Source organism: Notamacropus eugenii, chromosome 2 (assembly GCF_028372415.1).
Source record: "Notamacropus eugenii isolate mMacEug1 chromosome 2, mMacEug1.pri_v2, whole genome shotgun sequence".
In the NCBI taxonomy this organism is placed as follows: Eukaryota; Metazoa; Chordata; class Mammalia; order Diprotodontia; family Macropodidae; genus Notamacropus; species Notamacropus eugenii.
In genome coordinates, this window is record NC_092873.1 from 236,954,934 (window position 1) to 237,221,633 (window position 266,700).

The 266,700-nt window shown below is 37.3% G+C and overlaps 2 protein-coding genes across 5 annotated transcripts; one reads left to right on the plus strand and one right to left on the minus strand.

Annotated features, from left to right (window-relative positions):
- Window positions 1-31,096: 31,096 nt before the first annotated feature.
- On the minus strand, window positions 31,097-196,697 carry EPM2A (EPM2A glucan phosphatase, laforin). 3 transcript variants are annotated; one of them, XM_072643634.1, is made up of 5 exons: window positions 196,370-196,697; window positions 131,250-131,424; window positions 42,217-42,458; window positions 35,494-35,744; window positions 31,097-31,326 (listed from the first exon to the last, which is right to left on the minus strand). In XM_072643634.1, exons 1-5 carry the CDS (start codon window positions 196,695-196,697, stop codon window positions 31,165-31,167), a joined length of 1,158 nt encoding a protein of 385 aa, XP_072499735.1. In that variant the 3' UTR covers window positions 31,097-31,164. The 3 variants fall into 3 exon arrangements, with proteins under 3 accessions (XP_072499735.1, XP_072499734.1, XP_072499733.1); XM_072643633.1 differs by lacking the exon at window positions 31,097-31,326 and having other exon boundaries at window positions 34,489-35,744; XM_072643632.1 differs by lacking the exons at window positions 31,097-31,326; window positions 196,370-196,697 and adding an exon at window positions 196,025-196,130 and having other exon boundaries at window positions 34,489-35,744.
- On the plus strand, window positions 196,690-200,762 carry LOC140527020 (cyclin-Q-like). 2 transcript variants are annotated; one of them, XM_072643630.1, is made up of 2 exons: window positions 196,690-196,825; window positions 197,986-200,762. In XM_072643630.1, the coding sequence occupies exon 2, from the start codon at window positions 198,842-198,844 to the stop codon at window positions 199,589-199,591; it is 750 nt and encodes a 249-aa protein (XP_072499731.1). In that variant the 5' UTR covers window positions 196,690-196,825; window positions 197,986-198,841; the 3' UTR covers window positions 199,592-200,762. The 2 variants fall into 2 exon arrangements, with proteins under 2 accessions (XP_072499731.1, XP_072499732.1); XM_072643631.1 differs by having other exon boundaries at window positions 196,703-196,825; window positions 197,356-200,762.
- Window positions 200,763-266,700: the final 65,938 nt, after the last annotated feature.

Consider the following 266,700-nt stretch of genomic DNA (forward strand, 5'->3'; position numbering starts at 1 on the left):
AACCTTCTACAGTGTGCTAGAATGGAAAAGTAGACAAGCTTTAGAGACAGAGGGATTTGGTATTTCTGCCCTGCAATTTACTACCCATATGACCTCAGACAAACCATCTAACTTCTCCAGGACTCAGTTTTCTCATCTGTTAAAGGAAGGAGTTAACCTAGATGGTGCTGGAGGTCACTTCCAATTCTAAATCAATGATACTATAAGTGTCCCCATCAAATAGTTATACCTTTGTGACCATAAGCAAATTAGTTAACTACTCCTGGCCTCAGTGTCCTCATGACCAATGGAGTTAGACAAGATAACCTCAGCAGTCCATTTTAGCTCAAAATCCATCATGCCTTACATGATAGCGGAACACAATTTTTATGTTAGTGTTAATCTTTCCAAAAAGTAATAGCTTCAAAATTCACCCAAAGCTTCTTTATATTTCCAGAGTTTGTTTAATTAAACTCAAGCTAAAATATTAATGTTTTATGAAAAAATACATACATACATAGAAATGGACAAAATTCATCTGCTTACTTCTGCTTATAATATCAGATAGGAGAAAAGTATTTTCTCTGATTCTAAATCCAATGTTCTTTCTACTACTCTGTCTGAAAATAGAATGGATTTCTTCAAGAGTATGGAATGGATAATCACTTTGTTTCCTCATTTGTAAAATGGGAATTATAATAACACCTACTTCCTAGGGTTATTGTAAGGATCAAATGAGATAATAATTGTGAAGCATTTAACACAGTGCCCAGTACATAGTAAGCACCATATAAATATTAACTATTGTTATTATAATACCTTATAAACAGAAATCACCATCATCATCATCATTATTCACTCACTCTCCTACACAGGATTTTATACTGGACATTGTGCCAGGCTAACACAACTGGCATTGCTAAAGCCTAGGAAGTAACTACGACAATTCAACATATTTAACCCTTGACAAAAGATTCTAATTTTTAACAAAAGTAAGTCCCTGCCCATGATGAGCTTGCATTCTAGTTTTTGGAGACTACAAATAACCAAATAAATATGTAAAGACATGAATATATAGTTCATCATCAGAAAAGTGCTGTACAGTCTTGTTGACTTGGTAGCACTGTTTCTCTTCCCGTTGATTTTTTATTAGTAGGGAAGAAGAAAAGCTAAATAGCAAGGTGAAGGTAAGGACAAGGAAGGGGAAAAGGAGAAGAAGATACATGGAGGTCATTTTAAAGGTCTCTCAGTGGTAAGCTTCAGGGCATTATATATAGGAAACTTTTGCTATAGTCCTCGAATTTTAAAGCTGAATATATCTATCTTGGAAAATTATAGGTCTTCTGAGTTTTTTGCTTTTATCATGGAGCTATTTCAAACTCTGATTTAAATATTGTCTTAAAATATTTTGTCCTGAAAGGAATATATTCAAACACTCAAATGGACCTGTATTCTTATCAATATGGAAATTCCTTCCATTGATGCAGGTGACAGTCCATCCATGCCTCCCCATCCTCTGAGAGTCTCTTATCATCCCATAATTTTGCTACCCAATGTGTTGGAAGATTTCCTTGATTTCTGTTGACATAGCAAGGGTACTACTTTTGGGTCTATATCATCCCTCTCCCTTGCGTATGTCCAGCCCACCTTCCCTTCCTATCATATAATTCCTTGATGTCTTTAACTGGTGTTCTTTGGAGTTCCTCATTGTTCATTGCAATGTGTTCTTAACCATCAGATATCTCTCCATTGTCCTCTGTGTGATATTCATTTTTAATTCTTCAGAGATCTTTAGATTCCATGTCTTGTTACCATAAAGCAATACCAACAGAATCTTGTTATTAAAAAAAAAAAAAAAAAAAAGATGGGCCTTTAGTTTTATGGGATCTGGGGGCATGAAAGAGCTTTTCATTTTCTGAAAGGCAATCTATCCTTCTTTCTTCCTCCAATTCAAGGGCTATCATAGTTTAAAAAACTACTTTTTGGGATCTTTCATGGTAAAGTTATTTTAATCAACTACCCTTTGTGAGCTGAAGTTGTTGCTAGGGGTGGAAAATGGCTAAAGAGGAAAATCACCACATTTAAATTTGATGTAGCTACCAGTGGAAATATCTCTTAGGAGGTTAAGGTTTTCACTTCTTTAAGGCGAAAATGGAAAGTGAGCTCTTTCTTATTGAAAAGAAAAATAATCAGCTTTTTGAACTGATACGTAAGGATTTCTTTCTCTTCCATCATCTGTTCAATGGAAGAAATGGAAAATGTATTCTAAGGGAGCTGAAACCTTTGGGAAACTATGACAGATGGAACTGTTGAAAGATAATACCCAATAGAATCATTCCTTAAGTGGAAATATTCATAAGCAATAGTTATCAGAAGATTATATATATATATATATGTATATATTGATCAAGCTTTCCTGAAATATAGTCATAAACAACCCAAGGAGGAGTTTAACTAAAAGACTAGCATTAAAGTTACATTAGAAGTTAGTATTTTCATCAATTCTGAAGATCAAAGCAAGGTTAGATAGCATTTTGATAGATAACAGATAAGAATTATTGAGAAAGGTACTGAATTGTACCTTAGATTTTACTTTCTTTAAAAACCTACATTACAAATATCTTATTAATGGAGTTTAGCAATTTTGTTTGTTCCATGCTCTTTTAATAAAGACTTTTTACATTTTTAATATAAAATGGCAAAAAAAAACCTTAATGGTTTTAATATGAGTCTTAGATTAAATCCATCTAGGCCATAGAACTGTTGATTTGGACCACATAACAAAGGTACTTTTAGCAATATACCCTAATTGTTTTTTCCAGTTCTTTGGGATGGTAAAATTCATATCTACAGACTTAAGTGTATAAAGCAATAACAACAACATGGTGGTAGAGACTCACTAAACCCATATCTACAGTCTTTTCATTGCGGGGGGGGGGGGCGGCAGGAAACATGAGATTGTCAGTAATACTCATTGTTCTCTGTGCAAAAAGAATCTCGTAATTTGAAAAGTCTCATGAAATACAATGTTAGAAAGGCAGCAAACAAAACATAGTCATTATCATCCTAGAAATGAATCTCATAGATTAAGTATTACAATCTCTATCCCCATTTCTTTCCAGCTCCTCTTTATGTTTTTTCCTTCCTTGTATTGGAATGTAAGATCGTTGAGTAGGGAATGATCTTGTTTTCATGTATTTGCATTATGCAGAGTGCCTGATAGTAATCTCTCTGTCTCTTCCCATCTCTGTTTCATCTGTCCCTCACCCCATCCCATATCCCATCTCTCTCTCTCTCTCTCTCTCTCTCTCTCTCTCTCTCTCTCTCTCTCTCTCTCTCTCTCTCTCTCTCTCTCTCTCTCTCTCTTTCCCTTATCATCTTTCTAGGTAAGAGCAATACAAACTGAAACATTGCCATCATCTCACATTGAAGTTACAGCCTTGAAACATGCACAAACTAGAGCAAAGAATAAAAAAGATTTAGAAGAGAAATTTTGTCATCTCCCAGCCCACTGTCAGGTAGAATATTCAGCATGCCAGGAGTTAAGAATAAGAGCCTGGTGCAGATGTCTAGCCCAGGGGGAGTGCCATTTCAAGGACAGCAATGAGAGAAAGCTTCTTGATGCCTTATTTATCAGAGATCCCTGAAGGACAATTTAGAAGATGACTTTGGAAAAGAATCTCATCAGGGCCCTCCTGGGAGGTGAGAGATTTGGTGGGAGACTGCTGTGGCATGACTTTTCAAGGGCCATTCTGGGCTATGACATCTGTGTTATGGACCTACAGCAGTAAGATTCCATGACTGTACCCAGGTTCCTAATTCTGTAACCTATTCTCACCACAGTCAACAGCACCAAACACAGCAGGGAAATAAACCAAAGCCCAGGGCTAGAACTGTTACAAAGAATTACATTTCTGCCACCCCCCTTTGCCTTTCTCCCACGCATGCAGCAAGGCAGATGTTTTCCGCTATTATCAACCAATTGGCTGTTTTCTTAAAACTCCAAATATTTTTCATCCTTAAAATTTATGCAAGTCAGATTTAGTCAAATATAGGTAGTAATTTGAAAATTGAAATCTTTTGTTCTATTTCCTTTGAACCATAATAATAATTCACATTAACAATTCATCAAAGTTTATAGAACACTCTTCACAATAGCTTTGTACAGAAGATAATGTAAACATTATTTCCATTTTACAAATAAGGGAATTAAGGGTCAGAGAAGTTAAGTGTTTGACAGAGGTCCCTCAGCCAGTAAAGTTTAGAGGTTAAGGATCTATCTGAACCTGTCTTCTGTTTCCAAGCCCAGTTCTCTTTCTATGCAATGCTGTCAAGAGTGGGACTAACTTTCTAGTCTTATTAGACATTATTCCCCTTCATGCACTCTTCACTCTATCCAAAATAACCTTCTTGAGTTGCTCATGCGTGACGCTTTCTATCTTCTGTCTCCAAGCTTTCACACTGGCTATCTTATGTCCTGTAATGTACTCTCTCTTCCCTGCCACTCCTTAACATCCTTATCCTCACTTCAAATCTCAGCTCAAGTTCCAGTTCTTATGTGAGACCTTTCCTCATCATTTGGAAAGACATCTAGCACAGTGATAAATTAAGCATTGGGCTTGGATTCAGGAAGATCTGGGCAAGCCATCTAACATCAGCCTCAATTTCTTTAGATGTAAAATGGGCATCATAATAACACTTACCCAATAAGTCTATTATGAGGCTCAAACAAGAAAATAGATGCAATTGTTTTCCAAATCTTAAGTAGTTTTTCAAGTGTGAGTTATTCTTCTTCATAGCGTTGAGATGAGGATGGAATAAGATAAAATATATAAAGTGCTTTGCAAATCTTAAAGTGTTATTATCTTCCCAGAAGCTAATGTTTCCCCCTCAAAATTAACTTGTATTTACTTTGTATACATTTATATGTGTACATGTGTCTCCCCTCAGTACATGTAAGCTCCTTGAGGACAGGGCTGCATCAATCTCCAACACTTGTCACGTAGTAAACAATAAATAACAATTAGATTACTCAGCAATAGAACTGTAAGAAAGGGTTATTGAAATTCAGTCTTAAGTCATGGGTGTCTATTTGCTATGGATTCAGGCTTGTGGACTTGCTTCAATGATACTACATGAGTGACTGGAGTATTCTAATGGATAGGTTAGCCCTATCATATGACCCTGGAGTTTCTCCACTGGAGCCTTTTCTATGTACTCTCAGTTGCAGCTCAGAGGCTATTTAAAAGGCTTTTCTTCATCACATATGAATCAGACAGGAAATCATCATCAAATATCTGTGATTTGAGAGTAAGGGAAAGGGAGATTCCCTCTATTACATATTATCACACACTTCCAGAAGAAAGTTCACCCTACCATGCAAATGATCTGGCAGAAGATAAAGCCCCCCTGTGCATGCTGGGAGGACTGGATCCTCCACTATATACAGTGACTACAATGATAAATGGAATTATGAGAAATCAAAACAAACAAGCTTGGCCCCAAAGAAGAAATAGGAAAATTGTATCTTTCTACATTCTGTGCAAAAATGGGGAAGGGGGAGGGGAGAAGAAGAGAGAAAGAGACCAGGTGTGAAAAAAATGTATATAATGTTGGACTTGGTTGATAAATTAGCTAGTTTTGCTTGAACTTTTTCTTTTTTTGTGGTCATAAAGGATACCTCTCTGAGACAGGGAGGATAAGATTTATTGGGAAATACTGGTGAAGCAAAAACAAAAGATACTAATAAATTTCATTTAAATTTCAATGATTAGAACTTTCTATTTCTAAAACTTCTACTTTTCAAATGAAAGGTTAACGTGATACATGACTTCATGACAAAGGGCACAGAATGTGTCCTGGACCATTTGAAAGAATTACAAGTTTTTGGAAGACAGAATTTCCATGAAAAGACAAACGATAAATATCTGGCCTGTAATTTAATCAGCACAAGAATAATAGCTAGTTATACCATTTGGGGGAATTACACTAACTAGGGATTCCCAGGTCCTTCTCCCGAGGAGGTAGAACCCTTCCCCCATCCTAGTCAATTACATACATTTTTATTGTCCCATAACTATTTATGGGATCCCACCAGTATAAGAATCTTGCACTGGCCTTATTCAGCTCCCAACTGAATTATAAACAATAAAATGTTTTATCCACAAAAGGTAAATCTGGTGGCTTCAAATACTTCATTTGTCTCTGAGGGGGGGATAGAATCCCATGTGATTATCATAGGATACAGGAGACAGTATTTTTTATTTCTTGATGATTTAAGACACAATATTAGATCTGCAGGATGTTACTATATGCAAAGAAAGAAGTGCAGATTTCCTTTGGGAATTCCATTTCTCATTCATTAAGGAACATAGGCAACTTTGGGATATATGTTCCCATTTTGGATAAATAAGGAGAAGAATATAGTTATAGCTATGTAAAAGTCTAATTAGAATGAATTGCTTTTAATTTTCTCACTCTTCTGATAGGTGTAAGTTCTATTAAAAAAACTCTAAGATTCAATTCTGAGAGAGAGAGAGAGAGAGAGAGAGAGAGAGAGAGAGAGAGAGAGAGAGAGAGAGAGAGAGAGAGAGAAATGGACAGAGATTGACATTATATCAAAAACTCTATATTGTACCTCCATCAGTCAGGGATGCTACCATGCAAAATAAGTTGACATATTTGGTTAGGCAGAGGAAGAGCTGTTTTCTAGAAGGCAGCTTTTCTGGTCATGCATGAATTTTGTATTTCTAAAGAAATTGGGTTTCCTTGGCACGCTCTTATATCATGCAGGAACATTTATGACCAGTAAACAAGTACAAATGAGATAGTAAAATATGAAGTCCAATAACAAAGACACTTTTTCAGGTTTGGAAAAATGCAAATCAAAAAGGTGTGCAGGGCAAACAATGTCCTAAGCTAACAGTGCTTTGAAGCAAGAAGGAATTAAAGAGAGTACTCACAAAATCCTTGCATACAATGACAAAGGAGCTCTTTCTCATCTCTTCTATCAGTTCATCTAGACTCTTTTACTTAGCTCTTCATTCACTGTCTAAGTGATTCATCAAAGACTTTCACTTCCTCTCATTATTTCCTTGGCAAATATACTCCATAGGCACAGTCAAAGAATTTAGAGCTCATAATCTCATGAATATGTTAAAGACATGTAATTATGCCAACAGAGGGAATTTCCTGTGAGGAGCTAATTGGGTACCTCAAGGCCATGTGTTCCCCACCCCTGTAATTGTGTGAGGTATGTCAACCAACGTAAATCTGAACTTATCTATAATAAAGCAGATAAATTCTAGGAGGTTACCTAAAGTTTATAGAGATTAAATGATTTACCCAGGTTCATGCCACTAGTTAATGTTAGAGACAGGAATTGAATTCAGGTCTCCTGGACACTAAGCCCAGCATTCTAACCATCATGGAACACAGTCTCTTTGATTAGAACATTAGAGTTGGGAAAGACCATAGAGATCACCTCAGTACAACTCCCTTTTCTAACAGATAAGAAAACTTAGGACCAGATAAGTCAAATGGATTATACAGAACTACACAAGGAATTAGTTGTTTATGCCACACCCACCAATGGGAAGGTAGTGGATAGTGTATTGGACCTGGAATAAGGAAGACCTAATTTCAAATCCTTCCTCAAGTACTTACCAGCTATGACACCCAGAGCAAATCTTAACCTGTCATTTAAAATCAGTTTCTTCATCTTCCAAGCAGGAATGAAATAACACCTACTTCAGACAGCTTTTGTGAGCATCAGATGAGATAATATATGTAAATTCCTTTACAAACCTTAACACGCTATATAAAGTTAGCTATTATCCCCAATGAGAAACAGATAACATGAAAAGAAAAGAAAAAGGCTTACCTATAAAAGGCCAATGATTCATGGTATTTGTATGTCAATTACACTGATGCAATGTTATGTTGTTTATTTCTGAATTTATTTACATATAATATTATGTGTAGTCAACAAGTATTTATTATTAAGTGTTTCTAGGTTGCAGTCACCTGGATTCAGATAGCTCTGGAAGAGAAGTGAGGCTGGTGAGCTGCACAGCCCTCCCTCACTCAAAATAAAGTCAAGTGCAAATCATGTCATCACTTCTCTGATGGCATGATCTTCTTTGGCAACGAAGGATGAACACACACACACACACACACACACACAAAATCACAAAAAAAACCCCGCCACACTAAGTGCTGAAATAAAAAGAATGGCAAAAAATAAACAAAATCCTAGTCCCTGCTCTTAAACAACTGAGATGGTAGAATATGAAATCCAGTAACAAGGACACTGTTTTTCAGATTGGGAAAATGCAAATTCTAATGTGGGAGACAACTGTGCATATAAGATGTGTGTGTGTGTGTGTGTGTGTGTGTGTGTGTGTGTGTGTGTGTGTGTGTGTGTGTACAGTGTAAGTGGAAGGCCATCATGAAGGTAAGGTACTACAAGCTGGAGGGACAGGTCTGCATACAGTAGGAACTGAGCTGAGTCTTTAAGGAAGTCTCTGAAGCAAGTAAACAACTGAACAAAGAGAGCTTTCTAGGGACAACCAATGGAAAGGCAGAGTGGGAAGGTGGGATGTGCTGTGCAAAGGCCAGTTTAGGGGGATCATGGTGTGTAAGTAAAGCTAAAATACTAGGAAACTAGGAAGGGACTAGGTTATGAAGGGCATTAAATGACCGCGGATTTTATTTCATTCTGGAGATAGTGAGGAGCCATTAAAATGAACTGAGTAGAGGTGAGGGGCCTGATGTGGTCAGACTTAGGCTTTAGGAAAATCACTTTGGAAGCTGAGTGGAGGATGGATTGGAATGAAGAGAAACATGAGGCACAAAGATCAATTAGAAAGCTCTTGGAATAGTCTGGGCTAGAGGTGATGTGGGATTGTGCTACAGTGTCAGCTCCTAAAAAGCAGAGGCTGTCAAGTCTCTTGCCTGACCAGAATCTTGGAGTACAGTACAGTGAAAGTGGGTTTGGAGTTAGAAAGCCTGGGTTCAAATTCCGTCTCTGTCATTTACCACCTTCATGGCCTTAGACAAGGCATGACCTTAAACTCTCTGGCCTCAGGTTTCTTCATCTACAAAATGAAAGAATTGGGCTAGAGAACCATTAAGGTCTCTTCCAGCTCTAATCTATAAAACTGCAGGGCATTATTGGTGCTCAGAAATATTTAATATGACCCAGGTCCCAAAGCCCATTGTTTTAGGATGGGACAGAGGGAGAAGGAAATAGACAGGGAGAGTAAGTTTTAAGATCTCTTCCAATTTTGAAATTATATGAATCTATCCAACTTTTTAATCATAGGCAACCTGAGATTACTTCTCCTGGTTATGAAAGATGTGTAATACATTATCTACCACACAAGCTATTGTATGTTCATCCTTCGTTGATGAAGAAGACCATGCCATCAGAGAAATAATGACATGACTTGCACTTGACTTTGTTTTGAGTGAGGGAGGGCTGTGCAGGTCACCAGCCCCACTTCTCCTCCAGAGTCATCTGAATCCAGTGACCCAATATTCATCAGGATGACATGCAAGCTATTATTTCAAGATTGATGCCTACAGTGTTGCTCTGGAGAATGTTTGAGGATGAGTTGTATGAATGGAGCAAAGGGTGGCTTGGGTAAGATTTGCCTAAAATGACTAGAATGACACTGGTCAACCAATGCTATGGGGCATGGGAGACAAAGAAAATAAAGACCAAGACTAGTTTGAGATTCTCAATGCCAATGTGGGGCCACCTCCAAGCTTCAAGTGCCAAGTGGGGGTAATGACAACACTCCATCAAAGTAATAGCTGGAGAAAACAGCTTTTGCTCCAACAATAAGGAGGCACTGGAGTGGCATAGCAAGGCCACTGGAGTGGTCTCAGCAATAGTCATCCAGTAAGAGCAAAATCACAATAGTCTAAGTGAGAAACAGTTATCAGCAGCAACCAAGGAAAGAAGATATGGGAGATACTGTGCAGTTAAGTGTTGGCAAGATGATGGCAAGGCCACTGTAATGATGACACTGGGTATAGGGAAGAGTCATGGAGAAATATGAGCATCTTTTTTTTTCTTTTTTCACCTTCAGTGAACAGCACAACATCCATCTAGGATATGGAGGCAGCACAGCTGTATGAGATAAAATACTGATTTGGGATCCGAAACATAGGCTCAAATCCTACTTTGAACACTTAGGAGCTGTAGGAGGCCATGATTATCCTCTCTGGGCTCATTTAAGGGGTTAGATCAAATGACCTGTTGATTAGAATGTGATTTCCTTGAAAGCAGGGACTATCTTTCATCTTTCTTTGGATTCCCAGTTTTTAGTGCCTGGCACACAGTGGGAGCTTAATAAATGTTTATTGACTGACTGATCTCTAAGATTTCTTCCAACTCTAAATCTATGATTCTGATTCCATGTCCTGGGAATGAAAGCAAGAGAAGGGCCTGAATATTAAAGCAAATTTGTATTTCAACTCAGCAAAGGTCCTTGCTTAGATGTATAGTGTTATATGTAGTCAACAAGTATTTATTAAGTGTTTCTAGATTTGTGTTGTTATTATTTTTAGTTGCTTTTCAGTCATTTTCAACTCTTCGTGACCCTTTTGGGGGCTTTCTTGGTAGATACTGGAATGGTTTGCCATTTCCTTTTCCAATTCATTTTACAGATGAGAAACTAAGGCAAACAGAGTTAAGGGACTTGCCCAGGGTCACACAGCTAGTAAGACTGGATTTGGACTCACAAAGATTAGTCTTCCTGACTCCAGGCCTGGTGCTTTATCCACTGTGCCACTTAGCTACCCAGTATTAAATGTAGGGGTTACAAAAGCGACTTGATAATCTACTGTCTTTCTCTTCATCCTTCTTTCTGTCTCAAAAATGGCCTAATGACTAGGTTCTCAGGATATGATTTCTGCATACAGACAGGTACAATTTTCCATTTTTCCAAGCTTTATGTTAGCGGTAGTGAAATAAGCAACTTTGTGCATGCACATGCATGCACAAACATACTGAAATGCTAATGTGTTTTAAACTGAAAACTGCTATATGAATTTAGCTTAAAATATCATTGCATTAATATCCTTTCATGGTCCTTTTTCATCATGGAACATGAAATTGCTTTTTTTGCATTTAATCATCCATTAAGGCTTTTTACTACATATTACTATGTCACAAATATTAGCTCTTAAACATTTTGATAGCTTGCCAAATAGGCTGGCATGCTAATGTCCCCTTCAAAGTTTTCAGGTTATCTTCTCTAAAGGTTCATAAGACCAGAACATCAGAAAAAAGAGATAACCAAATTTGTAAAGAATTGTGAATGTGGGTGAAATACTATTTTTAGGCATATTGAAGTCTGACTCATGTTTAGATCCTACACCATCCTTGAGCAACATTACCTCCTAAAACAATGAAGTGCAATGGAGGGGAAATGGGGCTTATTGAGACCTTGGCATAAAATGTAATTAAGTCACATCATCTCAAGAGTATTTGTAAATGAAACAGGAAGGAGGATAGCAAACAGACTAAAAAGGGGAGTCAAATCTTCTGGCACAGCAATCTCTATTCATCACTGATGACAGTAGTTCTAGGGATCACAGATTTAGAGTAGGAACCAATCTTACATATCATAGTTCTTTGTAGCACCATGTTTGGACCCCAACATCTCAATACCAAATATTGATAATATTGATAAATAAGTCCAAATGGGAGAAAAACCCCTGATAGATGGTAGTATCTTTTAGATGTTGTTTGCAAATGACATTTTGATTACATCAAGCCCCATAATATCATCGAGCTTCTTCAATGAAATTCACAACCACTCAGAAGAGATCCAGTTTTTAAATAGTACATGGGGCTTTGTCCCCAGGAACCAATATGGGGGCATACTTCCTCCCCAGAGTAGGAGGATTGCTACAGTCATCTCTGTAAGCTATATAGGAAAAAATGGATAAAGAATGCCTATTGTCTGCATAATGAGAAGCCCACTGAATCAGTGTATCATGCATTAATCTTGCAAAGGTGCTACAAATGAATAATAAGCTGGCCCTAAAAGTGAGTAGGAGTAAAGGAGTGGGTTGAATTCCCTTTGGGGGAAGGCCTGCTGTTCTAAATGATTCTATATTGCTCCTTGATACACAAAGGAAAAACATCTTTTTAAAGTCAATATTCTTCTTGTAAAGATATGTCATTATGAATCATGGAACACCAAAATCTTTTAAGGAATCAAAATTGTTGGTGATCCTAAGAATTATGAAGATGCATGGTGATCATAAGGAGTTAGCATCTAGTCTCTATCTAGAATCAGTACTTCCACTGCCCTTCTTCTCACCATCTTTTTAACTCTTCATAGTTTGACTTCTGACCTCATCATTCCACTGAAATTGCTCTTTCCACTTCACCGATGATCTAATTACCAAATCTAATAGCCTGTTTTCAATCCTCATCCTTCCTGATCTCTCTGCAGCCTTTAAAACTGTCAACCACACTCTTCCCAGATACTCTCTTTTCTCTAGGTTTTCATGCCATTGCTCTTTTCTGTTTCTCTTCCAACTTAACTGATCACTGCTTCACACTTTCCTTTGCTTGTAACATACTACAATCAAGCTGTGTGATCTTTAAGTCATTTAAGGGCAAGTCACTTAACTTATCTCAGCCTCCAAAGGGATGACCATATCATCCACCTTTAGAAAGTAAGACATGGCTAGGTTACATGTTACCAACAGTAATTTACGTGCAAGAAATGGCACAAAAGATAGATTTTTTCTTAAATGTATCATGAAATTGACAATCATCAATGAAGGAAATATGTAAATTGCAAAAAATGGTGTTTTATCATGTGATAAAACAAGGGCACATGGCAGCAGGATAGTCTAAATTCTGAGTTAGCTCCAATGAAATGTTAAAAGGTTTCTTAGAGATTCTTAAACATTTTTTTGTTATGGACCCCTTTAGTAGTCAGGTAAAGTCAGTGGTCAGCAGCCACTGAGCCATTTCCAACAAAATTTGCCCTAGAAATAACAATCCTTTGTTATACCTCTATATTCCACAAAAGAAAAACATCAAATGAGTAGTGAATTCCTATTACCTAAAAAATAATACTGAGTTGAATTGGGGAATCATTGAGGCAATTTGTCAGCACAACTGTCTTGGGAAAACACTGTAAATGGACCATGAACTGGGCCTAGAACGGGAGGAAAGAGAATAAGCTGAATTACATTTCGGAAACTGCTTACCACTCAGTACTTTAAAAATAATGGATAAATTTTAGTTAGAGGTTAATGAAAATAAAACAATATTTTTTTCTCATCCAAGTTCACAGCCCTCCTGAAATCTATCCAAGGACCCTTTCTCTCAATGTCAAGTTAAGAACTTCTCACCCAGAGAAAGGTTGCAAGCAAGTATATAGGATTCAGAGATAGGCATAAAGTGTCAAGAAGGCATTGATGGATTTCCAGCTAAAGTAATTAGAAGGGAGAGTTATATTAGTGAAATCATTAATAGATTGAAGTACTGAAACATAAGACTTATTTTACAAGTCAGGCCCTCATGGATCCTTGTAAGTCTTCCTTCAGCCTACAGAGAGAATTAACTATATCAGGTATAACCTTCAGGTAAGGGGAGAGAGAAGAAATAGTATATAAAGACTGGAATTTTCTAAACTGTCATGTGAATTATGGATTCCTAATCTGATATTCTTCCTACAGCTCTGCTGCTAATAAGATTAACTCCACAAGATTTAGTCTGCTTTTCACCACATGAACTAGTGACTGGAAAACCAAATTTAGGAGGCTGTACTAAATTATGTTGAATCTTGTTATTAGTAGATTTTAGTTAAATTACCCTGGAAATCTCTGCAAGTGACTTGGAACCTGAGAATGGCCTGAGAATGCACTGAGAATACTATTCCAGAATGTTTAAGGGAAAGATGTTTCCAGGAATCAGATGACATGTGACAGCTGGGACTAAAGATTAAATATGCTGATTACATAGATTTTGGGAGTGGGTTACCAGAAATAAGGAGATTAGTCTCCTCCAGGAGATTATTATCAAATTTCCCTCCTTTTTTTTAGATAGGTAACACCCCAAACTCTCTAGGAATTTGGCATTTTCCAGAAATCCCCTCCCTCTCTACCCAGGAACGTGGGGTTCAGCAACTCCCACCACTTGCTCATGTGGTTTCCATCTCTTGAGATCTCCTTGACTAAGTCCAGAAACTCTTGCTCACCCAACACGGCTATGCCTTGAGACTGTCTCTTGGGCATAGAAACTCTGCTGCTACCTTTTGTTGACTAGCAGTGGTGGGGCTGAGAGTGGCTGTTTGAAGACTGGTAAGTCACCCAGACAGGAACCTTCCCAAAAAATAAACGCTTCTCTTAGGTATCTACTCTCTGATCCAAACTCAGATCTCACTTAATCTCCCTAAAAAGAGGTTGCAACAGATCTTCTGTCTCTCCTTTATAGGCCTAGCACAAAGGGATGGCTTTGACTCATAACAGCTTGAGTCAATCAACTCATCCCCCACTTCTGAAATTAAAGGAATTGTCCAGGAGGTGAATGTATTCACACCCAACACAGAAGGGAAGTAGTACCTTGCTGTAACTTCATCAAGCTGATCAGACAACTCCCCTGATCCACCCTCCCAAATAATGTTTTTAGTAATCTGAAAAGGGGATAAGCTCTCTGGTCTTCTAACTTCATAATATACACACATCCTGATGCAAACACAGAACGTAAGACTGATGTCATTCCTTTACGTTTGACCTCATTTTACACTCTTCCTCTATTGGTGGGAGGAGAAGAATTGTTACTCTGTGGAAATCTGCTTACACTTTGTGTCTCTTTTATGAACTTACGTTCCTTTTGCAAATGTATTTATATTACATAATTTATTGTCCTACATTATAAGATTCTAAAGAGCAAAGACATAGAGCTGGATAAAACCATAGAGGCTCTCAGGGCCACCCCCTTCATCTTATAATTGAGGAGATTGATATTCAGAGAGATTTTGACTTATCCAAAGTCACTTAGTTATCTAGATATGCTGACAGAGTTGAGATTCAAGCTCAGCACCTGAAACTCCAAGTTCAGTTTTCCTTACTCTGCACCAGGCAGTTAGATGATAAAGTAGATAGAGTACTGGATCTGGAATTAAGAAGACCTGAATTCAAATCCAACCTCAGACATTTACTAGCTGTGTCACCCCAGACAAGTCACATAACTGCTATCTGCCTCAGTTTATGCATCTGTAAAGTGGGGATAATAATAGCATTTACCTTTAGTACTTATAGTTCTTAGCACACAGTAGCAATTTAATCCATGTTTATTGTTTATTGACTACATCCCAGGGTTATTGGGAGGAATAATATTTGTAATGAAATAAATTTTGCAAACCACTTTGAAACTTTAAAGCTATATATATATACATATATAGGACCACATATTTTTATATATATTATATATAAATATAATAAATACAAATCTATTTTAATATATAAATATAATAAATATATGTTTATATATAAAAAAGCAGACCACACTGCATCTGTGAGATTAAAAGCTATGATATTGTATCTGTTTACTATTCCATTTTTGTGTCCTCTACCCAGACAGAGCCTCAGAATCAGTGTCCCAGACTTAGAGGCAGAAGAGACCTTGAAGGATATGCAGGCTATTATTCAGGAATTTGTCTGTTCTCTATCCAAAATCTTAAGGTTCAAGAAGTTCTTTTTTGTATCCACCACCAGAACAACCCTATTCCTTTTTCTCCTGGACCCTGGTCTCCCCAGTATACCTGTTGGTTTTCCAGATTTAAATGTTTCTCTGACTTTTCTCCATGATAGGTATAGGATAAATAAATATCTGTTGAATTCTAGAAGAATGGGTGAATGGTCTTTCAAGTCAGTCACTTCCCTTTCACAGTTACCTCTCTGACACTTTATTTCCTTCCTTTTCCTTCATAATTGAACTCCAGCCCTGCCTCATCCCAGCCCACACATACATGGAGACACAGTTCTCTCTCCCTCCATGTGAAAACACCATGGATCACCCTCAGGACTCAGGGAAACAAAGCATAATCATCCTCTGGGTCTTAGGAAGGCCCATCCTCAGGTGCCACAGAATCCCATGAAAGATGGGAAGGAAAGCGCTGGGACAGCTGCAACTGCTCTCTCCAGCCCACACACCCCAGCTCTCTGTAGCTCTGGGCTTCCCAAATGAAAACAGATAAATTGGAAAAGGTACAACTCCCAAAGCCAGGGTGGTAGAAGGAGAAACAAAAACCACCATGTTGTGAGAAAAATCACTGTGTTGCCATGACATTTCTCTCCAATGGTCTAGGGCACCACTACTACCAGTTGACAAGTCTCAAATTCCACTAAGGTGTTATCTGTTATCATGGGAAGCCAAGGATGTCCTTACTTGAGTAAGACTGAGATTGATGTCACCTTTCAAGATGTTTCCATGGGCTAGAGTGTGTGAGGTCTTTCTCCCAAGCTCAGCTTGTAATTATAGGACTGTGAGCCAAAGTACTCATATGCTCAGCTCAGGCTCTAGTTCCCACTTTCTTTGGGTATTAAAAGTATTATTTTCCCAGACAGTGCTATGCTATTTGAGGAAGCCTGAAGATTACATGGAATTCATTTTTTTTTTTTTGCACTTACTCAGCAAGAATATAAATCACATTTTCAGACCTGATTCAATTCCAAAAATGTTTCTCCCCACTATTCCTATCAGTCTATATTGAGAGATCAAGTAGAGTATGGTGGGAGTCTGATGATCTGATAGGAAAATTTCTGGTATTTGGCCAGGCCTGGGTCCTCTCTTTCCAGTTAGATACTTTCTTCCCTTTGAGGTATGGTACTCCTACTTTTCTTCTCCCACCTACAAAACCATGTGAGATCAATGACCAAAACATTTAAATGACTTCATCTGGATGGATTAGGACCTCAAGTACAGTGTGGCTAAGAATTCTGATGGACAAAAGTTTAAGCAAATAAACCTTCGGAGATGGCAGGTGGAAGTCAAAGCTCACGATCCGGGATTCAGCTTTCCAGTCACATCCAGAAGCATCAGAGAGATTTTCTTGGTAATGACATTCATCTTCAATTCAGCAAACATTGACTGAACTCCTATTATGCGAAAGGCCCTATACTAGGTACTGGGGTGGGGTAGGGATGACAAGCATTGTCATTTGAGAAAGAAGCAAAGAAGGAACTACCATGTGCCAGGCACTGTCTTCAGCAGTTTACAAATATTTTTTTATTTGATCCTCCCAACAACCCCAAGAGGTAGGCACTTTCATTATTTCCATTTTACAGCTAGGGAAACTGAGGCAGGCACCAATTAAGTAACTTTCCCAGGGTCATACAGCTAGTGTCTGTGACTGAATTTGAATTAAGTTCTTTCTGACTCCTGGAGCAGTGCTCTATCTTCTAGACTACCAGCTGCATTTAATTAAGGAGTTGACAACCTATCAAGTCAGTGGTTTCTCAATAACAAGATAATATAGTTTAAGCTGGAAGGAACATTAGAGTCGTATCATCCAATTTCCTTATTTTAGAGAGGAAACTGAGGCTCCCAAAGGCTAAATGAATAACATAAGGTCTCATAATCATTAAAGAAGAGACCTGGGGTTTGAATTTGGAAATCTCTGACTTCAAATTCATTACTGTTTCCAGTTGTCTGCCCAGTAGGTATTTGCAGACAAGTATTATACTTCTAAACAGGTTAGAGGCACAGATGCAGAGAAGGACTTCGGATAAAGGTGTGTTCCAGTTTGGATGGCAATATAAGAATTGTGTAAGGGAATAATAGAAGAAAGAATGATTGGAAGGAAAAGAATCTTAGAACCCTGTTGGATTCATGATTTTGTTTGACATGTTCCTTTAGATTTTCTAAAACCTGATGTGATCAAAATTCCATCACACCTTCTAAGGAATATTCTTGCTCTTTCCTCCTCAGCCTCCTTCACTCCCATTGTCCAGTGGCATCCAATTGGATTTGTTGGATTCTGTTGTCCAGTAGTATCTAATTGAATTGATTAGGATCTGTTGTTCAGTAGCATCCAACTGGATTTATCATGTTCCAAACTTCAATGAACATTAGATCACATTTGTATACAAGGGACTGCCTAGTGAGAGGATGGAGAAGTTTTGCAGAGACAAGGAAAATTCACCTCTGAGGCTTGAAAGTAGGTGGACAAAGTTAGGTTAAAAGAAGTCAGTCCTCCAAATAAACTGTTTGTTGATACTATTCAGAGAGTTCCAAGATGCAAACTGTACCATGTTAATGAATGTTAATAACATCCACACATGTCTATGCATGCTAATTCACATGTGTTTGGAGAGGGGAGGTCATCAGAGCTTTTAAAAAGTATAAAGAAATGTTTAAAAGGCTATTGGTGGGGGAAGTTAAAGCACTCTCTTTGTCTATACATGCACATTCACACATGTGACCACATGTGCATAAAGATATGTGGATATACATGCATACACAGTGTGTTCACATCCATGTAAAGAGTGCATTCACACCTGTTCATGCATGCATGTTCGCACCTGTGTAAAGAGCAGGCTTACAGCTGTGTGTACACGTGGGTTCACACCTGTGTATATGGTGCATTCACAGCTGTGTATACAGTGCGATCACAACTGCGCATGCAGTGTGCTTGCATCTGTGCATACAGTACATTCACATGTGTATACATGTGTGCTCAAATATGCATACACATGTGTTCACACCTCTGTATGCAGCATGCTCACACTTGTGTATGCAGCACACTTACACCTATTCATACGGCACACTCATGCCTGTGTGTACACATGCATTCACACCTGTGCACACGTACACACCAGGACATACAAGCACATTCACACATGTGCAGGGAAGGCCAGGATTTTAAAGTCTATCAGAATTAAGGGTGGGCTCAGACAGCCAGATTTAAGGAAAATTGTCAGAGGTAGCATGTGTATCCTTGGCTACAGCAAAGCATCACATCCTCGGGCATAGTACTTTCTATTTGAGTCACTATTATTACTTTCAACTATTATAAATTTATTGTAAAGACTGGCCATGTAAAGATGTGTTCACACTCATGCACAGGTCATTTTCACACCTGTGTAAAGACTAGTGAACACCTATGTACAGGCCTTTATCACACCTGTGCAAAGACGTGTCCACATACAGGCCGGTTTCAAACGCATGTTCAGACCATTTTCACACCCGTGTAAAGATGTGTTCATACCCATGTACAGACAGTTTGCACATCGGCATAAAGATATGTTCACACCCATGATCAGGCCACTTTCACATCCATGCAAAGACATGTTCACACCTATTTACAAGCCATTTTCATACCCAGGAAATAATGTGTTCACACCTGTGCTCGGACCACTTTCACACCCATGTTCAAACCATTTTCACACTCATATGCAGACCGTTTTCAAACCCATGTTCAGACCATTTTCACACCCATGTTCAGACAGCTTTCACACCCATGTTAAAGACATGTTCATATCCATGTACAGTGTTTTCATACCCGTGTTCAGACTGCTTTCACATCTGTGTGTATGTTTTTATACCCATGTTCAGACTCTCTTGATACCCATGTAAAGACATGTTCACACTTAGGTATAGACCATCTCACACCTATTTTCAGACCATTTTCACATGTGTAAAGCTGTGTTCACATCTGTGTTCAAGCCATTTTCAAGCCCATGTTCAGACAAGTTGCACACCTGTGTAGAGATGTGTTCACACCCATGTTCAGGCTGTTTTCATGCCCATGTACAGACTTTTTATATGCTCCCATAAAGACACATTCATACCTATACACAGACCATTTTCACATCTTCTAAAGACATGTGCACACCTATGCATCAATGTGTTCACTCCTGTTTAAAGATTTGTTCACACCTCCACAGAGACCATGTTGACACCTGGGTAGGGGCTGTTTTTGCACCTTGTATAGAGCTGTTCACACCTGTGTGTGCACACACATTCATAACTGCATATAAACACATGTTTGAACATGTGTGCCAACATCTGTGCACATGTGTCCAATGCATTCATACCAGTGTATACACCCGCATTTCCACCTGTGTATGTACCCATGCTCAAACATGCACAGGGATGGTGAGGATTTTAAAGTCTATCTGACTTAAAGATTGACTAAGACAGCCAGATTTGAGGAAAATTTTCAGAGCAGCAGGTGTATGCTTGGCTAGAACAAAGTATCACATCCTCTGACTGTAGCACTTTCTATTTGGGACATCCTTCTTACTTTCAACTCTTATCAATTTAGTGTGTTCAAACCTGTGTGTACATGTATGGTCACAGTGTGTACACATGCATGCTCATGCTTCTGTATAGAGCATGTTCACATCTGTGCATACGCACACATTCACAACTGTTTATACATGTGCATTCACACCTGTGTAAAGAGCACATTCATGCCTATGTAAACACACGCATTTGCACCTGTCTATACATGCATGTTCACACCTGTGCATGCAGCACTTCACACCTATGTGTAAAGCACATTCACACCTGTGCATACACAGAGGTTTGCACATCTGTACAGAACATTTTCACACATGTGTACACACACACATTCATACCTGTATACATTCAAACCTTTGTACAGAGTGCATTCACACCTTTGCTTACACATGTGTTCACACCTGTGCATACACAGAGGTTTGCACATCTGTACAGAACATTTTCACACATGTGTACACACACACATTCATACCTGTATACATTCAAACCTTTGTACAGAGTGCATTCACACCTTTGCTTACACATGTGCACACCTGTGCATGCAGGCATCCTCGCATCTGTGTACATGGCACATTCACTCCTGTGTATGGAGCAAGTTCACACTCCATTCACATCTGTGTATACACATGGGCTCACATACATGCAGGAAAGAAGAACAGGTTTTAAAGACTACCAGACTTAAGGATGGGCTAAGACATCCAGATCTGAGGGAAATAGTCAGAGGCAGCAGATATATGCTTAGCTAGAATAAAGCATCCCATCCTCTGAACATAGTACCTTCTACTTGGGTCATTTTTCATACTTCAACTATTATCAATTCAGTGTATATGCACTTTTACAATGTGTACACATGGGCATTCACACCTGTATATACATGCACATTTCACACCTTATGTAGAGTGCATTCATACCTGTGTGTATGTGTGTTCACACCTTTTTATACAGTGCATTCATACCTGTGTACACATGCACATTCGTGTCTGCATATGCCCTTGTGTTCACATCTGTGAATATGCATACATTCATGCCTGTGTGCACGCACAAGTTCACACTTGTGTGTGCAGTGCACTCACACCATGGTCACATGTGTGTGCATGCATGCTGCTCACAAGTGTCCAGCCATGTGTGTTCATGCCTATATATGTATATGCATTCACATCTGTATGTACATGTGTGTTCACCCATGTGTATACACTCACATTTTCATGTCTGGGGAAGGGAGGTCATCAGAACTTTTACAAAGTGTAAAAAAGTATAAAGAAATATTTAAAGGGTTGTTGATGGGGGCATTAAAAGCTCCCTTTATACATGTATGGCCACCTCTACCTGTGCACTCACATGTCTATACATGTGTTCACACATGTTCACACACATTCACACTTTTCTACAAATGCTCATTCACACATGTCTATACATGCACATTCACACATATCTATTTATGCGAGTTCGCACATGTCTATACACACAGTCACATGTCTTGGAGGTGTGGTCATCAGAACGTTTTAAAAGTTTACAGAAATATTTTAAAGGTTGGTGGGGGCACTCAAAGATCTCTTTGTCTATATATGCACATTCACATGTATCTGTGCATTCACATGTCTATTCACATGCATTCACATGTCTATATGTGCACATTCACAAGTGACTTTGGGGGTTATCAGAGCTTTTAAAAAGTTTACAGAAATGTTTTAAAGGTCACTGGTGGGAGTAGTTAAAACTCTGTCTATGCATGTGTGTTCACACATGTCTATACACATTCACACATGCCTTACACACACATTCACACGTGTCTTGTAAGGGGAGGTCATCAGAGCTTTTAAAAAGTACAAAGAAATGTTTAAAGGTTGTTGATGGGGACAGTTAAAGCTCTCTCTTTGTTTATATATGTGCATTTACATGTCTATACATACATGTTCACACATTTCTATACACATGCATTCACACTTCTCTATACATGTGCATTCACACATGTCTGAGGGAAGGTCATCAGAGGTGTTAAGAAGTATAAGGAAATGTTTCAAAGGTTGTTGGTGGAGGCAGTTAAAGCTCTCCCTTTGTCTATACACACACGTTCACACGTCTACACATGCACATTCACATGTGTCTATACATACATTCACACGTCTATCCATGTGCATTCACACTTGTCTAGGGTGGGAAGGTTGTCAGAGCTTTTAAGAAGTATAAAGAAAAGTTTAAAACAAATGCCATGTACTTAAAACTTGGGCAACTTTCCTTCCCATCCATGAAGACTTTATTTTATCACTCTTTTTATGATGAATTCCTGGCTTTGTGTTTTAAAATACCACAGTCCCTGAAGGATGGATAATTCAAGTGAGGGGGTGTGAAACTGGAGAAGATGTTGACATAGTTGTAAGCAACAGGGAAGGAACAGGTTAGACAGGAAGAAACTGAAGATAAATGAGAGAATGGGGATGACAGAGGGAGCAATTTATACTCAGGTATGCCATTCACTGGGTGAGAGGTTAGATTAGATAAGAGTAGTTCACATTTATATAACTACAGATATAAAAGGCAACTTCCTGCAAAAACAAAAACCCTAGAATTTTAAGTTATTTTCATGAATAATAATTGTGAAAAAATTCACTCAACTAAATTAACAAATCAAATATATGTGGAGAAAGGACACAAATTTAAGAAAATCTTTGGGAAAGGCTTAATGAAATGAAAAGTGGAGTACATTTTTAAGGAGCATTTTCTTCCCCACAAGTTATAACCTCTTGCCCTTTCAGTCCCTAAAATGTACTTATTGCAACATTTCTTCTCACTCTGGTGTTTGTGCCAAGCATGGCATTCAAAATATTAGCTTCTATTTTATGGAACTGTCTCACTATGGAAAGTAATGATATACAAAGGACATATATCAGTAAAATCATTATATGCTCCTCAGGCCAAAAACAAAAATTCTTAAGCCATAATAAAGACAGTTTTTGTTGGAAGTTTTGACTTTGAAACTATTCACTGACCTAAATGACAGAAATAATTTGGTTAAAATTTTCCTTTCAGATCTTTCTTTAAAATAGAAAATTAGCTCTGAAGCCAAGATAATACTAGGAGAAATGCTTAAACAAGAATATATAAGCTTACATAAGAAAAAGAATATATAAGCTTATGTAAGAAAAGAGCCAACAACACATATAATATTTCACTTTTCTCTATTTCTATTTCAGGAGGGACAATGGAGAACTGTCCTTGGTTCTGACGTGATCATGCCCAAGAATAAGAGTGCTGTGTGTGTGTTCATCTTTCATTGCCAAAGAAGACATGCCATCAAAGAAATGATGACATGACTTGCACTTGACTTTGTTTTGAGTGAGGGAGGGTTGTGCAGGTCACCAGCCTCACTTCTCCTCCAGAGCCATCTGAATCCAGTGACCAGATATTCCTCAGGATGACTGGAGATGACCCAGGATGAGGCAATTAGGGTTAAGTGACTTGCCCAAGGTCACACAGCTAGTGAGTGTCAAGCGTATCTCACCTCAAGATTGCTATGCATTTCTCAAAGAAAGCTGGTCAAAGATAGGTGTTCTGGCACAATTTTCAATAGGAAAATTATCTAGAAGGGTGATTAAATTTATTCCGTGTATATTTATTCCATTTGTTTTTCCAGGCCAAAACTCCTTTCCCTGGCCATCATTCTCCTATATTTATTGTTTCCCCCATGAGACTATAAGCCCTTCCAAGGCAGAGTATTTTGCTTTTCTAATTTGTACTTATACTTTACATAGGGCTCAGCACATACAAAAGTCCAAAAGTAAGTGCTTAATAAATGCTTTTATTATCATTCCACTATCTTTGGATATTTTCAAGCTTTACTGATGCCTTTCCAATTTTTTCTACACAAAATATATTTCTTAACATAGGCCTCCCTCAGATGGATTAATCCCTTGGTAGAACAACAAAAACAGTTAAGCATAACCAATCCACTAAATGATCATGCTTCACTGTCATTGTGTGTACAACATTCTGCACCAACAGCCTCCACCTCTCAATTATAAAAAGGAATGCGTTCCCAAGGACCAAGATTTACCATTGAAAATCATTTGAGCCTTGATTCACCTTATTGGCATTTTTATTGCTATCACTTCATATGATCGTTGCTTTCTTGATTGCTTTCTTCACATGCTTTCTTCATTCTGTAGCAGTTCATACCAGTTTTCCCATGTTTCTCAGAATTCATCACATTCATCATTTTGTCAGCTAAAATAATATGCCATTACTATTAATGTACCACAATTTATTCATCCAATTCCCAATTGAGGGGTACGTGCTTTGTTAATGGAGTTTTTTTCAATTAACAGGAATGCTCCTGTGATTATTTTGTAATTTGCATATACATATTTGGGGGGAGATAATTGGGGTTAAGGAACTTGCCAGGGTCACACAGCTAGTAAGTACCTGAGGCTAGATTTGAACTCAGGTCTTCTGACTCCAGGTCAGTGCTCTATCCACTGAGTCAGCTAGCTGCCCCTAGAAAAAAAAATTTTTAAATATTTGATGTTTTTAAAATATTTATTTGCAGGAGTATATAATGAAAACTATAAAAGGTAATTGATGTGCAAAAAATGTAGGCAAGGCAGGGAACTCCAATGAAGATGGTATGTTTTTCTATGTATAGCATGATTCTTATTTTTCCCTTCTGTGTCATAAAAATTTTTAACATAGAAACCTTGGTACAAAGGACAGATTAGGGCATCCATAAATTCACAGGGAGGAGCTAACACAAGCAAGAGGGATAAAGGCTTAATGACCAAGAATATTCTAGGGGGCAAATCAATGATCAATAAATCAAGAAGTTTTTATTAAGCTCCTTTTATGTGCCAGGTGGTGGGTATACAAATACAACAAGAAAACAGTTTATGCCTTCAGGGAGTTTATAATTTATGAGGGATAAACATGTAAATACAAAATACATGCAAAGGAAATGTGGGGCTAGTACACATGGAAGAGAACTCTAGCAGATGGCAGGATTGAAAAAGGTCTCATCTAGGTGGTGAAACCAGAGCCATAAAGGTAGCTAGGGAGAATGAGGGGTAGAAATGAGAAAGGAGAGGAGTGAATGTCAAAGGACAGAAGCTGGAAATAGATTCTAAGCCAGATATTGAAAACTATATCCCTGTGGCTCTTTTAAGCTTACAAATTGCTTTTCTCATAGCAATCTTGAGAGATACAAATGATCTGTGTGGTAAGTGATTTGCTTGTGATCATAATGAGCCAGAACTCAAATTCAAACTTCTAATCCCAAACCTACTGCTCTTCCTACTGCTTCTCAAAGCAGGTAATATCATAAATATGGTTATAATCCCCCAGATGTCATTTGGGAACCCCACTTGTGAATATGAAAACTTGCCTAGAAACATGTATTTATCTTTTCCCTGTATTTGATAAGTTAAAATTGCGTAATACAGCAAAACATTGGAGTTTAGAGTGTGGCTAAGAAGCTACACGTAATGTTGGGCTAAAGATGTAACAGGCCCAAGAATCAGGCTTTATTTTATTCATTCATTCATTATTGTGGAGTGTTCAGTGGCAATAGGATATATACTTGTACCAATCCACTTGGAAAACAAAAACGACTAGTATGCACTCCCCTCGCTGCTATCCTTTATCCCTCAGTCCTCCACAAATTAGCTAGAATATTTCTGATTTACAGCAGCAGTTAAGTACCCACACATGCCTATAACACATAAAAGGAACAATCCACTATACAAACACATATATACTTAATTACAAGTACTCCCACTGTTGGTGAGATACATGGACAACAGTAAATATTTGAATGGGTTGCCTAAGTTCCTTACGACTCTTTTATTAACCAAGAAAAAGCAATTACAGAAGACATGTCGAAAAGATCTCTAGCACTCAACAGGGAAAGGAGTTGTAATATGCCTAAACCTGGAAAAGCGGACACCAAAAATCAACAGAATGGGTAAGCATATGAACCCAATCCTATCTCTACCATGGTGGTATTTTGACTAGGGAAGGTATTCTGCTAAGTTTTAGGGAAAACACCCTGCTCCTTTCTCTACCATATATGGCAGGGATTTCCCAATTCTGACAGTTTGTTCCAGCTGAAACACAAAATATCAGAGGTTGCTATAAATAAAGATATTTATTTAGAGAGATTACCCAGTATTCCTACCCATGATTCCTTCTGTGACCATGCACAATAGACATCAATAACTGCTTGCTATAAGAGAGTAGGATCAGTGACCATGACTTGTGAAAGGAGTCAAAGTTATATAAAAAAATGAAAGCAAACCTAAAAAGTTCCTATCCCAAAAGAACTAAGGTTTGAAGTTCGTCTCTAGGGAAGGGAGAAACCGCGAGAGAGAGAGAGAGAGAGAGAGAGAGAGAGAGAGAGAGAGAGAGAGAGAGAGAGAGAGAGGATAGTAATCTGGGTCCAGTCAGAAGCAACAGAAAGCTGCCAGTACGAGCTTCTGCAGTGATTACTAGCTGCCAATATGACACAGAGACATGGTAGAGCTACTCCTGGGAACCTGTAGGGTCAACCTAGGAGAAAGAAGATGGTTCATAAAGTCTTTACAGCCCTCTTCCAGGATCAAATGTCAAATTCTGTTTACCTTTTAAAACCCTTTCCCACCATTCCAGTCTTCTTACCCCTTAAGCCCCTCCACATAATCTATCATGCAGCAACGTTGATTTTCTTTCTTTCACTGGCTATGTCTCCTATCTAGAATACTCTTTCTCCTTACCTCTGCAAGACTTCAAGACTCAGATTAAATTCCATCTTCTGCAAAAAGCCTTTCCTAGCCCTGCCCTCTCACACTCCCCCCATCTCACTGCTAGTGTCTTCTTTCTAAGATTACTACCAATTTATACTTTATATTTATTGTATGTACACAGCTATTTTCCTCACTAGAATATGAGCTCCTTGAGGGCAGGGACTGTCTTTGCCTTTGTATTTTTATCACTCAACATGTAGCCTGGCATGTAACAGGTGCTTAATGAATTATTGACTTTCTTGACAGGTCCAAGAGAAAAGGCTCAGTAGGAAAATCTACAAAAAAAGAAGACGCAAGCTGGAGCAGCGTCTTGTTGAAGGCACATAAGCAATCATAATTGAAAATGCCTTTGGCTGCCATCTCTTATAGCTTATCCCCTCAAAAGCTCCATCTAATCCTCTTCTGAAGAGTAGAAGCTGAAGACTAATGATAGATTAGTACATCAATACATTCCCAGAGAAAAATGGCTAACAATTTAATCAAAGAATATATTGTAAATTAGAGTTTAATGGGCAAGAATTTGGTATTAGATTGTCATACAATTGTGCAGATATAATCACTGAATATTGTGAAATGAATAGCTCTCATTTAAATTTATGTTATTTGAAGATTCCATTAAAAAAAAAGATATAGCATCATATCAAGTACCTAAGGGCTAATGATCTAATTTCTGAGATGTCTGATCTTTCTACTACATATTCCTTTGGATAGCTGCTCTTTGGCTCTCATGTTGTGCTCATTAGCACACGCACTCAGGGTGGGAAACAGAAGACAGAATCCAAATTAGTCCATTTTGTTCCTTAATAGCAACTCTGAGCCTAGGTTGAAGGATGATATTGAGATGGTTAATTGAGGCTTTTGCTTTATCTATGAATTTCATTGAACACGTTATCTCTGTCTTCAGTTGATATGGATAAAGAATTGCCAAAAGGTTCCATGAACAGCTATCTTGGATAAGGTAAGAGCCAGTTTTCAAAGGGCAAATTCATAAATATGAATATTGTTAAGGAAAATATATTACATCTATGTCCTCTGAAATCTAATGGGGCCACAAAGCACCTTAACAATAATTTAGGTTCTACTATAAAGGTGTCATGAGCCATTTCAGTACTCAGGATTCTCTTTGCTTTAGATGAACTACCCCTATAATTTTGGTATACTGCTACCAGATAGCAGTGGTGAGTCCCAGATATGCATGGTTCCTGTGATCACAAATTGTGGGTTCATTCTATTTTAACTGAACTAAACAAATATTTGAGTGACAACTATGTGCTAAGTGCTATGAAGAAACAGTGTTAGATTAAGAAATGACTTGTGGCATAGGTCACAATTTGAATTAATGGAATTTATTTAAAAGCTGCATTGTTTTTAATGAAACAATGCAACTTTTAAACCTTTAGAACAAATACAAAATAGAAAGAAATTGCTTGTATACTTCTCCAGTTAGTTCTTAGCAAAACCACTAACAAATGTGGCTTTATTTCCAGACTTTCAGGTATTTTTTTTTCTTTAAAAAATTCTTATAGACTCACCCACTACCCTGGGTTTAAATTCCACTTCGCTTATTAACTGAGTGACCCGGAGCAAATCACGTAACCTCACTGAATCTTAGTTTCTTCATATGTAAAAGGGGCACTTACCTCACTGGTTCGTTGTGAGGATAAAATCACTTTAAATTCCCCGGGTTTCATTTTCGTCTTCTGTATAATGAGGAGACTACACTAGATGCCCTCTGATGTCCCTTCCAGCTCTAGACTTATGATCTTATGATCCTATGGTATAAAATAATATAAATAAATCACTTTTCACACCTTAAGGTGCTATATAAATGTGAGCTATCTTCCTCCTCATTATTAGTATCCCCTGACAGCTTTTATCCCAGCTCCTAGCATCTCCTTTCTCAAGGCTCAGGAGTCTTCTCACTGACTGCTGCCATAAATTGTGAAAAGGCTTGGCCTGCCATTCTAGCTGTCTTTTTCAGCTTAAAAAGGTCAAAGCTCCTTTTGGCTTCCTAGTAAAAGTCTTACATTGTTTGTGCCAAAGTCCCAAGGAAGCTCCCTTTGTTTCTTAGCGAATTTAATAGTGAATCCTTCAAAAAAAACGATCCTTAACCTTCCTGTGGTATGGATATAAGATAAAACTTCAACAATATGTCAAGGACCACACAGAATTGCCATTTCCACCCACATTAAGTTTTCATGGGAACAGATGTATCAGACAGAGATGAAGCCAGGAAGACTCTTTTTAACAGCTGTACAAAGGCTAAAAATGAAAACATAAATTTTTTAAAAAATAAAACCTTTTTAAGAGGACAGACAGACAGAATAATTTGGGGATGACTTTAAGTGAGAATCACACACTTGGTCAGTAGAGTCAAGTTCTATAATTCTTTCTCCTATAGATTTCTCTGCAATAGAAGTAAAATGCTTTTAATGAGCAGTTTTTTAACTCATATGTCCTATGGGCAAAAAACCAGAGACAATCAATGTGGCCCTTTGTCCTCTATTTTTCATATGACCCTCAATTCTAGTATGTGTCCTAAAAGCAGATTATAAATCTTGTCTCAGGCCTCCTCCCCTTTTGTCAGAAAATTCGTTAAACAAGGGGTCTTTCTTATCTCAGTGTCAGGGTTCAATGTTGACACATTTCACAGATCCTGAGATAGAACGAACTTTTTCAGAAACCATCTAGTTTAAACATTAAGAACGAGAGTCTCCCCTACTCTACAGTTGACAAGTGGCCCTTTCAGCTTTTGCTAAAAAAAAAAAAAAAAAAAAATTCTAAATTTGACTATTTGCAATCCCCACCCACCATTCTTAGTTCTGTCTTTGGAGGTGAAACAGAAGTCCAATTCCTCTTTCCCAGGATGGCCCTTCAAATACTGGAGGAGAGTTACCATGCCCCACCCAAATCTCTTCCCCAGGATAAACATTTGCAAATCCTTTAGCTTGTCTTTATATCACATGAACTTGAAGGTCTTCGTGATATTTACTCATCTATAAGATTATTGATCTCCTTTCTTAAATGTGCCCTCTGGAATGAACATAGGAGATCTGAACTGGCCAAATTTAGTCATTTCTCTAGCCTCTCATGACAGCCTAAGATTGTATTAGTTTTCCTGAAAACCATATCACAATTAAGGTTGTAGTATATGAAACTCCAAGATCTTTTTCAAGGAAACTATTCTCTAACCATACCTCCCCTATTTCATAATGAGTTGTTATTGTTTTTTAATCCAAATGTAACATTTTTCCCTATTCAAATTTTAGATTAACTGGTTTGTGCCAATGTTCTAGAATCCTTGGTTTGTCAAACATCCAGTGTGCTTCTAAGTTCTGTGTTTTCTGACAATTTCATAAGCCTGCATTCAATGCCTTTATCCAATTAATGGATTTAAAATGCCACATAGCACAGAACCAAGCACAGAACCCTGAAGCACTCCACCAGAAACCCGGCCAAGTTGACATGGAGTCACTCTTTGCATCTAATCATTCAACCAGCTCTGAGTAATTGTACTATTATCTAGTTTACAGCCCTTCAGCTGTTTTTAGAAGAAAAGCAAGAAAGATTACTAAATTCTTTTCTAGGCACTAGGTAAACTACAGCTTGTAGGCATGGTGCCTTGCACATACTACAGTATGATTTTAATAAATATGAACCAATTTGAATTCTCAACTCATTCCCTCTCAGTCTCGGTTCCCTTTTCCTTTTCTAGTAGGTCTTTCCATTCATATACCATAATTGATACCCTCCTATATGGCAATCATTCTATATTATGCTGAGATCTCATCCTAAGGGAATGGCTAAGAATTTAACAGGCTTGTAACTTGCAGACATACCTTTCCCTCTTCTTCCCCCTAAAGAGTATTTCCATCCCCATCCAACATCACTAAAACAAAAAGAATATTATTTAGTAAAACAGTATACTTGCTTGTCCTCCCAAATCTTCAATGTCCTTTGTTTTTCATCTCTACTGGCACTCTGTTGATATCAATTCTCCATTAATTTAGTCAAAACTTTATTCCATATTGGTCTTACTAAGTGCTTACTATCATCCTCTAGTCATTTATTTCTACTTTCTGGGTTTTCCTTCCTTATCTAAAAAATAAAGGAGTTGGAATAGATGCCTTTTCAAGCTCTAAATCCTATGAAATTCTTATTTCTATTACAATCCCATAATAAATCTCCTTCATGCCCAATTTCACTAGCTAGTCTCCCTTCACCTGGTGCTTTATTACCTATTCCTTGACTTTGACCCTGAGGCTTCCATTTCTTCTTCTTGCCAACCCTTCCCTAGGGAAAACAAAAACAAAAACAAAAAAAACTCAGTGCTCTTCTCAGAGGTGGCTGTTTTGAGGACTGGGGAGTAGCCTGCCTTGAATGGGTACATCATTAGTTTAAATGACCTACAGGAGTATGACATTCTTGGGAATAACCATTATTAAATTGAGATTTATCTAGTCTTTATTTTACTCAATACTTGGCTTGTAGGAATCAAATGATTGTCTCAGCTGATTCTCATAGCAAATATGAGAGGTGCCAAAATGAAAATACTATGACTTTTATTCTGCAGATGAGAAAACTGAGGTTCAGAGAAGCCCAAGTCACACAGCTAATATGTGGTAGAACCAGGACTGAAAACCAAGACTTATGACTCCAAAGTCAGTATCCACAGTATCACACTTCAGCTGACTAGGAACAATGGCTGAGGTCCTTTTGGGGTACAGGCTGTGAATAAGGTAGCTTTAATCTTATTCCTAAATCTGTTAAAGGAATCAAGTTAGGCATTGGTTGGGGCCAGAGTGGAACAGGGAAATACTGTTGCCTCTCCACAGCCTTCTAGTCATCACATACCTCAGGATCCAAGTTTTTTCATCTCTTTATAGTGAATACGTGAGGTTGTTAGTACAATCCAGCTTCAAAGCTAGTCATTTACCTTACATAAACATGGAATACTGCATAGACATGCTAACTTTCTCCATGTTTACAGAATTTCTATTTCTTCTTCTAGCTCACCTTCCACTCCTTCATTTCACATTTCACCTTAATTCTGGTAGTTTGAAGTTATTCTATTTTTCTCATTAATGTTACTTTAAAAATATGATGGGGGGGAGGGTTTCAGCCCTTATACCATGACTGTGGGCTAAAAGAACAAATTGCTTCTTCAATTTAGTTTTTTTTTTTCTTGATGGTGATAAACACAACGCCAGAACAGCTGATTTAAGGATGTTTCCCAAGAGAACTCAAAATTATCAATAGAGTGAGACCTAATCTTTCCATTCCCTTTCCACTAAGAAGATTGGCTGCTTCAAAAAAGAAGAAAAATAACCTTTTCACTCATGATGACTAGCAGCTAACAACGATTCTTTCTTTGGTTCTTCCTAACTAAACTGCTGGATTTCCTTTCCTCCTCCTTTGTGGTCCTCTCCTATCTGACTTTTTTATCATGCCACTAGTGATTGTTATCCATTAAGGAAAGTGTAGAAGTGACAGTGATAAAACAACTATAACTCAGTTCCAAATTGTAAAAATAATAACAGCAAATATGACTGCCTCTTATCAAATAAGGAAATATACTTTGTTCTTCTGGACTTCAGAAATGATCATTTCTAGGGGAAAAAAACAAGTTTCTGTACATGAGAGCTGTGGGAAATGCTTTTATTTTGCAACTAACCTCCAAATGTCTTCAATGCATTATTCATGGCATTAATCCAGGACAAAATGTCAATATTTATTAATTTACCAATTAATTTTTTCTGAACCTGATTTCTCCTATCAGAGCAAAGGGAAAGAAGATTAAAGCCTACTTCCAGTGGGAAGGGTAAGATTGGGATCTTTTAGTCATTAAGGAAATACATCTCTATCATTTGAAAATATTCTGATTTCAAGTGGAAAATTTCCAGGGGTGGGGAACCTGCGGCCTTAAGGCCACATGTGGCCTTTTACATTCTTAAGTGCAGCCTTTTGACTGAATCTAAATTTTACCAAACAAATCCTTCAATTATATATTTTTAAAACCCATTATTCTGAAAAAGGTTCCATAGGGTTTCCCCATACAGCCAAAAGGGTTCACAACACACAAAAAAAGTTAAAACCCCCTCTCTAGAATGCTCCTATGGTCCTATGGCTATAAATACTGTATAAAACATTTGGGTAAAGTCCTAGAAATGGACAACAGCAGATAGAAACCTTTGAGGATAGCTAAGTAACATAGTACATGGAGTGCTTTACTTGTAGTCATGAAGACCTGAGCTTGTAGTCAGGAAGACTTGCCTCAGACACTGTCTGTGTGATCACAGGCAGTGTTTTACTCATGCCTTAGTTTCTTCAGCTGAAAAATGAGGGAGTTAGACCTGGTCTCCAAGATCCATTTCAATTCAAAATCTAGGATTTTTTGGTCCTATGTCCTCTAACTCAGTGCTGGTTTTGTAACTCTCACAAAGTTGTAGGGAAAATAAAGGGCAAGTTATTAAAAACAAATTCCTATAAGTCTGTTCTACCAACAGCTGAAAGCAATGGCAGTTTCTGTGAATGTCATTGTATTCCCTACAGACAGCACTCAAAGGATCTTAATGAGGCTAATGTGAGATTGGACCCCTGCTTCTCATTCTTGCCACCTTATCACTGACTTCTCTCTTAGCAGAAAGTAGTAAAAGGCTACTAGTGACTCCCTGAAAGAAAGGCAAGAATGTGGTAGAAAGTCAGTGAAGACCTCCAAATATAATATCCCTATCAGCCCATCATAAATCCTCCCTCTATAGAAATAAAAAGAATATTAATAGTAGAAGATCTTAATTTCTGGGAGAGGAAAAAAGACACCACATTTTCCCTTAAGACAATTACAGAATGGGATGAGTTATAAGGAAAATAATGATAGATTGAGGGGAGAAGTGAACAGATGAACTATCATGGAATGATAATGATGACCACAATAACATTTATGAAATACCTTAAGGCTTACAAAGCACTTTACAAAGGTTATCTTTTTACTCCTCACAACAATTCTGGGAGGTAGATGCTATTAATATTCCAATTTTGCAGATGAGGAACATGAGGCTGAAAAGGTTAAGTGACTAACCCAAAGTCATACAGCTACTAAGTGTCTGAGGCTGGATTTGAACTCAGATCCACCTGACTTCAAGTCCTACTCTATCACCTGTGTTACCTAGTTGTCTAAGTTCTTTAGACTGAGAAGGCTAAGAATGATCTAATTTTAACTTGTATTACAATACTCAGCATCACAATTTAAGAATAAGGAGTGAGGTTATCCTCTCCCTCAATAATCCTCACCTGTAATTTCTCCATTTCTACAGCAGGAATGGCAATCACTACTCTCATGTGGCATCATGGAGAGTGACCATAACTCCTCATAGTGGAGAAGTATGTGGTTGATATGCCCATGAGGTACAATTTGTCCCTTTTCATTCTTCCCCCAAGGAAACAAGAAGCCAATCAATCAATCAATAAGCATTTATTAAGTGCGTACTATGTTCTAAGCCCTCTAGAAGGTTCTAGAGAATAAGCAGACAAAAGATGAAAAAATCTCTGCTACCAGCCAAGAGCCAGCTCCCATGGTGCAATCACATTAAATGGTCATTTTCTTAGATTTTTCAGATTTGTCAGAGCCTGGGTTCTTAACCTGGAGATCGGTGAACTTTTTTTCATAATATTTTAACAAGTTTATTTCAATATAATTAGTTTCCCTTGTAATCTTTTGTATTATGTTTTATGCATTCAAAAACATTACTTTTAAGAGAAGAAGTCTACAGTTTTCACTAGACTTCTTAAGGAGTTCAGGACAAGAAAAGATTAAGAATCTCTGCTATAACAATTGAGACAAATAGATGCACTCTCTCCCTCCAGAACAAGAAATTCCATTCCATTCAGCAAGGATTTATGGAACCTCCATCTTCCAGACTTGGTGTCTTGCTTGGTAGCAGGCCAGATGGTTTCCATACAAAGCAGTAGGACCCTCTTTGTTATTTTTGTTGCAAGAGATGAAGTCTGTACAACTTTCCCCCGCTTCCAGGTAGCAAATGGTTACATACAATGTTACAAGAAAGGGTAGTTGTAGTCATGAATTTTTTATAAAACCACCTGAGGTATAAGTCAACCAAAAAGGAGCACTCTGACTGCAGGTGTTGTCAATGATGTTTGTTACCTTGTGGCACCACACAAGACTGAGAAGGAGAGTCCAAAAACTTGCTGCCCTTTCTTGTGCATAAATTTCTTTAGAAGGTGCTCCAGAGAAAATATATCTCTAAACCAAAACTGAAACTAAATGTTCATACCAGACTACTAATAATAAATGGTAACAATGAACCACATCATACTACTGTTTTTTAATAAGAGTCTTGTCTTTGAATCATCATCTCATAATGTCAGCCCATTTCCCTGAAGGGAGCTTGAGAGAAAAGCTGGAGATTTTACCCACTAGAGATTGCATAAGGAAGAACGGACCTTCCCAAATTTCTGATAAAAATCGTCCTCTGCACGTGCCAATGCTTCTTCATCAATATACACAGCAGGTCTTTTGGACATGAGGAAGTACTGCACCTTCCTCAGATTCCAGCCCATCACATACTTGAGCCAGCCACACACAGCAGCTGTAGATCTGCCAACACCAGCATTGCAGTGTACGTAGACGGTGTGTCCGTTCTCAAGCAGGCCGTGGAGGAGACAGACTGCCTGAGGCAACATCTGCACTCTGCCTAGGATGGAGAAAACAAGACACACGCACATTAGGAACAAAACCTGAATATCACAAGCTAATAATAACTTGTCTGTTGCACCATGAAATCCGGGTGCTATGCAGGGTGAGACGGGCAGGGGACAGCTTGTTTCTTTGCAAGAGTTGTTTGTTTCTTTTTTTTTTTTTTAAAGAAAAGGTAATAGTTTTCCAACATTAATAATTTTCATGAAATCGCACTTTAGCAGGGTCAACTCAAAAGCAATGGATCAACACTAGCAAAAGCTTTCATTTTATATTGCTTGTCTCTTTTCACCACTACCCCCACAGAGTTCCTTCCATATCTGGGAAGATGTCACTCAACAAGAAAAGTTAACAAATATCTCAGGATAGGCACAGCATTTTTTCTTGACATGGATTGCAGTTATCTAGTAGGATAACCATAGACTGAATTTTATTTCAGAAAGAACCTCTCACCTAAGTGTACCTCAATTTCATTTCATTTACATGTCCTTCCAAGGACATTTTGTTCTACAATATTAATATAAATTCTTACCCATTTGGATCACATACTAGAATTAGTCCAGAGGATTTAGAGAAATCAATTGAATGCACCCAGCCTATGTTAATTTGAACTACATAACATGGACATATAACAGCATAATAAACCCTGACTTAGTGAAGGTTCAAATTCTGACTCTGACAGTCATTAGCTATGTGACTCTGGGCGAGTTACCCAGCCTATCAGCATATCATGCAATAGGAATATATGCCAGGGGTTTTTGCAATCAATTTTCTAACTTGCACATAAATAATATTAAATTTATTTCTAATAATATCAAAGTAAGCATAATTGTATACCCAAATGAACATCAAAAAAGCTAGATATCAAAGAGAGTATTAGGTCCAGCATGGAAATAAGAAAATCAGTAGATGAGACCAATATCCTAGCAGACAATATTTAAGAGAAGGGGATAAAATAAAATTCATTGTCCAAGACAACTATAGGCAAGCGCATAAATATGAGTAATGGGCAAGATGAACTAGAGAAATATAAGAAGGTAAATTCACCTATATCACTGAGACGTAGTAGGAATGAAATCATGACTAGAATGCACCTGTGAAATTAGGACTAGAAAAAGTGGGTGGTAGTGCAGTAGTGCTAGACAGAAGGATTCCAAGCTCATATAGGAAAACCAAGGAAGTAAAGGAGGGAGAAAAGAATGATCTACAGATTTACAGAATATTACAAGTGAAAAAGACCTAAGATAACCTTCCTTGTCTTCATGGACCAAGTGGAGGAAGAAACAGAAACGGGTAGTGTGAAGAAAGTACACTACAGATCATTTGGACAGAAAGATGAAATGGATGATGAACTTGATGGAGGACTTCATCTGTCCAGACATTGACTGGAGCTCTTTCTGTGCTAAAGCAGAGCAGCTGATAAACTCTTAACTTGCCTTAATAATTTTATTCTTCAAAAGGCAGAGGAAATAATGAGCCAAATTGCTATTTTTGGTTTGACCCTAATTAAGAAGGAGGAACTAACTACTAAAATAGAAATTATAAGAACCTTGACAGGAGGAGACCACTTCTTTTTACAGTTTGTTATAATTAAATATCTTCTTGTGTTAATATCTATAGTTCAATTTGTTTATTATTCATATTTTGTGTACCTACATGTAAATATTATATATAAATTTACATTTTGTATATATGTACGTCTCCCCCAACAGAATGTAAGCTCCTTGGGGGGAAGTACTTCTTCATTTTTGCCTTTATATTCCTATCACTTAGCACAGAATTTGACAAATCCTAATTTGTTCTGTGAAGTCTCAATTCAATCAAAGGGCCGTGCTTGAGGACCTAAAGAGTCTCAAAACTGTAGGTTCCCCACTCCTGCCCTATCCAATTCCTCATTCCTTACTGCCCAGACTTTTGTCAGCTGTAATAATCCTTTATTCCTCGCTCTCTTAGACTTGGTTTTTGTTTTGTTTTTAATCTCTACTTTCTGACTTATACTAGGAATTCTTAACCTTTTTTCTGTTTCAGACCCCTTTTGCAATCTGGAAATTATAAAAAAAAAAAAAAAAGCAAATTCAGGGGCCCCTGGTTAACAATCTCTGTCCTACACTCTGAACTTTTTATAACTAGACTTAAGATACCTGATTACTGTGGCCTGTCTAAGAGATTACAGCTAATTTAGGAAGCAGACCTTTAGGACCTCTCCTTTCCAGCCCTAGCCCTGGTCCTGGCTCCCTCTAGGTGTGCTCTTTTGCAACCTAAATCCCAGTGTGACAGTAAAAACCTCCCAGGACACCAAGCATCTTTTCTCTGTTTTAATCTGGAGTTAGATCCATTTGTGAAATTCATTTTTCTCTCTGCCCACACCAGGAAATGAGTACAAAAGAGAGCCAACTTTATTTCTTTCTTACTAGGGCCACTCTGTAAAAGAAAGGAAAAAAAAACTTCATTCTTTCACAGACTCTGGTTCTTGCCTGGTTAAACCTGTGATGCATCCACACTGGTCCTAGTACCAAGTAACTCTCCTGGCCTATTGTCAACAATACCCAGGCATGCCACATACCTAGTTGAGGACTGTATACTGAGGAGATTTTAAAGGGCAAAAGATTTGTTTTGAAGAACTATAGATTGTGAGCTCCTCAAGGCAGGGGCTGTCTTTTGCCTCCCTCTGTATCCCTAGCACTTAGCACAATGCATGGCACAAACATTAATAAATGTTTATGACTATTAACGAGGTCTTCTATTCAGGGATAAGAGTTGGGGATGCACACATACATATACATATGAGTATATAAATTAGTTTGTTTGCTATAACAGTTTGCAGTTTCTTATACATACCTCTTTCTTGTCCTTCTCTGAATATTAAATGTTTCTATTTGTTTAGTTCATAATAAAAAAGATTTTCAGAAGAGAAATTTGAAACATGGGATGCTACCAGAGAAGGGTGTCACAGCCAGGGGTCAGCATAAAGGTACTGAGGAATGCAGAGTAAGGAGGAGAGAAGGGTACCAAAGAAAAATTTGCTCTTCTTTGCATTTTTCCCAAAGGCTAGCTCTGAAGGATCAATTCTGCTCCCACACATGCTAGTCATACATGTACATGTTTATACAAATCTACATTTCTTTCATTAAAAGGTCAGGTTTGATTTTGTTGATATTATTTTATTCATGCATAACTTTTTTTCCTGAAACATTCAAAATGTAATACAGACACACTCTCCCTAGGGTCATCACAGGCACTTCTTGGTAGTCACATTAACAGACTACTAAGAACATTTGGCATATTTTGAATGTCCGATGAGGAGTTCAGAATCTGACCTCACCTTGAGCCTTTACTAAGTCCCATTAACTGTCCCCAGAAATTAGCATGGGTATCCATTACCATGCCACAAATCAGAACCATAATAACAGTAGTTTTCTTGCAAAGATATGAACTGAATTTGAAAGGACTTTGAAGCCGGCAGCGGGTTTGGGAGCTTTCTGTTGCTCAGGTAATATCACATCCTGGGGGCAGGGGGAACAACACTTTAACATCTTCTCTGCCTACAACAAAGCGTACAAGAGTAACAATCGATTGTACAATTGATTTTAACAGCTCAGTGACAACTAGTGGTGACAGTCTAGCCTAACAACTGTCTTCTGTCTTAGACTTCATCTGACAGCATTATGCTACAGCTCAAAACACTTCCTGATAGATTTTTCTCTAGGGCTCTAAAAATATTCAGCTGAATTAATCTATATGTTCACATGCTCATCGTGTGAGCCTCACAGGCGGATTGATTTATCGATAAAATGTCCCATTGGGATGCAGGAATGGTTATTAACCCTTTGACTGCTATCTATTCTAGGGAAAGTCTGGCTCAGAAGAAAACCCTTTACCCTTGAGGGCTCTGCAGTTCACTCTGTTACAGATAATAGAATAATAGTTGTCAAAGCGTTCCTTAGGTCACAGAACTCAAGCTTAGGCTTGGAAGCTATCTAGACCAATGTCCTTATTTTACAGAAGACTAAAATGAGGCTAAGGAACTTTAAGGGACTTGCTCAAGTTTACACAGACAGCAAGTGGTAATGCTAGCATTTGATGCCAAATTCAGTACTCTTTCTATTGTACCTACTTTTCTCTGAGAAAAAAATAAATCATTTTAATATATTTCAACATGTTTCTATGAGAGGCAGCATGCCATGGTGGACAGAGAGCTGCCTTCAGAATCAAGAAGACCTAGTTTTAGGTCTTGCCTCTAACACTTCCTGGCTTTGTGATCCTGGGATGGTCTTTAAATCTCTAAGGGATCCAAGACATTCTCTAAGGCTATAAGCGGAACAGTGCATACTTTGGTAGAAGGGTTTTTTTGCAGAGAGATCCCCATACCAGTAAAATCACAGGTCCACAAGTCCCCCTATCCGCAGGCCTTCTGCACTGGAATGTATTCTGGGTAGACTCCTCTCCTCCTTTAAACGCAGCTCAGACACAATCATCTAAACGAAGCCCCTCCTGACACTCCCAGCTGTTAGTGCCCTCTTACTCAAACCACCTTGCATTTAACGACTTTTTCATGGGTTTTCATTTATTTGCTTTATATTTATGCTATACATATTTTTATGTGTACCTATTAACTCCCCTCATTGAGCACCAGCTCATTGTGAGTAGAAACTATTTCATTCTTTGTACCTACATTGCAAGTGCTTAGCACAATATCTGGCACACAATAGGTACATAGTAAATACTTGCTAAATGACTGATTGATTGATTGGGAGGGAGCTGTGGTTCCATTGCTCAAATGCTCCTTTATCTATTTATTGAAAATTGTTGCTGGGGTCTTGGTAGGTTGGGGCGTTTTGTGTGTCCCCAGTGCCTGGCATATAGGAGATGCTTAATAAAAGTTTTCTGAATGAATGAATGAATGAATTACACAGAACAGGGTAAGTGTAGAATGGGAAAATAAATCTACATGTGAATTATGATTTACTGAATACCACTGTATAAATGTCCAGGTGAGTTAGTGAACCTCATCCCAAGAAAGCTAGTTTCATTATAAGATAGTCCTAAATAGACAATACAAACCAGATGGAACACTAAAGGGGACTAGCATTACTCTGGACTATGGTCAAACTGGAAGGTTAAGCCTGCTCTTGAGAAAGGAAGGGAAGAAATTCACTCTCACCATAGAATGAATAGATCATTCTAAAATGATTTCATAACCAACATAACATCACAAAGAGTTCCCCAGAAGAAGAATGATTAAAGCTTAAAGCAGGACCACTGGGGAATAAGTTAGGCTGGATGATGACTTCTCAAGTCCTTTCTAAATAGAGAATTCTATGATTCAGAAAAAAAAAGCCACCCCATTTCCCAAATAGCATTCCTTCCATTATTTGTGCACAATACAAGGAACTAATCACACTGTCAATATTCACTGGATTCAGTCACTGTTCTGAATAAAGACAGGGCCAGGACGGGCACATGCAATGTAATTAGAGGGAATCACACCCTGAGAATCAGAGCTTAAAAATCTCAGCCCAAATAACAAGTCAGTAAATTGAAGGATTTTTAATTTTATACCTACATACAAAAGAACAGAGTGATAAAGAATGACTGCTTTCGTAGATAATGATACGCAGTTGCTTGGAGTATATTCGTCAGTCGACATTTCTGGGATAGATAGTACAGAAGGACATGGAGCTGGGCCCAGAGCTGAGGTAGAAAGGAACAGGCTATGCTGCCACTGAAAAATTACAAAGGTCTTCTAATGACCTCATTTTTCCCATGAAACAAAGGTCAGTCTTAATACCACTGTTCTTCTGGCGATGTTATAAGGCTGCCAGAAATAGAATATTACACTGTTTAAAGAAATTAATTTGAGAACTACAAAAGTTCAGTGGACACACACAAGGGGAGCATAAACAAGGCAACAAGGAATTATGAGAGACATGTCAAAAACTTCATCAGAGAGATGCATGATCGGGAGAACAAAGGTGGACTGGTCACACAGAACAGACCAGGTGCACAGCTTTCAACCACACAATGTATGGTGGGGAATACCCACTCCTACGTAATGGGAGCATATGGCTGATAACTGCACAGTACAGGCAGACATGGATGACTTTTTAAGTTATATTGTTGGAGAAAATACTCACATCATTGAGTCAAGAGTCACTGGAGCATCAGATCTCAAACATGAGAAAGCCAGCCTTCTCTAAAAAAACTTCCCCAAAAACTCAGGTAAATAAAAACTAAGACTACATATACAAATCTTATAAGAAACTCTCCACTTTGAAACAACAATAAATTTATCACCAGTTAATTTCATCGGAGTTTTAACCATGAAATCAGAATACAAGGTGCATAATAAAATTATGAAGTTAAAAAAAGAATAGATATCTACCCACCAAATTTGCTTAATTCATGAAGCATGCGTTTTTTCAGGGGCTCCTTAAACCATTTAGCAGAGATGCAACTATCAGGATCATTACCTTCAGTACTCATGTCTGGTGTAGGCATCCATACATAGACCATTCCTTCTTCTTTATAAAGCCTCATCATGGTCTCTGGGGTCATGGGCTCTGGGTAACGGTTGCAACCTGATGAATTCTGTATAATATCCCATTCGGTCTGAAAGTTCATTACTGCTGTCACCCCTAATTCATGCTTCAGTTTGATAGTTACATGCTCCACCTGTCGAGGGCAGCTTCCTAACCAGATATTTGGGAGGATTCTAGAATTTAAAAGTAGAGATAGGTATTATTGTGATTTAATGTGATAAGAGATACATAAAACATTACATTAAAACTTCAGTTAATAAGAATGTCCGTTTAGTTTCTCGCTAAAGGGAATCCTCTGCTTCAGCTGGGTAAGTTGCTTTACTGACTTTCCCTACATTTTCTAACAAATACACTATGCTTATTTCCATTTGTGTGTGTGTGTGTGTGTTTTCATGTAGTTCCTGCTAATGTTACCACAACTTAATAATAATTTCATCTTTTAAAAGGTGGAGGAGCCAAAAGGAGGAAATTTTATTCTAGATTAGATTCTCATTTAACAGAGAGGAACTAGTTACAAGAGTAGAAATGATGACAACCTTAGGGAAAGTAACCACTCTCTCTTACAGTGTATGACAAAAGAAAGGAAAATTGGACAGAGTCTGACATGCATCTTATATTTTGGGAGAGCAGATTTTAAAGACTAAAGAGAAAAGAGAGATCATATCTCATGGACCAAAATACTATAGGAGAAATAAAGCCTACAGAAATATGAAATTCTTAAAAATGAAATTCTGAAGATACAAAGTGATCAATGAAGAAATCATACCAACAAATTTATATTTTTACAAAATATGTACAGAAAACAGAAATAAAGTTAGGTAACAAAGGTACGCCATGGTTTAAGAATAATATCCAGAGACCTAAACTCCAGAATGTGCTGAAGCTGAAAAGAAAAACAAAAAAAAAACTAAAAAAATATCATTTTTAGCTACATTGAGGAAAATAGGATGATCTAAGTAGGGATAGGACCACTTCTTAGGGTGGATGGAATGATGGGTGCAATAGATAGAGTGCCAGGCCTGGTATCAGGAAAATCTGAGTTCAAATCCAACTTCTGACACTTACTAGCTCCATGACCCTGGGCAAGTCACATAACTTCTGTTCACCTCAGTTTCCTGACATATAAAATGAGGACAGCACCTACTTCCCAGGGTTGCTATGAGGATAAAATGAGATAATTTTAAAGTACTTACTACAATGTCTGGCACATAGTAAACATTATGTAAATGCTAGTTATTATTATTATTGCCTGACAAGATGGAGAAGGTTGAGCTGCCCAATTTTTTTTCTGTTATCTCTGCCAAAGACAACGACTTTTGAGCCAGAAAGGATAGAACAAAAATAGCTAACAGGAATTAACCACCAAGTTAAATATGAGTACTTAGCTGCATAAATTCAAGTTGTCGGAATCAGATAATCTAGGACCATCCTTGGGGATCGAAAGAAAGAGCAGATAAGATTGCTGAGCTATTTTACTGAAAGTGGAGTTGAAAGATAATGGAGAAGAGAAGTAGCACAGGCATACAAAATGTTGTCATTTTTTTTTTTAAAACAAAAGAACAGATACTATAAAAATTAAAGACCAATGGCCTTGACTTCAATTCCTGGGAAAATTGTATCATTGAACTAAGTAAAATTTGACTGGTGAACATCTCAAAAGGAAACGCTAATCATGAAGAATCACCACAGCTTTAACAAGAACAAGTCATATCAGATCACCCTTCTTTCTTTTTGGTTTCTTAACAGTTACTAAACTAATACATTCGTAGGAGGCTACAGGTAAAGTTTACTTAGATTTAAACAATGTATTTGATCAAGTATCTACTAATATTTTTATAGAAAAGACTGAGAGTTATGGGCTAGATAACAGGAAATATAATAGATGGATTTAGACATTGTTGAACAGATGAACACAAAGAGTCCTTAATGATTCTTTGTGGAAGATGGTCATCACCGAAGTGCTGTCAGGGATTTATCCTTTGTCTTATGAAGTTTAACAGTTTTACCAAAGATTTGGATAACAGAATCGATGACATCCTTATCAAATCAACAAAAGGTAAAAACTGAGGAGAGTTAGTTAACATAATGGAGTAAGAAAAAAAAATATCGTTAAAGACTAGACATGAGCCTGAATCTAGTAAGCTGAAATACATTTAAAGAAGGATAAGTGTAGTCTGACACTTGGGCTTTTTTAAAAAATCTGCTTTTTAAGTGCAAGATAGCAGGGGTATGATTAGATAGAAGTTTATATGATAAAGATCTAGGGATTTTAGTGAATATCAAACCCAGTGTGATATGATAGCCCAAAATACTAATGGGATGTTGGACTATATTGAGAGAAAATAGTTTTGGAAATAAGGAAATAAGATCCCACTGCATTCTGCCCTGGAATATAACATCTGGGATATTATGTTTAGTTCTAAGTATCATAGTTTAAAGAAGAACATTGATGACATGGAGAGCATGCCAAGGAGGGCAACCAGGATGGTGAAGGTTTTTAAGTTAATGACATATAATGAATGATTGATGGAAACAGTAATGTTTCACTTGGAAAAGGGAAGACTCGAAGGGACGAGTTTGTATACGACAGCTATCTTCAAGCATGCAAAGGGTTATTATGTGGAAGAAGGTTAGTCTTGTTCTACTCCCCCATCCTCTGGGGCAGAGCTAAGAGCAACATATGGAAGTCACAAAAAAAATAGGCTAATTGAAGCTGAGAAAAAAATTTTTCCAACACTAGTTGTCTATAAGTGGAATAGACTTCCTGGAGAGTTTCCCTCTTCAAGTAGATGCTGAAGGAGCATTTCATATTTCATAGGATTATAGACTTAGAGATGGCAGGGAACTTTGAGGTCATCTACTAGGCCAACCCACTCATTTTATAGTTGAGGAAACTGAAACACTAAGTTAAATGACTTGCCTACAAAATATTCAGGTCTTTGGATTCTAAGTCCAGCATTCTTCTACTGTACCATATTATACCATACTGCTTGTTAGGTATACTGTAATGGAAAGTACTTCTTAGGGTACAGGTTGAATCAAATGATTACTGAGGTTTGTAATTTTATAATTCTAAAATTCTAGTAAATTCATATCCTATCCATTTATTAAGGACCATTTATTAAGTTTTAAGTTCTATCAGTTATCTGTAAAGCCTTCCTTAACTACTCTCTCCCTGATTTATCTCTTCTCCAAACCCATTTGAATTTATTGTCCATTTTGTATCATACAATTTAGTCCAGAGGTTTCACAAATAAAATCTTTTGGAAGAAAGAGTATTTATGGGGAAAAAGGAGCTATGTGAAGAAAATGAAGCATGAGGGATAGTTTTATTTTAAGCTAATAACTGGATCTATTTATATATTTATTGTGAAAAACACTGGCAGACTAAAAGGAAGTAGTTTCCCCTACAACAGAGATCTAAATAAGCACCAGAAGGAGTAATGACTGGAAAATCTAATAGGAAACCACAATGCTTCATCTTTTAAGCCAAAGATCACAGATGTGACAAGGTTAGGCCACCAGCATAGGCTCACTCAGAATGGGCTAGATTGCAGGACCAGCCCCATAGGGTTCAAAAAGAGCTTGATCAACAGTGCAAGATTGTTGAGAGTAGATGGAGGAATAAGCCCTGGGCCCAGAATAGAGCTAGGCTAGCAGCATAAGAATACCCAGAAATGAATCTCTAATCAGTCCCAGTCCCCAAACAAGGCTAGATCAAGAGTATGTTTGCTCTCAACCTGCTAAGCCTTTCCAGCTAGCAGACAGAAGTTGAGGACAACAGCTACATACTTAAATAGACAGGGACCAGTCTGTAGCTATGCTGCCCAAACCCAAACTGAGGCCTGGAGTTTGGAAAGCCCAGGAATATAGCCATCTGACCATGCCCTCAATCTGACAGTACAGGGTCACTGAAAGTACCTCCCTGCCTAAAGGTGTCCCTAATATCCTCCAAGAACTCAGCACTCAACTCCTGAAGAGCACCTAGACCAGAACTCAGATAAGACAAGCCAGGACCAGACAAGGTCAGAATAATCCCACTAGAAAGTTGCAGAACCTAGCCCTAATACAAAATGCTAATCTTGGAAGTAAGGCTCACCCATATGATTAACTAGAATTCCTTAAAAAAAAAAAAAAAAAAAAGAAAAAGCAATCTTTTTTTTCATAGTTAAAAATATATAAATTAAATGAAATTGATAGGGGAAAGAATTGGGAAAGAAATAAGAGCTTTGGAGGAATGACTTGTAAGAGAATTAAAAGCTTAGCACAAGAGGTACAAAATCTTAAGTAACAAACTGAAAATTAAAATGGATCAACAAGAAGTTATTGATTCTATAAGACAACAAGAAATAGTAAGACAAAGTCAAAAGATTGAGGTAAAAGACAAGAATAGATAAGGCATCTCATAACAGAAACAACTGACCTGGAAAACAGACTCAAGAAAAGCTAATTTAAGAATGATTGGACAACTTAAAAGTCACAACCAAAAGAAAAAAAAAGTCTCCATATCACATTTCAAGAAATCAAAGGAGAAGATTGGCTACACAAACAAAATGCAGCCAAAATTAGAAGGAAAACAGAAAATTGGAGGGAAACTACAATAAGTTTCTCTGATAAAGGCCCCATTTCTCAAGTATACAGGAACTGAGCCAAATTTATAAAAAATAAGAGCCATTCCCCAGTTAATAAATGGTCAAAGGATATAAAGAGGCAGTTTTCAGAAAAAGAAATCAAAGCTCTCTGTAGTCACACGGGAAAAAAATGTCCTAAACTACTTCTGACTACAGAAACAAAAATTAAAACAACTCTAAGGTACCACCTCACACCTATCAGATTGGCTAACATGGCAGAAAAAGAAATTACAAATGCTGGTGGGTATGTAGCAAATTTGGGACATTAATGCATTGTTGGTGGAGTTGACTACTGATCCAACAATTATGAAGAACAATTTGGAACTATGCCCAAAGGACTATAAAACCATGTATACCCTTTGATCCAGCAATACCCCTATTAAATCCATATCCAAAGTGATCAAAGGAAAGGGAAAAGAATCTATTTGTAAATACATTATATATATATATATATAGAGAGAGAATATATATATAAATTTGTAGCAACACTTTTTTTTCGAGGCAAAAAATTAGAAATTGATGGGATACTCATCAATTGGGAAATGGCTGAACAAACTGTGCTATATGATTGTGATTGAAGACTATTGTGCTGTAAGAAATGATGAGCAGGATGGTTTCAGAAAAACCTAGAAAGATTTATGTGAACTCATGTAAAGTGAAGTGAGCAGAAACAGAAGAACATTGTACATCAGAAGAGCAATAGTGTAAGGGTGATCAACTGTGAAAGACGTAGCTAATCTGATCAAGGCAATGATCCAAGACAATTCCAAATGACACGTGATGAAAAATGCTCTCCCCCTCCAGAAAGAGAACTGATGAACTCTGACTGCAGATTTTTTTTTCGCTTTCTTTCCTAGGGGTGAGGATGGGGGTAGTGTTTGTGTTTTCTTTTGCAAAATGGCAAATATGGAAATATGTTTTGCTTGACTTCATGTGGATAATTGACATCAAAATGCTTGCCTTCTCAAGGAGGGGGAAAGGATAAAATTCTGAACTCAAAATTTTTTTAAAAATTAAAGTTTAAAAGTTTTTACATGTAGTTGGGAAATATTTAATGAAACAAAAATTTATGTAAAAAGAAAAAAAGATTGGTCAGATACATTAGAAAAAATGCCAAATTAAAAACAGAAAGAATATACCTATCATTTTCTGAAAGAAATTCTAAGGAACACCATAAAGTCAATAATCACTTATTAAGCATTTATTATATGACAGACACTGAATTAAAGTAGGAGAATAGAAAAACAGAAGGCGAACAGAAACAAAAAGAAATGCAATCCCTTTCCTGAAGGAGCTTGTGTATTAATGGGAGAATATGACACATGAAAAGAAGGGGGAAAGCTTGGAAAGGTGACAAGAAGAAGATACTTGTGCAGGGGCATAATGGATATTGTTAAGTCAAGAGTGTATGCTGAAGAGAAAGCTACCAAGTCAAACAAAAATACTGTAAGGAGTTAGAGGGAAGGCAAGTGTCAAGGGAACTAGTTGGGATTACATATGTTTTAGCAGCTACCATTTTAAAGGAGTGAAAAATATGGAATGTGATATTCCAAAAGGCAAAATATATGAACTTAAACTAAGAATAATGTACCCAGGAAAACAAATCCTACAGGGGGGATACTCCTACAGGGGTAAAATGAATCTTTAAGGAAATTAAAGTCATTCAAGAATTCATAATAAAAAGATTGGAGCTGAGGGACAAGTTGGAAATACAAACATGGGAATAAAGAGAAATATAAAAAAAATGCAAATGAATAATCAAAGGGGATCTTTATAATGTTCTGTTTATATTATGGGGGAAGTAGAGGGGAGGAATGATATAAGTATCCGCTCAAATACCTAATGTTATCATGAGTCATAGAAGGAGTCAAATAAGACAGAGAGCCTAAGAATGATTCCATTATATTTGTTTATCTTAAAAGAAGAAATAAAAGGTGAGTGGAGGAGGATATGTTCAGGAATAAAAAAGAAGGAATGAAAGAGAATACTTATTCTCCAACATAATGAGAAAGCACAAGTAGAAGTCTACACAAAGAAGGACAGAGTAGAGAAAAGGGCACCAACTTTTCTCTTTATGGGTACTAGATATGTTTTTTTTAATTTGCCAGGTATTCCTTTAATAAAACCAAGAAACTTAGCCAGATCTATAATGTCTATATTTTCATAAATCATGATGGAAAATGGAACAGAAGATTTTATTTTCTTCTTTAGGTTGTCAGCATAAATCCCCAGTCAATTTATTAATGCATTCAGCAACTGGATTCACTAACAAACACATTTTTAAGGCTTGCTATTTACCCAAAACAAAGGATTTCAGGTCTTTAATAAACATTATTTTATGAAGTCACTATCTATAAAGGCTTCGATCATTTTGCAATGGTCTGCAACGAAGCAAAGCTTGCTTGAACTGCAGTAGCATTCAATTTATTCACTGCAGTAAACATATTTTGTTGTCCCCATAAACCTTACTTTAGCAGACTTTACTTTCTTCTCTCAGTTTTCCTTCTGAATGACAAACTTTTCTTTATGACTAGTTCCACAGTGACAATGCAAACTCTATCCTTTTGCCACTGACATACTTTTATTAGAAATAAGGCACAACAATTTTCTTTTTCACAATTAAAAAGCTTGAAATATATGACTTCCACTGTCCTGTGACTTTCTGCCATTGACATGGCAGATGATTGGTTTTTAACAATTTCTTTTAAATAAGGAAAACATGACCAACATCAAGAAAAAAAAAACCTCTTGTAGTAGCAACAAAGACAATAGTAAACGAATGAAAAGCAGGCATGGAAGACGTGTCTCAGCTAAACTAGTTATTAACAATCTTTAAGTTTTATAATGACATGTTTAACATAATAGTATTTATAGGATATGTTTCAATAGTGTGTATCATCTTAAATTTTTTTATCATAAATCTATATCAATGTTTTTTAAAGGAAAAAATGGTCAATCTAATTGCATGTTTTTCTGGGGAAAAACCTGCATTATCGAATTTGGGGGCTCACAAAACATGATTTGGTTTTTCATTATATTTTTTAATTCTATGAGGTCACTGATTAGGCAGTCCAATGCAAATCACAAGCCAGACACACCTTGACATCCTGTCCAATTCTGAGAAAAGGAAGGAAATTCAAGGCATCAGAGACAGTATATACAGTCACAGAGGCAGAAAATTGAATGCTGTGAATATAAAACCGCAAGAAGACCAATTTATCTAGAATTTAGAGTATGTAATGTATGATCAGACTGGAAAAATAGATTGAAGCCATATTATTAAAGTCCTTAAATACCATACAGAAAAACTTGTGTTTTATGAATTATTCAACAAGCATTTAAATATCCATTATGTGCCAGGCACTGTGCTCAATACTAGGGACACAAAGACATAAAAGAAATGGTCCCTGACCTAAAGGAACTTGTATTTATCTCGAAAGTCATGAGTTTCATCTTGGACATACTGAGTTTGACACAGCAATGGAATGTCCAAGTGAAGATATGCAGTGGACAGTTGGCAGTCCGGGATTTGAACTTTGGAGAGAGATGAGGGAAATACACAAGTGAAATGTATAGAGAATTCAAGGTCCCACTCTTCTCTTGGTTACAAAAAAAGCATTCAACTTGCTTAAAGCAGAAATAAATAAACAAAGGTTTCAATGGTTCTTTTCAAACATGATGACTCCCACACTCGTTTAACGTCATATGAGATTCCTTGATAAATGTATCCAAAAGAAAATATTGTTAATCATTTCCCGATTAGCAATACCAAAGTATTTTTTGCCAAAAATGTCCACTACTGTCAGGATGCGTTTCAGAAACCAAATAGAAAGGGATTCCCTGTATGCTAGGAGTTCTTAACCACTAGTTGTATCATAGGTCTCTTTGGCAATCGGATAAAGTCCATGGACCCTTGTAACAGCAAGGACCTCAGCATACACAGGAGGGTCTGCTGTACAGGTTCTTAGATCTGCTTTTCTAAAAGGAAAGCAATTACTGAAGGTTCAACAATCACTTTAGTCAAACACATATCTCATTTACTTAGTTCAGGGGAAAAAGTCAGGACACTGAACTTCCGAGAAAATACAAACAGAAAAATAAAGACCAACAGACAGACCATAAGTAATACATACATCACAGATCAACAGACAGATCCAACTGTCTGACCATTATATATGTAGGTAGTTACCAGAGAGAGAAGCACCAATATCTGGGTTTTCAAAGTCAGGGGGCTCCTTAGCAGCTGCCCAGAATCTTTTCTGGCCAAACACTTCCAACGAGTAAGCCCCAAAGTAAAACATCACCTCACAGTAAATATATACACTTTTCAGAGCCAGAGGGCATCCCAACCTTTGAGAATCAGTGTCTCGTTAGAAACTAACATAAAATGTGCGCCTCCCTACAAATCTCCCCTAAGCAAGCTTCCCTTAATGGGCAGGCCCATTAATGGGTAGGGAAAATCTTTAACTCTCATTAACACAGCTAACATTACAACCCCTTCTCAGAATAGTGGTTTTAAATTCATCAAGTAAAAGACATAGAATTACAAAGAAAACTAATTATATCCAACTACAGTTACATATATAGAATTCTTGCCCTAGATGGTGAACTCTTCCAAATACTCCTATATGTGGCTATCACTGAATACAAATCTTCCAAAATGAGATCTACAATTACTCAAGAGACTGACCTAACAATTCACACAGGTAATGCAAATGGAGGAAGAATGTCCATATCTGTACTACTATTAAGTGGACATCTCACTGAATTGGTTCATTACTATGCATGTCTTATACAAGTACTGCAGATGGACAATGAAAAGAACCACATAGGAGAAAGTATGAATTCAGGAAACTGTGATTTCATGTGATGTCAGGCTGCTTTTCTAACACAAACGCCTATTGTTCACAGACAGTATTCCTTTGGTGATACTATATGGTTATGAATCATGGAATACCACAATCTCTAAAAAATCAAAATCACAAGTAATCCAAAGGTTATGGGGAGGTGCACAGTATGTCCAACTACTTCCTCCAAGGTTACCAGTGCAATTAGCAATTTGCCTAACTGCTAAATTCAACAATCTTTCCCCCAGCCTTATAGCTCTCTCTCCCTAAATACTCTGTCCTTATTAGGTTTTCATGATACTCGGCTCTCCTACTCTGTTTGACCATGTCTCATCTGCCTTAACTGGATTATCATGCATGTGTTGCCCCCTTAACCATGGGTGTTCCTTAAGACTCTGTTCTGGTTCTTCATTCTTTCTATCTACATTTTCTCAATTAGTGACTATGTTATCAGCTTCCATGAGTTCAATTATTTCTTTGCAAGTCCATATATGCATCTCTCTCTGTCTTTCTATTTATCTCTCTCTCTTTTTCTCTCCATACAGACTCATACATACAAAACCATTGTCAAGTATAGGCAGAGTCTATGACTGATATTCCAGTGATATTCCAATTGGAGATAGTTGATACTCTACTGGTATACTCTTCATGAACCCAGAACCACCTCCATGACATGAGGCATTTGACTAGGATTTTTATGGAGGCAACAGAGTCTGCTGTCAGCTTACCAACTAAATACAATGAGGTTTGTGACAAACGAGCTGTCCACAAAGAAGTCTTTGGCTATGACAAGTCACAAAAACAAATAAAAATGCAAAACCAGTCCTCAGGTTTTTGCTTCCACAGTGAGACTGGTAAAATGGTAGAAAAGTGCTTAGATCATTTACAAACATTAGTTCAACTTTTAGTTACCTAAATGGGTAACTATACGACTAATAAATCAATACATCATAGGTAGTTAGGAGACTTTGGGGAAAGCAGCTTAACCCTTATCACAAATTGGCATGATGATTACACAGAATGGGATATCATTTTAAAATATAAGGAGGCAAGAAGTTGAATATGCTACTACATCATTAAAAGTAACTGCTTCCCTTGTGCTTTATGTTTTTACTCTCTTTGCAGAAGACTTTTGTCTTGCCCTATCATTCATATGTAAACCATTTAGTCTTCATTGTCAAAAATTAAATTACAATATGGCACAGTATTAAAGTGAATCTTCTTGACCAGCACCAGCTTCTGGGCTGAACAAGCTGTTGGCCTCTTAAGTGTCTAAGAGGAGTGTGGCAACCACGTGATCCCAGTAGGCCAAAGGCAAACTGAAAACAAAGCATATTTCCCTCTTCCACATGCTACTTCTCTGGCCTTCTTGATCCATTTTCCAGATGTACTTTGGCTTTGATTTAGTCTTCTGCTCTGTAAACTGTCCTTCCATCATGACCACTGGAATACAGCACTGCTTGGTCTCTCTTGGTTCCTTGTTAATGTCATGGCTATGTTCCTACCTTAGACTTCCATATTACCTTTTCACTACTGTATCACTCACTTTCCTCTACTTTGCCTCCATTCTCAAAAGGACAAGCATCTGTGGCTTACTTATAGCTATTCACCACTCCTGAGATCACTATGCTATACTACCATGGGGAAAATCAGTTCATCTCACTGGGCCTGGGTTTTCTTACCTATAAAATGAAGGCACTGAATTAAATGGCCTCTTAAGATTCCTTTGCTGCTCCAGATTTATGATACTATGAACCTATGAACTGTGACCAGTAAATTTCCTCTGCCATTCTACTAGGTCTCCCTTGTTTTGTGGCCCTGTGCACCCCATGAACCTGAAGCAACCTTATAGAAACAGAACTAACCCCATATATTCCAGTTCTCAGACTTAAGTGACAATAGGTAAGCATTAGCCATTTCTCAAGGCTCTCAAAGAATACAGAGATGCCACAAGTTTATCTGATATGATCCAACATATATTTATTGAGTACTTACTATATGTAAGGTAACAAGGTACATACAGACACAACATGTCATAGTGGATATCCCTCTGAAATATACTAGCTATGTGACCTTGGCAAGTAACTTAAGTTTTCTGTGCCCAAGGCAATTTTCTAAGACAATAATAAGTCACAAAAAAAATTGGAACTCTATAGTGATTGAGACTAATATAACAGAATAAAAGATTAAAATAAGGGCCAAGTAGAATTTCCACCCAAACTTTGCCAAATGGCGGAAGAACAGCTCATAAAGACACAAAGGTGATGAATAAAGATTAGATATTCAGAGCCTACAGTACAAGCAAACACATTGCCCTACAAGAGTCAGGAGATTTAATCATAGGATCATAAAGCTAGAAGGGATGTCAGGATATTACCTGGTTCAGTCTCCTGTCTTCAGATGAATTTTAAATCACTAGGAATCTTAGGGCAAGTAAAGAGACTAAGAGGAAAAACTTGGTGTCTTAAAAATATATGTATGTCTATAAATGTACACACTCGTTACAGAATCACAGCAAATATCAGAGTCAGAAGGGACTTCACAGACCAAATATACAACCCATACCTTCACAAGAACCCCTTCTATATCACAGGTGATAAGTGGTTATCCATCTTTTACTGGAAGACCTCAAGTAAGGGGAGGGGAAGGGTGGTTTACTACCTGCAAAAGAATCTATTTCTATACCTGGATGGTTCTAATTGATAAGAAGTTTTGTTTTTGTTTTTTTTTTTTCCACATCAAGTCAAAATTTACCTCTTTGAAACTTTTATTCATTGTCCTGGGTTCTGTTCTCTGGACCAAAGAGATCAACTATTTCACCTTTCATGTGTTAGTTTTCAAATATTTGAAGACCTCCAATATCTTCTCTGTTCTAGGCTAAAAATCCCTAATTCCTTCAATAAGTCCTCATATGGTACAATCTTTAGCCCCTTCAGAGTTCTGGTTCCTTCTCTAAACATACTCACTGTATTAATGTTCTCTCCCAATGTCATTCAGAACTCTGAATGTGGTCTGACCATGATAATATTAACTTTCAATGAATCATATTAAAATTGCAATTTATTAAAAACCCCAGATCTTTTTTGTCTGTCCACTTTTTCCCAATACTATACTTGCAAAGGTGATTTCTTGAACCAAAGTATGTAGGATTTTGCATTTAAACCGATCTAATTTCATCTTATTATTTCACTCCCTGTATTCTAAGCATCTCCTTCTTGCCAACACCTTCAAGAAACTTCTATCTGGTGACCTGCTGTTCTGAATGATGACAACTGCCTTCCCAGATCACTACTTTTTTTCCCATTTACATATATCTTTATTAAGAGCTTTTGATGTTCCAGGCATAGTGCTCTGGAGAAAACAGGCCCAATCCTCAAGAAACTTACAATCTATTGGAACAATATTAATATAAAAAACTTTTAAGCCATCCATCCCAGTACCAAGCACATAATATGTATTTAAAAGTTTTTTAAATTTTTCTTGGTAAGTGGTACTTTTTTCTAATTACATGTAAAGATAGTTTTCAAAATTCATTTTTATAAAATTTCAAGTTCCAAATTTTTCTTCCTCCTTCTCTTCTTTCCCCCTTCCCCAAGACAGTAAGCAATCTGATGTAGGTCATACATATGAAATCAGGGAAGTATTTTCACATTAGTCATGTTCTAAAAGAAGAAATAAAAGGGGGGAAAGACACAAAAAAACAAAAAGAAAGTGAAAATAATGTGCTTCTATCTGTATTCAGACTCCATAGTTCTTTATCTGGATATAGACAGCATTTTCCATCATGAGTCTTATGGAAAATTTTATTATTAAGAAGAGCTAAGTCAAACATAGTTAATCATAAATAGTGTTAGTTTCTGTGTACAATGTTCTCCTGGTTCTGCTCACTTAGCATCGATTCCTCTAAGTCTTTCCAGGTTTACTAGACTACTATTTTTAGGAAAGTCTCAGATATTCTACTTTTCTTAACTTGCTAGCCATCTCCATCTCACCAGCCTTCTTGCTGGCTTACTCTTCTCATTATCATCCCAACCACAGTTCTGGAACCATGAACCAAGATGAAATCTGCTCTGCCTGTACAGGGAGTCTCAATCTGGTTCGACATGCTCTCCCAGGATGACCACTTTTTTTCTTTCATGTCATCCTCATTAGGATATAAGTTTCTTAAAGGCAGGGACTGTCTGCTTTTGTATTTGTATTTCCAGCACAATATTTGTCCCATAGTAAAAAAAAAAAAATGCTTTTTTTTTTTCATTCTAGCATCTCAAGATCTTTTTGGAGTCTCTCATTCATACAAGATATTGGCTATCCTTCTCAGCTCTAAATTGCCTGCCAGTTTGATAAGCACGTCATCTATGTTTTTATATAAATCATTAATACAAATGCTAAATAGGACAAGGTCAAGCACAGATCTCTGGAGCAATCTATTAGAGATTTCCTTCCAAATTGACACTGGATCATTAATTATTACTCAGCCAGTTTCAAACATATCTAACTGTATTATTTGCTAGTCTACACATTTCCATCTTATCTACCAGAACAGTATTGGAGATTGTGTCAAATGCTTGGATAAAATCTAACTAAACTATAATACAATCTTCTGAACTATCAGTCTAATAATGCTGTCAAAACATAAAGTTAGATCAGTATGATTAGTTCTTTTTGAAATCTTGAGGGCTCTTTGTGATAAACACATTCTTATCTAGATGGCCAATTACCATCTAATTAATAATACAGTAAGAAAATTTCCAGGAAATCTAAGATGAAATGCTAGTTTATAGTTTGAGATTTCATTTTTTTTTTAATCATACCATTTACTTTTGTCCAACCTTGGGGTAATCATGTTGTATAAAAGTAGCTTACCTGTCTTCAAGGGCGTTTCTAAGACAATTAACAGTGATTCAGTCATACTATCTGCCAGTTCTCTTAGCAACATGGGAACAGAGTTCATCTTCAACTCAGAACGAAGAGGTAAGTTTATGAGGGCAGAAACTATTTTTCCTTTTGTCTTTGCATCTTCAGGGCTGAGTACAAAGTGTTTTACATATACTAGGTGCTTAATAAACGTTTGAATTGAATCAGGAACAGGTAAGCACTCTCTTACTATTTTAATACTTATCTTATTTATAAACTCAATATCAGTCATTTTTGTTCTAACCTTTGCAATCTAAAAACCATTTCTTTCATAGAGAAAAGAGAAGCAAATAATCATCCTCTTTCTTCTAATGTAGCTAAAAACAATCAATATTTTTGTTATTCATATCTCCTTAATCTGCCTTGACTCATTTCTAACACTATTCTTGCAAAAGCATCACATACTTTTGGATTCATCCCTCAAGTGTCTAATCCTGCTTCCATCTTCAAGATACTTTAACTGACATTTTTTGCTTTTATATCACCTTCATTTCTGAATATAACCATCCTCTCCCTGTCCCCCACTCAGCAAGATGCTCCTTGTAACAAATTTTTAAAAAGAGAGAGAGAAAAGTTAGTTCATCAACATCAATCCACATATCAATGTGATCTGGTGGTATATATTCCATCCCAATAGTCCCCTACCTTTGGAAAGAATGATATATAGGCATATTTTCTTAACTCTTCTCTAGGGCTAAGCGCTTTGGTTATTATGCTACTAGGTTTCTCTCTCTCTTTCTCTCTCTGGATGTTTCCATTTTCAGTGTTGTAGCAATTCAGTCAACAAATATATATTAGGCTCCTACTATGTGTCACCCTTTTATAAGCAATTGGGTGGCTCAGTGGATAGAGCTCTGGCTTGGGGGTCAGAAAGACCTAAATTCAAATCTAGCCTCAGACCTGGGCTATGTGACTCTGGGCAAGTCACTTAACCTCTGTTTGCCTTAATCTACTGGAGAAATGGTAAACCACCCCAATATCCTTGCCAAGAAAACTTCCAACAGGATTATGAAGAGTTGGACAGGGCCAGGCACCGTATTTAGTACTGGGAATGCAGAGAAAGATAAAAATGGTCCCTGTCATCAAGACATTTAAATTCTAATTAGAGAAACAAGCAAACAATTCTGAATATACAAGACATATATAAAGTAGATGAAAGGAAATCTCAGAGGGAAGGCACTAATACTTGGGGGGTGGGGGATTGCAAGTTGGGGAAAAGATTTCCTGAAGGAAGTGGGATTTGAACTGAGTCTTGAAGGAAGGCAGGGAAGCCAGGAAAGCATTCTAGAAATGAGGAATGGGCACTGAAAAAAAACGTGGAGTCAGGAAGCAAAGTTTTGTTTGAGGAACACACAGGCCAGTTAAACTGGACTGCACAGCGTATGGACAGAAGTAAACTGTGAGAAAACTGGAAAAGCAAGAAGGGTCCTGGTTATGAAGGGTTTTAAAAGCCAAATGTAGGGCTTTATACGTGATTCTTTATATGTAATCCATAGGTGACATATGGTAAGACACACAAAGTGGTAAAAGAGGATATAACAGGAGATGACTTCTAGTAATGTAAGATTAGGGCAGGAGAAGAAGGACCTTTATTTTATGAAAACATGAGGCAAGTTTCTCAGCTAAGAGGTGTAGAAGAGAGTGGGAGGCTTGAAGAGGGATAAAAAGGCTTGAAATAGTAACTGAGCAAGATGTTGAGCAAATTAAAAAAGTGTAAAAGGATTGCCTTATTGTAGTGAGAGTTCAGTTGAGATTATGTAACATTAATTTGTAATGGATCCAGTCTACTAAGAGTAAACTGGAATTTTCTTCAGTTCTGTTTAACATGGCTAGGCATGAAGACAGCAGATGGTAGAAGTAATCGAAGGTGAGGCATTGTGTATATTGATCTTCTGGTTCCCCTAACGTAATCACGCGTTAGTTTTGTCTATGTCTTTTTAAAATCTCACTTAGTTAATAAGGTCCTTAATGCAGCCATATCTGTCTTTATACAACTCCCCCCTTCTCACCCTATTGGAATTGTTTCTCTTTGTACTTCATGAATTTTATTCTTAAAATATTCCCATCTCTCCTGAGCTAAAAGTCTCCATAGAATTTTAACTGACAGGATCTCCTTTATCCTTTATCTAAGCCCTTTGAAATTTGCTATCCTCAACTCTAAAGAGCATGTCAGACTTTCCCCATCTTTCTTCTCCTTCTTTACCACAAATTCTAAAGATGGAATGGGATTCCAAATTCCAAAAGTTCCATCATTTCCACCTCAGCAACTAATTGCTTTGTGTTGGTGAGAATAAGATCCATAACAAAGGACCTCATTTTGAGGGTGGCCTTTTCTTGACCAATGATTTACATGATTCTTGTAACCCATCTCACAATTCAAGGTGGTATTGTTATAAAAATTTCTACCTGTAGTTTCAACAACTACTGAATTTATTCTGATATCTAGTAGTTTGCTTGGCAAATATTTATAAGCAAATTTTTCTGCTTCCTTTTCAGTTTTAAGTCCTTCTGATTAGATTTGCAAGACTCCAGGCAAACATTTTCCTACACATATTATTAAGTATATTCTGTACTTAGTCAGGAGCCTGACATTCTTATATTTTGAACAGTGATCTTCTAAAAAATTCAAAACACATCCTCAGATGCTATCTTCTAAATTAGTTGTTCACTTCCTAAGACAGATGTCTTACTGTTCTGAAGCTTTTTGCTTCAGAAATGAAAACACTTCCCGTGTCCCATATGATCCTTAGTTTCTTGCCCAAAACCTCTGACTTGACATTACAAAGGTAGTCATTTAGTTGCTGTAAAAATACATACAGTGTATACTCTATGTGAGTTGTAAACTAATTCAATACATAATTGTATACAATGTAAGTATCCTCTACTCCATAACTGCAAAGAGATCCTGAATTCTTAAAATGCCCCACTAGTACTTCTCCTAGATAACTGCTATGGTTTTCCATTCGTTCACTGTCCCCTTTGCATCAACAATAATGAAATTTCTAATTGATTTCTTAGCATTTCTGGATAATTCACATTTATGCAGGTCTTCATAATTACAAATGTTTTATACATTATATGTATATGCACACATATATGTATCTATGTATATGCATAACTATGTATATATGTATGTGCATTATACATTTGGTCTTCCAAACAATCTTATGAGGCAAATGGTACAAGCATCATTATTTACATTTTACAGACAAGAGAATTTAAATGACTTGTCCATGGTCCCAAACCTGTCAAGTAGCAGAACACTAACAATAAACATAGGCATTAGGGAAGATCTAAAATTTAGGTAAACATGCTCTGCTCTCAGAAAGTTGACAGAGGAACAGGACTACGACCCAGGTTTTTCCTTTCAAGTCCAGTGTAAACTATCCCAATTAATACAATCCCAGTCAATACAACCAATTCCAAGGCATGGCATATTACAATCAAGAGTGCAATTGAAAAGTTTTCAAAATCTAAAATGATTAATAATTTGTTGTTTAATCAATAAGGTACTGCGTGTGCATGTTATATATATATATATATACATATACATACATATATATGTATGTTAACATATTTATTAGAAACTCAACAAAAGGAGATATTTAGAAGGAACTATCTTGAGACTAATTAATTCAGTCATATTAGCAACTTCATCATTATGTGTAAATATAGGGAGAGGTTTTAGGCTTGTTTGGGTAGCCACAATTCAGTATATTCTTCTTGCTTTAAGTAAATTCACATCATGCAAATTCTGCTTTCAGTAAATCTGCCTTCCAAAAAAACCACTAATGTTAACTTTACTATACAGTACTGTGCTCTCTCTCACTTTGCTTCTGCCCCTCAACTTCCTCCCCTCACCAAAACAAAATAAAACCCTCCAAGTGAAAACAGAAGGACTAACATACAAGGAGGATTGTCCTGGGACCTCCAGAACTTAAGGAGAATACCTTTGCCCCACGTTCCTTTCCACCCTGTCTTCCCTCTGTATATCTGTCCACTGCCCCAGGTCCTCTCTGGTTTAGGTCCAAGTCTGGCCTTCACATGCCTGTCCCTCTTCCCCCACAAATGTTCTTCCTCTTGGTTCGGGACAGGTCCCCATGTGGCTGGTCCTTCCCTCTCTTCCCTCTTCCTACTCTCCTTTCTCTGTCCCAGATCCCCATTGCTCCCTGAACTTTGTATCTGCCCCCATTCTCTACTTGCTTCTTTCTTTCCCTCCCTTCCTCACATCTGCTGATAAATTCACATTATGTAAAAATCACTTTGTCTGAAGTACAGTTCACTTACCTAAAGAGAGAACTACGTCCTACTTTAGTCTGGTGTCTAGTAGTAATGAAGTACTAGAAGTAACAAACCTAATGATGTACTTTCTAAATAATGGTGTGATTTCAAGCCATTAAAATTCATTTTCAATATTTTGGTCTTAGAAAGGAATTTGTGACAGCCTTTTGGTACGATTCAGGGTAAGGAAAATCAGTATTTTTTATCTGAATCAAATTTTTTCAAGTTTTTGTTTAAAATTTTTTTTAACATTAAGATATGTCTAAGTCCATAGTATCTTGATGGAATAGGATTAAAACCTCCAATTATAAATTTGAGATAATGTGATTATTAACTATGCAAGAAAAAAAACTATTCTAATTTTTAAATTTATTTATTTATTTTTGGTTTGCAGCATTGTTCCATAAGCTTTGAGTTTCAAATTTTCTCCATCACTCTCTTCTTCCCCCTCCCCAAGAGAGCATGTAATCTGATATAGACTCTACATATACCTTCACATCAAATATATTTTCAAATTAGCCATGTTGCAAATAAGAATTATAACCAATGGAATAAACCACAAGAAAGAAGAAAAAAAAGAGAGAGAAGCGGGGGGAGGGAGCAAATAGTTTGCTTTGATCTACATTCAGACTCCCTAATTCTTTCTCTGGATATGGATAGCATTTTCCATCATGAGCATTTTGGAGTTGTCTTAGAACCTTGCATTGCTGATTAGAGCCAGGTCTATCAAAGTCAGTCATCATACAAGGTGGCTGTTACTGTGTACAATGTTCTCCTGGTTCTGCTCCCTTCACTCAGCATCAATTCATATAAGTCTTTCCAGGTTTTTCTGAAGTCCACCTGCTCATCATTTCTTATAGCACAATAGTATTCCTATACCACAACTTGTTTTGCCATTCCTCAATTGATGGGCATCCCCTCAATTCCCAGTTCTTTGCCACCACAAAAAAGAGCTGCTATAAATACTTTTGCACATGTGGGTCCTTTTCCCATTTTTATGATCTCTTTGGGATACAGACCTAGAAGTGATATTGCTGGGTCAAAGGGTATGAACATCTTTATAGCCCTTTGGGCATAGCAGTAGGAGTTCATGCTCAGTCTAACAAGGTGATGAGGTATTTAAGAAAACTTTTGAACTTTTAACATGTGGATCTATGTCTTCGAAACCAGTATATCTGTTAATAATACCAGATTAGGGAATGAGTTTATATATTTGTCCAGCCCTACAGTGTCTTTTTATCTCTGAATATTCAAGTCCTTACCTTCCTCTAAACATGTCTAGTCAAAGGTAAATAAGCAAAAGATCATTAGGAAGATGCAAGAATAGTCCAGAAGTGTTGAGTAATAAGTACTTTATTAAAATTAATATTTAAAATATAAGTGTGTTCTAAAGATAACAATTATTCTCCAGTTCAATTCCACTGAATTCAACAAAAATGTATTAAATGCCTACCACACTGAAGACAATTGATGATAGACTAACACATGGGAAAAATTGATTAGCATTGTAAGCATCCATGTCTGAATCTGCTTTCTGTATACAGGTGCATTGCCTTAATAGGGAAATGACTGAAATCAATGTCAAGTAAGGAAAAAATATTTTTAAATAAGAAGGCATTTAGGCCAGCCACCCTAACCTAATCTATTTAAACAAAATGCTGAAACTGAAAAAATACAAAGTCAAGAAACAGACAAGTCCTATTATCATTTCCTAAGTAAGGATATTATATAAATCTTGGTACATAGTATTTTGCTTGTTGACTTTAATTTCTTTGCCAAGATGCAAGCTATGGCAGTCAAGGAAATGTAAATTTGAAATATAAAGTAAAATCTTTTAGAGGAGGATGGTAGAAGATTATGAGCAGTGTTGGCTGATAAATCAGTAAAAAGCAATGGAGGGAAAATATAAGTTTATAAAAAGGCTGGCAAGAGAGACAACTCAGTAAGATTATCCTGACAGTATGAAACTGTAAAGAAGACGTAAAACATATTTAAAAAAAAAATCTACCACTATTTCTATACCAAACTTTCTTATCCATCATGCCAGTGTTTCCCTGAAGATTGGACTCTCAGTCTCTGATAGTCTCCATGAGGAAGTACAGCCAAAATTTCATAAAACAAAGATGGAAAAAGCATCTAAATTAGGTGGCTACATATACATAAATGAGGTCTGTCAGCAAAGGAAACTCAATTTTGAGAGCATTCTTAAGATATCTGGAAGAGCCAGAGATACTAAATATTTCAGGAAAATTCAAAGCCTTACTAAATATTAATTTTAAAAGTCTTTATGAGAATGATCCACATGTGCATCAAGGACATCCTTGGTGATCTATCATTATGAAAAAGAAATAGCAAAATGTTCACAAATGATATTCTATAGCAGAACACATTTATCATCATACATCTGACTGAAAAGTAGAGAGAATATAAGATTAGATTACAAAATGTCTTTTTTTAAAATTTGGTAAAGGGAATGTCACTTTAAAGGCAGGAATCCAACAAAATAGTTTCCATGACTATGTTAAAATGATATGGCATTCCTTTAAAGAAGTAATGATACAGACAGCTTTACTTTTCAATCATACTCTACTAGAGTCAAGAGATGTATAAAAGAACATACGATGACCAAAGGTATTATTTATCACAAGCCTGGAAAACATGCAGTACAGAGTCCAATTGAAAGAGTGATTCCTGTAAAAGATGAGGTCCTCTGGATGCTTCTGTTTGCATATCACAATACACGATTCTATCATGCTCTGGAACATTGCAGATCATAGAGTCTATGCTTACTCAAAAAAATTGATGCAAGAACACAAGAAAAATAAAGTGTATGAGGACTGGCTATTTTTCAAACTATTATGTGCATTCGAATGGACAAGCAATATAACTAATAGTCATTTCTGGATAGATATTACAGGTGGACAATGAACTGGGCAGAGAATAGAACAGAAAGAAAAGGATAGACTGAAGTGAACTCTGGGACACTGTGAAGTGATTTTAGTGAACTCAAGCTTCTCACTGAAATGAAGGCTCCTATTTTTAATAGCAATATTCTTCTGATGATGGTGTATGTCCATGAATTATAGAATACTATAATCTTCACAGAATTAAAGCAGTACTGTCAAAGGGCAACGAAAAGGCACATGGTAGGTGAGAGTGCAGTATAACATATGACTAACAGATGGGAAAAATCAGTTACCAATGCAGCAGTTAGATCTGTATCGACCAATAATCATTATTAGCATTTATAGAATGCAAAGAGCTTTATAAGTATTACCTCATTTTTCTTACAACAATTTTGGGAGGTAGGTGCTATTGTCACCCCATTTTATGGAGGAGAATACTGAAACAAACAGAGGTTAAGTGACTTACTCAGTCACAGAGCTAGTTAGGTGTCTGAGGCTGAATCTGAACTCAGATCTTCCTGATTCAAAGTCCAGTGCTCTATCTACTGTGCTATGTGGCTATTATTTGGCTATTATGGCTATTATTTCTGATGAAGAAATGAATAGAAGTGGTATAAAGGATATCACAAAAGAAAATATGAATATAAAAGAAAGTGGACTGGTCAAATAACAATCCATCATCAAGTTTCTGCTAAGTGTCTACCACGTGCCAGATGCCATGTGAGGCACTGAGAAGACATCAAATAATCCATAACATCCTTAAGGAGTTTACATTCGACAGGATAAAGGATAACAGACAATCCACTTATGCCATTTATATCCATTCAGTACCAAGAAATCTAGAGGAAGACCCCAGAAAACTGTGTGCATCCTATATAGAAAATTTATAACAGAACATGGCTGAGCCCTGATCTACATAGTTGGAGGGAGTATTCAAATCAATGAATTACAGTATCAGCATAGTTACAGGACACTTTCCCTTGCCCAAAGAGTAACAAGAAGAAAAATAACAAAATTCCTGCCCTGGAAGAGTTTATAACGTAATGTAGGGGCATAAACCACATAAACAAATAAGGATAATGCAAGGCAGAATGTGATAAGAGCAAAGGAAAGGACTAGACAAAATGCTACAAAAAAAATGTGATGAGAAAAAGATCACTTTCAACTAGGGGACACCAGTGAAAGTTTCATAGAGAAGGTGGCACTTGATCTGGGCTTTGAAGGGAAAGAAAAATTTCAACAAGAAGAGATTTACATGGAATATGTTACATGCACAGACCCTGTATAAATAAATGATCATGGGGTAAAAAAATGCAAAATGAGATGGGACCCAGTTAGTGATTCAGTTTAGATGAAAAGTAGAATGCATTAAGGAGAATAATGTGACATAAGGCTCAAGGCTCTAACTGGAACCACACTGTGAAAGGTCCTAAATGCCACACTAAGGAATTGGCATTTTATCCAACAAGGGCTAGATACAGACTGAAGTAGTTTTCTTGAGCTTTGGATGGATACGCATTAGTTAAACTTTTTTGGCAGCTGTGTGAAAGATGTACTGGAGTGAGGGAGACTAAAGACAGTGAAAAGACTTTTACAACAGTGTAGGCAGAGGTGATGAGGTCCTGAAGTTGGGTACTGGCAATATTAATGGAAAGGAAGGAAGAGGTAATGATGGAGGGAGAACTAACAGGACTTGAAAACTGATTAGATATGAGAGATGAGAAAGAGGAACAAGTCAAAAGGGATCTTGAAAGTTCAAGACTGAGTGACTGGAAAAAGGATAGCACCACCAGAAAAAATAGGGAAGTTGGGAGGAGAGGCAGGTTCGGAAGAGAAAGTAATGAGTTCAGTTTTTGACATATTAAGTTTAAGGCACTAGAAAGATAAACAGAGGGGGCAGAGACAAGATGGTGGAGTAACTGCATGGACTATCTAGAGCACTCCCGCCAAGGCCAGTCAAAGACCTGTAAAAAATGGATCTAAACAAATTCTGGAGCTATAGAACCCACAGAATGATGGGAATAAAGCAAATCTCCAGCCCAAGACAGCCTGGTAGGGTGGGAAGTGTCTATCCTGCCACAGTGGGGACAGGGTGCAGTCCAGCATGGGCACAGACAGGACCTGAGCAGGCCTTGGATGGACTGAATTTCTCATACCTGTGGTGGTTTCCATACTTCAGGACCCCAAAATGCTGAGGACAAGTTGGAAGGTCAGTGGAAAAAGCCTGTGGGACTACTGCAGGAAAGTAGAGTGGTCCAGCCTCAGCCCCAGGGTGGCAGAGGAAGAAGGGGGTGGAGGAACCCGTGGCAGCCACAGCAGCAGGGGAAAAGACAGTGACTATTTCTAGAGCTCTAGAAGAAGAGATTGTAGGGGAATCAAGCAGCTGATTCTCCTACCCCCCTACCCCCACTGGAAGCAGAGATCTATCTTGACAAAGAGCTCAAAAGTCAAGAAAATGGCTAGGGAAATGAACAAAAACCGAAAAAAGAATCAGACTATAGAATCTTACATTGGTGACAAGGAAGATCGAAACATGCAAACAAAAGACAACAAAGTCAAAGCTTCTCCATTAAAAGCCTCCAAGAAAAATATGAATAGGTCTCAGGCCATGGAAGAGCTCAAAAAGGATTTTGAAAATCAAGTAAGAGAAGAAGAGGAAAAACTGGGAAGAGAAATGAAAGTGATGCAAGAAAATCTTGAAAAACAAGTCAACTGCTTGCTAAAGGAGACCCCAAAAAATGCTGAAGAAAATAACACTTTAAAAAATAGACTAACCCAAATGGCAAAGGAGATCCAAAAAGTCAATGAGGAGAAGAATGCCCTAAAAAAAGTAGAATTAGCCAGATGGAAAAGGAGATTCAAAAGGTCACTGAAGAAAATAATTCCTTAAAGATTAGAATGGAGCAGATGAAAACTAAGGACTTTATGAGAAACCAAGAAATCACAAAAGAATGAAAAAATGGAAGATAATGTGAAATATCTCATTGGAAAAACAACTGACCTAGAAAATAGATACAGGAGGGACAATTTAAAAATTATGGGACTACCTGAAAGCCATGATCAAAAGAAAAAGACCCTAGACATCATCTTTCATGAAATTATCAAGAAAAACTGCCCTGATATTCTAGAACCAGAGGGTAAAATAAATATTGAAAGAATCCACCAATCACCTACTGAAAGAGATCCAAAAAGAGAAACTCCTAGGAACATTGTGACCAAATTTCAGAGTTACCAGGTCAAGGAGAAAATATTGCAAGCAGCTAGAAAGAAACAATTCAAGTAATACAGAAACACAATCAGGATAACACAAGATCTAGCAGCTTCTACATTAAGGGATCAAAGGGCATGGAATAGGATATTCCAGAAGTCAAAGGAACTAGGATTAAAACCAAGAATCACCTACCCAGCAAAACTGAGTATAATACTTCAGGGGAAAAAATGGTCTTTCAATGCAATAAAGGACTTTCAAGCATTCTTGAGGAAAAGACCAGAGCTGAAAAGAAAATTTGACTTTTAAACACAAGAATCAAGAGAAACATGAAAAGATAAATAGGAAAGGGAAATCACAAGGGACTTACTAAAGTTGGACTGTTTACATTCCTACATGAAAATATAATATTTGTAACTCTTGAGACTTTTCTTAGTATTTGGGAAGTTGGAGGGATCATATACACAAAGACAGAGGGTACAGAGTGAGCTGAATAGGAAGGGATGATAACTAAAAAATAAAATTAAGGCGTGAGAAAGGAATATATTGGGAGGAGAAAGGGAGAAATGGAATGGGGCAAATTATCTTTCATACAAGAGGCAAGAAAAAGCTTTTCCAATGGAGGGGAAAAAGGGGGAAGTGAGAGGGAAAAAGTTTGGATTACTCTCATCACATCTGGCTTAAGGAGGGAATAACATGCATACTCAATTTGGTAGAAAGTCTATCTTACACTACAGAAAAGTAGGGGAGAAGGGGAGAAGTGGGGTGTGGAGGGATGATAGAAGGGAAGGCAAATAGGAGGAAGGGGTAATTAGAAGTAAACACTTTTGGGGAGGGACAAGGTCAAAAGAGAGAACAGAATAAATGAGAGGCAGGATAGGATGGAGGGAAACATAGTTAGTCTTTCACAACATGACTTTTATGGAAGTCTTTTGCATAACTACACATGTATAATAACCTAAACTGAATTGCTTGCTTCTCAGTGGAGATGAGTGGGGAGGGAGGAAGGGAGAGAAGTTGGAACTCAAAGTTTTAAAAACAAATGCTAAAAATTGCTTTTACATGCAACTAGAAAATAAGAAATACAGGGAATGGGATATAGAAATCTATCTTGCCCTATGAGAAAATAGAGGAGATGGGGATAAGGGAAGGGAGGGATATAATAGAAGGGAAGACAGATTGGAGGAAGTAGTAATCAGAATGTACAGTATCTTGGGGTGGGGGGAGGGGAAAGAGGGGGAGAATATTTGGAACTCAAAATCTTGTGAAAATGAATGTTGAAAACTAAAAATAAATTTTAAAAATGTGTATCCAAAAAAAAATGATAAACAGAGATATTCAGCAGACAATTGGAAATGCATACTTCTGTATCGTGAGCAATAAATAATAGTTTTATGAAACAAGAATAACATTTTTACAGGAAAAATTATGGAATTAAATGACTTAGATTTAAAATAGATCTAAAATTGTATTAGCTACATTCTTGACTAGGGCAGAGTGACCAAGGTTTTGTCCCAGGGCACAAACACCTAAATGGGAGTCCATCTTTAATCATGAGGTCCCCATAACCAAACACTTTATCTGCCACCCCCACTGCCATACCTTCTCCCAAGGGTTTCTCAGAATGATTTCACCGAACTGGGGTGAATCTTGTTCTTTGTCTAGCTTAACTGAATTTGTTCCTGGTGCCAGAATTCCTAGTTACAGTTCTAGTACAATAACAACTTATCCAAAAACCAGGAAAAAGAAATGGATGGTTCACATATCTTGGTCTTTATTTTCTTGAACTACAAATCAAATTAGATCTAATTTGTTCAAGTGAACTAAGATTTGTAGGTTCAGGTAATCACAGCTTAATACTATAACTTTCACCTCACACCAGCAGGCTCCCCGCTCTGGTATGAGTAGCAATAGCATATTCATCAGTGTTCTACTTAAATGGTCAATCAATGTAGTACTCATTTCTACTGCTGAGTATTTCAAGCAAGACAAATATGCAAGCATTTTTAAAACCCCATATGGGAAATGAGAGAAAAAGGGTGGAAGAGAAAAGGTGAAGAGATTGAGATGGATTCAGCAAGTTTATCATGTGAACTCAAAGAAAAAAAGGTTCATTTCTACTAGTCAAGAGAAAGAACACTTCTTCCTTAAGGTGAAGAATAAAATTTTATAGCCAAGAGAGGTGATAATAAAAGGTCAAAATCAAGTAGTTGAATATAAGCCTGAATTGATTTGGCAACAATGAGATTATTGAGAGACACAAAAAAGACTGAATCATAGCTCCCTCTGCCTACCCACAAACACAGCATTACTTCCAACATTGGCAGAAAATGGATTTAGCTGAAGTTCCCACACAGATCTTGAAAAGCAAAAAAGTTATTAAATCTTCCAAAGTGAATAATTACGTGGCATTATACAATAATTAATATTTTATAGACAATTCAAATTAAAACTAAAAATCTGATCTGGTTTTGAAATGATAGGGAAAGAGAAATATCTATCAGTCCTGTAATTTATGCAGCATTAGCAGGAAAGAATGAGAAACATGAAAATCAATCTCCAATAAACTCAAGGTCCATTAGTACAGACAGTTCCTTCTGCTGAAAATTTGTCCTCAGATGTCAAATGTTAAGTTGTTAATGCTAAACGTTTCTGCAGAAAGATTGCTGGCAATATACTTATGCTAATGCTGAATCACTATTCAAAGACAGTTTTCAAACTAATAGAATATTCCATAACTCCTTTACCAAAGAAATATTTCTATTCTAGTCTGTTTGTGGGTCAAAGATTAAAAAGTGTATACAACATATTCTAATTTCCACAAATACATTTAGATTCCTACAACTTTTCAAAAAGTGTTAAGAAAGTTACAGTATGAGTTTTGTCTTTGTAACTCTAGGACCAAGACAATATCTAGCACATAGTAAGCACTTAAGTGCTTGCTGATTAATTTCATTATTCAACCAAGATCCCAGTAGAAATCAGTCTAGGCCCTAAGGGCATTCTCCTTTTTTTTCTCAAGGAATTCAGTATTTGGCTCACAGACTTCCTCTTCATTATAACTCCTACTCCTATGCTACGACACTTGCTGATATCCCCTCAAACACCCCAGTCTCCCAATTTCCTCATTCCCCTCAACTCCTATAACCCATTTTTATTCCACCTCAGTTACATGGGGGACACACCCTGATCTTGTCATTACCCATAAGTGATCCAATTAAATGATCAGAAAAATCCAAAATCCCTTTAACAGATCAAAATCTCCTATCTTTCTACCTCTCCATATGCTTTGCCTCTACTTAGACCATTCTTTGTCCTCAATGGAACCTGCAGTTTCTCCATCCCTTAAAATTCAGCTAGATTGTCATCCTTGTTCTAATTTAATCTCTTTCTTGCCTTCCCAATATCAACCCTATAGTTAACAAGTCTAACTCTTCACTGTCTTCTACTCTCTAATCTCTTGTTCCCCATCCTATCAGTGCTCAAACCTTGCCAAACACTAACCCCTGGACTATCTACCATTCTCTTCTTACAGTCCTACTCACAATGCTGCTAAATGAAATTGGAGAAAATTAAGCAAATCAGGCAAGTAGCTCCACTACAAATTTATTGTCTATTGTTGCCTGAGGTCTCACCTCAGGAAGACAATCCTTTTATTCCTCCCTAATTTATTTCCTAACCCACTCCTCAGAGTCCAATTCACAACTTTTCTCTTCTCCTCAAACACACCATACTATCCTACCTCCCTCCATGTGATAACCTCACCTCACTTTGCTGAGAAAAAAAAGAGAGATTTTGTCATAAGTTCACTCTTTCCCACTTTCCTACATCTCAAAACACCTTATCATCATTTATTTCCTCTAGCCTATGATTAAGAGGTGAACTTTCTCCACCCCAAGGCCAACTTCTCTATTTATACTTTTGAGGCCTTCTGTAAACAATTGTTCCTAATCTTTCTTCCTCTTGATAAATTTTAAAATTTCCCCAACTACTGGTTCTTTCCCTGCTGCCTACAAACATGCCCAATTCTCCTTTTTCCTAAAAACAACCTCACTAACCCTGACCATCCCCTCAGCTATCATTTTATATCTCTCCTCCTTTTAACAGTCAAACTCTGAGGAAAAGACATCTACATTCATTGCCTACGGTACTCCTTTCATTCATTTCTCAACCTTTTTCAATCTTTATTCTGATCTAATCACTCAACTAAAACTTCTCTCTCCAAAGTTGTCAATGATCTCTAAATTATTAAATCTGATGGCTTTGTCTCAATACTTGTCCTTCTTAAGCTCTCAACATCATTTAGCAGACAGAGCATATTGCCCTTTTGCATACTATCTCCTCCTTGGGTTTTCATAACACTTGTGGCTCTCTTATCTGTCTGACAGGTCATCCTCAGGTTCCCTTGATGGTTCATTTCAATATTCATTTAAGTATACTCAACAGCAGGTATACTTCCAAAGCTCTTGGGAGGCAGACAGGCTATCTTGTCTTCTCTCTACAATTACTTATTGAGAGATCTTCTCAGTTCCCATGGGTTTAATTATCACATCTATAAATAAGACTCCTAAATCTATGTATTCAGTCTTTGCCTCTCTCCTTGTTTCCTTCAAATCTCTGTCAGATGACATCTTCTACATAAAACCTTTTTGATTCTCCAGTTATTAGTAGTGTCCTACCTCTACACAAATCAGCTGTATTTATTTTGTATGTGTTTATTTATATACACACTGCCTCTTCTATATAATTATGCTGCATTTTTATCCTTGTATCCCAGTACCTAGCTCCATGCCTAAACTGGTATTTAATTATATATCATGCTATAATGCAGAAAATTTAAAATATTTGGGGGGAAATATATTATTCTTAGCTCAATCAACAAACATTTATAAATTGCCTACTATATAGTAAACACTGTACTAGATATTAGAGATACAAAGACTACTGAAATAGCTCCTGCTGTCAAGGAATTAACATTCTACAGAGAGAAACAACATGTATAAAAATAAATATATAGAAAATAAATGCAAGGTAATTTGATGAGGGACAATATTAGTAGTTAAAAGGATTAGAAGCTTTAAGAAGTCAATTGTCTGACTGTAATAGGCAACTGATGCTGAAATGACTTCTATATCATTCAACTGTCAAGTTATGGTAAATTTCCATTTTTAAAAAAATGGTGTTTGTGGCACATCATGTTCACCACCTTTAAACTGTTCTCATAGAAAGTGTATATAACACATAAACAGGATCCTGGCTTCTGAGAATTGTTCCAAGTTTTTACCTTTTTTTGTTTCTCGCTTCCATGCCAGGTTTTGCAACTTTCTTTTCACCCTCCTTCCCTATCTTCACATTTACACTAAAGTCACTGAACATTAAAAAATATACATTGACTTAATTTTATGGTAGAATTTCTCTATCTCCTCACCCTCTGCAACAGGAATTGGCACATAAGCTAAAATTATCTTAATTATTGTATCATTTACAAAAATGTCTAAGCTTCCCCTTTGAGTTTCTGATCCTAGGTTTCCTAGGATCATAGAGGGACCCTGTAGTCTAATTTCTACATCTTGGAAATGAGGAAACTGGAAAGCTAAGTGATTAGCCCAATAGAACTAGTCAGACTTCATAACCTAGCTTCATTTTGTACCCAAGGCTGAGGTACTGACTCACTATATTTTATAGCTATTATTGAAGTTTTAATAAAATGAAGCTCTCATTGATGTTGTAAAAAACTTTAGTATACAAAACATGCATTCCTTTAATTGGGTTTAATTGTCATTTTGTCAATAGCACATTTCCTGTAGATGGTGAACAACGAATAGTGCAGTGGAGTAGATTTGTTTATTTATTCAATTCAATTAGATCTAATTATGATAGTTCACTGTTTAGTGACCATGATTCCCGTTCGGTTCTCTGTTATATTTGTTATTCAATTAAAAGAAGCCTGGAAAACAAAACAGTATTGAATAATGAATAGTCGTGATTCTGTCTCTCATGTTGATGATCTCCATAAAGAATTCATTTTATTTTATATTTTGAAATATAAGGGACTTTTTAGGTTGAACATGATGATTTTAGCTTGAAACATTGGACCAGACAGTTCTTTACAAAGTATAATTATTTTGGCATTGAAAAACCAATACCCTTTTAAAGACCCTAGGCAAATGGAAAAATATCAAAATAGACAGTATTCCTATAATAAAAATTAGCATTCCTGTAAGCACTTTAAGATTTGCAGAGTGCTTCATAAATGTTTTTGTTCTTGTTGAGTTGTTTCAGTGGTGCCTGACTCTCTGTGACCCCATATGGGATTTTCTTAGCAAAGATATTGGAGTGGTTTACCATTTCCTTCTCCAGCTCATTTGACAGATGAGGAAACTGAGGCAAACAAGGTTAAGTAACTAGCCCAGGGTCACACAGATAGCATATGTGTGAGGCCAGATTTGACCTCAGGAAAAGGAGTCTTCCTGACTAGGACTGGCACTCTATCTACTATGCCACCTAGCTCTCTGCTTTACAAATATTATCTTATTTTATCTTCACAATAATCCTGGAAGTTGGGTGCTCATTTTTTCCAGCTTTCTAATATAAATTCAACATTTTTTTAAAACAGTCATAAGTTCACAGAGTTATAGAGCTAGAAGCAAGTCACCTAGTCCAATGCCTCTATTTATAGATGATGAAACTGATACCCAGAGAAGTTAAATGGCTTGCACAAGGTTACACAAGTAGTAACTGTACTGAGTTTTGAACATAGGTCTTTTGACTTCAAATACAGCACCCTTTCTACTACACATCAGGTTGTCCCATTGGCAAATGACCCTAGAAAAACTTAGGATGTCTGTATATGATCATGGATATAAATTAATTAGGATCAAAAGGTACTACCAATCTGATTTACTATACTTTGTGTATTGCTGGGTCTACATATGTGTCTGTGAATTCTAGATAGGATGGAGACTGTCAGGTATTTGCTCTAGGTTTTCAAGAAGTCAGATAATGCAGCTAAGACTTGCTCTAATTGCAGCCTGTCTTTTCTCTATGTCTATAACTAACAAGTCCCTAACCGAAGGGGAAAACCTCTAACCAACAGCTTAATGATCAAAGCCAATGGCCTCCAGGCCTTAGTTCAACACCTAATATCCACTGGCAATCGAACCCTTCATAAAGTTACAATTCTTCTAATATTCCACCCTCCCATGATCTCCAAGAAACCTAATATTAATTTCTCAAGTTGCCACAAGGGCAATAGCCAAATGTAGTCTGTAGATTCATTTTTCTTAGTCATTATGCTTTCCCTGGCTACCAGTAAGTCTTTCACTTTAATTTTTACATTTTACCTTGTTATTTTGTTTTACTTATAAATGTAACTTGGAAATGCACCTGAGAGCCTTTGAAACATGTCTAGATCTGAACATAAGAGGATTTATATAATCGTTCCCCAAACAAAGCAGCATAGATTATCTCTTCTTCACCAAGTTAAATGCCTCCTCCTCCACTACAATTCCAGACAATTATCTTGATCTTTAAGACCTGACCTTTGGGAACAGTCAACAGTCCTGAATTTAAACACACAGTTTTTGGGAATCCAGCAAAGTCCTGACCTCCATTAAGAGGTCACTAAGTCCAATTCTCTTCTAAAGACTACTCTGGAAAGCTACTAGAATAGTGTTGTTTTCTCATATTTGGAACCATTCAGTCTCTGGAGTAATACATTTAAGAATTTTAAAGCTCTTTTATAATCACATTTTTTTCCTATATCCACCTTCCAAAAACTAGTTTATCTAATCTGAAGCATAAAGTAAGATGGGAAGCAACCTTGAAGTGGATAAGAATGTAATTCTTCTATAAGTTAAATTTAGGGAAAAAGAAAAAAAAAGAGAGAATCATTTTCTAGAGCTCCTTGGAATAAGGCATTCCAACTCAATTCAGCAAGCATTTATTAAGTGCCTATCATGTTCCAGAGGGCAGCTAGGTGGTACAGTGAATAGAGCACTGGGCTTGGAACCAGGAAGACCTCAGTTCAAATCTGGCCTCAGACATTTACTACCGGTCTGACAATTGTCAAGTCTCTTTGTCTCATTTCCTCATCAGTAAAATGAGCTGGAGAAGGAAATGGTAAACTACTCCAGTTTCTTTGCTAAGAAAACCCCAAATGAGATCAGAAGAGTGGGACATAACTGAAAAAAGACTGAATAACAAGTTCCAAGCACTGTGCTAAGTACAAGAAAGACAAAAACAAAAAAACCTTCCCTCAGAGTTTACTTTCTACTGAGTAAAAAGGAAGCAAAAGAAGGGGACCTTGACTTAAGTTTCCAAAATTCCTTTTATACAAATCTGAACAATGGATCCCTCTCTTATCCAGGCCAGAGTTTAATTAAATTTTCTTACTATCCATCATTCCTCACTCCCTTATCTTAGAAGACATACTAATTGATATAAGAGTATAGTGGAAGAGAATAGTACTTGGAGTCAAAAAGCAGGGAAAGGGAAAGTAACAATGTAAAAACAAATATTTATCAAGTACCTACTATGTGCCAGGAACTGTGATAAGTGCTTTTACAAACATTATCTCTATCAATCCTCACAATATCCCTGAGAGCCAGGTGCTACTATTGTCCCCATTTTACAGATGAGGAAACTGAGGCAAAAACGGTTAAGTGATTTTGCCCAGGGTCACAAAGCTGGTAAGTATATGAAGTCAAGTCTTCCCAATTCCAGGCCAGGTGCTCTATCGGCTGAGCCACCTAGCTACTCAAGGAAAAGGGGGTGGGGGAAAAGAATAAAAAAAAAAAATCTTCCTGACAATTAAGAGTTGTGTAAAAGTAGAGTTTCAAATGAAATAGCTATGTAAAAAACTTTTAATACTTCCCCCAAAGCATCTTCAGAACAGCAATTATTCTAGCCTTGCTGCATTAATCCATTCAACAAATGACAGAGACCATAATCTACTGTCACAATCAAAGATCCTTTATGGAACTCATAAGAGGAAGAAATATGAACCATAGACTAATTTTCTAGTTTTCCTAGAATCATAAGGAATCTCTCTGAGAAAGGACAGAAGGCTATATCAGATAGTCTCATAAGTAAAATTATTCTTGATACCAGCTTAGATTCAGAAGGTCATGAATTTACTGTCTTGACACTGACACACCTGGTTGTATGACTCACAACAAATCACTTAAGTTCTGAGGTCTGCAGGCAGCTCTCTCTCTCTCTCTCTCTCTCTCTCCCTCCCTCCCTCCCCCCCCCCCCCCTGGCTACAAACTGAAGAGAGAAAGTTTTCTTATCCATGAGTGTTCCCTAGAACAGTAAAATCCAAGGTCCAATCCCAGTCCCTATGAATCAAAGGAAAGGATCCTAGCAGTCATCCAGTCCTACCCTTTTACTTTATAGATGAGGCACTTAAGGCACAGAAAGCTTAAGGTCATGTAGGCAGGAAGAGTCATTGGCATTAATTCAATCTAGGTGCCCTAACTCCAAATCCGTCTTTCTCTCCACTGAAATTCTAACACTGATCCTCAGTTGTTAATATTTTTACCACCCAAATTTTCCAATCCTTTTGGACAACTGATCATTGGAAACACCCTGGAATAGGAATTTTGCCTCTGTGGAGGCAAACTGAACGACATTCTTATGATACTAACACCACCAATCTTCCTGTTCCTTTAAATAATTTCTTCTCTTTTGGTTCTTCCCTGGAGATGGTGTAGCATTCAGGCCCTCCTCTAATATTGCTGTCCATGGTACTGAACAGTAATCAGTCTATGCTTCTGGCGATCTTTCTGATAAGTATCCTTCTTTGTCGCAGATGGATGTGTCAAGGAAGTCCATCAATTCCTATACTACAAAAAGCTAGAATATTCTGCTACAGTAATAGGAAGGTGGTGCAACTGATCCAGCCTGCATCAGTGGCATATTAACTCATACTAGTAGTATTTTTGTAGTATTTAAAACCTGAAAAACACATTACAAATGTTATCTCATTTGATTCTCACAACAACTCTGGGAAGTAGGTACTGTTATTATAGTTATTTTACAGATGAGGAATTATCAGGCTAAGAGATAAGCAATCATAGCTAAGGTGGGTTAAGCAACTTACAGCTAGTAATTGTTTAAGGCTGGATTTGAACTCAGGTCTTCCTGACTCCAAGTCTAGTACTCTATCCACTGTGCTAACTGGCTTCCTCTTACTGTAGAAACATGAAATTTCAAATCCAGAATTATAAAGAATTGTAAATTTCTGATCCTAAGAGAATTCTCAATCTCCTCATTCAATCCTGAAATATGACTTGATGGGAAAATAAATATAAAGTCATGACCCCCAACATTATTGCTGTTTTTAACATTATTTGTCTAGAGGAAACATTCAATTATAAGGATTCAAGTCTTTTTTGTTGTTGTTCTGCCACCCTATTAATCAATCCTAATATATGCTGTTCATTTTTATTTTAGTTATCACTAGAGAGTAAACCTTTGAGCAAGTTGGTCAACAAGTATTATTTCAAAACCTATGTTCTACAAGAAGCCTTTCCCAGTCCACCTCAATACTAATAGTTTCCTTCTGATATTACACCCATTTCATATGCATATGCATGTATATGTATCTATACATATATACATATGTGTATCATGTGTGTGCATAATTGTTTTATGTTGTCTTCCCCCATTAGAATGTGAGTTCCTTGAAGGCAGGGATGGCTTTTGGTTGTCTTTGTATCTCCAGGTCTCAGCACAGTGCCTGGCATATAGGAAATGCTTAATAAATACTCTCTGATTTAATTTGACTTATTTCTCCCAGTATTAATTCATCTTCCTGATAAGTCCAATATTCTAAACTAGTACCAGTACAGATGTTAATATTATTGCTATTACCACTGCTACTAGCAGCAATCAATCGATCAATAAATTGTGTGCCAGGCACATTGCTAAGTCTACCAGTGGTATTTATGGCCATAAGAACGCTTAGTTTACATTTACATAGTGCTTTAAGATTTGTAAAGTGCTTTACAGGCGTTATCTCAATCATATGTAAATATATAGGTATAAGTGTATATATATTAAACACTAATTTGCACAGCAATTCTTCATATATAAGAAATTAATCTGATGGTGTTCAGAATTTATTATCTAAACACACATAGGCTAAAGTAATAATTTTGGAAGACTTGAATGCTAGGACAGGAAATGGTTTATACCCAAGCTGCAGGGATATGTAGGTTGGGCAGGCTCTTCTCCCATGGGTCATTGCCATAGTGATAAGTACTTGAACCAAAGAGAAAAATATGTAGTCTTAACTTATTTATTGCCACTATCTTATAATGTTAAACAACAGCCCCTGGTAGATTCTCATCTGTTTCTGACCAAGGACATGACATTACTGAGGTTTTTATAATCTGTCCTTTTTTAAAAAATTTATTAATTTATTTGTTTTCAGTTTTCAACATTCACTTCCATAAGTTTTAAATTTTTATAATCCGTCCTTTATAGCTCTTTGGAAAAAAGAAACACATCTGTCAGCAGCCATAGTGCTACCCATCGCTTTGGTTGTAGTATTGACAAAGTTATACCATGGGGCATTTAGGTAGCTGACTGAAGCAGAAGTGACCCTAGGAGCAAAGCTACTGCTGCTAAGGGTTGATTTAGAATATGGGTAGGGAACCTGCAGTCTCAAAGTCACATGTGGCTCTCTGGTTCCTCAAGTGCAGCCCTTTGACTGAACCCAACTTCACAGAACAAATTCCAAGGGATTCTCCACCCTGATTTAGACAAAGCAGTGACCCCATCTATACTCAGAACAGCCTCCTGCCTATGGAGGCTAACAAGAGAATACACTCATTGCAAATTACCATTTCTGAGCAAGCCCTCCATTGGGGTATGGGGGATTTTTCTCAAGAGCTTATAAACTATTTATAGAAACCAGCCCACAGAATAAGTTCCTGAAGTTACAAGTTTTATGTAAATCACAACATCTCAGAAGTGAAAAGAAGCTGAGATCATCTAATCCAACCCAAAAGTTGATGAAATGTTATCAGAAACATTCCTGAGAGAGATCTATTTCCAGTGATAAGAACTCATACCTTCCCAAATAGTCATTCTACTTTTTGACACGTTTTCCTTTAGAACTGAAATTTGTTTCTTTGGTCAATCCACCAGTTCTAAATCTAACTGTACCATGATCTAGCCCACATCTCTCCAATGGCTTGTTAATGATATCACAAGAGATTTTAACAAAATCCTTATTTAACTACAAGTATATTGGGTCTACAACGTTCCCTTTAACTGTAGTTCAAACATCAAAGATCACAGCATTCCGGGTCATCACGAATTGCTTTTTGTCTTGTCTTGCCACTGGACTTGGATGATTCTGGGAGATAGAGAGACGCTGATGACTGCAACTCTGCCTCACTTAAATCAATTCATTCAAAATTCAAGACGTCATCCAGTGGTCATTGGTCCTCTGAAACAAAGGAAGAACAACTGCCAAGCCAGTAACTTTGTTAAAAATGGAAATGAGATTTGTCTAGTATGAACTGATCTTTAAAACTCATACTGGCTTGCTCCTGATGATCATGTTTCCCTTTCTAAGTGCACATAGTAATGTATTTAATAGTGTATTCTAGAATTTTGCCAGAAATTTATGTCAAGCTTACTGGTCTATGACTTAAAGAATATACCTTCTTCCCCTTCTTGAAAACTGGGACATTTGCTCTTCTCCATAAAAATCACCTCTTTTATTCTCCATAATTCTTCAAAGGTAACTAACAACAAGTCAGCACTCATAAGTTCAAAACTTTAGCAGACGATCATTTGGGTCTATTGACTTGAAATCCTTTTTTTCTTTTAAGGGTCAAATCAGGTATCATTTCTTCCATGAATCTTGCTTTGATTCTCCTATCTAAAAGTGTTTTTTCCCACTTTGACTTTTCCTAAGAGAATTTGGCTCCGTTGTATTCTCTATTTTACCAAGTCAGTCTTTTTAGACAGGTCCCCCTTTGTTTTCCTCATTAGCACTGAGAATGTGTATGTTATGAGAATTTCATTCTTGAAAGTTTACATAACTTGTTTGCTCACTTCTTTTTCTTTGCCATAATCTTTACTTTTGTATATAGATACCAGAGGTAATAATCCTCGTGCTGACCCTTCTAAGTGTAGTCTCCTACGAATTACTGGCTTTTTCTCCATGACTATTTTCTTTCCATATTGTACCTGCTACTCTGTCTCTTCTGTAGTGCCTAATCTCAACCAGCAGCAGTTATAAAAACGCTGCCTGTGTCACTAAGATCTGTTTTCCATTCAGGGCTTCCTAATTCCCTGGAGATACTTTTCTAGATTCCTTCAGACAGCAGCACTATCTCCATATGAATCACTCAAAATGGGTACTGGGATTAGAGTTCACGCTTCTTAGAAGGTTCTCTCTCATATATGACATGCATGCCCTAGGAATACAACATGCCTACTAAAGCTCATGTCAGCATAGAGCTGCTTCATTACCTCTAAACAAGAAGATACAAATGACTATATCTTAGAGTGGAATGAAAATTAACAGGGACTGAGGTAAAAAAAAACAATTAAACTTATTGATAGGCAATAAATATTAATTTTTACATCTTAAGGTTTAATATGCAACATGTACTTTTGCTGTAACCATTTGTTTCAGTCTTTGGATAGACATCTGGGTGTTGTAGTGGATAAAATGCTGGGCCTGGAGTTAGGAAAACTCATCTTCAAGAGTTCAAATCTGGCCTCAGATACCAGCTGTGTGACCTGGGCAAATGGCTTAACCCTGTTTGCCTCAGTTTCCTCATCTGTAAAATGAAATGGCTTCCTTCTCCAGCAAACCACTACAATATCTTTACCAAGAAAACCCCAAAGCAGGTCACAAAGAGTTGAACATAACTGAAAAATGAAATTTGGCATTTATATTTAGAGTTTGGCATATATCTTTTATTTTTTCATCATGAAATGAAACTTTTGGCTCACATTGGCTAGTAAGAATATATTTGAAGAACAGTTCATTTTTCCCCCAAGTACAGCCATGGTGTTAAGCCTGTATATTTTGCTGCTGTTGTTACATCTGAGGTTCAAGCTCTTTCCCTTCTTCCTTCTCAATCCTACCCTGGAGAAGGCCAACATTTGATATAGATATACATGAAACTCTACATTACACAGTTCCATATATCTGTTCTTTCTCTAGAGTTAGATAGTTTCTTCTTTCAAAGGTACTTTTTAGTTGATTTGAATATTCACATGACTCAGAATAACTTAGTCATTCACATTTACTCTCGGAATAATATCACTGTTACTGTATATAATATTCTCTTGATACTCCTCTTTTCATTCTTCATTAATTAATGCAAGCCCAGGTTTTCCCAAACTCCACGCTCATCATTTCTTACAGCACAACAGTACTCCATCACAATCACATACCGCTACTTATTCAGCCACTCCCCAACTGATGGGCATCCTCTCAATTTCCAGTTGCTTGCCACCACAAAGAGAGCTGCTATGAATATTTTTAGAACATAAAGGCTCTTTCTTTTTTCCCTGATCACCTTGGGAAACAGACCTAATAGTGGTATTGCTCAGTCAAAAGGTATACATAGTTTTATAACTGTTTGGGCATAATTCCAGATTGCTCTCCAAAGTTCCACCAGCGGTGTATTAGTAATCCAATGTTTCCACATCCCTTCAACATTTGTCATTTTCCCCCCTTCTATCATTTTAGCCAATCTTACAGGCATGAGATGATATCTCAAAGTTGTTTGAATTTGCATTTGTCTAATCAATAATGATTTAAAACATTTTTTCATATGACTGTAGATAGTTTTGATTTCTTCCTCCAAAAATTGTCTGCTCATATACTTTGACCATTTAATGATTGAGGAATGACTCATATTCTTATAAATCTAACATAAGTTCTCTATATATTTGATATACAAGGTCATTATCTGAGAAACTGCCATTCCCGCCCCTAATTTTCTGCTTTCCTTCTAATCTTATATACATGTGATTTTATTTACACAAAACATTTTAATTTAATGTAAACAAAATTATTTATTTTATGTCTCACAATGCTCCTTCCTGATCTCTTGTTTATTCATAAATTCTTCTTCTATCCATAAGTCTGAGAGATATAGTCCATCTTCTTCTAATTTACTTGTATCTCCCTTTAAGTCTACATCATGTATCCCTTTTGACTTTATCCTGCTAAATGATGTAAGATATTGATCTATACCTAGTTTCTTCCAGACGGCTTTCCATTTTACCCAACAATTTTTATGAATGAATTCTTATGACAAAAGCTTAAATCTTTATATTTATCAAACATGAAGTTAGTATAATCTACTCCATTCCACTGATCCATCATTCTATTCCTTAGTTTTACACCAAGAGTTTTGATAATTACTTCTTCTAATACAGTTTAAGATCTAGCATTGCTAGACTTCCTTCCTTTAAATTTTTTTACATTAATTCCTTTGATATTCTTGACTTTTTGTTCTTCCAAATGAATTGTTAGTATTTTTTTTCTGACTCAAAATAATTTTTTGGTAATTTAACTGGGATGGCACTGAATACATAGATTAATTTGGGTAGAGCTGTCATTTTTCATATTGGCTCAGTCCACCCATGAACAACTCATATTTCTCCAATTATTTTAATCTGACTTTATTTGTATAAAAATGTTTTATAATTATGCTCCTGGATTTGTCTTAGCAGGTATAGTCCCAGGTATTTTTTATGTCTGTGGTTATTTTAAATGAACTCTCTCTTACTATTTTTTCTTACAAGATTTTGTTGGTGATATATAAAAATGTCAGGCTCATTCTATGTCTAGCTACTTTGTTAAAATTAATTGTTTCAATTAGCTTTTTAGATGAATCTCTCAGATTCTCCAAGTATATCAACATACTGTCCACAAAAAGAGATAATTTGATAACCTCACTGCTCATTCTGATTCCTTCAATTTCTTTTTCCTTTTTTATTGCTATTGCTAACATTTCTAGTATAATATTGAGTAATATTGGTGGCAATGGGCACCCTTGTTTCACTCCTCATCTTACTTACTGGGAAGGCTTCTAGCTTATCCCTATTACAAATAATGCTTGCTGATGGTTTTAGGTAGATACTTATCATTTTAAGGAAAAATCAATTTATGCTTATGTTTTCAAGTGTTTTTAAACAGGACAAGGCCACTTAATTTCTTTGTCTCAGATAAATTTCTTAGCTTTTCATTACATATGAGACATAGCAAGATCATATTGCCGTATTCAATCCTTCATTTAGGAATTTCTATATTCTGGAACATTTCTGCTTATATCATGCATTTATCAGAATTCAACATTCCTCAATGATGATGACATCCAGGCTCAAAAGAAGTAAAAAAAAAAAAAACAAAAAAAAAAACCCAGAACACTTTGTGGGGAGGGGCGGAGGGAAGTATACTTTACAAACTGCTGTAGAGGACCACATCTTTTGCAGACTCACTTGGACTTCCTCTGATTTTAGGATACCCTTGAAGGTACAAGTGAACTTCATAAATAAAAATTATCTTTTTTTTTCAATCTTTGTATTTTCTTGCTCACAACAATCAGGGTTTTTTTTTTCTTCTTCATTGCAACAGTTAGCAGCTGCTTTTTACTGGTCTTTTCATTGTTTCTCTAACTTCAGCTTGTGTCATACTATAATCAATAAAAACCCTTCCAGTTTCCAAATCCTTCTGAAGCTCTTTGTTTTTTTTTTCTAAGAGTTCATTAGGCTTTCTTGCAGAAATAGTTTGCCGGTTCTTGGCACTGATTTTCATTTTTTACTAAACTTTTCTACGTGTTTCAGTATAACAAATGCTATTTCATTGTGGGCTTGAATAATCCTTGGATTACTTATTTCTCCCCATCAACAAGCAACAGCATATTTCTACACAATCCCCCTGGTTAATTTCTTTCCACATATGCCTTAAAATCAGCCCCCTGGGTACTTGTCCTCCCATTCCCCCATATGCCAGTTGCTCCCAGAACTACCAACTCCCCCACTCCTAAAATAGAATGAGTGGTCTTTTTAAATACCAAACCCCACACACTACACCCAGCACAAGGTCCCCATTTCTCTTTACAGAATATCTCTCTTCACCCATGGGACTATTCATCAATGAAAACCCTTCCCACTACCAAAGCAAGGCATTCCTCTTCCCCTCTTTTTAATACTTCCTTCCTCCTCCTCACCCACTCCCCTGGAAGTTCTTCTCCTGAGACCACAAGGCTTACCCTCCCCTTATTGCCAGCCCTTAACCCTGCACATCATGCACTCCCCTCAACCCTACTGCTCTCCTCCCCTACTTTCACATACACTCCCATTTTGTACTGTAGTACCATAAAAAAAAAAACAAAAAAAAAAAACCAGCTTCATCTTTAGACAAAGTGTCACCAGGTTTTGTCCATAATGCTGCAGGACTGTTTCTTCACTGTGACCTTTACTCCTGCCTCCTTCTGTATTTTTAGAAGGCAGTCTCTTAGCAATATCACTGTTGTCACTCTGTTCTTGGTTCTCTGTTCTGGCACTGACATTTGAGAAAGCTGCCACGCTGGTGCTACAGGGCTGAATTCTGTAGTTTGTGCCTCTGAGGCCCTAAGGGGAAGGGACTGAGTTCTCTTTCAAGGCTAGTCATATGCCCTGCCTCATTTCCTGCAGTTTTCCCACTCTCCTGCTGAAATCTTTTAGAGCACAGAATGCTGCAGCTTTGGCACTGTTAGGGCTCCAACAAGCTTCTGCAATTTGGAGCCAGGATCTCCATGGCATTAGAAAGAGGGACTGGGGGACTGAGCCATGAAGTGGGGTCCTTGGGTTGGCTGGTACAGCCTTGCTGCCATATCATGGGAGGTAGGAGAGGAATGCATGCTGAGTTGGGCTTGAGGTGGACAGCATCAGTTCATGTTTGAGGTTTTTTAACTTTCTTTTGGATTTCAGGCCCTAAACCATGGAGACAACTTAATTTGCTTTATCTTTGGCAAATAATTTGTTTTGAAGAAGTTGAAGAAGCTGTGAGGATCAGAGAAAATGTACTAGTCTTCCATCTTATTGGCCATGTGGCCCAGAGGTCCACTGTAACATCTCCAACAGGTATTTAAGTGTTCTCTTTAAGAGCTACAACTTTTGTACATTTCTGTGGAGCAATTTCACCCTTAAAAACCACAGAATTAGAAAATCAACTAAAAAGAGTAATGACACATGTGTACAGCACAAAATCTAGTTCTCAATTAACAAAGAACTAACTAAACGTGAAGAAACCAGCTCAACCCAGCTTCATTTGGTCAAGATCAGATATTCCTATTGTCATTTTTGTGGCAGTTAAAGCATACATGCATGTACTGATATCACAAAATGAATCCATATCAAAATAATCCACATATGATGACTGTATCTCTTATTCCTCTAATTCACATACGACTATTATCACCTTTTTTCCTGTAACTAATGCTATACATGACATCTCAGAAGAATCTGTGGGTCCTTATCATCATTTCTTAAAATGAAAATAAAATATTTCCCCTTCAGAAGATGCAGCTCCTCTCTGAATAGAGAAAGCTTAGCTCTGATGGTTCTGACTCTGGAAAAACTTAAGACCATAAATGAACTTGACAAAACTGACGAGGATGAAAATGTATAAAAATCCAGTTTACTATACCTTGCCTATGGCTGGGTCTACATGTATGTTGGTGGATCCAAGAGTTATAGAAGCTAGTTGCTGTTTGCTCCATGTTTTCACAAGGCCAAGTAATTTGGTTATGATTTGTTCTGACCAAAGGTCTTCTTCCCTTCCTTCTCTGTATCATATCCTTTCACCTTGCAAGGAGAGGCATCACCCAATAAAATTTAAGACCCCTGAAGACAGAGATTTTTTTTTTGTCTTTATATACCAAACAACTAATATTGGGGGCCTGGAAAATGGGAGGTACTTAATAAAATTTTGTTGAATTTAATTTAATTAGATGAGCATTGAATTTAGAATGAGAGAACCTGGCTCTGTTACTTATATGACTACTAACAAAATACTCCCCACATCTGGTTTCCTTATATCCTTAAGGTCCTTTGAAGCTCTATATTTTTATTAGCACACAACCTCACTTAAAACTTGGTATTCCATTCCAAATTCTATACTAAGGTTATGCTACAAATAAGGCAAGTATGTAAACATTTCTCCGATAATTTTTCATGTTAAATGGCAAAGAACTCTGAGCCTCCACCATGTATTAGAACAACTCCTTGAGAATACTCACCTCTTTTTTCTAAGGAAAGTATTACCTCAATCTGTAGCTGTCCCTGTTGCCTATGCTGATGTGAACTAGCACTTCATCTTAGATTCTCAAATCTAAGCTTAATTCCTAACTTTTTATAATAAAATAACTTTGCTTCTGTCATATGTAGGACTTAAAGTATATTCAAGTAAGCAGTTCTCACTTGAGCCAAAACAGGATATCTGTACCACAGGCAAAGTACTAGGTATATATTATCTCAATTACTTCACAGAAATTTCTTTGCTGTATAATGATTTAAGTAAGGTTATATCCCTAGCTTTTATGGAGGCTGATATAAGAATCCTTCAACTGAATAGCATTATTGTGTCTTTGAGAAAACCATAACTGAGAATATTGTCCACTGTGTTACCGACTGTCCCTTATTCAAGGACTCAGCAAGATCCTCCTTGTGTTCAGTTTCAAAAAGAATTTTTTAAAGCTTGTCTCTGCTGAAACATTTGCGCTTTCTTTTGTCAGACAATGCATGCTATGGGACTCATCATGTTTCTTTTTTTGCCTTAGGAAATCTGGAACCAAATTCAGTGCCCAACAGTAGTAATTAGTTCATCTCAAGTGCCTAGTAATTTTTATTCCTTCTGTTCTTCTTGGATGGTCTGTGTTCTGTTTTTATCCTTAATGACTCTATTTTTAATTTTGTAAAGCAGTCTAAAATCACTTTAGAAGTTGGTGGGGAATAAATGAATAAACAAATAAATAATGGAGTACCAGTATTGAAACAACCAAAAGATTCAGCATTATTATGATAGCTATATTTGAGGTAGAAACCAGAATTTCTGGAAACTGTACAGACTTGAAGCAAAAGATCAGAAGCAGTCTTTTAACCAGACTGGTTTTACTGCTATCCATGTCGATCTACATTGCACATTGGAAAGATCCTATGTAAATTAAACTCTTGGTTCCACTACAGTTCATCTGCAGTAATCTATACCTATTGATAATTGGAATCTATTTGTATTTTTACTTGTCATCTCTCATAAACTTCAGCTAACAGTCACTTTGGTCAGTAGGGAACTTGGCAGAAGGAGTTGATTTTGGAAGAAAGATTAGGCATCTGATTTGGGATAAATTGAATTTGAAGTGTTAATAGCCAACCAAGTAAAAATGTCCAGGAGAAACTTGGAATGTGAGACTAGAGTTGGGAAAATTAGAGAAAAAATATACTCTACTTTGTTTTGGTGTATAAATTGCTATCATAAATTAAAGATGGAATGGAATTCCGTATATTAAATTAAGACCACACATTGGCCATGAGTATATAGATATTTTCAGATTTTTTTTAAAGACAATTAGGGAGTCATTGTTTACTTTGCAAAAGGATTCTTTGCTTTACAAAGAGTGATTGCAAGATTCCAGAATCTTTTAATAGCAAATACCCGTGATGTATTTAAAATCTTTGAGCCCTCTTTACCCCCCATATCTTAGTTTCCCTGGATTCTTTCATGACTCAGCTCAAATCCCTTCCTTCTGCAGGACTTCAAACACTCATCTTCAGATTGCATTCCTTCTCCTCTATATACCTTGTATGTACCTAAGCAGTTGGGTGGCTCAATGGTTAGAGTGCCAGGCCTAGAGTCAGAAAGACCTGCATTCAAACCTGGCCTCAGACACTTACTAGCTGTGTGACCATGAGCAAGTTACTTAACCCTGTTTGCCTCAGTTTACTCATCTGCAAAATGAACTGGAGAAAGAAATGGCAAACCCTGTCATCAACTTCACCAAGAAAACCCCAAATGGGGTCACAAAGTAGCACATGATTGAAATTACCAAACAGTCACCTAATTATTTACATATTGTCTCTCCCATTAGAATATAAGCTCCTTGAGGGTAGGGACCATAATTTTGCCTTTCTCTGCATCCCCATAGAGAAGTACAGGGCCTGGCACATAGTAAGTACTTAATAAAAGCTTTTGAGTGGTATATATGTCAGGCAGATATTTATATAACAGTTTAATAGAAAGATCAGTGAATGACCACTGAGAGACCTAGTTTTTATTTCCAACTCTGCTAATGTTGTATGACTTTGAATAAACCTTTCTTTGGGCCTCAGTTTCCTCATCTGTAAAATGAGGAGGTCAGACAAAATGATCCTCTAAAGTCCATTCTGGCTTAAAAGTCCTATGATTCTACCTAGATGCTATAGACAGACAGTCCATTAGAAAGAAATAAACATCTCATCATTATGAATATGATAAATATTGCCCAAAGATTCTATTCCCAATATCTCCCCATCTGCTGACTTACTGATGAGAAGATATAAAACAGAGATTTATATGTAGACAACTATTTTTTCTTCCCACTCTAAAATAAGAGAAGTCAACATTCATCAAACATAGATAGAAGGAGTGGTTGTGGAAGATATTGAAGGTTGTGGTGATGGATATTAAATTTATTGGTCTAAGGTAAAGTAAGGATCTTGGAAGTAGTGACAGAAAACAATAAAAACTAGAGGTGATAGAAAAAAAAGGAAATATTTCTACCTGCGTTGATCTTCTATAGAAATGCATCTGCCTTGCCTGATCTCCTCTCTAAGGAAGTTACTAAACTCAACAGATGTCCTCAAAGTATCCAGATTTCTTGTAAAGAAAGAATGAGTTTTTCTACATAAGGCTTTTCTCTTAAAAGTACTAGTACTATGATTGGCAGAGGTATGTTAAAAGGAAGTCTATTACCTCAGTTTTTATTTTTCCTTCATTATGCTGAGTTCTTATCTACTGTGGTGAAGAGCCCAGGGTCCACAGCTCCCACTAACCTATAGCGCTATCCAAATTTAAGGAAAGAATGGATTCCCAAGAGGTAGAATGCCTCTCTGAATATTGCTAGCTCACAGTCCTGATAAAATTTATCTTACCAGGAACAAGAAGAGGCTTCATTTAAGTTAAATAGGAGTACAAGAAACCATAGAAGAATAGATGAAAACATCCTGTTTAAATGGCAGCTGCAAACCTTATTATTGATGTTCCAGCATTACAAAGACCAACGTCTGCTTTTCTTTGCTAAATGACTGAGTTAGGAGAAAGATAATTTGGTGTTTAGAAAATATGTTTAATTTACCATCAAAGCTTCAGAATTTGTCTTGAAGCAAAGAATTCTCTAATAGCTCTTTAAAATGACCATGATTAAGTAGACTACAATATATTTCCAGTGTTCTTTTCCTTTCATTATTTGTGGCACTCTGATGAAAAGTAATTATACTTCTCCTTAGATGTAATTTGGACTGCTTATCTGAGATTCTCATGAGGGAGCTGACTTGGCAACTAAAAAGAAACACCTGTTCCTATTGCTGTAAAGCAACCCATCTCAAGCTCCTTCCTGTACTTAACAAAATAGAGCATTTCTATAGCCGTACAACATTAAATCCACCAAACATTGGTTTCCAACGATTTTGTTCCCTGAAACTCGTTCAACGAAAACGTGTTGTCAACCCCTTGCATAATTTAATACACTACTCACATTACACATTTAATTACTGATTAAGACTCTATTAAAGAATTTTCAGCATAACCCCCTATAGATCATCACGAACCCCCAAGGGATTAGCAAACCACTAAATGGACAGCCATTGTACTAGGAGATGGTCCTTTTTAACTGGTATTTCCATGAATAAAGAGAATCACAACTTCAAATGGGGTGGCCTACATAATTATATTTAGGCTGGAAGCAGAACTGCAGTAAACTTTATGTTGTTTGTACTATTGTGTCAAGACAAGAACTTCCTAGTGAAAAATGGTCTCCATCAACTACTCGTCAGTGTTCAAAGCTGGCAGCTGACATGCTACTACTGGATTATAAAGGGAAGAAGTCCCCCTTTTTCTAAGCATTAAAAGACTTCATTTACTGACAAAGTTCCGTGAAGCTTCAAATATGCTTTAAAGAGCCTCTATTTGCTCTTTTTATGATCTATAAAAAAAAGACAACACTGCTGTAACATTGCCTTTATATAGCACATTTCCTCTAATAAGTAAAGAGTGTTCTCATGTATATTATATGTTCTCAGAGACATACTGACAGTCAATGAAATCAGTACTGCCTCGGTGGCCCAGAATCTAAGAAACAATTCTCATAAAGAAGGAGGAAGACCACTGGATGTATATACTTCTAAGATAAGTGTGGCTAATTTGTTGAATGAAGGTAATTAGAAGTGAAGGTATATGGATGGGAAAATAATAGAGAAACATGCACTACAGAAGCAGTATTGCAAGAGGGGGGGTGTGGTAGAATGGAAAGAGACCAACGCAGCATCAGAAGATACTGAAATTCATAGGCTACCTTTACTACTGTTCTTACAACGTGGACTAGTCATCTCACTTCTCAGGGCTTCAATTTCTTTGTCTATAAAATGCAAAGGAGAGTGTCTACAATACTTACCTCACAAAATTATTATGAAAGAAGCACTTTGTAAACCTTAAAGCACTACACAAATGTGAATGATTATTATGTGAAAAGACAACAGAGCCAATAGATTTTGGTAAGGTCCAATAAAATTTCTGCAAGCTATTAATTTTTGTAAACTGTGTGTAAGGATAGTTATGTAGATTTTATTTATGACACTCACTCTTACAAACAGAAAATCAGAGATACAGATGAGTTAGTTGAGCAATCTGAGTCATGTCACATGTAGTTTATGGAAAATAGGGCTCTGTTCTAGTAGCTGTCAATGAGACTATGTGTTATCTAAGAACTATCCCTTGATCCTACCACTATCAAGATAACATTTCATATTTCTCCTCTATTTCACAGTTAAATGCCCCAAAACCGTCATCTATTCTCACTGCCTCTACTTACCCCTCAACTTTTTATAATCTGGGTTCTGTTCTCAGTTCTCTACTGGAACTTCTCTCATTAAGGTCACAAATGCCTTCCTTATCATCAAATCCAGTAGACTCTTCTTCTTATCTTGATCATGTATGACATAGCACAGCATTTTAAAATGTGAACCTACCCCTCCAATTTGTTCACTGTTTCTTTTCCTGGTTTCTCATCCTTCTACCCTTTAAACAGGAGTGTTCCCCCACAAAGTTATGACTAGGCCACATTTTCTTCTCCTTCCACATCCCAATCATTGATCTTATCTACTCCTACAGTTTTAATTATCACCTCTATGCAATGTCTTTAAAATGTTATATTTATCCCAAATCTCTCCAAAGTTCTCATTTCCAAATGCCTAATGCATAAATTCACCTGGATTTCCTAATGATAACTCAAAAGCAACATGTCTACAACTGAATTCATATTCCCTCATAAACTTTCTCTTCCCAAAACTTTTATATTTCTATCTATCCTCTCATTATCTGAGACCTATAATCAAAAAGTCATCTTCCTTCTCTCTTACTTCTTATATCCAACAAATTAACAAATTCTGTAATTTCTACCTCTACAAATATCTCTCGTAACCAGTACCTCCTTCTCTCCATTCAAATTACCACCACCCTCATTCAGGACTTTATTGCCTAGATTAGATTGATGTAATATCTTTCTAAGGGGTCTTTCTGCTTTGCAGTATATCATGTCTTCCATCCATCAACCATATCATCTCCCATATGGTTTTCATAACTCTCCCTGGGATCATACCATCCCAGTACTAAGAAAGCTTTGATGGTTCCCCACTGACTGATAAATGAAATATAAACTCAAGACTTTGTCTTCCACAACATGGAGCAAATTACTTATCTAGTTTCATCTCATATTATTTTCCTTCACATATCCTACCTAATAGCCAGATCAACTACTCTCCATACTTTATCCCCTTGTTATCTCTTTACCTTTGCTCATGCCATGCCCCGTGCCTGAAATGGCCTCTCCTCAGTTGCCATCTATTAAAATCCCTTCCTTCCCTCAAGAGTAAACTCAGATGCCATCTACTCCATGAAGGCTTTTGTGATCATATTCCTCTTAGATGAAAGTGATTCCTCCCTCCTTAAATTTCTTACTAGATTCTGCCTGAACTTTCCATTTGCCCCTCAAATGCTTACATATGTCATAATTACGTGTGCACTTATTTTTTAGGTCATAAGTTGCTTCAGAGAAGGGCTTGTGTTGTATCATTCTTTAAATGATTACATTAGGACTCAAACTACTTTAAAAAATGTTTGTTCTGAATTAAACTGAAAATGAGAAATGCATAGAGGTCAAAAGAAGTCAGTTTTTAAAAGCCATGATGAATCTTAATTGTTTATGAGAAAAGGAATTCTTAAAATCCATTTGAAAGGATTACTTTCCTATAAGTGGTAATCAACGAGCAGTAGCATAAAAAATTAAACTGACAGTAGAAAGACAGGAAGTTAAGAGATAGGAAACTGTTAAATACCTGTCAGTTATTTCTGAATTACTTGTTTCTGTACAGAAAAAGCATCAACTTATTAGAACCAAGGTTCTAACCAAAGCCAAACCAGAACAAAGAATAAAGATGAAAAGATGCTACAGCAAGTAACCACAATGGCCCTAGCCTGAACTTTTCAAACTTGCTATTAATTTGAAGTAGCTGGTAGCACAGTGAATAGAGCACTGGACTTGAGGTCTGGAAGTTCTAAGTTCAAATCTAACCTCAGACATTTACTGACTGTGTGTCCCTGGACAAGTCACTCAGGCTCTGTTTGCCTCGGTTTACCCAACTGTAAAAATGGGAAGGATAATAATAGCACCTACCTCCCAGGGTTGTTGTGAGGATCAAATGAGAACATGTTTTTTTTTTAATTTAAGTGTTTAGTACAGTGCCTGATACATAACAGGCACAATACTTACTCCTTTTCCCTGGGATCGTTCTAAGAAATAGATAATGGTAAAGACATTGATTGATGACTGTTTCTTACAGAACTTTAAATGAGGTGAAGCAGTCACAACACCAAGGTGACCAAAGATCCCAGAAACCACTCTGTAAGCATCTGATATTTTAAACAAAATGAAATGGAAGCTGACGGAAATATTAGGTTAGAACACAAACTTGTTTATAAAACAACATTACAAAGGATGATGGCAAAAGATTATAAGCATTATCACTAGCAAAAAAAAAAAGAGAGAGAGAGAGAGAGACAGAGGGACAGAGAGTGAGGCAGACAATGAAGTAAACAAGTCTGGAAAAGAACTCATTATGAGAACCAAATAAGTCATCTCCTTTCAAGAACATTTATAAGTGGAACTAAGAGAAGGACAAAAAAAAACAAACCAAAACCCAATACTTATTAGCATTTCCATAATGACTTGTGCTCATCATCAGTAAGAACAAGGTCGCCACATCTGGAACATAATACCTAACTTTTGTTGAGTTGTTTTTTAGCTGCGTCCCACTCCTGGCAACCTCATTAGTGGTTTTCTTGGCAAAGATGCTGGAGTGGTTTGCCATTCCTTCTCCAACTAGTTTTAAGATGAGAAAACTAAGACAAACAGGGTTAAGTGATTTGCCCAGGGTCACAGAACTAGTAAGTGTCTGAAGTCAGATATGAACTGAGGAAGAAGAATCTTTCTAACTCCAGATCTGGCATTCTATCCACTATACCATCTAGCACCCTAATACCTCACTACTTAATGTACTATATGAGGTGGAAATGACATTTAATAAAATAAAAGTAAGGACAGTAACTATACTAGAATAAATATTTAGAGTAAAAATACTGTAAATTCTAGAGACAAAACAATTTTTAAACCACTGAAAGACGGATATCCAATATACCTCAAAGAGGAAAAGACAGAAAATGATTAGACAAAAATCATGAATATTACTACCTGTAAAAACAGAGACCCCTTTTAACAATATGGACCTAGAACCCACATGGCACTTCTCACTAAGGGTTCAGACTACCAGGACTCCAACTTTGTCTTTGGGCTCTCTGCTAGAAAACCAATAACCAGTCCAAAAAGAAAACAATGTCCTAAGAACGGGCGCTTCTTTCCTTTTTTTATGATCAGGAACAAAATATGCTGCCTACAATGAGAACATTTTTAACAGTTTCTCCCCACATCCTGATCTTCATTTGGACTTTGAAGTATTCTAATTAGTAGGCAGACAAGGTGCTATCTTGCTCCCATTTTGAAATCTGCATTTTGAGTACTTCAAGGATTATAACTGATTAGCTGAAGGGTCAAAGAAAGGAAAAATGGAGAGATGCAGGGGCTAGCTGTCTCTTTTCTTGCTTGGGCTGAAAAAAATGTGACGTTCTTATAAGCCTGAGGAGGCCATTCTACGATAGCCACCCTGGTTTGAGGCTCTATCTTTTATGGACAGCCATAGCTTCAGAAATGAAAGCAATGAAAATAAATCCTTGGGAGAGGATTCCAGGAAGGTGATGGAATAAGGCAGGAAATTACCTGCCTCTCCCAAATTCCCCCCTCCCAAATAATTTAAAATAATGCCTCAAAGTGAACTTTAGAGTGGCAGAAATAATTAAAAGTCTGAATAAAGCATTTGTCCAGTCTAAGACAATTTGGGAAGACAAATATTAGAAAAAATCTGACCTCAGGGTGGTGATCTGGCCTGACTGAAATACAGATATTTCTGCACAGATAAACAAGGAATCAACAAACAATAAGCTGTGGGAGCATTCTCAGCTTCAGGAACTTTTACTCCATGTATAATGTGAGGGTCAGATGGCTGATCAGGGGGAGAGTGCAGGGCTCTCTGCTGGCACTGGATATGGGGCCCAAGTGCCCTCACTTGATACAGTCCCAGGCTGTGGCTGTGGGCAAGGAGCAAGTACACACTGGTGGGTGAGATGGAAGAGGAGCAGAGGCCCTATTGGTTGTGGCCACTCACAGGAAAACGTCCCTGGTTTTTGTTTCCAGGGCAGAGGAGTCAGCTGAAGTTTGCAGCAGTAGGAGGAGCCACAAGAAAAAAGGATGTTTGGAGAGACAGCATTGTTGGGAGCCTTGGTCACTGGCTAGGGGCAAAAAGGAGTACTTGCACAGAGCTCAGAAAGCAACAGCACAAAAAACCTGAAGTCTGAGATATTATCCCCCACACAGAGGCGGAGTCTTAACATAAAGTTAATGGCCAAGAAATAAGCTGCTTTTTTAAAAAATGCATAAGTAAAAGAAAAATAACCCAGCTATAGATAGCTACAATGGTGATAGAGAAGATCAAGGTTCAGACTCAGATGACAGATTAAAATAATTAGAAAACTAATAATGCTTACGGATGAGCAGAGCCAATATAATAAAAATGACAATTCTACCTAAACTAATCTACTTATTCAATGCCATCTCAATTAAATTACCAAAAAAGCATTTTATTAAACTAGAAAAAAATTATTTTAAAAATTCATTTGGAAGAACAAAAGGTCAAGAATGCCAAAGGAATTAATGTAAAAAAATATATATATAAGGAAGGAGGTTTAGAAGTACTAGATCTTAAATTGTATTACAAGGAAATAATTACCCAAACTATCTGGTACTAGCTAAGAAATAGAAAGACAGATCAGTGTAACAAAGTAGACATACAATATACATCAGTTAATGATTTTAGTAACCTCATGTTTGATAAATGTAAAGATTTAAGCTTTTGGGATAAAAATTCACTATTTTATAAAAACTGTTAGGAAAAATTACAGCCTGGCAGAAACTATGTATAGACCAATATCGTATATCATTTACCAAGATAAGGTCAAAATAGATACATGGCCTAGACATAAAAGGTGGTATCATAAGAAAATTAGAGGAACATGGAACATATCACCTCTCAGACTTAAGGATAGGAGAAGAATGCATAAAAAAACAACAGATAGAGAGAATTGTGAGATGTAAAATGGATCAATTACATTAAGTTAAAAGGGTTTTGTACAAATAAAACAATGCAGCCAAGATTAGAAAGAAAGCAGAAAACTGGGGAAACATAGTTTCTCAAATAAAAGTCTCATATCTCAAATATCTAGAGAACTTTGTCAAATTTATAAGACAGAAGGGGAAAATGACAAATACTGGAAGGGATGTGGAAAATTGGAATATTAATACACTCTAGTGTGAAGTGAGGAGGTAGAGAGACAGAAATTTAAAATGTAATAAAAAAATAAATTTTAATTATTTTTTTTAAAATGTAAGTAATGATAAGGAAAATACTAGTGGAAATTTTTTAAAAAAACAGAAACAGACCACATCTATCTATACGTCTATCTCTCTATGTTCCCTGGATACAGCAAAGTCCACTGTGTATCACTTTACATCTTTATGTATATATGTAGATGTAGAGATAGATGTGTAGGCATATATATACATAATTATTTTTATATGTGCCCAAACAAATTCTCTGTAAATATGAAAATGAGGAGGTTGGACCCAGTGACCTCTCAGGTCCCTCTTAGCTCTAATTCTATCACTACACGTTTCCATAAACTCACACGTGTATGTCCACACCCACACCCACACACGAATAATAGACAGTATGATATGATACAGCAGACAGAATCAGAAAAACCTGGATTCAAACACTGCTTCTAACACACCCTGCTTGCGTAATTCTAGGCAAGTAATTTAATCATTCCATATTGGAAGTAACTCTCTAAAACTATAAGCTTCAAAACAGGTGATGATCTTAATTCTACCACATTAAAGTTTGGAAGGAGTTTATTCACACATAGTTTCCTAACTTGATGAAACCAAGGGTCTAGATCCTTCCAAATAAAGTAGATATGGATAAATGTTCTCTTCTTATACTAAGTTTCTCAATTAAATCATACAAATGGCAAAACACATGTAAGTATGGAAATTATACTACTTTGAAAGGGACCTGCTCATCAATTTAACTACCTCAACATGTACTATTTTTAATCCATAGCAAATCAAAATAATGAATCAAAGTTTTTCTTGTTCACTGGGTATTTTTCCCCAAGTGATTATCTCAAAGGGGGAATGATAGAAGATATTAAAAGAAAAAGTATATATATTCTTCTCATTTATTCAGATGTATCAATAGTTAGGTTATTTTGAGAAAGTAAGGCATTTAGTCATCTGTCCATCATAAAAAATAAATGGCAATATTCATTTGAGAAGAAATACTTTCGAAATTTTTGCTTCTATCTACAGCTGCTTGTGAGACCAAGATGTTTAATCAATGATACTCTTAGAGTCATTATGAAATAATATAGTATCCTTTATTTAAAAAAAAGGAGAAAAATGTAGAATGGGTATGTGAAATATATAGGAATGCGAAACAAGGAAGTACTGGTGGGGGTGGAGAAAGGGAGAAACATCTATGGCTTAAATCTAGAAATAAAAAGTTAGAAAAGGAAAAGTACAGTGTCTGGCATATAGTAAGCAAAATAAATGCTTGTTGACTGTTGACTGAATGGAAAGAGACTTTATTTATTTATTCCTCCAAAGTGCCTCATACTCTAGCCCTGTTTACTGGCTCTTTTCAGGCTTGAAAAGAGGTTTTCAATATAAAGTCTCTTAAGCTTATGAAATGGGTTAGCAGGCAAATACAGAAGGAAATGGAAAAGGCTTCCATTATAGGACACTCAAACAAGATTCTGAAACTAGAAAATGAGAAACAGAACAAAAAAAAACAAAAGAATTAATAATTCCAGTTTCCAATGGAAGTTACCTGACATAAAGCAATTGCCACAATGTTGAGGGCAAATGAGCTAAGAAAATTCCTTAGGCAGAAAAATTTAAACTACTTGCCAACTAAAGCAAAGTAGAAACTAAGAACAGAACCATTTTAGAATATATAAAATCATTTGCAGAACCTTACAGAGGAAGATGGTAGAAAATTATGAGCAGGATCACCTCATAAAACAGCAAAAAGTGGTCTGGGAAAAACTGAATTTGCAAAATGCTTGGCATAAAATACCCAAAATAATCCTAATAGAATTTTTAAATGATACCAGAAAGATGACAAAGGAAAAATTGATAAGTTCTATCAGTATTTCTAAAACAAATTATTTTTTTTTATCAGTGACAGAGAAGCCACCACATTTGGACCCTTTACATGTCTGTCCCTAATGTGCTACATAAGGAGCTGGGAACAGTATTAAATAAAGACAAGGAAAAACAAATGGTATATACAGTTATAGAGAAAAAATCTGGGCTAGAGGTAACATTATTTTAAGGATGTTGCTGGAATAAATTCCATGTATCTGAAAATGGGTTGGAAATTGAACAACTAGAAAAATGAACCATATTATCATTTCTAAAAGTGAATCAAGAAGACATCAATAAACCAATCCATCTCATTTTTTTGCCTTTATAAAATCCTAATAAGAATGACTGACTTATGAATCAAAATCATCCTTGAAAAAAATAAAACAAAAATAATAACTGAAAAAACAACATGCTTTTACAAATTATATTCCATACCAAGATATCTTTACAATTACACAACTGACTAAACAAAGTTGAGACGGTATCACATAGTATTTACTGTTTGTTGATTATTTAAAAAACTTTTTTTTTGCTTAGTAGATCAGAAATACAGCCTTAAAGAATCTTCTCCAGAAAAGTATATTCCATGTTTATCACAATATAAGGTTTTGTGATAAACAGAGAAATAATTTTGTTCAATTACTCTCTAATTATAAGCATCATATGATAGAAAAAACAAGGAAATGTATATTCACCAGAGGTATTGTCCTCTATCATAGAGGACAATGAGTCGACTGGAGAAGGGATTATCTGTTGATGGGGACGTTCTCCAGATGCTCCTATTTGTGATATCACTGTACTCACTGAATAAAGTCCCAGAACAGTAAAGGTCCTTCTAAATGGGAAATATGCAAAGTAGTCGAACTAATTTGAACAAATAATCCCCACAGGAAAAAAAGCCAATGGATAAAGAATACCAGCTATACAGGTTATATGATATGTGCATGGAGGGATAGCCTGTTGAATTTGTAACACAGAGAGAGAAAGAGAGAAAGGAAGTAGTTCTGCTGAAACACTTGTTTTGCTAACACAAATTTGTTCCAATGCAATTGATATATATTAGGGAACAATTTGAACATAATGTGAATTTCATGTTGACTTATGCTTTATTTTATCCATGAAAAACACTAAGTGAAAGAAAATTGCACTGCAGCTGAAATGAGCTTGCCAGCTTGAAACTACATTTGTAACAAAAATCCAAAATACATAAAAATAAATGTAATTTTAAAAATAAATTTATATTATAATTCTCTTTCTAAGTAACAGAATGGTTATCTTTTGATATAGAAGGGTTCTCAATACCCTGAAAAAGAATTATCATGCTTGTGATAATGAAAAAAAGCTCAAGAATGAAAGTCATGAGAATGGGATTCTATTCTAAGCCTGACCACTTACTAACTATGTGAGTGGCCTTGGTTAAGATACATAATCTGAAGACTTATTTCTTCCCTTCTCAGTATACTGTGGAGTTTGAACTAAATAGCTATTAAATCCCTTCCACCTTTAAGATGCTGTAGTTCAAAATTTCTTCAAATTTTCACCATTTCCAAAAGGGATAAAGAGAAATTCCAGAAATTTTCCATCTTTACTGCTAAAGACATACATATTGCCATTTGCACTGTCCATCTTTGAGTCCTTGTTACATGGATACTTATCAAAATGGCAACATTCAAGTTTGGTTTTGATTTTTACAAATGTATGATTAATGAATGGGCTACTTAGAGAATCCTCTACTAATGATCTATGTCTTTGATGATAACTGCCAGAATTCCATGTAACATTGAATTGTAACTTTGAAAGTGACTCTGCTGTTATACATTATATGTTATACATAAAATGTTTAAGTAGAACTGGCTCAAAATACATTTGAATATACAGTTTGGAATACACTTACATACCTGCTGAAATTTTAGGCAAAAAAACCTCTGTAATTACCAATAAGATCAAAGAAAAGTAAATTAGATAAATTAAAACTCTGAGTAGATTCCAGCTTTCCATGATTTGGGAGCTCCTAAAAGAACTCTTGAACAAGAAATAAATCTTTTTTAAAAAAATTTAACTTTTTTGCAATCACAGAAAAAAATCACTTAACAATCAGCAACAGAGAAAAACAGCAAAGAGCTGAAGACCTGAATGTTAAATGTATCATGAAACATAGTTTTAAACAAGGAAAGGAGTTATCTAATTGATTGGTAATCAGAGAATAAGAACCCATGCAACTGCTTGAAGGAGATTTGGGGGTAAGAGACAAGAAGATTCAAGAATGTCTGAGTTGACAAATCTAGGTAGCTGGGAAGATAGTACTTCACTAAAGAGAAATAGAAAAATTTTAAGGATTACTTTAAAGGGAAAAATGTTGAGTTCCATTTGAGTCATGTTGAGTTTTAGATGCCAATGACATATGCAGGAGGAAATGTCCAACAAGTAGCTGGCAAATGTAGGATGGGAATTTAGGAGAAAGATTAGAACTAGATATGTAGATTTTTATTTTTTGTCTTGCTGGGATAACTTCTGACCAGGATATCCTCCAATGTGGAGGTTTTATATACATATGCCAGAAATCACCATCCTCAGAAGACTCAACTCCAAAAAGAGAGCCAGAAGCTGGATTTCATAGAATTCATATAATTTCCTGGATGTATCTTGCCCAATCTTGTACATTAAGTAGGCACAAATAGGTGTTGTACTTTTGAAGCAGTAAGAATGCTGGATTTGGAGTCAGAGGACTAAGATTTTTGTTTGGTTTTAACCCCTCAGGGCATCAGTTACCTTACCTATAAAACAAGGAAGCTGGATTAGATGATCTCTCAACCCCTTCTAACTCTAAATTTCACAAAGACATTTCCTGCTTTCATGTGGACTATCTTATATTTTTAATTGAAGGCCAATTCTTGGTTGTTGTTTTTTTTTAATAGAGAATTAAGAAGTGATTGCTGCAGCACTCAAGCTAAATCAAGATTTATTTCAGACTTATTTTAAATTGGTCTTCTCATCAGTTATGAAATAAACAATTAACATTAAAGGCTATAAAAGGCAGAGTGTGGGCAACAATTACATAGGAAAAGAAGACATCATCGATGAGTTACAATCTATATTTCAGGCAAGAAACTAGTGTAATCAGAGCTCACTCAAGTAACCATCAAGATAACAATAACTTACATTAATACATCAATTAATGTATTTGTACTAAAATACTTTGTACCTATAATATATTGCTGAAAATTTCCAGTGGTCTCATATATAATCAATAAAAACTTCCAGGGATGCTGGGATAGAGGTTTTTTATTGGAACTTAAGAAATATGGGAAAATCTTGTATTAGGATTATTAGGATCAATTTCATGCTTCAGACTGCAATTTATCTCTTTGTATTTGAGATTTATCATTTCTGTCTCAGTTCTGGCTGAACCCTGAAATGAGGATATTTCAGGAGATGTTCCTCTGTTCTGGCCTTCAGTTTATCATGGATCAACCATTCAGAATGCTGTAAACTTAGTCTCAGAGAAGGGGATATTGTAAGGACAGCCTACAATCTCAGTTGAAATAGACTGAGTTTTTTTATCTCCTTTCTCAGGATTTATATTTCCAGGTTTGATACTTTTAAAGGGGTTTTTGCTCTTTGTATTTTTAAGAGACAGAAGAAAGAGGGAAGTGTAATAAAGAGAAAAGGAAAGAAAGAATGAAAATACAGTTGGGTTAGCTCAGCAAAGCAGGATAATCAAATTCTCATAATGTCTGGAAGAACTTTTATAGGCAGTATAAGGATTTCATTGGGGACAAAGTAGAGGGAAGGAGTAAAATATGATCAAATCTTGAAAAGGAGGTTTGTGAAAACTATTATTTGTAAAATGGTGACTTTCAAAACTGTCTGGATAATGTTCCTTTTGAAACTGGATAACAGTAGAATTAACATTTCCTATACAAAACAAAAATTATTCCTATACCTTAGAACTTAGGGTGACAATGTCTCTGTAGAATTGCTAAAGACAGAGGAGTCACAATAACTGAAATCTACGTCAAAAGGTAAAATGATGAACCTGAAGGAACATCATCTCTCTGTGTATCTGTGTCTACATGTGTCTGTCAATTTGACAAACTGAAAAATGAATCAAAAACATACAGTAAAACACGACTATGAAGGAAATGTTTTGATGAAACATTTACCAAACCAAAAAAAAAAATCTAATTTTTTCCCCACAAATTAAGTTTCCTTTCCAAAATGTTAGTTTTTAACTGTTTTATGTGTGTGTGTGTTCATCCTTCATTGCCGAAGAAAACCATGCCATCAGAGAAATAATGACATGACTTGTACTTGATTTTGTTTTGAGTGAGGGAGGGCTGTGCAGGTCACCAGCTCACTTCTCCTCCAGAGTCATCTGAATTCGGTTACCAGATATTCATCAAGATGACTGGAGATGACCCAGGATGAGGCAACTGGGGTTAAGTGACTTGCTCAAGGTCACACAGCTAGTGAGTGTCAAGTGTCTTAGGTGAGATTTGAACTCAGGTCCTCCTGACTCCTGCACTGGTACTCTATCCACTGCACCACCTAGCTGCCCCCACCACTATTTATGTAATCCGTGGCTCAAAGGCCATTTGCCTTTAACTCTTTTCACTGGCAAAGATCGAGTATTCAACACACTGTGTGTTTTTGGGAGAGAAGCTGGTGAGAACTAGAGAAGAGAGATTTTGCTCTCCTGGCTTCTGGTTTCTGGCTTCAAGAAAGATAAGACATGCCTCTTCTCAAGTCCCTGAAGGAAAAGAGAAGCTGACGTGTACAGGAGGTGTCATTTTAATTATGCCCCTATTCTGCTCTTACTACACTAGAGACTTTGGGTAATTTCCCATTAGGTGAGACCTGAAACTCTTTTTCTCGTTTGAGTTATCTTGCTCCCAGTGGGAAAGCTCATTCACCCTGTGCATTATCTGGTCTATATTCTTATATCTATACTTGCTCTGATTTCTGTTGGCTACCTATTTGGATAAATGTATTTGCCATGTTTGTCCATTGTGAAATGATATTTAGGAGGGAGTCAGGTCGTGGGATTTCTAGCTTGAGGCCCTCCTTTCCCATTAAAAAATAATGACTATTAGTGCAGCTTGAATCTAAAAATTGTTTCTCTTGTATTTATGATATTTAAGGGAGCATACAGATATAATTCTAATTTATCCCCACTCTTTGTGAGGATAGCAGAGTGATCAATCTCTGGTTCCAAACACCTACTTCCCTTCGTAGCAAGAATCTCCTTGGGACAATGCGGGGAGCAGTTTCTAGAGATACCTATTCTTGCCTCTCTGCAAGTCACATCTAGATAGTATCACATGCATTCACGTAACCTACATTAGCAAAACAAAACATCCCACCTACATCCCTACATTTAAAAACAAGAATGTTTTATTAGCCTAGAGCCCATGTTTACTCCTGAGGAATAGAGGTTATAGCTTTTCATTAGTTTAGCCACAGCATAGAAAAAAAAAACTTTATTCTTTTTTTTTCAGCTAAGATGTTTTTAAGTAGAACTTTAAAAATAAAGTTATTGTTTTAATGTACAGCCCCCACCCATGACTGTATAAAGTTATATATCATAAAAATATTGAATAATCTTTACACCAGAGTGGGAGTAAAGAATGAGCATATGAGTATGTGTGTGTATGTGTGGAGTATAAGATGAACTTTTACCTTATTTTGCTGAAAACTAGGCTTACATGCTACTTCCAGGTTATTGTCACACCAATTAGCACTATAGCCATCATCTTCATTACCCTACCATCAGAACTCTGGACTTTACCTTTAGAATACTGGGCTCTAATAGGGTGGTTCTTAGCATATAATAAATTCTTAATAAATTATTTATCTGTGCTAATTTTAAAAAATGTAAAATGCAAAATATAGTTATATAAGTATAAGGTATTAAAGTCATAAGCTGATAGCTAGTGCCCTATGGGCAAAATATTCAACTGGTTGAACTAAGATTAAGCAATCTATAGTATTTAAGCTCCAGGTAATGTATATTTGAAACTCTCAATTGCTGACTTTTTGCAATATCCTCTAAATAAATAATATAATAAGATCATCTACACAAATTACTATCTGGTTTTCATAATACTGTATATAGAGTTACATTTCAGTAAAGCAATTTATATTTTTCAGGGATTTTACGTAAAAGCTTATTAATCAATACCGTGGAGACTATAATGCATTTCCCTAATACCTTACAAAACTGCTTCACTGTTTAAAGTGGGTTTCATACAATGTCAGTCTGCTATGAATCAACATTTTCCAACATAAATCCAAATAAGCCTGTGACCAAAGATATGAAGGTACTCACCAAGATGACCAATAGAACCTGAAAACAACAATGCTAGAACTATAAATCAGGTTCTTAGTCATGTCATACAAAAACCAAAATGTCACTAAAACATTTTATTCTCCATACTTTTGACCTGCCGCAAGGTAAGGTGGTAAATCCAGCTTCAGACACTTACTAGCTGTATAACTCTGGGCAAGTCACTTAACCTTGCTTGCCTCAGTTTCCTCATCTCTAAAATGAACTAGAGAAGGAAATGGCAAATCACTCCAGCATGTTTGCCAAGAAAACCCTAAACAGGGTCATGAAGAGTTGGGCACGACTGAAATAATTAAACATGTCACTTAACTTCCCTGGGCCTCAGTTTTTTCACCTGCAATCTGTAAAATATGAGGCCTTGACTCGATACCTTCTGAGGTCCTTTCCAACTCTAGAACCCTGATCTTAGAATGCTACAACTGAACCCCTCATTTCATCCACCAATGTAGCAGCTGTCCATATGCACTATCCCAAGTACAGAGCATGTGGTGAGGGAAAAATATCCTTTTGTGAATTTCCCAGTAAAATTTTCCCATTATAAAGGAAGCCACTGGAGATGTGTAACTCAATCTTTAAATGAATTTAAAGAGGTGAGTCAAAATTTAAAGTCAAGGTTAGCTGGTTAATATTAACTACAGCTGTCCTGCCACATCAGGAATCTGGTGGTAATTCACCTTCTCTTTATTTTGCATTTTATTTATAGATATGTTCCATTACATGATTGACCTGTTCTGTACTCTATAGAGCTTTCAAGAATTTACAGACTTGGGCTTTATTTTTAATAAGGATTGGTGGGTTTGGATTCCTTTAGTTATAATACGATGGATGACTTTTGCTCTGAAACTCATTATTTCTTAGTATTATTAATGTTGCCAGAGCTCTGAGCCCTTTCTATTCCAGAAAGAGAACTGTTCTTTAACTTTTATTTCTAAAATAAGATTTCCCAACAGATGTCACTCCTATTCTTTTCATCTAAAACCAAACCAAAGTGTATTAATTCCAACTTAACCTGTAATTGGCACTGTATTCTACATAAAAGTTGTGTTGTTTCTCCTACAATTCAATTTATAATTAAGCAATAAAAATGCACACTGGAATGGCATTTGGCACATAAAGTTATTAAAACAAACTAAATACGTGGAAAAATCCATTTTACATTTCCTAAGTTAAAGTAACACCAAGTCATGACAATGCTCACATCTGAATTTTTCTTCTACTTTCAAAATTCAAAAATGGTTTTGATTTTTAATTGAACTGCTGTCAGCTATTAATCCTGACAATGGATTAAATTCCTTTGTGTAATTTTTTTTAAAATCCTCGTTCTCCTTTTGAGTTTAGAAAGGATGTTTTTTTCATTCTTAAACACCACCCCCATCTATGCAAATTCCAAAAGCATTTGCAGAATGTGAAGTTGAGTATGCATTGAAATTAAATAAAGTAAGAGGCCTGAATTTGTTCAAAGAGTTTCAGAGGAAATGCTATGGTCCATCAACTACTTAATTTGCAAAATAAAAAAGACTGATACTGGTAATTCAATAGAAGTTACTATTATCTCATGGGTCAAAAATATACTTCCAAAGAGTCTAAAAATATGTCAGACCAAAAGAATAACAATGTCTCAATTACATTTTCATTTGATCCCTAGAAATACCTCTCCCAAACTTTTATGAAAACTATTTTTTTCAATTTCATTTACGCAACAACAATAGCCTAAGTCCAATTCTGATGTTTCACCAAGACATGGAAGTGACCCTTTTGGCACTTAAAGCCTATGCTATTGGAGAACAACTTCTCACAAGTACTACCAAGGGGAAAGTCTTTGAGTAACAGCATACCAATAGCCTGTGTATTATCCTAGGACAAGCCTAAGATGGAGAGCATATGGTCTCAAAGGTGACTACCAAGTGATGAATTTTTCTGCAGAAACAACTCATGAAACCCATTTACTACATCATGGAAAGTTAACATCCGGATCAGTGGAGATTATAAATACACAAACCAATGAAAGCACTTATCAGGATTAATGAAAAGAATGTTAGACCTGGAGAGACCAAGTTTTATAGATCCTGCCTCTGGCATTTAATAGCTATGTGACACTGAGTAAGTCACAACCTCTCTGAGCCTCAGTTCCATCATCTATAAAATGTAGATAATAATACTTTTAGGATAATAAGAGATAATGCAAGGAAAAGATTTCATAAACTTTATAAAGTACAGAATATTATTACCACATGGACAAGACGCAGTCAAACTAAGGTCATATTTAGTTTACAGGATAGCAACTGTCTGCTCTCATTTAAAGGAACATTCCATTTAATTATCTGGTAAAGTGAAGAATGAATTTGTGATCATGACAATTCCTATCTAGTTTACTGGTAAAGGGTTCAGTCCTGTGATTTTAGTGGTATACGGAATTCCTACATGAGAAAATTCCCTCTATCAATGCAGGTCAACACGTTCTCTGCAATTTATAATCTCAGAGTGCCTAGAACACTGAGAAGTTGAGTAATTTGCTCAGCATCACACCACCAAACTGTGTCAGAGCCAAGACAGTGATTGGATTCAAGGCTATTTGATCTACTACACCAACTGACTCCCCTAATTTGTAAACTTGCTAAAATGAGATTTTCACATATGAGTTTATCATGAAGTGAAGAATAACTTCACTCTTGTACACTTCCATTAAAGAACAATTTCATAATAATTCTTTCCTATCTATTGAATAGGCAATTTTAAATTTGGTTGTTTTACTGTACAAATTCATTAACATTTATATACTCCATCAAACAGATATACAAGTTGTTTCCCAATTTTACAAGAACATTTTAGTTGTCCTTTTTACCCTTTTGCTGACTTAATTAATAACGACTAACTGATTTCATTACCCTGCCTATACTAAACAAAATTGTTATGGGCTGTCTCTGTCCAAGGTAGCCATCACTAATAATAGAAATTTTGCTGACTGTACGCATTCAATAAATCCATGATGACTAATGGATGGACTGGTCTCTTTAAAACCTAGATACTTAGTGATATGGACCCTTGGACTGTCATTCCCACTGTACTTCTAGGTTTTCCAGACTTTCATGGCAAAGGACTGAAGCAACAAAAATTAACTCTGTCAAAGCAGCAACTGTTGCAGTTGCTGCTGCAAGGACTAAGAATCAGTGGTGATGCTGAAACCATAGAATTAAACAAGCTAAGACTGTGTTAAGCAGAAAATGCCAAGGGAAGCAATGACATGAGGTGACAGAATCAACCTTAGACCGTGACTCAGAAGAAGTTGGTGCTGGTTCTAACCCTACTTATCACCAGTTATATGGTTCTGAGGTAAGCTCTTCCCCCACTTCCTGCAGTCTGAGATTTTTCTTCTGGTAAAAGAGAGGGTTCTATTGGCTAGTCCCTTCTAGAAATGACAATCTAGGAGGCTGTGAGATGGGGTGATCTGTCTCATTGCCTACTCTGTAACAAGGTACAATGCCATACTAATTTGAAGCTTTCCTTGGATGTAGCTTTAAAATACAACTGACTGTTAGACTTAATAGTAAAAAAAAAAAAAAAAAAAAAAGCCCTATGAATAAGTTGGAAATACACAGACCATATAAATATAGCTGAACCTCACTTTGTACCATGGGCCTGTCTCTTCCTGAAAAGTAATGGATCAAACAAATAATTGTAATTGAATCACATTTTTCAATTCAGTAATGATTTACAGAATATCCAATCACTATATGGAAGACTGGTAGAAGGAGAGAAGCATATAAAGTTGGAAAAGATATAGTCCCTACATTTAAAGGGCTTATAAACTAGTATGAGAAAATGGGATATCTACACACATCACTAAAATACAGAGTAGAGGGTCAAAGTGGATGAGAGGTACAAACTACTATAGGAATTCACAGAAGTGAAGGTTTACACCTAGCTGGGAGGATCACAAAGGCTATTTAGAGGACACAGCATTTCTGTGATTCTGATCACAATCTGTGACAATATTTTAAGTCTTCCGTTCTCTATTCACCTTAAAACACTAAATACATCCTAATTACCATTACTGTTATTATTACTCATTCTACAAAGTGTTTAACAATCTATAGATATTTTAATACATTAGCAAGTTCACTATTTATTTTTTTTTGTTTTTTTTATTATTTTTTAATGTTTAACAATCACTGCCATACAATTGAGATTTTATCCTCCCCACACCTACCCCCCACTACCCCCCTCCCTCCCCACGACTGCATACAATTCTGTATAGGTTCTACATATACTTTCCTATTGAGTACATTTTCACTATAGTCATGCTATGTAGTCAGACTAAAATAAATGAAAGAAATCATATAACAAATCAAAACATGATACACAAAAACATACACATACACAAACATGATCTGCTACATTTTGCGAATGACTTCCATATTTCTTTCTCTGAGTGTGGAAGGCATTTTGCCTTAGAGAACCACCATTGGGATTTTTTTTTTTAAGAAGTTCTTGCGTTATTACGAAATTCCAAGTCTACCAGAAAAAACTCTCGCACACTGTGGTCGTTGCTGTGCACAAAGTTCTCCTGGTTCTGCTCCTTTCACTCAGCATCAGGTCATATAAGTCCTTCCAGGCCTCTCTGAAGTCTTCCTGTTCATCATTTCTTATGGCACAATAGTACTCCATTACATTCATATACCATAATTTATTCAGCCATTCCCCAATTGATGGACATCCCCTTGACTTCCAGTTTTTGGCAACTACAAAGAGTGCTGCTATAAATATTTTTGTACATGTGGGACCCTTTCCCACTTTTATGATCTCTTGGGGATACAGTCCTAGTAGCGATATTGCTGGGTCAAAGGGTATGCACATTTTTGTAGCCCTTTGGGCATAGTTCCAAATTGCTCTCCAGAACGGTTGGATGTGCTCGCAGCTCCACCAACAATAAATTAGTGTTCCAACCCTCCCACATCTTCTCTAGCATTCACTATTTAAAGAAACCTTTCGGATAACCCCATATGAAAAAGGGAGACTCTTTGGATGATGTGAATTAGTCCCTAATTTGCCTATTATTGAATTTAGATGTTCATATATTCGGTTTTCCTCAAGCAAGAAACAACTGCTGATTTTTTAAAAATTTGATATGAAATGTCAAGAACCTAAAATAACCAGACTGGAAACTGTTTTCAAAGGGTTACAGTACATCTCTCCTACTTCAAAAGAAAATGGAAAACCTGGAAAGTAGATAATATCCTTGTACCTTAAAACCAAGATCATACAAAGCAGGGGTTTTTGTGTCATGCACCTACCTCTTTGGCAGTCTAGTGAAATCTAATACTATGTAGTTTGTGGCCTACATTCATAATGGAAGAAAATGATACATTTCTGTTATAAGTTAGGAAAAATAAAGCTCTAATTTTTTTCTCATCCAAGTTCACAGACCTTCCTTTGGAACTATCCACAGACCAGATCCCAGGGAAGAATTTCTGATATAGACACAACTCTGCTGTTGGTATTCAGTCGTTTCAGTTGTATTCATCTCTTCATGACCCTATTTGGGATTGTCTTAGCGAAGACACTGGAACAATCTGCCATCTTCTTTTCCAGCTCATTTTAGAGATGAGGAACTTAGGTAAACAGGGTTAAGGGCTTGCCCAAGGTCACATGGCTACTAAGTGTCTAAGGCCAGATTTGAACTCATGAAGATAAGTCATTCTGACTCCAATTCTGGCATTCTATCCACTGAACCACCTAGCTGCATGATGTAGTAAATAGAGCCCTGGACTTGGAAGTCCGGAGACCTAGGCTCAAACCCTACCCACCTCCGACATTTACTAAGTGTAGTATCTGGGGCAAATAATTTAACCTCTCACACCCCCTTGTATACGATGGGGACAATGATATCTGCACTACCTGTTTCACAGGTCTGCTATAAAGAAGGTATTTTTCCCCAAACATTAAAGTACTATACAAAGGGGAGTCATTCTTGTATTGGGGATCTATTAATTTGGTCAACATCTCAAGATCATGTACAGGAGAAAGAAGGGGATCTCCGCTTGTCTTCACCACAGAAATGGGAACTGGACTCAGGATTTCAGTGGCATGGGGACTCCCGGATGTGGAAATCCACTCTACCAAATCAAGTCAGCACCTTCTCAGAATCTTTAAGTCTTGTAGTTATCTAGAGCACTAAGAGGCTAAGTGACTTGCCAAGGTCGCACAATCAGCATATGTCAAAGGTGGGACTTGAATCCAGTCTTCTTAGCTCAGGAGTCAGCTCTCTATCTGTCCTTTCATGATCTCAACAGGTCAACTTCCAGACACAGACAGTGAAAACATGACAGAGCTCATCCACAAAATATATGGCTTCTTAGAGAGGCCTCTCCTAGGGCCCCTGACTACTCTCCTAACTCACTTGGGTTCCCCTGCTCTATTAAGCTCTGAATATCCTGGCTTCTATAAAAGCCTCTGACTTATAGCCATACTCCATGCTAGGGCATCAAAGGTATGTCTTCTACATAAAATGATCTGGTGAAGATCACACAAAAACATTCCAGAAACAGACTAACCCGACTTGTCAAAAACCAGAGTCCATTCTTTGTCCCTACCTGTGACCTGGCTTTGGACACCAGTCTTTATGAACACTATGGTATTAGAATCGTGGCAGTCTTGTCAGATTTAAAATTCATAAGTCAGTATTTTCACATTCCATTAGTCCCTTGGCCCACATTTCATTCCTGGAGCCTTCACTCCAAAGGAAAAAAAAAATTCAATGTTATTTCAAGTGCAGATATGATCAAAACTACCTCTGTGAAAAAAAAAAAAGGGGGGTACTGTGGGTTTCCACATTTTTTCCTTCACTAAGGCTTTCATTTACATGTCAAAACCTTCTCCTTCCTTTTTTTCTTTTAAAAAAAATCCTTGCTGCCAGCTCTGCAGGCTCAACCTGAGATCTGAATATCAGGCCCTGTCATTTTCAATCTCCCTTCTATTCACCAATAATCAAGAGGCTTCAATCAGAATGGAAATGACAATGCTGTTGACAATTCTGGAGGCAGAAAAGACCCCAGCTGCTTCCTGTCCTATCAAGCTGCAGTGTTCTACAACAGCAAAATCAGCAACAAAAACTACTACTCCTCTATCTAGTAAAAATAATCCCAAGAAACAAGGATTGGAAGGTACCATTTTGTGCATTTTTCTTTGTCTGCACTTTTCTCCCTACAATTTTAAGGATATCACTTCCTACAAAACCATACTAATTACCTACTCACAACATAGTTCTGTTTTTACATCTAATTTGGTCATGAGAAGCAAGTGAGAAGAAAGGAGCACAGCCCAAAAACTAACCAAATTGTACTTACTATTAAATAGATTTCAGTCCTGTACAGAAAGGAAGATGGGAAAAAGAGAGGAACCAAGTATTTCAATAAAGCTATTTCAGAAGGCCTATGATTACACATGTGGGAATCACTCCCACCACCCAAGCAAATTTCAGTACCTTCATGCCTTAAACAAAGGTTCTTAATATTATTTTTTTCTTTCTTTTTTTAAATTATGAGCTCTTTTGGCAGTCTAGTGAAGTCTATGGGCCTCTTCTCACAATGATGTTTTCAAATGCATAAAACACATGGGATAACAAAGGAGGTCAATTGTATTAAAATGGTTCCTAAATTTTTAAAAAATAAAAATTTATGGATGCCAGATTAAGAACATTACTAGTAGTAGGTCATCGTTAATTGCCATGGCAAAAGGAATAACTTCCTACTCAACCTCTAGGTGATAAGCTATTCTGAATTTAAAATGGTACTAAAAATAGAATTTAAAATCACAGACACATAATCCATCACCAATCTCATTCTTGAAGCCTTTTCCAGTTTGGGAGGACTTTCCAGAGCTTACCTTGTGATGGCCCAGTTTTTAAGAACCCAGGTTCACCTCCAGGCCATAATGGAATATCAAAGCAAAGGTTTTTTTTTCATTTGTAGGTATATTTGTGGAAAAGATAAGTACATTTTCATTTCATTTTCCTGAAAATTTTCCTGGAAACTTTTTATTGAACTAGATTATACTCATGTACTTTTGAGGTTCCTAACCCTTTTGTGTGTATGCCATGGCCTCCTTTCTCAGTCACATGAAGTCTATAGCTCCCTTCTCAGAATAATGTTTTTAAATGCATAAAAGAAAATGCATAGGATTACAGAGCAAACCAATTATATTTAAAGAGCTATCAATTATTTCTTAAAGTTCATAGACTCTAGATAAAGAATCTCAATCTATAAATGGTGATTACAATCACCACACTGCAGGTAATTCCACAAGTTTTCATTCTTCAATGTCTCCTATTTTATTGTTTTGGTGAGCCACAAATGGGTTGGTAATACACAAAGTTCCTGAATCCAGGTCTTTTTTCTGATGAACAGTAGTTGTTAAAGGTTACAGAAAATGATTCCAAGTGTTTACAAATAACATTTGTGATATTTTTCATATTCAAGTCCGATGAGTATGAGAAGTTAAAAAATAATAAGAATGAATGAATGAATAAATTAAAAAGCACTTATTAAGTGCTTAACATGGGCCAAATATTATACTAAAGCTCCAGGGTAGGGAACCCATGGCCTCGAGGCTACATGTAGCCTCCTAGTTCCTTAAGTGCAGCCCTTTCACTGTATCCAAACTTCATAGAATTGGAGATTTGTTTATTGTTCTGTGAAGTTTGGATTCAGTGAAAAGGCTGCACTTACGGATCTAGAGGGCCACATGTGGCCTCGAGGCCACAGGTTTCCCACCCCTGTACTCAGTTCTAGGGATACAGAAGTAAGCAGGGAAGGTCTCCACTTTCTGCCATTATGATTACCACTTTGCAATATGGTTTGAAACCTGGTATTGCTAGACTGCCTTCCATCACATTTTTTCATTGATCCCCTTGACCTTTTATTCTTCCAGATGAATTTTGTTATTATTGTTTATAGCTCTATAAAATAATTCTTCAGTAGTTTGATTAATATGGCACTAAGTAAATTAATTTAGGTTTTTATTATATTGGCCCAACTTACCCATGAGCAATTAATATTTCACCATTTGTTTAGATCTGCATTTGTTTGAGTGAAATGTGGTTTGTAATTGTGTTCATATAGTATCTGAGTTTGTCTTAACAGACACTCTCAACTATATTACATTGTTTACAGTTATTTCACGTGGAATTTCTTGTTCTATCTCTTCACGTTGGGATCAGGTCACTGGATTCAAATGGTTCTGGAGGAGAAGTGAGGCTGGTGACCTGCACAGCCCTCCCTCACTCAAAACAAAGTCAAGTGTAAGTCATGTCATCATGTCTCTGATGGCATGGTCTTCTTCAGCAGCGACGGACGAACACAACAACATCAATATTGGTAGAAATGCTGGTGATTTATGTAGGTTTATTTTATATCCGATAGCTTTACTAAAGTTGTTAATTGCTTCAACTAGTTTTTTAGTTAATTTTCTAGAAATGTCCAGGGATCTAGCTATACAATCATACCATATGCAGAGTGACAGTTTTGTTTCCTCATTGTCCATTTTATAGACAATTTCTTTTTCTTGTCTTCTTGCTATACGTAGCATTTCTAATACAATATTGAATAATCATGATGATAACGTACATCCTTACTTCACTCTTGATCTTCTTAGCAAGGCTTTAAGCTTATGCCAGTACAGACATTGCTCTTGCTTTTAAATAGATAATACTATTTTATGAAACATTCCATTGATTCCTGTGCTTTCTAGTATTTTAAAAGTAATGGGTATTGTATTCTGTCAAAGGCTTTTTCTGCATCAAATGAAATAATCATATGATTTCTGCTGTTCTTGTTACTGATATGGCCAATTATGTGGATAGTCTTCCCAATACAAAACCAGCCCTACATTGCTGACAAAAATCCCACCCAGTCATATAGTCTTTGTGATAAATTACTGTAATCTCCTTGCTAGAATCTAACTTAAAAATTGTGCATCAATATTCATTAAGGAAACTGGTCTATAGCTTTCTTTCTCTGTTTTTGCTCTCCCTGGTTTAGGTATCAAAATTACATTTGTGTCATAAAAGCAATTTGGTGGGATTCCTTTTTCACCCATTTTTTCAAATAGTTTATGTGGTATTGGGATCAATTATTCCTAAATGTTTGGTAGAATTCACTTGTAAATCTATCTGGTCCTAGAGATCTTTTCTTAGGGAGCTGATTTATATTTTGTTCAATTTTTTTTTTCTAAGATAGGGTTATTTAAGTATTCTATTTCCTCTTCTGTATTCTATTTCCTCTTCTGCCCTCTTCTGGGCAGTTTATATTTTTGCAAATATTCTCCATTTCACTTAGATTGTGAGTTTTATTGGCACATAATTGTACAAAATAACTCCTAATATTGCCTTATAATTTCATCTTCATTTGTGGTATATTCACCCTTTTCATTTTTGATGCTGGTAATTTTTTAAATCAAATTAAATAATCATTTAATGTTCTTGTTTTTTTCCCCATAAAGGCAGCTCCTAGTTTTATTTATTAGTTCAAATATTTTTCTTTTGATTTTATTAATATCTCCTCCTTTGAGTTTCAAGATTTCCAGTTTGGTATTTCTAGATAATTTTTAATTTGTTCTTTTTCTTTTTAATTTGTTGTAGGTTTTTTTAGCTACATGCCCAATTCATTAATCTATTCTTTCTCTCTTTTATTGATGTACTGATTATGAGATAAAAATTTCCCTGTAAGTACTGCTTTGGCTGCACTCGACAAATTTTGAAATGTTGTCTCATTTTTGTCATTCTCTTTGATGAAATTATTGATTATTTCTGATTTGCTCTTTGACCCACTCATTCTTTAAAATTGGATTACTTAATTCCAATTAATTTTTAATCTATGCTTCAACTGTCTTTTATTGAAAGCAAGTCTTATTGTGTTAAGGTCTGAAAAGGGTACATTTAATATTTCTGCCTTTGGTTACAAGGTTTTTATGCCCTAATACATGGTTAATTTTTGTGAAGGGGCCATGTGCAGCTGAGAAAAAGTTATACTCCTTTCTATTCCCATACAGTTTTCTCCAGAGGTCTATTATATCTAACTTTTCTAAGATTTTATTCATCATAGGTCATTTTTATTACCAAAAAAACCTTCATTCTGCTCTGCCTTTCCAATCTGATTTCCTGATGATCTTCTTCGTGTAGTCTATACTCAGTCAAACTGAATCATTCACTGCTTCCCAATCTAATCCTGTTTTCTCATGCTTTTCTTACTCACTGCTACCCTGACATGTGGTATAGATGAAAAAACTCTAAATCTGTCAGATGATCTGCCTGGATTTGACCCCAGCTCTACTACTCACACCTACATACCCTTTGGTAAGTTTCTTCATCTCTTTGGTCTTCAGGTTCCTCATGTAAAAAACAGGGAAGAGTTGGTCTAAATACCATCTGTCACCACCTCCATGAAGTTTTCCCTGATCTTTACCTACCCCCCCATAAAGGATCCTACCTCCTAATGTCACTGTTTAGTCTCTCCTATAAACTTAACAACTGTCTAACTTGTGTTACAGTGTTTCATATAAGTCTTATCCCCTTACTATTCCAACAGTACCTTGGGAAAAGTAATTTTCGCCTTTCGTATTCTCAGTGTCTAGTATAGTCTTGAATGTCAATAAGCGTTCACTGAATTGAACAGAGATTAAGGGTAGCGGCACCTTGGATGGTCGCATTTAATTCATGTAAAAAGGAAAAAAATTCCATAAGTAAACAAGCTTTGCCATCCATCCTTTATCAGGAAAATCTTTAGTTCAACCTAAATTCTTTAGATTTAAAAACATTTCAGCTTCATGGCACAATTCAAACAATCTTTTCAAGTCTCTTCTTCTCTCACCAGCCAATGTAATTTAGCTTGAGTAGTAAGTAAATGTGCATGCCCATGTTTCTTCACATAAAGCCATCAACATTCACAAATTTATTCAAGAGCCTTTCTCTCAATAAAACATATTTTGTATCAAATGAAGAGCTTCATAATTAATTTCCCATCTTTGGAGTTAAAGATATGATGACCAGACACCACCTGATTTCTCTGCTTGGATTTCATTTCCCAAAATACTTACTTCATTATTTCAAAAGGTCTGTGATTTTTTCTCACAAAATTATTTTTCTTGCACCAAGGTCACAAATTTGTAGTAGACTGGTACCAGTCACTGGACCAATAGTTGGAGAACCCTGGTCAAGATGACCTCTAAACGTTCTCTGACTCTAGCTCTAAGATTCTATGATTATAAATTATATATTTACTACAGATATGGTAGATAGATGATAGAGGAAAGATGTATTAAGTGCTTACTATGTGCCAGAAACAATATTAAGCACTGACATTACATATAAGCCAGAAAGATAGTTCCTATACTCAAGGAATTTACATTGTAGTAAGGGAAGACAACACATCTTTGTACTGCAGCATGAGTGGAGTAGGTAGAAGATAGTCTAGTCAAGACGAAGCAAAAGGAGAATCCGGACACCAGTGAGGAAGAGGTAGAGATGATGGTCCTCAGAAAAATAAACTGAACAAGCCACAAAGGAAATCCCAAAAAGGGGGTGGGGAAAGACCTAGATGTAGTTACAAATAAATTTTTTTTTAAATCTTCAAAGATTACTTAAATTATTTGCAAAAACAGGAGGGAAATGGATCTCACCAAACTCATTCTATGAGACACAGCTGCTCCTGATACATAAGATCATTTCGAAAAAAGAAACTAAGTTTACACAAGCTCATTTTTTAAAAAAAATCATATGGGCTATAAAATCAGTATTTTTCAAACCTGATATCAGAATAGATTTGACTATAGATTTTGTGATTTGTGTTGTCTAGCAGCAGCATGCTCATAGGCCTAGAGAGTAGTTGTTTGAAGTAAATATCAAAGAATTATCAAACCAACCATGATAACAAAACATCACAGGCATCTTGTTTTCACCAGGAATTTTCATTAGGCAAATTCAACTCAAAGAATATTTATTAATTGACAACTACATACAAGTTAATGTGCTAGGAAGATAAAAAATGCTAAATTCTCCATCCTCAAAAAGTCTATGTTCTACTAGAATCAGGCAGGGGATATCTAAACAAATAAGCATAATTAAGGGCCTGGGATTTGGTAAAGGTAAATGAAAGGCTCAGTCTAGGAGCCCTTGGGAGACAGCAAACATGTTTACCTGGGGGAATTACAGAAGGTTTCATAGAGGATATGACCCGAAATCTGAGATCTGAGGGAAGATAAGGATGCTAGTAGGGATGGAGATGAGGAGATATGAAGAGAGAGATAAGGAGATAGCTCATTCTAGCTATTGTATGTAGGAATGTGTGGGAGATTAAATCAGATTCAGAGATGAGCTGAGTCTGTCTAGTCTGGCTAGAAAGTACAGTGAGTGAAGGAGAATGCCATAAAGTAAGGTTGGAAAGAGAGACTGAAATCACACTGTCTGATCCTTTAGACGCTAGGCTGAAGAGTTTGTATTTTATTCTAAAAACAATAGGTTGTTCCTCTCTTCAAGGTTACTTATGTAAATTTTTTTCATTTAAAATTAATTATTTTGCATTTGCTTTTGAAAAGGTGTAGAAAATGTAATAATACCATAAGCTGTGCAAAATCACTAGTTTTATGGGATTTTAATCACTTTTCAATTGAAGAAAATGGAACTATATGTTTTTCTTCTGAGTCAAAAATTCTTTAAGTCATACACATAAATTTGAATGCTTTCCAAAATATAACATTTTCCAAAGTATTTAAAGTATACCATTCATAAAACCTAATGTATATCTCTTGAGAGATTATTTAATTGGCATTGAATCTCTTTCAAGTTAGAAAAATTCAAGTCCCTAACCACAAAATGTCTCATTAAATTAGTTACCTATGCCTTTGAATGCCAAATATCCATTCTATTGAATGCTTTACTGTACTATAGAGTTCTGATATGATCATTTACAATCTCCTGAGATTATACCTAGCTCTCCAAAAATAACTGTTGATGGAATTTTGCTTCCTTAGAACTACATCTAAAGGGAAAGATCAACAACTTAAGAGCAGCATCTACTTCTCCTTCTATCCACATTGAAATGTTTGAAACTTTATATAGGCCAAACTATTAAATAGCTGGAAACATCACTTCCCCTCTCCGAGACTGTTTTTTCATCTGTAAAATGAGTAAGCTGAACGAGTTGATTTTTGAGGTCACTTTCACCTCTAAAATTCTATGATCTCTAATATATGATTCACCCACATTTATCTGAATCCTAGATTCCTAGTTCAGTTTGCAGGATGATAATATACCTTTCAGTCTTTAATGTAGCATGTCTTCAGGTAGAACAGTAACAGTTCACATTTCTAAAGGATTTCTTCCCAGTCAAGTCAGTGAAACCACAAAAGGGAAAGAAAAGAAGGTATTAACATGCTAAGTAAAAATCAAGGAGTTAAGCCCCATTACCCCCTTTACAAAGTGTGAAGTTTTCTTGATGAAACTAGAAGGGTAGTTTGCCATTGCCCAACCAAAGATTAGCCAAACCCCTGGTGGCTTTTCAAAAATAAGCCCGTCAGCTCTAAGAGTCAACTGATGCAGAAAACAGCTCTGTAGAATGTGATTCCTATGTCAGAGAGCAGGGGCAATGAGGTAATTTATCATTCTTTCCCCTTCACTCCTTCCCCAGTGGCCATGGTATCTTTCAGAGCTCCCTGTCCAGTAAGGCATACTATAATTCAAAAAAGAAAAAAAAGAATAAACAAAAGCAACTTTTAGGACTGTTAACTTGGCTGCAGTGAAAAAATCCAAGGAAAAAGAAGAGAGCTAGGCATCTGAAAGTCAAGATTAGAAAAGAAGATCCAGGGGTACCAGGAGTACATCATGAAAGGAAAAGGACAACAGGGGCCTGGATTTCCAAATGAGTGAGTTGCTTTGGTGAGGTATTCCCTACATTTATATCTCATTATCAGAATATATACTCTGTTTATGCTAACTCTTATAAATGCTATTGTCTATATTTGTAGTAGAGTGCACCCCAGATTAAAGAGAGGAATATTTTGTAGCTTCTGTTTTAACTATGCGATCCTAGTAAATGATTTTCCTTTGAACTAACTGTGTATTCTGGCTGACTACTAAAGGAAAGCATACCAGTGGGGGCTCATGAGCTATAGTTTTAGGAATGCAGATCCACAGAGTAACTTGAAACTTGGGAGTAGATATTGTGCCTACACAAGGACCAAACCAACAAAAAATGTGAGTACCAGGAGAATGGAGCCAAGATGATAGAGTAAAAGCAGGGACTTTCTTGAGCTCTTCCCTAAAACCCTCTAAATACTTGTAAAAAATTATTCTAAACAAATTCTAGAGCTGCAGAACCCACAAAATGACATAGTGAAATAAATCTCCAGCCCAAAACAGCCAGGAAGGTCAACAGGAAGGGTCTATCACATTGGGCTGGAAGCAGAGCACAGTCCAGCATGGGTTGTACCTGCACAGGGCCAGAGCAAGCTTCAGGGGACTGAATCACTGGCAGTTGTGGCCGTTTCCAGACTTTTTGACCCATAAATGCCAAAGACAGCATAGAAGGTCAGTGGGAAAACTCTGTAGGACCTGAGTTGGGGAGGGGTATGGTCTAACTCCAGGGCAGTAGAGGTATTGGCGGCAGCGACAGCAGCAGCAGGAGTGGCTGCTTTCAGAGTCCCAGCCCACAGATGATATGAGGATCTAGTGACTGATCAGAGGCCAACTGTAAGGATCTCTTTGCTGGCACTGAGGCAGGATTCTCTAGCTTTGCCCTGCTTGGATCTGGGTTACAGTCCTGTGTGGAGGTCCTGGAGTGAGGAAGAGCACTGGTGTGAGGGAGCTTCTGGTGAAGTGGAAAGGGAATCCTCTTCACCATTCCAAGGCAGAAAAGAGTGCTTATGGTCAATCACAGTCCAGAGGACAGGCCAGGAAAGGAAAAAACATCTCTTCTTTGATCATACCACACTGGAAGAACTGAAAATTTACAGACCCTTAGAAGTAGCTCTGAAAATAGTTGCACAAAACAACTGAAGTTTGGGACAGTACAACACCCTTCCCCTACTGGAAGAAGAGCCCTACCATGACAAAGAGTTACAACATCAAATATTTGGTTGAGAAAATGAGCAGACAGCATAAACAGACTCAGACTCCAGAATCTTACTTTGGTGACAAAGAAGATCAAAACATACAACCAGAAGAAGACAATGAAGTCAAAACTCGTAATCAAAAGGCTCCAAGAAAAATATGAACTGGTTGCAAGCCATGGAAGAGCTCAAAAAGGCTTTGGAAAATCAAGTAAGAAAAGGAGAGGAAAAAATGGAAAGAGAAATGAGAGTGATGCAAGAAAATCATGAAAAACGAGTCAACAGCTTGTTAAAGGAGACCCAAAAAAATAGTGAAGAAAACAACACTTTAAAAAATAAACAGGAAAGAGAAACCATAAGGGACTTACTAAAGTTGAACTGTTTACATTCCTACATGTAAAGATTATATTTGTAACTCATGAAACCTTTTGCAGTATTAGGGTATTTGTGGAAAGAATACACACACACACACACACACAAATATAGATATATAGATATATATCAGAGAGAGAGAAAGAGAGACAGAGAGAGAGAGAGAGATGGTGAAGTGGGGGTTGAATATGAAGGGATGATATCTAAAAAACAATATTATGGGGTGAGAGAGGAAAATACTGGGAGGAGAAAGGGAGAGATAGAATGGGGTAAATTATCTCTCATAAAAGAGGCAGGAAAAAGTTTTTACAATGGAGAGGAAGAGGGGGAAGGTGAGAGGGAAAGAGTGAACCTTACTCTCACTGGATTTGGCTTAAGGAGGTAATAACATACCATTGGGTATCTTACCCTACAAGACGGTGGGGGAAGGGAATGGGGAGGGGAGATGATAGAAGGGAGGACAGATTTGGGGAGGGAGTAGTCGGATGCAAATACTTTTTAAAAGGAACAGGGTCAAAGGAGAGGACAGAATAAATGGGGGGGCGGGTTAGGATGGGGGGAAATATAGTTAGTCTTTCACAACATGATTATTATAGAGGTATTTTGCATACCTGCACATCTATAACCTATATGAAATTGCTTGTCTTCTCAATGAGGGAGGGTAAGGAGGGAAGAAGGGAGAGAACTGGAACCCAAAGCTTTAAAAACAAATGTTAAAAACTGTTTTTACATGCAACTGGGAAATAAGACATACAGGCAATGGGGCATAGAACTCTATCTTGCCCTACAAGAAAGTGAAGGGGAGGAGGGACAAGAAGGGGAAGGGTGGATTAACAGAGGAGAGGACAGATTGGGGGAAGGGATAATCAGAATGAAAGTCATCTTGAGGTGGGGGGAGACAGATGGGGAGAAAATTTGGAACTCAAAATCCTGTGGAAATGAATGCTGACTAAAATAAATAAATTAGAACATAAAAAAGAAAAGAAAATAGCATTAAAAAAATTGCCTAAGGCAGCTAGGTGGAATAGTGGATAGAGTGCTAGGCTTGGAGCCAGGAAGAGTCAGCTTCATAAGTTCTAATCAGATCACAGATTCTAGGCAAGTCATTTAGCTTTATTTGCCTCAGTTCCTCATCTGTAAAATGGGCTGGAGAAGGAAATGGCAAACTACTCTAGTAAAAAAAAAAAATGCCTGCTTAAAAAAAAGTGTAAGCACCAAGTAGGGAAGATAAGTCTCAAAGTGTGCTATATTTCTATAATATTTAAAGGTTAATAAATGTTTACAACAACCCAATGAGGTGTCATAAATATATCATCCCTATTTTCTAAATGAGGAAACTGCAGCTCTGAAAAGTTATGAATGCTGAAGATCCCATAGTTAGTGTCAGAATCAGGATTCAAATCCAGATTTCCTATTTCAAAGTCCAGCACTATTACCACTACCTAATATTACCTCTACTACAGCCTACCATAGTCCAGTATGGTCCAAATGTCCTTCTTAAAGCAGTAAGGCAGAAGTTGTACCAGTGATGAAGTGGATTCTTACCTTCCTTCTCCTTGCGTTTTCTGTGATGTTCTCTCTTATTTCTGTTATTTCTCTTTGAGGGGCCTACCCCTTCTTATATTTTCACTTCATAGTGAATTGTTAAAATTAATACTTCTATTTCTAAGAGAATCATATTCTACAGACGGGAAGCTCTCCAGTCCCTCCACTTAAGCAGCATGGTTGTCAGTTAGAAATATTGAACACACCAGACAAGTCCCAGGGTTTCATTTTGCAAATACCTTCATCCTGATCAATCCAGATACATGTGATTTTTATGTCATTCTCCATAATGAATCATTTGTAATTCACTAATATTACTGTTTTACACATTTTATATTAGTAACAACTTACTGTTGATAGTTTATGGCTAAAAATACTTTAATATTTATTATCATTATTATTAACCTCAAAACAACATCTTATCTCAATCTAACAGATTGTCCACACCACTATTCTCACTCTTTCTAATCTTCATTCTCACTTTATCTACTGGCTCTTTCCCTGCCGCCTACAAATACACTCAAATCCCTCTCATCCTTAAAAAAGATCCCAAAATGTCTCCCAGCTATTGTCCTATATCTCTCCCTCCCCTTTCTTAGCTAATTTCCAAAAGGCACCTATAGTTTGTGCCTACACTTTCTCCCCTATGAAGAAAAAAAAAACCTGCTGGTAGAGGATTTCACTTTAATGAAAAACACCTTTATTCTTTGAGCTCCTTTATTTAAGACAAATAAGGGCATCTGGTATATGCCCTTATTTGTCTCCTGTCTAATCTCAATACAGGGACACTCCATCATTTTATTTAAAGTAGCTAAATCCAAGAAGAGGCAGGATAGTGCAGTAGATAGGAAGCCAGTCTCTGAGTAAGATTTGGATGTAAATCTTCCTTTTGACCCATTCAAAATGTGAAATCCTGGCCAAGTCATTCTAGGCAATTCACAGACAATTCCCTTAGATGGTAAAAGTTGCAAAACAGCTGCAAATCTGCTGAGACAGAGGGACTTCCTCAAACAGTTCCCTAGACCAATTAAATCGCCAAAAAAGAAAAAAAATCTAATACACTGAAATCAATGGAAGGTATTTCTCCATGATGTTCATTGTTTAACTAGTGGAGTGGAAGGGAATCCTTTAAAGCTGAGTTATAACACCTGTTTATAGTGGCACTATCTTCTCCACTTATTATTTATTGCTCAGTTACTGGTGAGAAATTATCATTTATAGAAATAAATGGAGAGAGAAGAGGAAATAAGAATAAATCTCTCAAAGTCCACCTCTGCATGAATTGGGTTAAATATCTGTTAACAGGCATATTCATTGTAAATGCCAAATGCAAACTATTTTCAGATTAACAAGCTCCTGGTATGTAAGTAACAATTATAATGCAAGTCCTGAAACCTAGGCTCTTAAAAATCTCCAACTAGGGATGAAGGTTTCTTTATTTAAAAAGAGACCTAGATTGTTGAATGTGGTTAAGGTTTTGTTTTAATATTGATAGTCTCCTGGCCTACAACATTCTGGGACTTTTGTTTAATTTACAATTTGAGACAACCCCCTCTTTCAGTATAGGGTATATATTCCTCAGCATTAGGTAAAAACACTAAGAAAGTACCTACAGCAGGTTCAGCTGCTTATGTCAGTGTGTATGTGCTACAGAGGATTTTAAATTTACTGCCTCAATAAACAAGTAAATGACAAATAGCCTTGTCCCCACCAAAAAAAAAAAATCTTTATTAAAGGATATCTTTATTAAAATAGGATACCTTTATTAAAAATGCCAACTGACTTCTGGTGCCAAGATGGCAGAATGAGGAAGGAACCTTTTGAAGTCCTCCCAAATTCCCCTCCAAACAGCTAAAAAGCCACCTCAGAATTGATCTAGGAGCAAGGAACTGGCAGTTAAGGCCTGTCTCACTGGGGTAGAAGGGAAGCCAGGTCCAAAGCAACAGCAACAGCCAGTTTCACAGCATGGGGACTGCAGCAAGACTCCAAGTCTGAGGCAATCCACCAACAAGGCCCCACCCTCCAACAAGCCAGCAGCCCCCTGTGCAAGTGAGCAGTCTGTGTAGTGCATCAAGGCTCCACTACAGAGACCCCACCCCCAGCACAAGCCACCAGGGAGGTCTTGACCCCATTGCTGACCATGAAGCCCCATTTCAGGGGCTGACCATCAATGAGACCCTGCCCCTGGGGCTCATCAGCAGAAAGACCCTGTATCCATAGCAACCCAGAAGCAGGGCCCCACTACTGGGGCAGACTAGCATATGAGGTCCTTTCTGCAGGGCAGCCACCAGTACTACGTTATCATAGCAATTCACCAGCAAAGTACCACCTCTGAAGCAAGCCAGCAGCCAAACCCCACACCAGGAGGGGAGTCCCCATCCCCTAGTACAAGTCAGAAAGGAAGCCTACCTTCCAGAGAAGGAAAGCTGTTTAAGCCCTAAAGCCCAGTGAAAGCCAGCAGTAAGATGCAGAGCCCCAGCACAAAAAGTTTGGGATAGTACAGGACCAGAGTCCAACTCTCACATAAAAACACAAAGTCACACACAAAAAAAGAAAAAGTGAACAAAAAAACAAAAAAGAGTTGACTATAAAAAGTTACTATGGTGACAGGGAAGGTCAAGGCACAATCTTAGAAGAGTGTAAAAATGGCTACATGTGAAGCCTCAAAGAAAAATGTAATTTGATCACGGGCTCAAAAAGAATTCCTGGCAAATGAGAGAAGCAGAATAAAAACTGGGGAAAGAAATGAGAAAAATACAAGAGAATCATGAAAAAAGAGTTAATAGCATGGGAAAAGATACAAAAATTTACTGAGGAAAAAAACTCCCTAAAAAATAGAATTGATCAAATGAAAAAGGAAAAGCTCACTGAAGAAAATAATTCTTTAAAAATTATAATTGAACAATAGAAACTAATGACTATGAGACATCAAAATACAATAAAACAAAACAAAAAAAGTAAAAAAAAATAGAAGAAAATGTGAAATTTCTCATGGAAAAACAAATAACCCAGAAAATAGATCCAGGAGAGATGATATAAAATAATTGTTGGACTACCTGAAAGCCATAAAAAAAAAAAAAAAAAAAGACCTGGATATCTTTCAAGAAATTATCAAAGAAAACTGCCCTGATATATTAGAACTAAAGGGCAAAACTGAAATTGAAAAAATCTACCAATCATCACCTGAAAGAGATCTGAAAATGAAAACTCCCAGAAACATCATAGCCAAATTTGAGAGCTCAGAAATTAAGTAAAAAGTTTTAAAGTGGCCAAAAAGAACAATTCAAACATTGTGGAGCTTCAATGAAGATTACATAGGATTTGGTTGCCTGCACATTAAAGAACTGGAGGTCTTGAAAGATGAGATACTGGAAGACAAAAGGAGTTAGAACTATAACCATGAGTCACCTGCCTAGCAAAATTGAATGTGATCTTTCAGGGGGGAAAATAGATATTTAACAAAATAGAGGACTTTCTGGATTTTCTAATTAAAATACCAGAGATGAATAAAAAATGTGACCTCCAAATACAAGACTAAAAGGAAACATAAAAGTAAATAAAAAACCAGAAAGACAAAACATACAAAATTCAATAGGGTTAAACTGTTTATAGATGGAAAGATAACATTTGTAACTCAACAACTTTATTAATATAAGAGCAATGAGAAGGAGTATATGCAGACAGAGGGTGTGAATATAAAATAACATTGATGGGATGATACCCACAAAAAACAAAATAAAGGGGTGAGAAAGAAAACTGTACTGGAAGAAGGAAGAGGGAGATTGAATGGGGGTAAATTATCCCACAAAAAAGAGGCATGAAAAAACTATTAAAATGAAGAAGATGGGGGGGAGTGGCAGGCAAAGCTTAAATTTTTATCAAGTTGGCTCAAAAAGTGAATAACATACTCAAGTTGGATGTGGAAATCTATCCTATCCCATAAGGAAGTAAAAAGGGACGGTGATAACAGAGGGAAAGGGGCATATTGGGGAAGGCAGTGATCCGAAGTAAAACACTGGTGAAGAGGAAAAGGGTGCAGGGGGTAAGGAGGCAGGAATAAACAAGTGAAAAATAACATGGAGCATACCCATGCACAGTTATCTTAACAATAAATGTGAATGGGACGAACTCACACATAAAACAGAAGCGATTTACAGAATGAATTAAAAACCAGAATCCCACAATATGTTGTTTGTAAAAAACACATTTGAAGCAGAGAGATACACAAGGTAATGGTAAGGGATTAAAGCAGAATCTATTATGCTTCACCCGAAGCTAAGAAAGCATGATCTCAGATAAAGTGAAAGCAAATATCGATCTAATTAAAGAGGTAAAGAAGGAAACTATATCTTACTGAAAGGTACACAGACCTGCACAGCCCTCCCTCACTCAGAATAAAGTCAAGTGCAAGTCATGTCATCATTTCCCTGATGGCATGGTCTTCTTCAGCAACAAAGGATGAACATACACAGACAATGAAGTCATCAATACTAAACATATAAGCACCAAATGACATCTATATAAATTTTTGAAGAAGTTGAATGAGTTACAAGAAAAAATAGACAATAAAATTATACTAATAGGAGACCTCAACTTTCCCCTCTCAGAACTAGATAAATCTCACCAAAACTAAACCAGAAAGAAGTTAAGGAGGTGAATAAAATTCTGAAAAAGTTAGATATGACAGATCTCTGGAGAAAATTGAATGGGAATAGAAGAAATATACCTTTTTCTCAGCAGTGCACGGGATCTACACAAAAACTAACCATGTATTAAGATAAAAATCTCACAATCAAGTGCAGAAAAGCAGGAATGATAAAAGCATCCTTTTCAGATCATAATGCAATTAAAATTACATTCAAAAATGAACAGTGGAAAGAAAGATTAAAAATTGGAAACTAAATAATCTAATCCTAAAAAAGAAGTGCATCAAAGAACAAATCATAGAAATAATCAATAACTTCATTAGAGAAAATGTCAACAATGAAACAACATACCAAAATTTATGGGATGGAGCCAAAACAGTACTGAAGCAAACATTTATATTTCTAATTGCTTACGTCAGCTCAATGAATTGGGCATGCAACTAAAAAAAACAAAAAAAGGAACAAATTAAACATTAAATTGAAAATCCTGAAAATCAAAGGAGAGATTAATAAAATTTAAAGTAAGAAAACTATTGAACTAATGAATAAAACTAGAAGCTGGTTTTAGGGCAGGGGAAAACAATAAAATCCCTAAGCCAGTTGTTAATTTGATTTAAAAAAAGAAAGAAGAAAACCAAATTAGTGGTATCAAAAATGAAAGGAGTGAATTCATCACCAATGAAAAGAAAATTAATCGTTAGGAGTTATTTTGTGCAATTATATGTCAATAAATGTGATAATCTAAATTAACTGGATGAATATCTACAAAAATATAAATTTCTCAGATTAACAAAGTAAAAATTTTTTTAAAAAATAACTTCATTTTTGAAAAAGAAATTGAACAAGCCATCAATGAACTTCCTAAGAAAAAATCCCCAAAACCAGATGGATTCACAAGTGAATTCTATCAAACATTTAAAGAACAGTTGATCACTATACTACATGAAATATTTGGGAAAATAGGCAAAGAAGGAGTCCTACCAAATTCCTTTTGAGACACAAATATGCTGGAAACAGCCAAAATGGAAACAGCCAAAACAGAGAAAGAAAATTATAGACCAACTTTCCTAATAAGTATGATGCAAAAATTTTAAATAAAATAGTAGCAAAAAGATTGTAAGCAATATATCACAAGGATCATACACTCTACCCAAGTTGGATTTACACCAGGAATTCAGGACTGGTTCAATATTAAGAAAACTATCAGCATAACTGACCATCTCAATAACAAAACCAAAAGAAATCGTGTGATTATCTCAATAGATAACCGAGAAAAAGCCTTTGACAAAATACAGCACCCGTTACTATTAAAAATACCAGAGAACACAGGAATAAATGGAGATTACTTTAAAATGATAAGTAATATTTATCTAAAACCATCAACAAGCATTATCTGTAATGACAATAAACTAGAAGCCTTCCCATGAATGAAGCAAGGATGCCCATTTTCACCTCTACAGAAATAAGAAAAGAAAAAGAAAATAAAGGAATTAGAATAGTCAGTGAGGAAACAAAACTGTCACTCTTTGCAGATACTATGATGTTATTATTAGAAAATCTTACAGAATCAACAAAAAAACTACATAAAATTAACAACTTTAGTAAAGTTGAAGGGTACAAAATAAACCCACATAAATCACCAGTATTTCTCTATATTACCAACAAAGTCCAGTAGCAAGAGACAGAAAGAAAAATTCCATTGAAAATAACTCTAGACAATATAAAATACTTGGGAGTCGACCTCCCAAGACAAACTCTGGAACACTTTTCACACAAATAAAGTCAAATCTAAACAATTGGAAAAATATTAATTTCTCTTGGACAGGCTGAGTCAGTATAATAAAAATGACAATTCTACCTAAATTAATATATTTAGTCAGTGCCATACCAACCAAATGATCAAAAAATTATTTTACAGAGCTAGAAAAAACCATAACAAAATTCCTCTAGAAGAAAAAACTTTAAAGATATTGATTAAAAAAAAAAAGCATGAAAGAAGATAGTTCAGTTGTACCAGATCTCAAAGTGTATATTATAAAGCAATAATTATCAAATCAATCTGGTACTGGCTAAGAAATAAAGTGGTAGATCAGTGGAACAGATTAGGTACAAATTACAGTATAGTAAATGACCAAAGTAATCTCGTATATGATAAACCTAAAGATCCAAGCTTTTGGAACAAAAACTCATTATTTGACAAAAACTGCTGGGAAAATTGGAAAACAATATGGCAGAAATTAGGTATAGACCTACATCTCACACTGTATACCAACATAAAGTCAAATGGGTACATTATTTACACATAAAGGGTGATACCATAAGCAAATTAAGAGAGCATGGAATAGTTTATCTGTGAGATTTATGGATATGGGATCAATTTAGGACCAAAGAAGATAAAGAGAGCATTACAAAATGTAAAATTATTTTGATATATAAAATTAAAAAGTTTTTGCACCAACAAAACCAGTACAAACAAAATTAGAAGGAAAGCAAAAACTGGGGAAAAAATTTTGCAACAAGTATCTCTGATAAAGGCCTCCTTACTCAAATATATAGAGAACTGAGTCAAATTTATAAAAATACAAGTCATTCCCCAATTGAAAAATAGTCAAAGGATATAAACAGGCAGTTTTCAGAAATCAAAGCTAGCTATAATCACATTTTTAAAAAAAGCTCTAAATCACTACAAATTAAAACAGCTCTGAGGTACCACCTCACACCTATCAGAGTAGCTAATGTGACAAAAAAAAGGAAAATGTTGGAAGACATGAGAAAACTGGGATACTAATGCACTGCTGGTGGAGTTGTGAACTGATCCAACCATTCTGGAGAGCAATTTGGAACTGTAGCCAAAGGACTTTCCTTTGATCCAGCAATACCATTACTAGGCCTATATCCCAAAGACATCCAAAAAAAGAGAAAAGGACCCATTTGTACATAAATATTTATAGCAGCTCTTTTTATGGTGGCTAAGAATTGGAAATCAAAGGGATGTCCATCCATTGAGGAACGGCTAACAAGTTGTGGTATATGATTGCAATGGAATATTACTGTGCTATAGGAAATGACAAGCAGGATGATTTCAAAAAATCTGGAAAGACTTGTATGAACTGATGCACGGCGAAGTGAACACAACCAGGAGAATGTGATACATAGTAACAGCAATATTGTTCAATGAAGAATTGTAAATGATTTAGCTATTCTCAGCAATACCATTAATGATCCAAGACAATCCCAAAGGATTAATGATGAAGCATGCTATCTGCCTCCAGAGAAAGAACTGATATTGATTGAATACAGACTGAAGCATGCTATCTTTCACTTTTTCTTTCACTTTTTTTATTTGAGTATTCTTGTACAAAATGACTAATATGGAAATGTTTTACATAATTGCACATGTATAACATATCTGATTGCTTACCAGCTCAGGGAAAGGGAAAGGGAGAAAGAAAGGATAGAATCTGGAACTCAAAAAATGTTTTAAAAAAATTTTAAATGCCTGTTTCTTCTCTTTTAACCCCTAAAGAAATGGCCTTAAATATCACAAAAAAAAATAAAATCTTCAGAGTGGCTATGCAAAGAGCACTAGCCTAGGAGTCAGGAGACCTGTATTCTAGTTCTAACTCTGTCCTCAATCTTGTGACCTTAAGTCAATTCACATTTCAAGCCTCATTACCTTTATTTGTTTGGAAAACAGAAAGGAAAAGAAAAAAGAAAGTAGGACTAAATGATGCCTGAGACCCCTTCAACCTCTAACATTTACTGATTCAATGAATTGACGTCCCTGTGTGGATCCCTCACTGGCAAGATTTCAAAGTGTTTGCACTTTAAACATCTGAGCTGGAAGATGTCTGAGTGACGATGGTTTTTAGAGGCAAAAAGATGAAGGAGGGAATCCATTTGTTTCTTGAAACAGCAATCTACTATCACCCAATTTGGCTGAATGGATCCAGGTATTTTTCTCTCTGACCAAACCTAGATAATATCTGTCTGTTTCAACACACAGTGGCCCTTACCTTGAATAATGCATAGCCTGGTGGCCTGCAATGTTAAAATAGAAATCAGTTGTATGCTTCATCTCATTTGTGTGCCCAGTGGCCTCAATCCAGTGTCCAATGGGGAGACAATACACGCCATCCACCAAGTTGTTTTCATTATAAGTACTACAACGGTCATGGTGAGGTCCATTACCTATAACAAGAAGAAATGACATACACAGTAATTAAATCCATGTTCTCCTTAAACAGTCTCAAAGAAAACTGGAGCTAGATAACAAACAATTGTAAATGAATAAAGAGGCATTAATGAGATTTCTTGAGAGGTATCTAAGTTTTCAGCAGTTATAACCCATAGTAAGTAAGCATTATAGCAAACTATTTAACCCTTTCAGGTAGTAGGGAAATCTTCCATCCACTGATACCCTAAAGGACTCCTTGCAAATCAAATACGTTCACCAGATAAATGCATGTGGAAAAAATCTAAAGCACCAAAGGCTACTTCAATACAAAACTTTTAACTTCGCAAAAAGCAAATTATGACTACCAAACACGGGATTCCAGGGTTTTAGCTCTGATTATTCTGCTAGTTTTCCACTGACTTAGGTCAGCCTTTTAACATCTATGGCCTCAGTTTTCTCATCTGAAAAATAAGGAAGTTAGACCAGATGCTAAGGCTCTTACAATGCTAAAACTCTACACATTTAATTGTTTAACTCACTTAATTGACATAAGGCTGAGAGAGAGCCTGGTATAGTGAAGAGAGCTGACCTGCGATTCTAGAAGACTGTGATCAAATTCCTCTTCTTTTGCATACCAGTTGTGTGACCCTGGGCAAATCTTTTAATTTCTGGGTGCCTTCGGACAACTTTGTAAAAGTATAAATTGAAAGACAGCTGCTGATCTCAATTGCTAAAGAGAGTCTGCTCAATGGGAATTCCACACAATGATCATAGGTCAGGATTTTTTTTAATGTCATTAATCTGCAAATAATAGTTCTATGAGCTCTTTCTCAATTCAACCAATTAAAACAAGATTTATTAAACATTACTATGTGAAATTAAACTGAGGAGAACGCAGCAAAATAAGTTTTGTGTTCTGCAGTTACCAAAATTATTTCCTTAGTTATTTGTCAAATTCTAATTTCAAGATGACCTGTTCTTCTGTCTTTGATCGACAACCCAAACAGAATTCAGCATCCTACTTCTCTACAAACAAGGATGTGCCTGCCCAAATAGCCAGTATACTGGGTACCTTCTCAGTCAAACCACTAGTAAATTAAGTGAGAAAAATCTGTCAAATAAATTTGTTTCCTCAACTGGTTAATTCATTCAAAATAATGCAAATTTACTGTCTATTGCAAGAAATTCTGTAGCAGGACTATTTTCTGTTTTCTTTTGGAAATTACGTACTTATCTTTATGATTTAAAGCACCAAAAAATTAGTGTTTTTTTTTTAATCTTTTTCAAGTCTTTAAAATGTATCAAATGATTTAAGAACAAGAGTAATCTCCTAAAAAATGAGTGGCCAGTGGATAGAATGGTGTTCACAAGAAGAATCATAAACTATCAATAACCATCTGAAATACTGCTCTAAATTACTAATAATAACATGACAAATACAAATCAAATTGGAAAAGATAATAATAACTAATATTTTTATAGCACTTACAGCCTGGCACTATGCTAAGCACTGTGTTTTTTAAATTATAATCTCAATTGATCTTGACAATAACCCTGGGAGGTAGGAACTATTATTATCCCCATTTTACATATGAGGAAACTAAGGCAAACAGAGGTAAGGGACTTGCCCAGGGTCACCCAGCTAAGAAGTGTTTGAAGCTAGATTTTCACTCAGGTCTTCTAACTCCAGATCCAGAACCACCAAACTGCCTGAGCTCCCATTCAACAAAAGATGCAACTAGTAAATAAGTGAGAAAAATCTCACTCACAAAAGCTCATAGGAAGTTAAGCACAATAATACATTGTTCATGAAGCTATGAATAGGCCAAATCCAATCCAAAAAAAAAAAAACTGGAATTTTAAAAGAATATTCACCAAACTATTTATATCTAATATTATACCTAATATTATAAGAGAATATTCAATAAACTGTATTATACCACTGATCTCACTACTGCAGACATATCCCTAAGACGGTCAAAGAAAGTTATTTGTAATATTCATAGTGGTATTTTTGTCAATAGCAAAGAAAAAAACAAACCCACAAAGTGGGTTCCCATCAGTCACTGAATATATAAACAAATTGTGGCATATTAATATCATTGTTATATTTTGTGGAAAAACAAAAAAGATGAAGAATTCTGAGAATTATAAGAAGATATACCTAAATTAATGCAAAGTAAGCACAACCAAAATAAGCAAATAAAACTCACCAAAACCCATTATATACATTATAAGGCTATATGTATTATATTATGTATAATATACACATAATAATATATATAGCCTTAAACAGCTAGGCTGGTGTGTATATATGTAAAAGGCCAAGAAAAGCCTTTAAGCTATAAGTAGACAATGATTCTTGCCTAGGTTTTAGCTTTTGTGGTGGCTTAAATTGATTTATAGAGCAAACTATAAACCACATTCAGTCCCCTAAAACACTACAAAGAGATCTGGCCTCCACAGTTCTTTGAGATTTCCGTGTCAGAAATCCCCTGAAATGACTTTTAGGGCACAGGACCTTCAACTTGGAATTAAACAAGAAGACAAAAAGTCTTTCTGACCCTAAGCTCGAGAGAGAGAGGGAGTTGGACCTCTGTGACCAGGAACTACATGGAACCCTAGTTGTTGTTCAGTCTGGTATGACTCTTTATGGTGCCATGAACCATACCACATGGAGTTTTCTTTGCAAAAATACTGAGTGGTTTGCCATTTCCTTCTCAGATGGGTTAAGACAAAGAGAGGTTAAGTGACTTGCTCAGGGTCACACACAGTAAATGTGTGAGGCCAAATTTGAACTCAGATCTTTCAGATTACAGGCCCAGGCTCTATTCACTAAATCATTCAGATGCATCTTATACTCCTAGGCTCTAAACCAATTTACATGGAATTCTCTCAAGCAATAATCCTTCACACCAATAGGGAAAATTCCATGCAAATGTACAGGGGGAAGGAGGAAAATTACAATTAGTTGAAAAATAAATAATACTGAGGGTTGGTTGGGTGGTTGTCATTGTTCATTTTCAGAGGACCAAAATGACATCACCATGATAAAGTGAAGTTTCAGTGTGTACGACCGTGGCTGATCAGACCAATACAAGCTTGGAAGGCTGTACCACAGCTTGGGCATAGATAGTCCGTGTGAATATTTGGGATGGTTACTTCAAATTTGCGCATCCTATGCTTCCTTTGTGCTGTCTCAATTCTGCTTTGCTCACACAGCACAGCACCCTTTCTGATGTGGGCACGTCATGCTGAGAGGTCCTGTGCCAGTGTCTTCCATGTTATTGCACAGTCAGTAGTAATTATCTGGAGGAAGTTCTTCTTCTTCTCTGTGTACCAAAGAGCTTAGTGCCTGGGGCAAAGTTTTCCCACAGAATAAAGACCTTTCTTATCAAGACTCTGAAAGAAGTATATAAGCATATAAACTACCACAGAAAAACAAGAAAACCAAAGAGTGGTGTTTTTGTTTTGTTTTCCCTAATCCTTTGATGAGGCATGTCTAGGATTCTGCATTTCTCACCCACTCCCACCCAAAATATTTTTGTAGCAAGGGAAAATTATTGGTTTTAAACTATAAGACCCATAGAAGAGCCCATTAATCTTCCTGTGAAAAAGAAATAACACCCCAAATAAGAGGTCACTGTGCCATGTTGGCAATAATAATCAGCAAGGATCAGCAGTGACCATGAGACCAATACTGCAGCAATTAAAAACAGTTTCATAAGAACAGTAGGGATCGATATCTGGCAAAGACTGAAACAGGCAAGAATTTCAAATAAACATGTTAAAATCTCCAACAAGAAAACTTCACTGTTATACCAAAATTGACAATAAGTTTTAAGTCTCAGTGAGTATGAAAAGGGTGGTGCCCTTGATACTGTTATAGAATATTTTTATTTCCTTTTATTAATGTTTCTCTTCTTTGGAACTTAGGGCCATTTCTCCTACAAATTTTGGTTAACTAATAGTCTGTCTTAGGTCAATATTAATCTTACCTAACCAAAAAATGAGTCATGAAACAAGGGATGACTATTTGACATTCCTCAGATAGAAGCCCAAGGGGAGTCAAGATGATTCATTTATGTGTTAGCTCCCCTACTTATTTACTGAAGGAAGGATTTCCTTCCTGATGCCAAACCCTCTTGGATATCTTGGTGACATGTAAATCTTCCCCTCAACAAGCCCATTTGTGAAACTGACAGGGTAGGGGCCCAAGCTGAGACCTTTGTCCCTTACCCCAAAAGAGTTTTAGTCCCATTTTTCTAAAGGGTCCTGGAAAACCTCAACTTGAAAACTCCTTGGATTTTTCAACTTGATCTGATGTTTTCTTGAGGCCATAAGCTTTTCATTTTCTCTATGCCCAAATCTCTGTTACCTCAGCATTTCCTTTGGCTACTTCCCACCCCTGATCCTATCAAAATCTCATTCTCCAGGCTACTGGCCACTCCCATCAAGATCCTCCCTAGATCTGACCACTAGTCACCCTAGGATACTGGTCAGTCCCATCAAAATCCTATCTCTAGATACCCCAGGCTACTGACCACTTACTTCAAGAACATCCCTGGAACCCCCAGACTACTACACCTAGATTCTTCCCTCAGTCTTTCTGTAAATAAAACCCATCTTGTTTCCATGAAAGTGCCCAGATTCTAGGTTCAATCTGATGCCCTGGCATTAGCAATACAAATGCTCAGATTCCATAAAAGTCTACCCAATATTGAGGATCTTTAATAAACTTTGTTTTTCTTTGGCTGAAAGAAGACTTGGGTTGAATTCATTCTAGCAGAACCTGGCATGTTACTGTTTTGGGGTCCCAAGAACCCCTAACCTCAATAAAACCTCTAAATTGTTTAATCTGTAACCTAAGTTTACCTATAGAGTTTGTTTGCTGTTGAAGTTTGTTCAACTTTTATGACACTAAAGGAAGTATGGGATTATTAACTTCTATAGCCTAAGAGGCATATACAAGATTGCAATATATAAAAGAATTGTTTCTCTACACTGGTGTAATTTTGCCTGTAAGAGGGCTTGTGAGCAATCCTAATGACTGTTCAGGCTTTCTCTGAGGCCTAAACCTATGCTTGAGCATAATAATAAAATCTAGATTTTTTTTTTTACCTCAATAGTTTCCTGCATTGTGGTAAATTTGGCAGCAGTTACCTTCCACATGAACTCAGAAAAAGAGATATTTCTCCCATATCAATAGGAAAATGGAAAATGTGGGGGTGGGGGGATTGGTAGTTATGAAAAAAGGTATGAGTTCAGTTTGTATGCAATTAAATTTGAAGTAGCAATCCAGGAATAGGACATTTAGGAAAGAGGTTTTGTAGGTAGTTGGAGATAAGGACTAGAACCCAAGTGAGATACAATCAATTACCAACCACTGTCACTTCTAAAATCAAAACACTTCTCTCATACAACTCTTCTCCATTCCCAATGCCACACTAATCAGCTCAAGCCAGAAGGGCAGAAACCGAGCCCTCCTTGATCTAGTTCTTTCCCTACTCTAACCCACACTGCTTTCCAACTTCTCTATAGTCTATCCTAAACCACCCAACTATATTTTACCATTCCTTAGGAACTCAGCATCATGTCTCATGAAAGAAAGCATACATTCTGGTTATAACAAGTTTATCAACCTTTACCACTGCCCTCCCTGAAGAGAGTTCCCTTTTAGGAAAGGAACAGGAAAAAGAAAAAAAAGAACTCTAATGACAAATTTCACTTATATCACTATTAACCCTAAGGTTAGTCTACTGGGGAATGGCTTAACAAGCTGTGGTATATGATTGTAATGGAATACTGCAATGCTATAAGAAATGACAAACAGGATGATTTCAGAAAAACCTGGAAAACTGATGCATGGTGAAGTAACAGAACCAGGAGAACATTGTACACAGTAACAGCAATATTGTTTAATGAAGAACAATTCTTCAGTAACACAATGATCCAAGGCAATCCCAAAGGACTAATGCTGAAGCATAATATCTGCCTCTCCAGAGAAAGAACTTATATTAATTGAATACAGACTGAATCATGCTATTTTTCACTTTTTTTTAATTCAAGTCTTCTTGTACAAAATTACTAATATGGAAATGTTTTAAATTTTAAAAAACCCTAAAACTAGCATTGCTATCAAATATGGTCTTTCCTGTGAAAATATCTAATTTATTTTATCATCTTAGCCAACAATTAGTTCTCTTTATTTTTTAATTAAATTTCATTTCTTTCGATTAACAAGCTTTTATTTTCTTCCCTGCTCCTAATGGGGAAAAGAAAAAGAAAAAGAAAACCTTCCTAACAAATACAAGGCAAAACAAATTCCCACACTGGGCTTATCTAAAAATCTATATCCCATTCTGTACTCTGAATTCATCTCTTCTCTGACAGAAGGAAGATTCTCTGGCATCATGGTCGATTCATTTTCTTAATTGGAATTCTTAGTTCTTTCAAAGTTGTTTATTTTTAAAATGTTGTTAATATATTATTGTTTAGTCATTCCCCAATTGACAGTTTCCAGCTCTTTGCCAACACATAAAGAGCTGCTATTACTATTTTTGTGTCTGTGGGTCATTTTCCTCTTTCTCAGCTCCCTTCAGTGATCCAAGTGAAACATGACTTCTTACTTTCACTACCTTCCCTCATGCACAGCAGTTGACATGTTAAGCATGTAAGACAAGTAACAAGGGTACTTCTGATTATTTTTTGGTAGCTTAGTGACTACAGAGACCATTTATGTAATTTTGTCATGAACAGGGATGGTTCCTTTGCTCCTTCATCAGCCTTACCACTTATTACTTAATCTCAAGAAAAATCAAGTCTTAAAAAAGGTTCTAGATCTCATTCAGATATGTGCATATTAGGTATTTTATAATATTTGTTGAATTGAAGTGAATATCACCCTATACTGTCAAATGAAAAGTAAAAGATGGTTCCCTTTATAAATCATCACTGCTCTTCCCAGATAAATCAAATTTATCAATTTTCTACTGACTGCTATATATATCACACCTTGTGTATTTTAAAATGTGGCATTTAATAGCTTAAAAGGAAAAGGATAATGACTGAACCTATGATTTTGTTAAGATAGGGGACTCCCAAGTAGGGAAACTTCTGGTAATTGTTTCTTATCTTCTCTGCAACTCATAGATCTAAAGAATTTCCTCATACCCAGAGGATGTACGCGACTTACTCAGAGTCACACAGCAAGTATGTCAGTAGCAGGACTTGGACCCATGATTTTCTGGCTTTGAGGTCAGCCCTCTGCTGTCCACTATACAACATACCTCTAAAATGTAAAACATAACCTAAAACCAGATCCAAATCTAGGTCTTTCATTGTGTAATGCAGAAGTCTCGGGGCAGGCCTAAATAACTGTTTCTTAAACAACTTTAGTTATTTTAAAGGACACTTTAAATAAAACATTTTAAATTACACATATATATTTAATTAAAGGGTTAGCTCATTTCCAAGTTGCCAAGCACCAGTCCCATAATTAGCAATGTGATATTTTACCAGTTCATTTGTTAAACATACAAATTCTGAAGTTACCTTAAATGAAACTCCTTTCTAGCTGATGAGCTGAGGTATATAAGAGATCCTTTTATAAGTGAAAAGCTCATGTTTCAAACAAAACAAATGCCAGCAAGACTTGATCACTGAAAATTTGCTGTGTGTATAGTCATTCTGAATAATTGTTGCATTGTTGTTTTTCTGGGGGAGAGAAGGGTTAGGCTAAACCTGTTTTCATCAATATTAGGAAATTCCTTCCACTATCAAAGATCAGTGACTCCTCTGTGTCTTATAAACTTGGAGAGTTGCCAAGGGTGAGTGGTTAAATGACTTGTTTGTGATCATGTACCTGGTAAGAGTTGGAGGCAAGATGTGAACCTGAGGTTTTATTGATTCCAAGGACAACCTTCTGTCCACTACATGACAATGAATAGTACAGTATCAAAAATCGATTACAAACTTTACAAATGAACTGGGGAAATAACCAAAGGTATGCTAGTAAACGTTTAACAACCAGCTCTCTCTAAGGGGGAAAAGTGTACTGGTCACACTTTTAAATTTAATCTGCATTATTAGCAGTTTCCCAAGTATTTTCTTAAGTCTTTGTGGCTGATGTTGCGCAGTCGTTTCAAGTGTGTCTGATTCTTTTTAACCCCATTTGGGGTCTTCTTGGCAAAGATGCTGGAGTGGTTTGCCATTTCCTTCTCAAGTTCATTTTACAGATGAGGAAACTGAGGCAAAGAGGGTTAAGTGACTTGCCCAGGGTCACATAGCTACTAAGTGTCTGAGGCCAAATTTGAACTCTGGTGCTCCTGAATTCAGGCCCAGCACTCTTGCCAATGCGCCACTGAGCAGTCCTTTCTTCAGTCTCAAAATCAACAAAAGTCAAGCCCTGATTTGTACTATTGCTGATTTGCAAGGTGTAGATGCTCACAATGAAAATTTAACACTTTCTGCAGAGTCACAACAAATCAGCTCCTGTATACCACTGGAAAATATGCTGTCTCCATCTCAACTTGTGCAGTGCAGACTCAGCCAAATATCACCTGTTCAGTTGTATATTATTAACCACAATGATCATTTCTACCCAGAAGCCTATTTAACTAAGCACTTTATTTTGCATCCAAGAGAACTTATTTTCAGCCCTGAACTCATGATGAAACATGCTACCTACCTGTTGCAAGGGAAGTGATATGTGATATAAGATAAGTGATACACAGAGGTGATATGTAGATATAGATATATACACATACATATATACACACATATATACATATGTTGTACATATGTGTGTTACATATATACACACATATACTAGTTACAAGGGCTTTATTTTTCTCTTTTTCATGGATATAGGGGGAGAAGGTGGGAGGGAAAGAAGGTGGATTTGCATATTAAATTACAAAAAAATAAAACAAATTACTCATAAGTAAGAGTGTAGAAATAATATTAGATTTGGATTTGGGGACTCAGATTTAAATCCTGATTGTTTGACCTTGGGAAAGTCATATAATCTCTATTTCTTCACCTATAAAATCCCATTCCTATTAGTTCTTTGTTTGTCTCTTGTAAATAATACTGTATTTCCCAATTATAAGACAGGAAAAATGTAGCTAGGCAGCAAGCCCTATGGGAAGGAAAAAATCTGGGAATTTTAGTGGACTCCAAGGTTAAAATGAGTATGCCAGTGAGAGTCAAGAGTGGTAAACTGAAATATCACTGGATTTTGAATGAGAATACTTGGGTTTTTATTTACTTGGGCAAGTTACTTAGACTCTCCAGTCTCATCTATATAATGAGAGGTATAGACAAGATGATCTATAAAGTTTGTTTCAATTCTAAACATATGATCTTTACAAAAAAAAAGAAAAGTATTCATATGTACAAAAATACTCATATGAGTTTTTTTGTGATGCCAAAGAGCTAGAACAAACTGCTAATAAATAAATGGCTGGAAAAACTATGGTATATGAAGATAATGGAATATCATTGTCCTGTAAGAAATGATAAGGAGACAGTTTCAGAGAAACAATCTTCACAGTAACAATAATAATGTAAAAACAACTTTGAAAGACTTAAGAACATTCATCAACTCAATGATCACTCATGATTCCACAGGGCTCATGATGAAACATGCTACCTCCCTTTCTCAATGGAGGTGGTAAACATATATAGAGGGGTGATATATATGATATATACGAAATATAAACATATAGTATGTATTTGTATTACATATATACACATATATATACTAGTTACAAGGGCTTTATTTTTCTCTCTTTTTCATGGGGTAAGGGGAGAAGGTGGGAGGGAGAGAAGGTAGATTTGCATATTAGAAAAAACAGTTAAATTTTTTAAAATAAACCATATAAGAAAAAAAATAAATTACAAAAAATAAAACAAATCTGTCAGTCAAAAAATAAACCTATGACCCTATGAAAGCCCGAAAAGCTAATGTAATTTTGTACTACACTAATAGCAGGATGTGATGGCCTTACTATTTTGCCTTGGTCATACCAACCTGGAGTATTGTGCTGAGCTGGAAAATATCCATAGGAGGGTAATAAAGATGAAGAAAGATGTAGAAATCACATCATTTGAGCATCTATTGAATGAACTAAGGATGTGTACCCTGGAGAAGGGGAAAACTTAAAAGGGTCATGAAACCTCTCATCAAGTACATGAAGAACTTGGTGGAAGAAAAATTATATTTATTTTGCTTATGCCCAAAGGGTATGAGTAATAGTAATATTGATAAGTTGCAGGAAGAGAAATTTAGAATCAATATAAAGAAAAAAAATTCCTAACAATTCTAACAAAGTAGAAGGGTGGGCTCAGTAAGCAATGAGTTTACCAAACATTGGAAGTTATCCAGTAATTATTATTATTATTGGATGACCACTTCTCAGAGATGTTAGTCTTTGTTAGGCTTAATTGGACTTATTCCTTGAAGAGCTCAATTACATTTCCTATACTTGTTTCTATCATGTGTAGAAAATTTAACTTAAGAAATCAACCTCTGGTGAGAGAGAGGAAGCCTATTTGGTTATTGATTGGATTAGATGACCTTTAAAGTCCCTTCCAACATTGATATTCTGTGACTGTTTCATCATGGTTCATTCATGAGTTTGGGGACCCAGTATACATCTGGCAAGTTATTTATTAGCATTTGTAAATAAAAGCAAAAATGATGTCATTTCCATAGGCCAGTGGTACACTGGCAAATATTTAACAGCCTGCTCTCCAGAAAGAAAAAGGAAACATATATATATATTATATATACATATATATATGTATATATACATATATATATATATATACATATGTATATATAATATATATATGCCCATGAAATAATTTTTAGTTTAATCTGCATTATTAACATTTTCTCAATCACTTTCTTATGCCCAGACAATCAACAAAACAATAAATTAAGCTCTGATATATGTATGTAGCCTTTGCCAATATCCCCAGTTATAAATGCTGGCACTGAAAATTTAACAATCAGCCCTCTAGAGGGGCTGAGCTGGCTCCAGCACATCCCTATAAATGAAACTTATCTTTGTGACTGAGGGGAAAAAATTTATTCAGTTCAATTGGTTTCTGAGATCATCTACTGCTTATTTTGTTAGTATTTATTTTGTACATATTTATATATGTACATAGTCTTCTCTAAGATATTTTGTGCTCCCTGAGTTCAGAGACAGTTAATATTTTTTTCTTTCCACAGATTCCAGCATAGTGTCTCATCCAGTTGTGATGCTTGACAAAAGCTTACTGACCAATTAATACTACAACTATTTGGTTATAATAATATATTAATGAAAGCAACTTCTGGTCTTATTCAAGATGGGATAAAAGTAAATTCCTATATGCGAAACTTAACATGAAAAATAGACAGACCCACCCTGGCTTCACATTGCACTAATTAAGCCTACAGCAGCAAGAAGATCGTCATTAAAATGTAAACAAGGACTGTTTGATTCTTTTTATATATAATTCCAGCATCAAGCACAAAGCCTAACACATTGGTGGCTCTTAACAAATGTTTGTTCATTCCTTTCAAAGTATTCCTTGAGCCTGATAGATCTGGGTATAAATTAATTCAAAAAGTTCCTTTAGGCAGAATCTGCAGGTAAAATTGATGGCCAGTTCCCTGCCAATTCTGTCAGTTTGATGATCTGCTAAGGATGCCTAAAACTATTTAAAAAAAAAAAAAAGGCAAGGGGTACCTCTAAATGTAAGTCTTATGTTAGATTTCATTGCATTTATCCCCTGAGGAGTTCAATTACATTTACAACTTTGGTTTCTGGCACATGAAGAAAGGAAAACTTTAAAATTAAGCAATCAATCTCCAAGTTAAGCAGCAAACACACACACAATTCTGACATCCTGTCTTAATCACTGAGGCAGAGAAAGGTGTAAAAAGTGGTGTCATCATTTCAACCTCCTTTACATTTTAACATTCAGGAGAAGTATTTTTTTCCAAGACCTTCACTTTGTACATTCAGAGCATCACGATCAAAGAGGACAGAATTGACATAAGGAAAACCACATGCTAGGCTATAGTACAAATAAGCCCAAATCCAAAAAGCAAAGCCTCAGGAAGGAGTCAGAGCCTCACACCTGTTTTTGTTCACAGCTGGATTCCAATGAAATCTGAGCAGTGAATAAAGACATCAGTGTCCAGTGTGTGGGGACAGAACATGCGAAGAGAAGATCCTTCCTAGGTAACAATCAAGAACGTAAGCTGAAACAATAGGCCATATGAATTGAATTCCAAACATATCTTTTAGTTCAGAACTATTATTTCATTAATATAGTGATTCTGGATGAGGAAATTCATTCCACCAAAACAGATTATAATTTTCTCTGGGAACTCTGAAAGTTACTTAAGATGCTGAGAGTTGAGTGTCTTGCCCTGGGTCACTTTTGGGTTCAAGTGGCCTTTTACTATTCACGTCCCATAAAATAAAATCCCACCATATGACATTTTGGTGTCTATAATATATCTTTTGCTAAATCTTTGAATGCTGTTAATGCATTGGTTCCTCTACAACACATCTGTCTTTTACTGTTGGGGAATGTTAGGTTAATGGTGGGTGGAGGGGAAGAGTTAAAGATTTTCTCCACACATTAATAGGCCACAGATACCTTTTGTTAATTTCTAATGAGGCACTGGGTCATGAGAGTCATGCCTTCTAGCTCTGAAAAGTGTACGTATACTCTGAGGTGAGGTTTTATTTTGGGGCTTACGTTTTGGAAGAAGGTGAGCGCCAGATGAGGCTCTGGGTAGCCACTAAGGAGCCCCCCAGCTTTGAAAACCCAGATGTTGGTGCTTCTGTCTCTGACAACAATGTATGTATTGTCCATGATCAGACAGTTGGAAGCCCTGTCTGTTGGTCTTTCTGTTTGTAATTTCTACTTGTAATTTCTATTTGTATTTTCTCTGAAGTTCAGGGTGCTGACTGAACTAAGTGAATGAAATACGTGCTTGATTAAAGTAGATTGTTGACCCCTCAAAAGGTTTCTTCTTTTAGGAAAAGCAGATCTAAGAACCTGTACAGCAGGCCCTCCTGTATATGCCAGGATCCTTGCTGATACAGGGAAAGATACTCTACACTTTTGTAAATCTACGTATCATTTTAATATTCTTTGTAATGTTCAAGTCATGGTCATTAAATAATGCAAACTAGATGGTAGATGCATTAATTAACTATTATCCTAAAATACTCTGAGTCAACTATTCTGTCAAGTGTGATTTTACTGATCTGAAAGAAACTGTGTCATGCCCAAGTGTTTGTGTTATTGGTGATGCTTTATTTTGTGTATGGTACTTTTCTTCCACTACAGTGGAGGTCTGTACCAGGTCTACTGTTAAGTTTCTCTGAATAATTATTAATAAAATTTAAACCTAATCAGCTGCTGAAAATTTAAGCTGCCATCTGACTTTAGGTTTTTCAAAGATCTGTACAGAAGTTGGTATAAAATATTTGAATTAAAATCTACCTATATTTAAATATTTTTTTTAAAAAGCCAGTATGGGTCAAAGGTGGGTTATGAACTGAGATGCAAAGGCTAGCTTTCCATCTCCCATGCTGCTTCTCAATACCAAAATGGTAGCCAGGGACTAAACCTGTGATTTGATTGGTGTAAGAAATTACCTATAAAGAATTTCTTCTACTACTCCTGGCTGACACCTTTTCTGCAACTTAAAGAGCCTTACAAACATACCTAGAGCACCCAGAGATTAAGTGAGTAGTCCAAGGTGACAGAACCAATATCAAAGGTGAGGCTTGAATCCAGATATTCCAACTTTTTATCCACTAGATAGTTGCTAGGGGGTATATTGGTTAGAAATAATTCCACAAAAGCAGGAGAGCAGTTAGGATCCAAGGTGTTTTGGTAAGTAGTAACCTATATAAGAACATGTAGAGGAAAATAATGCAACATGAAAATAGGGAGATAGTACTGCAATGTGTGTATGGAAGGGAGGAAGGATGAACTCTACAGCTGACACAAGGATGTTGCATAATAAAGAGAATTAGGGTTGTATGTCAAAATAAGGAAAATATTTTGTAAATTAAGAAAATTAGAGAAAAGATATTCTGTCTTTCCCCAGCAGCCTTAGAACATGTAAGATGTAGATTTTGATACATACTACCTATGTGACCCTGAGGAAGTAATCTAACCTGTTATTGCCCCAGAAGACAATAAATTACAGGTGTATCAGTAAAAGAAGTTTCCATGCTGGGGGCTCTCTACACTGAGGAATCACAGATCCAGATGAGGAAGGAAAAAAAAGGTAGGGAGTATTAGAAGTAACGAATGATATCCTGGTAGAGGATAACGTATGTATGTATGTTGTCTTTCATGTTAGAGAATTGCCTTACTCATAAGGATCACTATGTGTGTGTGTGTGTGTATATGTGTGTGTGTGTGTGTGTGTGTGGTTATTAAGACCATAAGTAATTATTTTATCTGTCCTTTCTATCTATAAAGAGAACCTGTCTAAGGTCTTTGCTCAAGGCCTATAAACCAGTCACTGCACTGTGCCACCCAATCTCCAATCAAGTGAAGCACAACTCCATGACTTATCCAAGCTCATTTTTGTCCTTTAACAGAGGTGTCAAAAGTTCAGCCCTAACTAGAATAAAATATAATTGGGGAATGTTTAACAACAACAACAAAACAAAAATACAACACAACTTAAGATGTTAATTTATAGTTTTCTAAGTCAACATGCAGCCCTTTTTAAGTCTGACACAACAGCTCTACACAACCATGCTGAAGACCTTGAGACATGCACTCAGCTCTTCTGTGCTTGGGGCTATGTTCCAAGAGTGAGCTGGGCACAGGTAGAAAATATAAAGTATCAGGAATTAAGGGGGTTACTGAACGGTGTGACCTGACGTGGGGCAAGGACAAGCTCTGAGGAGGAATGGAGCACATCAGGGTCAAGGCCATCTTGAGAAGCAGCACAGTCTGAAAGCACCCCATGGGAACACAAGAGAGGCCATATCCCTCAGCCATCATCCCACTTGCCAGCTGGGTGGCCTCGGGACTCACTTAACCTCAGTTCTTCATACAGAAAATTAAGAGACTGGCTCTTTTTATCACTTGTATTCACAAATGTTAGAGTCCCAAAAGTCCAAAGAGTCTCAAGACAATATCAGAGGCACAGATGAGCAAGCTCAGAAACTGTAAGCTTGCTAACTTCCTCGACACTTGAAGGTTAAGCTACACAAACTGAATATTAAGTGAATAACAGAATGATGATATGAGGTTACATTCAGATATAAAGGCAGGGATATCTTAGCAGATGGGACAACCAGGGGTACAGCTGTGTGATTCTAGGCAAGTCACTTAACCCTGTTTGCTCATCTGAAATATGAGCTAGAAAGGAAATGGCAAACCACTCCAGTATCTTTGTCAAGAAGGCCCCAAACGGCGTCACAGTCGGACACGACTGAGATGACTGCACAACAATAACAATCTTAGCAGATAGATGTTTGTTCTGGAAATATCCACTTCTAACGAAGGGTAAACCCTTAGCTTAAAGCTTAAGGTTGCTTTAAAAACTGGGCATTAAAATGACTATTCACCTAAAAGTTCACAGAGGTGCTTTTGGGCAGAACTCCACAAACAAACCAAGCCAATTCTGGCACAAGAGTCCTGGAGAGAACTTCCACAAATACCAGCTCAGCTTCAGACTGCAGAAAATATCAAAAAAATCTCCATTTCACAATTAAAGGAAGATATAAAAAGGAAAGAAGCCTGAGCCAGGCATACAATTATTATAGAAGTTCGCATTTGTGTAAGACTCAATGGTTACAAAGAAACTTGTAGATTTCATTTGATCTCCCCAACAGCACTGTGAGATTAGGATCAAGAAATATACAACAAACAGTCTCAAGGGAAAAGTAAATTCAATAATTTTTTTTCCTCAGAAGGCTTACTGGAATTAAGCTAATTATATTTTACTTCATAGGGATAGGAAATGAATCTCTGATTTCATTTATTTGGGGAACCCTTACAAGAAGAAACTTCCTTTAGGAATACATAAAGAGTCTTAGACAGTTGTCTAGAACAATTAGGCGGTCAAGTGACTTGCCCAGGGTCACACAGTCAATATTGGTCAGAAGTTATATCTTAAGTATGTGAAATATTTCTAAATTAAAAAAAAAAACCCAAAAATTTATTAAGTTCTTAGCATGTGCCAATCATTGTGTTCATCAGGTACTAACTCCTTCCAACTTTATTGAGACATGACTCAAATATAAAATAATTAGAGAAAAGAAGGCAATATTTTAACAAGTGCTGAATTATGTAGAAGAAAATTTTATTACAGGACCTTATTGAATGGGCATATCAATTAGGGCTAGTATAGTCAGGAGAAACTTCCTGGAGAAGGTGGACATGTCCTGGACACTGAGGCTGATAAGATAAATAATGAGGATGATAATGAATAAATGACCAGACTTCAAATTTGTTTATGGAATGCTACATGAGCACAAATAAACTGACTTCAATGGATGTCATGAAAGTCATGAATGAGTCCATCAGGGTTTAAAAAGCATTCACATTTCTAGACAATCATAATCGTTATTGTCAATAATTTACCTAAAACTTTAAAGTTTGCCCAGGATTTTATATGCATTCTCTCACTTGAGCCTCAACAACAATCCTGTGACAGGATTATATACTAAAGGGATATATCATCCTCATTTAAGAGATGAGGAAACTTACACATTTAACAAGTGTCAAAGGAGGGACATACACCTACTAGAAAAAAGAGGCAGTATGGCAAAGTGGATAGAAGGTCATTATGGAAATGAGAAAGAGCTGGTTCAAGTCCTGGTTCTGACCTTGTTTTGTGACCATAAAAAGTCACTTAATTTCTCACCAACCTAGACAACTCTTTAAGATATGAGGTACAGATACACTGACTGTTTGCACTGTTAATAAAAAGAGATCTACATTATGAAACCATTGTCTTGGACCAAAATAAAATTTTTAACCAAAACAGTTTTAGATTTGCACTTACAAAGTGCTTTACAAACATTATCTTTCTTAATTGTCACAACCCTTGTGAGTTATTATCAAGTATTCTACTCCCCATTTTACAAATGAGGAAACTGGGGCTCAGAGAGGCTATATCTTTCCCAAGGTCATATAACTGACCTGGTTTTCATACTGCACACAATAGAGGCAAGATTCAAATTCAAATCTCCTGACTCCAAGTCTTATCAACCTGTCCTGAAACAACTGGAATGCTACTATCCTGGAAAAAGCAGGTGTCAGGACATAGTGCTGTCTAAATGATCATTTAAAAGGAAAGGCACAAAAGAAATTAAATTGAAAAGACAATGAATTGAATTAAATTAATTAGGTCTTGATGAATACACATGCATTCCAAAATAGGAAAAGATTCAAAGATTAAAAATTCTCTCTTTTGTAAGATCAGTAGAAAAACCTAGGACTTTTTTACCTAGGTGCTGATTATTTTTAAATCTCCAGGATATACACACTGCTAAGTAATGATATTACCAGGCAATTGAATTTCAAGTCTTATCCAGATGATAACCAAATATGCTTATTAATTATACTAGACACTATCAAACACATCTCCTATTGCATTTTTTCAAAGTCAAGTTCAATCTTAGATTGCTCATAGTATATTTGCCTTACACCAACAAAGAATTGCATTGCTATTGATTGCTTCAATAGAGTGGGATTTTTTCAGAAAGACTCTTTCTCACCTGAATTTCAATATGGTGGGGTTTTTTTTTTTAGAAAGACTCTCTCTCACCTGCATTTGGGTGAGTCAAAATTTCAGGTAGCTGATTTTGCCAGGTTTCTAGGAGTTATATTAGAAGATCAACTTTTTAATATGTTAGCACATTTGTTAGTTTTCAAAATTCAACTTTTTTTTCACAATTGTTGAGGGTTGTTAGATAAAATTTCTATTTCTATGTCTTGCACAGAAATTGTTTTGCATAAAGAATAGTAAATAAGTATACTCTTAATTACCTTAACAATTCTGAATACTGGTCCTCCTGTTGTCATACTATCTCTTCAAGTAATTACAAAATACAGTGTCATGCTTTCTTCTTCCAGTGAATAAAGTGACTTGCCAGAACTTAAATTGATTCCTTGGTCACATATGAACACATATTGATACATAAATTAAATTCATTTAATACATGTCCTATTTTTATCATGTGATACCATGGTATATCACAGATCTGAATGAACTTAGAGGTTACATAGGTCAAACCCCTAATTTTATTGATCTAGAGTGGAAAGGAACCATAGAACTCATCTGGTTCAACCCTCTAATCTTAAAGATGAGGAAGCAGAAGAATAGGGAAGCTAAGTGACTTGCCAGGTAGTGGCTAATCCCTGAAGTTAGATCTTAAGATCCACACACTTTCCCATTGTACTACACTGGCCCTCTATATTATTCATACTGGCAAAATGCAGTATATTACTTTATTTCACTCAGGACATTGCTCTCCTCACCCCAGCCTCAGTCAATTACTAGATATGTGATGATGTAGAAGGCCATTAACCACCCTCAGACCTAGTTTATTCATTTTTAAAATGGGTTTAATAATAACACCTACCTCCTAAGGTTCAGAGGATTAAATGAGATATTTGTAAAATGTCTTGCAAATCTTAAAGCACTATATAAATTTTGACTATAATTATCATCCTTATCCATCAACATTTAACTCTGCGTGTTTGTCCTTCGTGGCCGAAGAAGACTATGCCATCAGAGAAATGATGACGTGACTTGTACTTGTCTTTGTTTTGAGTGAGGGAGGGCTATGCAGGTCACCAGCCTCACTTCTCCTCCAAATCCATCCAAATTCAGTGACCAGATATTCCTCAGGATGACTGGAGATGACCCATGACAAGGCAATTGGGGTTAAGTGACTTACTCAAGATCACACAGCTAGTAAGTGTCAAGTCATGATGTAAAGAACTAATGGGAGGAACCATGAGAAAGAAGAAACAAAACAAAACAACGAAAGAGGAGAGCAAATATTCTGCTTCCATCTACATTCAGACTCCAAAGTTTGTTCTCTGGATGTAGTTGGCATTTTCCATCATGAGTCTTTTGGAGTTGTCTTAGGTCCTTGCATTGCTGAGAAGAGCTGAGTCTATCAAAGTCAGTCACTGCACAATGTGGCTGTTACTATACACAATGTTCTCCTGGTTTACTCACTAGGTTAAGAAGTGTCATATTTATCCTCTGGACTTCTCAGTAGATATACAGGTTTACAGAGCAACTTAACACCATCCTGGTCTCAACAGGCCAACCTAAATAAATTCTGGCAGTTTATACAACAGTTAATGTTTACACACTGATCACTCAGGTTTGATGTCTCTGAGGAAGATTTCATTCTTTGTCTCTCTCACTCCCTATAATCAATCAGTTGCCAAATGCTACCAATTCTACCTCTCTGACATCATTTACATCCTTCCGCTGCCTACAGGATTTTGTCCAAAGTCACGTTACTATTCACATGTAGACTATACCAACAGTTTCCTACATGCTTCCTCTATATATATATTTTCTTGTTCCTATTCCTTTTTTCATAGTCAACAAATTAATTTTTCTCAGACATAGCTAGGTTCATATTACTCCCTTGCTCAAAGGTAGTGCCTCATTGCTTGGTGGGAAAAGGGCAAGTCGTTCAGTCTGAAATTCAAGGCCTTCCACAATCTGGTTTCAACTGACTTTTCCAAACTTATCACACACTATTCCCTTTCATGAACTTGATACTTGCAGCAAATTAGACTGCCTGGCATTCCTTACTCTCATCATTCTCCTCTATCTATGACTTTAGCATGCTGTCCCTAAAGACTGACTCAAACCCCTAGCTGAATCTTCATTTTTAACTACTGAAATCTTTCCCTTGCCTTCAAGTCTCTTTTTCTGGAGATTCATCAACGCTCCTCCACCTAAAAAGGAATGTCTATACATAGAAATTATATTAGCCTGGCTCATAGTAAGGGTTTAATAAATGTTTATTTACCTCACTTGACTTGACAGGAATACTACTGACTAGTTGAGTGGAACATTGAATTCTGGAAAACAATTTGGATTTATGACTAAAGTGACTAAAATATCTATAATTTTTGACTGAGAAATTCCACTTCTAGGAGGCCAAAAATTCAAGGAAAGGCTCCATATTCACCAAAATATTTATAGCAGAACATTTTTTGATAGCAAAAAACTGAAAACAGAATAGACACCCAACTGGAGAATGATAAACAAACTGTGGTACATGAATGCAATGGAATATTACTGTGGTAACAACAAACATGGCAAAGACTAAGGAGCTTGAAAGTCTTACAAAACAAAGCTAGAAGTACAATATACACAACGACTATAATGACGTAAATGGAATTACCACAAAACAATCAAAACTAAATATTGTGAAATTATAAAAACTGAACCAAAGATAAGAAGAAACCCCCCCCCCCATTGCCTTGGAGAAGTGGAGTTCCACAGGTGTAGAATGTTACATATGATGCCAGGTTTTTGTATATTTTGACTCATTTTACTAGATTTTAAAATTTTTTCTCTTTAAAATTATTTTTAACTTTTAATTTAATATTTCATTTTCCCTAGTTACATGTAAAAATAAATTTTAACATGTTTTTCAAATTTTTGAGTTCCAAATCCTAACCCTCCCTCTCTTCCTCCCCTTGAGAAAGTATCCTGATCATCACTTAGTACAACATAGTACAATACTATTCCATCACAATCATATAATACATCTTGTTCAGCCATTCCCCAAATGATGGGCATGCCCTCAATTTCCAATTCTTTGACACCACGGAAAAGAGCACCCTTAGCACCTGTGGACTGAGAGCTCCAGAAGCCTCAGCTACCCTGGCTGATTCAATCATCCCCACATGTTAGTGAGAGGAGTTTAGCCAAGGGTCGAGATAATGATATCTATGATGATAATGATAGCTAGAAATTATGAAAGGCTTTAAAGTTTTCAAAGACCTTTACAAATATTACCTCATTTGATCCTCACAACTCGGCAATGCTGGACATTTACAAAGAGTCTACTATGTACATGACCCTGTTGTTGCTGCTGAGGATAGAAAAGTAAAATTAAATTCAAGTCCCTACCCTCAAGAACTTACAATATACAGAGATAAGATACGCATATCAATAACTTTAATACAAAATGGAATGCAATACGATATAGGAGAGTTCTTAATAAATATGAGAGAACTGAGGAAGAATTCAGTCTAAGAAGGATGATCCAGACTTCAAGAGCGAGTTATCATCTGAGCTGGGCCTTAAATCCTATCTAATCCAATCCAGTAGGTAGTGATTACCAACTTGCTATGTATAAGGCACCATATTAAGCACTGGGACTATAAAGACAGAAAAAGACAATAAGCCTGAGGGAGTTTACATTCTGTTTGGATATACATGTGATAATTTGAGGAGGTTAAGAGCATTAAGATGGGAAGGGAGGGTTGGATCAAGAAAGGCTTCTCACAAGACTTGATGGAAAACGGGGTTCTTTTTTTAAAAATACAATTAATTTATTTTTAGTTTTCAACATTCACTTCCATAAGATTTTGAGCTTTAAATTTTCTCTCCCCCTCCTCAAGATGGTGTGCAATCTGATATGGGCTCTACTTACACATTCATAGTAGACATATTTTCACATCAGTCATAACATAGAGAATTAATGGGAGGAACCATGAGAAAGAAGAAACAAAACAACATAAGAGGAAAGCAAACAGAATGCTTCCATCTACATTCAGACTCCAAAGTTCTTTCTCTGGATGTAGTTGGAATTTTTCATCATGAGTCTTTTGGAGTTGTCTTAGGTCCTTGCATTGCTTGAAGAGCTAAGTCTATCAAAGTTCGTCATTGCACAATGTGGCTGTTAACTATATGCAATGCTCTCCTGCTTCTACTCACTACACTCAGCATCAGTTTATATAAGTCTTTTCAGGTTTTTCTGAAGCCCACGTGCTCATCATTTTGTATAGCACAACAGTATTCCATTATATTCATGTACCACAGCTTGTTCAGTCATTCCCCAATTGATGGACCTCCAGAAAATGGGAGTTCTAAGAGGCAGAAGTGAAAAGGGAATTAATTGGAGTAAAAATCTAGTCATACCCAAAGCCTGCTATTGGTTTGCTAGGCAGCAGCCTTCACTGATGCAACCTACACTGGAATGTGCTCTACTTTCACTCATTGCAACAAACCTTTTCTTCTGATCTTTTAAGTTGTCTTGGACTGAAAAATTGTTTCACCCCATCTGTATCTTTTGTGGGTTCTGTCACTCCAGGATTCATTCTGAGGCATTACTCAAGGTTGTTCGGAAGGGAATTTGGGAGGGCTCAGGAGAGTCCTTACCTTTTCTCTGTCATCTTGCCTCCAATTCTCTAAAATTATTTTTTTTATAAAGCACTGCTATCTGAGAGGAAAGGAGGGACATAGTTGAAAATGTAGACTAAATAAAAAAAAACCAGAAAGTATCAATAAAAATATTTTTTAAATAAAAATAAATTAATTGCTTCACAATCTGGTCCCAGACTACCTTTCCAGGCTTAAGAAATATTATTTGCCTTCAGAAACTACATTCCAGCTAAACTGATCAAATTATCTAGACAGCATTTGGTTTCCTACCTTAGTGCTTTTGCATAAACTGTACCCCTGGGTTGAAATTAACTCCAAGGAATATTATAGCCAAATTCCAGAACCCCCAGGTCAAGGAGAGAATACTGCAAATAGAGAGAAAGAAGCAACGTAAGTACTGTGGAGCCACAGTCAGGATAACACAAGATTTAGTAGGTTCTATACTAAAGGATCGGAGGGCTTAGAATATGATATTCCAGACAGCAAAGGAGCTAGAATTACAAGCAAGAATCACCTACCCAGCAAAACTGAATATAATCTTTCAGGAGAAGAAATGGACATTCAATGAAACAGATGATTTTCAAGCATTTTTCATGAAAAGACCAGAGCTGAATAGAAAATCTGACTTTCAAATACAAGACTCAAGGGGTACATAAAAAGGTATTGATTACAAGAATGCAAATTAAAACAATTCTGAGACACTACTTCATACCTCTTAGATTGGCTAATAGGACAGAAAAGAAGAATGACAAATGTTGGAGCAGATGTGGGAAAAATGAAGCTTTAATGCACTGTTGGTGGAGTTGTGAACTGATCCAACCATTCTGGAGAGTAATTTGTAACTATGCCCAAAGGGCTATAAAACCATGCATATCCTTTGACCTAGTAATACCACTACTAGGTCTATATCCCAAATAATGATAAAAAAAAAAAAAGGGAAAAGGATCTATATGTATGAAAATATTTATAGCAGCTCTTCTCTGCTGAGAGAGAATTAGTTGGAAATTGGGAGGATGCCCATTAATTGGGGAATGGCTGAACAAACTGTGCAATGTGATTGTAATGGAATACTATTGTGCTACAAGAATGAATGAGCAGGATGCTCTCAGAAAAACCTGGAAAGACTTATGTGAGCTGATGTAAATAAAATATATTATCTCCAAAGTAAAAGCAATATTGTAAGATGATCAGCTGTGAATGATTTAGCTATTCTCAGCAATACAATGATCCAAAACAACTCTGAATGACTTATGATGAAAAATGCTATCCATCCTCAGAAAAAGAACTGATGGTGTCTGAATATAGATTGAAACCTAATTTTTTTAACTTTATTTTTTCTTGAGTTTTTTTGGGGGAGGGTATATGTTTCCTTTCACAACATGATTAATATGGAAATATGTTTTGCATGACTATACATGTATAACCTATATCTAACTGCTTGGCTTCTCAATGGGGGGGGGGGAGGAGGGAAGAAGAGAAAGAATCTGGAACTTACATGTAATTGGGGGAAAATAAAATACTAAATACATTTTTAAAAAAAGAAAACTAAGTAAAATGATAAGCAAGGCTATTTTATAGTCCTTTAATTTAGAAGATAACTTGGCTACAGTCAGGATACCTGACCATGAATTGGGCAATTAGAAACCATGAATCTAAATGAGAGATATCAACAATTATGAAGGCCATTTTCTATTATTGTCCCTAGACAGAAATACTACCTGAACTGCCCAGATTTTCAGTGTATCTTCTAATAGTCATAGAAATTGGTTCTAAAAATCTTAGTTTGTCCCCTTCCGACTTCTTTTCTCCATAAGAATATAAGGCAAACATTCTCAATCTTTTTTGTTTGGCAGACCAATGTGGCAGGCTAGGGAAGCCTATCAAACCCTTCTCTGAATCATGTTTTTAAATGCATAAAATGAAATACATAGGATAACAATTATATTGAAATAAAGATGCAATTTTTTCCCCAAACAAATTCAGAGACTCCCTGAAATCTAATCATAATCAACCCCCAACGTAAGTTAATTGACAGATAGTAAGTAGTCTAGTTTATTTCGTTTATTGAAGGTTAACCACCTTCTAGACAAAGCTCAAAGCATACGAATGTAACAGTTCTTCAGGCAAAGCTTGGACTGGCTTCCTTTGGAGGGAGGACATAAGTGAGGAAAAAAATCTAGGAAGTATTTCTTCCCAGCTCAGGAAGAGAGGAAGCTTATAAGAGAGAAAGTCTGAACTCCAAAAGACTCATGATAGAAATATTATTCACATCCAGAAAAACAACTATGGAATCTGAATGCACATCGAAGCATACTATCTGCTCTCTCTTTTTTGCTTTGTTTTGTTTTCTGTCTTCTTTCTCATGGTTCCTCCCATTGGTTCTAATTCTTCTTTACAACATGACTAATATGAAAATATGTTTAATATGAATGTATATGTGGAGCCTATATCAGATTGCATGCCTTCTTGCGGAGAGGAGAAAATTTAGAACTCAAAATCTTATGGAAACGAATGTCAAAAACTGAATTATTAGTCATAAATAAGAGAGAAGGTATTGAAAGCAGAGTTTTCAGCCAAGGCAAAGACAAAAAAAAAAAAATGGAGAGCCAGCATATGAAGGATAAAGAACACATTGTCACCCCACCAGCCCATCCTCTACTCCATCCATACCAGCCCTGCCATGAATCCATGCAGAGCAGTAGCAAAGTGGTGTTGACAATGACAATTCTTCCCCTCAAGTGTACACTTTGATGATAGCTCCAGAAGCCAGGTAACCGACTGTGCCGCTGCACGGAAGGGTGGAGAAAGTGCTGGAGTCAGAAAGAAGACCTCAGACACTTGCTGAGAAAGTCACTTAAGTTTCATCAGCCTCAGTTTACTCATCTGTAAAATGGGGATAACAATAGCATCGACCTCTCAGGTTTGTTGTGAGAATCAAATGAGATAACGTTTGTAAAGGGCTGTGATAGCTATATAATTAGTAGCTATCTTCATCATCATCCCTAGCACTTTCTAACTGGTATTGGGATCCTTATCCCCTTCACCTGCCTTACTTCAGGTAGGTATAACTGGCACCTATTTCTAAGGGGACCCTTTTATTCTGCTTAAGAATATATGTGAATGTATGTATAATATATCAAAGTACTTACTGTCTTAGGGAGGGAGGAGAAAAGGGAGAGAGGAAGAGAATCTAGAACTCAAAATTTTAGAAAGTGAATGTTAAAAATTGTTTTTACATGCAACTGGGAAAAATAGACTTTTTTTGAAAAAAAAAATGTATGTGAATGATCTAATCCTAGTTCTCATTATTACCTGTGGTTTACCCTGTCCTCTTCCACTTCTTTCATATCATTGTGTCCCTTTATTAGGGGCTTTGGACAACTCTGTGGGCCACACAGAAGAGAAAACTCCATTCCCTGTTAGGAAGTTTTTACTTTCTAAAGGGTGGAGGTCAGGGGGAGCCAAAGAGGGGAGAAATAATCACGAGCCAGATCATAAGCCTAACCTGTTGTGACCTCTAGTGGTTACATCAACATAAAAAGGCCCTAAAATTTAAGACTGAGCCAGGAATCACAATGTAGAATCTGAAAGTTGGAAGGAAGCCCAGCACCCATCTAAAATAACTTTTACTTGAAAGTAATCCCCACTTTAACACACCTGATGAGTGGTCATCCAAATTTCTGCTTTAAGGCCTCTAACGAGGCAGAACTCACCACTTCTGCAGGCAATGAGTTCTGCTTTTGAATAGTTCTAATACTTAGAATTATTTTTGCCCTGATAATCAAGCTTAAATTTTCTTCTTTATAATTTCCACCCACTGTTCCGAGTTCTTTCCCTTGAGGTCAAACATAACAAATCTAATCTCTTTTCCCGCAGACGTTTGAATGCTTGAAGATCTTTCAAGCCCTTTGAATACTTAAAGACATCTGTCATGCTCTCAGTCTTCTCTTCTACAGGCTAAACATTACTGACTCTTTCAACCAATTCTCAAATGACATGAGCTAGAACCCCTCACCATCCTGACTGCCTTCTTCTGCATGATCTCTAACTTATCAATATCCTTATTAAACTATGGCATTAAAAACTACTAAAACTACTCCAGAGACACACTGATGAGAATGGAGTATAAAGGAACTAGCACCTCTTTATTTCTGGAAGTAATGTTTCTCAAGACAGCCATCATAGATTTAGAACAAGAAGGGACCTTAGAGAGTGAGGCTAACCCCATTTCAGGTTGCTGAAGAGAAAATAACACTCTGGAAAAAAGCCAACATGAGTGGAGCTAGCAGTCTTCATCATGTCTCTAACCCCAGGAATTCCCTTTGGATAAGACTAGGTCTTGTATGTGTGTGTCTCTCTTTCTTGTCTGTCTGTCTATGTCCCTCCACCTCCCCCTCTCTTGCCCACCTCCTACTCTTCTTTTCCCCTTTCATTCTCTTCTCTCTCCCCATCTCCCCCTTTTCTCCCTCCTTCTCCCCCTCTAGAAGTAGGTTACTTTGCTCCCAATGAGAGTTACCTTTCACTCTGTATTGTCTAGTATAGCCTCCTCTGCATACTTCCTCTGATTTCTGTTCTGCTGTCGACACGGATAAATGGGTTTCTTTGCTACTTGCTATGTGTGTTCATTGTGGAATGGTATTTGGTGGGAACTAAGTCAAGCCCTGTATATAAAACTAGGGTCCTCCTTTTACCATTAATGAGTAGTATATCAGAAGTTTAGCTTCAACCTGAAAAATCACATACTCTAGGCTGATAATATTTATGGGAAGAGATATATATATATAATTCTAGCCTAGTGCCCTCTTTCTGAAGCGAGCAGAGTGGCAAAGTTTCTGGCTCCAAGCCCCTGTTTCCCCTCTTGGAAGGAATTAACACATCACTGGAAGAAAGATGGGGGGGAGGCTAGAGATGTCTCTTCTGTCTCCCTTCAAACCATATAATGACACCCTCATGCCACACGTCACAGACAGCCTCATTACTTTTACACACATACACACAGCTTATATATTTCATGTTTGTGTATATCATTTCCTTCCAAGTGTAAGGTTCTTAAGGACTGAGACTTTTATTTTATCTTGGTCTCCCAGTGCTTAGCATATGCCTGACATTGAGCAGGCACTTAATAAGTGCTTATTAAACTGAAATAAATTGAAATGAGCTCACTTTCTTAAAATTCCATCTCTCTTTGCTCCTTAAATTAAAACTTGCCCAAGCATCCTTAGATTTCAAATGATTTTTAGGAACTGCCAGAAAAAATGGAAAACAAGTTCTAACATGATGTTTCTAATTCAGTAACCCCACCTCGTTAGCTGCCAAGGAGTACCAGGAATAGTCTTGGAGACCAAGGTTGGGTGTGACTTGTACGATCTCTTCCCAGGAATGTGTCATCTTCTTCCTCTTTTTGGAGCCTCACAACTCGTCTCACATCCTTCCCTACAGCATACTTTTACTTTGCCACAATTCCCTTTGTCATCTTTCCCCCCTTTAAACTAGTTCTGTCCTCAGTCATTCAAATGAGATCCTGGTCATTTTGTCAACAGGTGAAACAAAGGAAAAGTAGTATTGATTATAAGCCCTTTCCTCAACATTATAGTGTGGCTCTTCTGTGACATTTTCCCCTGATTATATAGGATGGATTCTCTAGGAAGGATTTATATAAGGACATGGAAAAGAATTATACAGGATGAGAAAACAAAAGTGAATTGTAATCAGCACTGGTGGAGAAAATACCCATACCACAAAGGGCCTGGATCCATCATAGAATCAAATTGGAAAGGACTCTTATAGTTTATCAAGTCATACTTACTCTCAATGCAAGAATCTCTTCTCCAATATCCCTGGCAGGTTATCTTTCAACTTTTGTGTGAACATTTCTAGTGATGGAGTATTTACTACTCTTAGAGGTAGGCCATTTCATTGCTGGACAGTTATAAACATTATGAAGTTGCTTGTAAGCCAAAAGTCAACCTCCTTGGTAACTTCTATGAATAGTCCTCTTTCTGCTTTTTGGAACACTAGAGAATCACTCCAAAGCATAACCTTCAAATATTCAAAAATAAAAGTCATATCACCCCTAAGTTTCCTCATATCACTCTATGCACTCTGGTTTATTAATGTGCCTCTTGAAGTATGGCACCTGGACCTGAACACACTACTCATACCACTTCAAATGTGGTCTGACCAACATGGGGTACAATGGAATTACTTATCTTAATCTAGATACTATATTTGTACTAATAAAATCTAATACTGCTTCAGCATTTTAAATGATATTTTTGATTCACTGGAGCAGTTAGGATTCACTATCACAGTGGATAGTGTCAGGCTTGGAGTGAGGAAGTCATTTTTCTGAGTTCAAATCTGGCCTCAGACACTTACTAGCCATATGACCCTGGGCAAATCACTTAGTCCTGTTTGCCTCATCTGTAAAAAATGAACTAGAGAAGGAAATGACAAATCATTCCAGTATCTTTGCCATGAAAACCCCAAATGGGGACATGGAGAGTTAAACACAACTGAAAACAGCAGAACAAAAAAAAATTAGTTTTTTTGGTCAACTAAAACATTCAAATTTTCTTTTCATATGAATTCTGGTCAAAATTCAGATTGTTCTTCCTCAGCTTGTACTCACGTAATTATTTTTTTAACCAAGGCTTTAAATTTATCCCCATTAGTTTGGAAAGGAAATGATAATAGTTTGACAATGCAATACACAGTGAGTTGTGGGAAGCTTCTGAGGAATGGCTGGATATTTGAGAAGCACTGCTCCAATGACTTTTAAGAGTCAGGAGAGTTCACAGTCAATTCCTGACTGATTACTTATGTGGTTACAGGCAAATCATTGCACATCACTGTACCTTAGTACAGAATAACACCATATCAACGAGAGAATTTCTATAAGCTCTCCATCGCACAGTATTATTAGTTGTGTCATCCCATCACTGGCAGTTGCTCTAATGCATAGAGCACACATAGGCTTGGACACAGGAAGACCAAGGCTTGAATCTTTCCTTGGACATTTACTGGCTGTGTGGGCATTAAACCTACTGCAGCCTCAATTTCCTCATCTTTAAAATATGGATGATAAGAGCATCTACCACACTGGGCTGTTCTGAGGGTGACTAGAAAGATGAAATATGTGAAGTGATTGGCAAACCTTAAAGCACTACAAAAATGTTAGCTATTGTTGACATATCATCATTCTCCTTACAAAGAGAAATCCTTGCTTCTGTTCTGGAACAATTAAGATCATGATGCCTTCAAAAGTTTTGTGAGAATACTTTCCATGCTCTATCATCTCCTTAAGATAGCTGCAATTAATTAATCCCTCTGCTTAGGAGTTAGACAATTATCTAGGTTATTTCTCATATTCACAGCCATAATAATGTTAGTTTAAATGTGATATATGACATACCAATGTAATAGTTTATAAAACTGATTTTTTCCTTAAAAATTAGACATATAGATGCATTCTACTGATGAATAGTTTATTTTTTTCAGCATGTTGGAGAACAAGGTTACTCTCTGGCATCTAGGCTACCAGACATTAAAATTACATAATCAAACATAACATTCAGCAGCCTACCTTCCAATAAGCCTCACAAGTAAACTTTTCTCCCCTTTATCTCACACTGTGGAGCAAATCCTCTATTTAATTCTCACACAAAGTAAACTGATATGAAAATCATAATAAATATGTTTCTAAAACATGTCATAAACAGATCAAAGGGGATGACAACTATAAACGCCTTCCCTCATATACAAGTTAAATCACAAGCAGGACAGATATTACGAATCAAAATTCTGTTATATGCATGTGTGGAAAAGAAGGATTTTAAAGTACTCCTCAAGGGCAAGAAGCATGACTCTGTGGGCCATGTCAAACTGATTCTATTTACCTGTGTCAACATAATTTCCTCACAACCCAACTAACACTTCACCAAAGTAAGCAAAGGTTTCAGTTACTTTAATAAATATCGCATATGGTTATTTGGGTGTTAATATGAGAATATTTTTGCCTTCATTGATTCCTTTGAATAAGAAAGATGAGGTGATAATAGTCCCAATGGGGGTAAAAATAAGATGCATATTCATTTAAAATCTTAATTAAATTCTTACCTATGTCTTTGGTATAGTGAGAAGAAATGTTACAGCGATACAGACAAGTGAAATGCTGCCATCTACTGGAGACACGATCAAACCTCAAATTTGAAAAGATGAAAGATTTCCTCTGATCATAGGATTTTAGACAGAAAAATATGATCTGGTTTTTACACAGAACTTTATAGTTTTTGAAGAATTTCCACATACATTACCTCATTTTGTCCTCACAAGAATTCTTGAAGATAAGCAAGACATATTATTATCCCCTTTAAAAACTTACATTCTACTGACAATGAGACAACCATACAAATAAATGCAAGTGAAATAATTAGAATAGTGAGAAAACACTAACAAGGGGAGAAGGGAAGTAGAGGAGTTTTCAGGGAAGCATTCAGAGAATGGGGCTCCAGATCTGGGCTTTGAAAAAACTGAGGAAGAAAAAAAGGCTATACATGGAGAACCAATGAGTACTTGTAAATAAACTGCAGCAATGGGAGATCTTGGGATAGGTTTTTGCCCATTTTTCCTAGAGAAGAGAGTGTGTAAAAGTCTTAAGGGGCCAGGTTGAGAAAGGTGTATTTATCGTAAACACAGTAGGGAGCCACTGAAGTTTTTTGAGTAGGAGAGGGACAGGGTCAGACCCAGGCTTTCCCTTAAGAAAGTTATTCTGGCAGCAGTGTGGATGACAGACTACAAAAAGAAGAGACTGCAATAAAGGAGACCACTTTAGAGGCTATTATCATGAATTAGAGCAGTGGATGCAGTGCTAAACTTCAAGTCAGAAACACCTGAGTTCAAATCCTGCCTCAGATACTTATTAACTAGGTAACTTTGGGCAAGTCACTCGACCTTTTCTGGCTTCAGTTTCCTCAACTATAAAATACAAAGGTTGGAATAAGATCCTTTCTGGACCTGTATCTATAATACACTAAGAGGAAATAAGGGGACAGATGACAGAGAAACCATAGTGAGAAAGAGAAGCTATTTAACTCTGTTCAGAGTAGGCACTGGGGTGAGCACTTGACATGCTAATGTTGCATCCCCCATAGCTAGTGAGGTTCCAGGACTCTACCTATCTTTGCCCTTGGCCACCAGGCAAGATCCTACCCTGCTGTGACTTGTACTCCTCTCCCACTTTTTTTCTTTCATCTTTTAAAGGGAAAGTGTACATCCTTATTTCAGAATGACTTGTGTTTCATCTCCTTGCCTACATAATGATCCCAGAGTAAATCAGAAGAAAATATAAAGATAAGGTAAAAGGATAAGATCTAAAACATCTTGGAAGGAGCCTTTTCTAAAGTGGCTCAGGGCTGGTTAAACAATAATATGGTAGAAAAACCCAATCTGCCTGGCAGGGATAACTGTATCAGCACCCTTCAGGGTCAGCAATCTGCTTTGCCTCCAGTGGTGATATACCTGCTTAACAGGAGACCTCACCTTTCTAAGATAGCCATCTAGAGGGGGTACTCACTCAGAGTAAGGTACACAGAAGGGTAGGCCCTATGTGTCCCCTTTCTCTTTCCTGCACATTCACTAACTCCAAAATGACTTTTTTACTCCTAAGACATCCACATAAAAAAAATAAGTTCATACTGCACTGATAGTGCTTTATACACACTCCTTCTTTCCCTGAACAGAGGTCTAGCAAAGCCTCACTTCAAGTAAACTCATTACATCTATCTATGCCCAAATAGACGGGGCTGGTCACTGATCCTTCCTTCTCAGGATCCCACATCAGGCGCTCATCTCCAGAGAGCGCACCATGACCACTATGATCTTTTTTTCATTCTTTGAAACCTTCTCCTCATTCAAAACCGCATTCTAGTCTTTGAAACCTGGTGAGTCCGTCACTGAGCCCTACAATGCATGCAGATATTCAAAGTCTGGCTCTGGTCAATGAATTTCTCTCTTTTAGCCACCAACCTGAAAACAGTTTTTATGAGATTTCTCACAGTCTTTTATTTCAAGTCTTTCAGAAATGTCAGGGATACTCTTCAGAGAGTCATTACATGCAATAGTCTGTTGTGTTTTTTTTTTTTTAAATTCTTCATTCCACAGTTTTTGCTCCAAGAAATCCTAAAGCAAAAAAAATTTGCAATCTCTCCAAGTATAGATATTGTTGGTGTAAAGGTTCAATAGACCCCTTGTTCCCCAAGATATGAACAATAATGCTAACTGGGATTGAGGAAAAGCAATAAACTGTTTCTGACCTTTAAATCAGAGAGGATTCTGTGAAGATGGTGGGATAGGCCAGAAAACTTTCTGCTTTAAATACACACAGACACACACACACACACACACACACGACCCAGACCATCGTCAAACTCTGGGGTAAAGCACTTACCTTCCAAGACAATTTGAGAAGACCCCAGGAAAGACCCAACCTCCTAGGGATTGGGTCTAAGTGAAGTGCAAACACCTACAGGCCAACTCTGCAGAATCAACAAACAACAAGCCCTGAGGACAGCAGGGTTAAGATGCAACCTCAGCCTTAGAAACTCATTTTGTAGACAGTGTGAGGGTCTGAGGGTTGAGTAGGAGAAGACTGAAGAGCCTTCCACTGTGGAGGGAAGGCCAAGCACAGCTGTGCTGATGAGACCAATCCCTGGCTATGGCTGCTGGGAGAAGGAGCTAACGCGCACTGATAAGTGTAATATCAAGTGGCAGGGACCCTGGTGCCAGTGGGTACTCGCAAGAGAGCAGTCCCTGGTATCCGTTTGGTGGCAGAGAGGACAGCTGTAATTTGCAGCCACTGGAGGGACTGTAGGGAGCAGGATCATTTGTGGGTCAGTGTGGGGCGGGAGGGCCTGACTGAAGATTAGGAGTGGAGAGGAGAGCTCAAGGTTGGGCCTCAGACATACCTCGGAAAATAACAATAAGAAAGACCTGTGGCTTGGGGACTCATTCCCCATACCACAAAGTTACAACCTGGTACTATGGGTTCATATTCAGATGAAGATAATGGAGCTTAAGCTTTTTCATTGAGAAGCATCAAATGGTCCCAAGCATAAAAAAAGTTCTTGGAAGAACTTAAAAAGGACTTTAAAAGTCAAATAAGAGAGACTGAGGAAAAATTAGAGAAAAAAATAAGAGCAATCCAAGAAAACCAAGAAAATTATGAAAAGAAAGTCAACCAACTTGAAATAGAGAATTTAAAATCTAAAGAAGAAAACAATTCCTTGAAAAGTAGAATTGGACAAGGGGAAGTGAGTGATGTTCTAAGGCACCAAGAAATCATAAAACAAAATCAAAAGAACGAAAAAAATAGAAAAGAAATTGAAACATTTCATCAAAAAAACAACCAATGTGGAGAACAGATCAAAGAGAAATAATACAAGAATAGTCAGACTACCTGAAAATTACAATAAAAAAAGAATATTGATACAATATTATAAGACATTATCAAGGAAAACTGCCCTGAAGTTCTATAATGAGAAGGCAAAGTAGAAATAGAAAAAATCCACCAATCACCACCTGAAGAGATCCCAGGAGGAAAACTTACAGGAACATCACAGTCAAGTTTCAAAGCTCCCAGGTTAAGGAGAAAATATTGGAAGCAACAAGAAAAAACAATTTAAGTATCATGGAGCTAAATTAGGATTACACAAGACCTAGTAGCTACTACATTGAACGACTGTAGGTCTTGGAATATTATACTGCATAGAGCAAAAGAGCTGGGGTTATGAGTAAGTTACCCAACAAAGCTAAGTAAAAACCCTGAACGAAAAATGGATATTTAACAAACTCAAAAGACCTTGAAGTTTTTGTGACAAAAACCAAAAACCCTAAAACGTGAGGGAAAATTTAACATATAACACTCAGGAGAAAAATAAGGTAAACATTAAAGACCAATTATAAAGGACTCAATACGATCAAATTGTTTACTTCACATATGTGAAAATATTAGCAGTACTCTTATGATTGTCATCATTATTTGGGTAATTGAAAGAAAGATGTGGGCTGGGCTGAGTATGATGGGGTAAGTCTAAAAAAATAATAAAACTGTGTAGGGAGTGATAAAAAGGCATAATTATCTCATACAAATAAGGTATAAAAGAAAAATTTGATACAGAAGAAGCTAGTAGTGGAGAGGGCAGGTAGTGTTGCAATCTTGAGCTCATCAGGAATGGATTTGGATTACCAGGGAATGGATTAAAGAGGGAACAACATAACATATCCTAGAAAGGTATAAAAGTCTTCTAAATTCAGAGAGAAATATGAGGCCAAGGGGATAGGGTGGGAAAAGAGAAAAAGGGAGGAACTCTTAGAGGGGTGGGTAGATTAAGGAATAGGAGAGGAAGATAGCAGGTGGAAGTAAAGCAGAGGAGTGAGGAGGGATAGGGTAAAAGGGTGAGAAGAATAGAGAGGAAAAAGAGGAAGGAGGAAAATACACAACAAGCTATGGTAGTTTAGAATGTCAATAGGATGAATTTACCCAAAAAATGGAAATGGATGGCAGATTATCAATCTGAATTCAACAATATGTTGCTTTCAGGAAACATTATAAAATGAGATACACACAAGGAAAAAATATAGGGCAGGAGTAGAATTTAGTATGTAAAAAAGGCAAGGATAGCAATCATGATCTCACACAAAGTTAAAGTTAAAATAGATTTAATCAAAAGTGAAAAATAGAAAAACTACACTATCTCTCAGCCATATTATTCAACATTGTTTTAGGTCATTTAAAATACCTAGACAGTATAAAATACCTGAGCATATGCCTGCCAAAACAGATACAGAAACCATATGAACATAAACATAAAATACTTTTTATACAAATAAACTCAAATCTAAATAACTGAAGTAATACTTATTGTTCATAGGTAAGTAAAGCCAATATAATTTTTAAATGACAATTTTATCCTATCTCTTTATTCAATGTCATCCCAATTAAATTACCAAAACAAATATTTTCTGAGTTAGAAAAAATAATAACAGATCATTTTGAAAAACAAAAGGTCAAGAACTTCAAAGAATCCAAGAAATAAAGAGGTAAAGTCAGTAGATTCAGCAGTATCAGACCTTAACCTACATTATAAGGTGAGAGCATTGTTGAAGTGTAAAAAGGATAATTTAAATAATTTTTAATATTTAATTTAAAATAATTCAAATTAAATTTTTTATATTAAATAAAACCCACATAGCCAAGAGTCAAAGAAATGCAGAAAACTGGTGGGGGGGGAAGAACTTTCATTGATAATCTCTCAGATAGAATGTGATTAGGCTGGAATATTGCTGGGGTGTAGGAAATGAGCTGGTAGATTTGGAAAAATACGTAAAGACTTGGACTTACAAAGGAAGATGCTATCCACCTTCAGAGAAATAAATGATAGGAAGAAATAAGCATAGTAAAGTCTTACATATATGTGTATGAGTGCATATGCATGTTTATAGATACATATATATACATATACACGTATATATACGTATACATATCCATGAATAATTTTAGCCTTCCTTAGAATGGTGAGGGAAAGGAGGAGGAAAAAATAAAGCAAAAAATGTGTATCAGAGAACAGAAGAAAACCAATAAAGAAGCAAAGCTGGGCAACTTTGAAAATAACGTGTAGTATTTATTATATAGGTTTTCTCAAAATGTAAATTTATTGTTTTATGCTGAATCCTCTCTTATGGTTTGCTGAGTACATGGTAATGTTGGTTTTTTTCTTTTCTCATTTTGCATTTAAGTTTAAAATTTTAAAAATTTACAAAAAAGAAATCATCAAACCCAACATTATAATTGCTATTGTAAAGGATGAAAGAATCACCTTATATCCTATGGTTCTATTCAGAATCCTTATGCTCCATGTCTCTGTCATAATCTACTCTAACCTTCCATTGTACACTTTGGAATTTCCATTAGATTGCTACCAAACTGCCCTAATTAGACCTGCGCCTTTCTCCTGGAAGTTCCAGTACACCTATTTTGTATGTGCTTCTTTCTTTTATATGTGATTTTCTATGTACATGCTGCTCTCTCTGCCCCACTCCCAAACAGAATGTAAGCACTTTCAGGGCAGGGATTATTTTGGTTTCATCTTTGTAGCCGAGGTGTCCAGAAATCTTGCTCATAGTAGGCACCTAATAATATTTATTGAAATGAACTGAGTAACATCTACAAGGCTTTGGAGCTCATCCAACTAGAGTTTCAGAGAAGGAAGAGTGAAGCAGGATTCCAAAGTTATGACCTTAGCTAAATGGAAGGATGGTGTTATCTGCATCAAGAGCAAAATCACAAAATCAGAGTTAAGTAGGCTAAAGGCATCTCAGAGAGCAACTAGTTTAGTGGAAAGGAACCTGCAGCCTCAAGATCACAAGTCGCGTTCTAGGTCCTTGGGTGCAGCCTTTTGACTGAGTCCAGGTTTTACAGAATAAATTCTTTTATTAAGGGGATTTGTTCAGTGAAGTTTGGATTCAGTCAAAAGGTCCCACTTGAGGACCTTACAGGGCCACATGTGGCCTCGAGGCCACAAATTCCCCACCCCTGAAATTCTAGTTGAACACTCTCATTTGATAGATGAGGAGCTGATGTCTCAGAAAGTTGTCTCAAATGTAACAACAACAAAAATAACAATAGTTTTAATAATACTAATTATACTAATATCTAATATACAAATAATCATACTAATAGCCAACAATAATAGCTAAACACTTTAAGGTTTACAAAGTGCTTTTAAATATACTGTCTCCAGTGGCAAGGCCAGGTCTAGGATACAGACTGCCTAATATCGTCATTGCTTTTTAAATTCAACCAACAAAATCACATTCTAAAAATCTAACCTACAAAAATGAAAATAAACCATATCCAAATTTATATAATTGTTTTTTAAGGGAGAAGGGGGCAGATACATGACTTCATCAATGTAGAGAATTCTCTCCACTAATGAGGTCAGGGCAGAATTTTCAATTATTTACAAAAATTAAGTTAATTTGGAAATACATTATCAAATTAAATAATTATCTAGATGATATTGTCTATTATGGACAATTATTAAAAACATTATTAAATGCATTATACATTATTAAATGTATTAAAAACATGAAAAAGAGACTAACAGTAAAATGCTGACATTCTATTAATAAATATCTTTGTATTCACTAGCAACTTTTCCTGGTCAAGCAGAAAATGACCTGGCAAGCCTTCCAGTTTTAGCACACTTAAGATCAGGGGTTCGCTGAAGGTATTCTTCTATCAAATGATCTAATTACAGAATTGCATGTTGTTAAATTAATTTTTTTAAATTACTAAGCCTTTATTTTCTCTGGCTCTAACCTGGGTCCCAGGTTTCTTTGTTTTGAAAGAACTACAGAGGATGGTTTATGTTCATATGCTATTTTAATACACAGAATATAAACAACTAGAATACACTGTTTAAACTTCTTTAAACTTCTATCCCTAGCACTAAGCACAGTGCCCACCACACAGTAGGATTTTAATAAATGTTTTTTGATTTATTAAGGTCACAAAGTGCTTGGAGTTTTCTAAAAAGACTCCTTTCTGAATTGAGTACTCTAAACCACCAGGCAAAAGTCAACCACCTTAGCTTCAGCAAACAGCAATGAAGCTTAGATTTTAAAAAGTAAGTGCTAGGTTATAATAGCTAAAAGGATGCCATATTGAGAGTGGCAACATTCTATTTCATTGCCATAACAATTTTCTCTTTTTAAACTATAATGTATGGATCTAAACAACTAAAACATTAACCAAAGAAGATGTTCCTATTGAATAATATAGAAGGGATATTTCATTATTAGTGGTAGTAGTAATAGTAGTTAGCATTTAAAAAGCACTTTAAGGTTTGCAAAGTACTTATAGTCTCAGCTGATCCTCACAACAATCCTGTGAAGTAAGTCCTAATATCATCCCCATTTTACAGATGTGGAAACTGAGGCTGAGAGAAATCACGTACTTTGCCCATGGTCATTCAGCTAGTAAATGTTGTCTGAGGCAGGCTTCAAAGTGAGGTCTTCCAGGCTCCACTGTTTCATCTAGATGCCCACAAGGCTAACTCTTTTAAGATAAGATTTAGCAATCAAACATAGTTTCATGGATCATAGATTTACAGCTGAAAGGGAACTGCAAGGTTATCTTGTCCAATTAACAAATATTAAGTCAAAATCCCAGGATCTAAAATAAATCAGGATTATTTATCTGAGATGGAAAGGAACCAGGAAAAATATCAGGTTTTAGTCATTTTAATAAAAAAAAATGACCAATGGGTACAAAAAGAAGAAGAATATGTGATAGGTGGGCTATAAATTTCAGGCAGGAGCAAGAGCGCTGAGCTGAGTTCCTTCTTCATTCTCCTATTAACTGCAATAATAAGAAAAAGAAAACACTTATTTTTCAAGTCAAGTCAACAAGTATTTATTAAGTGCCTGCTATATGTGATGCACTGTGCTAAACTCAAAGAAAGGCAAAATAAATAATTTTGTACAAACAGGTCCTTTTCCTTTTTTAAAAAATCTTTTTGAGACACAGACATTTGCTGGACCAAAGGGTATGTATGTACAGTAAGATAGCCCTTTGGACATAGTTACAAATTGCTTTTCAGAACAGTTGGATCAGTTTACAACTCCACCAACAGTACATTAGTGTCCTAGTTTTCTCACATTCCCTTCAACATCCAACATTTTCCTTTTCTGTTACATTAGCCAATCTGATAGGTGTGAGGTGGTACCTCAGAATTGATTTAATTGCATTTCTTTAATAATGATTTAAAGTATTTTTTCCTGTGACTGTAGATACCTTTGATTTCTTCATCTGCAAAGCGCATGTTCATATCATATGACCATTTATCAATTGGGGAATGACCTGTATTCTCATAAATTTAACTCAGTTCTCTATTTATCTGAGAAATAAGACTATCAAAGATACTGTAAAAAAAAAAAATTTCCCAGTTTTCTGCTTTTGTTCTAATTTTGGTTGTATTAGTTTTGTTTGTACAAAAACTTTTTAATTTTATACATTCAAAATGATCTGTTTTACACTTAGTAATGCTCTCTGTATCTTGTTTGATCCTAAATTCTTCCCTTATCCATAGATCTGACAGGTAAACTATTCCATGCTCTTCTAATTTGCTTATGGTATCACCTTTTATGTGTAAATCATATACCCATTTTAACCTAATCTTGGTATATGGTGTGAGATGTTCTATACCCAGTTTCTGTCATACTGTTTTCCAGTTTTATGGAAATATTTTACATGATTGTACATGTAGAACCTACGTCAGATTGTTTACCTTCTCAGGGAGTAGGGAAGGGTAGAATTTGGAACTCAAAACTTTTTTTAAAATGTTAAAAATTGTTTTTGTATGTAATTGGGGGCAATAAAATACTATTTTAAAAATAACAGTACTTTAAAAAAAGAAAAGCAAACTATAGTCCTCACACTCAAGGGGCTTACAATCTAATGGGGGAAGACAGTACACAAACAACTACCTATACAGGACAAATTGGAGCAAATCTTAGACAAAAAGGCACTAATATTAAGGGAGACCAAGAAAGGCTTCTTGTAAAAAGGTAGAATGACTTCAGACTTGAAAGAAACCGGAAGGGGAAGAGGGAGCAAATTTATTACCTCCAAACCAACTCTCTCTCTCTCTTTCTCTCTCCCCTCTTCTTCCTCTTCACCCTACCCATGTCCCCCTCTGTCTCTGTGTCTATCTCTCTGATTCTCCCTCTCTCTCTCCTCTACCCGCCCCGCCCATCCCTCTGTGCCTCCCTCTCCCCTCTACTTCCTCCCTTTCCTCTTTCTCTCTCACTCATCCTCGATGACAGCTTAGTTTTTCATTAGTTCAGGTGGGTCAATTGCTTTGATAACCTTTGGACTGCCGTTTTTATGAAGTCCTTTGTCAGAAGGTATCTAGTTTTTGTTTCCTCTTTTTTCTATTTTGGTCAGAAAATGAATAGAATAGAATATTTGTTTTTACACGCAGGGGTGAACAAATAGGGTAATGTCAGAAGAAAAAACAAGCAACAATATGCACCCAAAGCAGAAAAGACTTACAAACTACTCAAGTCTTCACATTAGTTGTAAAGAACAACCATCTTCTTCAGGTTTCAACATAGACAAGCTAAGAGTTTCTTCACATTTGTTTGGTGAGAAAGAAAAAAAAGAAGTGTTATGAGGACAGAAAGTTTCAATTTGTTTATTTTTCAATTGAAGTACAATCCTTTTGATTAACTAATCTTAAAATAGGCCTTAAAAGGCCTAAATTACTCTTTGAAGTGTAAGTTCAGCAAAAGCACTAAAGAAAAGAACATTTTTAAATCAGAGCTTCTTTATTTTCTGATTTAATAAGCAAAATTATTTTTAAAGGGCTCTTGATTTTTCTCCCCTAATTAGATCACCTCACTAGTGAAAGCTAAATACATCACTGAGAAATAACAAAACTTCTTTAACTATAATTAAAAGAGCTAAATTCAATTTTCTAATTAGACTAAGTAATGACTGAACTCTATGAAAGCAGTGTGCCCAACTCCAAAAAGGAAAAATGGCTTGAAAATAAATTTTTTTCCCAAGTTTGCCATCAGGCACAAGCTAGTTTTTCACTGTAGAGAAAATTTATAGTCAATCTGGGTTACAGAAAAATTCCCCAAAGCCTAAAATGGAAAGACTGATATGAGTGAGTCAACTGGCAACGTCTTCAATTCTTGCTTATTTTTCCCTCTAAAACCAGCTGATTATATCCAGTGGGTTTTTTGTTTTGTTTTATGATGTAAGTCTAACTAAAGTCATGGGTATAATAGTATTCCAAAATACAGCACTCCACACAGATTATAAACTAAATACTCTATGGTATACCAAAAGACCCTAAATTTGAAATCAAAAGACATATTTCTGCATCCCAGTTCTGCTTTCTCTCTTTGATCTTGGGGACAATTAGGTGACAAAGTGGATAAAACCTGGAGTCAGAATAGACCTGAGTTCAGATCTAGCCTCAGATACTTACTAGCTGAGTGACCTTGGGTAAGTCACTTGACCCTGTTTGCCTCAGTTTTCTCATTTGGAAAATGAGTTGGAGATGGAAATGGCACATTACTTCAATATCTTTGACAAGAAAATCCCAAATGGGGGTCATGAAGAGTCAGAAAGACTGAATAACAACAACAAATCTGTGGCCTTACGTAAATCACTCAGTCTCTTTGAATATCAGATTCTTTATCTGTAAACCTGGGGTGATGAGCGGTAGAGAAAGATGTTTTTGTGGCTCTAAGTTTATGATTCTAAAACTGGCCTGGGCAGAGACTGCTGAACTACAGCAAATGAATATATTTCTAGTGATATCAATAAACTGGAATGAAATATACTGAGAGTTTAAATGAAACACTGTGATGCTGATTTTCAACTTTGCTTTTTCTGACATAAAACTAAACCTTCCCCCAAAAAAGCTAAAAATATAATTCCTAGAAAATATGGTAACACCAGGTGACAATATGATGAAGTTATCCTAAAAAAGCTATTGAATCTTTTGCTACTGAACATAAAAAAATCATTTCCTAGTAATCATCTTTCAAATTCTCCAAGGTTTTAATTAGCTAAAATTTAGAGGGAAATTCTATGTTAATGTGACATTAACATTCAACATTTAAAAATATGAAAGTCGTGGAATATGCAATGTTAAGCTTCTCATTCCAATGCACAATTGGCTAAAATTACAGATCTGAAACAGAAAGACACTATGGGCAACACTCTATGGCTGACAAGCAATTTGGAACAAGTATCCGGCTGTGGAAACCCTGGGAAATCTATAGGAAAAGTCATCAGGAGAAAACTAACTTGGAACAACCATGATTTTGGATATCCAATAACAAAGCACACTACCCACAATATGACAGAAAGGCACCCAATTCAGGTGGCAGAATAAAACAACATTCTGGATATGGCCCATGTGAGAATTGGTTCTTTCTGACTGTATTTGTTACAAAGGTTCTGCTTTTCTTTTTTTTAATGTGAGGGGGAGAGGAGGAATTAGAGGAAGGGAGAGAAAAACAATTTTTGTTAATGTGGAAAATGTAAGGTTAAAAAAAATAAGTAGCACTTATGAGACATAAGTAGCTACTAGCAATATTAGTTACTATGATTATGGAGTCATCTATTATCCCAGATCCTTCATCGTCATCCTATACTCTTGAAAAACTACAGAAAACTTTTCCCAACTTACAGGAAGTAAGGCCCATGTTTTGGCCTTCCAAGTACATAATTCACAAGGTTTATGTCCTCACTCTCACACACTGACACTTTTGGGTCATGAGAAACCACAGTTAGACGACCTGACTTTGAATTTCGGAGGTATAACACTTAAAGGAGCTATGTAACATCAGCTGAAACCAGCTGTTTCCTCATCTATAAGATAAGAAGTCTGGATTAGATGACCTTTTCCCTTTCATCTCTTAATGCCTGTGATCTTATCAGAATTAATATATAATACTTCTTTACTCAAAGCACCATAGTTAATGTATTATTAATGCCTGATAGACTCATGATCATATCCTCCTTTCTTATTAGGTCTACAATGGTATTAAGAGCAAAAGGTCACACAGCTCCATTGAACTTAGGATCCTTAATATTGTGGTATCTCAGATGTAAAGTTGGTAGAGATTTTGGAGGCTATCTAGACCAACTCTCTCATTGTACAGACTAGAAAACTAAGGCCTAAATTGATTATAAGGTCACTGGCATGATAAGTGGCAGAACCAGGATTTGAACCCAGACACTCTGACTCCAACTCTCGCTATACCACACTTCTCCTTCTCAGTATTGCCAAGAGTTTTCTGATGGGAAAGCAAAAGCTGAAGTAGGTGACATTAACGTCAAAAGGTATACCCCTCCAAACATTCCTTAGTTGCCCTTAATAACTCATAATGAACCTAATATCCAAGATCTAACCTCAACTTTTGTGAAACCCACTTGGGTCTTCATCCTGGATTGCTTCTTGGAGCTATAAATAAATTCCTACCTATATGAAAAGCAACTTTTATCATTTCACTGATATTGATCTAGAAGAACCCTCAGAGGTCATCAAGTAATGTCAAACTCAAATAGAAACTGATCCCTATCGCTCTATATTGATTTTTGTTGTTGTTCAGTCAGTTTTCAGTCATTTCAGATTCTTCTGACCCCATTTTAAATCTAGCTTGGAGAATACTTAGGAGTTCTGCATGGCATTGGTGGCTGAGGCTGAAAGTTTGACACCTCTGATCTAGTACCACTCCTTTATTTTAAAAAAGAAATTAAGACCCAAAGAGATAAGTCTCAACTCAAGTAGCTGATGATTCAGCATTTTAACACAGGCTCTCTAGCTTCCAATCCATGGCAAGCTTTCCCATTGTACTAAGCTGCCTATTTGTCCTATATTTACCTCCTTTAAGCTTCCCTTATTTCCAATATTGTATAACTTGCTAATTAAGTTCATCTACTTTATCCATAACCTTCATGACTGAATGGACTTTAAGAAGGCTTATGATGGTTAGTTTTTTCTTTTCAAAACAACAAGTCCCAGATTACTCAAAGCAAACTCAAATGAAACCCTTTACATATTATATATTGTTATGTGTTACATTCTTAAACATTTTACTTGTGATTTTCTGAATCTTTTCCAATTCCATTAAGTCTTTCAGGGGTGAACATAACTAGAACTAAAGAAAACTCAGTTCTCAAATTAGTTTGGATTTGTTTCAAATATTAATCTTGTAATGGATCAATTAAGGGCCCAATCTGCCTAGCAAGCACACTTTGTACTTGCTGCCAACCCACTGCTTCTAGGTACACTTAATGGAGAGTCCTACTCTCCACTTTAGAACATGTACAGGTATTCTGTGACTCTTCTGTTGAATTACTGTGAATTGAAAAAAAAGTCTTTTAGTTGGCTATTGAACCAGAACCAAATGTGTATATGAAAAGCTCCAGTGGAAGAACTTGAGCTCTTTTCCTTCTCTAATAGAAAAGGAGGGAAGAAACAGTAAGCTTTCTGATGGGGAGGGAGGTAGATGCTACTACAGAGTTCAAAGTGTTGTTCTCCTGATTCCAGGCTTGGCATTCAATCCACTGAGTCACCTAGCTTCCCATCAACTAATGACACATTTGGATCAATGATAAGTATCCATATTTTTTCTTTTAGTTATTAAAATTTTAGATATCTTCCTTTCCCCCTCTGAGACAGTCACTTGGGGAGAAACCTAGTTAAGAAAAACCACGTTTCATTATTTTGCTTTGCTAAACTTCAATTCTGAGAAGATCCAAAGAACTAGCAGAGGTCTAGAGATCGAGGTCCAGAGCAGAGTTTGCCAGTACAGAGCCAACTGTTTCACTCAGTCCAGGAGTGAAGGAATCCGGTCATGAAGTACTATAAGCAAGAGAATAATGGCCTATCACCAATGCCCCACCCATAAGTGAACTTGATAGAAAGAATGCTTTAGAGCAGCCTCTTTAAATCTAACTCCATTCTCCCCAAGGCCCCAGATACAAAGGGGAATATTTTTCTACTTTGATTCCTACTATATCTTTTTAATACATATGTCTTTGTTTTAAAAAAAAAAGCTAATTGATATTAATTGATTATTAGTAATATCGAGATATCAATTGGTCAAAATAGCATAGGGACACTAACCACTGTTTAGATGATGAAGAAATGATAAGTGATGCCTGATACAGGGGAGGGGGATGACATACACTAGATGAACTTAATACACTGTATTAGAGATGAACCTCCCCCTAAAATCTAGAACTCAGGCATATGGACTGGCTCTGGGGACCCAACATGTCTGTACGTGGACAGGTTAGAAGAATGAATACAGAGTCTATAAATGCTGCAATTTATAAATTAGTTTTGGGAAAGCTGAATTGGCTAACATGCAAGGCTCAATTTCAACTGATTTAACAAATGGTTATTAAGCACCTACTGTATATGATGGGAGAACAGCATGATATACTATGCTGACCTTGGAGTTAAGATATATAGACCATTCTGGTCCTTCCGGGATTCCTTCTACTGACATTTAACAGTTATAGGACTACAGACAAATTACTTAATATTTAAGAACCTCAGATTATATTTAAGACCATACAGACCAATGACCAATTTTCCACACAAAGACGAGGGAAAGATGGAAAGATAGAAAGATAGAAAATGGTGATGAGAAAGGGTGATTCAGATTTAAAGGTGATGAAGACAGAATCATTTGGGGCCATAGTAAGGACTAAAGTGTGACTATCCCTATATAATACTGAGATAGGGTGAAAAGGAAGCCATAGGAATTGAAGTTATTTGAAATAGTAGGTCAGTCACACCACCATATGGTGGTGTCCCTTACACCCCAGTGAAGACAACTCAGGACGCCAAACCCAAGAGCCTTTGGAATGGCAATGCTTCTAGTCCACTGTCCACAGCCATCACCCTGACTAGAAAGCCTTGTGAAGATGCAGCCTGGCAATGGCTCTGGTAGGTGCAACATCAATTCAAGACCCAGAAAAGAAAATTCTTGGCACTGTCAAGTGGTTCAACATAAGAAACTGATATGACTATGTCAGCAGAAATGACATTTAAAAAGAGGCATTACCATCTGCTTTGCCTCTATACTCTATGGATTACAGGATTTTTCCATCTGATTTGTAGTTGAAAGCTTCCATATCTGCTAATCTCCTGCATTAGAGCTCCTTGACAGCAGGGGCTGTCTTGCTTTTCTATCTACATCAACTTCCAGTCTAGAGCTTTGCAAATAGTTCATCCAGACTATCACAATCACTTAACTGAGTATAACATATTATCTGACCACCAGGTGGCGCTCCAACTACCCATAAATAACCTTCCCCTCCACCCCCCCCCCCCCCCCACCTCATCTGTGCTCTATGAGCCTACTTGTGATTGAGCTGTCTGTCCCCCAGGTTCAATTGTAATCTGGAGGTAAGATCTGTAATATGTTCAAAAGTTACCAAAAATACAAAATCTCTCTCAATACATCTATCAAGCCCCCATACTATGGACTGGATTTACTGCCTTCAATCAAGATTCCCAGTTCAAAGGATAAGATAATGCATTATAAATGGCTCTGTTTTGTATTACAACAATCAATTAGCAGAGAGACCCCCAAACAGTCAAGTAAAAGGCTTTCAAAGAACAAACTGCAGGGTAGTTGCTGTTTGGGTCAGCCCTTCTGCTTCCCACCCAACCACCCAACTTTACCAAGGAAGAACAAGAAAAAATAAAGGTTTTTCCAAGTTTTAGAATTCTTGGAGATTTCTTAAGCATTTGCTTTAAGGAAACAGAGAAAAAAGATGGAGTTGAATTTCATTTAATCTCATCTATGGCTGTGCTCTGGCCATTTACTACTTTCTCACCAGTCCAATCTGAAGTGCAACATTTGGACTGGCCCATTCTGTCTTTGTGACCCCTGCCACCATCCTCAGGCCTCTTTGAGGTTCCAGTCATTCTGATACCCCTCCCCTGGCTTGGGCTCCCAGACTAATCTTAGCTATGGTGCTATTTTGCTCTGTTCAGTCACCAAGAGGGTACCTGCTCCTTTCCATCTTAGGGAAAACCCAACATAGAGTTTGGCTGCCATATAACTGTATATATTCTCTCTGTGTCTCTCTCGCACTCACATATACGCAAGCCTGAGAAAAATCTGACTAGAAGTCTTTCCACAAGCAAAAGAAAATGGAAACCAAAGGACTCTGGCAAATGTCCTCACACATTTCTTAATTTATTCCAGCCTCTCAGATTCTATATAATCATTTCTATTAGGTCTTAGAAAGGCTTACAAGTTATATAAGGATTTAGCCTTGAAAGAGAAGAAAGAAATAAGATTATAAATTAAGACAGCAGGATCAAACAAAGATACAGTCTAAGGCTAGCCAAGGTTGGGCATATTTGTAGGCAGCAAGACCTAACAAACAGAAAAGATGAAAGATTAGTCATTATTGAGAAACTGTCTCTAAGGAAAATTTCTGAAAGAAGAGGGAAAGCGATCAAAGGAATAAAAAAAAAAGAGGTACTAAAATTAAGAGAGCCTAGAAAAAGCTTCCTGTAGAAGACTGTTGTTCTATTTGTCCTTCTTTCTCGAAGAGGACCATGACATAAGATGATGACATGACTTGCACTTGACTTTGATTTGAGTGAGGCAGGGCTGTGTGACGTCACCAACCTCACTTTCTTCTCCTGAGCCATCTGGGTCCAGTGACCAGATATTCATCAGAATGACTGGAGACAGCCCAGGACACGATGTGGGACCTTGGACTCTCACTATGAGTGAGATGTAACTATTCAATGAACTGGCCTCTCTAAGTAATTACTCAAGGGATGGCCCCTTTTAAGAAAAGAAAAAATAATAACAAAAATCAAACTGGGAGCAAAAGACCTTCAGGGTTCCTGGGCAAAAGAGAAACAGTTACTATTTAGTAAGTAGAATACAGGACTTATGGGAAGCCAGGAGACTGAAAAGAAGCCTGGGAACAACCAGAGAAAATGCCCAGAGTGAGTGAGTTTTCTTAAAGGAATAATAAGGTGGGCACTGTCACTGAATCATGGAGATGGAATAATCTGTAATGATGATAAGGTATCAAATGTGAACACACTTACACAAAACAGAGAGAGTAGAGAAAACTAGGGTTGAAAACAGAAGGTGGGATATTCAAAGAAGCATCAGCATAAGTCATCAGAGATGAGCCCTTTCACTGGAATTCAAAGAAAGACTTAACAAGGTCCTGAACTCCCTGAAAATGGAGGAGAGTAAACTAGAGGCCAGTAGGTGATCATTACAAGAATCTGGTCAGGTTGTATGGGCAGACTGAGTGAACCTTCAGGTAGGGAATATAAAGTGGCAAGAATAAAGGGAATGTCTAGAAGTGACACTTAGAAACAAAAATTATTTATCTTCCTCATCCTTCCTTATTCTTTCTTTTTGCTCAATGCATCAAGGAACATAACAGGCATACAGAGCACTAGAAAGTGTGGCAATGGATCCTGTGCTTCCAAAAAAGATGGGCATCTGAATTCCAGAAGATGGGAAAAGGGGTCTAACATGAAGGAAGTTTGTCCATAATAAAGCAGGGATTTCACAGGGCACAGTCAAAGGAGTAGGCAAATGAAGAAAGGGAGGAAAGTCCAGGAAAAAGAGAGTTTTCACCTGGGCAGATAGCAACTTTGAACCACATGAAGGAAACAGGGGGTAGAAATTTTTTTCAGTGGAACAGGTTAAGGACAGATTAGTTGGACTACTCAATTGACGCAAACAGGGAATAAGAAAGTTGACGGCAAAGATGACTAGGAAGTTAGGTCAATAAAGTCAACAGCAATGGTAACTGGGAGAGGAATATGGTAAAGGTCTATAATCCCTCAAAACATGAAACAAAGTAGAGCAAAGCTTTTCCCCCCTTATGGATTGTGACTTCACTTTCCTTACTGTCTGATTCAGGAAGGTCAGGATTAAGTAGGAGCAGAAGACATTAATGGTAGTCAGGAATCTATGCAGTAAGGGCTTCCAATTCAAGACAAACTATAGCAAGTATAAAAAATATTAAGAAAACTCACTTGGGAGACTACAGTGGTGTAGGATACAGGGGAACAAGGAGGAGTCTGTTTCCTAGGAGAAGGGTGTTTTGGTTTTTTGTTTTGTTTCTGTTGTTGTTACTTAAGGCCAGAAAGTACTGAGAATTTTCTAAAACAGGAGGAAGAAAGAAATAAAAAAGTTTCTTTACCCTTGTCTGGGCACAGAGCCAGCCCAAAGAAAAACTTGGAAAGAGACCATTTGTCTTTGGCATCCTTCCTCCTTCGTCCTACTTCCTAAAGTCCCTGTCCTCTGGGTCCCACTGCCTTTATTCTTCCCCGAGCTCCCTCTCCTTGGCATCCCACCTAAGCCTGACATACCACCCAAAGTATTTCATGTGCCAAAATTAGTTTCCCCAATCAAACCTCCCATTTCTTCAACTAGGTGATGGGAGGAAGCAATCTGATTGCATTTATACTAATGTGTGAATAAATCCTTTACTCTTGCCAGAGATATTTGCATTTTCAAAAGAGGATGCTTGCTAACTCAAATGAATCTCTAATGGATAAGATTTTAAGCACTATAAAAAAGAGATATGATAAAATTAAGGTAATATGGAGGCAGAATAAGTTATGAGGAACAGGAAGATCACAAACAGGCAGGCTGGTCAGTCCTCCTTGGACCTCTGCCCATGCACTATCCTTTCTTTTCCTAGCTCCTTTCCTTCTCTCATTTCCAGACCTACAGTTAACTCTGAGTTCCAACTGTTGTATATGCTTTTATATTGATATCAGTGAGATTGTGATGGGCAGAATAGAACACAAAAGTCTGGAAGACAGGCACAATAAAGCAAGTAATGTGTCCCCAGTGCTTCAGCTAGCCAGATTCTTCTTGTTCCTTCTCTAACTTCACTTGCGTATCAATCAGTAAGAATCTTTGAAATAAGGTTATCTTCAGTGCCTCAATCAATCTCTGTGGTAGCTAGACCCAAGTCCTCAAAACAGGACTAAGGGTCACAGGCTCAGTCAGTCCATAAACACTGATTAAGCACCTACTTCAGGCCTGGTACTGGGCTGAGTGTTGGGAATACAAAGAAAGGCAAATGACAAACCCAGCTCTAGAGGAACTCACAATCTAATGGGAGAAGCTACATGCAAACAACTCTGCATACACAAGCTATGTATGGGATAAAGAGGAAGTAATCAACAAAGGGAAGGCAGGAAAATTAAAAGGGTCTAGAAAAGGCTTCCTGTAGAAGATTGTTGTTCTGTTTGTCCTTCCTTCTCAAAAAAGACCATGACATCAAGATGATGACATGACTTGCAGTTGACTTTGATTTGAGTGAGGGAGAACTGCGCAAGGTCACTAGCCTCACTTCTCCTTCAGAGCCATCTGGGTTCAGTGGCCTGATCAGGACCACTGGAGACAGCCCAGGATGCAATGTGGGACCCTGGCCATTTTAGGCAAAGGTCTTATCAGATTCTCACTTTGAGGGAGATATACTCATTCTATGAATAGCGCTCTTTAAGTAGTTACTCAAGGGATGGCCCCTTTAATAAAAAAAAAAAATCAAACTGGGAGGGAAAGACCCTCAAGATTCCTGGGCAAAAAGAGAAACAGTTACTATTTAGGACTTATGGGAAGCCAGAAGACTGAAAAGAGGAGGGAAAGCATCCCAAGCCTGGGGAACAACCAGAGAAAATGCCCAAAGTGAGAGAGTTTTCTTAAAGGAACAGCAAGGTGTGCAGTATCATTGAATCAAAGAGGAAGTGGGAAGGGAGGTGTTGGAGAGGATGAGTGTCCGTGTGTAATATATAAGAAGACTGTAAAGGTGAGGGTGGGAGTAGGGGCTAGATTATGAAGGGCTCTGAATGTCAAATAGAAGATTTCATATTTATTTGAACCTGTAGGTGACAGGGAGCCAATGACTCAAAATTCAGGATGTAACATGAGTTATTAGTAATTTCTAAACTCCAAAATGAGGGACTACTCCTAGATTCAGTTGCAGAAGAAAATGGAAAGTCTGAGCCTAGGACACTCTACTGGTTTTTGCTGGCTGCTACTTGACTGAGTCTTTAAGATTATATCCTCACATAGTCTCAGCTGTGCTCTAAAAGTGTCAGCCTTCCTTTGTCAGGGAGATGTTTTCTAGTTACTACACCTCACTATCCAAGAGCAGAATACAGCCTTCAAAAGCTGATGCCCAACAGATGCTATCAGAAAGTACATTGGTAACAATGAGATGCCTGGCAGAGACTGTGACAGAAAAAGCTGAGAGATCCAAAGAAATGACAGTGACCCCAGCAAAGGGCAGCAATGAATACTACAATGACATTACTCATGTCTGCGTGGGAAGGAGAATTTTTCTTATGACTTTATTTGCTAGTCTACTTCATAAAATGTCTTTTTTTTTTTTAAATTCACATGTCATCTTGCTAGCTGATAAAATTAAATACATTGGTGGGAGCTCATGAACGTTAGTCTTGAGTGAGTGCTGATCCACAGTTTTCTGGCCCAAATGACACATTCACTGCTTTGCCCATATCACTCACTATTCCATCTTGCTATTACTATTGTCCTTAAGGTGTCCAATTCAAACTTCTCCTACTTAGATCAAAGCCCTTTTCTACTTTATATCTTTCTACATTTTCATTCTCATCTCTTACTCATTCTGTTTCTCCTCAGTTCAGTTAAGCTAACCTTGCTTAATAAAGCCTTTGAAAATGTTCCTCAAAAGATATCTCATTTATTAAGCTCATATCTTTCTCCTCACTAAAAATGCATCCAACCAAGTCTGACTATATTAATCTCAAGCAAAATTAGTAGAGACCTACTGGTGACATTACCAATGGTAAAATTTCCCCCAAATTCCAACCCCATCTAATTTTCAACTAGGGGTATGACACAGTCAGTGTTGAAAATCAAGGTAGGCTAGCTGGTACAAATCATTGAAAGGTTTGTTTTTTTTCTTTTCTTTGAAAGTATACCACATTTTGGAATGTGAAGGAGCAGGGGCAGTATTAGCTTGTAATGGATTAGAGTAATGGGATTATTAAAAAAATATATATATATATATAAAACCTCATATATTATGCCTATCTACTCCCACTCAAACACAACTGTACCAGATGTGCTATAAGAGGAAATGGAAAAGGCATTTAAAAAGATAAAGTTGGGACGAGTAACTGGATCTGATCAAAAACACATTCAGAAAAAATCTATTTTGGAGATGATTTGAAAGGCCCTCAAGGATGTATTTTCAAGATATCTCAAAGAGAAGAAGTTACAAAGTGAGTGGAAAGAGAAGAGCATGGAATTTAAAAATAAAAAAAAATTTTTTTAAAGGAAACTCTCAAGACATGAGTAATTACAAACCCATATGCCTACTATCTCATTTCTAATATATATGAAAATGACCTACACATGTAACCAGGGTAAATTTAAATAAGTAAAAAGACAGGCTTCCCAAGGCTTAACTTGGGATTAGAATTGCAGCAAGACAGATTTAACTTAGACATAGGGAAGAAATTCTTGTAGATAAATTGAATTTTGGAGCTTCAACTAGAAATATCTATCCTAAAGGTCATAAAGGTCTAGCTAGAAAAAGAGCTGTTTCAAACAGTTTTAGTGCCAATTAAGAGCCTATAAGTGGGAGGGATGGGCAAAAAATAAGAAATAGATCTACTTATCAGTTACCTGATTCCATGAAGTTTTAAAATTTTACTTTTCCCCAAATTCCATTAGAAAAGCCAGATAAGGGAAGAACATTAATCTTGTCTTTCAGAAAGTAGGTTGCTCAGGATGACTTAAAAATGCTAATGACTAAAGGAATGCATGTTTCATTCTTATTTTTTTAGCTATCCATACACTCAGGGTGGGGTGAAAGAGAAAGAGCATACTGATTTTAAAGTTATCTATGATTAGAAGATTCCCTTTCAAAGCAGCATACACTAAAATATTTTTCCCAACAGGTATAGTAAGACTTTTGAGTTTTAAATATATACACCAATTATTCTGGACAAAGTTCGAAATGACCTTGTTTAATATAATTAAGTTACTGGAATAACCCTATACATTAATTCAGAGTTGGATCCATCCTGATTACCAATGGGAAGGCACTTTGTAAATGTCAGTCATGACAAACTGTGAATAGTTTAATTAAGCACTAAATTGATATATTACCATGCCAGGCATTTAAATATCTCTGGCAAAATATTAACATTCATTACTGATGTAATATTTTTCATTGGCACAATTTATACTTTTTATTTTAACTTATTGTCACCATCTTGTGAAAACAATGGTAGATATTGCTGTCTACTTTAGAAATGGAGAAATTTTTAAGCAGAAATGCTTAACCAAGTAAAGTAGTTCTCTAAAAATGAGTCCAGTAGTGGTTGGAAATTATTCAGTCATAGTTGTTACACTGTGGAACTTCTGAGCTAAAGTTATTCTAACTGGTGGAATCCTTTATTTATGTATGTGTGTTATTTTATTATTTTCCTATGTATATGGAGGCCTTGACACAATACATCACCTTCCCTCTGAATGCTGCAAACTGTCTTTTAAGCCAGCATCAGCTTTATCTTGACTTGCAGCATGCCTGAACTCTAATGAATACAGATTACCTTGTGAAGCTAAAAACCTGCTAAAGCATCAAAAGATTTTTTTTTAACCATTTCAAAAGAGCTCAGCTTTCACATCATCATTCCACTTGGTTTTTTTTTATGACTAATGATACATTTTTTAAAAATCAAACAATATTGTCATTTAAATGTCCATTTCTTCTTTCTGCTCATTTCCTCCCTGCAGTCATACTCCACATCTGGTTGATAAAGGCAACCAGACAGTCCCCAATTTACATATCCCCAATTTAATTAAATCCCTTATACATGGAAGTAGGTCAGTGTTGAAAGAAGCTCCCATCTTCTCTCCCTTTTCCCTTCCACTAGATGCTGCCACAAAGCATTCCCTCATCTGCACCCAATTCACTACTATTCACCTCTCCCCACCCCAATATCTCCCCTGCAAGGTCAGAGCATCTTTCTTGCATAACTTAAATGCAGTGCCCATATGCAAAGGAGTTTCCACTGCTTTTGCTGGAAACCTCATCTGCAGCACTGCAGAACTCTCACAACTCCTTATCCCCTACCCAGAATCTCCATCCAGATCTTTACCGTTACCTGTACTTTTTACCCTTAGCTCTTGTGGAAAATAACAATAATAACAATCATCATAATAACAATACTGTGGATAACCTAAATCTGAAAACAAATGAATCACACTTTTGTTCTTTGTCCATACTCACCACTCTCACTTACTTCTGAGTGAGCAGAAAAATGAGGAGGCCTTCTCCTCCATCTACCCCCACCAGACTCTCTCCCCTAACCAGAGGCTGAACCAAGACCCAGAGTCTTCATCCTCTCATCACTGGCCACATCAGATGGATCTGTTCCTACCCAATCCCTGCACGCTGACTAAGAGTACTATCCCTTTCCCCAGCCCTACACCTCCTGGAATTCTCTGCAATCCCATTAACTAACACACCTCTCTCTTCATTTTGAATATCTTCCTCTCATGCTTCATTCATCTTTCAGCATCTACAGAGACCTGACTTCTCCCACATGATATTGTACGCCTGGATATCCTCTCCAGCACTGACCTTCCCTAATATTCCTTCTCACGTTGGCCATAGACAGGTTACTCCCCATTGTCACCTCCAAACTCCTTTTTTGCCTCCAACATTCAGCAACCTCTTCTTTAGAGTCATCCAAATGCATCATCCACTATAACTCATGGTGGCTATTGTCTATTCTCTCCCCACCCCATTCACTCTTCCTTTTCAACAGTCTCAGTATCTAGATCAGTCTTCCTTTCTGGCCCCTCACACAAAGGGACTTCAACATAAATACTGATATTTTGATATACCATAACCAGTCAATTCCCTAATCCTCTCAGATCTCATGACATTCCTCCACTCCACCTCAGTCATAAGAAAGGAGTTAAACTATAGCCTCCATTTTATCATCACTCACAAGTGATTCACCTCCAGGATCAAAAACTCTAATATTTCTCTATCTAATGATAAACTTACTATCTCATTCCATGCCTCACCCTTCCTAAAGCTATTCTTCATCATCATAATGACCTATACACTCCCTCCATGCCTCAGTTTTTAGCAGTACATTTTATCCCTTCTCAGATTTCACTTGCTTCCCTTGTCAATCTGGATCCCATGGTTTAACAAATCAAATAAGATAATATTTGTAACATGCTTTACAAATTTTATAAAGTATTACGTGATAGCTATTATTATTAACCAGTTGAACTCCACACTGTTGTCTGTTCTTAAATCCCTCCTCCCCACCTCATACATATCCTATCATGCCTTAAAACCCAATCTAGATTACTCCAACCATCTGCCTCCTCAGCCTGTACTCCTGTCCTGAAGGAAATCACATTGCCAAGCCATTTATGTTATATCACCTCAACCAGGCCCTTAATCCAAAAGCGAAATCTTTTAATCCCTCCCTAATTCATTCTCTGGGGAAGCTAGGCAGTGCAATGGATAGAGTGCCAGGTCTGGAGTCCGGAAGATTTATCTTCCTGAGTTCAAATTCTGCCTCAGACAATTATTAGCTGTGTGATCCTAGGCAAGTCACTTCACCCTGTTTGCCTCAGTTTCCTCATCTGTAAAGTAAGATGGAGAAAGAAATGACAAACCACTCCAGTATCTATGCCCAATAAAACTCAAAATGGGGTCACAGGGAACTGGACCAAACTGAAAAACAACTAAAATTTCTCTATTCCATTACCAAAGACGTTATTTCACATCTCTTTTCTTGTCAAACCTCCCACACTTCACACTGCTCCAATCTAAACTTACTTTACTAAGAAAGGCCATTTACCAAAAGTTCATCTTCTTTCCTACTCTATCTCAAAACTCCTTGACATCATACCCTGTTCTCTCCTCCTTTCCTCTGACATCTAATAATGAGATGACCCTTCTCTCTAAGGCCAGACCCTCTACATGTGACCTTGATCCCATTCTTTCCCTTCTTTCTAGAAAACTGTCTCCTCAATCATCCTCTTTATCTACCAGTTCCTTACCTTCTTCCTAGAACCACTCCTGCATCTCCCCTATCCTTTAGAATTCTTCATTAGATCCTACCATCCCCTCAATTTACAATACATCCTATCACTGTCCTCCATATCTCAGTCAAATTCCTAGAAAAAGCAATCTACACCTTTTGCCTTCCCTTCCCTACTCTCCCTCCCTCTTCAATCTTTTTCTATCTGGTTTCCAACCTTTTTCATTTAATTGAAACCATTCACTCCAAAGTTACCAGTACCCTAAACTGCCAGATCTGATGATCAAATCTCAATCTCAATCATGCTTGGTCTCTTGGTCAGTAAACACCACACTATCATTTCTGACGGCACTGACCTGATTCAGAATTGCCATCATAAACTCCTCTATCTTCACAAACAAGTCCAGAAGACTGTCATTCAGAAGAGTAGCTTCACTACTGTCATAATTAAAAGGAGATTTACTCGGCCAGAGCAGGAGAAAGATATTCAACAAGGATAGTCTTACGAAGCACACCTCAAATTGATTCAACTGGACAAAGCTCCAATCTCATATAGTCTGCCAGTCAAGTATCTAAGGGTCCCTCTTGTGAAAGCAGCATCCATTTGGGTCCTTAGTCCTCTGAACCAAGAAACATAATTTTCATGGAAATTTTTAATAATTTTTTTTAATTGTTAAGGAAAAACTAGCCTAACTTGCATGAGGGGAGGGGTTGAGATATTGGTCCTACCACAGTCAGAGAATCCTGGTAGTAGTCAGTGGACTTGACCAGTTATAACTTGCATTTTATGTGTTTATTTGTAAACTACCATAATCACTATGACTTTAACTCTGTTACATAACAGATGAAGCATATATGAACAGTTTTTCAAAATTTTCTCATGTTCTCTTCTTTCCTTATGTTTCCACAGCCCCATTATTTTTATTTAGCTCCCCCCAACTGAGAGGGGAAGCTACTACCAAACCCTCCTCCCAACCCCCCACTCCCCATCATTCCATCACCCTAGAACTAACTACCCATTTCAGGAACCTATGCACTACATGATACAAATTCCCAGGCAATGCCCTATCACCATAACTGTTGATTCTTAGTGAGCAAGTTATTCAGTTAACACCAGCTTTTTCTCCACATAAATGCTTTTTAGTCAGCTCTGAAAAGACATAAACTTTAAATCAGTTAGTATGGATTACTTTATTTTTAGTTTGATTAAAGGATTAAGCTCCCTTCTTTAGGAAAAACTAGCCTTAACAGCTAAGCTAAGCCAACACTGACATTTCCTTTAGCCTGAATAATCTCTACAGTGTTAGGGAACAGATATTAATAAGACTTTATCATTTAGTAGCAGATAATTTATATATCTATATCTATCTATCTATCTATCTATATCTTTGTATTTGTGTGTATATTTGTATGTGTATGTGTATATATGTGTATTATTATATATATAAACATATATTTTATATATATATATTTTTTTTTGTAGGAACAAAATTATCATAGGATTCTAAGTCTCTTTTTAAAGGCTAAAATTTCCCTTTCTGAGAGTTGGTAAAAAAAAGGGGTGACTGCTAACTTACCAATTACAAACCACAAGTTGCTCTTTCCCAGTCTTAATCAAGTTATAGGCTGCTTTAAAGTACGCTTTTTAATTGCAAAATGCTCCAACTACAGGGCAGAGATTCCTGAGGCAACCTCACTTCAATAGGTTGATAGACATAAACCCTAAGTCAGTGGAATATCAGATTTAATAGTAGTCCCACCCTAAAAACTACACATTACACTCTGAATCTACCCACACTCAAAATGTTGCCAACAGTATGAATTTGGGTTAAGAAAGCTGAAGAGGCATAAAACAGCAAGATGACCTGCCTTGTCCAACTGAATTATGCTCAAAACAAGTTTCCTAAGAGCGCTGTAATTTTTAATTCCTGCTTTCTGTTATAAAAATAAGCTCTGTAAATCACTCCTTTGTCACTAATTACTGAGGGATTAGTTGACCTGACAACGTAAAACCTGTCAACCGTTACTATTAAATCATTTGCTGGGGAGCTTTGTAGCTCTGATTTGTTTTCCATTTTAGATAATTAATTTTAATACCTCTCCCTGATCATGTATTTCCATGATTGTTTTCTGGAACCCAAATCAACTTAAAGTTTTGTCTATAAAATAAAGAAAAGCCAAATTAATAACTCCTTCAGAATAGATTTTTTTTCTTCTTAGTCTAAATGAAATCATATATAGCACTATCTCACCCTTAACAATAGCACTTATAAAAACATTGTTACCTTATGTTTCTTTTATCCTTCAAATTTTGATTTTAAAATATACTAGAGTTTTACTTGTATAACAAATCTGGCCACTGTGGCTAATTTTTTTTAAATGTAAATAAATAAGCTGCCATTTAATGGAGAAGAAGGGTATCAAACAAAAAAGAAAAGCACTTTTCTATTCTATTTTGGTTGCCTCCTCTTAGTAGTTGATCTCAGTCACATACCTTGTCTTTAAAAGGGAAAAAAGTGGAAATTCAGGAATTCAATATGAGCTTTCAGCTGTAACTAATAACATCACTATTGCAAAGCAACTATATATGACATGAGGAACATGGAATTCCATGGGAGAGAAACTAACATAAATTGACACACTGCTGCCTAAAATACCTCCTTCACTTTGTTTTCCAAACTATTCCCATTCTTTACCAAAATTCTACACAAGACACTACTACTCCATGGTGGCTTCCCAGCTAAGCCCATTTATCTATAGTCACTCCAATCTCTGCAGTAATCTTCCTTGTATTTGCATTTATCTCTGAAAACATATATACATACGTATGTGTATATACATATTCACATATATGTTTATTTCTGCCACTTGTGTTTACATTCTTCACTAAAGTCCTATTATGATGTCTCATTATGGTATAAAAGTAACATTCTTAAATGCAATGGTAGCAGGGCAAAACTTTGGCAGGTTTTACCAAGTTGGAAAAGCTCTGAGGCCAAGAGTCAAGAAGATTCATCTTCATAAGTTTAAATCTGGCCTCAGACACTTACTAGTTGGTTGACCTTGGGCAAGTCACTTAACTCTGCTTACCTCAGTTCAGCAGTCAAAAATGCTGTCATGAAGGAAATGTCCACCAGAATTTTTTTTTTTTTTTGGCATTACCTGTGGAGGCAATGTAATCTGTGTCCATGGGAAAAAACACTCACAGATGGAATGATGGGTATATAGATGCTTTTCTCCAATAGTAGGCATCATGGTATAACAGTTGGAGAGTTGGCCTCAGAGCCAAGAAGATAGGTTCAAATGATACCTCTGACACATACTGGTTATGTGACTCTGGGCAAATCAGTGATATAGGCAACTATCTACAGCTTTAAGGTAAAAAAAGAAAGTACTGCCATTCATTGCTAGAAGTGGTTTCCTTACTTAGGAGGTCTTGATAACAATGAAATCACAGGCCCAGTTCGATTTCCTATCCTGTAAAAAGACTCAAGAGACTCTGTCACCTACTTCCTTAATAACCCCTCCCATTACCCAGTACAGAGATGTCTTCCATTCACAAGGAATGATAAAGAAGTTCTATTGACTGACAAGATTTTAAAAGTGCTATATTAAAAAATAAAAATATGACCAAAAGCAATGACACTAAGTCTAAAACAGTGAAAACCAGAAAAAGCACCTTATATACATCAGAAATAATAAAAAATAGTTTGTAGAACTAGGCTTTGTAATCTAAATATCATCATTTTTTTTCACATCTACTTTCTGGGCCTGAGCTAAAGCTTTTTGCTAATTGCTTCACCTTTCATTTCTACCTTTCTGGAGGCATTAATGACACTTGAGTAACCCCAGAACAATTACTACTAGCATTTTACCATTCTTTATCACATACAACACTTTCTTCCTTTCCATTGTTCTTGGAACCACAACATGACTTACTTGTTAGAGAAAAACAAGAATTAAATAAGGAAATCACAGCGAGAAGCCCCTCCACAAAGCAATTTGGTTTGCCACTGAGGGAAGGACATTAAAGCATTTGCCCATTTTTTCACAGAACCAGTTGTCTTGGACCGTTAATCATTTCTGGAAATATAAAGGAAAGAAGTTGGCGTTTTTGTTGATCGTTTTTTTTTTCTACCTCTATGTGACCTTTAGAATGGAAGAAGACAGTGAAAGCAATCTTTTTTTAATCTCTAAAGGATTGTATCACATACCCAGAGCTGGACTGAAGCACAGAATATACAAACATATTCACAAGCAATTTCCTAGTACTTCAATGGATTCCTTTACAGATTACATTGAAAGATAAAGGAAAACGTCCTACGGAGTATTTCAGTGCAAATGACTCTCTCAAGCATCAATTAGAAATGTAGAATTTGTTTGGAGGGTTTTTTGGTTTGTTTGTTTGTTTTGCAAACGTTAACAGAACTATTACCAGCATTATGATATATAAAGAGAGATCATGGTGGGGAGACAAGAGGTGTTCTACTTTATGCCACGTTAATATATCTGTCTAGATTCTCTGGACCACTATTTGTGGGTTCCATCAATATATTTCCAGCTTGAAAGTGTTTTGTGGCTAAATTCGTATGGGAAATGCTGGACTAGATTAATTTAAAATAAGGTATGAAGAACATATATATGAGTTATATCAAATAAGTGTGTATTTTGTAGAGAAGGGTTAATTAAACTGAGTCTTCTTGACTAGTCATTTAAATCACCACTCAAATTCACTCTGCAAGTTTTGATTTTTTTTTGGTCTGTACCCATGCATTTTATCCACATGATCCAACTTAAAGAGAAGGGTCTTAAGTCACCTTAAATAACTTCATTTCCCCAGTGAAAGGTTCTCTAAATAACAGAGTTCACACAAAGTTCCCTAAATAACAGAGTAATAGACAGCAAAGAGCCCGGGACATGAGTGAAGCTCCAATTACTGCATGCTAGGGGGAATAGTTTTTCAAACAGAACGCACCAAGCAAGGCAAGCACCAAACATAAAAAACCCTCTGTGCCTGGTAAACAAATGTGCTCATGTAAAGGAAACTCTTCTTTAAAATTCCTGTGTTGCACTATACATTTTATTAAACCACAAATCCTTAGACTTCTCAAATCCCATGGGTTTGCCACCAAAAGAAAAGCAAAAATAAACAGGGGGTTCCAGAATACTGATGATTTCCACTGATTCTTGTCTCTTTTGTACAATGCATATCTTTGGCATAAACTTTTAAAATATCATTGATTTAGAAGTCTGTTTTTAGAGAAATGTTATTCCAATTGGGAAGTACTGGGGATTTTAGACAAATAACTGGGAAAGGGTTGAGGTTTGATTTGGAAGAGGGAAAATTACTAATGGTGAATAAGAATTTAAAGCTGAACGAGACTTTGGAGGTCACTGAGTCTAGCCTCCCTCATTTTACAGATAAAGAAAATGAGGCCCAGAAAGGTGTTATGTCTTGCCCATTAAATATCTAAGACAAGATCTGAATCCAAATGTTCGAACTAAGTCCAACAGTGAGGCCACCATAACAGACTGGTCTTTTTGTTCACCTAGCAATTACTGCGGCAGCTAGTGGAGCAGTGGATAGAGTGCCAGGCCTGGAATCAGGAAGAGTCATCTTCCTAAATTCAAATCTGGCCTCAGACCCTTACTAGTTGTGTGACTTTGGGCAAGTCACTTAACCCTTTTTGCCTCGCTTTCCTCATCTGTGAAATGAGCTGGAGAAGGAAATGGCAAAACACTCCAGTATCTTTGCCAGTGAAACCCCCCAAAAATGGGATCACAGAGTCAGACACAACTGAAAAAAAAAAACAAAAAACCTGAACCGAAACAATTACCTTAGATTAGGCCTCATCACTTCTCCCCTGGACTACTGCAATAGCTTGACAGTTAGTATCCCAGTCTCAAGTCTTTCCCTCCTCCAATATATCCTGCTACAGTCACCAAAATGATTTTCCTAAATCATAGGTCTGACCATGACCCTATTCTATAAATAGAAATAAATAAAAGTAACTCCCTACTACCTCCAAGATCAAATATAAGTTCCTCTGTTTGACATTTAAAAGTTCTCACAACCTGGCCTCTATCTTTCCAGTCTCTTTATTTATATATATATATATATATTCCCTATATATTCTTCAATACTGATTCTATGATGTCTATAATTCTATGATTATGTGATCTCTACAATTCAGTCATACTGAGCTACTTCCTTTTCCTCCCACGATTCTGCTCCATCTCTAGCCTGTGTGTCTTAGAAACTAGCTGTCTCCCATGTGTGGGCTGTTTTCCCTCCTCACCTTTGCCTCTTGGCTCCTAGTTTCCTTCAAGACTTCAAGCACCACTTGCTACAGAAACTCTCCCAACGCCCCAGGTTGCTGGCTACTTCTGCCCTCCAGATTCTAAAGGTTTCTAATGCTATGGCTTATAAGCCCCCATCGGGTGTGCTCCAGTATGAATTAACCATGTAACATCTCTCCACGTAACATATCAATTAACCAATGAACACACCAATTAACTTTTACAAAGAGATGTTTACTGAGAAGGTATGGTTACCCAAAAAGTCTGATATCCACTGTCCCACAAGTACATAGAGTCCAAGGGAAAGTAGATTTGAGCTAGGTAACTACAGTTCTCTTATGGACTCCTTTTCTTTCTTCTTAATACATTTTATTGATGCCTTGTCTTGGCCCTTATCCTTCAGCACAGTGCCTAGCGCGTAATTCGCACTTAATAGATGTTTATTGTTTGATTGTCTTCATCTCACAGCCATTTCAATCCCTCTATCTTCAATCTTGCCTTGTGGCAAAGAAAAATTAAAACATACAATACAACGACTGGGTCTGGCAATGTATATGATATTCTTTGCAAGTAATTCCCCTCCTCACTATCCTGAAGCAATATGACCTTATTAGTTCTTCCCTCCTTTATTAAACATTCAATAATCACTCAATTATTCAATATTAAATCATTCCATAAATCAATTAAATCATTCAGTCATTCATTATGTGCTGCACTGTGCTAAGAACTGAGAGTACAGTAAAAAACAAAGAAAAAACCCAGCAATCCCTGCCCTCAAGGAGCTCAGTAATTAGACAACAAACCATCTTCATACTTACAAGATATATACAGGGTAAACTGGAGGAATCCCAGAGGCAAGGAGCTAACAGAGGGGGACCCCCACTTTGTTCACTTACTCACAACATGACTTCCTTTTAACAATTTTAAGTTCAAAACTAGAATAAAATGAGACACCTGTAGGTTACTCGAAAGTTAATAAAAAGAGATTTACTTAGCCACAGCAGGATAAGCATTGAGAACCACTTGAGTTGATTCAGCTAAGACCAGCTCAGGCCTGAGTTACCATGATGATCCACCAGGTAAACATCTGAGAAGTGCTGGAACTCCTTGCAGCTGCTTTGAACCAGGGTAATGAGCACGTGACCTCAAGAGGCTGCCGGTCCCCTAAGCCAACCAAGTCTAGGAAAATATCTCAATATTTTAAAGGAAACATTAAGTCTAATTTTAAGGAAAAATTAGTCTAATTTGCATGTGAGGGGAGCAGGGGGTTAGAATATTACACCCACTCTAAACTGTCTCACTGAACACAGGAAGCCTCGGGTAGAGAGTTTGTCCTGGTCTTATTTTTTTGTTTTGGATTATTTTGGATTCTAAAGAATGCCACAGTCCAAGGCAGTAAAAATTCAATTGTTAACCTAATTTTAGAGTTGTCTCTGGCCCTAAGAGGCTAAGTGCTTTGTCCTGTTTCTGCTACGGCAGTTGTCCGTAGTGTTGTCTTGTCTCACTCTTCAAGACCCCATTTGGGGCTTTTGGCCATTCCTTCTCCAGCTCATTTCAGAGATGAGCAAACTGAGGCAGATGGGTGAAGTGACTTGCCCAGGGCCACAGGTTTGAAGTGGGGAAGGTGAGCTCCTGACCCCGGGTGGCACTGTACCTGATGTGCTGCTGCAGAGGATGACCTGGGCAAGGTACCTGCAGGCTGGAGGACACAGAACTGAAGCTGGGCTGTTTCCTACAGGAAGGCATCTAGGAACCTGGCACTGGAGCTGCCGGCCAGCGCGGTGCCTGCGTTCACATCCCACCTCAGACTCTTACCAATCGTACCAACAGGGACAAGTCAAAACCCCTTTTTGCCTCATTTTCCTCATCAGTATTACGGTGATAATAACGCCCGCCTCCTACGGTTGTTGAGGGTCAAGCAAGACAATAATGCAAAGGCACTTGGGGAGCGCGGTGCCCGGCACGTAGGACGTTATCATGGGGTCAGACGCAGACCGGATCTGCGACCCTGGGAGCGCTGTTGCTTAACCTGCCTGACTCAGTTTCCTCGTCTGTAAACAAGGATGGGGATACGAACAGAGCACAGGGCCTGGCCTCAGAAGTCCTGAGCTCAAACGTGACCACGTGATCCTGGGTTTTCGCAACCGTAAAACAGAGATGTCAACAGCACCTGCCCCCCAGGGGGTAAGCGCTATGTACCATGGTTATCGTCACTCTCTGAACTGGGAGAGCTGCGATTAAGGGCCTGCGATCAACGAACTCCAGCGAACCAGAGAAGCCACCCGGGACCTTCAGTCCATTTTCCGCACGTAAACCGAGGCCCGGCCTGCGCACGGCCTCGCCCCAGGTCACGTGCGCAGTAAGCAGTTTGGGGACAGCGGGAGGGGTGGGGGAGGGGCTGGGAGCGCCGGGGGTCAGACGAGGGCAGCCGGGGTGGGGGAGGACTCCCAGAGGCGGGGCCGGGGGGAGGGGCCGGGAGGCGCGCCAGCCTGGGTAGGGGGAGGAAGGGAAGGCCTGGTGGAGGCCAAGGCCGCGGGGCCGTACCTTCCCAGGAGAGCTCTCCTCCCGGCTCCCGCTTTAGGAACTTGTACCAGAAAGTCTCAGTGACGCCGGGCCCCGCCCCCTCGGGCTGCCGCTGCTGCTCCCGGGCTTCCGGCGGCGGCTCGCCGACCAGCTCCACCTCCGCGAGCCACAGGCCCGGCTCCTGCAGCCCGCGCGCCCCGCCGGGCCCGGCCTCGCCGCCCGCCCGCTTCATGGGCACGGCCTTCTGAGGCTCCCAGTGCCCCAGCTCCGCCCTAGAGCCCACCAGCAGCAACTGCGGACGGCCCTGGGCCACGCCGGGAGGCACCACCACCCCGAAACGGAACAGCATCGCCGCGGCCTCCCCGAGACTCCGGCCCTTCTCCTCCTCCTCCTCCTCCTCCTCCTCTTCGCCTAGGCCGCGGACGCCCCCGGGGGCCAGCCCGGCCCCAGCGCCGTGCGGGGCTTCGCACACGCGGGGTAAATGTCAGCCAGGGCTCCTGTTACCTCCCGGCGCTGCTGGGGGCGGGGCGGGGCGCGGCTGGGGAGGGGAAGGGGGAGAGGGAGAGGGAAGGAGAGGGAAGAGGAGGGAGCGGGAGCGGGAGCCGTAGGGACGGAGCTGACCCCCGACCCCCCAGTCCACGTGGAATAGAGACGGGGGCATCCTCTGCCCCTCCCCCGCAGGAGCCCTTTCTCCTCCATCCACTCGGACGAGAAGCGCAGCTCCCCCTGGCGGTGGGTGGGGAGTCCTCCACCCTTTAGACTGGGGAGACAACCTAGTGACGTATAGGCTAAAAGAGGTGTAAATGCTCGTGTGGCCATGGGCTATACAGGCCATCATCTGGCTGTGGATCCCCTTCTCACTGGGTCGTACTGAATATAGGCTGTAGTATCTACAAATGCTGTTATCTAGGTGTTAGCTTTCTAACTGGGTAGTAACAGTGGGACACAGTTTTAAAAAAAGGGCGTACATTTTCCCTTCTTAATTTAATTTTAATTTTTTTACTTAGGGCAGCGTGCTCCTTGGGATCGTTTGCCCTCCAGCAGGTTGTTGATCATTACGAATGCTGTGTTAAAGTCACGCAGTCAGTACACATTCATGAAGTGCCTACTACGTCCCAGCATGTGTGCTCAGTGCAAAAGCCCCGCTCTTAGGAGCTTACAGGCTAATGGTGGAGATACCGTGGAAACAGCTCTGTGCAGACTGGCTCTGTGCAGGACAGACCGAAGGTGGTCAGTGGAGGGAAGGGGCTAGCTATAGGGAAAAGCTTCTAGTAGAAGATGGCTCTTTGGCTGAGGCTTGAAGGAAGCCAGGAGGTGGAGAGAAGGAGAGAGTACTCCAGTATGAGGGAGTTCTTTTGGGAAAGGTTCATCCAGGCAGCAGGGTGAATAAAATGTAAAAGACTGCTTCTTAACCAGCCTAACAGTTCAAAGGGCAGAAAACACCAATTCAGACTTTTGTACATGTGTAGGCTTTTTGTTTTTAATCGAGATACCCTTTAAATTTTTTTCTTTTAGAGTGAGTTATTTTAAAAAGCATGAAAATGGCATTGGGAGAATGTATAACCCATCTCTTTACAATTTGATCCTGTTTGTTTTTGGTTAAGACGGATACTCTTTTTTTTTTTTTCCCACTTAAGAAACAACTTGAAGCAGTTTCAACCTGACCTATTCAACGGATACTATTGATGCTGAAAATGCAAAATGAATGCCCTGCAGAGTTTCACAAATAAAGTTCCAGTCTACCTTCGTCTGTCCATGTGATTGTCACCCCAACTTGTGTCCATCAGCAGAATCTGTTTCAAGTATATGAACTGATGTACTGATTCAGTTGTCTGGCCATCCAACTACTGCATATCATATTCTGAACAATAGGCATTTTTCATCTTTTTTCCCCCTGTATGGAAACTCCACATTCTGGGGCTTGAATCCACAAACAGGAACATCAGAGGACCTCACTGCCCACTTTTACTCTGTATAGACCACCTTCCATGACACCAACGGGTACCTTTGGTCAGCATCCCTCTTACCTTTTATCCTTTGTTGGATATTAGTAACTGAAGTGTTTGTCAGCCATATTCTGATTGCATTCTTCAAGAAATCTGGTATTAACATACTTTTGAGAGATTCTTCGTTGGAAGAGAGCCCTTAAGTGGTGGTGTTCTACTCTGTGACGTCAAAGCCTTCTTTATTGTCCAAAAAAACACTCACTACAGCGGAATCTTGTTTTCTCTGTACTTTTCAGGCAATTGGATGATTATAAAGATACATGGTGTGCTATAGGAAATCTTTTGTCAATGCTGACAAGTTCATAGTTTTAAGGTTTCCATAATATGTGTATAGATCATTCCTGCAAAGACCTCACAGTAGTAGTATGTGTTTCTTCCTCTTTTGTTTTATCTCATTTTTGTCCTTCCTTGTGACTTGAATTGGATTTTTGTTTGGCATTGAGGAACCCAAGGGACCAGGTATACATTGGGGGTGAAGGTGTTAGCCATGGAGTCAAGACAGAGCGAGGGCATTGAAGAGACTGACGAAATGAGGAAAGAGGGGCACCCAGCCTCCGAGGCCAAAGTCCACTTCAAAGTGACTAGGTTCATCATGGAGGCTGGCGTCAAGCTAGGGATGCAATCCATTCCAATTGCCACAGCCTGTACCATTTACCACAAATTTTTCTGCGAGACCAAATTAGATGCATATGACCCTTACCTCATAGCCATGTCAGCCATTTACTTGGCAGGTAAAGTGGAGGAGCAACACCTCAGGACAAGAGACATCATCAATGTTTCTCACAGGTATTTAAATCCCAAGAGTGAACCTTTGGAGTTAGACTCCTGGTTCTGGGAGCTGAGGGACAGCATTGTTCAGTGTGAATTACTCATGTTGAGAGTTTTGCATTTCCGGGTCTCCTTCGAGCATCCCCACAAATATCTGCTCCACTACCTTATTTCTTTGAAGAACTGGATGAACCGTCATAGCTGGGAGAGGACTCCTGTTTCTCTTGCAGCCTGGGCGCTGCTGAGGGACAGCTATCACGGAGCATTGTGCCTTCAGTATCCAGCCCAGCACATAGCTGTAGCAGTGCTCTATCTTGCCTTGCAGTGCTATGGAGTGGAGGTGCCTGCTGATTCTGAAGCAGAGAAGCCCTGGTGGCAGGTTTTTAGTGAAGACCTTACCAAACCAGTCATCGATAATATTGTGTCTGATCTGATTCAGATTTACACAATGGACACAGAAATCCCTTAATTGCTCTAGGGCCATCCAAGAAGAAGCAAACTTGCTGTATCTGAGGGCTGGATTTGACCCAATAAAACAGGTCCCAACTTCAAAAAGTTGATAAGTCACAAAGGACCCCTTTTGTATTAGCAAAAGAGGAAGAACTTTCTGATTGCTCTGTGGTATCTGTGGTGGCTTCCCCAGCAGGTTTGGAGCTCAGTGTTTTGATACAAACAGGTCCATGTTGAAAAAGGAATGTATTGTGTTCAATTGCTTTTTGCACCGTAGGAATATTTTGAAGATTAATCTTTTGAATTTGGTGCAGACTGGTTTTAGGCATCTCTTTATTAAAACAAAAGCCAAAATAGAATACCTGATTGTACCCTTTGGAATATCTTTTCAAGCCATATATAAACTTAACCTTCCCACATAAGTGAACAGTATTTTATTTTACATATTAAAAGATAAACAAAAATTTTTTTATAAAGATGTGAAAATTGGCATATATTTTAAAAGTTTTTAACGTTCTGAGGACCACATTGGGGTGGGAGGGGGATGATGTTAGCCATAATTTTTTTTCCATCTTGTGTTACTTTCCTGACCTTGAAATATATTATAAAATATGGTCATCTTTTCAACGTGAATGTTCTTCCAAGAATCCTGTATGTTCAGAATCTTGGAACGCCTTGATTTCTGAAGAATCAAAGTTTTCCAGGAGACCCTGGGGTAAATAAGAGATAGGTAGTGGGAGGAAAAGTATGCCTGTTTCCACGGATGACTGTGTGCAAGAAGTGGTGTCAAAGGGAACATGATGGACCAGTCATGTAGCACTCATCAGGGCGTAACAGAAAGACAACATAAGTGATGGACCAGCACCCACAAAATGTAAAAAAGCAGAGAAAGGTCTCTAGCATACTAGGTAGCTATGTGGAGAATCTCTGAGAGATCAGGGAAAAGAATCAGAGGAAGAGACCCTGGAGATGGGTTACTGTCAGCACCAGTAGAGGGAGTGCCCTCATGGATGAGTTGGGAGAGTAGTAAAACACTTTTATAGTTAAGGAACCAGGGCCATATTGCCAACAGTTGGCCAAAAGAAACAGCTCGTCTTAAGATTTTCACTTATGTCATTTCCAGAACAAATTTGCTGTTTATGTATTAAAACTGTTTGTTGGTTTCCTAATAAAATAATTTTTTTCCCGTTTCTGTTCTTGTATTTTATTTCTGTTCTCTTATATGACTTAATGTACATTTTACCCAAATCTCTCATGTAAACTAAACATGCACATACACAAAAAAAGATATGTTATTAAATATATATGAACATCCCAGGAAAAGGGACTCAAAATGGGGTAGAGTAAATAAAAACTAGGTTTCATACATTCAAAGTATCATGCAGCAGAATTAAAAGAAATCTAATAATTAAAGCTATATATAAAAAAGTTAACCTTTCCAGGGAGCTGCTGGTAAAATAACATATTTTACCCTGAAACACACATCCTACAAGAAAAACTTGTTTGGTGGCTGAACATTGGGGCAAATCTTAAGAATAATGAGTAATTCTAGAAAAACACGGGCCACTGTAGTGGCAAAACAGGCAGGCTTTAAGTAAGAACCCTGTGGCTTTGAGTTGTTAAGATTGTATTCAGTTATTAAATGTTCTAATAATAGTTTGTGAAAGGCTATTAGCAGGTCATTAATGCAGAAGAGTATAATATACACATTCTGGGGCAAAAAAAGAACTTAAACCCTTCATGTCTTCAGGAAAACAAGATTTTCACTTACATCACTTCTGTAGGGGGAGGGGGAATTGCTATTTATGTAGAAAATCCCTCACATTCTTGTAGAGCTCTGATTCATTTGTGTATTAATATACTTTTTAACGTATTCCTTCTGAACAAAGTTAGCCTCTTCTTTTTTTTTTTTTTAATTTGGGTCCTCCCCACCCTATGGATCAAATCGTTTCTGTAAGAAAAAATAACCATTCACTTTCAGTCATAAAATGGACAAGCAATTTTTCCATCCCTTCAAAATAACTTGTATTTCAATTGTTTTTTTTTTTAATAGGAATGTGGGGGCAATATAACAACAAAACAAAAAATACATCTCATTTGATTTTGTGATTTATATTTAAATATACAGTTTTTCTAATGATCTCACAGGTAAAATTTAGGCTAAGTTTAGAAGAGAAGTACTTTTAAAGAGCAATCATATCTAGACAAGAAAAATGTTTCAATTCTACTTTACAGCTTTAGTGTCAATCATGCAAATTAGCTAAAAGTTTTAGGACTAGTTTGCCATTGAGTTAATGAAAATTATGTCATAGCAAAGAAAATCATTTGTAGAATAAAGGCAGGGAGACTCCATCATGTTTAACAGTTTTTTGCTGACAACTCTTAGCTGAGGAAGAATTTGATGTATTTTCTCCTTTTGCTAAAATAATTTTACCATTAGAAACAACAGAACAAATAGATTTAAGTGACTGCTGGTTTTGAAGAGTTTTTTTAACTAAGTCAATATATACCATTATATATATATATATATATATATATATATATGTATGTATGTATATACACACACACACACACCTATATACATATGTATATATATATGGAGAGAGCAAGAGAGATTGTACTTGACCTCAATATATAGTGGAGACAGTGCCAGATTGGAATCGAGATGCTTAGATTCAAGTCCCCTGTAACTATAGCCAGGTCACTTAACCTCTGTGATTCTGAGATTCCGAGGTGGCTCTGTGGATAGAGTGCTGAACCTGGAATCTGAAAGACCCATCTTTCTCATTTCAAATGTAGCCTTAGATACTTATTAATTTCATGATCTTGGGCAAGTCACTGAACCTTGACTGCCCCAGTTTCTTCATCTGTAAAATGAACTGGACAAGGAGATGGCAAACCATTCCACTATCTTTGCCAAGAAAGCCCTGAATCAGATCACAAAGAATTCGACACAATTGAAACAACTGAACAAAAACTGGCACAGGGCCTGGCACATAGTAAGCACTATGTAAATACTAGCTATTATTATTATATGATGGAAATTCAGATTTTAAAAGCTAAGCATAAGAATTTACTTATTCTAGAAACTAATGCCATTTGCACCTTCTGTACTTCACTTGAATTTTGATATATCACTGAGGTCATTCATTAAAAAGCCATTATTTAGGGAGTCTGATATTAGATTCTTGAAACTGTACAGATAAGCACCATTATGAGAATCAGCTCAGCAAGCAAAGTCACAGTTCTGTTTTTAGTTTTTTTCCCCAAAGATCTTAGTAAATTTTAATTGAAATTCTACCACTATGGTACTGGATTAAACCCTAAATTTGACATTTCTTGAAGAATGGGAAATGCATTGAAATTTAAATGTATAAGACTTCTATTCAAATGGAAATTCTCCAGTGTCCCCACAGGGAAAGATATTACTTGCCTCTTTGTTAATTTGTTTTCTGCTGCAATCTTTCACTCCTTGCTGATTTGCCATAATTCTCTTTTTGTAAATATTATTTTGTATCTTTATAGCACCTTACATCCAGGAAGCCTATAGGCATGATTTTACTAATTTTCACAACATTCTTAAAAGTTAACGAGATATCAGGTATCATTTCCAATTTTTATGTAGGAAAAAATATTGCAACTAGACATCTAAGTGCACCTAGGTGGCGCAGTGGATAGAGTGCTGGGCCTAAAGTCAGGAAGACTTCCTATTTGGCTTCAGACTTAATACTTGTGTGACCCTGGGCAAGTCACTTAACCTTGTTTTCCTCAGTTTCCTCATTTGTAAAATAAGCTAGAGAAGAAATGGTGAACCACTCCAGTGTCTTTTCCAAGAAAACTCCAGAGGTGGTCATAGTTAGATACAACTGAAACAACTGAAAAACAACAGACATCTGAATGATCCTTACGGACTCCCAACTATTTGCTAACCCTAAATGCTGCAAAGAGGAATCTAAAGATTTAGACCTTGAAGGTACCATGGAGATTATCTGGTCTGTGCCTGTCATTTTATAGACATATACTCTCAAGGCAAGCTAAGTTCTATGAGATTTCATTTCCCTAGTCTTTGGAATAATTATAGCTTTATCACTAATTTAGAATACTATTTTGACCCAGCAATACCTCTACTCAGTCTTTACTCCCAAAAAGATCAAAGAAAAAGCAAAAAAGACTAATCTGTACAAAAATATTTATAGCATCTCTTTTTGGATTGACAAAGAACTAAGCTAAAGAAGGTGCCCATCAATTGGGGGATGGCTGAACAAATTATGATATACAAATGTAATGAAACACATAGTAAGGAATGATAAAAGGGATGGTTTCAATGAAATCTGGAAAGACAATAAACTGATGCAGAATGAAGTAAATAGAATTAGGAGAACAATTTATACAGTACAGCAGTATTTAAAAAAAATTTTTTTTTAACTTTAAGAACTTTGGTCAACAGTTTCCAGAGTACCTACAAATGATGCTATCCACCTCCCGACAGAGGTTATGAATTCAAGTTGCAGAATGAGACATACATTTTTAAACAAGGATAATTTATTTTGTTTGATCATGTATATTTGTTGCAAAAGTTTTCTTTTTTCCTTTTTAATTGCAGTGGGGAAAGAAATAAATGCTTGTTGACTGAAAAACTAAATTAAATTTTAAAAAAGAAAAAAGGAATCCTGACTTTGGACTACCTGAAATCTCTTAAGGGCAGAAAGATATAGCAGGAATTCCCAAATTCAAACTGCTAATCCATTCCAGAGAAAATTCCCATTGCCATACATAAAATCTAGGAAGCAACCTGGGAGTGAAGGGATGGTTTGTAACCAGCTCTGGGGCCACTGTTAATAAATAAATGATGAATAAAATAAATAGCTAACGTTTCTATAGCATTTACTTTATGCTAGGCACTGTGCTAAGCACTTTACAATTATTTCATTTGATCCTTGCAACAACTGCAAGGTAAGTACTATTATTTTTCTCATTTTGCAGATAAGGAAACTGAGGCATACAAAGTTAAGTGACTTACCCAGGTCACACATCTAGTATCTGAGGCTGCATCTGAACTCCATCCTTCCTGATTTAAGGCCCAGCACTCTTTACCACTGGGCCACCTAGCTGTCTCATGTGATAACTCATTTATGTACACTACATATTTGTTTATGTTTCCTAATAATAACTGAGACTTTACACAAGTTAATTTGAGACTGGCCAATGAAGGTCCAAATATTAGGGCAACTATAATATGCTTTGCCTTCTGCTGATCTGTGTAGAGGCTTCTTGAGCTTGCTTTCTAACATGCATGAAGGAGGGACCTTGGCCCTTCTCTACTCAAAGCATGACTAGGTATTCCGTCCTTTTCTACTGTCAGCTTACTCCATGGAGACAAAAGGCCTTTTACCTTGTTGCATGTATACAAAAACAGATTAAATCTCTCCCTGCCAGCTTTCAAGTAAGGAGGAAGAAATGCCATAGATCTTCTAGTGAGGAGAGAGGTAGGTAGCTGTAGCTGTAGCAGCAAACAGTTATCTTTCCACCTGGGCCACCATGTGGCTGTGACTTCATGGTACCTGTGTTTCCCCTGTCCTTATTATTATGTTTATTCTTTCCAGATTTTAAGTGAATGAGTAGCAGAGGTAGAATGAACCAGACTATAGTTGTGTGTATTTCACAAAGATGGAAAAGCAACCAGAGGTCCAGTAAGTCGAATCCCTTGAAGAATATTGCAGCAACCATACCAGCTGAGTCCAGTTCTAAGCCCGTTCCAAGGAACATGATTCAACTAGCTCCAAGGTGAAGCAGCGCAGTAACTGAGACTTATGATGAACCCACCACTCTCCCCTGGGACTGATTGGTTGTAGTGTGAAGAGACTCTGCTTCCCTTTGGAAAGCAGGGTTGTTTGTACTTCCATCCTTGATGGTCTTTCTCAAGAAGTATCCCTCTATAAAAGCGAACTGATGTTCATTGCTTTTGAGGAGAAATCAGCTGATTGGGTGATGTGAGGCAGTAATCACTTGTTAAATGATACTAAGGAGATGAGAACTGGTGATGATATTGGAAGGAATACACCAGATGGAAACTCAAAAGCAATACTAAAAAAAAAAAAAAAAGACTCCCCCAATCCTTCAGAGTTACCCCTAAAACGCTGAGCAGAGCCACAGCCTTGAACTGGAGAACTGAGTGGCTAATGCATCAGAAGAGTGGTCCCAGAGCCTATAGAACTACACATATATGGTGTTAGAAATGTTCAGATTTACTAGTCATGTTGACTTTGCACCCTAGAACTAGAAGAAGCTTAGAGGTCTAGGCTAACCAACCCCCACCTCATTTTACACATGAGGAAACTGAGACCTAGAGGGGAAAGTGACTTCCCTAAAGTCACACAGGTCATTACAGACATAGTGGATATGCTGGATTTTGAAAGCTGGAACACCCAGTTTCAAATCTCATCTCTGACATTTGCCAGCTGTGTGACCACAGACAATTCACTTAAACTCTAACCCTCAGACAACTCTACTAAGATTTCATATTTATTAAATTATTTGTGAATTACAATTTGAGTTCCCACACTAGCGAAATCTCAGATCAATCAGTCAACAAGCATTTATTAAGCACTTATTGTAAGCTAGGCACTTTGCTAAATACTGATACAAAGAAAGGAAAAATAGTCCCTTCAAGAAGATCACATTCTAATGGTGGAGAGAAATATGAAAATAATTAGCTACATACAAAATAGATACGGAGTAGTTGGAAGGTAATATGAATGGTGAAGGCGTTTGCACAAGAGGGAGAGAGGCAGACAGAAGTTAAGTCACTTGCCCACGGTCACATAGCTAGCAAGTGTCTGAAGCTGGGTTTGAATTCCTGACTCTAAGCCCAGTGTTTTACCCATTATATTACCTAGCTGCCTCTAATGGCAGCGAAATGTTCGGTGATTGATTGGTTGATTTAGATGCCATTTCCTGGTAGGGCAAATGACTTTTAGAAAAGTCATCAGTCTTTTTGCCACTCAGCTTTTCTGTCCCATGAGTACTTATGCCAGGCAGACAGTATCTAATATAGCAACCCCGACAGGCATTTTCATAATCATACTCCATTTTCAAGCTTTCTGACATATAAAGTCAGTTAAGGTAACCATGAGATTGCTTTTTTTGTAAATTATTGTGTTTCCCATGAAGGAATATTCTTTTCAGTGAGCAGTGAATTAGTGTTCTTTTTAATTAGTGTTCTGAGTAAGGGATTGATTTTCCAGAATCATTTCCTATAAATCTAGGTCTGACATTAACACCAGTGGGTCACCAAAGTCACTGAAGAAAAACTACTGTAGTTTAATTAACTTTGGCCGTGTGTGTGTGTGTGTGTGTGTGTGTGTGTGTGTGTGTGTGTGTAGTGTGTGTGTGTGTGTGTGTGTGTGTGTGTGTGTAGTGTGTGTGTGTGTGATAGAATTGTTTACATTGCTTTCTTTAGGAATTCCTTCATTAAGTGAAAGCGTACTTTATTCACCAAAATAATAATAGAGTGACTGCATCACTCTAACAATAGAAGAAAATTTGAATAATTGTTCAACTTAGAATGTCCATATTTTAGTGCTAGAGGAGGCTAAGGCATTATCGGGTTTAACCTCTTCCTTTTAGAGATGAGGAAGGTGTAACCCAATGTAACAAAGTATCTTAAAGGCTTAACACTTATTTACAAGACTACATCTCGATTTAGGGGAAGCAATCAGGGAACTGTGCTGCCTATAAAAGACTTTATTTCCATTATTTTATTATTTTTATAGCCTTTGCCAATATTCTTCCTGATAATAGTTGAAGGTCTAACTGTGCATGAGTAACACTTCTGTCTTGAGACCTCAAATGCTTTTGGTGATATAGTATCAACTTGAATCATAAAACACAACCGACCCAGTGCTCAAGAGAGAAGTGACAAATGATTTTCATGTAGTAGCCTTCAAAAATAATTGCAATATTTTGTCTATGGAGTAATCAGCTGGTGAGGAATAATGAGAAGATATTGCTTTTTTGTTTTCATTTTTAATAGACAGCCTCCTCTTGGAATGTAATGATGCAGTATCTATCAGTTGATTCTCCACCTTTTGGAATCCCTAGGAGTAGAAACCTCTTGAAAGCAGTAAGAATATGCTGGGAAGTATTGTATCTCAGAGATGCTGGGATTAAAAACACCTCTTCTCCCTTTCTTTCCTCATTCCAAAATAAAATATGAAAGAAATGATTATTTCTCTCTTATATTAATAACTAATTATTGAATTAGGACTAAGGTTTCCCCCGCTTCTGTTTCCTCATTTAGAAATCAACTCCTATAGGCCATTCAGATAGCTTTTGAAGTATGGGACTGATGAGATGAAATCTTGGGTGAAAGTGACTCAACCAGGAAAGATATTCTAGTGCAGGTGAATGGATGAATCTGATCCATTGTGTTTTAGTCAGACAAATCTGAGAAGAAGTGGATTCCCCTTTTGTCTAGATTACCCTAGTGGGGTGGCATGGGTATAGTTAAGTCTCTTTGACAGAGACTGAGTTATCAGAGTCAAGTTCCCCCAACCCTCATTAGAATAAGCACACCTCTTATTATAATATTCATTCTCTTATTGCTTGTTAACCAATCAGAATTGATTTCTACCCTCAGGAACACTCACTCTTCCAAGGGCATATAAGTGCTGAGTGGGTTCCATGAGGCATTTTTTGGTTTAAGAAAGACAGACAAATGACCATCCCCTTATTAAATGCTCATTAGCCATAATTAAGAAAATGATTAATTACCCAGAAGTTATGTCTCAAACTTTTTTATGTGTCACAAATAACAACTGCAGGTGGTTTTAGCTCTAAGAAACAGGACTGTTTACCACTGACACTCTTGCTTTCTGGGAAGGAAACCATGAAAGGAACCAAACAGGCCAGCCAAGCATGTCTTTCCAACCCATTTCCAATCAGCCCTTGTCCTTTTCCTGAAGGACAAATTGCTTCTTTACTCCCCAACTCAATTCCATTGAATGAAAACATTGGGCAGTTACTATGTGCAGTGAACCTGGATGTCTTATTGGTGTCTTAAATTCAACATGAGCAAAATTGAACTCCTTTATTCTCTCTCTCTACAACAACCACTTCTCCCAAATCCCCTTTCTAGGTGATGACTTTTCCATCCAGGTAGGTCCTCAGACTCAGACTCAGACTTACATTCTAGTCTTTACTCTCTTTAATCCCACATAGCCAATAATTTGCCAAGCTGTGTCAATTTTACCTATACACTATCCCTCACCTCCATTCCTTTCTTTCCACTTACATAGTCACCACCATCATTCACACCATTGTCACTTTTCACTTCTTGTAAAAAAAAAAAAAAGCCTCCTACTTGATCTCCAAATATTGAATCTTCTAATTGGTTTACCACAAAGCTGGCAAAATAATCCTATTAAAACTCATTTTCCTCCACCACTTATAAATCTTCAGTGGCTTGACATTTAAAGTTCTTCAAAATTGGGCTTCAACCTGTCTTTTAATTGATCAACAAGCATTTATTAAGTGCCAATGATGTGTCAGGCACTGCTCTTGGCCCTAGGAATACAAAGTAAAAAATGAAAGTTACTTAGATATTTCCCAGTACTGCCCTATGTTCCAGGCAAACTGACCTCCTTGCTCTTTCCTAAACTTAGCTTCCCATCTCCTACCTTCATGTTTTGGCACAGAGTTGTAATGGTAATTTAAATATCCATTAATAGGCCCATGTGACCTGCTTAAATCACATAGAAGCCTAAGTCACATGTGGTGGGAGGAGCTTGCTGAATGGGTGGAACAGGAAATACAGAGCAGAGCTGGGAGGAAGGTGGTGAGAGCAGTTGGGGCAGAGGAGAGAGGGCACAGGCAGGCACAGCTAGTGTTGTGAGTGTTTGCCTGTGGGAATGGGTGGGGACGGTTGGTGAGGCTTGGGAATGACTTTGTCCCCTGCAGTGCTAATGTGTACTGACTTCTTGGTTACTATGATGGATTTGGCTTTCTGGTGTTAGGACTTCACTTTCTGGTGTCTGAATAAATATTTTTCTTCTGCCTTTTATATGGAAAATCTGCTATACTTTGTGATTCAGAACCCTGCCAGCATATTTGTAGTCATCTTCAGTGCTATGAATATTGCCTTTACAATACAAGAGTAAAGAAATGCTCAAGCATTTCCTCCTTTGGGAAAACTTTCTTCCTTCCCCTAATCATTATTACTATCTCCCTCCTCAAATTATTTTATATTATTATTATCATTATTATTGTTAGATCATAAACTCCTTAAGGGCAGGGACTATCTTTTGCCTCTTTTTATATTCCCAGTGCTTAGCACAGGGCTGATCCATAATAGGCACTTAATACATGCTTATTAATTGATCAATATTTTCTTATCTATCTGTTTACACGTTGTATAGTGTCAGCTCTTTGATAATAGAAATTTTTTTGTTGTTTTTGTCTTTGTATCACTAATGTCTAGCAAACTGTCTTGTAAATGGAACAGCAAATGCTTGTTGAATTAAATTGCACTGTGCCAGACAACAGGGATATATTAAATTCAGTGGGAAGCCAATGTGTTAAGCACTAGAAATATAAAGAGAAAAACCAAAATTATGTCTGCCATTAGGGAGCTAGTCTTCTAGAGGGGATAGTACAACACACAAGTAAACACAAAAAATTACATACAAACTTGTTTCAAGAGGATTAAATGATCATAGATCTAGAGCTGGAAAGGACTGTAAAGATGATCTAATCTACCCCCTGTCATTTTGCAGATGAAGAAATGAGAAGAAAAAGACTTCATATAGGAGGTAACATTTGGGATATGCTTTGAGAGAAGGTAAAGGTAGGGAAGAAATACATTTCAAAGATGGCAGCCACTTGGGCAAAGGCATGGAAACAACAGATGGAAGACTGTGTCTGGGAAATAACTGTCAGGCCATCTCTATGGGCAGCTCGAAGTTACAGTGGATAGAGTGTGAGGCCTGGAATCAGGAAGATTCATCTTTCTGAATTCAAAAACAGCCTCCAGAGACTTACTAGCCATGTGACCCTGAGCATGTCACTTAACCCTGTTTGCCTCAATTTTCTCATCTGTAAAATGAGCCAGAAAAGGAAATGGCAAGCCACTCCAGTATCTTTGTCAAGGAAACCCCAGATGGGGTGATGAAAAGTCTGACATGGCTGAAACAACTGAAGAACATATCTATGACACTCCCAGATAAAGAGAGATAAATAAATAGTTCAAAAGATAGATTAGATAGATGACAAATAGACACAGATTAGATAAGTAGATAGATTGATGATGGATAGATTGGATATACAGGATAGATAGGTAGATAGATGACAGATAGATAGATAGATAGATAGATAGATAGATAGATAGATAGATAGATAGATAGATAGATAGATAGATTAGACAAATATATATAAATAGATCACTAGTCTCTCAGCTTCAGTTCTGCATCATTGATTATTACTGAACACAATAAACTAGATATTCTACATCTCAAACTCAACATGTCCAAAGTAGACTCATTATCTTTCACCCAAACACTCCCCTCTTTTTGTCAAAAGCACCACCCTTCTTCCAGTCTCTCAGACTTGAAGCATAAGCATTCTCTTCAGCATCTTGCTCTTCCTCTCCCCACCCCATCCAAACAGCTGCCAAAATGTAAAAACAAAAACATGGTGAACACAAAGGTACAAAGAAAAAAAAGTGAAGAAGATCAGAAAATTACTGATGTCCAGTTTGGCTGGACCAAGGAGTAATTGAAGTATAAAAGTGTGAAATAAGATTGGGACTTTAACCTGGAGCTAGAATATAGAGAACATTGAATTTCAGGCAAAGAAATTTGTGTTTTATTCAAAATGCAATGAGAAACACCGGAAGGGTTTTGGTTAGGGAAGTTTCCACACAGCTGGCAAATAATAGTCTTAAAACTCAAGACTAATCATTTCACTCCTCTGATCATGAGTCTTCAGTGGCTTGGCATTTAAAGCTCTTCAAAATCTGGCTCCTGCCTACCTTTTAATCAATCAACAAGCATTTATTAAGTGCCAACTATATGCCAAGGATTGTTTGAGGTGCTAGGAATGCAAAGACAGATGCATAAGGAAGACTAATCTAGCAGCAATGTCAGTCAGTCAATAAGCATTTATTTAAAAAAAAACGTACTATGTACCAAGCACTGTATATAGTAAGCACTAGGGATGCAAAGAAAGTTAAAAAAAAATATTTAAAAAGTTGCTTTCTGCTGGAATCTCAAATCCCAATGGAGGAGACAAAAATGTAAATAACTTTAAAAATAAATGCAGAGTAAGAAAGGAGAGGAAGGCACTAGGAGTGAGCGGAAGTTGGAAAGGCCTCCTGAAGAAGGCACAACATGAATTGAATCTTGAAAGAAGCCAAAAGAAATAGAAGTGGTATGGGAGAGTATGTTGTTTGAGAAGGAACAGGTTGGCTACTGTAGCTGGAACATAAAATTCATGGCAGGGAATAAAATATAAGAATATTGGAAAGGCAGGAAGGAACCAGATTGTGAGGAGCTTTAAATACCAGAATACTTTACATTTGATCCCAAAGGCAGTCAGGAATAGCTGGTGCTCCTTGGGGATGGAGGTGGAGGGGTGGCACAGTCAGCTCATACTTTAGAGAAATCACCTTAGCACCTGGCTTGGAGGATGGGCAGGAGCAGGGAGAGACTAGAAACAGGAAGAGTAATTAAAGCACTGCAGAAGTTCAGACAAGAGGTGATAAGGCCTTATCTGGTGCCATGGTTGTATGAGTGGAAAAAAAAAACAATGGATATGAGAGATGTGAAGGTAGAAACTTCGCAATTTGTCAAAAGATCAGGTATGTTGGGGGAGAGGGAGAGAGAGAAGACAGTAGCACCTAGGTTGTAAGCCTGGGTGCCTGGGAGGATCAACAGCAAAGGGAAATTCAGAAAGGAGGATGGTTTGGGAGGAAAGATAATGACTTCTGTTTTGGATGTGCTAAGTTTGAAACGTCTACTCGAAATCAAATTGGAGTCATTCAATAGGCAATTTGAGTTTGGGAGAGAGGTTAGAGCAATCAGTAAATCACTGGAAAAGGCAGTTTCAGTTGAATGATGAGGTTGGAAGCCAGATGGTAGGAAGTTTAGAAATAAATGAGATAGAAGGTGAGGGCTTTCTCAAGAAAGTGAGAAAGAGAATGATGATACCTGGTGGAAATGGTTGAATCAAGGGAGAGGTGTTTTTTAAGGACAGGAGAGACAGAAGCATAGCTTATACCAGGCTGGACCTAGAGTCAAGATCTGAACATTCAAATCCAGCCTCAGATACTCACTAGCTGTGTGACTTGGGGCAAGTCACTTAATCTGTTTGCCTCAGTTTCCTAAATGATAAAATGGGGATAATAACAGTACTTCCTTCCCAGGTTTGTTGTGTAGATCAAATGAGATAATATTTCTAAAGTGTTTAACACAGTACCTGGCACATAGTAAATGATATATAAATGCTAGTTATTATATTATTACTGTTGTTATTTTATTTGTAGGCAGCAGACAGAAGACAGACAGAGATTAAATATCAGAAATATTAGAAAATGTTAGAGATATGATTGAGGGAGAAAAGTGAAAAGATGTGACCAAGAATGCTAAGAGAGGACTCTGTCTCAGTGAGGAAAAGGACCATCTGACCCCCGGTGTAAGGGTACGAGAAAATCCAAAGCCTGGAGCAAGGAGAAAACCATGAATATCAACAATGGGGGGAGGAGGACTGTGAAGATTCTGGCGAGTTCTGTGTGGGGTGTTTTGTTTGTTTCTTTTGCCCCAGGAAGAAAATTAACCAAGAACCTCTTAACTCTCTTTGAATGAATCTAGAGAAACCACATCCATATAGCATAATTTAAGGAAGAAACCCAATCCAGAAGTGACTGTTATTTTACAACTGATATTAAATTCACAAATAACTGTGCCCTTTGATTTCCTTTGAGTTGCAAAATGAAGTACTCTTGCTGCATGCCTTATACTTCCACTGTTTGCTTACACTGGGAATTTACATGGAAAACACTTTCTGTGGGTGGTTTTTGTGTTTCTACAGCTGACTACAAATTCACTGCATGGTAGGTGATGTATTTATTTCATTTCTCTTTACTGGAGGATTCGGTCTTTGGATGACATCAGCTTTACAAGTGAAAGGGACCACAGAGAGCCTTTAATTCGACCCACTTACAGATGAGCAGTAAGAAACTGAGGCCATAAAAAGAGAAGGCACAAGCCTGAAATCACACAAGAGTGTGAATGGCAGAGCTACGTTTATGAACCCAAGACCTCCAATTCCATATTTAGTACACCTTCCTCTGGACTACACCGCCTCTTCTAAGAAGTTTCACGGTTTACTAGTAACACATTTTGGGGGCAGTTAAGGTGGTGCAATGGATAGAGTGCTGGGCCTGGAGTCAAGAGGACCTGAGTTCAAATTCACCCTCAGACACTCACTAGTTGTGTGATTCTGGGTAAGTTGCTTCATCCTGTTTGCCTCAGTTTTTTCATCTGTAAAAGGAGCTAGAGAAGGAAATGGCAAACCATTCTAGTATCTCTGCCAAGAAAACCCCAAATCGGGTCACAAAGAGTTGTAGTAGACTGAAAAACAACTGAAATACAAGAAAACTAGCAACCCTGGACAACAGGCTGAGATTATGAATAAAGAGCTAAGCCTTGCAAGGAAGGCACTACATTCTACATGCACTGTAATAAATAACATTAGAGAACAACAAAAGGCTGCAGAGACGAAGACCAGATGAGAGCAGACAGCAGCTCAGCAGAGATTACCCCTCTGAAGGTATCCCACAGCAGAGGCATCCTACAGCAAAAAGAGCATAGAAAAAGACCTTGCCCAGGATGGACCTCACCCAGCACATGAATGATGAGTTATCACAGACACACAAGGGCCCCAGCCACATGGACTCCTTAGTTGGGGGAGGGAGAATTATGCTTGTCTTTTATTTTTACTATGCTCTCTAATTAAAAGTCTTTTACTTTGAATTAATATGTCTTCAGGTTGGCTTGTAAACACACACACACGCGCACACACATTGCTGGAGGTTTGTGAGCTATAGCTGTGAATGGAGGCTGCCCCATATCCATGGCTCACCTCAAACCAAAGGTAGCTATCAGGGTGGTCCATGTTTTAGTGGGGCCCTGGGGCCTTCCCTTGATAATGCAACAAATACAATTAGCACTCAGCTTCATAATATTTTTCTTATAAACTAATTTTCCTTTTACTCTAACTGCTTCAGTATTTTGTCAGGGCCTCTGGCAAGAATTCATTACCAGCAGTGTCCCCAGTATAGTTATGGAGCGTATAAAAATGTAAGCAACTATGTATAGAAATAGGAAGATTTTGAATGAGAGTCCAAAAGTCCCCCCAAAAGAGCCATGCTTCCAAATGTTCCAGTATGGTTAAGGTCCCTGGTTTTGGTCACCTTTTTTAAACTATCCTTCATTTTTCATGAAAAAGAATTGCAATTCATGCCTTGTAAACTACATTTTTCAAAACTGTTTTTTTTCATATACTTAACCTTAATCCAGAAATAAGTATTTTAGTATACAGTATTGAGATTGTACCATCAAAGACCCCTGTACTTGTATTATATTTCTATTATTTCACTCTTCTTACAGCCTGAACACTTTAAAAAAAGAAAAAGAAGCCATTCCTCTGCCAGAGTTTTTTTCCTCATTTGGTAAATATTTTTTTAAACTACATTTTAAATGCAGCTAAAATTAATAAGAAAATGCCATTGCTTGCTATCCACAGGTCTCCATGATATCTGATTGGCATTCATACTTATGAAACAGACCTTTTCATGGATGCCAAGAATCACATTTGAGCCAAGTATATTTTCTCATTTATCCTTCCCCTCGAATTCAGTAGCTCAGTTATTGTGTTAATTCACAGCCTTTGTCAGATACACAGTCAATTCACTCTGTTGTTTTGGGTTTGAAATGGTTTGTTGTCATTTTGTCCAATAATGAATAGTTTCTTCACAAACAACTGAATCAGTTGATTCATTTGGTCACTAAAACAGATAAATGTAGGAAATAAACTGCTATTAAATCTATGGTTTTGCACTGTATAGACCACAGAGGGCAGAGAATGTTTTTCATTCTCTATAGCCAGCATTCAGTGCACTTCTATTCAGAGTAGGGGTTTAATAAATGTTTTCTCAGTTAGATTGGATTGGATGGGATGGAAAGGGATTGGACAGCCTAAAACCACAGCCTTACGCTGCACATTTTAGTAACATGAACCCAGGCCCCAGTAAGGATGAAGTAATATTTATTTTGAGTCATAGCTCATATTTCTATAACAGAAGCATTTTTCTTCACAATAATCCAGGACTTAGCACAGTACCTGGAACATAGTGGGTGATTAATAAATGCTTCTTGTCTTGATACTGACAACCCTGAAGTAAGTACTGTAAGTATCCTTATTTGTATGTTCTTCTTTTGTTGCTGAAGAAGACCATGCCATCAGATGATGACATGACTTGTACTTGACTTTGTTTTGAGTGAGGGAGGGCTGTGCAAGGTCACCAGCCTCACTTTTCCTCCTGAGCCATCTGCATCCAGTGACCAGATATTCATCAGGATGACTGGAGATGACCCAGGATGAGGCAGTTGGGGTTAAGTGACTTGCCCAAAGTCACACAGCTAGTGCCTGTCAAGTGTCTGAGGTGAGACAGGTCCTCCTGACTCCTGCACGGGTGCTCTGTTCACTGTACCACCTAGCTGCCCCTATCCTTATTTGTATTTTATAGAGGAAGATACTGAGGCTCAGATAGGGTAAAGATTAATGTCACAGTTACACAGCCAGTAAGCATCTGAGCTGAGAGTCAAGTCCAGGACTCTGACTTACAAGGACAGTGATCTTTTTGTTCCATCCTGGTGCCTGTCAAGCCAGTGATGCACGATGCCTAGCACATAATAGTCACTGAATAAACTCTTACTGACTGACTGACTAATGGATGGTCAAATATTGTGGTCTAAGACAATTAAAATGTAACATTTTTCAAACTATTTGCATGCACCAGTTTATAACATTATGCAATAGAAAACAAAGCAGTCAGGTTGCACAGTGGATGAGTGCCATCTGGAGTCAGGAAGACTCTTCCTGAGTCCAAATTCAGCCACAGACATTTAACTAGTTGTGTAATCCTGGGCAAGTCACTGTTTGCCTCAATTTTCTCATCTGTAAAATAAGAAAGAAAAGCAAATGTCAAACCACTCCAGTATATTTACCAAGAAAACCCAAAATAGGTCACAAAGAGTTGGACCCATCTGAAAACAACTAAACAACAACTGTGTTCCAGGCACCGTGCTAAACGCTTTTTAAATAAATATTCTCATTTGATCTTCACAACAACTAGTAATGTAGGTGCTGTTGTTATCCTCATTTTATAGTTGAGGAAACTGAGGCAAAGAAGTTAAGTAACTTGTCCAGGGTCACACAGCCAGTAACTGTCTGAGGCTGGATTTGGACTCTGGTCTTCATGACTAAGCCCAATGCTCTAACCATTTCACAACAAGCCTAGCTGAAGCAAGTAAGAGGCATAGCATAGGACAGTAGGGCTTGGAATCAGAAGGCCTGAGATCAAATCCTAGCTTTGCCACTTACTGGCTGTGCAACCTTGGGCAAATAGCTTATCTCTTCTGGGTCTCAGTTTCCTCCTGTGTAAAATAAAGGAATTGACTAGACGGCCATGATAAGGTCCCTTCTGGTTCTAAAATTCGGTGTGTGATTCTATGACTTGGGAATATAGCCACAGGAACCAGATTCTCTTTTCTTTACCCCATTAGTCTTATGTCACTGACTTATCTGTACATTTGTCTTACTTAGCAATCCATCAATGTGTGTGTGTATAAGATGCTAATTTTATTTCCTAATACAGGAAATTGAATTGGAAGACTATGAATGAATTGTTGTGAAACAGCATTTCAAGAAGTTCTTGTGAGGTCTGAGTTGCAGAAAGGATTTCTTCATTAGGAGCAAAACTAGACTGAATGACCCCGGGGTCCTTTACAGTTCTAAGGTGCTGTGCATCTAAAACCTACTGCTTGAATGCTATCAAAATCTTAAGACTCAGAAATATATTTGTTTTGTGCACAGAGAGTTCTTGAGAGCCAGATAGGGATAGGGAAAGGGAAAGGATAAGGAATGTATAGAGAAGCGATAGGAAAAGGGACAGACAGAAAGGGACAGAAAAGGCACTGTGCTTAGCACTTAATGATATTATCTTATTTGATTCCCATAATAATCCTTCAAAGTAGGGGCTGCTACTATCCTCATTTACAGTTGAAGAAACTGAGGCAAATAGAGGTTAAGTGACTTGCCCAGGGTCACACAGCTAGTCAGTATCTGAGGCCAGATTTGAACTTGGGTCTTTCCGACTCCAGGCCTAGCTGGCTCTAATAATACTTATAGTATAATAATATCTATAATATTCTCCTCATGGCGGTGGTGAATTAAAGCTCAAATGAAATAGTGTATGGAAAGGGCCTTTCAAACATTTAAGCACTATTTAAATGCCAGTCTTTTTGTCTGTGGGAAACCCAACCCAGTATAATTTCCATCCTTTTTTCATTGTAAACAAGGTATCTAAGTAAGAAAACCTGCAGGTTAAATAGAGCTAATTAATTTTGCCCTTGCTAGTGAGTGTCACTATTGTAATGAGAGAAAGATGTGGGAGTAATGTGGGCCACTAAACTACCCCTCTCCATCAGATACCAGAAATCTGGGCTAAGCCTGCTAGCCTAACAAAACCATTGATGAAGGTAACAGGGTGTTTAAAGGAAAGGACTTAAGCAAAGCTTGCAAAAATCACTTGACCTGTGGAAATTCTATTTAATCAACTATCCAGAGAAGTCTTTAAAAAGCATGATTACTTCTTAGAACATCCAGAAAAAAGGTTACTTGTGTAAATGCATAGTGTTGTTAGGGATCTAATTAAAATATTTATATTGTCTACAAGAATACATAAACAGAAAAGGTAAGGAAGGCAGAGAAGCTGGTACTTTGCCCCAGGTTCTGACCTGGGGAAGGGGGAAAGGTATCATACCCTTTTCTAGTGGGCATGGCTTCCTTCCCTCTGAGGCCCTGAGATTTCTGTCTCAGCATGTGGAGGGGCCATGACCACTTAGGGTTTGAAGGAAGGGGATAAGAGAGGAATCAGGCCCTGGGAGAGGGAAAAGGAAAAGAGTCTTTGTGAGGATTGGGGGGAAAGAGAAGGCTGGGAAGGGTGATTAGGGAAGGAGAGAGAAAAGATGGGCCATACCCTCTTCCAAAGCTATTGCAGTGGCCTGCATCACCTTGAGGGTGCTGTAGGAGGGAAGCCAATTCCTAGAAGAGGAAGAATGAACAGATTTTCCAAACTCAAAGACCCAGGTAGAAGAGGAAAGGGACAGGCTTTTCCCCAACAAATCTTATCCTTATGAGCGTGTGTGTGTGTGTGTGTGTGTGTGTGTGTGTGTGTGTGTTGATTGAAGCTCACTTGAATTGGCTGGGGATATTTTGGTGGTGGTGGTCTGTTGTTTCAGTCATGTCTGACTCTTCATGATACTATTTGGGGTTTTCTTGGCACAGATACTGGAGTGATTGGTATTTCCTTCTCCAGTTCATTTTACAGATGAAGAATTTGAGGCAAATGGGGTTAAGCTGTGTGACCCCAGGGTCACAGAGTTAAATAACCAATTGTTAAATCTTCAATGTGAACATTTACTTCTTAGATATGAGAAAATGCTACAAATTGGGGTTTAATTTATCATTTTATAGATTGTCAACTTAAAATGATGAAAATGTTAATAATGTCAATTAAACTTAAAGTGTGTCATGAGTACATTTTCCCTGGAGAGAGCTAATTGTTAAACATTTACCACCATACCATTGAAGGAGGGAGGACAGTGGCAATGGGGAGGACAAGGTTTCTATGAGCCTGAAGTAGGGAGGGAGACATGGGAGACTGCCAGCGCAAATGCATGGAGACAGGAGGTATCACATCATGTGGGGAGCACAGAGGAAGTCAGTTTGGCCAATCACACAGTGCAAGAAGGGGAGTAATACCTGTGGAGGCTTGAAAGGTAGAGAAAGGTTATATAGGTTGTGTACGGCTTTAAAAGCTACAGGTTTTTTTTTTATCCTGGAACAATAAAGAAGCCACCAGGCTTGGTTGAGTAAGGATTCATGTGATCAGAAGGAAACTTAAGGAAAAGTATTTTGGCAATGGTGTTCAGGATGAACTGGAGGGGCTAGAAACTTGAATCAGAAAGACCAATTAGGTGGTTGTTAGAAAAACCTAAGTGAAAGCGGATGAGGGCCAGAACAGAAGTGGTGCCATACCTTCCTTCTTCAATTGCTCACTAAAACTTGGCTTTCTCCTTCACTTTATTTTTTGTTATTTAGCCATTTTTTCCAGTTGTGTCTGATTCTTCCTGACCCCATTTGGGGTTTTCTTGGCAAAGATCCGGGAGTGGTTTGCCATCTCCTTCTCTAGCTCATTTTACAGATGAAGAAACTGAGGCAAGCAGAGTGAAGTGACTTGCCCAAGGTTACACAGCTAATGAGTGTCTGAGTGTTTGAACTCAGGGAGATGAGTCTTCCTGACTCCAGGCTTTGCACTCTATGTAGTATACCACCTACCAATCCATCCTTCACCTCATTACAGCTTCCTAAGTAATATGAACTTCCTGAGTTCAAATTCACCCTTAGACACTTACTAACTGTGCCCCTAGGGGAATCACTTATTCTGTTTCCTCAGTTTCTCATCTGTAAGATGAGCTGGAGAAGGAAATGGCAAACTACTCCAGTATCTTTGCCAAGAAAACCCCAAATGGGATCATGAAGAGTCATACAGGACTGAAAAACAACTGAACAATAAAATGTCATCATATCACAGGTCTGATCATCCTTTGCTCACCAGAATCAAGGCATTCCCTATAATTTCTAGATTGAAAAATAAATTCTTCTATTTGGCATTTAAAACCCTTCACAACTTGACTTCAGTCTACATACTTTGCTGTCCCTTTACGTACTCTTTTGTTCAAACAAAGTGGCCACTCTTCTATTCCCCACAAACATTTCATCTTCTCTCTTCTTCTTTGCGTAGGTTGAACATGGAATTGTCTATGTCCTCACCTCTTTCTCTTAGAATCCCTAATTGCTTTCAAAGCTCAGCTCAAGTGTTTTACATATGTTTTCAATATACATGCATGTATTCTGGTCTCCCCCGATAGAATACAAACTCCTTGAAGGCAAGGACTGTCTTATTTTGTTTTGGGATCCCAAATACCTAGGACATAGTAGGTACTTATAAATGCTTGTTGATTAATTATCACATGTAATTGGTTTTTTCTTAATCATAAATGGCAAAAACAAAGCTTATTTCATGATTTGAGATATAATCATTAAAAGAGTAAATGCAAAGCATTGTTAGTGACATTAGCATACCTATTAGTATTCTATTAATATCCAAAATAATTAATATATCCAAATATTGTCCAAAATTCAAAGGATAAAGAGGGCCCACCCTACGTAAATGTTATTACCTATGTTTTTCCCATTCCTATACAGGCCACAGAAAGAGAGAAGTGCTATTGCTCCCCATCTCACAAAGTAACCTCTGATACACATGAACACTTAGTCCCACAGCCTTTTTTCATCTAGAAATAAACAAATCCAAGTCCTTGAGCCTTTTACTCACAGGGCCCATTTTATAAGCTTTTCAGCCCCAGTCTGGACTGTCTCCAAATTTTTCATATAACACTTTATTTGTGGAGCCCCAAATCAAATAGGGCATTCTAATAAAAGCCAGACCAATGCTGAGTATTATAGGGAGGATTAGCTACATGCTATTTACAAATCCCAGTGTCAGGGACTTTATTAGGAGCTAATTATGCATGCTGGCTAGGTCTAGCTAACAAAGCTTCATGGAATCACAAAATTGGAAAGTCAAAACACATGGCACTTAGAGGCAATAAAGAAATATGAGCAGGGCTTCATTTGTACAACTATTTAGGATAATAGGAATTGCATATCCGATTTTAAATTTAGGAAGAAGCCAAAATCCAAAGTGGTCATTTAGTGTTTGGAAAAGATTGTTTTTAAGTCTCAGCCAGTTGCTAAGCGACTAGGGAAAGAGAGTGAGATGAAGAGAGAAGAGTGTCTGTTTTCAATGAATCCCCTAGCTCCAGACATCATTATTCCTTTTGCATATGAATATTTCTATAATTTTATCACTATTTAAGAAATCTTGGAGATATAAAGGATAAAATATTTCCCACATTAGTATTAATGTACTATGACACTATTTTGGGGCACCAGGAAATGTCTTAAGATTAACATTCATTCTTTCACAACAGTCTGTCAGACCTCCCATTGTTGACATAAATGCAATGTCTAGGAAGAAAATATCGTAGGGTAGATAAGTCTAATGTACCACAGAGATGTCTGTATTTGCTCTTATAATTTGGTGACTTTCTTAGTCTGTAATTACTATCATCCATTCTACTGAAATATTCTTGGGGCTAAAATTTCATTTTTCAGTTGGTAAATGATGATGCTGCCAAGATGGCATGAATGAGAAAAGCAAATTTAGGAATATGGGTCTGGGAGACTCAGGGTTGTCAAAATAGCAACTCCCAGGCTCCCTGGAAATGAGAGTAAGACATATGCCCTGAAAGTCCTCTGCTAAACTATAAGAAGAAACCAATTATAAAGTCCATGTCCAAAATTCTAGTGGTTTTACAACTGGCTCTCTATTACCAAGGGAGGCAGAAATATTAATAACTCTTTGGATGGAATATTAGCTTTTTAAAATTCCACTGTAATCCACATTGATGTCTCCTTGTTGTATAGAGGTGACGCAGTGGACAGAGCACTGGGTTAGAGTCATGAAGACCTGAGTTCAAATTTGGTCTCAGACATGCAGGTGACATTGGGTAAATCATTTAACTGCCTCAGTTTCCTCAACTGTAAAATGAAAATAATGATAACACCTATCTCAAAGGGATGTTATGGGGATCAAATAAGAAAACATTTTTAAAGCATTTAGCACAATGCCCAGCACATAGTAGGCACTTAAAAATGCTTGTTTCCTTCCTTCCTTCCTTTCTTCCTTCCTTCCTTCCTTCCTTCCTTCCTTCCATCATTCCTTCCTTCCTTCTTTCTTTTCTTCCTTCCTCCTCTTAATAGTTGAAGACTATGCCAGCAGAGCACAAGTTTTGATAAGTCTAGCCAAATGGAAAAGGCTTCAAGGGCAGGTCCATTAACAGGATGTATTTCTATTGTCTAGGATCAGTCCAACTGAGGTTGGCAAGGATCATCCCAAGGCTGGATGTAGGATGATGAATTTTTTGGCCACAGCTACTCTTGAATGTAATCCTTAAAGTTGTAGAAATAATGCAACCTGTGTCAGTAAAGGGACTACCCACAATAGTAGAATTACAGATACTAACACATTTTCTTTGAATTTTTAATGTTTTATTGATCTTATTTTTTTCACCTCAGTCACTTCCAGATAATTTCTCCTGAAATTTCTCCAGATAATCTCCTAAAATGAGCCTCCCTTTATAACAAAGAAAAACAGTTAAACTAAACCAACTGGCACAATGACCAAGTCTGATAGTTTATGCAACTTTGTGCTGCCAGACTACCTCACTTCTCTACCAAAAAGATGGGGAAGTGCTTCCTCATCTTTTCTGTGGGCAAGATAGGTCATGACAATTAGTGCAAATCATTAAGGTATGAAAAAAAATACTCTTTAGATTCCCTAATTCCTCATATTGCAGAAATAAGCAATTGTAAAAATTAACTTGGGCTATCTACCTAGGACAGAATGGGAAATTTCACAATAATCCAGTTAATTCCTATGAAGTACACACTGAGGAGAAAATCCATGAAGGGACCACATCTGATCTATAATGCTCTGCCCTTTCCCAAATGGAGTCCAGGAAACTTGAGCCCAGATATGTATAGCTCTGTCCCCTCAATCAGCAAGCTGAAGGTTCTACATTCTATCTTGAACTCTGGAGCATGCTGATTATAAAAATATTGGTTAAGGTATGCCATTAGATAATACCGCAGTAATCAAGCTATCGTTGTACCAGTTATATGAGGTCAGTTATCCAGATTCACTGTCCAACTGCCATGTTACCCTTCCTGAATCCTCACCCCAACCAGTTCACCTTCTTTCTCCACAGTTCCATTATAGCCCAGTTCACCCATCGATTAGCCAGGGGTAGGGAATCTGCAACCTTAAGGCCACATGTAGCCTTCTAAATCCTTAAGTCTGGCCTTTTGACTTGATTCAAATTTTATAGAATGGGCCTAGCCCATTCTACTGTATACACTGGAAGTGTTTCTTTATTCTTAACAAACTACCTGCATCCTGGAATTTTTTTCCAATTAACCTTATTTCCACCATCTCCTTTTTACCTGAAAATTGGCTTTTCCCAAGGACAGGTTTCACTTCTAGTTCTCTCCACTAATGGCTATTCCCTTTCTCACTCCCCTGAATTACAACAAAAAGAAAGAGGGGTTGGAGTACACATCAATCACCACTGCTGCTTCCAGACTGTTCACACAGGATCAAAAGACATTTAAGAGTTGGAAAGGACCCAGAGGTCATTGACTTCAACCTGTATCTTACCACAAGTTCCTTTACTACAACCCAAATATGTGGTCACCCAGGCTTGGCTCAAAAACATCCACTAAATGGGCAACTCACTACCTCCCAAAGCAGCCCATTCCTCATTTAAATAGGACTAATTTGGGGAAAGCTTTTCCTTGCAGAAAATCTAAACCTGCCTTTCTTCAATTTCTTATCCATGGCTTCCATTCCTGTCCTCTTTGGTCAAACAGAATTAGTCTCCTTTCTCTTCCATGTGAAAACCTTCAAGGTAGCTAGGTGGTACAGTGGATAGAGCACCAGCCCTGAAGTTAGGAGGACCTGGATTCAAATCCAGTGTCAGATGCTTACAAGCTGTGGGAGACTGGGCAAGTCACTTAACCGCAATTGCCACAAAAACAATAACTATATACCACGTGACTGCCTTTCAAGTATTTGGATACTAAATTATGGTAGATGAATGTGATGGAATATTATTGTGGGGCAAGAAATAATGAAGGAGGGGAAAACAAATGATGAAGGGGATGGTTTCAGAGCAACATGGAGAGACTTTTATATGAAGTGACGCAGAGTGAAGTGAGCAGAACCAGCAGAACAATTTATACAGTAATAACAATATGGTGAAGATAATCAAACGTGAAAGACTTAGGAACTCTGATCAACGCCATGACCTATCACAATGTCAGAGGACTTATAATAAAACATGCTACTTACCTGAAGACAGAGAAGTGATGGCATCAGAGTGGATTTGGAGGCATTATATATTATATTAATTATATTATGTTATATTATATTAATGTGTATGTATGTATGTTGTGTATACAGCCAATTTGGGAATTTGTTTTGCTTGACTAATGTGTTTGAAGTGGGTTTTGTTTTTCTTGCTTTCTCAATAGGAGTAGTGGGGAAGGGAAAAAAGGTAGAACTAAAAAGATTGAATTAAAAATAAACGATTGCTTATTGACTGAATAAAAAAACCTCCAAAATTCCTCCAACCACAAAATACTTGAATACTATTATGATGTCTCCAGACTAACAAAACTGAATTTCTTCACCTGATTTTCATGTGTCATGTTTGTTCTCCATTCCTCTCTCCAGGCTGGTTGTCCTCTTTTTGGTGGCCAGAACGAAACACAGCACTCCCAAATGGGTCTGATCAGGGCCAAGGAAAGTTTAACTACTATCTCCCTCAGCACTGTATGCAATGTTTCTCTCTTAACCTGGACACTCTTCTTGGCACACAGTAGGAGCTTAACAAATCCTGTCATGTTACAGCATCGTAACGTCATCAGATAAAGACTGAGTTCACAGTCTATTAGATTTCTTCCACAGAAACTTTTATCTAACCATGACATGTTCATCCTGTGTTGTTGTTCAGCCATTTCTCTTTACAACCCCATGTGGGGTTTTATTGGCAAAGATCCTAGAGTGATTTGCCATTTCCTTCTCCAACTCATTTTACAAGATGAAGAAACTGAGGTAAATAATGTTAAGTTATTGCTCAGGGTGACACAGCTGTCAAGTGTCTAAGACTGGATTTGATCTCAGGAAGATGAGACTGGCATCTTATACCCTGTGCCCCTTAGCTGACTCCATCCTATAATTGTGCAGTTAATTTTTTTAAACTCATGTAGAATTTTACATCCTTTTTACACTTTGCTGTATTTCATTTTGCTCTACTAGTCCAGGCTATTGAGATCTTTATGGATTATGACTTTGTAACTACTATATCCATATCACCATCAAGTATGGCTTGTCATATTCAAGATACTGATATCAATTTTGAACAGCACAGGGACAAGGATAAGTTGCTGGAACAATATATTAGAATCTTTGCTCCACTGTGATATTGACTCATTATCACTCATTCTCTGGGTCTAACTATTTAACTAGTTCTGAAAGCACCTAACCATATTACCGTCTAGTCCGTATCTCTCTATCTTGTCCACAAGAGTAGCTTTTGTCAGATTCATTGTTGAAATAAAAGTGTATTGTGTCTACCGCACTCCCCTTAGGGATCAGTCAAGCTACAGTGTCAAAAAGGATATGAGAATAATCTGGCATGACTAATTCCTTATAAAAGTACCTCTTCCCATTTGAAATATTCATAAATTATCTCTTCAGTAAAGTAATATAGAATTCTGTCAGGAACAGAAGTCATGAACATTGATCAACTGCTTGCAATTATCATCTTTTCCCCATTTTTGAAAATCAGGACATTGGTCCTCCAATCCTGCAATACCTCCCTGCTTATCTATGATCTTTCAAAAATTACCTACTTACAATTACATATGTGCTAGACAGGCCATCAAAAATGTGATGAAAGCATAAGAAAGAAATGGACAGGGTTTTATAAATAATCTTGTATGGCAGATCACATCTTCATTGTCATGTATTTAACTGAAGGTGGAATGTAATTTAAGACCCCAATGTGTTTATCATTTGTTGATTTTTACAAAGAATAGCAAGGACCAATATAAAGAGCACTATATCGAGAACCATACCAGTATCTCCAAATTGCTGCTATCTCCACCACGTGCTCCAAATTTTCCCTGGTTTCGCCTACTTAATTATCACAAAAATTGTCTTGACACTTTATGTGAGAGTGTCATAGTGCTTCTAAAGCAGGCACTACAGAGCTTATAGGGCTTGTGCTGGATTACATCCTTATTCTGAGTGTGACTCAGTTATCCTTATCAAAAGTGCTGCATGAACCAGATTAAAACGTAATTGAGAAATGTGTATCAAAATATACTAAAACATAGACAATGTTAATTTGTAGTTTTCTAAATCAATATGTGGATCCATTTCAATTTGATTTTGACATCACTGCCCCAGATTACTTCCCCCACTGAGTTAGGCTCTCTTGGCCTCACACAAACACATCTTCTATGTCAGAGAAAACATGTAAAGAAGTATACCATTCTAATAAAAATTTTATAGAGATGAGACTGCAGGCCAGTAGCTGCTATTGTTCTTTTGGGCAATAATACTTTCTATAATTTCTTGCCTTTATTTTGCATTTTTCACTCTTTCATTTATTTTTTTATTCACAAAACTATTCAAAAAATATTTTTTTATTATTCACTATTTATTTAGAAATTTGATCCTCTAGTGCCTTCAAAATTATGTCATCTGGAGCACAGGTTTCTTCTGTGTTCTTGGACTACTTCAACCGTTTTTCTCAACTTTATCCTTTTGAGTATCATTTCCACATTTCATATAGCACAGAGAGGACTGAGAACTATTGCAGTCCAAATATGGTGATTTCACTGTCATCAGTGAGGAAAATTGATCACGATAGAAGCATTAGCACATGTTCCATTTTTCAGCTATCTGTTGACCTCTTAGTTTCATCTATTGGGTTTCATGCCATACTTCCTACAGACTCATTTACCATTTCATGAGTTATTTCTGTTTTATAAGGAAGTAAAGCCTTCCATTCAGTTGCAAAATCTTTGTCATATATTTTGTTAATCTATCACAATCTCCGGTCCCATAATATATTGCAAACAAATTTATATTCTGAACTTTTGTTGCCATTGGATACCATGGCTTTCTACTTGGCAAGATCATGCATTTCAAAAAATTTCTAGGCTCTTATGGCCTCCTTTTTTCAAAAAATGCATTATGTCAGTTAAATTTAGATAGGAAATTATGATAATAAGAATTCCTTTTTTTCCTTTATCCATTTCCCATTTTGAGGAATGTAAGGTTAATGGTGGGTGGAGGAAAGAGTTAAAGATCTTCCCCACCCATTAATAGGCCTCAGACACGTTTTGTTAATTTCAGTGAGGCACTGGGTCATAAGGATTGTGCCTTCTAGCCCTGAAAAGTGTATATATACTCGGAGGTTAGGTTTTACTTTGGGGCTTATTTTTTGGAAGAAGGTTCCTGTGCCAGATGAGACTCTGGGCAGCCATTTTAAGAAGCCCCAGGCTTTGAAAACCCAGTTGGTGCTTCTCTCTGGTAATGATGTATGTATTGTCTATGGTCAGACAGTTAGAAGCCCTGTCTTTTGGTCTTTATTTCTCTGTTTGTATTTTCTCGGGTGCTGACATTTCCCCCTGAACTAAGTGAATGACATACGTGCTTGATTAAAGTAGATTGTTGACCTCTCAAAAGTTGCTTTCCTTTTGCAAAACCAAATCTAAGAACCCGTACAATAGGCCCTCCTGTGTATACCAGGGAGTCAATAACTTTTTTGAATTTGAGGTCAAGTTGAAGCTGTTATACTTGCCCAGAGCATCTCTCTCTCTCTCTCTCTCTCTCTTTCTCTCTCTCTCTCTCTCTCTCTCTCTCTCTCTCTCTCTCTCTCTCTCTCTCTCTCTCTCTCGTATTTCTTTTATTTTTGCATTAATTTTGACTTATGTTCTAACTAGGAAGTTGTTTGATTTCACATAATGACCAGATTCTGAAATGATTCTCACATCAGTTACCAGTATTTTTCCTATCACAATAGATAGTCCATTTCATTTTTATTAGTTATTCAGTGCTCAACATGTCTATGTAATTCTGTTTTTATTATGAAGTATTCCTAACATACCAACAGGAAGCTTGCAGGCAGTCTTTAAGCCTTTGGCCTCCTTCATTTCTTATTACTGGACCATATTTGTCACCTTTTTAAATACCAGTTTGCTCACTGAAGTCACCCAATATCCGTGCTCACTGGCCTTAGAGGATCTTGTCAAATTCTTCATGCAATTTGCCACTCCTTTATGCTCTAGAGCAGATGTTGGCTCCATAAGTGGCAATTACTGTTTTAGTAATCTGCTTATCTGTGTGCTGCAAGTCAGTATGATTAAGCACACCATGAAATGAAATTTCTTACTGCCATTTGGCACACAATACAACCAACTGTACTGATGCCTTTATCTACCTCTCTATGGAGAAGCTGTGACTCATCCTTCCATTTAGCTCCAGTCTTTATGTCTTATGGTTTCAAACTTGATAATTCGATAATCTTGACATACTATAAGATTACTCTCCCTCAGTTCTATATTGACTCCTTGGTTGTTGGACAGGTATCTCACGTTCAGAGCATCAATAGTTAAACTGATGTTTCCTGATGGTCTAAATATTGTGCTTGTTTCCACCATCTGCCTCTTTTCTAATCACTCTGTCTCCATCATTGTGAAATGGAAGTGAGTCACACAAGGCCATGGAACGTTTTGTATTTTTCTTTGGTTCTGGGTTTGACTGGAGCAAAAATTCATCACGTCTCAATCAGCCTACCAGTGATGACTTTCTCTTTACTTAACCAAGGCTGGGCCTCAGGCAGCAGACAGTCTGTCACCAGGACTCTATCTGAATCCTTCTCAGCTTGGTAGAATCTGCTAGGACCTGTGTTCAACTAGCCCATCCTTAGAGAGCCAGAGGTCATCTTCATGACATGATTAGCTAATACGATGGGAATTTTATAGATGTGACTATTGTCTTGTCAGCTATGATAAAGATTACAGTGGAAAGAAACCCTGGGCAATTAACATACTCCAAGAGAATCAAAGAGATGATTTCTGGGACACATCCATTCAATTAACATTTAACCTCTTAAAAGAACTATCAGGGTTATTATTATTATTCCTTTTAAAAAAAAAAAAGAGCCGATAACAAAAAACTCATCATATATTTGGTTCTACAGATTAAAACATGCCACAAATGTCAATTCAAAGTCCAAGGAGTACCGATTTAATTTCTGGTGACTCAAAGATTTAACTATATATGAAGAGTGAAACTCATATTGTTAGATCCTAATAGGGTTTAGAAACCTTAGTTCTAAATGAAGAAAAGGTCTTTTATTTTTCCCAAGGGAAAAGAAATTATCAGAGAGTAAATCAAGATTTCCAGAACTGAATATATTAGGTTCAGTTCAATTTTGTGGCGCATATTAGTGCTAAGGGAACTTGGCAGAAAGGAACAAAATCGTGGACATTTGTATAATACTTTACATTCATCATCTCATCTGAGCCTCACAATAGACCCTGTGAAGCAGATAATATACATATTACTCCCATTTTGCAGATAAAGAAACTAAAGCACAGAACAGTTAAGTAGCTTTCCCAAGGTTACACAGCAAATAGGTAGAAGAGCCTGGTTTTGAACCCAGGTGTTATAATGGTAAGTTCAGGGCTTTCTCTCATTGCTACCATAGTTATTCTATTCACAGGAAACAATATAAATACAGTTATCCCTTCCACATGGGTGGGGATGGGGAGGTTAGGGGTGTGGCTCCCCTTATCCCCTGCAGAAAAATGTTCAGCCCTCCTTTCCTACCAAAGAAGTCTGAATTTTTTCTTTTTCTTTTATGGAGTGTTTACAATACCTTATTATAAAATTTGGGTTGATATTATACAATACTATACATATATTTTATGCATTTCTGAGTTTCTAAACTTTTTTCTGTGTCCTCAAAACTCTCCAAAAGTTCTCACTTATTTTCTTATGCCAACCCATGATATATTAAAACTGCAGTGGGGAAAAGTTGCAGTGTGGAAGGAATGACTGTAAAATGTCTCAGGAAATGGCATGAGCAGACAGAAGGGAAGGGGCAAAGCATTTATATAGCACATATAGTAATATGTGACAGGCACCATGTTTTGTAAATATTATCTCATTTGATCTTCACAACAACCCTGTGAAATAGCTGTTATTATTCCCATTTTTGCAGATGAAGAAACTGAGACAAACAGAGGTTAAGTGACTTGCCCAGGGTTACACAGCAAGCCCAGATCTAAATACAAGTCTTCCTGACTCCAAACCCAGCCCTCTATGGATCATGCCACCGACCTGCCTCTGACATATAAGTGTAAGCCAAGCAGACTGTATGAAGTGCAAAGTGGGCAAAATTTTTAACATTTGAAATAATATGGCATAATGTGTAATGTGATTTTTAAAATTTTAAATATTTAGGTTTATAGGATCACAGAAGTTAGATCTGTTAGCCCAGTCCTATCATTTTACAGAAGAAACTAATTTGTGGAGATGCAGGAATGTGGTGAATATCAATACCCAGCCTCTATGTTAAAATACCTACTATGTAACTTTGAAGAGAGATCAATGATAGATTAATCCATTAGAAACCTCCTTGAGGGCAGGGATTTTTTTTCACCTCTTTTTGTATCCCTAGTACTTAGCACAGTGCCTAGCACATAGTAGGTGCTAAATAAATGTTTATTAACTCTTTGATGTCAGAGTCGTGTAAGGTCAATAGTTTTGAAATCCGAGTCAGAAGTCTTGCCACTGCTTGGTGTCTTTGGGCTGCATTCACTGCTCTAGACTTCAGTTTCCTCATCTTTCCAATAGAGGCAGAGTAAAGTAGAAGATCTCCAAGGTCCCATATAGTTCTAACAAAGGAACACACAGGATGAAGAAGGTTGTAATCTGTACCAATGGAAGAAATACCTAAATCAATAAACTCATGGGATGAATCCTCTGGGTCAATTGAAGCTGTAGATGTCTTAAGATTGCTAATATCCAGGGTTCTTCTTCCTCATCCATACTGTCCAGGTTTGTCTGGTACTTTTATTTCATTGGTGAGAGGAACTCCCAATGTAAAAACTCTTTCCATCAATGTATATCACCAACTCATCTGCAATTCACAGTCTTAAGAGTTGCCTAGGATGCTGAAAGACTAAACAAGTAGTCCTGGGTCACACAGCTAGCTAACAAGTCATAAGCAGCACCTAAACCTAGATCTTTCTGTTTCCAAGGCAAGCACTTTATCCATTCTGCCACGTTACCTCCCTTTCTTTGTTGCTGCAAGGTTACTAAAATTCAAATCTAGACTACAGGACTGAAGAGTGTAGTCCAACACAGCTACTCTTGTCTATGTGAAAATAGAAAGGGGAGTTAAATCATAGGCTGGATCTGCAGGTGCTTCGAAGACCTTCTAAATTATTGTTATTGTAGGTCTGTGTGGAATAATTTGGAAAGGAAAGGTGACTATTCTGTCTTTATGCTTTCCTACATTTAGTGGCAAATACATAACAGAGTGATTTTGTGGTTAGTCAGTATCCATGGTAAGAAAGGGAAAATGGAACTCACAAAATCTTTCATATCCAAATGAGATCTATTGAAGGGTATTCTTTATAGCCAACAGAAACCTCAGGAGGACTGAAAATAGTGACTTACAAGTTTTCAAGTCTTTATCTGAAGGTGGGCCTCCACTAGCTTTCTGGATACTTCCTATGGTATCCTATCAGTTCTTGCTGAAGGGAGGTGGGGAGCAACACCAAATGTGGCTTCCCACTTTTCCCTTTTTATACCAGAAAAGTTTCATTTCTGAGATACCAGTGATAGTCCTTTAGTTTCTCAGTTCCCGGGAGACACTAGGACAGTGAATAGTAGGGAATCAAGGTATTATTTATTCCTTCTACTCCCAGAACCACACTTTGGCATCTTGGGACATTGTTAATGAGGTGAAGGAGGGAGAAATGGAGAGGAAGACAGACAGATTCACTCAATGACTGACTTTGCAGAGTTATTGAGCCTGCTATCATAAAGTTTTCATTGCCATGACAACCCTCTTAGAAACATTCATCTGTACATTTCTCAGAGCCTAGGGACTCACCTCAACACATAGATGGTCATTAGTTTATCAAAGACCTCACGGAGAAACAAAAACCCAGGGTGCTATGAAGTTTGTCCATTGCCTGGATTTCTGATTATGCTCTGCTGTCCCTAAATAGTCTCCAGGCTCTACAGATGTATCCTATAAATTCATCCAGGTAGGGCTTTTTGTTCAGTATTTTGTAGACTGAGTTGCCTTTCATTTTGAGATGGGATGGAAGAGGACGAAACATATCTTCAGCGATGCAATACCCTGCTCTTTGGATTACTAGGCCTCCAGCAGTGCCCCCCATGTTGCTCACTACAGGACAAGCGCTAGAACTCATCGTTACTTTGTTGTGCTTAGACTATTAAAATATTGATAACCATTCATCAACTAGCAGATCTTCCCAAATATATTTTGTCATAAAGGACAGGAGGGTAAAGAAAAACATTCTGACTTGAAGTCCAGGAATAAGCCCACGAGTGGGTAACTTCAAAATAAGCTTGTTGGAGCAAGGAGAAGAGCTGTAGGACTGTCTGTACAGAACTGCAAACAATGATCTTCTTAAGTAAACATTTAAAGGGTGGAAACTTGGGGAGGGAGAGTCTTTACCAGAGGCTGCTCTAAATCAGTATCTGAGACAAGAGATTTGCTCCAGAGCAAGTGAATACTTTTCTGCTTACCCTCAGTTACCGAAAAGCAGCTAAGGATGTTTTAGGAAATGGAATAACTCAGAGATCAACTAATGTAACACTGTCAAGGATCCAGCAAAATTATTGCAATTAGAGCTGATCTTACTTGGGTTTAGGCAGATCTTCAAATTTTTAAAGATAACACATGTTGCTTAAAAAAAAAATTAAGACATTTGCATTCAGGTTATGAAATCTATAAAATAAATGCAAAAAAATCAATATCCAGAAGCCCAGTTCTGATAGTTACTTGACAATAACTTTAAAAGAGATGATTAACTTTATATTAAAACCTCAAAGTTGGGATAACTTGATGTTAGAATATAGCTTTTGGACTTAAAAATGTTAAAATGTGCTAAGTGGTTGTTTTGCAAATGATTGGATCCCACATATAAAATCAGGGTATATGTGCAAATTAGAAAATATATTTTAAAAAGACTACAGTTATTCAGTCAAATGAGTGGATTATGACAGGGTTTTAGTTCATAGTGAGAACCATACCATCAAGAAAAGCATAAAATAGGAAACATTTCATCCTCCTTTCTTCTCACTATGGGAATTCCTCACTATTCCTCCACATAGTTCAACCAGATGCATTATAGAAAAAGAAATGAGGACAGTATTAGGAATTCTCTCAGATACTCAAATGAATCTGAGTTCTCATAGATTATAAGCCACAACCCACCTATGCCTGACCATCTGGTGCCACTCACATCTATTTCCTCCCCAAAGTTTGCCACAGGGCATCCATCCATCCATCCATCCATCCATCCATCCGTCCGTCCGTCCGTCCGTCCATCCATCCATCCATCCATCCATCCATCCATCCGTCCGTCCGTCCATCCATCCAGGAAGAATTCCTCACTTTATCTCAACATCATGAAGATACTGATGGAGCACTCTAGCCATTCACTCATTCCTGTTTCCTCTCTTTGTCCCATAATTCTTTGGTGATTTCTTTTACTCCTGTTCTTTCTCAGAGTTCTTTGCCTGCTCAAACCAGACATGTCCCTTTTGATTGCCCTGTCTGTGATGTTCTCTTTAGTTCTTCTGGGGCACTGGTGTTCCAAATTTGGCTGTTACACAGTAATTCTGGTAAAATGTATTTTTAAAATGAGACCTTTGCTCTTATGGGAAAGTTGGAGCCAGTCAAAATGCTTTGCAGTTTCCTGAAAATAAACAAACAAAAAAACCCTGCAAGCAATGGAGCCCTGAATCCTTCTCCTTTTCAACTCTAGTCCAACTTAGTTTCCCTCTGAATTATCTGTTTCCTCTGTATATACTGTGTGTAGTTCTATGGAGTGTTCATTAAGATGCATATTGAAATTTGGGTAATAGACATTCTTCATCCACTTGGCCTATCCTATATGAACAGGTCAAATTTCTTTGACTGAGTACAAATCCCTTCCAGAAGTCTCTACAATGTCTTGAAGTCTGATGTAATTCACACAATGTCATCTGCAAACAAGAATCTAGAGGATGTATAACCAAGTCGAGGGAATTTCTTTTAGACCTAGATGCTATACTAGATCTCCTCTGGTGGAATATTTGCTACTCCAGTGTATGTATGCAAGTGTGTGGATACACATGCACATACATATATACACATACACATGTACATATATGCACACACATATATACACATACATATATCATTATGATTATTATTAGCAGAGGGTCATTAAATAGGCTTATTTCTCCTGTTGGGATTAGAATGGGAATGCATAATTACCACTAAACTTTGACTTTTATTCCTATAGTTTTTATTTCAGTCATGTCTTACCATATCCCTAGGACTTTTTAAGGTGTTTATGGGCTGAGGATTAACCAATAATTGTTTCTTCCATTCTACAGTAAAGGAGTTACATTAGATGATCTCAAAGCCTTCTAGTTCTAAATTCCATTCTCCTATTACTCCATGTCACATCAAATCAAATCACAATGCCTTAAGGTAATTTTAATATCAATATACTTACTCAAGGCATTTTCCTCTTATGTTCCTTTACATGAATTGATTTTGAGCTTTTTTAAAAAAACTAGACCAAGAATCAGCTTGATTTAGGAAAACTATATGAACTTGGAGTTAATGGAGTTAGTTACCCACACACTCACTGTCTGTGTGACTGAAAAATTCATTTAAGTTCTCTGGGTTTCTGGTTCCTTAATTGCAAAAGAAGGAAGTTGGTTTTGTAAGGTCACTTCTGGCTTTAAGTTTTGGGGTCCCATTCAAAATGTGGGAGTTATTGGTAATCAAGATTGACTCCTATTGAGAAATTCCCATTCCTTTTTACCTAGGATCAGTGACAAACTGGCAAATGTTTTGTTGTTCAGTTGTGCCTGACTCTTCATGACCCTATTCGGGGTTTTCTTGGCCAAGGTACAGGAGTATTTGCCATTTCCTTCTCCAGCTCACTTTACAGATGAGAAAAGTGAGGTAAACCAGGTTAAGTGACTTGCCCAAAGCCACAGTCAATATTTAACACCTGGCTACAGGTGGGGTGGAAATAGGGGGAATGAACTAGTTTTTAATTTAATCCACATTATTAGCATTTTTCCATCACTTTTTAAAGTCTAGATAATAAAACAATAAATCAAGTCCTGATTTGTAGTCTTTGCTGATTTTGGAAGTGTGAATACTCACACTGAAAATTTCACCATAGGCTCTCTTGAACCAGTACAAGCTGGCTTCTGCATATCATTGTACGACATAACCCTGCTTTAAGTGTTTTTTAAGAATTTTACTACTATGCAATAGCAAAATATTAAATAAGAATAGTCAATAGAACAGTAAGATAGTAAATAGAAAAATATTGGTAGGGAGGAGAAGAGAGGTAGTCTCTAATGAAAGTGGTTTCATTGGTGTAGGGAACTCTCAAAGAGTAAATGCTCTCCAGAACGCAGATTAGCAACTGTGTTGCCTCAGCGATTTGCCCAAGGTCATACAACCAGTATGTGTCAGAGACAAGACTTGAGCACAAGTCTTCCTGACTCTAAAGATAGCTCTTTGTCCCTTGTATTAACTGGGTAAGAGACTGGAGAGAGAAATGGAGGTTATATTAATGAGCAAAAAGAGTTAAGATTAGATTTATTCGTTGTTAATCCTGGGCCTTGAAGGCAAACCTACAGAATGATAATAACAAAGGAAGAGGAAAATAAGGGACAGGGAAAGGAGAAGACAGAAAAGAAGGAGGGAATAAGTAAGAAAAAAAAGGGATTACTAAACTGAGATTATCTCCAATGTATTCTTTTGTACATAATTGTCTGCATATTTTCTCTTTATGCTGGACTGTGAGTTCCTTGAGGACACTTGCATTTCCACTACTTAGCACAGTGCCTGGCATTTAGTAGGCACTTAATAAATGTTTGTTGACTTGAAGGATTTCCCCAAGCTCTTAGTGCTTCCCTTTCAAAATTACTTTGAATTTATTTTATATATGTCTTGTCCACAACTACGGGTGACATAGGGGATAGAGTGCCAGTCCTGATGTCAGGAAGATGAGTTTTCCTGAGTTCAAATTTGGCATCAAACACTTACTAGCCCTGTTACCCTGGCCAAGTCACGTAACCCTGTTTGCCTCAGTTTCCTCATCTGTATGGCAACCTATTCCAGTATCTTTGCCAAGAAAACCCCAAATGGAGTCATGAAGAGTAGGACACGGCTGAAATGACTAAACAACAATACATGGACATGTTGTCTCCCCCTAACAGACTGTAAGTTACTTGGGGGTTTCATGTTTGTTTCATGTTTGTCTCTGTTTCCCAAGCAATTAGCACAATGCCAATCACATGAAAGGTGCTTAATAGATGCCCTTTGGTTGGCTGAAAAAAGCTAATATAATCTTAGGCTATACTAATAGAAGTTCAATTACAGAAAAAGAAACATTCTATTCCTTCTGTATTTGCTTGACATGTGAACAGTCATGTTCAGCTGTGGATAGACCTTGAAAAATTGAAGTGAGTGAATGAATCCAAAGAAAGGTGACAAAGATAGTATGGGGTCAGAAACTGCCACCTGAGGATCAGTTGAAGAAATAGAGGATATTTTAATAGAGGCAGCAAGGTGGAATAATGGTGCAAGGGTGGGGAACCTGCAGCCTGAAGGCCATATGTGTCCCTCTAGGTCCTCAAGTGCAGCCCTTTGACTGACTCCAAACTTCACAAAACAAATCCCCTTAATAAAAGGATTTGTTCTGTGAAGTTTGGATTCAGTCAAAAGGTTGCACCCAAGGACCTTGAAGACCACATGTAGCCTCTAAATAACCCCTGGGAAGGGTAAAAGATCTGGAGTCAGGAAGACTTAAGTTCAAATTAGTTTTGTAACCCTCAGTTACACTTAACCTCAGTCAGCCTTAGTTTCTTCATCTGTAAAATGGGAATAATAATAGCACCTTTCACCCAGAATTATTGTGAGGATAAAATGAGATATTTGTATTTTACAAATCTAAAATGTTAGGAATTAAGAGAAAGCTTAGGGAACATGATAGCTCTTTTTAAAGCATTTTAAGGACTATCATGCTAAAAAAATATATATATACAATTTATTTTGCTTAGTTACGAAGGTCTCTGGTCAGGTCATTTTTAGACTATTATGTTCAGTTCTGGGCAGGATATTTTAGAAAGGACATTTGACAAACTGGAGTATGTCCAGAGCACCACAAGCAGGATGGTAAGACAACTGGAGACCTTCAAGCCATACAAGGCTTGAAGGAATTTGGCATGTTTATCCTTGAGGATACTCAGGGGGAGCATGACAGCAACTTTCAAATATTTGAATGGCTTATCATGTGGAATAGCAATCAGTTCTGAATGGCCCCAGAGGGTATAACAAGAAGCAGTTTTTGTGAAAGGTTAAAAGAAGCAGATTTTGGCTAAATATAAGAAAAGCTTTCTTAGTGATTACAGCTGTCCAAAAATAAAATGAGTGGAGTGGACTTGTACTACAATAAATTCTACTACACTGGAAGTCTTCAAGCAAAGGTTAAGATGACTGCTTATCAGCGAAGTTGTAGAAGGACTCCACTCTATGCTGAACCAAAAGACCTCTGGGGTTGATTCCAACCAGATTCTATTATCACTTCTTACTTGGCAGTAACTTTTTTGGAGAAGTTGATGGTTTGAATTCCTGAAAGTTCTTTCTGTATTTTTACCCCTGACCCATTCTATCTTGTTCTGATTGGTTTGTCTAAATTAAATTTCCTAGCCAGACTGTAATTGGTGGTTCTATCCTTTATCATGAGGTTGCTCCCTTTGTCTATTGTCATAAGTCTAAAACGGTATTTCTCTCTTGAGGCCTTCTGCCCCTTGGATCATACGGTCTAGAGTGTAATGTTCACCTCTCCTGAGTGTGCATCATAATGCTGCTTCAAAATGAAGAATTAGAAAAATTCTTTAACAATATTATTTACCCACTAATCAGGATAAAGTCTGGCACTTTGTTTCCTCACTTAGGCAATCTGTGGATTCCTGACTGGAATAATAAGACAACAGTCATAGCTTGAAAGGTTCTTTTAATGAAATAGTGAAGGCCCCAAATGTATAAAAACAAAGAGGTTTGTCATGTAGAAAATTTAACTAGGTGTGTCAGAGAAAGGCCTCCAAAAATATTCAATATACATTAAAAGTAGCTCAAGCTTTGTATGAAAATCAGTAAAAAGTTGATGCTGATGGGCCTAGACTTCATATTTATTGTAATCTTGCTCTAAATCAGGGGTTCTTAATTGTTTTTGTATCATGGACTCTGTTGGAAGTCTGGTGAAGTCTATGGATCACTTCTTGCAATAAGGTTTTTAAATGCAAAAAATAAATACAAAGAATTATTTTAAAAAATAGTGACACAAATACAGTTGTCAAGATATATTTTTAAAAAATCAAAATTCATAGATCCCAAGAACTTCTACTATAAGTTGTATAAGCATAAAATACAGTACTAAAGTACAATTCATTTTAAGCTTGGGAGTTTTAATGAAAAGTTCTATTCTTTTTAAAGAAAAAGTATAATTTGAATTTATTACTTTTTAGTTCAAAGAAGATGGCAGAGTAAGAAATCACAAAGGAGAAGCCTATTTCATCCATACTCTCCCATAAACACAGCATTAGAAATACCAAAATGAAGTAAAACTACCAGAAATTCTCAAAATATTGTTTTAAAAATACTCAAAGAAGTGAGCAAATCAAAGAAGGGAGGAAAGAATCGTGGTATAAAAGAAGGTAGAGGAAAAATATCACAAGAAAAATATGCAGAAGCACCAACTGAAATAACAGAACAAAGACTGGCTTTTCTCAAGACACAATAAAATGAACAATAAACGCAGGGAAGAAATTAAAGGAAATTATCAAAGGTATCACAAAATGAAATATAGAATGAAATATAGAAATATAGAAGGAGTCTTGGGACATGATGATAATGAAATCCAATAGGCTAGAAACAGCCATTAAAAAAATAGACAAAATAACAGACTTGATGAAAAACAGAATTGTTTTATTAAAGGATAGATAACAGAAAAAACAGGGAAAATAGGAAAATAAACCCACCAAAATTACTCACCTGGAAAAAAATGGAAACAATGAAGACAAAAGTGAAAGATTTGGAGAAGAAAGTTAAGAATTAATTGGATTACCAAATACTCAGAAAAAGAAAGAAATCTGATGATCATATTTTGGGAAACTATAGCAGAAATTTTCCAAGAAATATTGTAAACGAGGTATTTCAGCACCGTCATCATCATGATCACCATCCTCTTCCTACTCATCCTCCTCTTCAAGCTTCAAGACTACAATGAGAAGACGATGGGACCCCTTGCTAGATCCCAGATCTGGGGGCAATTTCAAGCCCAAGTGTTCCAGGTCTGGACCCCAACTTCCTTGTTTGCCACATTTTGGGCTAATATAGTAAGGGTGTGGGAGGTTAACACACACCTTCCCCATTTCTGGCACAAAACACTCCTACCTGTGATATGTGGATGTCAATACCATAGGGAGCACAACAGATCACCTCCTCAAACTGACAACAAAGGGAAAGGGAAAGAAACAAGCATTTATTATTATTATTTATTAAACAGGTATTTATTAATATGTGTAAGGAACTGTGCTAAGAGCTTTACAAATACTGCCCCATGTGATCCTCACAACCACCTTGGGAGTTAGGTGCCATTATAGCTGAGGAAACTGAGGCAGACAGAAATTAGATAATTTGCCTAGGGTCACACAGGGTAGGTGAAGTTATTATCCTCATTTTATAGAAGAGGAAATTGAGGAAGACAGAGGTTAAATGATTTGCCCAGGGTCACACAGTATCTGAAATGGATTTGAACTCAGGTCTTTCTGACTCCATCCCAAGTGTTCTTGGCCACTGTACCATCTAGCAGCCTCAGTGCTAAGAGGACATCATGCTAAGAGGATCTACATGGCTCTATTCTCACTGTTAGTCCAATCACTGGCTAGGATTCATGCTGTTTCTGTTTCTGTTTCATCTGTAAAATGGAGCTAGAAAAGGAAATGGCAAACCACTCCAGTATCTCTACCAAGCTGCCCCACAGCTGGCTGGGTCCTACCTGGGGCCACTTCTGGAAGACTCAGCCCACACTGAGCCCCAAGGCTGCTTCCAGCTGCTTCTGGGTCCTGCCTGTGAATAGCTAGGACCCATGGTATTATCCCTGGAAAGGATAAGTACTTCAAGCTAGATTCCCACTGTCCTTTCTCTGTCGTGCTGCAGGCAACCTTTAAAGCTATTTCTTGAAGACTGGATGTCATTACCAAGGGCATTGTCTCACTGCTGCAACCTCTGTCAGTACCAGGCCAATATTGTTTTCTAATTATCCTGCTGCTACATGTTGTCATTGTTTCCTGAGCTATTACCCAGTGGGCTAGATCAGTGCTGTTTCTGTCATCTTGCTGCTGCTAGCAGTGTCCAAATGTCACTGTCCTACTCATTACCTAGGATGCTACCCGAGGGCCAGGGGACTACTACCCCCTCACCCTTCTACAGCTCCTTCAGAGATAAACCATTATCCCAGATATTACTCTTGCTGCCAGTTGTGGGGGTCTACAACAAAGTATGAAATTTATGCCTTGGATTTTACAGGGCTGCTAATATCCTCATACTGAAACCACTGACCTTGGTCTTGCCAAGTCTGCTGAATGCTAATCCACTACATGCTGGTAAACATTGCTCCAGGAGAAGTCACTTGACTGCTTGGCTATAGTCACCCAATGCTTCTGGCTCAGCTGGCATCCTAACCGAGGGTACAGCTATGAATTTTCTGAAAGAAATGGATCCCATACCCTACGACCAGGAGTCTTGGCTCAAGGACTGCTATTTCTCAAGCAGGCTCCTGACTCCAAGTATCAGACTCTAAACATCTCTCACTGGTGTAGATACCACTCACCTTGACTGAACTCTGCAGCCGGACTCCTGTTCTTCAGATGCTACCATATGCCTCTAATGCAATTTATTATCGATGAACAGGAAGAGAGAAATATTCCCCTCCCCTTGCTCCATTCTGCTAAAAGTGCATCTAGAAATTGGCTGTTTCAGATCTGTGGCTCTTTAGGGAACAGGGTTGGCTCTAGTGGTATGCTGATAAATGTTTAACAACCATCTCTCTCCAGAAAATGTAGGCATAACAGACTTTTAAATTTAATGTTCATTATTAACACTTTTCTCAATCATTTTCTTAAGTCTAGATAAAAAATGTGTTCAGTCCTATCCAACTCTTCATCACTCCAATGGGATTTTCTTGGTAGAGATACTGGAGTGGTTTGCCATTTCCTTTTCTAGCTCCATTTTACAGATGAAGAAACTGAGGCAAAGAGAGTTAAGTGCCTTGTGAAGGATCACATAGCTGGTAAGTGTCTGAAGCTGGATTTGAACTCAGGAAGATGAGTCTTCCTGACTTCAGACCCAGCCCTCTATCCAGTGTGTCACCTACCCACCCAATCAAAGAAGGCAATCAAGGAATCAATAAATCAAGCCCTGAGTTTTAGTTTGTTGATTTCCAAGGTATAAATAAATGCTCATACCAAAATTTAACAACTGACTCTTGAGAGCCAGTTCAAAACAACTCCAGTATACCTCTGGTTGGCTCCTTAGATTTATACAGTTTCTCCTTTTTATTATTAACACTAATAAAATGAGTGGCATGGGTTTGAAGTGCAACAGAAATTATTTAGATTAGCTATCAAGAAGGACATGTCATGTATAACCCATATCAGAGTGCATCCTGTCTTAGGGAGGGGGGAGGACAGGAAAGGGGGAAAATTTAGAGCTCAAATTCTTATAAAAGTGAATGCTGAAAATGAAAAATAAATAAATATTTTTAAAAGTCAAAACAAAAAACAAAGAAGAAGAAGAAGGAGGAGATGTCAGACAGCAAAACAAACCTGCTAAGAATTATTGAACATCAAAAGAAGTCACACAAAAAGTTTTTGGAATTTCCTACCTGGGAGAACATAAGATGGAAAAACAGCAGAAACACTCATCTATTGGCAGTGAGTTACATAAGTCTGTTTTTGCTGCTGACAACTAGACAAGATGATCCTCTCAAGTATTTCTGTGATTCTGCAGCTGCAAGATGATTTAAACAGATGGTGTGCATATAACCACACTAACCGAAGGCCAGGCTCCAGAACGTAAACTTAAGAGATTGATGAAGAGGTAAATATCAGTATAGAGAAAGAAACATCAGAGTGGAATTCTTCTACCCTCCCTGGCCTCAGAGTTTACATTTCTGTTATGGGCAATAACATTTCCTCTTTTAAAGACTTAGAAGCATTAAGAGCAGAAAGCAACTTCTGTTCCCTTCAACTAACACTCCTTTCCAGCAACAGTTATGACCCAATGTGGGCAACAAGTGGGGCAATTAGAGGAGAAACAAAATCAGTTTCATTATTCACTGTACTCAGCTGGTCACTTGGGATTTATTTTTAGAAAGCTGAAGACCAAATTATAACTTCATATAGGTTCACAGGCTCTAGAAATAGAAGGAGACTTAGGGACATCTAGTGCAACCCACTAATTTTTGCAGTTGACAAAACTGAGTACAGAGAGGAAAAATTATTTGCCTACGAAAATAACAGCTAGCAAGAGATCAATCAGCAGACCTGGAGCTGATCCCAGGTCCTTTGGAAGTTAGTTAGTCAACAAGCATTTATTAAGTGCTTACTACTCACCAGGTACTAGAATATAGATACAAGCAAAAAGAAAGTCAATCTGCCCTCAAAGAGCTTATGTTCTAATGGGGAAGGCCAACACATCACAGAAAGCTAAACAGCAATGGGAGGAAGGGAAGTGCTGAACTTGCCAGGAAATGATGGAGAAATTCAGGAGAAATACAGCCTGGTAGAAAATGAAGAGATGACTTGCCTGCATATGCTCCTTAAAAGGCGATTCTGGGAGTAAATCGTCCAGTGAGAGGGAGAGGGCCCAGGTGTGAGTTGTGAGTTCCAGGGCTGAAATGATCTTCAAGGATGAGGAGGTTTCTGGGGCATGACAAAAAATTCCAGGGGAGTGCAGTATGATGGGAAATGAGTAGAAGATCCATTGCTCTTTCTATCAGGGCTGTATAGCTTTAAGGAGGGAAATGTTAAGGAACAGATTCCTTAGTTCCAGAGACTTTTTCTTAGTCCTCATTCTTCTTTACTTCCCTGTGATATTCAACACTTTTGATCATTCCTTTCTTCTTTCCTCCTCTTCTTGACCTCTAACTGTGGTCTTTCTCCTCAACACTTCTTCCCTCTATAGTCTTTCCTTTGGTAAAGATGCATTCTGAATTTCAGCTAATCCCTCTAGGCAGATGATTCTGAAATGTATTTCTGGTCCTAAACTCCAGTCCTGAATTTGGCACCAGTCTTATGTAACACAACTATAGGCCATGGACATCACTAAAGACATGAAGGAGAAAAACACTTAGAACAGCTAAACATCTTGGGATCTGAAATTGGCAAATTCTCCTACTCAAAAACTATTGCAGGGGGCAGAACCAAGATGGCAGAGTAGGAGGATGGACCTGTAAAAGCTCTCTCCCATAACCCATAAAATACTTGTAAAAAATGACTCTAAACAAATTCTAGAGCAACCAAAGCCTCAAAACGACAGAATGAAAGAGATTTCCAGCCCAAGATAGCCTGGAAGGCCAACAGAAAAGGTCTATCACATCAGGCACAGAGCAGAGCACAGCCCCACCTCAACCCTGTGTCACAGCAGGGACAGGACCAGAGCAAGCCTCAGGGGGTGGAATCCCCAGCAGTAGCTGTGGTTCCCAGATTGCACAACCCACAAATGCCAAAGACAGCTTCAAAGGTCAGTGAGAAAGTCTCTTTCACTTGGGTGAGAAAGGAACATGATCTGGCCCTGCCATAGCAACTACTGCAGTGGCAGCATCCATTTTTGGAGCCCTCTGCCTAAAGACCCTGGGGGAATTGAGCCACTAATCTGGGTCTCAGCCCTGAGTGGCGGTCCTGGGGTGAGGAAGAGTGCTGACATCGTGGAGCTGGTGGAAGCTGTGGACAGGGAATTCTACTTACAGATCTGGGGCAGAAAAGCTTGCAGTAGCTCCCAGACCAGAGCGCAGGCCAGGAGAGGAGTAAACTCCTCTCCCTTAATTGTGTCACCTTGGAGGAACTGAGAACTTACAGGTCCCTAAAGTACACCTTCCTCTTGACAAAGGACTCGAAAGTCAAGTAACTGGCTGGGAAGATGCCCAAAAAAGGGGGAAAAAAATAAGACCATAGAAGGTTACTTTCTTGGTGAACGGGTATTTTCTTCCATCCTTTCAGATGAGGAAGAACAATATGTACCATTAGAGGAGGACATAAAAGTCAAGGCTCTGCATCCAAAACCTCCAAAATAAATATGCAATGGTCTCAGACCATGGAAGAGCTTAAAAAGAATGTTGAAAATCAAGTAAGAGGGGGCGAAGCCAAGATGGCGGAGTAGAAAGATGCACATATGCTACCTCTGAACCCACTGCCCATAAAATACCTGTAACAAAAAGAACCACGGGCGAATTCTGGAGCAGCAGAAGCCACAGAATGGAGCGGATGAGATTTCTGCTCCAGAGAGCCTGAAAACCTCTCGCAAAAGGTCCCTTGCGCCCCGGACCCGGAGCAGAGCCCAACCCTATCTCAGCGGCACAGCACTGAAAGGAGCAGATCTGACCAGGCTTCAGGGACGGAATCTCCAGCAGCCGCGTGGGTCCCTCCACCCACAGGTGAGAAGGGTCGGTGAGAGAGTCTCTTTGGCGGGTTGAGAGGGGAGTGGGGTGACCCCATAACTCAGGCCCCCTCGGGAGGCAGCAGCAGAGGCAGCAGCAGACAAGGGCTCCCCAAGCAGGCAGGAGCCCGGATCCATTGTTGAAGGTCTCTGCATAAACTCCCTGAGAGAATGGAGCCCATGAGGCCGCCCTGCCCTGACTTGAGCACCTGAACTTAATCTCACACTGAATAGCAGCCCTGCCCCTGCCCAAAGCCCTGAGGCTGGGGAGCAGCATTTGAATTTCAGACCCCAAGTGCTGGCTGGGCGGATCTGGAGGCGAGGTGGGGGTGGAGAGGACACTCAGAAAATCAAGTAAGAGACATGGAGGAAAAATTGGGAAGAGAAATGAGAGTAATGTAAGAAAATCATGGAAAGCAGGTCCACACCTTGCTAAAGGAGACCCAAAAAATGCTGAAGAAAATAGCACCTTTAAAAATAGGCTAACTGAATTGAAAAAAGAGGTCCAAAAAGTCAATGAGGAGAAGAATGCTTTAAAAAGCAGAATTAGTCAAATGGAAAAGGAGGTTCAAAAGCTCACTAAAGAAAACAGTTCTTTAAAAATTAGAATGGAGCAGATAGAAGCTAATGACTTTATGAGAAACCAAGAAATTACAAAATAAAACCAAAAGAATGAAAAAATAGAAGACAATATGAAATATCTCATTGAAAAAACAACTGACCTGGAAAATGGATCCAGGAAAGACAATTTAAAAATTATGGGACTAAGTGAAAGCCATGATCAAAAAAAGAGCCTAGACATCATCTTTAATGAAATTATCAAGGAAAATTGCTCTGATATTCTAGAACCAGAAGGTAAAATAAATATTGAAAGAATCCACTGATCACCTCCTGAGAGAGATTCAAAAAGAACAACTCCTAGGAATATTGTAGCCAAATTCCAGAGTTCTCAGGTCAAGGAGAAAATAGTGCAAGCAGCTAAAAAGAAACAATTTGAGTATTGTGGAAATACAATCAGGATAACACAAGATCTAGCAGCTTCTACATTAAGGGATCAAAGGACATGGAATATGATATTCCAGAAGTCAAAGGAACTAGGACTAAAACCAAGAATCACCTACCCAGCAAAATTGAGTATAATACTTCAGGGGAAAAATAGTCTTTCAGTGAAAAAGAGGACTTTCAAGCATTCTTGAGGAAAAGACCAGAGCTTAATAGAAAATTTGACTTTCAAACACGAGGCAAGAGATGCATGAAAAGGTAAACAGGAAAGAGAAATCCTAAGGGACTTACTAAAGTTGGACTGTTTGTGGAAAAATCATATTTGTAACTCTTGAAACTTTTTCAGTATTTGGGTAGTTGGAGAGATTATACACATACACACACACACATACATATATAGACAGAGGGCACAGGGTGAGTTGAATAGAAAGGGATGTTATCTAAAAAAATAAAATTAAGGGGTGAGAGAGAAATATATTTGGAGGAGAAAGGGAGAAATGGAATGGGGCAAACTATCTTTCATAAGAGAGGCAAGAAAAAGCTTTTTCAATGGAGGGGAAAAGAGGGGAGGTTAGAGGGAAAAAGTGAAACTTTCTCTCCTCACATTTGGCCTAAGAAGGGAATAACATGCACACTTAATTTGGTATGCAAATCTATTTTACAACACAAGAAAGTAGGGGAGAAGGGGATAAGTGGGAAGGGTGATGATAGAAGGGAGGGCAAATGGGAGGAGAAAGTAATTAGAAGTAAACACATTTTGGGAGGGTCAAGGTCAAAAGAGAGAATAGAATAAATGGGGGGCAGGACAGGATGAAGGGAAATATAGTTAGTCTTACACAACATGACTGTTATGGAAGTCTTTTGCAAAGCTACACATCTATAGTCCATATTGAATTGCTTGCCTTCTCAGTGGAGATGGGTGGGGAGGGAGGAAGGGAGGAAAGTTGGAACTCAAAGTTTTAGGAACAAATGTTGAGAATTGTTCTTACATGCAACTAGGAAATAAGAAACACAGGTAATGGGGTATAGTTATCTATCTTGCCCTACAAGAAAAAAGAGAAGATGGGGATAAAGTAAGGGAGGGGTGTAATAGAAGGGAGGGCAGATTGGGTGAAGGGGTTATCAGAATGCACTGTGTTTTGGGGTGGAGGGAGGGGAGAGATGGGGAGAAAATTTGGAACTCAAAATTTTGTGGAAATGAATGTTGAAAATTAAAAATAAATAAATAAACATTAAAAAAAAGTATTGCCTTAGCCCAGGGGGTGCTACATTTATATTTCTAACTGCTATAAGACATATGTCTTTGTAAGTCCCAATTTTTACCTAAATATCAATAGATCTAAACCTGAATCTCATCATTTTCCCATCAAAACTAGTTCCTCCAGAACCAAATTTTCAGAATCAATTGTATTAGTACATGTCTAATGAATTACTAAAGCTTGTTAGGGTTTTTTTCCACTTAGAAATGAATGTCTGTGACATTATTGTCTTCATATGAGTCTTCAAGGTCATTTAGTACATCCTCACTTGATGAAGAAACTAAGGCCTAGGAGATGAACCAATTTGCCTGATATCACAGACAGAGAAAGTTCCAGAATTAGGATTTGAAACTAAAACCTATGTCTTCAAATCCAGTGCTCTAATATACCCCAGTGTCTTCCTTTTTGACCTCACTGCTACCGTTGCCCATTACCTGAGGACTAGACTACTCTAATAACCTCATACATGACCTCCTTGGGTTATTGTCTCTTTACCGTTCCAACCTCCCAGGCCACAGCCAGAGTCATCTTCCTAAACAATGATTTCATCGTGTTACACCACCCCTAAAAACTCATAAGATATACTATAGAGCTGAGAAGCACCTCAACATTATCTTGTGTAACTTGAAAAATGAATTCTGCCTATAATACCCTGGGTTTCAGCTAAGTCATCAAAGCTCTGCTTAAAGATCCTAAGTGATGGAGAACAGACATCCTGTTCAATTTTTTTTTCCATCCAATAATCACCACAACACTCACATTTAACTTTGCAAAAATTTAATCGTGACATTGCTCTCTCTTGCTCCTCTATCTTAGGTCACCTTTTTGTTCTCCTTTACTGGATCAAAATTCACATCATGATCCCTAACTGAAGATACACCCAAAGGTTCTGCTGTTGACCTGCCAATCTGTATATCCAGCTGCAGGTTTTTTTTTTACCTGAGCTCCAGGCCTATTAGGCCCAACTGCCTATTAAGCATTTCAAATTGGATGTCTTTTAGCCATCTCAAACTCACCATGTCCAGTATCGAGCTCATTATCTCCTATTACCTGCCTGACACCTAACATACCCCGCTTCTCAGTTTCCCCATTTCTGGTGAGGGTACCATCATCTTTCCATTCACCTACATTTACAATTTTAATGTCATCCTCAAATTCTCATTCTCCTTTACTCCATGTACCCAGTTTGTAGCAAAATCTTGTTTCTACCTCCTGCACTCTTGTCACATCCTTACCCTTTTCTCCCTTCACATAGGAACCACTTTAGTTCAGGCCTTCATGTCTTTTCATCCAGACTATTTCAATAGCCTCCTAATTGACCTTCTGCCTCAAGTCTTTCCTCTCTCCAATCAAATCTTCAGACTGCTGCCAAAGTAATTTTCCTAAGATTTAAATTTAATCGTGTCATTTCCCTAATCAATAAATTTCAAAGCCTTGCTTTTACCTCTGGGACCAAATATGATCTTTTCTCTGACATTTTAAATATTTTAATAAATATATTTTTTTCCAATTACATGTAAAAATTTTAAGGATTCATTTTTTTAAAAATTTTGAGTTCCAAATTCTCTCCCTCCCTCCTTGCTTCCCCTCCCCCTTCATTAAGAAGACAAGCAATTTGATATAGGTTATGTATGTGCAGTCCTGCAAAACATGTTTCCATATTAGTTATCATGAAAGAAAACACAACTTTGTCTGAGCTCTAAAGTTCTTCATGACCTGTCCCCAATCTACTTTTTCATCCTCATTATACATTACTATTCTTCATGACCACTCTAGCCAAAGTGGTCTTCTTGATGTCCCTCATACGTGGTACTCCATCAACTGTTTCTGTGTCTTTTCACTGGCTGTCTCCTCACACTTGGAATACACTCCCTCCTTACCTCTGTCTCTTAGAATTTCTAGTTTCCTTCAAGATTCAGTTTAAGCAGAAAATTCTACATGAAGCCTTTCCTGATCTATACAACCACTCATGTGTTCCCCAGAAAATCACCTTTTATCCATATTGTAACTACATTCCTCTATCTATCTATCTATCTATCTATCTATCTATCTATCTATCTATCTATCTATCTATCTACCTGATGTCTCCCTCAGCTATACTCTAAGGTCCTTGAGGGCAGGAACTATTTTTTTTTTAATTCCAGCACCAAGCACATAATGAGTAATTAATCATTTTATTCTGATTGATTGAGGAACTGAAAAGAGCATAGATGGGAAAAGCAACGGAGAGTCTTCTTCTGTGTACTCTTAGTCCATGCTGAAGGGAAAAAATTGTGAGTGTATTGATAGATTAATTCCAATGGTATCTGAAGAAGCAGTACATACTAAAGGTCACAACAAAATAGGAAATATCTTAGCCAAAACAAAAAGCAACCAAGAGAACTTTAATAACAACCAATCTATATACTTCCTTTCTTATATATATAATATTTTGATTAGAATAATCTACTTAGCCATCTCAGTTAATACCTATTACTGGAGTATTCAAAGAGCATATAAAGGCAAGAAATATTCTATAGTAGATCACATCTTTACCATCATACAACTCAATGAAAAATAGACAAGATGGCGGAGTAGAAAGATACACATATGCTAGCTCCAAACCCACAGCCCATAAAATACCTGTAAAGAAGAACTCCCAACAAATTCTGGAGCAGCAGAAGCCACAGAACAATGGAGTGGAGGAGATTTTTGTTCCAGAGAGCCCTGAAAAACCAACGTGAAAGGTCCATCATGCACCAGACCCGCAGCAGAGCCCAGCCTTGCCTTGGCTGTGTGGCACTGAGAGGAGCAGATCTGAGAAGGCTTCAGGGACAGAATCTCCAGTGGCCATGCAGGTCCCTCCACCCACAGGCACCAAAGGTCAGTGAGAGGGTCTTTTCAGCTCGCTGAGAGGGGAGTGGGGTGTCTCCATAACTCAGGCCCCCTCGGGAGGCAGCAGCAGAGGCAGCAGCAGACAAGGGCTCCCAAAGCAGGCAGGAGCTCAGATCCATTGTTGAAGGTCTCCTCATAAACCCCCTGAGGGAACTGAGCCTTGAGAGGAGGCCCTGCCCCCACCTGAGCACCTGAACTTAATCTCACACTGAATAGCAGCCCCACCCCCACCAAAAGCCCTGAGGCTGGGGAGCAGCATTTGAATCTCAGCCCCTAAACTCTAGCTGGGAAGATCTGGAGGCAAGGTGGGGGTGGAAAAGAAACTCAGAAGTCAAGTAACCAGCTGGGAAAATGCCCAGAAAAGGGGGGCAAAAAAATAAGACCATAGAAGGTTACTTTCTTGGTGAACAGATATCTCCTCCCTTCCTTTGGGATGAGGAAGAACAATGCTTACCATCAGGGAAAGACATAGAAATCAAGGCTTCTGTATCCCAAACATCCAAAATAAATATTCAGTGGGCTCAGGCCATGGAAGAGCTCAATGAAAAATAGAGAGAACACAATATGTCACTGTGCTTACTGATTTTGAGTCTATTAAAAAAAACAACTGACACAATAAAGCAAAATGTCACTTTTTAAAGCCTCTCTTCCACGAAACTGTCTCCCATCCACATATTAAAATCACACAAGCTTCTTTGAAGCATATACCAAAAGAGAAAACCCTATGTGATGACCCTGTAATCATTAAAAATGAAATGAATCATAAAATAAGCCTGGCTTATAAATGTATTCCTTATTTTCAAAGAATCCAAGTCAAAAAGGAATCCCTGTGGATGGCAAGGAACTCCCGATGATCACACCATGCTGAAATATATCAAGCCCTAGAATATTGCAGACTTTTCTAGAAGGGATATGTAATTACTCAAAAAAATTTGGCTGATCACCCAAACAAGAAGAAACAGGTGGATAAGGAATGCCTATTGTACAGAAAATGCTATATAAAACTGGATAGACAACTTATAGAACTTGTCCATGGGAGCGCAAGCGTGTGCATGTGTGCACACACATACATACCCACACCCACACACACGCTGGACAGACATTTCAAATGAACAATGATCTAGAAGCAGAATTACACAGAAGATAAAAAGCAGACTAAATTGCTTTTGAGAAACAGCAAAATTCTTTTAATGATCCCAAGTTTTTCATGACAACAAAGGCCCATCTTTTAAATAACCATATTCTTCCACTGTTGTAAGTGTGCAAGTCACAGAACAACATAATTTCCAAAGAATTTAAAATGAGGATAATCCTGAGGGTGGTGAAGAGGCATGTGGCAGATGTGAGAAAGCTGCAGCACCATACAATTGTGAAGAGGAGTAAAAAATATAATCCCACAATTGTCTAGGCAAAAAGAGGATAGGCTGTTCACATGGAAGGACAGAGGGAGAATGGGTGGACAACCCTTATGCTCCACTGGTATCCTCATTATATCAAGAGAATGCAAGGAAGGCTCCCAGAACACTGGATGGACCCTTTATGGTCCCATTATGGAATAATATTTAAAAAACCCCACAGAAAGGGAGGCATAGAAGGACTGCAATTTGCATCATTAAAATAACACTGAAATCAATGGAATTTTCATATTTTTTTAGTTAGTGCAAAGCACTAGATTGGACATGTGCATAGTGGGAGTGATATTCTGAGCCTCCTCCTGACCACTTTCCTTCCCTTGAAAGTTAAGCTAGTGTTTCTTTGAAAGGCATTGGAATTGTCCTCAAGATTTAACTGGCTTAGGTAAAAACATCCAAGATGCATTCATTCCCAGCTCCTTTCCTCATTCTCTGCAGTCCTCCATCTCCCTGGCAGCAGCAACCTTCTCACCCTGGAGAGGCCTCTACCCTGAAGTCCTTTCTTCTGATCAATGAGTCCCTGGCCTAGACCACCATGTTCTGAGGTTCCCAGACCATGTGCACTCACAAGTCCATTTCTCACTCTGTGGACTTCATCTCCTCACCACCAGTGTTATATCTATACAGATATTTCTTTCCCTCTCTTCAAATTGTTCAGCTACCTTTTATGTTGTATCTTCTTCCTCATTAGAATATAAGCTTCTTGAGGGTAAGAACAATCTTTTGCCTTGTATTTGTGTCCTTACTTCTTAGCACCATGCCTTTCTCATAGGAAGAGCCTAATAAATGCTTTATCTATTAACAACAGGACAATTGGGATTGCAGCTCCTTCCTTGGGCCTCTGATCACAGATGAGCAGGATGACCATCATCGATCCAGGAGAACATCTTCTCACTTTGAATGCCCTCCCATAAATCTTCTTTGTTAACTATTTAGATCTATAGTGCCTTGTTTCATTCTAATTTGGTTCCTAACAACCAAGAAATCAGTCTAATGTTGGGAATATAAAGGTAAAACAAAAAACAGTGCCTACCCTGATGGGGCTTACATTCTCCTTGGGGATATATTTAGACATGTAATAGGTGTCTCCTAACCCTCTCTCTTTTCTCTTCCTGTTCTCTCTGGATCAATTCACTCATCCTAATTTGAACCCAAGATGGCATATTAGGGATTCCCCAAAGGATTAGAAGCTGCCACAACCAACTCTTTCAGTGTTCTAGGTCTAACCTTGTCGAGTGGCTACTTTTACACCACTGTACACTGTAGGTCCTGGAGCAGTGATATATTTGTAAACGTTTAACAACCAAGTCTCCAGGGGAAAATTCCATACTTTTAAGTTTTTTATTCCCTGTCAAAATTTTCTCCATCACTTTTTAAGTTTAATCAATCAATAAAACAATAAATCAAATTCTAATTTGTAGTGTTTGCCAATTTCTGAGGTGTAAATGCTCACACTGACAATTAAACAATTGACTTTCATGAGCTGATATGAGCTGGAACCAACATACTCTTGGTCCTGAGCCTGTGTCAATGTGTTTCCCATTTAATCAATCAGCTAGCTGATTTTATTAATTCTTAATCAAACCATTTATTAAATAGATGCCAAAACAAGAATAATCACATTACATTCCACCCATAAACCTAGGGACTACTCTTTAACCCAGGGACACAATGCAGAGTAAACTGTATAAAGTTAAAGTCCCATGGTAGTGAGGCAAATATGTGGCAAACGTGCTTGTTTCTGGAACTTTAGATCTTGTCCTTTCCTTTCGTTAGGAACAAATACCTATGAAAATACATTGATGGGCAGGGGGTTGGTAATGGACAAAAGACTCTTTTGCTAACTTGAGTTGCCTTATGACTGGACTACTCTGCTGATAAGCTGGGCTGCTTCTCAGCTGGGTTGAACTCTTTCTCTGCTGTGCTAAGACATTTTTCTTTGCCACTGTGATAGTGCTGTACTCTTTTAGAAAACAGAGAAATCTTAGCCTGGGATTTGAAGAGCTTTTTTTTTTGTCTAGTTCTGCTGTCTTTCTAGGCTCTGAGGAGTTTCTACCTCTCAGGCAGCAGGAGACAGTGCAGGAATAGAGGTAAAGCCTCTTTTTCCTAATCATCGATTCTGGAAGCAAAAGAGCTAAAACCCCAACAAATAGCAGTATAAAAGAGTCTTTCTTTCATCAGATGTTAAGATCTTTTCTTAGACCAACCTTCTAGGTCAAAATCTGGGTTCCTTCAGTGAAAGATTTTACTTCTGATTCACAGCAAATAACAAAAGTCTTCATCTCTGCCCCCAAAATATAACCATGCAATGTACTCTAATCCAACAATTACCAAAAAAAAAAATAAAAAAAATAAAAATCCTTGGATTCAAGGTTTCTCAGTGATCAATTTCAAAGTTTTTCTCTCAGTCATGTGCAGATTAGATGCTAGGAAACAGGATGTAATAGTTATCTTTACCTTTTACCCATCTTGTCTCTGTAAGCTGTTTTCATAGTGTTTTAAAATTTTTGTGTGTATACACATATGTATATATGTCCATATATACATATATGCTCATATATATGTGTACATATACACATAATACATTTATACAGTACTTACAATGAGCTCAAATTTCTCCCGAAGACAAAAACTTTAACTCAACATTTTTTTTTTTTGGTGATATATTCTTTCTGCCTTTTTTGTCTATAAATCATGGAATATCAGTTTCCAAAGAACAAGTCTGTATGTATATATAATAAGTCTATGTGTGCATATAAGATGTGTGTATATATAAGAAATGTTTATACATAAGAAATGTGTATGTGTGTGTATGTGTATGTATACATATATTTATATATAATATGAGAAAAAATATGAGAGATATGTGTGTGTTTTGTGCGCTTTCTTCTTTGCTCTTCCAATGAGCAAAATTGTCAGATTTTGAGAGAGAGACCTTGTAACATGCAGATAAGTAAGTAAAAGATAATTTGAGGAAAGAGGGCAATTAGAGAGATCAGGGAAAGCATTCTGTAGGAGGTAACTTCAAGGAAGACTGAATTCTAAGAAATGGGTGAGGAGGGCATGTGAGAATGCTAATGACTTAGTAGAGATAAAGAGAGTTAAGAGAGATAAAGTGAAAAGTTGACAAGGTAATTACAGGAAAAAAATATACTATCACATTGTGCCAATGATCACTATAGGTTGTGTTTAAAGTCTAATTCTGAGGAAGTTATTTCCTTTGTTTGCAAGAAGGGTAAGTTGCTACCAAGTGACTAGAAATATTAGTATAGCGTAATGATCTAATTGGTTAACTATGAGAGAAATATATGTTTCCATCTAGTTATCCACTAAAAAATAATCATAGTGATGTTTACATTGTTTTCTCTTGCTAATGATTTGTAGAACCTTTTCAAACTCTCCTTTGTAATAGTTAAGCAAAATATTGACTATGTATATAATATATACATATATAGAACACATACATATGTAGAATATACACATACATATAATTTACATTATATCATATACACACATGTATGTGTGCATATATTTACATGTACATATTACATATTACATACATATGTAATATGCCTCATTCCAAATGTAAAATTCACCACTCTGTCCCACAAAGGAGAGATTCTACATCACCAATCAATATTGGTCACTGAATTGATCAGAGTTCTAATGACATTCATTGTTATTTTTCTTTACATTATGCCATTCTTAGTGGAAATTTCTTTCTTCTAATTACCCAGTTTTGATATATGCATTTTAAAAAATAAGAAACATTCAGCATTAACAGATTCATATAAACATTATGATGATCAAATATTGTATTGTATTGGGATATTTGTACAGTTCTTACAATGAGCCCAAATTTCTCCTTAAGACAAAAACTTATTTAACTCAACATTTTTTTGGGTGATGTATTCTTTCTGCCTTTTTTTATCTATAAATCATGGAATATCCCAGTTTCCAAAGAACAAATATCATGTCACCCAATAAGAAATGGAGTAATGTGTAGTAAATAAAACAGGCCACAACATATAAACAACAACGAATTGTAATCAAGAAGTAGCATGAAGGATATCATCAAAGAGATGTACGACCAGAAATGGAAGGTAGCAAGAGCAAGGAATAACATATGAACAGCTCGCAGGCTGTGTTGGTTCCCACATGACATCACGAAATCTAGAAGAAAGTTTCTAGCACACTGCATTGTCCTCCATAAAGAATTTGGAGGTCCGAGACAAGAGTCACTTAGGATTAGAAATAAAGAATAGGTTCTAATCTGTAGTGTTGTAGAGAGCACTCACAACAATAAAATCTCAGATTATCAAACTATCGAAATATACTAAGCACTATTTTAAAGTAGATTTATGTAGACAGAAAATTTATGAATCTATAATCACCTAGATACAATTAGGTACTTTTTTTTATTAATTCTTAACTGTCATTAATAAATATTTGATCTAAACATATCCTCTATCCCCTTCAGAACTAAATGAAACTAACAAAGTCTTGGTTTTTAAATGTACTTTAATTTTATTGCTTTTCAACTAACAACAAATTTTTTTTCTTCCTACCTCTTCCACCCCCATTAGGGAAAAAAAGAAGAAAGAATAACAAAATCCTTGTAACCAATACGCTTGGTCAAACAAAACTAAACCCACATTGGCCACATCCAGGAAATATAGTTCAGTCTCAGAATTTAACGTGAGTTCACCACCTTTCTGGCAACAGGTAGAAAGCATGTTTCATCATGAGTTCTCTGGAATCATGGTTGGTCATTATATTGCTCAGAGCTAAATCTTTCAAAGTTCTTGCTTTTACATTATTGTTATTCTATAAGTCATCCTCCTGGCTCTGTTCATTTTGCTCTATTTGTTCAAACATCTTCCCAGGTTTTTCTGAAATCATCCCTTTTATCATTTCTTATGGCACAATAGCATTCCATTTCATTCATATCCATAACATATTCAGGCATTGCCCAAGTGATGGGTGCATCTTTAGTTTCCAATTCTTTGCCACACACACACACGCACATGCACACACATATGCACACACTCACAGAAAGACAGAAAGTTGCTAAAATATTTTTGTATATATGGGTCTGTTTCCTCTGCTTTTGATCTCTTTGGGATATAAACTAGTTGTGGTATAGTTGAGTCAAAGGGCATGCACAATTTAGTAACTTACTTTTTGGAGATGGCTCCAAATTACTTTCCAGAATGGCTGAACCAATGTATTTATGTACTTGTATTTTCAGGACCCTTTAAACATGTCATTTTTCCTTTTTGTCAACCTTGCCAATCTGGTGTTTGTGAAATGAAGCCTCACAATACTTTTCATAAAGCTTTAAAATGCCTTAATTTGCATTTTTATAATTATTAGTGATTTTATAGATTTTTAAATATGATTATTGATATCTTAGACTTCTTCATTTGAAAACTACCTGTTCATATAACTTGACTTTCAATTGGGAAATGGCCATACACTTGAATCAGTTACCTATATATCTTGGAAATGAAACATTTATCAGATCAACTTACTGGAAAGTATTCTTCATTGTATTAGTGAGAGAAATGATTATTAATAATCAATGGTTTGGGGTCCTCCAGTTCCCCCTTTTTTCTATAGAACTTTTTTCAAACTTCAGTCTCTTGAAGGGCATTGAATCCACACTTTTCAATCTTGATCAGACCTCATTTGAGATTACAAGGAATCTAACCTAAGTGAATTTCATCCAATCAAACTTGGGTGGAGATTTTTTTAGTCAGGGTATAGGGACAGTCTCTTGGACCAAAAGTTAGATGATGTCACTCTCACTGAAGTGAGTGAGCTCACTTCTCTTTGTAAATCCACCTCTTATTAATTGTTAACCAATCAGAGTTCATTGCCACCCTCAGGAAAAGTCATCTTCCAAAGGCATATAAGCCATGAACCCACTGTCTTTGGCATTCAAGAGAGCCACTGGCCTTTTATTAAAATGCTAGCATTATTAATAAAATGACTAATTACCCAGAAATTATGTCTCTTAAACTTTTTAAACATCATATTAGGAAGCAGGATTTGTTCTGCTTGGTCCTATAGGGCAGAACCAGGACAAGTAGATAGAAGTTGAAAAGAAGTAAATATAGACTTAATATCAGGAAAAAACAAACAAACTAAACTTCCTAATATATAAAGTGGCCCAGATTTAGAATGAACTACCTTGGGAGGTGGTGGGCTTTCCCGAATTAGAGGTCAACAAGCAGAGGCTAAATAATGTACTTTTAGAATATAATACAGTGGAGATTCCTTTCAGCTATTTGTTGGATGATATGTTCATTAAGTTCTTTCCAATTCTAATTGTGATTCCATAAAACTGTGAAGTACTATAAAGCATAAGGTACAATTCAAGTTCCTATGGCATTTTTCATTTGGCATTTTAAGTGTGTGTGTGTGTGTATTTATAGACTTCACAAAATCTTATTCCTACATTTCACTGTGGTGTACAAGTGTTCTCAGGTATTTGGAGACTATCAATGAAGCATATATCCTAACAAATTCTAATAAGTTGAAAGTCTTCAAGTATGGTCTCAATGTCCAAAAGATCTGCTGTCCAAAGATCAAAGTAGCTAATTATGGAAGGGCTCATCTCTAGGTGAAGAACTATTTGGCTATGGCAACCCATGAAACAAAAAAGATTGGTAATCTGTGATCAACATCCTTTGAGAAAATACTCACACCAATGAGTCCCCAAACCCTCTTAATTCCAGTAGTTTTTCTTTTTAAATTATTTCCTATTTATCCTGTACGTAGCTTGCTTTGTATCTATTTGCTTAAAGGTTGTTTCTCACATTACACTGAGGGCAAGGACTATCTTTTGCCTCTTTTTTTATCCACAGTAGTTAGTCCAGTGCCTGGCACAGAGAAGATGTTTAATAAATGTGTATTGAATGAATGAATGGTGTCCAAGGATTGATTAAAATATCAGAAGTCTATTTGATAGATATTCAAACGCATTCCTGAGTAAAAAGCTATTGCTATGTGGATTATCTCCCTAATAATAATATATGCATTATATATTATCCTCTCCAGTGCCTAGTCTACTAGGCATATGTAATGCATTAATTTAAATTTTAAACAGAAGTCATTAAGCACATTACACACACACATACAACAATAGCTCTCTCAGATGTTTTTTTGGTTTGTTTTTCTTATTGTTTTTTCCCTCTTCTCTGATGTTCATATACAGGTTATCTCAAAAATCCTAGTACCTAGTTTTAAATTATTAAAGCTTAAATGTGTTTGGCTTAAGTTAGAAATGCTTAAAACTGCACTAAAACATTTGGGATGTCCTGTATTAGGATCTATCCCCACAAACCAAATCTGTTTTAGCCTGAAATTCAGTTCTACAAATTTAACCTTTGTATTAACTGAGTTTTCCTTAATGTATTCACTTGCAAGAATGATTTTCTTTCTAGCTTTCCAGTCTTCTTACACTTTACTCCCTCATATGTACTGGACTTCTTGCTGTTTTACAAACAAAACTCTCTGTTTCCCAACGGTGCATTTTCATTGCCCTCACTTAGGTCTTTGGTCATTGAGAGAGGTCATTGACTCAATTTATTAGCTACTACCAGACTAACTAATAAACTGATGATGCTCAGGTTCCTGGCTTTTTGGCTGAGATGGTCAAGGTAACCTACTTACTAACAGTTTACGAGTCACTGCCAACAAACTTTTATCTTGCCCTGGAGAAGACTGTCTCAGCCTTTGTTGTCATTTTACTTGCCACACACTAGGTATTGCTGATATAAAGATAAAGGTAAAGCAGATTCTGCTCTTATAGAGATAATGCTTGAGTAAAAAGGATACAACACCTACAGAAATATGTTGACACATGACAGCAAGGGTCTTAGATTAGACAAAGTACTCAGTCTAATAAGATAAAATTTAACAAGGTTAGATCAATTCACTCAACAATCATATTACATATCTTTCATGTACAAATGTTTTTGCTACTAGGAGTACAAAGATTTTCAAAAATAATCCTTTACATTCTTCTGAGAGGAAGCAACTTGTACATGGACATTAAAATACAAAATATGTACAAATAATTTCCAGAGTGCCCTAGCAGTTGTGGGGAGAGGAGGAATCAAGATAGGCTTCCTATAAGAGACAGACAGCACTTGAGCTTATCAGAAAGGAAGTTAGGCATTCTACAAGGCTGAAAGGGGCAGGGATGGTGCATTACAGGTATGGAAGGTCAGCTTATGCAAAGGCACAGAGGTGGAAGAATGATGTACACAGAATAGCAAACAAGCTGCTTCAGTTAGAATGTAGACCTGTGTAATAAACCAGGAAAGTTAGGTAACAGACAGATTAGGAAGGTCTTCAGAAGTCTACCAGAGTTTGTATTTGATCTTAGAGACAAGAGGGACCTACAGGAGCTTCTTAAGCTTTGGAGTGCAATGGAAAGACCTGTGTTTTAGGACTATCAATTCTGCAGGACTGTGGAGAATAGACTGGAAAGAAGACAGATTGCAGCTGGGGTCATTGCAACATCCTGGCTGACAGATAAAGAAGGTCTGACAAGGATGGTTGCTGTGTGAGTAAAAGTGGGGTGGAGGGGAGAGGTGTACTTACGTAAGCTCTACTGTGGAAATAGGATCAACACTTAGCAACTGGTTGGATGAGGGATGGGAAAGAATGAAGGATGGCTATAAGGCTGAGAATGAGTGACTTATAGTATAGTGGTGCCCTTAACAAAAATAAAGAACCTAGAAAGAGGGAAGAAAGATGGGGAAAGATGAGTCCTAGTTTAAAATGGCTGTATGACATCCAATTTGAGATGTTTAATAGTCAATTAGTGGTGTTTAAGCTGTTTAAAGTACCTAGGAATGGATATACAGATTTGCATAGCAGTAATGGTGTGTGTGTTCATCCTTCCTTGTCGAAGAAGACCATACCATCAGAGAAATGATGACATGACTTACACTCAACTTTCTTTTGAGTGAGGGAGGGCTGGGCAGGTCACCAGCCTCACTTCTCCTCCACAGTCATCTGAATCTAGTGACCAGATATTCATCAGGATGACTGCAGATGAAAATCAGGGAGAACTGATGAGACCACAAAAAAAAGACTCAATGAAATATAATTATACACTTAGACTCATAAAATCTACAATTTCAAGAAAAGACAGGCATGACTAGGTAACACTTGGTGTGAAAAAGATCTGAGATGTCAACATACTGATTCATACTTCAAAATGAGTCAGTAGTGTGACATGGTAGCCAGGAAAACAAGAATTCTGTATTTGACCTAATTAAATCTTTATTCAATCCAAGACTGAATTAAATGAGGCAGATTGTGCAGAATAAGAAAGGTAATAGTTCTGTTGTATTTTGCTCTGGCTGGAGCATGTACAGAGTATTGTGTTCAGTTCTGTGCACATTTTAGGAAGGTCACTGGCAAGCTGGATTATGTTCAATAAGACCATAATTAGGAAAACGAGGGAAGTGGAGGACCACACCATATAAGGCCTGACTGAAGGAACTGGACACATTAACTTTAAAGATGACTCAGGGAGAACATAACAGCAGTCTTCAAGTGTTCAAAGGCCTGTCATATGAAAAAAAGAATTAGACTTATTCTGCTTAGCTCTAGAAAGCAGAACTAATAATAACAGGTAGAAACTGCAAAGAGGCAGATATACTCAATGCAAGGGAAAGTTTTCTAAAAACTATAATTATCTAAAAATGAAACATGCTTCTTTGGGAGTGGGTTCTTGGCTAGTTTGACAAATGAAGGCTGTATGATCATTTGTCAACTACATTGTAGAAAGTATTCTTGGTCAGGAAAAGGTTAGATTAGATAGTTTCTGAGGTCTCTTTCAGTTCTGAAATTTTGTAGGCTGAAGAGAAAAAAGATACACCAGAGAGGACAAGGACCAGAAAACACAGGTTTTATATACATATATATATACATATACACACACACATACATGTATGCATGTATACACACACATGAAAGTATCCTTAGAAACACTCTGGTAGCTATAACAAAATAGAAAAGACAAATGTGTGTTCATACAACAAGAAATAATTAAACACCCCCTCCCCGCTTCCCAGCCCCATCCCACCATTATTCAACTAGTTGCCAAACTTTGTCAATTGCATATGTCACTCAACTGCCACAGAGTTTAGGTAAACCGATCTAGCTGAAGTAATGGAGTGCCTTGGGGAGCTACAGAGGGCCAGCACATGCTGTATCTGTCAGATCAGACCAGCACATCACCTTGATCACCTACTCACCCCAAACACTTAAGGATATAACTCTAGGACTCTGAGAATGCCTAGAAAAGAATAGCCTAGATTTTGAGAATGGCAATGCTTCTAGTCCAGTGTCCTCAGCTACCACCTTGGGAAGTAACACCTGTGGAGATACAGATTAGTAACTTGTCCTTGCAGGTACTACAACCACAGGTAACCAACTCCTTAGCATTGTCAAATGGTTCAACAGAACTAAAAAATGGTTCCACAGGAGCTGGTGGATTTTTATCAGTAGAAATGATATTGAAGGGGGGGGAGCCAAGATGGTGGAGTAGAAAGATACACATATGCTAGCTCCAAACCCACAGCCCATAAAATACCTGTAAAGAACTCCCAACAAATTCTGGAGCAGCAGAAGCCACAGAACAATGGAGTGGAGGAGATTTCTGTTCCAGAGAGCCCTGAAAAACCAACGTGAAAGGTCCATCATGCACCAGACCCGCAGCAGAGCCCAGCCTTGCCTTGGCTGTGTGGCACTGAGAGGAGCAGATCTGAGAAGGCTTCAGGGACAGAATCTCCAGTGGCCATGCAGGTCCCTCCACCCACAGGCACCAAAGGTCAGTGAGAGGGTCTTTTCAGCTCGCTGAGAGGGGAGTGGGGTGTCTCCATAACTCAGGCCCCCTCGGGAGGCAGCAGCAGAGGCAGCAGCAGACAAGGGCTCCCAAAGCAGGCAGGAGCTCAGATCCATTGTTGAAGGTCTCCTCATAAACCCCCTGAGGGAACTGAGCCTTGAGAGGAGGCCCTGCCCCCACCTGAGCACCTGAACTTAATCTCACACTGAATAGCAGCCCCACCCCCACCAAAAGCCCTGAGGCTGGGGAGCAGCATTTGAATCTCAGCCCCTAAACTCTAGCTGGGAAGATCTGGAGGCAAGGTGGGGGTGGAAAAGAAACTCAGAAGTCAAGTAACCAGCTGGGAAAATGCCCAGAAAAGGGGGGCAAAAAAATAAGACCATAGAAGGTTACTTTCTTGGTGAACAGATATCTCCTCCCTTCCTTTGGGATGAGGAAGAACAATGCTTACCATCAGGGAAAGACATAGAAATCAAGGCTTCTGTATCCCAAACATCCAAAATAAATATTCAATGGGCTCAGGTCATGGAAGAGCTCAAAAAGAATTTTGAAAATCAAGTTAGAGAGGTGGAGGAAAAACTGGGAAGAGAAATGAAAGAGATGCAAGAAAAGCATGGAAAGCAGGTCCACACCTTGCTAAAGGAGACCCAAAAAAGAGCTGAAGAAAATAACACCTTGAAAAATAGGCTAACTCAATTGGCAAAAGAGGTTCAAAAAGCTAAAGAGGAGAAGAATGCTTTAAAAAGCAGAATTAGTCAAATGGAAAAGGAAGTCCAAAAGCTCACTGAAGAAAACAGTTCTTTAAAAATTTGAATGGAACAGATGGAGGCTAATGACTTTATGAGAAACCAAGAAGTCACAAAACAAAACCAAAAGAATGAAAAAATGGAAGATAATGTGAAATATCTCATTGGAAAAACAACTGACCTGGAAAATAGATCCAGGAGAGACAATTTTAAAATTATGGGACTGCCTAAAAGCTATGATCAAAAAAAAGAGCCTAGACATCATCTTTCATGAAATTATCAAGGAAAACTGCCCTGAGATTCTAGAACCAGAGGGCAAAATAAGTATTCAAGGAATCCACTGATCACCTCCTGAAAGAGATCCAAAAAGAGAAACTCCTAGGAACATTGTGGCCAAATTCCAGAGTTCCCTGGTCAAGGAGAAAATATTGCAAGCAGCTAGAAAGAAACAATTCAAGTATTGTGGAAATACAAACAGGATAACACAAGATCTAGCAGCTTTTACATTAAAGGATCAAAGGGCATGGAATATGATATTCCAGAAGTCAAAGGAACTAGGACTAAAACCAAGAATCACCTACCCAGCAAGCCTGAGTATAATACTTCAGGCAAAAAAATTGGTCTTTCAATGAAATCGAGGAGTTTCAAGCATTCTTGATGAAAAGACCAGAGCTGAAAAGAAAATTTGACTTTCAAACACAAGAATGAAGAGAAGCATGAAAAGGTAAACATCAAAGAGAAGTCATAAGGGACTTACTAAAGTTGAACTGTTTACATTCCTACATGGAAAGACAATATTTGTAACTCTTGAAACATTTCAGGATCTGGGTACTGGGTGGGATTACACACACACACACACACACACACACACACACACACACACACACAGAGCACAGAGTGAATTGAATAGGATGGGATCATATCTTAAAAAAATGAAATTAAGCAGTGAGAGCAAAATATATTGGGAGGAGAAAGGGAGAAATGGAATGGGGCAAATTATCTCTCATAAAAGAAGCAAGCAAAAGACTTTTTAGTGGAGGGAAAAAGAGGAGAGGTGAGAGAAAAACATGAAGTTTACTCTCATCACATTCGACTAAAGGAAGGAATAAAATGCACACTCATTTTGGTATGAAAACCTATCTTACAATACAGGAAAGTGGGGGAGAAGGGGATAAGCAGGGTGGGGGGGAGGATGGAAGGGAGGGCAATAGGAGGAGGGAGCAATTTGAAGTCAACACTGTTGGGGAGGGACAGGATCAAAAGAGAGAATAGAAGCAATGGGGGGCAGGATAGGATGGAGGGAAATATAGTTAGTTTTACACAACATGACTATTATGGAAGTCATTTGCAGAACTACACAGATATGGCCTATATTGAATTGCTTGCCTTCCCAAAGGGAATGGGTGGGGAGGGAGGGATGAAGAGAATTTGGAACTCAAAGTTTTAGGAACAACTGTTGAGTACTGTTCTTGCCACTAGGAAATAAGAAATACAGGTAATGGGGTATATAAAGTTATCTGGCCCTACAGGACAAAAGATAAGATGGGGACAAGGGAAGGGAGGGATGATAGAAGAGAGGGCAAATTGGTGATAGGGGCAATTAGAATGCTCGGTGTTTTGGGGTGGGGTGAGGGGACAAATGGGGAGAAAATTTGGAACCCAAAATTTTGTGAAAATGAATGTTAAAAGTTAAATAAATAAATTACAAAAAAAAAGAGAAAGAAATGATATTGAAGAGGCCTTACCATCTGTTTTGCTGAGATGCCCTAAGGACCAAAGGATCTTTCTGTCTGACCTACAGCTGAAATCGTACACATGTGCTGCCTCAATTAGAATGTAAGCTCCTGTGAGTAGAAAATAACTTTATTATTTGCATTTAGTAGAATGCTTTGCACAGTCACGTCTTAATAGATCCTTCCTTCTGTCTCTCTACTCATATAGCCACCATCTTAGTTTAAGCCTTCAACTCATCATTTTTCTCCTGGACTTATTGAGATAGCCGCCTGTTTGATTTCCCTACCTCATATCTCCCCTCTCCAATCTAAAACCCAATTTGACATTTCTAAAGTAAAGATCTGACCATTTCATGTCCTCCACTCTTGACATCTTCAAAGACAACTCATTTCTTCTAAGATAAAATACCTGATGTTTAAAGCCAGTAATAATCTGGCTCCCACTAATCTTTTTTTCAGTCTTATTTCAGATTATTCCCTGTAACAAATTGAGTCTCAATGGAACTGGCCTGATAGTTGCCCCTTATATGTGACATTTAATCTCCTGCCTCCATACCTTTGTAGGGGTGTTCCACCATGACTGGAACTTACTCCTCACTTCTACTTCTTAGAATTTCTGGCATCCTTCAAGACATAGTTCAAGTCCCAAATGCTACATGTTCTTTCTGATATTTCTGCCCCACCCCCAATCCCTAGCTAATGTTTTCTTTTTCTTTTGATATTATTTTATACACTATATTTTCTTATTTGTATACCTCTTAAGTTAAAATGTAAGCTCTGAGAAGCTAGGATCTGTTTTGTCTATTTTTTTAAGTTATACTAAATGAATGTAATGAAATATTACTGCACTGTAAGAAATATTGAGTATGAGGAATTCAGTTTGGAAACATGCAAAAATTTGTAAAAAAGTAACGCACAGGGGGAATAAAAGAGAACCAAGGGTACAATATACACAGTGACTTCAGTAGCTTAGATGAGAACAAAAACTGAGCTTAGATGAACTACAATGAATAATGGTTCCAAGGAATGCAGGATGCAATACATATTTCTTCTTTTGGTAGAGAAGTATGTAGCTCTGTACACACTACTGTTTTGCATAATGCCAGACATTGTTTTGGTG

What these genes read in the sequence shown, in the direction of transcription:
- EPM2A (XM_072643634.1), bottom strand. Translation starts at nt 196,697, where the DNA reads ATGCTGTTCCGTTTCGGGGTGGTGGTGCCTCCCGGCGTGGCCCAGGGC. An exon ending in AGGAGAGCTCTCCTGGGAAG is followed by an intron (nt 131,425 to 196,369) that starts GTACGGCCCCGC and finishes TTCTTGTTATAG; the next exon opens with GTAATGGACCTCACCATGAC. An exon ending in CAGGCTATGCATTATTCAAG is followed by an intron (nt 42,459 to 131,249) that starts GTAAGGGCCACT and finishes TTTAAATTCTAG; the next exon opens with AATCCTCCCAAATATCTGGT.
- LOC140527020 (XM_072643630.1), top strand. Translation starts at nt 198,842, where the DNA reads ATGGAGTCAAGACAGAGCGAGGGCATTGAAGAGACTGACGAAATGAGG.